The sequence below is a fragment of the Bactrocera oleae genome, chromosome 2 (assembly GCF_042242935.1).
Source record: "Bactrocera oleae isolate idBacOlea1 chromosome 2, idBacOlea1, whole genome shotgun sequence".
In the NCBI taxonomy this organism is placed as follows: domain Eukaryota; kingdom Metazoa; phylum Arthropoda; class Insecta; order Diptera; family Tephritidae; genus Bactrocera; species Bactrocera oleae.
The window spans coordinates 56,028,833-56,317,190 of NC_091536.1; the positions used below are offsets into that span (position 1 = coordinate 56,028,833).

The window sequence follows — 288,358 nt, forward strand, 5'->3', positions numbered from 1 at the left end:
AACACGCAAGCTTCTTGATCTTATAACATATAAACGCGACAATGCTATCTTTAAACCACAAACCAAAGAGGCTATGAAAATATGTGTGGAAGAATTTACTGAAAATATTAACACCAAAACCTCTCCTGTCTGGCGTGAAAAAGACCTATTACACTCACGTACTTAAACACCCAATCTGGATTAACTAACGACCTGAATATCATAGCCAACGAGTTCGCCACGTTCTGGAGCTCCTATTCAAGTGACTCTTTTACCTAACAATATTCTTAGCAATTTAGCGCTAAATTTAGAATCTAATAATTCCACTGATGAGTTTGATGATTATCCAACTGCAGAGGTAAAACACCTGGTGTCAAAAGGATTACCTAAGACATGTTAAGACACATCCCACATGACGTTAAAAAAAGTATAGTAAATTTTTACAATAAAATACTCTCAGTCGGTATATATCCCTAAAGTTGGAAAATCGCAGAAATCCTTTCAATGCCGAGAACTGGAAAATCTTCATCAGAACTTACAAGCTATAGGCCTATTTCGCTGCTTTCTTGTTTAGGAAAAGTTTCGGAGAAAATAATCTCCAAACGTTTATTGTTCATAAATTTCTACAACAATTAGCAAAATAGAAATTGAGACCAAAAATATACAACCTACTTAAAATTTTTTTAATCAACCGAAAATTTTCACAATAATTTTTCTCACTGTTTGCCCCTAGAAAATGCAGTTCCTCAAGGTTCCCCTTTGTCTGTGGTCATATTTATAATTGTTTTTAATAAAATCAGCGAGCTACTATACAATTACCCAGCCTACTACTGTATGTATGGAGACCACATTCTGATATTTTTAAAACAACTCCAAAAAACATTGTTTATATATAAGAAAACAAATTTTCGAAATGTTAAATATAATAAAGTTTTTAGCTTCACGACATTCTTTTGTTCATCCTACAACACTCATCAAGATCTTTACTACTATCAGTTAACGATTATGGACTACCAATCTACAGACATCGCGCCGACAGCGAGCTAAAGAAACTCTTTGCGCCTTATCACATGGCAATAAGACGTAGTCTTCGGGGATTCTCAACTTCCAGCACCAAAAGCATTCTCGCTGAATCCGTAATGCCACACATTAACGAAAGACTGGAGATTAACACATTGCGGCTGATACCAAAGGTATATCTAGGCTCTAACCCGGATTTGCTCAAGTTCCCATCAACAATACACCTAATTCTAAAGTACATTGATAAACTTGATATTCATCTTCCACCCTAACGTTGGAAGATTAGCAAGCATCCACCATGGACTCTAGACTCTTCTGTTTTAGAAGACGAAAGCCTCCACGAACTATGAGGTATATAAAAAACTGTTATGCAACGCAAGACAGATCTCAATTCAAAAGGATGGAAATTCATTTACACTGATTTGTTAAATAATCTCCACAGCACCGCATATGCAGTGGTTTCCAAAAACTCGGAAATTATTAAAAATGGATTACTTTTATCACCATCTTCTGTTTCTACCGCAGAAGTATACGCGATCGAAGAAGTTCTCTAATGGGTCACTTCCAAAGGTAAATAAGTTATCTTCCCTGACACCCTTGCAGCAGTCACAGCCATGAGAAATTCATCCAACAGCAGTTCTCTAATCAGAGAAATGGACAAATTAATTGATAGCCGAAAAAATATTAAAGTAATGTGGCTTACAGGACACCGTGGCATTCCAGGCATCGACCTCACTTCCCTTAACCCATGTTTTTACATGAGAACTAATTAAAGCAATGACATTGTGCGATTCGTTAAAAATTTCTCTAAGATTAAAGTGAAATCAGCGTGGCATTCCTATGACAACCGCTACCAGCACGTACATCCCGAACAAAGAAAAGTAGTATACCCCTCCACATGCAGCATCCCGGAGATCAAAATTTTCACACGATTCCGTTTAGAACACATCATCATAACTCACCAACATATCAATTAATATTATTTTGTGGGCGTGGCAGTGGTCCGATTACGCCCATCTGCAATACCAACCGTCTTACGGTACCAAGAAACATGTGTACCATGTTTCATAAAGATATCGCAATTTTTACTCAAGTTACAGCTTGCACATACGGACGGACAGACGGACGGAGTCTCTTCATCCTGATCATTTATATATACATAACTTTATATCTAACTCGTTAGTTTTAGGCGATACAAACAACCGTTAGATGAACAAAACTAGTATACTCTGTAGAAACATGTTGCCAGAGTATAGAAGATATGCAGGTTAGTAGAACATAAAATATAATTAAGACTTCAAATTTAAATTTAATTGAACTTGGAGATAATGTGGATAATAATTCAGTTCCTTTACGAAGTTCCTTCAAATGTGCATTGGTTGAAACGAAGAAATTCAGTTCGATACCGAGTCTATATTGCCAACAAAGATTAGTTGAGTAGAGATTTTGCATGTGGTGCAACATTTCTGTTTTAGAAGTTTTTCAATATCCCAAGCAAAAGCGTCAGGAACTAACTTTAGATCGATTGATGTCAAAAAAAAGTTTTCTAAATATTTGAGCTCTATTCCACATTTGTAATTATTTAAATAATAAGTTCGAAAATTCCACGTGGCTTACGGCAAAATATTTAAGAACACCCATATTTTAAGACTTAAAGAAAGTTAACATGTAATGATTATTATTAACAAATTTATTTACAATATATATTTTATAAGCTTAAGTATAAAAATGTTCACAAAAGTTGAAGTTTTGTTTTTTCAATTAAAAAAATATACAAACAATAATTAATTCGTATAACCTATTAAATATAAATATTGAAGTGTATGATTTTGTCGCTATACAATTTATCGCTCTTACTAAAACAAACAAACTTATGTAATTTACAGTAGTTATTGGCTGTGAATTATGTTTTACTTATACTAGATTCACTTGTGAAATCATAAAACCTGCTTAATTAACGTTGACGAATTGCAGCTTTCATATAGTCACGTGCAACGCTCTGACCTGAGCTTTCACATACACGTATATATGTATGTGTGTATGTATTGCAAAACTTTTAGTCTCAAGTTTGACTGTTACGCAATACACATTTGCAACAGCTGGGCATTTTCACTTGTTCCTCCCGCAGTTTGCCGTCGACAGATACAACCATGGTTCTATAGATGTAATTCTGTTTACAACGCGATGTGTAAAATTTCGGCAGTAATTCCTGAAATCGGCAGGGCTTCTCCTCATTGCTAAAGTTGAACAAAATAGTTACGATCAGTTATGTCAAGAGTTTGCGTTTTGTGAGCTTACTCGCACTGTTCCACTAAAATACCCTGCTTGTGGTTCTCGTGTTGCACGACCAACAGCCATTTTGATTCCTTCGTTTCAGCGGATTTCGGATATATTAAATGCGAGGTGCTGGAGCAATAGTACTCATCCTGCGGCCCCGAGTTCATACGTTGCGTTATGTCTGGCGGTGGCACGACATCGTCTTTGAAATATGATTTGAATTTATCAAAATTGTCCTCATCAATTGTATCCAACCGTGAAGACTCCAAATAATTTGGCACGTCCAAACAATAGGGTTTCCCCTTCAGTCGTTCACTGCAGATATACCCATCTGTAAGCAATTTCCCATTCATTATAAAACATTGATCTCTTCAAAAAATATGAAAGAATAATAAAACTAATTGCTAATTACCATCAGAAAATATAATCGCATCATTATTGCGATTGTTGTGATGTGTATTTTGGTCATTATTGTAGTTGATGTTCGTGAGTGTACCTGCAGTTGTCGTCTGGAAAATGAGAAAATCGTTAAAAATCACGTTCAGTTTGCCGTCGGGTGATCTTTGCACTTTAAACATAACATCTTTTTGTGCCGATTGCGATGTTTCCTATATTAATATATTGAAAACGAGAAACAAACAGAAACCGAAAGGAAGTGGTAAGATAGTAAATGTAAGTAAGAGATAGATTTATACTAGTCCATAGGAGAAAAGCAAGTGAAAAAGCAAGTGAAGAAGTGTTTGTTAGAGAAGCAAATTGCATGTGTCTTAAAGCATTAATTTGAGGGACTTACGTTGAAAAGTACAAGTCCCGAATCACTACCAAATTTGAAAATTCGATCCAAGTTCGCTTCAAAATCATTTGATACCTGTAGATTTTTACAAATTTGAAAGTATTTCGATTAAGAAATTCAAAAGTTACGCTGATTTGATTCTTTATCTAACCTTCGTATCTTCATTGGGCGAGCGTTTTTGTCGAATTGTGCTATAATCGTAAGTATAGCCAGCAATGGGGCTAACTATCTGAAAGAGGTAGACATGTGCGTCGGTTAGAAAACACTGAATAATTATCTTTAAAGTTGTAACTATTAATATACCAATTAATAAAGAATGCATACAAAGACAAAATGTTTTTGTTTTTAATTTTTTAACTTTTAACTTTTGTAAATTATCTACAACAATTTAATTAGCCCATGTATCCCAATGATCGAGACTCCAACACCAAATCAAGCCTATGAAGACCAAAGCATCGAAACTATTGTATTTCCTATACATTTTATGTTTTTAGATTGTTTCCAAAGTGTTTATATAAAAGTTTAGAAAACAACAAAAAATCTTAATTGTTGTTTGGCCTGTTTATTCGATCTACTTGTAGAATTAACCATACATTTAATGATAAAAATGACAGTTGACCTTAGAAAATCAAATACTTGTTAGATTCTGTGTAATAAATGTGCGACCGACCGAAAATTGAACTGCTTTCGATATAATCGATATTTCTGAATATAATATATAATACTTAAACGTAGGTAATATAGTATACAATCTATTGCAGATTCGATGAAAAGTTTGAATTTCAGCATTAATATAAGAAATGATAAAATTTTCAAAAAATGAGTAATAAATATCTACATAAGGCGATCATTTGTGATTTCTCTTCCAAACCACAAGAATTGAGTCCCCGATCGATAAAAAAAATTCGGTTTCGGCTCAAATTTTTGACAGTAATTGTCTGAAACGTCACTATCCGATTGCGCCAACGTGCCATACTATCTTGTAGCACATTGGCGCAATCGGATAGTGAGGATATATAAAGTACAAGTACCCGAATCTCGTTACAAATTTAAGCAGTGTAGCGGGTAAGAGAAAAAATAATGCCCTTTAAAATAAGACTAATTAAGCAAGTAAAGTGACAGTCAAATACGCAAAACCTATACCTATTGATGAAAAATGATTTCAAGTATGCGGTTGAAAATGTCGATCTAAAGTACATACTTAAAAATACACCACACATACGTATGTATATAAATTATGCATTGTGTTCGAAACTTTTTTTATACTCTCGCAATCTTATCAATATCTTTATGAAACTAGGTACACATATTTCTTGATATCGTAAGACGATTGGTATTGCAAATGGGCGTAATCGGACCACTGCCACGCCCACAAAACGCCATTGATCAAAAACAAATAAATTGCCATAACTAAGCTTTGCAATAAGATACAAGGCTGTTATTTGGTACGCACATCTCCTAAACCGATAAAACTATAACAACAAAACAAATTTTTTTAGCACCTCTATCCACAATGTGAAAATGGGTGAAATCCACCTCCCACTTTTAGGTAAAAACCCATATCGTGGGATCTGCTTAACCGATTTCAACCAAATTCGATACATAAATAACATTTTATTTCTATGTTATAGTGCGAAAATGGGCGAAATCGGATTACAATCACGCCTATTACTCATATAACACCATTTTAAATTCCATCTGATTCTTTCATTTTCCACTATGCATTTAATTATTTTAGAGTATGCCATCTTGTGATCAAAAATTGTCTGAATTGAACCAAAACTGTTCAAGCCCCTAGGTACTTAATATGTGGACCCCAATGCCCATAGTTGACTTTTTACCGAAAATATCGGTCAATGTGTAAGATATATAATTGAAGTTCATATAGTAAAATAAATAAATGAAACTCTCGATAATAGTTTATTTTTGTGTCAAAAATGGGTTAAATCGGATCAATACTTCCTTTAATATAAAATTTTGCCAACACCTGAAGCAATTTCCCGGGCTTTGATCCATGCAAGTTGCAAGAGTAAAAAATGTTCGGTTACACCCGAACTTAGAACGTCCTTACTTGTTTTTTTGTGAGTTTGTAAAATGATGAAAGCGCCAAACGTAGTGAAGAGCTGAAAATAACTGATATAGCCAGTACCTTTACCTAGTAGTATACTAACATAATTAGTTGGCTAAATATTAGGAATATAGTGCGTTTTTGTGTCTTGCATAATACGGAGAGAAATTTATTCTTTGTTTAATACTTTAGTTTTATTAGTTTAAAATTGTGTGGCAATTAGTTTTGAATAGAATAGCTTCTGGGTACTACGTGTTATAAAGACCCTTCCGATTATTGCTACTTTTTACAGCACATATGTACAAGTATATATCAGAAAACACGCGCTGAAATTCCATTTTGAACTAATCAGTCGCAACTACTTTATCATTGCAACGGACTTCAGAGCAAGATCGAAGAGATAGTTGCATTCATGAGCCGGGAGCGCGTATCAATAGCTACGGTCCAAGAAACCAAGTTAAACAGCCGCTCAGATCTTTTGAGTTGTGCAGATTTCAACGTTTTACGTTACGCTTGAATGTCAGGGTATAGCTGCCCGGTCAGGCCATGTCGAGCTCGAGATATTTATGTTGCCCAACGGGATATCACCTGAACATAGGTGCGCTACTTCGTGGTGAAAACCGTCTGGTGCTAGGCGACTTTTACGCGCACGACATTCCTGCCTGTCAAACGATCGTAGGGGGATGGAGCTGGCGGAACAGATTGACGATTCGACATTCTGCACAATGAATGACAAAACACCCACCAGAATTATGGGCCCCTTTAATAGCTCGCCAGATATTACCATCGCTAGCGGTGGTCTGATTAATAATATAACCTGGCGACCTATGCTAACTCTCGCATCAGACCATCTGCCCATAATTATCTCGATCGAGAAACCTACCGACTTTATTTCTGTGGACAACCGCACTTTTGTTAACTTTAACAAAGCTAACTGGGTCGGCTTCACAGAATTTACCGAGAGCACCTTCAACGCACTACCCATTCCTACGGACGTCATCTATGGAGAGCGTCAATTCCGCAAGGTGATCGCTGCTGCTACTGCTCGCATCATACCGGCTGGAAGAATCGCGGAACTCCGCCCTAATTTCCCAGCCGAAGCAGCTGTACTAGCAAACGAGCGCGACACCTTACTCCATGCCGATCCCTGTGATCCGCGAATAAGGGATCTCAATTTGGAGATTCAGCAAATGGTAAACCATCATAAGCGAACAAAATGGATAGAGCACCTAAAGTCCTGCAACCTGTCCACCGGTGTAAGTAAGCTGTCAAATCCGAGGAAACATGACGATCGGGTTGAAATTCAATTTGATGGCCATGCCTCCTCGGACCCGAAGAAGTGTGCGAGCTATTTTAGCCGGCAGTTTACACTGCACCCTTCGACTGACAAGACCAACCGATGTGTTACCTGACGGCTGCGCAAAATGCCAAAAGACTGCGCACCACTTACTTTCACCGATGGGGAGGTTCAGAGTGCCATCACAAAGGCCAAATCGTCCAAATCCATTGGCCCAGACGGAATAAGCATGCTGATGCTACAACATCTAGGCTCGACGAGAGTAAGCTACCTCACCAAGCTCCTCAACTTTTCGATGGCCACTCTTCAAATACCCGATGTTTGGAAAGTCGGAAGAGTGGTGTGAAAGAGTCCCACTACTAAAGCCTGGAAAACCCGCCAACAAAGGGGAGACTTATTGTCTGATAACTCTCCTTTCTCTATTAGTGAAGACACTTGAGGCCTTGTTACTCCCGACGTTCACACACCACCTTAGTCTAGCAGAACATCAGCATGGCTTTCTCAAAGTGCACAGCACCATCACAGCAATTAGCGTCATAAACGCCCGGATAGTTCATGGCCTAAACTAGAAGCCACCCTTCGAGAGGACGATCTTCGTAGCGTTGGACTTGTCGAAAGCCTTCGACACAGTCAATCACACAACGCTACTTGAGGACATCGAACAAGCTACGCTCCCTCCAGGGCTGAAGCGGTGGACCATGAACTACCTGAGCGGTCGGCATTCATCCGTACTGTTTCGAGGAGAAAACTCCAAACTGAGAAGAATTAAACAGGGGGTTCCGCAGGGTGGTGTCCTCTTCCCTTTACTGTTTAACTTCTACATCTCGAAACTCCCCCAACCACCAGAGGGAATTTCCGTGATCTCGTACGCTGATGACTGCACGATATTGACGTCGGGCAATAGAATCATTGGCATATGCTTAAAAGTAAACAGCTATCTCTCCGATTTTTCTCGCTTCTTCTCTGCAAAGAGTCTGACACTCTCCCCCACTAAATCCACAGCGAACATATTTACGAAAAGGACGAAGGAGTACAGACTGGATCTAAACATTTCAGTCGATGGTACTGAAATTCCGACCGTAAATAACCCTAAAATTTTAGGCGTTACACTAGACAGTCTTTGCAACTTCACTGCTCACACGACCGCAATAACTTCCAAAGTACAGAGCCGCAACAAAATCCTCAAATCGCTTGCCGGCAGCTCAAAGAAACGTTGCTGGCGACATACAAGGCAATCGGCCGGCCGGTCCTAAACTATGCAGCCACAATATGGTCGCCTGGATGTAGTGTTCCGCAGACGAAGAAGCTCCAGACCTGTCAGAACACTGCACTCCGGACTATCACGGGATGCCTCTTGATGTCCCCAATCGAACACTTACACAGTGAGGCCCGTATGCTTCCGGTTAAGGAACATAACGAGCTCCTCTCCAAGCAGTTTCTGCTGTGTTGCTTTCGTAGAAACCATCCTTGTAGGTGTCTGCTTGAAGCGCAGCCGCCTCATAGGAACATCAAGAGGTCTTTCCTTGATTACGTCGACGCATTAGACGGTACGCCGACCGGACTTCGGACGCAACGAACTTCAGACAGGCTCTGACCGCCATTCACAGTGGAGCCATCAACACCCTCCCTGACTCCCTCTCAGTGAATGGCGTACTACGAGTCAAACCACCACCCATAGCAGACGTAGAGCTCGAGTTGCCTCGCGAAACCAGAGTGACCCTCGCGCAACTTCGTTCTGGATATTGTAGCAGGTTAAACTCCTACTTATCCAGAATAGACTCCGACATACCAAACACATGTCACCACCTCTTTACATGCCCAACGAACCGCACTCATCTTTCACCCTTTTCCCTATGGTCCAACCCCATCGAAACAGCTCGTTTCCTGGGCTTCCCGTGAGATGACCCCGACGACAACCAATCTAGAATTTATCACCCAAACGTGGATTAGGTAACCGTTACAACAACAACTTTTTCAGCTATTTGTCCTGAAATATGCTATGCTACCCATGGTACTTTTTGGGTTCAGTTTTTATACCCTGAACAGGGTATAAAGTTTGCCACGAAGTTAGATTAGATTAAATTTGAAAAATGAGGTATGCACTGCGACCTAGGGTCTATTGTGCCCTCTCCTCCATCACATGCATTCCCAAAGTCCCAGCACCCTGAAAAACTCCAGATACTTGCTGGGTGCTATTGAGGCAATTGATCCCTGGTCACAAAAATGGAACCGAGGGCCTTGAACCTGCGTCTACAAATTGCGGTGCAATCTAGGATTAGGTGTTCTGGTGTTTCCGGTCCCATGTCGCAGAATCGGCAGTTGCCACAAGAAGCTAAGCCCATGTTTGATAGGTGCTTCTTGAGCCTGCAGTGCCCAGTGTAGAGCGCGACAAGGAGACGGAGTTTGTTTCTGGGGAGGTTAATAATTGCCACGAAGTTTGTAACCCCAAGAAGGAAACCTCGGAGACTCTATAACATATATACATAAATGATCAGCATGATGAGCTCAGTTGATTTAGCCATGTCCGTCTGTATGTCCGTCCGTCCATCCGTCTGTATATATGCAAACTAGTCCCTGAGTTTTTAAGCTATCGATCTGAAATTTTACACCTGTCCTTTTTTCACTAAGAAGCTGCTCACGGCCGATATCGGACCACTATAGCAAATAGCTGCCATACAAACTGAAAAATCGGAGGCAAGTCCTTATATGGGAAACTTTTTTATTTCCACGAAATTTCGTGTAAAGTGCCTGCATGGAAAACTTTTTTATTTGACGAGGCATCTTCACGAAATTAGATCGGAATCAAGTTATTGTAAAGAACCTTTGTATCTGTGGAGGGTATTTTTGCTTCGCTGCAAACGAAGTTAACGTTTTTCCTTGTTTTATAACAATTGAATTATCAATTTTAAAATAAATAAAGTGATGGACTGAATGTCCGCGATGTCATTATCTTATCCGATTTGTTTGAAGTACATTCTGAAATCCTCAGCTACTTCGACCTAACAACTGGACCACTGCGCGGATCCTTCTCATAGCGAAGGTGACAGGAGGAGTCTTGTGCCAAGTGCAACAAGGGCTACAATGTTTTTCAAGGGAGGCGGCATCAAATCATGTACTGGTCCGAAGTGCAGTTTCCTTCAAAGAGGTGTGCATAAGCATTGATAGTAGAGTGGCGATACTAACCTTGAGTTCGCGACAAGACTAGTCAAGTAGTGTTTGATATCTTTATCAGTAGCATCAAGCTGCCTTGTTATGGGTGCCGAGTCGCAGCGCAATTTTTGGAAACCGATGAGCATGCTAGAGGAAAATTGGATCTTCTTGCGCTCTAGTGTTGGATGTATGAACCTCCCGTTAGTTTGGCAAGCGTAAGTCAACAACCAAAACTTGTGCTCCTGCCAGATCCTTCTAGCCCAGAATGGAGCGCAATATCTATAAGAATCTTGTTATTCAAATCTAGGAGTTTTGAGAATTACAAGCCATCAGCGTTAACAGCTTAAACGATTCCCTTTCAAGTTTAGTTCAGATAATCAAGATACTAAGTACTTTTATCTAACACTCATCAAACTAAATTCTTGACAGAGAGAATTAAGCTATAAAAATCAAGAAACCACCTGTGGCATCAGACGCATATAACTTTCCGCGTAATAAATTAATAAACACAATTCGAACAGCTGATCGCTGAATTCATAAGTGGGCGAATATAATGTAGCTCAATAGGCCGCATTACACTTTTGTAACCCGATTGTACCGTAGCTAAAACGCATAATAATTACCGTTCAACTTATAACCGGCTTTTTAGATTTTGAGAAGCACTCATGTTAAACTCTTACTCATAGTGATAGTGAGTTATGGTCTTAATCAGCACACCGAGTACAATTAAAAAAATACTTCATCCTGGCTCTTTATGAAAAATGTTTCATTACTCATGATTTTTGTGAGAACACATTTTATTGGTACATAAAGTAATCAGAAACCTGGTGCATAAAAGAGTGTTGAATTAGTGTTACGCTCTTGGGTTGGTTAAATGAGTACTGAGTACGGGATTACTAGAATGTTCGAGTAAATTACGATATTTAATAAAATATTTATTACTGAATGTTAGACAAATTCAAAAGGTCGAAATTTTAAGCTGTATACGTTTGTATACTCTTGCAACATATTGCTACAGAGTGTAATAGTTTTGTTCACCTAACGGTTGTTTGTATCACCTCAAACTAATTGAAATAGATATAGGGTTATATATATAAAAATGATCAGGATGATGAGACGAGCTGAAATCCGGGTGACTGTCTGTCCGTCCGTCCGTCTGTGCAAGCTGTAACTTGAGTAAAAATTGAGATATCTTTATGAAACTAGGTACACATGTTTCTTGGTACCGTAAGACGATTGGTATTGCAGATGGGCGTAATCGGACCACTGCCACGCCCACAAAACGCCATTAATCAAAAACAAATAAATTGCCATAACTAAGCTCTGCAATAAGATACAAGACTTATTTGGTACACAGGATCGCATTAGGGAGGGGCATCTGCAGTTAAAATTTTTTTTTTTAAGTGGGCGTGGTCCCGCCTCTAATATTATTTAATTTGCACCCCCACCCCGCCCACTCCCCATATAACGGTACTGTTAAAAACTACTAAAAGCGCGATAAACCAAGCACTAAAGACGCCAGAGACATTAAATTTTATCTCTGGGATGGTATGAGATGACTTTATAGGAACCGCGTTCAAAATTAGACATTGGGCGTGGCACAGCCCACTTTTAGGTGAAAATTCGGTACATAACGTTATTTTCACATTTCTATGTTATAGTGCGAAAATGGGCGAAATCGGACTACAACCACGCCTATTTCCCATATAACACCATTTTCAATTCCATCTGATTCTTTCACTTTCCACTATGCGTATCAAGCAACAATGATTATATCGGGGTAAAACTTTGCGTGAATAATACGTTTAAAGTATGCCACCTTGTGACCAAAAATTGTCTAAATCGAACCAAAACTGTTCAAGCCCCTAAGTACTAAATATGTGGACCCCAGTGCCTGTAGTTGACCTTCTACCGAAAATTTCAGCCAATCCACAAAAATTTGACTTTGCGAGAGTATAAAATGTTCGGTTACTTCGAACTTAGCCCTTCCTTACTTGTTTTAGTATAATTTTCGTTGACGGGAAATAAAATATAAATAATAAATAAAACTAAGTGAGTCTATGTCCTTAAAAATAACTTAATATATACTAGTACCAAATTTGATTGTAGTAAATTCACAATTTTATTGAACAATAAAGTTGAACCTTTTCGCTACATTTCTTAATATAAAGTTTTGCCAACACCTAAAGACATCTCTCCGGCTTTGATCTATGCAAGTTGCAAGAGTATAAAATGTGCGGTTGAACTTAGCCCTTCCTTACTTGTACTACATAAAACACTTTTGACCGTGAAAATCTGAAAACAAAATATTAACTAATTTCCTGGAATTTCAGAAACTTATATCATTATATGATCACCCTAATTGATGATGGAGGCTACATACTATCTTAATACAATATAATTAAGATTGATACATATTTCTTTTCCATATTATCGTTTAATAGAGCTGTAGGCCTTCGTATGTGTTACTGCTACTACTACTTTCGGAAGCAGCCCCCACTGGTCTTCACTAAAAGGTACGCATATGTATATATATAGACAGGTTCTTGGGTATATGTGAAATAATTGCTAGTGACTCACTCTAGGCATTTTTAAATGCGACCTGTTGCGTTCATTCATTGTTTATTTTGTCAGCGCGACTGCATTTTAAACAGTTCGAACTGATTTTGTGGTTTTCACTGTCAACAAGATTTTAACCGCATGCTCACTTGTAAGCTACTTTATGGGGCATTAAAGCACTTTATTGATACTAACATAGTACATACCATACATACATTTGTATAAGTGTAAGAATGAGAATATAAACATCGGAAAGTATAAATAAATAACTAAGAACATGAAGTCACTTACAAATCGGCAATGAATTATGCAGAAAATAATTTTTTGCACTAAAAATATGAAGTATTCGACCACTAAAAAGCCCATAAATAGATGCCAACCCATACGAATATTGTTTCAAACATATTATATATACCATATATACATATGCATTTTGACAGTGACAGCTTTTTTCCCTGGGAATGTTTGGGACCTCATAGTCCTTCCAACGAATTGAATCTACAAGAACTTATTGAGTCAACAATTTATTTTTTCAGACGAAGAGCCCGAAATCGTGTAAAGTTTTTATGTTTAAAATTTTTTACAGACAAAATTATCAGTAAATTTTAAAAAGTCAGTTGCATTAACAAAATCGTATTAGATATAATTAAAATAGAGTTTTGTGGAAAACGCGTTTAAAACTTTTTGTGCTGAAGCTGACTTACTTAAACGCTTCGCCCCAGCAGCCGCTTGGGTAAAGAACATGTTTTTCACTATTCTACTAATCAAAGGATTTTTTGGGTTCTAAAGTGAACGATAACCAAAAGGTGGGCATAGCTTCCCAACCTAAAGTCAATATAATGCGAATCATTCTTGAGGCAGTGCCAAAAGTTAGGAAAATTTATTGATTACAGAAAACTATTATTAAGCATTCTCTCCAAATTTCCATAATATATCTCACTGATTACCGATATTTTCATTAAAAACTCAGTCATAGGCAATGAAGTCCACATCTAAATATATGGGGGCTTGAACAGTCAAGATCCGATTTTCACCATTTTTAAATTTGAGATGCCATTTCTTACAGGCACTAACCCGATATATTAATTGGCGGTTGATTTGTATAACACCAAGTGAAAGGATCGGATGAAATTTAATTTTGTCTTATATGAGAAGTAGACATGGTTGCATTTCGATTTCGCCTATTTTCGCGACTTGGGAATATCACGATAATGTTATCTACCGAATTTTGTTGAAATAGATCGAATAGTTACTGAGATATAGGATCTCACCTAAAGGTGGGAGGTGCCACGCCCGATTTTGACTAGCTTAGAAAGAAAATATACGAACGGAAAATAACTAATCCGAAATGGTTAAATTCGCGCCAATTTATTGCCCATAATAACAATTGCTTGAGCAGAAAAAAAGTGGTTAGCTTCAGTTGAACTTTAGGATCGGTTCCCACTAAATACAGGGTGGCTCACGAATCGTGCTACAAAAACAGACCGTAATAACATTTTTTTGTTAGTGTCATCGTCTTACTTTTTTTTTATTTTGTAGGTTATTATTTAAGTTTTTTAAAAATGAATGATTGGTATACCGAAAAAATAGTTTGGATAGTGCAGCGGTACCATGCTTCGCAGTCCGTCATTTCCGTTCAATGGGAATTCAGACGGGATTTTGGCGGTACACCTCCGAGTAGATGGACCATTATGAGGTTGATAAACATGTTTGCCAGATCTGGAAGTATCGCAAGAAAACTGTACCATCGAGATTCGTATGTTCGTGTTCAAAAAACAAGCAAACAGATATCACAACATTTATGATAACTTAAACCGGTTCCGGTTAAACCCTCTACATTTGCTTTTTCGACTGGAATTTTGCCAACAAAATATGAAGTGGCCGAAGGAGACAATAACAAAACAAAACAAAAATTCACGAGACGGAACTTCTCCCAGAACGAGTCACTGTGTGGTGCGCAGTTTCATCAAAATGTATTGTCGGGACAAACTTCTTTGGAGAAAACGGTGTAACAGCAACTGTCAATGGCCACCGTTATTTAAAGATGTTGAACGAGATGACATTTACGGTCCATAATTTTTACAAGTCATTAATTATATAAAATAGAATAAAATTTGCTACACAATAAAAAATAAATAAAAAAAACAGTTATTAAATTTTGTTTTTGTAGCACGATTTGTGCGCCACCGTAAATAAAGTGATTTAAAACTAATTATTTTCACTGCAGCCCTTTTGCATTACATACATACAAATTCATTCTTCCATTTCTTTGCTTCAAACATTTGTGGTTTTTCCAAAACATCCGTTTGCGGTCATCTCAACAACGGTCAATGAATTTCAAAATTAATCGAGGTGACGAGAATAAGCGCGATGTGAAGAAGAAAGAACATAAAATTAACCATTTTCGATTTATCCTATTGGAATTGATAAAATGTGCTGCATAAATTTTACAATTGAGTGTACAACTATCTGAAAAAATATCTGTCGTTAACAAAAAGTCATTGTATTGAAAAAGAAGTATGATTAGTGCAAATTTCATTTCACGACAATCATAAAAAGAAATCTACAACTACTGGCGAAAAAATCCCTTTTCACCTACACAAAAGTGTGATAAATTACACGATAATCATGTTATGCAGATTCCAAATACATTGTAATTATTGCTATTAATAATAAAAAATTTTCGTGACAACAGGCCCAAAGAACAATAACAAGAAAAAGAAAAGCAAAATAAAATCAAACTGAAAATTAATTGAAATGCTTTCATTAAAATGCATTGAAAGTCTGCTAAAATAATGTGTTTATGTACCTATAATTAACTTTCATGGAATCAGCATTTAACGAACTCTCAGTTTACAAGAGTTTATCAGAGTCGAAATCAGCTTCAAACAATCAACTTTATATTACACATACTCAACATACATTACACCTGATTGGGTATTAAGATGGGTCGTGCTTAGATGAAATGCAAAGAAAATTTCCTATCAAATAAAAATTAGTTGAAAGTTTTGTTTAAAAAATTGTTTTTGCATATGGAGCATCGATTGATATTACTTAGCTAGCGTTGTTTCTATTACTTTTTTTTTAAAACAATCAGCTATCACTTATATTCAAATTTTCGACGAGAATATGTTCAAAACCTTCTGTGTTCGAAATTTGCATGGGTTTGGAAACTAGTTTTGGAATAATTTAGAAAATATTACATTTCTGGCATAGCATGCAAGTATAAAATGAAAATATTAATAAAATTAATGTCCAACTTATTTCTTAGTATAAGAAATTACTTCTATTAGATCCAAAAGAAAGTCTTCCTTTAAATGGGCATTCGGCTCTTGGAGTTTATGTACGGGCCCACTATATAATATATTTCTAGAAAATGTGGATGATGCAAAGTTTTAAGCCTGGATGGACTATCAAACTTTTGTTGAATTTGTATCAAATAATTACATTTCTTCACTATTATTATTACGGCTATAATAAACATTTATACCCTGAACACCATATATTAAGTTTGCCACGAAGTTTGTAACCACCAAAAGGAAACGTGGGAGACCCTATAAAGTAAGTATCTAAATGATCAGCGTGACTAGTGACTAGTCCCTCAGTTTTAGACATATCTATCTTAAATTTACACATCCACTCATTTGTCTGAATCCTCGATATGGGTATTTGACAAAAAACATTGCCAAAGTATTGATATAAGCTGAAGATAATTTTATTACATCGGACCACAATAATATAATATATAGCTGGAAACAAACTGATCGATAAAAATCTAGTTTTTCAATGGACTTCTTTTCTTGGCAAGATATCTTCACGAAATTTGATACAAATAATTGACTAAGGCAATACTACAGCTATCGAACATATTGTTCAGATCGGACCCATACAGCATTTAGGTCCCATTCAAATTGAGGGATCGATGTCAAGATATATTTTTTCTTATTAAAAAACTTTAATTGTTCTTGAAGGTTGTTTCTATCCATCGTTGGATGCAAACCGTTTGCCGGTTACGATAAGGTATTTTGGAAACGGTAGTTATTTCTTCATTACACACGTACCATTCTAATGCCAATTTTATATAATCTAAACAACAACAATTAAAACGAGGAAAAAGTGGATTTTCCAGTTTGTTTCTTGGCTGTTTATTGAAGTTAGCAATTAGAAAAACAAAGAGTATGCAACTAATTTATTAGCGCAGAATGCTATGCAATTAAAGTGAAGCGTATTATTAGCAACAACAATTTTCATTTTTGCATGTGAAACTACCTTCAGCGATAATTTTGCCGGATAATTGTTTAAAAATAGTATGCGGTCATATGCCCTTTCAATACTGGTAATGTTATTTTTCATTTGTACAATACGAAATACATCATGTTGGTTCTATATAAATGGGGTAATTAAATCCAATAACAGAAGCGCATCTGTTTATACTATGCATATATATATAATATTTATAATATATATGGTATATATGGCATATAATTTTATATGCATTTGTAGTTCACCGCGAGTAGACCCATCCGCATTTGCTGCTGATTAGAACACTCTTTAATGAATATAAATTAAGGGGCGCCTAAGCTACAGGCTTTGAGTGCGGTTTCAAACGTCCATATTTGAATGATTAAATGGTGTACAAATACTACCTTATGTGAACATTCTCATTCAAACCTTTATATTATACAACTACTGTTTTTCAAAAACATGAACCGGTTTTAAACAATGAACTTAAAAAATAATAATTTTAACATGATTTGGAAAAACTGATGAGTGCTTTAGGAACAGGGACAAGGAGTTTACCAGAAACAAGAAAGTAACAAGTGCTTCAATAATACCTTCTTTTAATAAATTTGTAAATTATGTATATAATTTGATTACACAATGCTAAAACTACTAATTAACGTTAACTTAAAAGGTCAAGGGTAATAGAACTTTGAGATACCGGTTATTTTAATATATCATAAAATTAAAAAAATAGAAATTTTTAAATAGTAACTAAATAAAATATTTTAACCGGTCAATATATAATGTATTTTAATGGTAATATCCCTTGGGTGCTTTAATTTAAATATCCAATGATGATGACAATGGTGATCTGGCAACAATGCAATGAATAAGTTGGATATTCATTACTAGTGCTTAAGGATCATAATTCATTTAGATTTTCAAGTCTTTAACTTAACTAAAAAACAAGAGGTTCGTTTAAAATCGTTCTCCATTTTATATTTTCTCTTACGTGAGCGTTAAAAGTAAAAAAGAACAAGTTAACAAAAAACTACTAAATACAAAAAGAGTACAACTAAATTATTTAATTTTTTTTCTAATCTTAAACACCGTCCTTGTAGCTAATGTTTGGGGTTGTTCAAGATAAACTTCCAACTATTGTTAGAAATATGTAATATTTTTGTTAAATATTACACACTGAATAGTGCTAATATGCTTAAGAGCAGAGTTGTCAATATAAAGGCAAAGGTACCTAATAACTTATAGTTAATAATAGCTACGTTCGTCAGAACCAGAAACCAATATTTTGCTTTCTAACAAACATACGTTCTAAGAAAATGGAAAGATAATAATAATATATAGCAACAATTGAACAAATAGAGTATCAAATGAAAAAAATGGAGTAAAAACGTTTATATGTAAATATTTGCTTTGGTTTTTATGTACGCGGATCCGTTAAAAAGTTTGAGTTTAAGACAAAGTTTTAGTTGCTAAGGACAGACAGGTAAATAAATAAAACTAAGTGCAAATTATTTTTAATTATATAAGAGTATGACAACTGTGTACGCATATATTAAAGTTGTCCCTATAAGCGCTAAACTAAGAATAAATTTCCTAGTTTATCATGAAACACGAAACAAATTAAGTACAAACAGTGACGAATCTACCAGTTATCGATAATTATTTGATTAAAATATCAAAATTTTTCGAAAACTATTATCTAAAATATTAGTAAAAAAAATATACTTAATTAGTCCTACTCCGTGCCGGTGAGCAATCAGATGATTTGATTAAAGAACTCAACGCTACTGAATTTATAATTTTGTTTGCTTTTAATAGATTACTTTCTTTATCTGTAATTGAAAGTTATTAAAATCAGTAGAAAACAACCAAACCGTACCAAAAGGCCTTTAGCAAAAACGTAGCCATAGAGGTTGCAAAAGAGATGCTTGGCAACGTAGCGGAGAGCCCAACATACTTCAAACGCATTACTGGTGACGATATGTGGGTTTATGAATATGACGCCACAACTGTCAAAAATAAGCTAAAACCGAAAAACCACGTGATTAACGTGATGTGGTTCAGTATAAATTCATTCCACAGGGCGAAACGGCCAATAAGAATACACGATAATGTGCCATCACATTCTAGCATGATTGTGATCGACTTTTTGGTCAAACACGAAACGAGTGTCATCGCTCAGCCACCGTATTTACCAATTTTGGCTTCCTGTGACCTTTTTCTGTTTTCAGAACTGAAAAATCCAGTTCGTGGAACACGCCATAAGTCCACTAAAGCCATTAAAAGTCATTCGTTAAAGGCACTTTGACTGAAGCTGTCTTTCAGAAAATAGTGACAAATCTTTAATAGATAAGTAAGTATATTTACCATTATCTTAAATCTAACGGAAAACCTGAAGATACGAAACTCATAGAATAAGCTCAAACAAACATCTGCCGAGTTGTGTGGAAACTGTATTTATTAACAATGTAAATGATTGTGTGAAGCTAAGTAAATTTAAGTAAAGTATTATGTAACGTACTGTATACGCACTGCCTTGCATGGGCGCGTAGCTTCGAAACAGCTATTGACTAAACGACATGAGCGCGATGAGCCAATATTTTAAGTCAAACTCATAAACGTTAAAAATAATTTATTGTGTAGATGTTTGTGAAAAGAAATTGCGACTTGAACATTTCACGTTTGAGATAGCGAAGTTTGCATAACTGTAAACTCAAATTCGTTGTGGTGGCAATTAACACATTATAGCAAGTTAGCGATCGTTTGACTTTGTAGAAAATTTATCAGCTGGTGGGTGATTTAAACTATGATGGGATTTTAAATGCAGAAGGGGGCAAGCTGAAGTTATTTTTGTCGATTGTGTTAGTAAAAATGCGATACTAATTCGAACGGGAATTCTGAAAATGCAAGTAATTTAGTTTGAAAAACTAATCATTAAAGATTTGTTCTTAGAAATTTATAAATATGCGCAAAAGTCATGCAGGTGAAAAGCAAATGATTGTGAACTTCTAAATGATTTGTGAGATAGTTTCGCTTTCGGCGTATGTGTTTAATTAACTATAAAATATTTTTTATTATTAAATGTATATACCATTGAAAACTAAGGATCTGCCGCCAGAAAAAACTATATAAATAAAAAAATTTTGTGAAAAATAACAGGAAATCTTCGAGTGTGAGGCCTATTCTAACAAAAGACTGAAAATTCTACAAATATAATATGTGGTCGAAAAGTTGAAAGATGGCTTAAGTCGGTTACGAGGTTAGGTGAGTATAGCATTTTCAATATATGGACAATTTTCTTAATTACGTTTAGCGTCGAAGCGTAGCAGCTAAACAGAAACTATAATACTTAATATAATCGAATTTGATAACCAATACGTTGCCTTAAAATGCTTTGAAGTTGTCAGCCCACTTGTTATATATGTTTATGTATGCATATTGACATTGAAATAATATTTCGCTAGAGCCAATATACAAATTCAAAATACAAAAGCTGCCTAGGTACAGAATTCCCCGGTTATATACACTTCAAAAATTACTTAATTTTTGGTTCAATTAACCGGGGAATCAAATCGTTTAATTGAACAATTCGTTCAATTAGAGGAATCCCTCTTATTTAGACTTATATTATTCACGTAATCAATTAAAATAAGTAAGGAAGGGCTAAGTTCGGATGTAACCGAACATTTTATACTCTCGCAAAGTCAAATCGTATATATATAAAATATACTCGTTTGTGGACTGTGTTCCACATATTCAGTACCTAGGGGCTTGAACAGTTTTGGTTCGATTTAGACAATTTTTGGTCACAAGGTGGCATACTTTAAACGTATTATTCACGCAAAGTTTAATCCCGATACAGTCATTGTTGCCAGATTTCCATAGTGGAAAGTGAAAGAAGCAGATGGAATTTAAAATGGTGTTATATGGGAAATAGGTGTGGTTGTAATCCGATTTCGCCCATTTTCGCACTATACCATAGAAGTATGAAAAGAATATTATGTACCGTTGGTTGAAATCGATTGAGCAGATCTCAAGATATGGGTTTTCACCTAAAAATGGGCTGTGCCATGCCCACGGTCTAATTTTGAACGCGGTTCCTATAAAGTCATCTCATTTCATCCCAGCGATAAAATTTAATGACTCTGGCGTGTTTAGTGCTTGATTTATCGCTCTTTTAGTAGTTTTTAAGAGTACCGTTATATGGGGAGTGGGCGGAGTTGCCACCCGATTTCAACTATTTTCACACCGTCAATAGAAGTGCTAGAAACATTTGCTTCCAGTGAACTTTGTTATTATAGCATTGGCTGTTTAGGAGATATGCACATTAAACCTATTAGAGGCGGGATCACGCACACTTTTAACTGCAGATGCCCCTCCTTAATGTGATCCTGTGTACCAAATAACAGTCTTGTATCTTATTGCGGAGCTTAGTTATGGCAATTTATTTGTTTTTAATTAATGGCGTTTTGTGGGCGTCACGGTACTAAGAAACATGTCAATTAAGTTTCATAAAGATATCTCAAATTTTGTCTGTCTGTCCGAAAACGATCTGTAATTTTGCACACGTCTTATTCTCCCAAAGAATAATTTTTAATAGCCGTAGATATCGAGTCACCATAGAATATAATGCATACTTATGACTGGGTATAACTTATGACTGATTATTTGACTGAGCATCTTGACGAAATCTGGCATGGATTATTATCCACGGTAAGGCTACAATTTTCGAACTTATTGTTCAGATCAGACCACTTTAGCATACAGCTGCCATTTGAAGTGACTGCCGGTGCAGCCGAAGTTATAAGTTCTGTATATTGTACTTACACACATATGTATATACAAACGAAGGCAACAAACGATAAGACATCTTTGTGCTACGCTGTTCAAGTAAAAATTTTTGAGCTTTGTGCATGAAGTTGATGTTCTCCAGACCAATGAGTCAAACTGAAGTAAAGACTAGCCCTACTAAACTTCTGCGTTTCTGCAGAAGTAAGAGTGCGTAGCGACTGATAACATTTCAAGATGCTACTCAATTTTGTTATGTTCTGAAATAATATTTACACATATGCATATGTATATGCACTCTTATTCATAATAAGCATATTAACTCCATACACCACATGTATGTAAGCACATATTAGTATTATAACCAAAGCAGTTAATAAAAGCAAAGTACAGTAAAACACTTCCGAATCAGCATAATTGTTGTAGCACTCACCAGAAACAAACAGGTGAACAACAACAGCGGTAAAGCCGGCCGCGAGCACCAAGAAATTGTGTGGAACATTTTAGAACTTCTGAATCACCGCAATACGCTTTGTCACAGCAATAAATTAGGCGTTGTACTCAAGACACAAGGCTTACTTGGTGCACAGCACAAAAAAAGGTTATAAATTTTTTTTTTTTTTAATTTGGCACACTTTATAGAATTTTTCAGAGGCTTGAGTATGCCTTGTACACCTTTATCACATCCGCGACATCAAAACGTGCGTCGTGTGCGCCCAAGCGAAAATTCAAATCACTCAGACTGATATTTCCACTGGATATACGTTTGTTTGTACAGGCTTAGGTGTCTACGAATAACCGAAACCCGAATAAACACGCTTTATTGCTTCCTACTTTACCTAAAAGTAAATGTGTTTATTTAGTTTGCTTCTTTTCACTACACTTGTTCATAAATTTTTGTTTCTGCTGTCTGCTTATTAAATTATCAGTTTATTATGTTGATTTTATTTAATTTGTTTTTCACTTTTGCTTTGTCAATCGACAGCGTAATCCGTCGATAATCGCTGAGCGCTGGTCGAGCTCCGTTCGCCGAGCGTTGCTTGTTCAACCGTCACAGCTGGGGCCACGACTGATAGTGAGTACAGTGTGGACGCCACAACAAAGCTTCAACTGAGCTTCCAAGTTTCAAGTCCAACGCTGATTGCTGCCTTTTGTTATTCTTCTCGATTGTGGAGACTATCGCACGCAATCAAAGCGACAGTGACTTGAAATTGTACTTAAACGCTCTCCAAACCGATCCGTGGCTTCGGTTCGCGCTCTCAACCTTACAATCGGTGTCCACACTATTTAAATGACAGTTGATTGCTGCGAAGAGAAGAGGTAAGTTAAATGTTTGTTTGTTAAGCTTTCGATTTTTTTAGCTCTTTCATATTTATACCTATAAAACTGTATACCGTTCGCTGATCATGAGCATTTGGCTGAACCCTTCTCATTTAGTAATGAATGCCTAACTATATTTAGCATTCACTCAATCAGTTTTTGCCTCAGACAAAGCACAAATTACTTTAATAAGTACAAAGAATTGGAATCTCTATTTAGATATAATTTATTAGGTTTTACTGTTTAATATAGCGTGAACGGAACAAGTATTTTATTAGAAATTTCCGTAATGCATTCATTGTAACAAGCTAGATCGCATGAATCAAGTGATCCGAACAACAGGTAATGATTAATATAAGATATTTTGGTTTGAGACAGAGAACCAATAAGTGAATATCTAATCAATCACCTCTGAAATGAGTATAATTTGAGAAATGTGTAACGAATGTCTCGGAAAGTAGGGGTCAAGATTATTAAAACTGACCCAAATCAGTCCAGAAGAAGTTTTTTACTTTCACATCTCCTTATTACTTTATAAAAGAGCAAACCTCTTTGTGCGGTTTTTCTAAGAAACTAATTCGAAAATCGGCGCGTACAGTATTTTTAAATGTATTTTAATTAGATATATTTTCGAAATATTGTATTTAATATTACTAATTTTTATATTCCAAATATTTGCAACAATAACTAATATCTGGTTCCGCTCGAAATTTGTTTTTTGGATTATCAATAAAAATTATGGGAGTTACCAACTGAATTACTACTACTTCAATATGCAATAGAAGAAGAACGACTAATGGAACCTTTAAATTTTTGAGTTATATTTAATGAGAGCTGCTATATTGTATATATAAAAGCAAAAAAAAATATTTTTAACGTATACATAATAACAATAACGATAGTATGAGGTATAATCTTAATAAATTGTACAAAAGCTTTATAATCAAAAGTCGCTTAAGAAAACTTAGGGCACATATCTCTTATATTGGAATACAGTATATTCATATAGTCAAATGTCTCTTAATTTGATATTAGCTGTCGTCCTCTCGTTATTTCTTTGCTCACTAGCTTTGCGCGCTGCTCTCTTGTCAAAATATGAATTTAGTCAAAAGAAGGTAAAAAAACAAATATTCTTAAAGCAACTAAGGAAGGGATAAGTTCGGGTGGAACCTAACATTTTATACTCTTGCAACTTGCAAGGATCAATGCAAAGAAAATATCCTCAGGTTTTAGGAAAACTTTATATTAAACAAGTAAGGAAGGGCTAAGTTCGAAGTAACCGAACATTTTATACTCTCGCAAAGTCAAATTTTTGTGGATTGGCTGATATTTTCGGTAGAAGGTCAACTATAGGCACTGGGGTCCACATATTTAGTACTTAGGGGCTTGAACAGTTTTGGTTCGATTTAGACAATTTTTGGTCACAAGGTGGCATACTTTAAACGTATTATTCACGCAAAGTTTTCCCCGATATAATCATTGTTGCTTGATATGCATAGTGGAAAGTGAAAGAATCAGATGGAATTGAAAATGGTGTTATATGGGAAATAGGCGTGGCTGTAGTCCGATTTCGCACTATAACATAGAAATATGAGAATAACGTTATTTATCGAATTTTGTTGAAATTGGTTAAGCAGATCTCAAGATATGGGTTTTCACCTAAAAGTGGGCTGTGCCACGCCCACTGTCTAATTTTGAACGCGGTTCCTATAAAGTCATCTCATACCATCCCAGAGATAAAATTTAATGTCTCTGGCGTGTTTAGTGCTTGATTTATCGCACTTTTAGTAGTTTTTAAGAGTACCGTTATATGGTGAGTGGGCGGAGTTGCCACCCGATTTCAACTTTTTTCACACCGTCAATAGAAGTGCTAAAAACATTTGCTTCCAGTGAACTTTGTTATTATAGCATTGGCGGTTTAGGAGATATGCACATTAAACCTATTAGAGGCGGGACCACGCCCACTTTTAAAAACAAAAATTTTAACTGCAGATGCTCCTCTCTAATGTGATACTGCATACCTAATAACATTCTCGTATCTTATTGTCTAGCTTAGTTATAACAATTTATTTGTTTTTGATTAATGGCGTTTTGTGGGCGTGGCAGTGGTCCGATTACGCCCATCTGCAATACTAACCGTCTCACGGTACCAAGAAACATGTCAACCAAGTTTCATAAAGATATCTCAATTTTTACTCAAGTTAGAGCTTGCGCGGACGGACAGACAGTCACCCGGATTTCAACTTGTCTCTTCATCCTGATCATTTATATATACATAACCCTATATCTAACTCGATTAGTTTTCGGTGATGCAAACAACCGTTAGGTGAACAAAACTATTGTACTCTGTAGCAACAGGTTGCGAGAGTATAAAAATTTGCGAAAAAACATTCATTATTCGGCGAAATCGTCAGTGAATTACAATCAAATTTGATCTTTTTTTTTTAATTTAAATTACAGTTTTATATCACTTAGTTTTATTACTATATTTTACTTCCCGTCAGCGAAAATTATCTTCGAATGAGATGTATGGGATATAACCTCAACTGAAGATGCTAAATTTAATATGATGAGTTGATATGAACACGTCAAGCAAAATATCGAAATTCCTTATTTTAGGGATACAAGGTTTGGACCAAAGTCTAGCCCAATTTAATTCTTATTCCCATTTATTCATTCAATTTTATTAAAGTATCACACATTTTGTCAGGTGGAAAGTCGGAAATTATTATAAAGGCTATATGGAAACAGAGAAAGGGATGGGCTGATTGAATTAATATTGACATTGTTGAGGTATACTTGAGCTGATATTTTTAAGCAATTTTATGAATATATAACACACACATTGAACGACATGTTTGGAATGAGATTTGTTAGAATAACGAAAATCAATAAATGCAGGGGGTATTCGTAGACTAAATTCGCATTATTTCGGCATTAAACCAAATATTATATGTTAAACTATATTATATCAAATATTATACGTTCGGTTTACTTTGCTAAGATATCTTACTTTTTGACTGATATATTGTATATGGTATAAGGCCAACCGGAAGTTAGAAAATCTTAAATTTGGTATATGAGAGATTGGGGTAATATTGACCCGATTTTATCTAATTATGGCAATACAACATACTATTAACATAATACTCCCTGAGGTCATTAAGGTACCTCACATACCATCACCAACATATATGGAGTAAGATCAACCGGATATTTGAAAATTCTGAGATTTGTTATATGAGGGCTGGGACAAGTTTTCACCCGATTTTACTCACTTTAGGCACAAAGGTTAAGCATTGTAAGGAAAATGCATCCACTTAATTTTATTGAAAAATATTTCGATAATGTATATGGGGGTAAAACAAGTATTGACCTGATTCAATCCCCTTTCGATATACTTACATACTATTATCAGAAGAGACTCTCTCACAATTGCAATAATATATCTCACAAATTGTCCGTTATTTCCAGTAAAAAGTTAGCACCAGGCACTGGGGGCTTATCACCGTATTCCGTAACTGGGGGCTTAACAGTTGTGGGCCGATTTTGACAATTTTTAAACTTGAGATGGTATACCTCAAAAGCACTATTTGTGCAAGGTCTTGTCCTAATATATTCTTTGGTGCTTGCTTTGTATAGTGGAAAGTGAAAGAATCATTTAAATTTCAAATTGTGCTAGATAGGAAGTAGGTGTTGTTTTAGTTGCTCATTTTCGATCTTTGTAAGATGGTATTGTTAAAATAATTGTAAGTACCAAATTTTGTTTAAATTGATCAAGCAGTTTCGGAGATATAAGATTTCGTTATTCTGTGCAAATATAATTTGAAGGGCTTAGGAGGAACACACATTTAACTTATTAGGAGGCAGGGCCATGCCCACTTTTGAAAATTTTTTCAGTCATAGATGGCCCGGCTCAACACAATATTTTGTACCAAATAATAGATATATATCTTAATCAAGGTGGCAACACTTCAAGCTCTAAAGCTGTAATTTTTGACTGTGAACTTTTGTGTTTTTATTTTACAAAATTCTTCAGGTTTAATCGATTTTTTTTTACTGATTTAATAAAAATTTTTAGTTGTATAACTCTGAGTTGCAAGATAATTATTAAATGTTCTTAAGTTTTGTGCATTATTAAAAAGTTTAAACTTTCGAATTTTTGGTGCCTTTTTTTGTTTCATTTTGTTTTATTTTATTCTATTTTCTCTCTATATTTATCTTATTTACTTCTTTATTCACAGCTGTGTTGCGTTTAGCTTTTTATTTGTTCCAGTGCTTCTAAAACAGCTCGCTATATTGCTTTTTCAAACTGTCATGGTTTTAAACTTTGATAAAAGAAAATTGCTATTATTTTTGCGTTTGTTCTTAATTGAATTTATTATAATTAATATTTTATTAACACACTAATTTATTATATATCTATTAAATTTTGTGCTACATACTCTTTTATTTGATCTTCATTCTTGTTGTTTATTATGTCTTGTAACTTCCCTCCCTAAACTCTATCTAATAGTAATAAGTGTCTCACAATTCCAGAAGCTCCCCCTAATAACTTAGTAGCATCAGTTAATAATTTGATAGTTATTCCACCTAAAAAGTCTATATTTATTTCGAGACTTGCCAAGGATACCTTGGTGGAGGACATTAAGTCTTACATTTCGTCACGTTTAATAATCGATGATATCAATATCAGTAAGTTTAACTTCAATTATGATAGAAGTATATCATCGTTTAAAAAGATCTTAGATAGTTCATCTTAGATAGTTCATTCTGGCCACCTGGGGCTTTTGTAGGCGAATTTAAATCTAAACTCAGAAGTCAAGCTGAGGAAAACAGTGTTAAATTACCAAAAGCAACCACCGATATAAAAACTGATGGGTAGAAATTCGCTAAGCATTTATTATCAAAATGTTAGAGGTCTTAATACAAAATTAACTGACATGTATTTGAACAGTTCCAATTTTAATTTCCATATAATTGGATTTACAGAAAGTTAGTTAAAACCTCACATTTTTGATAATGAGATTTTAAACAGCGAATTTCAAATTTTTAGATGTGATCGACTGAAAAGAATCGGTGGAGGTGTTCTATTTGCCGTGCATTCCTCTATCCCATCTGAAAATATTCTCGTTCCAGGGACCGACTCATTTGAATTTAAATGTATAATATTAGAGTATACGTTAATAATAATAAGTATACGTTAATAGTAATAGTTGCTTTATTTATTTAACCCTATCTTATATACCACCCCATTCGGACTTATCTGTATACATGCAGCATGCTTCTTTAATAAATAGTGCTACCTCGATGGCAAATAATGCAGATTCAATAATTGTATTAGGTGATTTCAATTTACCGTGTGCTTCGTGGAAACCTTTCGATGACTATATCGTGCCGATTTGCAATCGGTCATGTTTTAATGAGTTTTTCGAAAAAACGTCCGAGTTGGGTCTGAACCAAATTAATTTGATTCCGAATAAATTTGGTAAATGCTTAGATTTAGTATACGTTGATACCTCTTCAAAGTGTTCCGTTATTCAGAGTAATCCTCTTGTTCTACCAGAGGACTCATATCATCCTGCTTTGGAAATATCTGTGGAAATCTCAGGCATTGTACGGGATAATAATCATCAAACTTCGTGCTTCTGTACTCGGTTTAACTTTGCAAAAGCTAATTTTAAAAAGTTAAATACAGAACTTTCTACAATAACATGGCCTAATTATAATGGTGACATTGAATTGAGTGTCTCTCATTTTAATAACATTATTATGAAATTATTTGAAAAGTATGTTCCAATAGTAATTGTTAATAAAAGCAAAAGTATAAGTCCGTGGTTTTCGAAAGAGTTATATAAATTGAAAAACAGAAAAACTCGAGCCTTTAAACATTTAAAAAAAACCGGTTCACTTGTCGACTATTCTAAATATTCTCTATTGCGTCGACAATATTTTGACCTAAACAAAAAATGTTATAATAATTACTTAAATAAAGTAAAAAAAAAATATTGTAAGTAATCCAAAATCGTTTTATGATTTCGTCAACTCCAAATGCAGGATTTCCAAATTTCCGTCCGCAATGAAATACAAATCTATAATTTCAAGTGACAATGATATTATATCCAATATGTTTGCAGAATTTTTCAAGTCAAACTACTGTAATAATTCTTCCAAAACTTTTTCTTATCAGCAAGTGCTGTGTTCGAATACTTTAATTAACGCTCCAATTATTTCTGAAGAAGACGTCCTTTTTAATTTAAATAAGTTAAAACCATATTTTAGTTATGGACCAGACATGATACCCTCATGCTTCCTAAAAAATAGTGCCAAATATATTTACTTGCCTTTGACAAGGATATTTAATTCCTCTCTTAAACACGGTATATTTCCTTCAATATGGAAACAGTCATTTATAATCCCTTTGCATAAAAGTGGATTTAGATCCAACATTTAAAACTATAGAGGTATCGCAAAACTATCAGTTATACCTAAACTTTTTGAAGCTATCAACTGACCATATAACCTTCTCGATTTCTCCGTTGATTTCCTCATCTGAATTTGTAAACTATGTATCATAGGCTTTTAGGGAACATAAGCATACGGATGTTATATACACAGACTTTAGCAAAGCTTTCGATAAAGTAAATAGCTCTATTCTCATACATAAACTTGATCTGCTGGGCTTTCAGCCAAGATTCCTTCAATGGGTATCTTCCTATCTTTATAATAGAACACAACGAGTGATATTTGAGGATACACCTTCAGATACAATTAATGTTTCTTCTGGTGTTCCGATTCTGTTCTTGTTGTTTATTAACGATATCTCTTCAGTAATAGAATTCTCAAAAATTTTATTATACGCTGACGACGTAAAGCTTTTTAAATCATACACTTCAACTGAGGAAAGGTGTCTGTTGCAAACAGACTTAAACAATTTGGTTGCATGGTGTGATAGAAATGATTTGCCATTGAATCTCAATAAATGTAAGACGATGTGCTTTTCCCGTAGATCTGTACACCCCTCTTCTTATATAATAAAACACCATATTCTAGAGCAAGTTTTAAACTATGTTGATTTGGGAGTTAATATGGACCCTAAGCTTAATTTTAGTCTTCATATTGACACCATGGTCTTGAAAGCAAAAGCTGTCCTCAGTTTTTCCAGTTGGTCCAATTAAGCCCATCTACAATACCAATCTTCTTGGGTGCCAATGAACATGTGTACTAAGTCTCAGCAAAACATCTTAATGTTTACTCAAGTTACAGCTTGCACAAGCAGACGGAAAAACGGACGGATAGACAGACATCCTGATTTCAACTCATTTATAAATATATATGTATATAACATACTACGTCCACTAAGCGCCATTAAACGAAATATTAAAAAATGCAATCGTGGCCTAAACAGCTTTTATAATGGGTTCTGACGTTGAATGGTAAAGTACACATACATACATATCTTCCAAACCATTAAACCTAACGTAACCAAGCTTCCTGGGAAGAAGTATTTTTATCATTTCTTCATACACTGTGAAAAAGGGTAAAAGCAGATATTGACCATGTCTACTTCCCATATACCGGTAATGTGGAAAATTACTAAAAGTGCTATAACTCAGTATGGGCTATAAGCATTAAATTTCACAAACAAGATGGTAGGGAAAGGCTTTATGGTAACCGGGGTAATTATTAAGCAATGAACGTGCCACCTCCTACTTTTAGGTGAAAACCTATTTCTCAGGAACTACTTGACCAAATTTGGCGTTTGAGATCACCCAAATACAAATAAAATAGAAATAAAGTTATTAGAGTAAAACTTTGCACAAATAATGTCCTCACAATATTTAATTTTACGTCCAAAAATTGCCGAAATCTGACTATAACTTTCAAGGACCCAGACATCTAATATATCAGTAAGAGTGTATATGCCTGATTTTTTACCGCACATATCGGTCAGTCTGCGAGTTCTAGTATTGAAATTCATGGACAATATTTTTGTGATAACAGAATGCCCTTGTGTTAAAAATGAGTAATATCGGGTCAACACCGTAGTTCCCTTAGCTCCCTTATACTTAATTTAAATATTTTTGAACTTTTGGTTAACTTTATACCGCATATATCCGGGAATATGTAAGTTATCCCAATGAAAATGAGAAAGTGTTTTTTACTAAAATAGTGTATATTTCTGCCCAAAATTAATAACATCGGGTTAAAGTAGATTTAGCCCCCATATAACCAATATCAGGATTTTCGAACATCCGGCTGACTTTACTCCATATGATTGATGATGGCATGCGAGGTACCTTAATGAAACACTGCGAGCATTTTATTAGTCGGCTGTATGTTATTATGTAGTACGTGGTTTTAGCAAAACTTTATAAAATCGAGTCAATACTACCCCCAACTCCCATATACTTCTTATAATGATTTTTGTTATTCTAACACGTTTTATGCCGAATATGTCGGTCAGTTAATATTATTTATATATAAAATTGCTTCCAATTATATTCTTGAGTACACCTGAGCAATGTCAAAATTAATGCATTCAGCTCGTAACTTTCTCTATCCCCAATATACCCCATAAAATGATTTACGTATTTCCACCTGTCTTTTAATCGTTAAGGATGGTCAAAGTATCTAATATTTTATTGATATTAAGCAGACAAGTTTCCTTAAAAATTATGTGGTTTATTGTTGAACTACAACGGAATTGGTCAAAACCTCATATCCCTAATATAAAGAATTCCGAGCTTCTGGTTGAGGTTTTTCACATAAACTCAATAAACTAAATTTACCCGCTTCGGTCGAGTTATTATCCCCTACATATTTCTCATTTGAAGGTGTTTTCATACTTCCGCAACATGTTGCTATAGAGTATAATCACTTTCGGTTGTTTGTATCACCTAAAACTAATCGAGTTAGATATAGGGTTATGTATATAAATATAAGTGATCAGGATGAAGAGACGAGTTGAAATCAGGGTGACTGTCTGTCCGTCCGTCCGTCTGTGGAAGCTGTAACTTGAGTAAAAATTGAGATATTTTTATGCAACTTGGTACACCGTACCGTAAGACGGTTGATATTGCAGATGGGCATAATCTTACCACTGCCACGCCCACAAAACGCCATTAATCAGAAACAAATAAATTGTTATAACTAAGCTAGACAATAAGATACGAGACTGTTATTAGGTATGCAGTATCACATTAGAGAGGAGCATCTGCAGTTTAATAGCTTAAAATGTGAGCGGGTTCCCGCCCCCTTAATAGGTTTAATGTGCATACCTTCTAAACCGCTAAATTCTAATAACAAAATTCACTGAGAATAGATGTTTTAGCACCTCTATCGACAGTGTGAAAATGGGTGACATATCCGACCACTCCCCAGATAACGGTACTTTTAAGAAATACTAAAAGCGCAATAAATCAAGCACTGAACACGCCAAAAACATTAAATTTTATCTCTGGGATGGTATAAATTGGCTTTATAGGAACCGCGTTCAAAACTAAACAGTGAGCGTGGCATCGCTCACTTTTTTACACCTAAAAGGTATACGAGTACATCACCCATCGTGTAATCTGCTTAACCGATTTCAACCAAATTTGGTACATAATATTCTTCTTATATTTTTATGATATAGTGTGAAAATCGGATTACAACCACGCCTATTTCCCACATAACACCATTTTAAATTCCATCTGATTCTTTCACTTTCCACTATGCAAATCAAGCAAACATGATTGTATCGGGATAAAACTTTGCGTGAATGATGCGTTTAAAGTATGCCACCTTATGAAAAATTATCTAAGTCGAAACAAAACTGTTCAAGCCCCCAGGTACCGAATATATGGACCCCCATTCCTATTGCGAACTTTTTATCGAAAATATCTGTTAATATGTGAGATATATTATAGAAACTCGGAGAGAATCTTTATCTGATACCAATATGCCCGTGTGCCAAAAATGGATTAAATCATATCAATCCCTTAGTTCCCATATACCAAATAGAAACATTTTCGTACTTCCAGCTAATTTTATACCACAAATATCGATGAATATGAGATTAGTCAATATGCGGGTTTTTCTTATAAAAATTCATCTTTGTGCATAAAATGGATAAAATCGGTTTATATAACTAATATCAGGATTTTAAAATATCCAGTTGACTTTATCCCGCATATATTTGTAATAGTATGTGAAGTACCTTAATGAACCTCAGAGGTCATCTTTTTCTGCGGTAATGGAAAAAATGGATACTATCCCTATCTCTCATATACCAAATATAAGCTTTTTTGATTGAGTTTATACCGTATATATTTGTCAATATGTACGATATCTAAATAAAATCAACTGAAGGGATAATATTGGACATACTATAGTTTGATTCCGAAAATGTGTGATACTGGTCTACGAGTTACCCAAACCCTCATATACGAGTACATACCACATACTCGTATAATGATTTTCATTATTCTAACAAACCCAGTGCTCATTATGTCGGTCAGTGTATGAGTTATATATTCTTAAAATTAATTAGTTGAAAGAATTTTCCCTGATTCGATCCTTGCTCGTTGAAGGAATATAAAATGTTCTGAATTCAAAACCGAAACGAGAAATGCAGAGATAGAGAGTTAGATAAATGGAACTCTGAAAAATAATTTACGATACAAGTTTCTATTAAAGTAAATTTGACAAACAGTATACATTTTCAAAAAATTATCACATAAGTGATTTCTATTAAAATCTCTTAAATAATAATTATGAATATCCATTTCACGGTTTAAATTATTAAATAAACCTTAATAATTGAAGGCTACTTTTAGGCTGAGTTTTAAAGTTTCATTTAATTCAACGTCAACGAGCTTTAAAGTTAAGCATAAAAATGTGTTTTGCATTAGTGCTGTTTAACCCATGTGCGGATTTCAGATCAAAATTAATTAATACAACAGCCATAAGGGGAATGTTTGTTTATGTGGTAACTGGAAATCGCTAAGGAAATACTTTTTCACATTTCAAAAATCCAAACACTGCAATAAATGGAAGATTTTAAACGCTAGTAACTAGATAATAATATGTTGCAATTTGAATTTTCGAATTAAATAAAATATTACAATTGAAAAAAATTTAGAAAAATATCTGTCGGATATACAATGTAATTCCCAGTACGGTTGTCTTTTATGTTTCGGCAATATAAAATAATTATGTAATGTTGCTAAGAAACTGAAAGAGTTTAAGAAAACTTACAATTGAAAATATTCTATGTAAAAGTAATTAACAGTTTATTTAATGTAATTTAGTGATCTTCCTAAAATAAACGCATATTTAAGCGGTTGATTGTCTGTCCGTTCGTCTGTCTGTATGTGCAAACAATAACTAGAGTCAAAATTTTGAAATCATGATGAAATTTAGTACCCATGTTCTTTGGCAACCAAATGAGCGGACCGGACCATTGCTACGCTTACAAAATGCCGTTAAGAGAAGTAGTATAGAGGGCCATAACTAAGCCACAACTAGAGATACAAAATAGTAAGTTCATACAGCGAATCATAGTGGGGAGTGGTTTGAAAATTTGAAAAAGTATTTAATGTACATATCTCACAAACCGCAATAGCTATATCAATAAAACTTGCTCAGGACAAATGCTTCAAACATATTCTAAGACAGTGTGAAAATAGGTGAAATAGTATGATAAATGCACCCAGTCCCCACATAACGGTTATGTTGAAACTACTAAAGATACAAAAGCTCACTAAATACATTTGTCATTAGTAATAAATTTCAGAACCAAGTTGGTTCGGAAGGATTTTAAAAGCTTCAAAGTTTGATAATAGTTGTGACAACATCCACCTCAGTTATAGTTTCATATCTCTGGAAATACTCGACTTATTTCCACCAAATGTGATGTATAACATTATCTTGATATTCTTATGTCGCGGTGTATAGTGGGATGGTGGGCTAAATGAGACTACAACCACATCTAGCTCCATATGGCACAATTTTAAGTACAATTTAAGTCTTTCCCTTCACAGTCTATAAATCGAGAGCCAAAGTTATCGAAATAAAGTTTTCCACTCTTAAAGTATGCTGCCTTTCGTCCAAAAATTCTTGGAAGTGGATTTTTCTAAGCTCAAAGTTCCCGCATACGTGAACCCTAGTACCAACGGCGGTATGTTCCTCCAAAATATTTGTGCGATATATTATTCAAATTCAGAGAAAATTTTGGTTTGTCTTCGATTTTTGCTTATTCAAAAAAAATGTATCATAGAATTTGTATACAATTGTGTATGAAAAACAAAATTAAGTCGCGGACGCATTCCAAATGATAACTGTGGCATATGGTGAAGCTACCTTGGACAAAAGCATCGTTTATCGGTGGTACAAAATGTTCTCAGAGGCTCGAGAAGATGTAAACGGCGAAGCGCTCGAGTACATCAACAACAAACGAAAACATTAATAAATTTAAAACAATAGTATTGGCCAATCGTCGAATTACTATTAGAGATATTGCTGAGGAGCGAAACACATCGATTGGTTCGCGCCATTCGATGTTAACCAATGATTTGGGTATGAGTTGGATCGCCGTGATGTTTGTGCCAAAATTGTTCAATTTCCACCGTGGCGTCTTAACATTGCTCACTTTCTTAAGAAATAAAAAATTCGTGATACTTTTTGAACAAACCTCGTTTAACAATAGAACGTATTTCAACAAAATTAATCGAGGATATTATTTCGATTAGATGTATGCCAATCGGTTGGAAAATATAAAGTGTGGTACTTAAGCTGCTTTTAACACAAATATCTTGCGAATATTTGACCTAAAGAATGTTAGTGATAAGTTGCAAAATATGATTTATTTGCAACATTTTAATAGAAAGTTTTGTCAAGGCCTACAATTATTTCCACAATTTTTATCCATGAAACTATGACAGTATAGTTAGCCATTCTTCAATTGCTTTGTTTTAGATACCACGAGTTCTTAAAATCACAATCGCCTCTTAAAAAAGTTGATTTTGAAAATTGTTCCAGTAGTTGTCACCACACCGAAATGACAGCATAAAATTTTTTTTTTTTAATATTTCATATTATCTAAACACTCAAATACATGCTTGTAAGAGAAAAGTTCGATTCCTTTTTCATCTTTCCCAGAATAAATTATTAAAAATGGACCTTTCTGTAGAACTCGATATTGATAACCCGTTAAACTCATAAGTTGTATTTTTTCGCATTAAAGTTAAGCGAAAAAAGTTTGTCCCTTACAAACTCCGCCCTTGACTGAAATAAAACAGTGAACCAACAACAGTAGACAAACGAAACCACGAAAAAGATAAAAAAAATTTGAAAAAACAGACACAAATTCAACACTTCATTAAACCGGGCACAATGGTACGGCTGGAATGAGAAATTGAGCAATTAATGTAATTAATTTTAAATTTAAAAAATAAATAAAATTTAGCAGAGAGTAAGTAGTAAAGAAAACCCAAAACGAAACACTAAACGGTATAACAATATAAATGGCGACACACAAACACTCACAAAATGACGAACCGCAAAAAAATTAAAGAGACACGCAAAATGACATAATTGAATGTGCTTCTCCACATGCATTAAACATACAAGAAAACACTATTATACACCGATATATGTACATATATGTATATGGGAGCACTAACTAAGTGTGTAACTATGAAAATAAGTATGTAATGAAATTACTACTCACACACAAACACATTTGTATGAGTTTAAAATTTGGCAAAAGTCTTACTGGCCAACTGCCATGGCTAAAGCAATAAACGTTGAACCAAAACAGTAACCAACAAATGGGTGGTCATAAAAGATTCCTAAAAATTAAATGAAATAAATATAGTAACAAATATGGGAGCAAAGCAGGCCGTCAGCGCATTAACGAAGCTAATAGTTAGTATTAAAAAAAAAAAAGTGCAAAGTGGCAAATGCCATTCAAATGGACAAGTACATGGCATAGGCCACATGCATAGGCAACACTTTTATGGGCTTTTACAATGAAATTACTACGTTGAGATAGATATAATATATATCGTTAAAATAATCGTAGTCGGGTTGAAAACACCAGTTAAGAAAGGTGCAGATGTGAAGCTGTTTGGCAAAAAGTAGAATGACCTTTCAGAGTTGTCAACGCATTTCAGATGTCCATAGTGAAACACATTCCAAAGCCGTTTAATTATAATCAATGCTACTTGCATGAAAGCGTTGGCCAAGATTGACAAATGATTGGTTAATAATTCAAAGTAGCTATCAAAAATCCAAACAAAAACACCGATAAATTGCATGACGCATGCCAAATAGTCGTGTCGCTTAGCCTTCGCTGAAATGCGGTTAAATTTTTATATGCTCATACGTAGTGGTTTGCCGCATGAAAACTAGGTAGAAAATGTCAACCAGTATGAAATGTATTGCAGGGTGTATAGAACGAAATTAAAGTATTGTAGTTTAAAGTCGAAGTCGCTCATACGCAGTGGACTACTCCTGATATATACATGTCTTTATGTAGAAGCTGTAAATAAAATAGTTGTTATACTAAACGTTTCATAATTATCATTACACAGTGTAATTAATGCGTCAATTGTTTTAAAACTCGCTAGCAGCTTTTATTATAAAGTGTCTCACTTTATTAACATGTACTTACGTAATTAATTAATTAATTAGTAATTCATATGTGCAGAGCAGTGAGCCTCAGAGCATAAGCCTACATGCATATTGCTAGCCTTTTTCCCTCTTTCTTCCACATTGTGCTCCCACAGCTGTACCCCAAGGTACTTGGTGCAGTCCTTGATAGAGATTTTTGTCCCATTTATACAAAGGTTCCTCCATGGAGGGATTTTGCATTTTTTGTGAACACAAGCAGATCCGTTATCTCCGTATTCAACCCCAGGCCCGCTTGCGATGCCCAATTCTGTACTGTGTTGCCAGTGGTGGTCATAAGACTGCTAATGGTGTCTTTTACCACGTTTTTAAGCTGACAATACCGTCTGCATCTGTCACTATTTTAGAAGCTTTGCCGAGTAAGTTCCTTAGTAGTTTATTCATCACTAATGTCTTCAGGAGCGGAGATAGCACGATGTAAATACAGAGAATGCTTTCACTTTAAAAGCGACAAAAAAATGCATAATTCAATTAGCTGCAATTTTGATAAGAACTTCTAAGTCCGACAGATGTTTTTAAACAATTTTCGAATTTTTATGTGCCGTATATCTTATAATATGCTGCCATAAGGCAGGTGAGGCCGAACTCCTTCCGCTGTTTTCAAAACACTTGTTAACCAACAACTCTCAAGCAACATGAGGCCAAGCGTTGGCAAATTGTTGCCTCGTGTCTAGCGGCCATTTTCGTACATTTTTCGGCAATTGCCACTTTGATGTAATGAGTTGTTGTCGGTAACATTCTCTATAAATGGTTTCACCCAGTTTTATAAGCTTATAATACAGCACATCCTTCTGATCCTACCAAACATAGAGCATATCAGGTTCCACATATGCCATCAGCCCCATCACTCCCCAGCACCAAATGCGTTTGGATCCCTATCAAATGAGCTCAGCTAACTTATGCGTCTCTCTCTTTTCTTTTAATTCGCTTAACTCAACTTTAATACTTTCACTTTCAATTTTTTTCCTTCAGTTAAAATGTGCACAAAATATGGTATACTATACAAAAGTAAAAAGTATTTCTACACCATAAGTGATTTTAAACGAGTGAGTGCAGAGCAAAAATTGCAGCTGAAAATGCGAGCGCAGCCTTGCATATTACCATCACTTCCGCAATACTTCCGATGGCGACGCGGTGATTAACAGGAGCATGTCAAGAGGTTTCCGTTATAGCCGCAATGACAATGAAGGCGCCCGACCAAGCAGCGGTGCAATGTGCAACCCAAAGAGCGGTGTGGTTGAATAAAGTAGCAGCGATGAAAGGAACAACAATTACTTGAATTTTGCCAAAACCTTGTGAAGTGGGTTTTCGAATTGGGGAAGTGCTGCGAAAAAGTAGCAACAACAAAAGCTCACTTGCAACTCGCTTACACTAACGAAATGTGAGCAATAGAAAATAGGCTGTTTAACTTGTTGGACGCTGGCTGCTTGGCGGCCCCGTGGTGCTTGCAGCGCGGACTTGCACTTCAGATGAGGTAACCAGCTGCCGACACTCAATCTTAAAATGTATGTGTACATGTGAACACCATTGCTGACGATCACATTTCTACCATTGAATGCCGTTCCACCACTTCGACCATTGTGTTGGTCAGGATGAAGTTCAAGTGGGAAAAATCGTGTCTACACAAGCTACTATACATACCTACTATATATATATATATATATTAATGTACAGATGTATATACAGAGATATATGTACATATATATAGGCACATACAAATCGATTACGAAATAAGCAAATGGCAAAAAAAGCTTTGTTGACAAAAACTAAAAAAATTTGCAAACAGTGAACACCAGGATGATGAAAAATTCATAGTTTAAATGCGAGCTTAAACTTGTGCAATTATTATTTATGTGAAATCTCTTATTTTATTGTATACATATTTGTTTGAGGAAGTGGTTATTTACAATTGAATTATTGTGATCGTGTGCGGATATACTGCTTATGAGTTTTGCACTATTCAACTTCATTTTGAGAGGTTATTTACTAACATTAGACCCTAAGGCGTTAAAGCAAACAAAATTATATTTATATTTTAATATTTCATAAACGGCATCAAGATCTACTCTATTATAATTACCACAAGCTTTCATATATATGTTTTAGAATTGTTCAAGACACCTCACACATACTATCCTTCGAAGTATGTAATTCATGTCAATTTAAGAATATCAAACTTTAGTTTTTACCTGGCCAAAACTCCGTAGAAATTCTCGATCGGCTATTTTATTTTATTCATTTGAACTTTTAGACACCTGAAATTTGGTTCTTTTGTAATGGCAGAATTTATATATTATATTTTCAGTGAGTGAGATTAAAAAAAACTTAAATTTTTAATTAACGAACTACTGACTAAAAAACAGACTTGTCGAGCTAGAGACTCCTGCAAAAAATATACAATATATAATATTGTCAGGACAGATTCACTACCGGTGTATTGTATGTAACTTTTATAACCTAGCAACAAGTAAGGAAGTGTTAAGTTCGGGTGTAAACGAACGTTTATATTCTTGCGACTTTCAATAATCAAAGTCCCGCAAATTCAGGTGCTTGCAAAACTTTATTTTAAAAAAAGTTGCAAAAGAATTAAACATCCATTATTCGAGTCGTGAATAAATTGCAATCGAATTTCGTATCTTCTTTACATATATTGAAGGCCAGGTGGAAATACGGAAATCATTTTGTGAGGTATATTGGCGATAGTGAAAAGGACAGGCTGATTGTATTAATTTTTAGATTACTAAGGTATACTCGAGATCATATTTTAAAGCAATTGTTTATATAAATAATAATCACTGACCGACATATGCGCCATAAAACTTGTTAGAATAACGAAAATCATTATTAAAAGTATATGGGAGTTGGGGTTAGTATTAGCCCGATTCTTATCAGATTTTGCCTATACACATACTACTAACATGCCACAGACTAATAAAATGCTAAGGTCTCATGAAGGTACCTCACATACCTTAACCAATCATATGGAGTAGAGTCAACAGCATTTTCGAAAATCTTGATATTAGTTATATGGGGACTAGGTCAAGTTTTGGCTCAATTTCATCCATTTTATACACAAAGGTATACTATTATGATTAAACGTTACGCTCTCTAATTTTCATTGAGGTAACTCACATATTGGCCGATGTATGCTTTATAAAGTCACCCGGAAAAAGGGAAATATTCACCCGATTCAACCCATTTTTGACAAACATACATACTATTATCACGAAAAGATTATTTCTGAATTTCAATTATATGTCTCATACATTGGCCGATATTTTCGGACATTTATTGGGGTCCACATATTTGGTACCAATGAGCTTGAACAGTTTTGGTTCCATTTGAAAATTTTATGGTCATACGTTAAAATCATTATTCGTGCACAGCTTTATCCCGATACGTTCATTTTTGTTTCATTTGCATACTAGAAAGTGAAAGAATCAGATGGAATTTAAAATTGTGTTTTATGGGAAGTAGGCGTGGTTGTAGACCGAGTTCGCCTATTTTCGCACTGTAACATACAAGTATGAATATGAGAAGAACGTTTCGTACCGAATTTTGTTGAAAGATCTTTTATTCCCTTCTATGTAGTAAGAAATGCATGTGTGATCGGTATTATTCTTTGTTTTTTTTTTTTTGAATGTTTGTATGTGTACTTGAATAATATTAAGCGGAAATAATTAGAATTTGGTTTCCTAATTTCATCTTAACAGCTTGCGCGGCATCATCATCTAATTAATATTTCCGATTAATTGACTCATTTCAAGTATTTCAATGAGCGCAACTAAGTAAAGCGTATGTGGATTATGTAATATGGTTAGCTAAAGCTTAAAACCAAATATGTGAGAGAAGTATTAAATAAATTAATAGTCGGAGAGTTCAACGACTACAAAAGTTCATTATCACTGTGTCAACAGAAGCTAACATAATTAAGTAAGCAGTAAAGTATATACCAGATGATATATATGTATAAATATAAACATGTACACATATCGCACGATTTTATGAGTTCGCGCATAAAATCCTTATTACACAAAAGTGGTGGAGAACAAAGGAAAGTTCATCAGCTGAAAAGTCAAAAGTCAATTGTTGACGACATCTCGTGATTTTACAATATTTCCTGCGTGGCAAGCATTGTGATGCCACATGAGAGCTTCCAGTGGAGCAAGGCATACTGTATGCAGCCGAAAATGCATTACACAAACGAAAGTCAGCTGTTAGCCTGTCTGCTACATTCACTGTAATCCAGTTGAGCTGAGCTGAGTGCGGACTGAGTGGCGTCCATGTACTCATCGCACACATAGTCTGTCTATACTTATATAGTTATATACTTTGGCTTATGCAAATTGACGTAATTCGCACTTACGTGTGTGTTTATGTGCTTCCATATGCAACATGCGTTCGTCCAAAATTCGAGTTGTTCGTTGGAGCAGCGCTTGTCAAAAGCGTTTTTGCAGCTGCCACCATAAAAAATTTCAACAAAAATTTTGCGGCATAGTGCCGGATTATGTAACAGTGAAAAATGGCAACAACATCACTTAAACAATTTTGACAAAACTTGGGTGTTAACTCGACCATATCTTTATGAGAAGCATTTGGTGTCTTTGCTTGGTTGCAACTCCATGTGTTAATTATAAATTTAATGCTATTTTTCGTTTTGGTAGATGCACTTTTGGCGCGTTTGTACAACCAAAAATGCACACCATAAACTTTTCCACAATTGTTTGCACTTGTTGTTTTTGTTTTGAAATTTTAACTAGGCGAACCCATTTTAAATACCTACATGTGCTAGATAGGATCCAACACTTCCATGACGAAAGTAACCACTTTAGAACTTTAGTGGTAATTAACTGAAAACATTTTTTATTTTCAGCAGTATGGGTTTTTCCTTTGTTAGTGTCCACACCGCTTGATCACTTACATTTTTGGACCAGAATATTCTGCAGATGATTCGCAGACACATATTGATGAATGCTTGGAATCTCTAGTTAATGAAATCTGGGAGCAGCTATGTTTAACTTCTACAAAATAGCGTAGACTTGAATAGAAAATTCAAAAAGCATTTTGCCTCTGTAAACTCTCCATACCGACTGCACTCCTTCAAGCGACATTTTTCCTTTGCTTATCCTACAGTTGACATCTGATTATGTTCCTCCGTCAATCCTTATAATGCTTACGAAGTAGCTGAAGCTATCAACGAACTGAATCTCGTTATTGTCCATCTTTACATATATGATTTCTTCTGGACTGCTGACATGACCTTTATTTTTGCATTGCTTATCTTAAGTCAGATAGTGTGCACCAACTCGAGTAGGTTATTGACCCTTTATTACTTGTTGTTAAGCTAATGCGATGAGAGACTAATCGAATACATAAAGTCCAGGTCCTCAAATATTGGTGTGCAGAAATGGCAGAAATATAATATCTGTTTTCCCATGCTAAAACTGTCGTAAACATGCAGTTTGTAGGCCTAGTGGAAATTTTAAGACTCGAAACTTATTATAAATTTTGATTACTAGGAAGCTAAAACCAGAAACTTTCAACGAGAGTCGGTTGCTAAGATAAAAAAGTCACAAAATAAATATAATATAAACATTCTTTATTCTCCAGAAAACATAACATTGATACACAGCTACATCCGAATCGGTAACCAAAAAACCAAAACACAGAAGACACGACAGGCGTTGAACAATATGTTTGTGAGGGGTATTACTTTTACTACGTAGTATTGATATTTAAAAAAAAATAAAGTTGGATACAAACGCCTCCGATTCCAAAAATGGAATTATAAATATTATTTAGCTTCTGCGCCAGGCGCAGCAATAAGTGCGTTCGCTAAGTTCCCCTAAATGTATGGACGAAAAATTAAAACAAAAATGGTTGATGGAGATGGCCAAAAAATGAAGTTGATGGAGATAGCAAATATTTTGGAGATTTAGATCACAAGAAAAGCTAAAGAAAAATTAACGGCAATGAAGAGGAAATCGCCTAGAGTGAGACCTGTTTTGGAGCAAAAATCTTCCTTACTACAAACGCGATATTGAGAAGATAGAAAATCTCTATAATCAAAGTTTCGCCATCGCAACTGTAGAAAATAATAAGATCGAATTTCGATGATTAAAAAAAAAGAACTTAAGTTTTGTTCTGTAAAATTTTATAAAATTTATTGACCTTAGTTAACATTCAAGGCTATATTTGCCAAAAAACAGTATATGGTTCACATTCCACTTAAAATAAAAGTATTTTGAAGAACTCTTAAGCTCCTAGTAGTCGATTTTAGTATAAGGTCACTAAACAAATATATCGATTTTTTTAGACTGTCACAAAATACTTCCTCAATTATCGCAACATTGCAGAGGCTAAATTATTCCGTCGGTATTTGTAAATATTGCCTTCCAATTACCCACACTGACCACAAATATATTTTGTCATAAAAGTCAGCCATGCTCAGCAAACACTTCCCTTCAGACGCGCTGGCCAACAAGAAGTTCGTGCCTTAAGTCTTTTGTTATATCTTTGAGTCGAATCCGATTAAATATCAATTGCATAGGCAAATAAAACAACAACAAAGCACACCGATAAGCTATTGCAACATTCTGATATCAGATGTTCAACCAACACAATCGGCACACTTGTGGAGCGTCGAGGAAATAAAGTCAGGTCGAGATGCATAAGCTACAAACAAATTGTTTCGACAAAAATCAACCAAAAACAACAAAAGCAGCGGTGATAAAGTAATAGCAACACGAAAATTAAGAGCGTATAAGCGAGTGCAAAGTCTGGCGGCGAGTGAACGCCCGCTGCGGAGAGCCAAAGCGCTGCAATGCAAGCCCAATTTGCTTGCTGGCTTGCTGCAACAAATCTTTAAGCGCCCCAAAGAGAGCGAGTTGAAGGTGAGCGCTCGTCAGTAATACGGCAACAGTCACTTTAAAAGTCACCGATTCCGCTAAAGTGAACAACAGATTGGTTCAACACGTTCAAGCGGCAACAACTTTAAGTTAACTACAACAGCAGCAGAAGCAGCAATATAACAAATACAAGTGTGCGGTTTCTCGAGAAAGCAGTTAAAGTGCAGTATAAAAAGCAGTAAAGTGCAAAATAAAAAAGTTTGTAAATTTTAATAAAAAGTGTTGCCATTGCAAAGTGCCGAAGTAGCAAAAAGACCAGCAAAACATATGAAATCTTTGTTTGCGTTTATTTCTTGTGGAACGAAAGTTAAGTGAAACGAACAGCACAAAAGCGCAGCCACGGAAATAACAGAAAACGAATGCTAAAACGAACGCACTTCCAGTGTAAAACAACAAAAATTAAGGCAGCAGCAGTAAAGCGTTAATTCACAACAACGATAAGCAATCGGTGTATTATAAATACTGTTTTTCGTTATTGTAGTGATTTTGGTTGGCATTTTCGGTCAACATTCAATCTATACGAACGGCTGCGAGTAAAAGTGATTTTGTTACTGAACGCAACGCACGTCGTCGTTGTCGTTGCTTAGTACTTTTCTTTTCGGCATTCGAGCTATTTATTTTTTAATTTGACACGCAACGCCACTTAACTGTTAACTGCAAAGCAAATGCGCTGATCAAGCCAACTCACTGGTAAATAGTTCAACATCTTTGGGTAAAATATTCAGCACCGGCTGCATATCGTAGACAATTATTTGCCACTTGCAACAGCAAGTAACAAATCATCGAAATGAAGGTGAGTTAGTGCGCATGGGTGTGTGTGCTTGAATTACTGTATGTAAGCGCTGTGCTTTTGCGGCATGCAAGCATTAAATTAAATTCAATAAAGAAATGTCGTCAAAAATTAGTGACCAAATGCGCTGAGTGAGCATATAGATTATGTTTAATTGCAAAACCAAAAGATTAGTAAAAAAATTTTTGTATATAAAATTTTGTTTATGTGTATTTGCACACTTACATAGTGCAGAGAAAGCGCTCTAAGCCTGATGATTTCAATTTAAAACAATGTCTTGCAGAAAAAGCTGCCTTTGCCATGTTTTGCAAAGGCTTTATTGATTATTGAACTAAAAACAAAACCACAATGACGTTTTCGTTGACTTAAAGTGAAAAGCGCTAATGTTTTTGCAGAGCTCACTCTTAGCAAAGAGGACTGTTGGAAGTTAGTAGCTTTGCAAAGTTCAAATGAAATTATCCGTTACGACTTACGTATTAAATATACTTGTAGATATAATAAAGCGATTTATTTACAAAGATTATTGATTATTTTTTAGTTGCTTGAATATTAAACATTGCCCAATAACAAATTATTATACTTATTTTTATCATACAATTAGCGCGGACTTAAATGAGACACACTCTACTATATGTAAAGTTTTCACATCTAAAGGGTTTAAAATGTCCTACTCTTAATCTAAAGCAAATTTGTAAAAGGCTTTCTGGGTAATTACTCGCAGGAAATATATGAAGTTGGAGAATGTATTTAATCAAAACTGTGCAGCTGCATCATATGTGATCTTATAGCTTCCAATAATAGTGAGCAGTCAGTAGGCAAAGTCCTCAGGATATAGCCGCTAGACACAAAATATCTTATTAAATGTAAAATCAATTGTGGAATAAAATACTTAATACCACAATTTAAAAATTAAAATTCCAGCAGGTGTTTTTTTTCAAAATTTGAACGTTTATTTAAAAACAAATATTCAATAATATTACTCAAAGTATTGTTCATATGAAGTTATAACACTTTCCCTTCTTCTTTTCTCTAGAAGTTTGTGGATTACATTCCCAAAAGAATTGAGCCGGTTTGGCGGCCGAAAATGAATCAAGCCAATTTTTGATACCCTGTTCTGATGTGAATCATATATTAGTGAGCGCGCTTTGCATCGGCCAGAACAAACTGTAATTAAGGGGGTTAGGGTTTTTACTTTCGAAAAATCGATTCTTTTTTCTTATTGCTTAACATTTTAAGGATATGTCGTTAAATTTTTAGGTCGATAGAAGCAATATACTTAAAGTTATTATCTTATTAATCTCCTGGCCTTTAACGCTCCAACCAACAGTTCATAAATTTTAGGCGCGTTTTCCTCAAAACTACTTTTTCAAAGTCCGTTTTCACTGTCATTTCAAAACTACTTGACCGATTCAATTCAAACTTTATACACATTTTCGACATATAAAATACCGCCCCCCTATTTTAGTAAAATTCTTTTTTTTTACATTAATGGTATTTTCCACCCCCAAAATGGCGAAATTTTTTGTGGCAAATAACAGTTTACACTTTAAATAGCCGCCAAAAAATTTTAAATGAAAAAAAAAGTATCAGAGAACGTTGTGGGGTGAAGATTTGATCATAATTTAAATAATTCTTCTTGGTTTTTTTTTGGATATTGTAATTTTCAGCCGAGTTATGGTGAACACCACAAATTGTTGTTTTCTCAAGACGTTCTGGGGGAAACTCTGTTACCCGCTTATGCTTCAATATTCCTGCATGAAAAGTTACGCTATATTGTCGAAAGTATGCTCAATAATGTACAAAAGGTCCGAATAAAATTACTCAATCCATATTTAAGAAAAAAATTCTCAAAAAAGTATTTTTTTTACCTTGAAACCCTACCCCCCTTAAAAGGGGAAAGGGGTGGGCTATAAGCCGGGTGAGGCACAACTCCGTGTCTAGTCGCAAATTTCGAGGGTTTTCGGCAATCGTTTTCTTCAGTTTGATGAATTGGTGTCGATAGCGTTCCCGGTATTTGAGAGAGTAATATATTTTCCGGCGAGTGGATTTTATATAAATGTAACTGAAATCTACTACTCTCTGAAGTACATACAAACAATTTAGAACAATATTGGTATGTAACGTTACTTCTCCAAAATATATTACTGCTCATAATAAAGTCTAAAATTAAAAGTTATTTAATTTTGATATATCATTGCAAAATTGCTTTACTAAATTACGTATGTGTTTGTGTAAATAATTTGCGTATATAAATTAACTATTAATTAGTTTTAACAATTTTCAACAAAACACTCAGAAAATTTAAAGAAAATAATTAGAATTTTTGAGAACTAAATGTCAAGCCTCTTGGTTTAATAATTTAATATGCCTATGCCTATTATTATCCCCATCACCGTGTAAGTTTCCCAACAATTTTTGTTTCAATTCATCACGTTTAATTCAATATCATGAAGCATGCATATGTAACTAGTTCATAACCAGAACATACAAAGTTGTAATTTCAACGATATCACACAGAAGAAATATTTTACACTTATGATTTAGGGATTTCATTGAAACGACAACTTTACGGTTCCTACTGGGTGGGTGACATGGCCACCTCAGCGCTTCAACTATGGTGTAACTGCAATTAAACAAATTCTCCAATTTGCTTGTATTAATGCAATAGCTATTACAAAGTGGACAAAAAATAACGACGACAATAACAACAAACGCTAGAAAATAAAATAAAGCGAACAAGCAAGGCGAAGCACAACGCTTATGCGCCTGCGTGCGCTACTCAAGTGCAGTGCACAGAGGTAACAAGTTCAAGTGCATGCTGCTTGCATTCTGTTTACTTTTCCATGCAATTCGTTATTGTTTTTTTCATTTCTTTCGCCTTTTATGCATTATGTCTGCAAGTTTCCACTACAATTTTATGGCGCGGCCGTTTGTAAACACAGTTCACTTCATGCCTCAGCGTTTTTCTTTCATTCGTTTTATACTCTTCATTAACGAAAGTGAAAGAGAAAACTATTATTTGAGTTTGCTTTAAGTAGCACGGTCGGTCATCTTCTGCCCACGAAAACTAGTTACATCGCTTTTTTGGTGTGCCTGTCCAAACTCATCAGTATTTTATTTTTGTTTGTTTAACTCTTCCGTTTTGTTCACTTATTAGTCGTACACTCACATATATATTATTCCTTTTCATTGTCTCAGACGTCTTTTGATATATCTGAAGCGTTCGCTTCTATTTGAAAGTTGTTTCGTTCACGTCGTGGTGTCGTGTTTTGCTGTGTTGTGTTGTTGCGCGTCCGTGCTAGTTTCTGCTGTTATTATATAATTTTATGCATAGCAATAGCATTACAGGTATGGAGCTAACCACCGCCGCTGGCTTTCTTCCGTTGAAGAAACATAATAAAATCGGCGATTATATTTTTAATCAAATTCGTTATGTTGTAATATTTCGGATGGAAGTTATTGAATATCTACTACTTTATTATTATAACATGAATTGTTAACTACCGAGTTGCGCTCTTCTTTACTGGCGTAGACAGTGCTTACGCGCTTATTGAGTTAATAACAGAGCGCCAGCCCTTTTTTCTAGGCCAGGTCCTTTTCCACCTAATCTCTCCAACGGAGTGGAAAATTTCCTCCTTATCTGCTTCCACTGACAGGAACTACATCGAATACTTTCTAAGTGGGAGTGTTCTCCTACGTCCGGACAACGTGACATAGCCAGGGTAGCCGCAACCTCATGATTACCTGAACCTGCCAATGCCAATCATAAGTCGTTGCTCCCAAAAACGCCTAACGCTGTCTCATCAGATGTTGTCATTATCTATACCTCCGCACTATACATATAGCAGGACGGGAATGATTAGGGACTTGTAGAATTTTGCCTTTATTCGTCGAGAGAGGACTTCACTTGCATTTGCCTACCAATTCCAAAGTACTAGCTAAAGTGATTCTGCGTGGGATTTCAATGCTGACATTGTTGTAGGTGTTAATGCTGGTTCCAAGAGAGACGAAATGATATACGACTTCAAAGTTATGATTGTCAACAGTGACGTGTGGGCCAAGCCGCGATAGCAATGAGTATTTGTTTGAAATAAGAAACATCTGTCTTGTCCTCCAGCCATCAGCTGTACACTCTTATATGTAGAAGATTCTATTTCTATTTAAATTGCAGCTCGTATTATTGTCTCCAGCAATAGACTGAAGAAGTCACTCAATAGGGAGTCACCCTGAAACCTCGTTTTGCTCGAAGAGGTCGTTTGCGATTCTGATGAATTTTGGTGTTCCTTAACGTCAGTTTACACAGCCATATGTGTTTATGGCGATGCCAAGACCGGACATAGCGGCATGGAGGCAAATCTATTCATGCGGTCGAAGGCGAATTTATCTGTTCAATCGTGGATTTTGCAAAACTAAAAGGACGGAGGGAACTTATATTTGATATTGAGGACACTGTTTTATCTTATTTCCTTTTTCTGCATTGGGCAGAGCACACTTAGGTTTCAATCGTCGAGGATGCTTTCATCAGACTTTATTCTGTAAAAAAGCTGATGCATGTACCTTGTCAGTTCTTAGTTGCCGTATTTGAAAAGCTTATCTTGCAATCTATATGATATTTAGATCTTTCCGAAAACCAACAGTTTCGTTTGCAGCTGTACGTAATGAGTTTAAAATACCGTCCCGCAGTTCCCGTATACGAGTTGCAGATAAGTGCTCTCAGAGAGCAGGAGCGCCTGTCGAGTAAAAAACCGTTTGGCTGTCGGTTGTGATTGCATACTTTGCTGAACAGAGGCGGGTACGTATCTTAGCTGCTATAAGATATTGGTCTGAGCCGATAGCCCAAGTCGATCATTAATCACGACTTGATAAATTTTCTTGTGCTGAAATCTAGTAATACAGACAACCATATTTTAAGCCCCGACGAAGTCAATTTGGAGATGTTTTGTCATGGAGGCTGAATTTACTAACTGTTGTACCGAAGATACCTTGATACTAATAAAAGGCATCTTTGGTCATATGTTCCTTCTAGAAGAATTGTTTGGTGACCGAGGCAACAGATATACTCGTATATAAGAATTAATTTTGTGTTGCAGGTCAGGTGAACCAGCTCAAACAACATCAAAAGCTGGTATTCATCAAAAGAAGGTTTTGTTATCAGTTTGGTGGGATTATAAAGGAATTGTCTACTTTAAACTCTAACCTTCCAACCGAACGATCAATTCTGTTGTCTACGTTGAACAACTAACGAAATTAAACAACTCAGTTGAAGAAAATTGATAAATCGAAAAGGTGTTGTATTCCATCATGACAATGCAAGGCCACACACATCTTTGGTTACTCGGCAAAAATTATTGGAGCTTGGTTGGGATATTTTGCCACATCTACCTTATAGTCCTGACCTTGCACCATCGGGTTACTTTTTGTTTCGATCTCTACAAAACTCCTTGAATGGTAAAAGTTTCAATAACGATGATGATGTCAAATCGTACCTGATTCAGTTTTTTGCTAATAAAAACCAGAAGTTTTATGAATGTAGGATTATGATGCTGCCTGAAAGATGGCAAAAGGTCATTTATCAAAATGAGCAATACTTTAACGAATAAACTTATTTAGTTCCATGGAAAAATTGTCTTTGATTTAAAAAAAAAAATCCGCAATTACTTAGTTGCCGATCGATTAAGGGCATGGTTTTTTAAAAATATCAGATCAAAATGTTTTTTATTTAAGGATAGTGCACAATTTGAAATATTTGTTTGTTAATACTTCGAAACATTTCGAATATTTTGCAAGAAGTAGCTATGTTTTGTAAGCAACCACTGTTTTGCATTACCATTATTTGATAATATCAATGTGGTTATCTTTTGGTATCAGACTACTTTACTAAAGTAGCCCTTAAAAATTATTTGTGCACTATATAATATTATAAGCACTTCATGCCTTTTGAACTAAACAATCTTGATAACACATGTATATTACGATTCATGACTAATTGTGGTTATGAAACTAGGTTTGCTCTATTTAAAGATCCCTCGGAACACATTACTCAAAATATCATAAAAATCTTGTGGTACTCTAAAGAAGTTGGCATTGGATAATGGTGGAATTGGCCCGCATTGCACATGTCTTACTTTGAGATCGACGACAAGTGGCGACTCTGTTGGCCTAAAAAAATATACTTGTTTATCATCAATTTACTTTACTTTAGTTGGCTTTTTGCTATAATTATCGGTTAGTATGAAATAAATCTCAGTAAAATTTTGTGAAAAAATTTTGTTGAGTTTGGCTTAATATATGGTACTATCATTTAATTTTATCTGTGAGATGTCTTAAAAGCATTATTTAAAACTATTTTGATTCAAATATCCATATAACGGTTAGTCGATTACAAATCTTATAGAATTATAACTTAATTATTAATATTACCTATGTCATTTAGTTACATCTCTTTGTACTTGTGACTTTTAAATAAACAATTGAAATTCGGTTTTTGAAATATTCACTAACCCACATATTATAAAAGTCAGAGTCAAAAGTACCGCTATAATTGTTGCGAAGTCTCTTAGTTGTCATTAAAATCTGTCTCAAACCATGACATAATTAGAAACAAGTGATTAAATATACATTATCATATTCGATGCATTTCGATAACAACTAAACCAGAGCTATTTGAATAATGCAGCGTTTAAACAATACATGTATGCCGTAAGTATGAGTACACGCCCTTCAACGGCATGTAAATGGCAAAATTGCTTATTGATTATTTAAATAATTCAGCTATTAACAAGAAAACACATGAAGCGAATGCAAAACTAAATAATAATACCTGCCTTTAACTATATATCATATAGCTCCATATTTGTCCGCTAAGAGCAAACGACTCACGTCCGAGTACACAGTATTTGCGTTCGCGCTGTCTGTTTGTCTTAACACTTTCACTTATTTATTTCGGGTGTGTTAGCCGACGATATTGCAATATTTTCGTATTTTATTAACAGACAACAACAAAGAGCAGGAGCTCGAATATTTGTCAAAACAAGCTATGACCACAACCCAACAGTGCCGTTACTGCGCTCACCAATTGGCGTAGGCCCTTCTTTTTATTAGTTAGCAGCTACATCGTCGGCTCGGACACACTTGCACAGTGAATCCCGCGTTTCCGTACACAATTTATGCGCGCGTACATGCTGTGGCATTTTTATACCCTGAACAGTGTGTCTGTCCCTCTGTATATATACGAACTAGTCCCACCGTTTTTAAGCTATCGATTTGAAATTTTTCACCTGCCTATTTCTCACAAAGAAGCTGCTCATTTGTTGGCACAGCCGATATCGGATCACTATAGCATATAGGTGCCATACAAAGTGAACAATCGGAATCAAGTGCTTACCTTAAATTTTTTTTACTGGCCACAATATTTCACGCTTCTTATGCACAGTCAACTTTCCTGGAAGCCCAGGTCGCTATTTTCACGCCATGGAACCAGTTTTTCCGAAATTTTGCACGACGTTCTGCTAATTACAGGATATTTTATTTTCATCACTACTACTTTCCTTCTTTTCGGACGCTATCGTCAATTCTTTTACACAAAAACTTCGAAGTCTTTACAAAATAACGTATTTGTATTTATATTGATCTCACAGTCAAATATAACTGATTTTGAAAAGAAATAGTTATAATATACTGAAAAGGGAAATTTCCTTTAAGAGTTAACATTTTGAAATAAGCCGCAAATTATAAAAGAATATTGATATGATAATATTAATTTGATGCATGTTCACAGACTTTTTCTGGCAAGTGTATCTGCATATTTTTGAATGATAGTAATGTCCAAATGATCGTAAATGTCGTTGCATTTTTCCATATTATCATCTTTCCGTTTGGTTACAGCACTACAGAAAACTTCGCATGTAAGTATATTAACATATTGAATCAGCAGTAGGGTATTTATGGTTTATGTAGACCTCTTCACTCTATGCACTAATGAATTTTATAATATTATATTATATTTTATATCTAATGAATTTTATATATAATTGTGGTAAATTCCCTTCTGTAAGATATTAAAACTTGGCAGACAGAAATTCAGCTTTATATACCTATAGATAGGTCATAGGCCGTAGTATGTAGTATTTATTAACATAATAGGTGTAGTCAAAAGAAATCCATTATTTTTTCAATAGATAGTGTTATTTATCTGCATTGTATAAGTCCGATCGGGATCGGCTGGATGGCGTTAAAAAGATGACATTTCTTACAAAAAAAATTTGACAATTTTGTGATTGGTTGATTCAGTTTTGTTTGAGCGCGCGCAAAGATGGACACTAAAAGACACAAAGAGAAAATAGCTATATTTTACAGTTTTTCTTCGATAAGGGCGAAAACGTCAGCAAAGCGGCTGAAAATGTGATTAGCGTTTATGGTCCTGGTACTGTAACAGCCAATCATGTTTCGTCGATTCCGTTCTGGTAATATCGATGTCGAAGATGCACCACGCACTGGAAGACCAATTATCGAAAAAATCGATCAAATAATGGAAATCGCCGAGTCCAAACACCGATTACGACTGTCCAGGACCCAAACATTGCACAAAAAACTTGGAACTATTTGAAAAAGGCTGCAAACGAAATGTAATAATTAAAGCATTCAATTTCATTTAAAAGTAATGGATTACTTACCTAGGCCCGTGTTTTTCTCAGTACGATCCAATCGTTGAAAAAACTGATAACAACAAATGAAAAAGATGACGATATCTTTAAGAGTTCCTTTTAGAAGATTCGTTTTTTTTTCAAATTATGAGCGATCCACTCTTTGTGTGATTCATCCATTGCCGGGTTACATCTAACCGAGATTCCAATTCTGATGAAGCCTATTAGCACATAGACCGTTAGAAGCTGCTTCAGTAGTGAAAAATTTAGCTTATAACGCAAAGATCCAAACAGAATTAAAACACCGAAAAAACACCCTAGGACCTGCTGTGGTGGATTTGTGCAAAAATTAGATGACTTAATTAACCTTGACTCCAACCAGCGTTGTAGATATTAATAAAACAAGTAAGAAAGGGCTAAGTTCGGGTGTAACCAAACATTTTACTCGTATGCTCTTGTAAGGAAAAGTGATATACGAGATTTTCGGAAATTTTTAATTACATTATTTAAGTCCACCAGAAGTTCGAAAATACATATATTAGGTGTATGAGGGGTAAAGGTAGTATTCACCCGATTTTACCTATTTTTGGTACAACGACATGCTGTCATAAAAATATTATCCCCGAATTTCAATACTAGAATTCACAGACTGACCAATATGTTTGACAAAAGATCAGCCATATGCATTAGTGTTCACATATACTCTAAAAACTTCATTGATGTTTGATATGTATACAAGTTATATTTTTATTATCAGTTTTACTGTTCCTTTTTTCGGTAGCGACGGTGTTGTCGACTACCCACGAACTATTTAAATAATAGTTATTTATTTATTATCACTACTTTTACTATAAGTAGTTTGAATATTTATGTGCGTTGTGATTGGTAGCGACGGTGTTGTCGACTACCACGGAATTATGTTATTTTAAATAAACACAAGTTGAGTTCCGTTCTAAAACTGTTTTATTAAAATTACACTTCTCTTATTTATAACCTACTATTACTATCGCCGCTACTGCCATTGACGCTGCTTCCCTAAGTTTTTGCTGACGCCTAAGCTTGTGTAAGGCATTGCGTTACATCCGCCAGTCACACGGTCGGTGGCTACTGCAAGGTGTTGAATTGCGGCTGTCGGTCATTCAGAAATCCAACCTGCATAGGTTGCAATTTTGGCAGTTCAAGAGACTGACTTAGTTAACTATTGTTAACTTACAGGAAAGAGAAAAAATCATAAGGAACTTACAAACTTGTTATATAGGAAGTAAAAATGGTTGTCAACTGATTTCGCCCATTTCCATAGAGTACAATACTAATAACTGGATAACCTTACACACCAAATTTGTTTGAAGTAGTTCCTGTGATATAGGATTTCGCCTAAAAGTGGGCGGTACATAACCGTATAACTTTATTTCTAACTCGATTTTTTTAAGTGATACAAACAACCATTAGATTAACAAAACTGTTATACTCTGTGCAACATGTTGCGAACGTATAAAAAACGAGGACCTCGAAAGGAAAAAAAATAGATCTAAACTGTTGACCAATTTGTCGCTCCAATATTGTACATTTTATGCTCAAACCATCTCTATACTTGTGAAATCAATGAATATAAATGTATGAGGTAATAAAGTTTTCCAAATGTTAAACGAGATTACCTGCAAATAAGTGATATATGTTATTTACTTCATACTATTTTTTTTTTGTTGGGAACTGTATCGACGCTTTTGGATTCAACTAGTTCAACGCTGTCACGCCACCAGTAATTGCTTTCACTGCCTGAAAGATAGTGTTGAGTACAGATTTCTTAAATGTCCATGGATTGTAATCCACCGAGTTGCCCTACAAGATGCATAGTAACAAAAATGAGATACAAATAATATAAAATGTGATGAAAACTGGTGGATATTAATACATGAGCCGATTCGTATGACTTGTAGCCATCGCCGCCGCCACCACTACTGCCGCCCGAACTGCCCGAGGCTATGGACGCGGATGCTTGCCCAATGCTGGAGAGTAGACCAGACTTCAAATGCGCAACGTAATCGAAACTTCCAGAACGTTTCTGTATTTGTGACTCGCCGCCTGAAGCTGCATGGTCGCTATCGGGCAGCTCGACCTCTTCCAGTGAGATGGATTTGTCTAGACATAGTATTTTTTCAAGCAGTCTTCGAAGACACATACCCAGAGTTATTGGTTGCAATGCAATCTGACATCAATAAGTGAAAATTTCAATCTCGACCTTAATTTACGAGTATTGTATTACCAAAATAAATCATGATTGCTGAGCACCTAAAAAATTGTGTTTGGTGTGGATTTAGTTATGGGCTCCGCAAGTTTGGGTCGTAAATAGAGCATGTTATTGGTGACAAGGTATAAAGTATATAAATATAATGCAATAATGTAACGATCAGATAAAAATGATATGTAAAAAAGTACTCAACTGTAACTCCAAATTTTAAAAAGTCGTTACGAAATTGTAGTATTTTTTTACGCAAGTACTTTCAACGCACAACGTTGAAAATATTAGTGCGGTAATACTACAAAGTGACTTCGTCTGAACTCATGACAGCAGTGGAATGCTTGCAAATGAAGTCGTTGACAATTTTAAAATGCCTGAGTGCTTTAACTTTTTATATTATATATGTATATTCCTCACACTTTCCGCACTTAGGCTTCAATGATGTAATGTCCAGTATATAGTCACAACGCAAAAACTGCGTGAAGCTACGTTAGAAATGTTGCGCATGCGGGGCACAGTTTTGGAAAATTAAAAAGAGCACAAAATACTACGGAAAGACAGTTGAAATCTAGCTTTTGTTTGCTTAACTATGCAAATACGTCATACTGAGAGCAACTACATAAATATAAAATTTTAATTATCCAAGTCATATTCACTTTGCTTATTAAATGTATCCCTTTCATTCCTTCCAGTTGTTCTACATTTTGCTGCTCACACTCCCTCTACTTGCGCACAGCTATCCCGCGGAAAGTGAAGACAAATCTATCTCACTGGAAGAGGTCGAGCTGCCCGATAGCGACCATGCAGCTTCAGGCGGCGAGTCACAAATACAGAAACGTTCTGGAAGTTTCGATTACGTTGCGCATTTGAAGTCTGGTCTACTCTCCAGCATTGGGCAAGCATCCGCGTCCATAGCCTCGGGCAGTTCGGGCGGCAGTAGTGGTGGCGGCGGCGATGGCTACAAGTCATACGAATCGGCTCATGTATTAATATCCACCAGTTTTCATCACATTTTATATTATTTGTATCTCATTTTTGTTACTATGCAACTTCTAGGGCAACTCGGTGGATTACAATCCATGGACATTTAAGAAATCTGTACTCAACACCATTTTCCAGGCAGTGAAAGCAATTACTGGTGGTGTGACAGCGCTCAAAGGTCAACTGATAAAGGGTAGCGGTTACGCGTTGAGCGCTAGTGGCAATTTGGTTGCTTCCTCTGGCGACAAAGTGACCGATGTTGGCAAAGCAATCATCAATTCGGCGCAAATAAATTCGCATGGCTATGGTGGTGGCGCCTCGGTCCATCCCTTCGCCAAATTTAGCTCATTTTCGGGTGCTTCATCGGGCGGTAGCAGCGGCGGTGGCGGCAATAAGCACCCTGGTCCACCTGTGGTGCACACAGAGAGTGAGTAGAAGTATAAATATAAGTTATCATATTTATTAGAAAAGAAATAATTTTTCTAATCCTTAACAAATTAGTTGCAATAAAAACTGTGATGAAATATTTTATGAATATGAAAAACACTTTACACCCTTACGAGTACCCTTTCAAAATTGATCACTAAGCAATGACATGTAAGGTATGAGTAGAGCTAAAAAATTAAAAGTCATCTATTTTTATTTTTCTTAGAATAGATGAGAATTTTTAAAAAACTTGAAAAAGCTTATCTAACGTTCAAAGAATATTAATGTATTTGCAGACGGGAGAAACAAATTATTTATAACAAAAACATAGCAGAAGCAGACAGACAACCGACAAATTTAGCCAATAAGTCAACTGTCCCAACAGCAAACAAAAAAAAAACAAAGGCAATGCAGAGATAGATGAATTTTTTAGTAAAACAAAAAAACAGATAACAACAACTGTACGAGTAAAGCGGAGAATTGATGATTAGAGCTGACCACTCTTACATTGGTGATCTGTACATTTTAGCAGCTTTTCCATCTGACCGCCCACAATAAGCGGTCTGAAAAACGTTGTCTTCTTCTACACATATCTGCCTGGCTGGAACGCCTCTGCATGGCTGCGGTTTGAAATTTACAAATATATTTTGTTATTGCGACATTTATTTTTGTCTCTTCATTTGGCGTTTCCCCTTACTACTTCCTACTTACATAAATAGATTTTTATACCACAGAGCGACGCAATGTTACATTGTACGTACGTACGTGATAATATAAAGTCAACAACAGGGGGCTTTCGAGTTTGAATCCCCCCCTGCCTTGGGGCTGCGGAAAACAAAATCCGACATTAATTTTTATTTATTTCTGAATTAAATTGAGAAGCCCATAACATCAAGGTAAAACACGTGCAAATGATTGTCTTGTGAATGTTCAAGGAATGGTCTTGAAATGCTCTCATTCAATCGTGTTCCTAAGATAACTTTTGATTCTGTTTAAATCGAAAGCGATCGTTCTTGTTTTTTCTTGAGTTGCTGTTGTTACAGGTAATACTCGTAAATTCCTATTTATTGTACATTTTCAAATGTTCCCCCATTTATTATCTGAAATTATATTTATAGCCATACGTTGAAATTGTTTCTAAAAATGTCTGTTCTAAATATTTTGGTTGAAAGTAACTTTCCGCTAGTGCATCAAGTACATTTTGGATATTTTGACCGTAGATTCGTTTTCACCACCTGCTGACATCAGAAATAAAAACTCACTCGGAACAAAAAAAGATTTTTTCAGAAAATTCATAGAGTTCTGCGTTCTTTTCTTCATCGAAAACATGTTTCAAGAATAATTGTCTTTGAAAAATTTATATGTGTTCTTCAAATCAGCTTTATAAATCGCAAATAATCTTGAGTCCCAACGTTACATCGATATTTCTGACGATCACATCAACATCTATGATCTGAACAAATTGAATTCATTGATGAAATTCGATAGTCAATATTGCTGTCAAAAGTTGAGAAGCCTCTTGTGGAAAGGATTTTAACTATTTCCGCTCATTGTTTACTTTCTTGTAATTTTTGAAATTTTATCTTTGACAACATTTTGTCTTTAGGCCAATGAAAAAAGACTTGAATTGCCCCGATTGCTCCTAAAGTATGCTTTATGCCAGATGAATCGCAGGCTGCGTTAATAACGTATAATAAGTATTACTATCGGCAGCGCAATGAAATCTATAAACTATATAAGTAATCCATATTTTATTATTTTGTTATTTTCGACCATTCGTATAGCAGTAATCCTAGTATACTATTAGGTTAGAAAATTAGTTTCAAAAGCCAATAAATAAATACTCAGTGCATCCGGAGCTAAGTCACTCCTTAGCTGCAAAACCTACACTCAATCATCGTGTATGCAATGACTTGTGAACATAACAACCGAACTTTATATTCAAACAAACTGCAATCACTTAATGTCGTGCATTGACCTAAAAGAGCGCTGACACCGAATGCATTCGCAACAGGGCTTCGATGGACATACGAACAAATGATAAGCAATTCCGTTCGCTCGGTCAGCTCCGCAAAGAGTTGTCGTTTACTGTTATTGTTACTTTAATATTGCTGCTCTTCGTCGTCGACGCATTGGTCCTCTCTAAGCGGACAACTCTTGTTTTTTTGTTTTTGCAATTCTTTGCATCACTGCGGCAACTTTCATTTTCATGCGGGCCGCTTATGGTTGCCCATGTGGTATGCGTTTTTAACTGCATATGCTATAAAATGTGTTTATACTCTCAACCAGAGCAACAAGTTTCCTAATTGATTTGCAAGATATAGTCGTATGGTCAAATAGCATGTGCTCAATTGTTGTTACGCATGCTTTGTGATTGCGCCGTCGTAAGGATTTTAAACACATACATACCATACAATGCTCTTGCATATGCTAGCATAGGTTCTTGCATATGGGTATTCTTTTATATATACATACATATATACTTTTTTTCTAAATTTGTACTTAAGTGAATTTTTCACATTTCATCACCTCCACAAAATAATTGGTTTACAGTAATTTTAGATGTGTACAGTGGGTAAATAAGTTACTTATATTATTATTATTATTATTGGTTATTAGGAATAATATACAAATATTAAACCTAATTACATAGAGGAGCACAAGCAACGGTGGCCATCGGCTCCGAATGTTAATACATAAAGAAAAAGCTAAAGTAAAATTTATATTCTATTTTGCAAGTTACATTCTACTAGAAAACTATATAATTTGAAATATAATATTACCATGAGATGGTCTAGTTAATAATTTTACGATACTGATCAGTGATAAAGAGATTATTCCTAATACTCTCTAAAGCCAAACAATTGTTGAAAATGTGATCGATGGACAAGTTGTTCCCGCAGAAAGGGCAATTTGGTGGCTGCCTGCCGATGAGAATGTATTGATGTGTTAATTGATTATGACCTATCCTTAGGCGTGTGAAGATGGTTGATTGTAGGCGACTGATGCTGGTGGGGTAAATGACTTTATTCCGAGCAGGATTGAAATTTGTGTATCGGTGTTGAAAGCGTCTCCACTCCATAAGACTTTGAAGAACTATGTTCTTGAAGCATTTTCTTTACATCATTTGCTCATATTGAAAGGTTGGCGCTGATTCGAAATATTTCGCTGCATTATCGGATTGCTCTTTGCCGGGAATTCCGACGTGGCCAGGTACCTAGAGCAAAGCAACTTTTTGCTTATGTTTAATGCACAGATCTCGGATTTTTCCAATAACGTTTGAGCTGTTACGTATGTTTGTTACTGCGTTCAAGCAGGAGAGGCTATCCGAGCAAATGACGAATTTACCTTTTTGATGAATTGCGTACTCTAATGCTTTGTAGATATCAAAAGTTTCGGCCGTAAATACAGAAGAGTGAGGCGTAAGAATACCCCCTTTTATAATAGTTCCATTGGATGAGGTTTCAGTATTTGTTGCTTTGCAGGCGTCTGTGTAAATTGGTGTAAAGTTTCTTTGTTTGTAAGTGTCAACTAGTTTCAAAAATCGTTGTTGAAATATTGTATTACTTGTGTTCGATTTTTTTAAGGTGTGAAGTGGTGATCTATCATGGTCTGGAGGCAGCTATTAAAGTCTTATGAAGTTCATTGTTAGGAAAATGTAAAACTTTTGGAATGAGTTGAATCGTTGTATCGTATACTCTTTGTCGCAATGCCGGAAACCCAGCCTCTCCTAGGATGCATTTTATAGGAGATGTAGGGAAAACGTTAATACTACGACGAATTGAGGCGTGATAGATGGATTCAAGTTGCTTGATGTTTGTGTTGGCGCACCAGCCAAAGATAGGTAAGCCATAGTCGATCTTGGAGAGTATTATGGCTTTTGTAATATTGATGGGAGTATTGGAGTGTATGAATGATTTTTTGCTTGATATATACTTAATAATATTGAGTCTCTTAGAAAGTTTTTTTCTGAGGTTAATACATTGATGCTTAAAAGTAAACTTATTATCAAACCATATACCTAAAATTTTTAAATTGGATACCGACTGAATAATAGTATTGTCAAAGACTAGTTGTGGAAAATTACATTTAACTTTTTTGCAAATATGAAGAAGTTTGCAATTGGGCGATGGATGCTCCTGATTTAAGGCCCCATTTTTTAAATTCTGATAGTACTTTATGGAAGGTCTCAATAACCGCTCGTGGATCTTTTAAGTTAGCATAAACAATGGCGTTATCCGCATACAGTGTGAGTTTGACGCTCTTGATATTTAAACAAATATCAGTGAGTTTGTCGAAAGCAGTAATAAAAAGTACTACTGATAAGGGCGAGCCGTAAGGTATACCGTTTTTGAGTTGGTAGGTATCTGAAAAGACGTTATTGACGCGTACCCTAAATTGTCGGTGAGCCATGAAAGCTTTTACTATTTGAAAAACTTTTGGACCAATTTTCCAGAACGCGAGTTGGCTTAGAACTGCATGAACACCCACGCGGTCGAAAGCTTTCTCAAAGTCGGTAGCTATAATTGAGGCATGGTTTTTTGTAGAAAGAGAGTCAGAGATAAAGTGCTGGAGTTGAATAAGTGAGTCCATTGTGCTGTGCTTGTTTTTAAAGGCGGTTTGGATATGTTTGATAAGATTGTTTTTAGTAATAAACCACATCAACCTTTTAGCCAAAATTTTTTCAAAAGTTTTGGTGAGACAAGACAGTAAAGAAATAGGACGGAATGACGAGAGTAAATTGATGGGCTTACTTGGTTTGGCTATTGGAATCACTGTGGCTGTGCGCCAAACATGCGGATACGTGCTTTTGGAGAAAACAGAGTTATAGAGAGAAAGTAGCCTATGTTTGGCTAGTAACGGTAGATTAGAAAGGAAGGGATAAGATATCCGATCGATACCAGGAGTTTTGCCTTTTGCATGCTTGAGTGGGGCTTCTAATTCGCAAAAAGTTATTTTGTCTTCGACATATTGTGCAGATCGTGAAAGATTCGTCGGGTTATATGATGTTGAGAGCCAGTGCTGCTTTTCGGAGATGTACTCCGCAGAAGAACTTTTGTCATCTGAAAGGTTAAGCCAAAAATTGGCGAATGTGGCTGCAATGTCTTCGGGCTCGTCAGTAACGTATTGTTAGATTGAATGGCAGTTATAGGGGTTGGAGGGACTCCAGTTAGCCGTTTAACATCCGACCATATTGTTTTAGGAGTGGAAGATGGTGAAATTTTGGAGGTGAAGATATCGAGGCTTTTCCTTTTGGCTGTTTTAGCCGCTTTTTTGAAAATGGAGTTGGCCCTTTTATAGGCCATAAGATTTTCGTTTGATATATCACGTCGGAAAATTTTCAACCTCTCATTTTTGTGAGTGCGAAGTTGTAGAAGATCTTTGTTCCACCAAATAGGTGAGTAATTGGAAAACTTTGGCTTGCTTTGGGGAATCGACTTATTTGCCGCCGAACGTATTATTTTCGTAAGAACTGCTGTTTCTTGATGGATATTATTTGCTGGTGAATTGGGTAGATTGTTTCTAATTTCTGTTTGGAACAGCTCCCAGTTATCCAGATCTGTTTTGAACTTAGGCAGATGGTTATATTTTATTGAGTATAGGTTGACTTGAATGGTGAATAAAATAGGGAAGTGGTCACTTCCGTGAAGGTCGGAGCTGACTTCCCAGTTCATTCTGGGAGAGATTTGTGGAGACGAATGAGTGATGTCAACATTTGTTAAAGATGAGTGTGTTGAAATGTGGGTTGGGGAATAATTATTTAATATGGTTAGATTATGATTTGAGACAAAGTTTTCAATTAAAAGTCCTCTTCTGTTGGAGTTGCGCGAGCCCCAAAGTCGCTTTCAGGCATTAAAATCGCCGGTCCACAACAGAGGCTCAGGTAGTTGCAGGAATAAATGAATAAGTTCAGAATCATTAAAATCTTGTGAGGGAGGGATATATGTATTTGCAATACAGAGTGTAGAATTAAGTTTTACTTTTAAAGCTATTGTAGACAGGGTAGAGTTTATGTGGAGATTACTCGTGAGAGCGAAGGGAGAGGGTCGTAAAGAACTTGGGGTTCAGCAGGGTGGGAGGGGGATATGCCGGTGAGAGTATGTTGATCTGTGGTGAAATCATTGTTGGTATGGTTGAGATATGAAGAATTATATAAAATATTAAGAGATGAGGAATAAGACGAGAAGTCATACTCCTGACTATTTGTTTCTACAAATGAGGTGGGTTCTGTTGCTGAAGAGTGAAGTGTGTTGGTAAGGTCCATAGAAGGGGAACAATTGGAAGAGTTGTTTTCGTTATGAGTAAGATTTACAAATGAAGTTGGTTCTGTTTCTGTTGAGTGGGGAGAGTTTGTAAAGTCCATAGGAGTGAGATAATTGGAGGAGGTGTTTTCTTTATGATCAAGATTTTTAATTTGGTTTTTGTCTTTGTTATTTTTTGTTTCATCTGAATTTTTTACTTCGTTGTTTTTGTTGGTTGTTGGTAGAGAATCATTTTGTTAGCATTTTGGTTGGATACTATGGCAGCGGAAGAGCTGCTAGGAGAGCTTTGAATGGTTTGTTGTTCTTTGTGCGTTTTGATAGTTTCGCGCATAGAGCATTTACTTATTCTTTTTATTTTGAGGATTTCTTTTGCTTGGAGAAACTTACTGTATTCTCTGGAGGAGGATGGGTGTTGTTGGGAACAGTTGGCGCAAAGAATGCGTTCGCATTCTTGTAGGGTATGGGGAGGAAGGGAGCAATTTACACAAAGTGGAGAACGGTTACAATGTTTTGTTGTATGCCCTAGAAGCTGACATGATTTGCAGCGCATGGGGAGGGGTATGTATTGTCGAACTAAAACTGTACACCAGGCAATATCAATTTTACTGGGTAGGTTATAAAGACCAGTTCTTTAATAATTTCCTCTTCAGGATCATTAATAAGGAACGGCGCATAAGCTGTGCCTTTCACGTGGTTTAGGGATTGATAGAATGTGACAGACACATCACATATGTCTCCAAGAGTCTTAGCTCTGAGGAATTTGTATGCGATTTCACTGCTTTTTACTAGAAGAAGTAATTTTCCATCACGTAGGAAGGTTATTGAGTGCACTTGGCTGCTGATCTGCTGAATGGCACGGTGTATAGCGAAACAGGAGTAGGATGAAAGGGGTTTTAATGGGTCGGTAGTACTAATTACTATGAATTTTGGGTCAACGATTTTGGTTTCAGGGAGCAAAGGGAATGCAGATAAGGGTGCACTTATTTCGAGATCACTTTTCTTTTTTATCACTTTTTTTTTTTTTGACCGGTATCGAGTATTGCGAAACGATTAGCTTCGCAAGTTCGTGGCCTACGGCCCATTTTGCACGTTTACTTTAACAACAACTATGCGTATGTCGCAGGCGAGCCAATATTCAACACTTTAGAAGTGGTGTGAGAAGAAACTAACTAATCAAGAGAACTCCGTATACGAAATAGACGTCTTATCGGCACGAGAGTTAGTCGAAGACTGAAGTTACTTATAATTATGGACCATTGTTTAAAAGTCATTTTTCAATATTTAATATATGTCAACTATATTCTGGATTTACGAATAGAACAAAATGATATCTTAATTATTTATTTAACTTAATTAAGGTGTTAGTGACTTGGTGTCAGGCGTTGGCTATATGGCGGGTGCGCCAAAAAAATAATAGCCTACTGTCTAGTCCGGCCGTTTTTCGGCAATCCCTCGCTTGAATTCGATGAGTTATTGTCGGTAGCATTCCCCATTAATGATTTCACCTAGTTTTAGAAGCTTTTTAGATATTCGGCTTTGCTGTTGATTTGGCTGGTTTTTAGGCTTAACATTCGATTTGTTTTACGACCCAAAATACGATGACCTTCGGCTAACATTAAAGCAATGAAGAAGAACTACCCACAAAAACACTTTTTCAGGCACAAAGTTTAACATAGTTAAGAGAAAAAACACTGTAGCTTACGCTTCAATAAATGATATATTTTGAAAAGGGCGCACAAGTTCAGTAGCTTCCAACACATGTTCGGAATATTGGAACAATGGAATAATAAGATCTTTTCTTTTTAAGCGAGTTTGATTACAGGAATGTAGTAAGGCATTAGCTAATGGATTTAGATGATTACGGAGTTTAAGCTCATAGTTCGTTCTGCTGTCCTCTACTTTTTTCTTTACCACAGGAATGCAAAGGTCTTTTTGAATGTTTTCATTGCAAATGTACCATGATGAACTCGTTATTGCTCTGAGATTTTTTGACTGGAAACTCATCAAAATCGGCTAAATCGCCGCGTTGTATAGCAGAACTTTTTTGTCAAGGATAAGTTTAAAATTTTTATTTAAAAGCCGGTTTAAGTTTGTTGCTCTTATTTTCATATTAGTTATTTTTCTGGATATACGAGTATGTTTTCTCCATGTGAGCTTTCTGTCTAAGTGAATGCCAAGATAGGTTACATCATTTGCCTGTGGTGCTAAGATGTTATATATTTTAATCGGCTCACACATTTTTTGACTTAGTGAGAATGTAATATGCTTACACTTTGTTAATTTACATTTATTCACCAGTTGGCTAATCATTCTTCGACCAAAGTTAAATGCTCTTCTAGTACCCTTGACGCTCTGATGTAACATTTATTACGCCATAATACGGCTGTGTCATCCGCAAAAGTCGATGCCAATACACTATTATCTGTTGGAATATCTGCTGTATATAAGATATATAGAGTTGGGATTAGCACACTCCGCTGAGGTACACCAACCCTTATCAGACGTTCATCTGAGCTGAAATTAACAGTAAATTTCATACTTTTCAGATGAGACTCCAATATTATATACAATGAGAAAGTGAATAATGTTTTAATTTTGTATAAAAATCCTTCATGCCACACCTTATCGAATGCCTGGGTTATATCAAAGAATATTGCCGAACAGTTCTCTCTGTACTCGAATGCTTTTCTGATTTTGTTAGTTATTCTATTTACTTACTCTAAAGTGCCATGTTTTGCAAGAAACCCGAAATGGTGCGTTGGAATAAATCGTATATTGTTTTCATGGAGAAAAGGAGACATCTGTAATAGTAACACTTTTTCGAATATTATATATAGCAGGCGCCTGTGTTAAATCTATCAAGATGATCTGCGACTGTTTCCATGAATTTGGATAATATCCGAAACTGAAAATTGTATCAAAAGGCAAGGATTATTTTATCATGTTCTATCGAATTTTTTGGATTCATTTCTTTTATGATCTTTATACCCTGAACAGGGTATATTAAGTTTGCCACGAAGTTTTTAACACCCAGAAGGAAATGTCGGAGACCCTATAAAATATGTATATAAATGATCAGCGTGATAAGCTGAGTTAATTTAGCCATGTCCGTCTGTCCGTCCGTCCGTCTGTATATATGCAAACTAGTCCCTCAGTTTTTAAGCTATCGATCTGAAATGTTGTACCTGTCCTTTTCTCACTAAGAAGCTGCTCATTTGTCGAGAACGGCCGATATCGGACCACTATAGCATATAGCTTCCATACAAACTGAACAATCGGAAGCAAGTCCTTGTATGGGAAACTTTTTTGTTTGACGTAATATCTTCATGAAATTTGGCATAAGTTATTTTCTAAGAAAACAATGTAATTCCCGAAGAAATTGTTTTGATCGGATGACTATAGCATATAGCTGCTATACAAACTGAACGATAGGAATCAAGTGCTTGTATGGAAACCTTTTCATTTGACGAGGTATCATCACGAAATTTAGCACAGAATATTATTTAAAGCAATGGTGCAAGCTCCGAAGAAATTTTACAGATTGGATGACTATAACATACAGCTACCATATTAACTGAACGATCGGAGTAAAGTGGTTGCATGAAAAACTTTTTCATTTGACGAGGTATCTTGACGAAATTTGGCATGAGTTATTTTCTAAGGCAAGAATATAATCATCGAAAAAATTGTTCAGATCGGAGCGGTTTGTCATACAGCTATCATATAAACTGAACGATCGGAGTAAAGTGCCTGCATGGAAAAAAAATTTATTTTTTATTGCCGATTCACGAAATTAGATCTGAATCAAGTTATTGTATCTATGAATCAAGTTATTGTATCTAATATAGCTTCACTTTCACAACTAGAAGTCTTATTCGGCAAGAGCCCCTCCTTAGCGGTGGCGAGCAAAATTGGCAGCTTAAAATCGTTTTTTGGGCAGTTAGGCCCTTCTCTAGGTGGTTTGCAAAGCAAATTGATTTTTCCTCTTCGCTTCGCCCCCAATTACTTCTTACGTCCCTTATAAGCATTTCGGAATAAACTTAATGTGTTTTGCGCTTTCCAAAGATAGTTTGGTTTTTGTTTGTTGAATTTGGACTTAGTTTCTTTATATAATTTTTAGTGTTGTATTCTTCCGCAAACTTAAGCGCTTTTCTTAATTTACGTACAGCAGACTTCAATTGCAGCTGAGTGAAAGGGGGGCAGTTTAAGCTTTTTTATTTTAATATTTGTGATTCTTCTAAGACCAGGCGGCTTGTTGTTTTGTTTGCAGTAGCACAGGAAAATAGTCAGAAGATAAGTCAGTAGATGTATTAGCAGTTACAAGCGATCTTTATTTTTCTTTCTTTATTTTTGATCACAGCGAAATCAATTCAATCTGATATTTTGTTTCAATCACTAAGCCATTATGTGTAATACAGTTGCCTTCTTTCGAGTTAATTAGACGTGAGCTCCATTACATATGCTTAGCATTGTAACCACCACTTAAAAAGAAAATATCTACCAGCTTTTGAAAGATCAACGTTATACCAAACAGACTCATTTACATACAACCTCTTGAATAAGCGCATTCAATTAATAATGATATTTTAACGCAAAAAAAAAATTTAATAATAATCAATTAACGAAATCTCTTTGAAAATCGCACGAATATAGTTTCCTTGAAATAGTCTTAGTTTTATACCCTTTTAAGTTTCCATAGTTTCACACTCTTACATAATCAAAAATATTTAACAGTCGATAGCCCGCCTCTAAAATAATTATAACTCAAACTTGTCCTTTCTGCAGCTTATACCCATAATGCAGTATGCATTTATTTTATCATTTCTTCCTTATTTTCCAATAGTTGGCAACCCTTTTTAAAAACACTTTTACAGAAAAATTTTTGAAATCTGTTTGATAATTATTAAATTAAATTTTATTTAATACTCTTTTCAAAAATATTTTCCACTGCTTTCTAAATCCATTCTTCTTTGGTACCTATATTGTATTTGTATAGAATTTGGCAAACCATAAAAAGTTATTGGTTCGCCTGGGGCCATAAATTAAACTTAAAATTTTTTTGCTAAATACCAAAATATCGTTCTCAAAAATTTAAAATCCCATTAAGCAATTGCCCGCAAGCTGTGAAATGTATGCACCATAGCCTTTGAGGGTTATGTCTAAATACAAAACAAATGGACTATATTCCAGTGGCTCCCTTTCATAGACATTTTTAAGATCCTTTTTCACTTTGGCCATAACGCCGGCTCTGTTTTAGTATTTAGCTAACAATAAATAATTTTGGAATTATGTGCTTCCTAATTTTCGAGTTGTAAGAGCAAGTGAGATTTCAAATAACAAAATATTATGTATAACAAATTCTTCTTTTGGAGGCAGAAATGCTAAATTGAATGAGTAATCACACACATAAAATTCTAAGTAAATATAAACATTAAGTGAAGAATTTTAATTGCGGTCAAGAAAAGATAAGAATACTATGCTGAGTTCTTTATATTCTAGTTAATATTTCAATGGAAAACTTCACTTTTGAAGTAAAATCCGATTCTCAGAGAGTGGGTAGTCCTATTCTAAACTCTCGTGTGATCCTAATAACAAATCTAAGGTTTGTATGCGAAAAGTACATTGGTAAATCTCTGTTCATCGACCTTAATGGATCGAATTTGCATAAAAATCTTTAGAATAATACATACTCACGATTTCGTAACAAATAACTTAACCGCATGACGTAAAAACTAGCTCGCACTAGTCAAGCGAAACGCATTCGTTGTCTGAAATATCAGCAAATCATGTAGAGGTTTTTGAGTAAAATCCCATAATTAGTAGTCTTTAAACTTCCTAATTCGTGGGAAACATAAAAAAGTAATCACTATCAGGTAATCATTTTTATTGGGTTAAGAAGTTGCCAGCGAATTTTTCCCATAAACTAACGGATGCTGAAGTACTTACACTAGCATGAATTAATAATTATATGTACTGATAGTGTGTTAAGCGCCAGCAGCTGAAAACCGTTACTATCTCTAGTTTTACTACTACGTTGTGCGTATAATTTGCAGTAGATTAATAGTAAATAATGCTACACATTTTTTACGCAGCGATGTCGCCATAGTTAACAAAAGACATGACGGAAAGTTATTAATTATAAATGAATTGCACGAATTTAGTAAGACTTGAAAATGACTAAAATGACTATTTTATGATGAAGTGCTTACAAAGCTAATTTCATTTGCATAGTAAATATTACCCACATTAAAAGTCATATATCATAGCATACCTCTCTCTTCTCCCTTCAAAACTTTTTCCTACAATTACATTATTATTAGTTGTTGACAAGTTTATTACACATCTGTTTGATCAGACATATATTTATGTTATATTTATTTGTCTAATATTATTTTTAATATTTTTGTAGCGATTACTACATATGAAATTCCTCCTGGCCATAGCAACTACGGCCCACCCTCGAAGCCGCCAACCTACAGCTCAGCAACGCATCAATACTTGCCACCAGCATCGGGCGGGTACAATGGCGGCGGAGCGCCGTTCAGCAGCGGACATGCGGCATTCGAAGCGCCCGCCAGCAATTATCTGCCAACCGGCTACTCGAACGATGGTGCGTAGTAGTTAAAACAGAAAATCAATATATTTACCACAAAGTAAAGACAAGCGAACAAGATTTGCCGGCTTTTGCATGACTTTATTGCATATACATACTTGTATGTAGTAACGGGCTGCAAATCTTGTCGTCAAAGCTTAGTGTACAGACACATGAACTCGCATATTGGTGTTGGTATTGGTTAGCTGCGAGGGCTATGGGTTTTCCACGAAAGCGGAAATTTTCATAATTAAATATGAAACTATTCAGTCGTTATTATTTTAATCTTATTTATATTTTTTCATCTTTTTCTATTTCCCGCATATGCAACTAACACACTCCAGTAAGTTTTAGTTTTATGCGCGCATGCAAATGTTAATAATATGCCCCGGTGCAAGTAATAAGGTATCTTTGGCTTCCTCGTAGTTATTATATCTATGGCTGAAACTTGTCAACCATGCACAATCATGTATGTACAAATATAAAGTGTATGACAATTTCACGACGCGTTTCAAGTTAGTATTAAATCTGGTTTGGGCATTCAAACTGGCACTTCCATGTGGAAGGAAGTGATTTTCGGCTGCATTCCCGTTTTCAATATCCAATTGTTGCGGTCATATAAATAATTTTATAAGCACCGAATGTGAGCATTTTACTATCATCATGTACACTCACAAATTCATATTTATATATGCATGTACAGATCCACATGTCTTTTTTTATTCACAAACAGCTATTGAAAATATAATGGACAGGTGCAATTATTTAATCATTATTTATACATATTTATGCATACACCCACCTTATGCTCATTGAAAACGAATACCAATTCAATTTATAATTATTGATTTCAAAATAAAATTCAGACAAATGACAAGAATAGTTATGTAATAAAAAAAATATGTGCGACAATCTCCAATGAACGATGCTTTCACTGCCGACATATTGTAGACATTGAAATGACTTAGTCCAAAAAGAAGTTTGTATAGAACTAACCTTACAACTAAATTATTTGAATTTCAAATTTTAATTGAAAAATATATCGAGTTGGGATATTTTAATTAAATTTTATCCAACTGGAACTTGTTTACACAATTTCATTAATTTTTATGCTCTCAAAAACAAGGTAAGGATATAGATAATATGATATGATGTAAATGTTATGATATTTATTTCTTTATCGGCTTCTTTTCACTTTAATAATGTTTACTTTGTTTTTAAAGTTTACAATACTGTATTTTTAACTACAAAGTAATCAAATTATGTTCAGTTGGAAAAGATTATAAATTTTTATTGATATTTATATTTTTTTTCTAATTTTCTAAAATCAGCTAACTTTTCACACATGCTCAAAACAAAGTTACGAGGCCAATCCGACTGAAGTTTTCAAAATAGTGTTTTCACACACGACAGTTATATTACTTTCCATAGAACGTCATCGAGTGATAAGCTTATTATTTTCCAAAATGTTGCGATGAAATTACTTTCAATTATTTTGCGTTAAAACAATAGTGGTTTCAAAAGCAAGTATACAATGTAATCATATTTTTTCGCCTTATATAAGCGCACCTCTCCCAAACCAGAATAACAATTAAGAATGGATTTCATTGTACTTAAGTCTGCAGTAACAAAAATACCCCGAAAGTATAAGTAAAATTCCAAATATAATATCCTAATACGAGTAGTGGCACTTCTCTCAACAAAAAGTTTTCCGTCAAAGATTTTATTAGCTTCTTTTTACTCTTCGGTATCGAATTCACCTTGGTAACATGTTTGTTGCTTTTATTGTAAAATTGTTTACTAGAGAGTTCAATGTTGAACCATCTTATGTAAATATTAAACTACTCCCATATCTTCTTGCAAAAATACCAATAGCTTAATACTTAGTATAATATACTTATATATATTTACTTATGTAAATAACTCTTACAAGTTCTTATTTCATTTTTGAAATTTTAGGCCTCTAGGTAAGTAGTATCGTAGACTGAATAGTTTCAATTGTATGCTTATATTCTGGTGATAGTAGAAAATAAGTAAATCAATAACGAAATAGACCGTAAATGTGAGAATAACTAAACTATATTATAACACATACCACTAACTATATATAATACTTATATTTTGTGTAAAAATGTATGTGCAAATCTACTTTATATTTATATAAAGTTATCTGTAGCTTAGTTGCATTGTGTACATAATCTTTAAATAAATTAACTTAAACTTCTTAAATTTAAGAATGTAATATTTTTGTAGTAATATTCACTTGAGAAATTCATTCGAATTCTGTGAACTCGAAGTTCATGTTTTAGTAATTTCAAAAATTTTATCCAAAGAATATACTTTATGCAATGTAAACAAGGTTTTTATTTTTATAATAACCCGAGCCGAAATTATTTTACTTTTACCATATATTTCACAAAGGATTTTTGTATCTTTTGCAATAAATTGTGTATCTCCAAAGCAAATTAACCTACAAATTTAACTAATTGATATTCTAATATCAAATTCCGCTCTGCACAAAGGCTATTACGATTTTGTCAAAATATCAAAAACTCCCATATTAGATAAATGGGAAAAGTAATAGGATTTAGGCATGGTTCAAACAAAAAATAAAGAGATTGTTTACGTTTCATCCTTTTTGTTTCGGGCAAAAGCTGAAACTTCAGGGATTTTGCAAAATAAATCCACTTGGGAAATAACGGGCACCCTAGTAAGTATTGAAATAGAAAACAAGCTTTTATATTTATAGTATTTTTATGTAATTTGTGGAGGGCGACTGCTGGCGTACACTTTCTAATCAAATAACTTCACCCTAAGAAGTCAGGCGTAGTCAAGTCTGGAGTTTAAGTGGTTAGCCCTCGTCACCTCTTTTTAAAATCTTTTTACCGTCAAACGAGTAGTTTTTCCATGTATTTACGGGCAAACCCATATATGGTCAGAACTGTATATAATCAAGATTTCCAAAATATGTCTAACCAACTTAAGGGTTGGTAAATGTCAAAGGCGCTCAATACTTACATATCGATATAAAAGACCTTGCACCCTGCGTGCATTCACTCTATCCCTTTCCGAGGCTAACAAGATCTGTAATGTACCTATATGTAAGTGTATCACAGAGATTCCTTTCCTTGGAATTTCAGGCTAATTAACTTGTTTAACGGTTTGAAAGGAACCAAAATAAATATTCCAAGTACTGAAAAACATCATACAAAAGAGTAAAAGTATAGTATTTGTATCATTTCCAAACTTCATTGTTGAGCTTTTTCAGAGTTTATCATACTACACAAAAAGAACAATTTGAAGAAAAAATTGAGCGAATATCTGTAGTTCTTTTAGAAGAAATGTGAGATATTCATACTTCTTATTGTTTCCCAGTTGCCTTAACCTGCTTGGTTAAAAATAATATTTCTTATACAAGGCAAAATAATTTTACAACTAAATAGCTGTTATTGTTTCAAGCAAAAGCCCCTATTTGGTCTTTCTTATATTAAAAGATTTCTATTTAGTTTTTATATAGTATTATATCTTGTTTATATGTATTTATAAAAGTAATGTTTAAGAAACTTGAAATTTTATGTACTTATGAAACATAATATTAAAAAAAAAATTTCTTTGTATAAAATTAAAATTTAACACCAACAACGATGAATTTACTAGAAAAAACGAATGTAATAGTTCCTGTGAAAATATGTAAATATTATATATCAGAAATCTTATCTATACTTTTAATAAATTTATTTAGTTGTCTATAACTCCGCAAGAAACTTGTACAAAAAGTCCATATTGTGTATAATCTGCAACTCTAAATGTGCAACAACCTCGTTTGAAAAACGCTCACACACTAACACACTCATCATCATAAAGTACTAAGCTTCAACAACGTGTACAAACTTTACAAATAACTCATTTTTACAAGCATTCAAATCCATCTGTGAGTAAAAACCTCACTGTAAATATAGATATCTCCACACGCACACTTGCATACATACAAACCACATTGTTGCAGAAAAAATTCATGCTCGCAAACATTCACTTGAATTTAAATTTAATAATTTTCGTTTTCCATATCATTACACAAACAACAAACGAACATCACAACCACAACGCATTGTTTTACACGCTCCACGTATACATGCTCATCAACGTAACACACACACACATCTACAGGACACAACGATGATTTCAACATTTACGGACGCCACCAGAAACTTAGCGAAGCGGACACACTTAAAGCCGCCGCACAACTACAGGAAATCCTTAGCCTCCTACCTAGCGGCAAAACGGAATTCACCGCCTCGAAGACAGTCGTGCTGGGCACACACGGTCATGGGTCAGCACACACTGGACCTGGTGGGGACTTCAATAATGAGAGTGTTGATCTACACACCTACGGTCTGCCCAATGACTTGGGACCGCTGGAGTCATTGTCACACACTGAATCCATAACCGCAGCATATGCGAAACGACCAGACAATCCCTCCGATATTTATCATCAAATGGCGAAGAAACAAACAGCGGAAGAGATTTATATACAGAAACATCCCAATGAGGGCTACGATTACCGGCCGACAAGCCCACCACCCACTGGCGGGAAGGCTGAGCAAGGTGGCGGTTATAAGTACAACAACTATCATGCAGCAAACAGCGCACTGAAGGATCTAACGCCCATTATAGCCGCACTAGAGGTGGCTAAACGACGCGGTTCCACGCAAAACGATGTGTCAAAACACTTCACTGTGGAGAAAAGCGTCTATAAAGGGGCGCCACAGTCTACATCAAAGTCGAATAATCAATTTAAGTATCTACCAGCTTCAGTGCAGAAGACGAAACACATATACTTCGATCCTGCACAAAATAAGGCCGATAATGAGTATCAGCCAACATATGTGCCACCTCTACCATCAGCACCGTCAGTCTCGGCCATCGGCGCTGCTGCGCCACCACCACCGCCACCATCATTACCTCAAGCCGCAGCGACTGCGCCATCACACAGCTACGCCGCGCACCATACTTCTTCGTACAACACTCATCACACCCCCTTGCACCCAGTTTATCACGCTCCGGCTGCGTCTACGCGTCCTTACAAAGTGCGTCGCCAAGTGCCGAGCACTTCGGTTACGGCGTTGAAGGTGCACACGGCACCTTACTTCAAGCATCACGACTACGAAATACATGATCCGCTCGTGTTCAATCGCATGTTATCCTTTTGAGTGCTGCGCTGAGTGAGCGGGTACTCCGTAAAGACATTTCGAATTGCATTTTATACAAACGTACATATTTGTTAATTAAAATATTTATTTGCATTTAAATTTGAAGCATAGTACTGTGAGTGAATGAATAAAACTTCGGAAAATATTTAGTCAGTCACTAGCTATAAGTCTAATAAAACAAGAAGAAATTGGTTGTTCTCTATAAATTTTCGTATTTAATTATAAAATATAAGATTAAATATAGCTAAAAAAATGTTAAAGAAAATTAGTTATAAAGTGTCATTCATTTTCCTCTCCGCTTAATATAGTTCCAAATAGTAATACGGCACAAAAAATTCTCTTTTTCCCGCACTGGTTGTTGTTAATGCTCCCACTTCCATATCCATCACGCAATACACTTCAACTTACACCTATGATAATCAAGATAATTATTTGCGCAAAAATTTAACTTACCATCTTCTTTACAGAGATCTACTATCAGTAATAGTCTACCACCTTGCTTCCTAAGAAACTGTTTATACAACAATAAATATTTACGAAATGTTGCTGAATTCATGGATGTCGCTAGAATCCCGTACCTCCCTTGGATTGGAATTCCCTTTATAAAACCCCCTGTTGCAGAAGTCCGACGTCACACCTACTTTTTGACCTTCCCTCTCTATTCGTATGATGATCATCGCTGCATCTATTTTAAAACCTTTTCACTTATTATTTGTAATTGTGGTTACTTCCGTTAATTGCAAATATGCATATTGGTTTAAGTATTTATTAATTTAATAATGCACTATTCTATATGACAGAACGAATACATTTATTCGTACTTAATTTTTCTTAATTACAATAAATGAAAAAGTTTGTATGTAAAATAATAAAAGACTGGTTTGGTATTTTTTTATTGTCGCCTAACAGTAGGCAATGAAATTTCGCTGGAACGTACAGTGGCGTACTTAATAAGGAACCTGTGCATAGTAGTATGAATGGTACTGGAATGCAATAACAGTGACTTCCAACATCATGGTACATGTGCAAAAATATTTATGTCGCACTTTATTCTATGACTTAGCTTAATAGTCCAGTCATTTAAGCTTAAATTAGGTAAGAATCTCGGAATTCAGATACCCAGCTGTAAGTCTGTAAATACTTGTATATTGACACCCTAAAAGTTGTCTCAAAACCAACATATGGTAGGGTGTACGCAACTATTAAATTTCAAGGTCAAAGGTCACAAAAATCGTTTTTTTGAGCTTTTTTTGTAAATATCTCATTTCCTAAGGGTTTTTTGCTATTGGTATTTATTATCAGTATTGTAGAATACAAAATTCTCTACAAATTTTCTTTAAACATTTTTTTCATACGGTGAACCGTTTTCGGGATAGAGGGCTTAGAGCGCGCGGTCACAGCATCACTTCAGGTCAACCGGTGCCTCCGATCAAAAACGCGCCATATATAGTTGATGAACTATCGATAAATCAATGATTATAAAAATTTTTCAATTTTTATTAACTATTATATTATATTTTATCATTTTTTCCTAACCTATCCACTTTTTATTCAGTATTAATTTATTTAACAACACTTACCTGCCCATGAAATTGCAGAATTGTTAATGAAAATATAGGAATTATATTTGAATTTAAACCTTATTAATATTAATAACTTCTTACATGATAAAAAAAAAATTAAAAAGATTTATTAAAAAATATCATTCAATACATTTATTATTATTAAAAGTAAAAAAAATGGAATAAAGGGTACAAAAACTACAATTTTTAATTTTAATCATCTTCTTCCTCTTCATCGTCGTCTTCCGGCTGCTGGTAAATTTCAAACTGGTCTCCATTATCGTCTTCAACGACATTTGTTTCAAGTTCTTCCATGATTTCGGGGTCAAAAGTTCCATCTTCGTTAATGTCGCTCTGATATGGTAGAGCATTGAGACAAGCTTGCCCATTACATTGGCCACAAGCTAAAGAGCATTGCAAGCCCGCTTTCCTGCATCCGCATCGCGAACCACAACCACTCTTGCAGTTGCAGAAAATTGTATTTAGCAAATGTTCTGGAGCAGGTGGTAAAATTGTCATGATAGGCTCCAGAAAATCGTTTCGCATTGCCCAACCCCATACCTGGGGTTCCAAATCATGCCCTAACCAAGTTTGAACTTGATAATATACACGTTCGAAATGTTGATGAGCAGCTGCACTTGTTGGTGGAATATTTGAAAGCTGCACAGGTTTATTAAGTTTTGTAGACTTGACGTAATGCATATAACGAAGATGATCGAGACTTTTCACAGATTTCGGAGCATTATAGACTGCCAATAAGGTTTGAGTTCCACTCTCTAATAATCTCTGGGCCGAACAATTTTCTTCCTCAAATGCTGCAGCTAGTTCATCCAAATTGGTCAGTTTCTCAAAAACTTTTAAAAATGTTTTTTTTCCCTTTTTAAAAAGCGCAGAAGTTGTGTCACATCCACTTAATGCGTGCAGAAATAAAATATGTGTTTTGGAATGAGGATAATTATCAAAACTTTTAGTCGAGTATATCTCCGTTTTTACATTGCCTTTCCCAACTTTTTTAAAAAAAAATTTCTTGTTCGTAAGACAGTGTACGCCCAATTAAAATGATGAGTAAATCAATATCTTGTCCTATTATTTACAAATTTACAGATTTTAAAGAAGATGCACTTAATTATTTTCTAATTAAAATGTCATTAGTGTTAATGGGAATATAATTATAGTAAGATTTAAGTTTTTCCCTTCATTATTTTTTAATTTTAGGAAACGGTGATCAGTATTATTGAATAGATAAAGATTTAAGGCATGAAGAAAATGATAAAATATAGTATAATAGTTAATAAAAATTGACAAATATTTATAATCATTGATTTATCGATAGTTCATCAAGTGATGCTGTGACCGCGCGCTCTAAGCCCTCTATCTCGAAAAGGGTTCACCGTATGAAAAAAATTTTTAAACAAAATTTGTAGAGAATTTTGTATTCTACAATATTGATAATAAATACCAAAACCCATAGGAAATGAGATATTTACAAAAAAAGCGCAAAAAACCGATTTTTGTGACCTTTGACCTTGAAATTTCATAGTTGCGTACACCCTACCATAATAATATGATTTGAGGTGCTTTTGGTTACGTAGGAAAATCAGAGATTTGTTTTCTTCCAAATAACACTAACGACAAAATATACACAGATATATTGGAAAATAACATGATTCAATTTGATAGAGACCTATATGAGGATTACTGGATATTCCCAACAGGACAATATTCCAATTTACACAATGCGCACCACTAAAGATTTTTCTGTCGTGAAGAAATATTTCTGTTTTAGATTTGCTAGCCATACATCCAGACCCAACACCAATTAAAGATCTTTGGAGAATCCTTTCAGCTTGAATTTATAAAAATGGGGGTCAATTTAAAATCATCCAACAATTAAGAACCACCTTGCTATCCAAGTGGAACAATATAGGAGATCCAAATTTTCAAAAGTAAAGCATTTGCTGAAAATGCACATATACTTATTTTTTCTTTACTAAATTACTAAATATGTACAACTTTTCGTTACTTATTATGAATACTTTCCAATACATATACATTTTCCTTAGTACACTTAATAACAATTGTAGTATATTCAACTGAATCACTTGTGTGTTTAGAAAGAGAAGGTTATCGTCGCCACGGAGGCATACTTTGAAAACCTCCAAAAAGACGAGACACCCTCAGAGGGGTCAGATTTGAGAATCCCTAGGTCAATTATATGGAGATAAAAGAACTATGCTGACAAATAAATCGCCATTATCCCAAAATTTTTGGTTTTTTGTTAACTAAATAGTCGCTCGCATGTTTCATGACGTATATTTTTTTTCATTGAAAACTTTTGAGATTTTATTTGAATAAAATCTTAGTCTTACATAAAAAGTAACCAAGATCATATAACTAACGAAACATGTTACATACTTGTATATTCAATATTGAGTAGCACAAACATTTTTGCGTGGGAAGTCAACAAGATCACTTAAAAGTGATCTTAAAAGAATAAAAACAAATCAAAAACCGTTATTTTTTGTGAAACTTCAAGTTTTAGAATGGAGGCACTATTTATCTTCTTTCAATAAAACTTCTTTTAAATGACATACATTTTATTAATAGCTTTTAACTGTACTTTGTATTTCGTTTTGTTTTTTATTTTGTCGCAATTATACTTACATAAGTAATTTATAAACTACAATTTTTCAAAGAAATTGGCAGCTTTACAATGATTAATTGTAGTTCATTTTGGGGGCTCATTAAATTACTACATGGATATACATACAATTAAACACCTAAGTAGAACCCAAAGAGACTACTCGCTCAGTAGTAACCAAAGGAAATGTCATGCAAAGGTTGAGCATTTCCCTGTGGTAAAGCATAGTCTCGCGCCAACTGATCCAATAAACTGCCGCCACCACCACCGGCTCGTCCTTGCGCCTGTGGCTGATGGTTGATCTGTGGTGGGTAGCTAGGTAGAGGCGCTGGTGCAGACTGTTGTACTGGCCGAGCCTGTGGCGTTGGACCAAAATGAGATGGTTCCAGAATAGGGCGACCACCAGATGGTGGTCCTAGGAAGTTATTAGCGCGTGCGCTAGAAGGTGCAGGTTGAACTGGAGCGGGCGCATAGACTGGTCGTGAAACACGAACATTGGATGGAAAATTCTATATAAGTTTTTAAAATAAATGCATCAATTAATAAAATCAGTTGTGTTTAGTATGTCTGCTGGTCACATACCTGCAACTGCGAGTAGTCCGGTTCGGGACGCGCAGGGCGTTGCAGTGGAGAGTATAAAACATCGGTAGTACGTTGGGCGCCAGGCACTTGTATTCTTGATGGCGCTGGTGGGGCAGAAGCTTGTGGTGGTGGCGAGTACTGTATGCGACGCGGTGGCTCTGACTCTTGTTCTTGTTCCTCTTCATATTGTAGGTATTGTGGTTGAGGTTGGGGTTGTGGACGTGGCTGTGGGCGTGGCGCTGGGGCAGGGCGCAACTGTTGAGGCCGGGGTGGACGCTAAAAACACGTGAAAAATGTATATACATTGTACCCATAGATATGTTGTGCTAATTTACATAAGGTCTCTGTGGACGCAAGGGCTCATCCTCATACTCTGGCTCCTCCTTGAGCGTTTCATCGACCAAAGTAGGTGGTGCTACAGTGATGCCCTCACCGGAAGGTTGGAAACCATATTGATTGGCGCCATATTCCACTACACGCACTTTGCCTGTCTCATCGACATAACCATATTTACCCTTAACCTCACCTGTAGCCAATTTTGTTTCGATTTTAAAAGAACCATCAGCGCCCTCATAACCATATGTATATGAACCATCTTCGTTGTGTCTGTCAGTGTCAATGGTGAAGTTTGAAGTATTGTTTCATTATTGAAATGTGTTGAATGTGTTGGAGACTTACTTATTTATTTGTTTCAGTATAGGCACAGGTGTGGGTCGTGGTGCTTCCGCTATACCAGCGCTGGGGCGCAGTCTTATCGGTGCAGGACGTGGTGTATTCTCCTGGTAGTCCTGATAGTCCTGTGCAATAGCCAAGCCATATAACAGCGTGAAAACTAAAAATATCAGTAACTGTAACAAAAAAAAATTATAACTATTTAAATATTATGGCATAACATATGGGCTGAATAGTCCAACAATTAAATAATGTTTATTTTGTTTCAATCTTGACCTTTTCATTTCAGGGAATTTGTTTCTTACCGAGCGACTTTTTGTGTTTTGTGGGAAAGTGGAAATAGTCCTTGAGAACTAAATCTGGTGTACACCGACGATGAAGATCTAGTTCAAGCAGACAGCAACTATCATTAATAAACAATGCATTAAGGGCGTTAAAGCGGCAAATCTGCAAACTGTTTGCATAATTTAACCATTAAAACTATGTAAAAACTAGGAAGCCTTAAGGCTGAAGTCATGCCTGGGACTATGGAAATTTGACTAACCAAGTTCGTATCGTATGTATAGCAATATGCGGCCTTAATCATGTTTTCAAATGCGAAAAACAAAATATTAAAAGCATTAATACAATATTTAATGTCTTTATAATGGCTAGAAAGCGAGTTTCATCGAACCTAAGTAATTGTAGCAATGAATTCATTACTATGTTTATCTGCAAGAAATTGTAGTTATGTGAAGGCAAACCATAAATCATTCATATTTAGATACATAAGTAGCTATTTGCTATACAATAGGCACGCAAACTATTATTAAAGCAGCCGGAAACGCTTCGATTAACAACAGTTAATTAACAGCAAATAATAAGTGTGTTATGTAGTAAGCTTGGCAAATAATATTGTACATGGACCTCAAATGCCTTTGAAAAAACGCAAACCAAATCATATGAGTTCGATAACCGTAAATGTATAAGGTGTGGTGGGAGTTAATAAACTCTCCTATTGTACTTAAGACCATAGGGCAAAAACTTATGATTAATTTATCATTGATTTCAACAATGCTTTCTATAATATTATTTAACTCATTTCGGAACTCGGCGTCTATACATCCATATCAGCTATGTACACGTTTTTATGATTATCTAGCTTTCAAGATCTTAACTTGGTCAGTAGAACTACTTCCAAATTTTGTTTAATTAGTCTATAGAGACTTATAACCTGTCGGAAATTCCTTCTGCTTAGTATCAATTTTAGATCCAATCACTTCTACCATATCTATCATGTCTTTGCTGACATTCAAAAGTTTATTAATTTTTACTTCATAGCCGTCCATAATGCTTCTGCTTTCAGATAACTTCAGTGACAACTACAAAGTTACTAAAAACAACCGCCTTCAAAGAGGGGGCCCATAAATTTCAGAGCTTTTGGTTATTGAGCATTAATTCGATCACCTGCCCTCATCACTGCTTCTAATGACATGCTGTTAAAATTTCTCCCAATAAGGTGCCAGACGCTGAGTGGCTTGTTGGACCTTCGAAGATTTAAACATTTGGCGATAAGAAAGGTCACAAGTCATTTGCCTGTAGCGTCGGTCAACTCGGTTCTAATGTCGTCGGTATGCAAATAACAAAAGCAGCTTTTTACTAAATTTCCTCCATCTTCAAAGGCTATCCCCATGTAAGACTTCGCACGGTAATTTGAAACAGAAAACTTCCGAAGTTAATTAGTGAAAGTTTACTAATATAAGAAATTCATAAAAAATGGGTAAATAGTTTATGAAATGTGTTGTGACGCCTGTATTTCAAATTGAAGTTGAGTTCTTTGCTATGTCTCTGGCTGCCAAGCGATAAATTTCAGACAGATTTTTATTGACATAACGGCTGTCTTCGATTCGCCAAGTGTTACTCTCCAGCGAATCGAACAAACTATAGCAGATGCTCAAACAAGCGATCGGCACTTGTGGTGTTACCCTGTGCTAGCATGTCTTCTGACTCAAGTTAAGGAACGTTTACTTATCACATTATATCACCAATATCCTAAACAAACAAGCATCAAAACAACCTTATCTCTGAATGAACAGAATGTATGAAAACAACATTAAACAAAACAACCTTATCTTAGAACAATGCAAATGTATTTAAACAAACAGTATATTATATGTAAAGAAACTATCAACTAGTAATAAGTAACACTAGTTAGTATAAATAGCAGTAAGATCTATGTAACAAGTTAGTCTTAAGAATATCAATAAAGAGTACACATTTCGGTGCAGCTCAAAAGTATATTTCTTCGACTCATATCGTGTAAACGATATTAACTCGCATGATCAATAATATTATGATTCTTTCTTAGTGAAGAAATTCTCTTTTTGGCGTTACAAAAACGCTGCTGTAACCCTTTATTTTGGTTTCCAATAAATTATTATAATTGATTTTAAATCTTATTTAAAAATATAAGAAGGAAATGAAATTTTTATTTGTTATTTGAACCATTCACAATAGTAAAAGTGAGCTAAAATATGTAAAACGAAACTTGACGGCATTGAAGATAGAAATTATACCACTTTAATGAAGATACTCTCTTGGTTCAATTGAAATTGAAAAAATTTGATATATTTTACATCCCGCTGGACTATTAGAACTTACGAAAGAAGTAGCATTTACATTTTAATTACAATATATTATCTTTATAAATAAATAATACTATGATTTAGTGTAAATAACCCTATTAACACGTCGTAAATAGACAACCGTGAGAGTGTGGCCAAACCTTAAACAAAAGTTCAACTTAAACTGAAATTCAGATTTCAAATACTTTATTGTCTACAGTCAGTTAAAGGCATGGATAAAGTTAAAGGTATCGAAATAATCACTAGATTAATATTAGCAGTTTAGTTTCTTTGAAAAGATGAAAAGACAAAAGCATCCCTCGGACATTTACTATAAAATGCTTTCGTTTATACGTTTCTGCTCACGTCAGATCGGTGTGGATATTATCGCTGAGGATTATAAAATCAATTTGAATACATATTGCGTTTATTGGCGCAATTGTCGCTTATTGCCTCTGTTCGGTAAATACGATTAGAAAATATATTGCGACAGATTGGACGGTGTTGCTCGATGTCTTCTCACCGGTGAGTTGCACCATACAAGGAGTGGTGAAATTGATGTCAGCTCTTTTGTATCCACACTTGTATCGGAAATTAGTTTTGGACATCGGAAAAATTTATGAGAAATATCAAGAAATGGGAAAAGAGTACGAGGAGAAATTGCACGAATGGAATAAAAGTATGAAAAAAATCTTAATTGGGTGCGCAGTTGTGTATTTCTTCACTGCGTTGCTGTTATTATTCACACCAGTTGTGATGTATATATTTAAGGGCGAACGACACTTGGTACGGCTTTGTGAAGTGCCCGGTTTCGAAAGGGATTCGTTGTATGGTTATTGGGTGAACAATGCTTTCAGTGTAATTTGTGTATTCATAGGAGCTTTTGGTTTATACGCTGGTGATGTGTATTTAATTCTTTTTTTAACACACTCAATATTTTTTTACGATATATTAGCACTAAAAATAAATTTTACACAAATTGATAGAAGATGATGACAAGGAAGAACGTCAAACTAAATTAGTTAACGATATTGTAGAGTGGCATCAGTATTACTTGGAGTGAGTAATCATAATATACTACATACATTTCTAATTGCCCTAAGCCTAAGCATATTTGAATCTACCATAGATTTAATGATAAGTGCAATTTGCTTTTCTTTTGGACCATCTCCGCACACATTGTATGCACCACGATGGGTATCTTGAGTACACTGCTCATCATCATGCTGAAGGATTGGCCGGGTGCTTATTCCTATCTTTTGGTGTGCTTTCTCTGGCTATATATGTACTGCATACTTGGCACACGTATTGAAATATGTGTAAATAAGTGTTTCAAAAGGGCACAGTAATAAGTATTACTGTATTAAATACTAGTATATTGCTCTATTTTGCCTTAGAACGATCAATTTTGTACTGGGATTTACGACATTAACTGGTATGCTTTAGATGTGAATAATCAAAATACGATTCTCTTAATGCTAACGAAGTCACAGGCACCACGAAATATAACCATCGCGGGAGTTGAACCTTTGTCGGTTAACACAGCACTCAAAGTGAGTCTAACCAAATAATTTTAATGAAAGCGTAACATTTTTAATTTAATTTTCAATTTTATCAGATAACACGCACAATTTACAGTTTGGCCATGATGGTGCTACGTTTCCAAACTACTAACTACTAACTAAATAGAAGATATTATGAAAAGTAGAAATGGGAGTGATGTATAAGATCTTCGGTTTTATTCACGTAATGATAATCATTAAGTGCCAATCATAACATTTCAAGGAATCAAGATTAATTTCAAGTTCAAGGTCAAAAAAATAAATTAAAAGTCATATATATTTTGGTTCAATGTTGCAAAAGCAGCTAGTCAGTATTTGCGATCAGTGTCATTCAACGTACTAGAAAAAATCCGTTTCATTCGTCATCAAGATCAAAGTCCTGATTACAGGTAGTGGATCATATGATCCAGTTGAGACCACATATTAGATATGCTGTTATAAGTTCAATTTAGATTGGTCTGAAAATTCCAAGTATAATATTTTTTCAACTTCTGTTTAATCTATCTATCATTTTATTCTTCACCAATTAATCTCTACAATTAAACTTATAAAGCATTCGGTCGACAGACCAAAAACACAGAGTGAAACACCTTCGGCAATTGTTTTCTTATTATTAATGTTTCGGTAGTCACTGGAGGATATATCACATCTATGATAATCCATTTTTATACCCTCGTACCATGTTGCTGCGGAATATAATAGTTTTGTTCATATATAATCGAAATTTTCATACTCTTGCAACATGCAGGAATCAAAGCCAGGGAAATTCCTTTAGGTGCTGGCAAAGCTTTATATTAAAGAAGTAATGAAGATCTAAATTAGAGTGTAACTGAACATTTTATACCCTCGCAAAGTAAAGTGATATACGAGATTTTCGTATATATTTTAATTATAATGGGAAGTATTGCATCCATTATTTACAGTCACAGGCAAGAAGATACACTATTATTAGAAAGAGATTATTTGGGAATTTCATTAAGATTTCTTACATATTGACCGATAGATGCGGTATAAAGTCCACCGGAAATTCGAAAATATTTATATTAGGTATTTGGAGACTAAGGGAAGTATTAACCCGATTTTACCCATTTTAATCACAAAGGCATGCTGTTATTACAAATATATTCTACTCGAATTTCAATACTAAAACTCATTAACTGACTGATATGTTCGGTAAAAAATCAGCCATATACACTGGTGTCCACATATTTGGAGTCTGGGTCCTTGAAAAGTTAAAGTCCGATTCTGACAACTTTTGGGCGTTAGATTAAATACCTTGAGGACAATATTTTCGCAGAGTTTAATCATAACAACTCCATTGATGTTTGATTTGTATACTGTAAAGTGAAAGAAACAGATGGAATTTAAAAACTTGTTATATGAGAAGCATATATCACACACCATATTTGGTTGAAATTGGTTAAGTAGTTCGTGAGTATATGATTTCACCTAAAAGTGGACATTGATACGCCCATTGCTCAATTTACACTCCGGCACCCATAACGCCCTTCTCTGCCAACCTGGCTGTGAAATTTAATACTTGTGGCTCTTTTATTCAGTGAGTTATCGCACATTTAGTAATTTTCAACATAACCGAATATGGGGAGTGGGCATGGTTAATATCTGACTTTACCCATTTCCCAGTGTATACAAAAATGCTAAAAAAAACTCCTGCTTAGCAAGTTTGGTTAGCTTCAGTGGTTTGAAAGATATATACATTTAACCATTTTGAGGGCGGGGTCACGCCTTCTTTCAAAAATCAACAAGTTCCCCTCACCACTGCGATCCCTTACATCAAATTACAGTTTTTTTATCTTAATTTAGTACTTAGTTCTGACACTTTATAGGTTTTCGTTTAATGACAAATTGTGGGCGTGGCAGTGGTCCGATTACGGCCATCATCAATACCAACTCCCCTTGGAGATCAAGGAATACGTATACCAGACGGACGAACGCATTGATCACTTTTATATACAGGTTGGTTGAAAATTTTAGCTCGAAATGAAAAAATACTATTTTTGGTACAAAATATATTTTTTATCCAATATAATCTCCCTTAACTTCCATACACTTAATCCAACGATCCTCCAATAGTTTTATGCCATCCCTATAACGACTGTCCGGATGCTCTGCAAAATACCCGTCTACGGCTGTAATAGCTTCTTCATTCGACGAAAAACGCTTCCCACGAAGGAATTGTTTCACCTTTTTGAAGAGGTAGTAGTTGCTGGGGGTCAAATCTGGTGAATACGGTGGATGCTCAAGCAATTCGTACTTTAATTCGTTGAATTTTGTCATTGTTGTTGTCGTTGTAAGCAGGTGCAGTTTTTCATGAAAAAGGATTTTTTGTGCTGTAAACCAGGTCTTTTCTCACGAATTTTTTCATCCAGCTGTTCCAAAAGGCTTCAATAATATTCAGACTTGATTGTTTCACCTTTCTGCAGATAATCAATCAACAATATTCCTTTTGCCTCCTATAAAACTAATATGTAATTCTCCTTGCAAAATATGAAGTACTCGTTCGTCTGAGATGCCTATAGCATTAGCGATTTCACGCTTGGTCAAACTTGGATCTTAACTAACAATATTATGAATTTGCTCACTGATTTATGGTGAAGTTGCGGTTTTTGGTCGTCGTTCGCGTGAATCATATTAAAGCCTAGTACAACGTACGTTTAAATTCAAATTTGAAGGTGAGAACGCCTTATACACTTAACAATTGTTCATAAATTTTCTTTGCTTTTAAAGCTTTCAAAAAAAGAATCTAATCACTGCGCTATATTCAATTCCTTCCATATTAAAAAAATACTCTGATACGACAACTTAAAATGGCTTGTAAACAAAAAATTAATTGACATAATGACTTGCATGTGTTCTCAAGACAGACGTACCAACTTGAGTAAAAAATTTGGAGCTAGTAGTGCTACTTGTATTTCTTTGTGAGAACACACTTATTAGATGAACAAAACTATTATACTCTGTTCAACATGTTGCGGGATTATAAAAATGAGTGAAAAAGACTCGACCTAAGAAGCTAAAATTAATATACATATATTGAGTTGATGCAGAAAGCGTCAACCAGAAGATCGAATTTCATTATATTAAGAATATGAAGGAATATGAAGTTTAGACCAAATTATAGACCAATTGGCAATGTTTGGCAACACTTCAAGCTCTTATGCTGTAATTTTTTAGCTGTGTACATTTGTGTTTTTATTTTAAAAAATTCTTGAAGTTTAATTGATTTTTATTACCGTGTTAATACAAATTTTTAGTGATTAAACTCCCAGTTTCATGATAAGTATTAAATGTTCTGTTTTGTGCGGTATTAAAAAGTTTAAACTTTCCAATTTTTGGTGCCGAGTCAGCCTTTTGTTTCATTTTGTTTTATTTTATTCTATTTTCTCTCTTTGTTTATCTTATTTACTTCTTTATTCACAGCTGTGTTGCGTTTAGCTTTTTATTTGTTACAGTGCTTCTAAAACTGCTCGCTATATTGCTTTTTCAAATTGTCTTGGTTTTAAACTTTGATAAAAAAAATTGTTCTTAATTGAATTTATTATTATTAATATTTTATTAACACACTAATTTATTATTAATCTATTAAATTTTGTCCTACCTACTCTTTTATTTGATCTTCATTCTTGTGGTTTATTATGTCTTGTAACTTCCCCAATTGTAACATTAAAGGCGAGTCAGATCGCTACGTTTCATGCTGGCTTTGTGATGGGCTTGCCCATATTAAATCTGCTGGACTGACTGGTAGAATCTTAGATTCTATTCTCGACTGTAAAGGATTGCGTTGGTCCTGTTTAAATTGTAGATCTATTGAAATCGATCTATTTAAAGTTTATAGGGAGACACGCAATGGCTTTAACGAAATCGGTCGTGATCTTGTAACCCGCACTGAAAAATTTAGGCACTATGAAAAATTGTTCAAATCTTTTAACTGCCTGAATGATTCTCACGAATCCTCTAAACCTGCTCCTAAGCGTAAACGTCCTTCCGATGAAGTAACACTTAGTTCTTCTGTTCAGAAAAGAACGTCTCCTCCCAATGACCTAATAAATCTCTCTTCTCCTTGCCCTCAAGGTGATAAGCCGTCAACTTCCAAAGAGCTCAATTCCCCAAAAGCTCTATCTAATAGTAATAAGTGTCTCACAATTCCAGAGGCTCCCCCTATTAACTTAGTAGCATCAGTTAATAATTTGATAGTTATTCCACCTAAAAAGTCTATATTTATTTCGAGACTTGCCAAGGATACCTTGGTGGAGGACATTAAATCTTACATTTCGTCACGTTTAAAAATCGATGATATCAATATACGTAAATTTAACTTCAATTATGATAGAAGTATATCATCGTTTAAAATAGACGTATCTCTTGAAACATTCAAAAAGATCTTAGATAGTTCATTCTGGCCACCTGGGGCTTTTGTACGCGAATTTAAACCTAAACTTAGAAGTCAAACTGAGGAAAACATTGTTAAATTACCAAAAGCAACCACCGATATAAAAAACTGATTGGTAGAAATTGGTAAAAACCTCACATTTTTGATAATGAGATTTTAAACAGCGAATTTCAAATTTTTAGATGTGATCGACTGAACAGAATCAATGGAGGTGTTCTATTTGCCGTGCATTCCTCTATCCCATCTGAAAATATTCTTGTTCCAGATTTAGTATACGTTGATACCTCTTCAAAGTGTTCCGTTATTCAGAGTAATCCTCTTGTTCTACCAGAGGACTCATATCATCCTGCTTTGGAAATATCTGTCGAAATCTCAGGCATTGTACGGGATAATAATCATCAAACTTCGTGCTTCTGTACTCGGTTTAACTTTGCAAAAGCTAATTTAAAAAAAATAAAAAACCGAACTTTCTACAATAACATGGCCTAATTATAATGGTGACATTGAATTGAGTGTCTCTCATTTTAATAACATTATTATGAAATTATTTGAAAAGTATGTTCCAATAGTAATTGTTAATAAAAGCAAAAGTATAAGTCCTTGGTTTTCGAAAGAGTTATATAAACTGAATAACAGAAAAACTCGAGCCTTTAAACATTTTAAAAAACCGGTTCACTTGTCGACTATTCTAAATATTCTCTATTGCGTCGACAATATTTTGACCTAAACAAAAAATGTTATAATAATTACTTAAATAAAGTAAAAAAAAAATATTGTAAGTAATCCAAAATCGTTTTATGATTTCGTCAACTCCAAACGCAGGATTTCCAAATTTCCGTCCGCAATGAAATACAAATCTATAATTTCAAGTGACAATGATATTATATCCAATATGTTTGCAGAATTTTTCATGTCAAACTACTGTAATAATTCTTCCAAAACTTTTTCTTATCAGCAAGTGCTGTGTTCGAATACTTTAATTAACGCTCCAATTATTTCTGAAGAAGACGTCCTTTTTAATTTAAATAAGTTAAAACCATCTTTTAGTTATGGCCCAGACATGATACCCTCATGCTTCCTAAAAAATAGTGCCAAATATATTTACTTGCCTTTGACAAGGATATTTAATTCCTCTCTTAAACACGGTATATTTCCTTCAATATGGAAACAGTCATTTATAATCCCTTTGCATAAAAGTGGATTTAGATCCAACATTTAAAACTATAGAGGTATCGCAAAACTATCAGTTATACCTAAACTTTTTGAAGCTATCAACTGACCATATAACCTTCTCGATTTCTCCGTTGATTTCCTCATCTGAATTTGTAAACTATGTATCATAGGCTTTTAGGGAACATAAGCATACGGATGTTATATACACAGACTTTAGCAAAGCTTTCGATAAAGTAAATAGCTCTATTCTCATACATAAACTTGATCTGCTGGGCTTTCAGCCAAGATTCCTTCAATGGGTATCTTCCTATCTTTATAATAGAACACAACGAGTGATATTTGAGGATACACCTTCAGATACAATTAATGTTTCTTCTGGTGTTCCGATTCTGTTCTTGTTGTTTATTAACGATATCTCTTCAGTAATAGAATTCTCAAAAATTTTATTATACGCTGACGACGTAAAGCTTTTTAAATCATACACTTCAACTGAGGAAAGGTGTCTGTTGCAAACAGACTTAAACAATTTGGTTGCATGGTGTGATAGAAATGATTTGCCATTGAATCTCAATAAATGTAAGACGATGTGCTTTTCCCGTAGATCTGTACACCCCTCTTCTTATATAATAAAACACCATATTCTAGAGCAAGTTTTAAACTATGTTGATTTGGGAGTTAATATGGACCCTAAGCTTAATTTCAGTCTTCATATTGATACCATGGTCTTGAAAGCAAAAGCTGTCCTCAGTTTTGTTAAACGTTGGTCTAAAGAATTTAGAGATCCCTATATTACTAAAACACTTTATACAACTTTAGTTAGACCTATATTGGAATATGGCACTATTGAACTAAAACACTTTATACAACTTTAGTTAGACCTATATTGGAATATGGCTCTGTGGTATGGAACCTTAGCTACCAAATCCATTCTGACAAGTTAGAGTCGGTCAAAAACAATTTTTACTTTTCGCCTTAGTGCATTTCGGATGGGATGCTAGGGTAAGTCTCCATACACTAGTCGTTTAAAACTTATTAATCTACCTACACTTTCTAGTCGTAGGGAAATGCTTGGCATAACATTCTTAGTGAAACTTTTGAATGGAACAGTTTGCAGTTCTTTTCTCCTGTTTGAAATTCAATTTAATATCCCGGTTCTCTTTTCGAGGCAGTTTAGACCTTTACTGCTAAAATCCTGTAGATCAAATTTTGAACTAAACGAGCCATTCCGCCGTATATGTCATGATTTTAATTCTCATTCCAGCACATTTGACTTATCTGACTCACAAATTAAAAAGACTTTATTGTTTTCTCTTAATAAATGAAAATGCAACAATTTATTATATTGTAACTTTAGATCTTAGCTGTTGAAATTTTTGTTTCTGTAGCTGAGCAGTTTTAGATCTCAACACTTAAAAAACTCTCTTGCCTTTTCTGACTCGGCTAATTCCGCACGTATGCGGATTGCGCCCCTCGCGTCGCTTGGGCGGGAGGAGGGTAATCGTTGGGTTATTATTGCATTCTTATTCAGCGCTAAACCACATAATTTTTAAGAAAACTTGTCCATTTAATTTCATTAAAATATCACATTTTGACCAAATTTAAAGTCAGGTGAACAGACTATTATAAGAGGTATGTTGAGTGCAGAGAAAGGGACATTAATATAGACATTGCTCAGGTACACTTGAGAACATATTTTCAAGCAATTTATCTCTGGGTTTCATTAAGGTACCTCATATACCATCACCAATCATATGGAGCAAAGTCAGCCGGATGTTCGAATATCCAGATATTACTTGTAGTTATATGGGAGCTAGGACAAGTTTTCACACGATGTTTTCATATTGGCCAATATATGTGGTATAAAGTCACCCGGAAGTTCGAAAATCTTTATATTAGGTATATGGGGACTAAGGGAAGTATTCACCCGTTTTTGACATTCAGACATAATATTATCAGAAAAGGATCCTCTCCGAATTTCAATTATGTATCTCACACATTGACTGATATTTTCGGCAAAAAGTCAACCATAGGAATGAGGTCCACATACTCGATACCTAGACTCTTGAACAGTTTTGGTTATATTAACTGGTGCTTTGTTTTAATGCTGGTGTGAAAGAATCAGATGAAATTTAAAATGGTGTTATATAGGAAGTAGTCGGGGTAATACGATTTCCCCCATTTTCTCACTGTGATATAGGAGTATTAGAAGAATGTTATGGACCGAATTTGGTTGAAATCCGGTCCCGCGATATGTGATTTCACCTAAATGTGGTCGGTTCCACACCCTTCGTCTAAATTTGACACCGCCTCCTATAAAGCCCTCTTGTGCCATCGTAGGTGTAAAATTTAATGTCTCTGACGCATTAACTGTTACTGTTACTGATTTATCGCACTTTTAGTAGTTTTTAACAAAACAGTTATATGGGATGTGGGCTGGGTTATCATACGTTTTCACCTAATGGCACTCTCGCGGTGAGGCTAAAGATTTTGATCGCTAAATCAGGCTAAGCAAACCTCGAAAAACAAAACGCTATATATAACTAACTATTTAAAAATTAAGTGCTAACTAAATAGTTATATAACTGCATTATTCTACATTACAAAAGTGTGCTTATTTCGGCCTCTGCAAATCGATTGCTAATGAAATACAAACGCCTCTTACTAAGAGAGGATAGACCTCTCAACAAAATCTAGTGTGCATGACCTTAATTCATGCTTGTTCCATATTTGCTAGCGTTGTCAAACGTTAGCTTTAACAAACTGCAATACTTCAATTGGGCAACGGAAATATCTGAGATGCCCAGTTATGATTGCCACATACACATATTCAGCAATTTTCTTTTAAACTCGCAATTATTAAATGTTCTTTACAATCAATTTACAGCTATGAAATGTTAATGACTCTATTAGCATGTCGAATAATGCTGAAAGACAGGCGTGGGAATGTGACCAATGCAATGGAAGTTATACCTATTGCAGCATATTATGTAGTAAACACTTATATATCAAGAATATTAAACGTCGTAGAATTATTTCCTTTGAAAATTTATTGCAAAATGCAAACAAAAACGCGCCCTTCTAACAACTTTTATAAATTGCTAAATATAGTTCGCTAAGCTCCAGCTTAATTGGTGTAGGCGTTATCGATGAGAATAATAAAATCGCGAGCTTTTAGATTATACTCTCCAAATACAGTTTAGTTATTGTATGACTTTAAGCAGTTGATTAATTAAATAATAATATTGTAAATAAATTACACAGCTCTACAAAAAGATTTTTCCTCAAATATTATTTAATGTAAATTATTTATAATTGAAACAAGAAAAAACGTTAACTTCGGTTGAACCGAATATACCCTTCACAAATACAAAACATTCCTTACAAGAGCTTGATTCCTATAGTTCTGTTTGTATGAGGGTTATATGCTATAGTGATCCGATCTAAACAATTCCTTCGGAGATTGCACCATTGGCTTAGGTAATAGTATATGTCAAATTTCTTGAAGATATTTTTTCAAAAATATCTAATATAAAAATAATTTCATTCCTATTTCCAAACAAGCACTGGATTCCGATCATTCATTTGTATGGCAGATATATGCTATAGTGATCTGATCTCTGCGGTTCAAATGAAAAGCTTCTTGGAAGGAAAAATACATGTGCAAAATTTCAGATGGATACCTCATAAACTGAGGTTTTGGATCGCGTATATGCAGACAGACAGACATGGCTTAATCGATTCAGTTTGCCATGCTGATCGTTTATATATATATATTATATATATATATATATATATATATACATACTTCGTTGCAAATTGAATATACCCTGTTCACGGAACTTTTTTTTGTTACCTTAGATACCTTAGCAATTTTTGATGGTTTCAAGTGCCCAGATTACGAACTTAATTATGAAAGAATGGAATGTGCTTTGATCAATTATCGGTTAGTAATAAAATTTATTTTCCCTGTCAGTGCCTTTTGTGCGCATACAAACAGCAGTTGATCTTTGCTTACAGGCTTTTATCGAAAATTCAATTACTATACCAGTGAAAGTAGATAAGAGGTTGAAACATCTGCTCTTTTCACATATCCTTCTTACTCTCTATGGAGCATATTTGTTATTATTACACCCTACATTTTGAAGTAAGAATTACATTGAGCGTTAAGAACGGCTATTGATCCATTAATGAACAGAACTTAATGTAAAATATTTAGTTAATGCGTCTGTCCATCTGTGCAAGCTGTAACTTGAATAAAAATTGAGACATCTTGATGAAACTAGGTAAGACTGTTGTATTGCAGATGGACGTAATCGGACCGCTGCTACGCCTTCAAAAGGCCGTTAATCGAAAACCAATAAATTGCCGTAACTTAGCTCTACAATAAGATACAAGACTGTTATTTGGTATAACAAATCACATTAAGGAGAGGCATCTGCAGCTTAAAATTTTTTTAAAAAGTGGACCTGGTCCCGTCCTCTAAGAAATTTAATGTGCATATATCCTAAACCACTATAGCTATAACAATTCACTCAGGACACATATTTTTAGCAGCCGTAGCGACAATGAGAAGATGAGTGATATCGGGTGATAACCCCGTTCACTCCCCATATAACGGTTTTTATTAAAACTACTAAAAGTGTGAAAAATCATTAAATAAACCAGTCACACATAGGATAGTACAATCAAGCTTTATAAGAGCCAAAACAAAAATTGGACAATGGGAGTGGCACCGCCCACCTTTGATACCTGCTCGACCGATTTCAACCAAGTTCGATATGCAACATTCCTCTGGCATTGATATGTTACAGTGCGAAAATGGATGAATCGGATTACAACCACGCCTACTTTATAACACAATTTTGAGTTCCATCTCATTTTTTCACTTCCTAGTATGCAAATCAAGCAAGAATGAAGGTATCGGGATAAAAATTTGCATGAATATCACCTTATGACTAAAAATTGTCCAAATCAAACCAAAACTGTTCAAGCCCCTAGGTATCGAATATGTGGACCCCATAGTTGACTTTTTACCGAAAATATTGGTAAATGTGTGAGATATATAATTGAAATTCAAAATAGATCCACTCCTAATAGTAGTTTGTCTGTATTGACAGATAGGTTGAATCAGGTCAATTCTTTCCATAGCCCCCATATACCTAATACAAAGATTTCCGAGCTTCCGGCTGACTGATATGTGAATTATCTCAATGAAAATTGGAAAGCGTATTTTACTAATAACAGTGTATATTTGTGCCTAAAATGGAAAACACCCATATAACTTATATCAGGATTTTCGAACATCGGGCTGACTTTGCTCCATATGATTAGTGATGATATGTGAGGTATCTTAATGAAAATTGCATGCTGAATATGTCGGTCAGTGAGTATTATTTACATAGCTGAGCAATGTCAAAATTAATATCTTTCTCTATCCCCAATATATATATGATTTCCGTCTTTCCACCTGACTTTAAACCGGTTGATCAAAATGTGATAATTTAATGAAATTAAGTGGATAATATTTCGTAAAAATTATGTGGTTTGACGCTTATTTAGAATGAAATTAGTATATACCTTGGTCTAAACCTCATGCATATAATGAGTTCCGACTCTCTGGTAGACGTTTGCCACATAAGCTTATAATATAATTTTTAGCCACTTTGGTAGAGTTAATATCACATTCATACTTATGTATATCTCACTTCAAGCAATAGAACTGAGACTAAGTTTATGGCCTTTTATATAAGTCAAAAAGATACAAAATTTGATTGTAATTAAATCACGATTTCATTTAATAATGCATGTTTAGTACTTTCTCAACATTTTTTTAATATAAGATTTGAAGGAATTTCCTGGCCTTTGAATCTATCTCCAACATATTTTATGTAAAAATTGAAAACTTCCGTTTGGCGAAATCGGTTTCCAGCTCACATATACTACCTATGGTAAAATTTTTTTCGTTAATTTGATAATTTAATGAATTTAAATGTACAGTTTTTCTTAAAAATAACGTGGTATATCGCTGCATATAAATGAAATTGGTCTAGACCTTATAACCCTAATATACTGATTTCCGCTCCTCTGGTACAACAGCAACCTCATATACCCCACATATTAAATCTAACCCCTTTGGTTCAGTTTATATCACATATACCATGTTTGAGTTAAATAGCTTCTTTTTATAAAAGTTAACATTTCGGAGAAAAAAATAGTATAAAATAAATCTATGATCAATAACATAAGTTAATAAGATACCAAATAATAATTGAGTAATGAATGTTGAATTCTTTCGCAACATTTTTATACTTTCGCAACATGTTGCAACAGAGTATAGTTTTGTTCACCAAACGGTTGTTTGCATCACCTAAAACTAATCGAGATAGATATAGATTTTTATATAGAAATATTTCTTCTAATATTTGGTGATAATCAGTGGATAAGTATATTTTATCAGCCATCATGTTGAACTTATTACAAAATATACCAGACAACAATGTAAAAAAGTTTTTTAGAGTGCTGGACTTTGTATAAAGCAAAAATATCTTTCGAGAAAAAATCGCATGAAATAAATATTAGTAGGGTAGTATCAAATGGGCTAAAGACCCTTTTTATGTGGTTATAGATAAAGTGCGACCCCCTCGGTTTAAATGCTACTGTCTATTATTTTAGTTTTACGTCACATTTTAATATGAAGGTCATGAGGTGAACTGTAAACTCAAGACAATTACATTTAAGTACTTTTTGGGATTTACCCAGAGCCGTTGACAGCTTATGAAAGGTTTAGATATTAAGACAAAAAGAAGAAAATATATATAACTGCTCTACATATGTGTATACCATACTTAATTATATGTAAGTTATTGTTAATTTAGCCTTCATTGGTAGACCCTTCAAAATAGGTACTGTTTTAAAGTGTTAGACAAAAGCAAATTAACGGAGGAGTTTTCCGAGTACTTAATTTCAATACAATTAAATAAACTACTAATTTCTAAAATATTAATATCACTAAATATTATCTATTTTATGTTGGTGAATATCTAAGTAATATACAGGTATACAAAAGTACGTAAGCTATGTGTACAAAAATATACCATCACAAATCTATTATACTCTGTTGCAATATGTTGCAAAAGTATAATAAATATCAGTACACTGTGTTTGTAGTTTCAGTTACACTAGATTTCTTGACCAGCAAAGTGCTTTTTTCAAACTAATTTTAGTGTATTAGTTATATAATGTTTAAAGTATTATTATATACAGTGGCGAGCAAAACCGTATTAAATACAGTGGCGAGCAAACACATATACATATATACCAGTATACCATACCAGTATACCATAGTACCTATACAACGAACAGGAAAGGAGTCATAGCAAGGGCTTACAAGGAATTACAGTGAAAGAGAGCAGCACCTACTTGTAGGATCCAGCTTTTTACACCCGGACGGACTGAATTATATAATTATTATCTATAAGTATTTTATATATTAATCCATTTATTATTAATTAATTATGCCTAGATTAAGTAGAAAATCTGTATTACTAGTCGTCTTCAGAATAGAAGACGTATGAGAGTTCTTCGTGCAAATTTTTTATATAGAGATAGTGAGCAGTCACAAAATACTGTAAGTCACGCTAATCGTAGGTTAGATTCTGATGTACGTCTGTCCGCACAACTTATCAAGACAAATCAACATAGAACCAGGCGAGAAAATCTCGAGGTACGGTCTTTTGAACAAAATTTAAATACTGTTCAACATAGGGCAAGAAATAAATCCTCAAATCCGCTCTGAAGTGCAAAGCTCGGGGACATAGATTTCTGCACGAAAATCTCGAGGTTCAATCTGTTGAGCAAGTTTTAAATACTGTTCAACATAGAACAAAGCGGCAAGATCCCCAAATTCGCTCTGAAGAGCAACTAAGAAATACTCGAGATCATAGATCTCGGCGTGAAGACCCCGAGGTTCGATCTGTTGAGCAAGTTACAAATACTGTTCAACATAGAACAAGGCGGCAAGATCCCCAAATTCGGTCTGAAGAGCAAATAAGAAATACTTGAGATCATAGATCTCGTCGAGAAAATCCCGAGGTACGTTATGATGAACAAAGTAGGAACACTAGGGATCATAGAGAACTTCGCGCAAGAAATACTGAGTATAGGACTTTAGAGCTCATTCGTGATCAAATGCAAAGGGAACACGCAAGAAAAGATCCTGAAATAAGGAGAGAGGAGCGTGATAGAGAAATACAACGTCGACAGCTTAGTAGAGAGGGTATGAGGGAAGAAATTTTGAATCAGAGACGTCTTAGACAAGGTCAAGTTCGCCTTCGTAGAGATAACCCACTCAATAGGCAAATTGAAAACCAAAGGCAGTCCCAACGAATCCGATTAACGAGATAAAATAATGTTATAGAAACTGATAATTGTGGCAATTTAACAGATTTCAAAAACATTTATTTCCAAAATATAGATAAGGACCGCGGCTTGTGGTTTTCACACCAACATCGCAAATTAAATTTCGAAACTATTGCGCAAGGTCACCCGAATGCTGCATCCGCCTTCTTTTTAATGCAAAAATTTCCTTCAGAAGATGGAAATTACAATTTTTATACAATAATACTTGTAATACTTGCAAAAATGTGATTGCTAAAAAGAACGTTCCAAAAATATGTTTAGCTAACGGTCTAGACTTTCCTGAAATATCGGATTGTTTGAAAGGTTTAACCCCAATTAAAGAACGTCTCATAATGACTAGATTGCCTTCTATGACAATCCGTCCATTAGGATATCAAGGTCAGAGTTTGCTCAAAGGTACTGTTGTTAATATACCAATTTCTGTTAACAATATTGTGACATCTCTACCAAGGTCCTTTGATGAGGCTCATGTTATACAAATTCACTTAAGAAGGCGTTTGGAATACAATCATGATTACATGATCGATACCATACGCCCCGCAAAGATTATGGAAGCTTTGCAGTTCTTAGTGAATACCCCTCTGTATCGTGAGCACAATATACATATTAATGAAAACTGGATTTCAGAATTTAATAACAAAGAAGAAGTTCCGTTTGTTGCATCTGCAGAGGATTCCCGATTGGTTCAATCTTTTCATGCGGCACAAACTTCTCATGATAATCCCTCAGGTAATAATATTCCCACGGGTCTTTTACCCTCAGAGCTAAATCCAGGCGGTCAAGAAACTCTTTTGGACAATATTCCTGTAGAAAACTTAGACTATAACCGTTTAGTTATAGCGCCAGGTGAAGGACAAAGACCAATTGACATAATTCAAGATAATAATTCAGAAGAGTTGTCATTTGGAACAATATACGTTGGGCAGAAGCGTACATGCTCTGAAACGTATAGCAAGATAATACGTTCTGAAATTCGCCGTTTTGAGAGAAGAGCGTGTATATTTCAGAAGAGTTGTCATTTGGAACAATATACGTTTGGCAGAAGCGTACATGCTCTGAAACGTATAGCAAGATAATACGTTCTGAAATTCGCCGTTTTGACAGAAGAGCGTGTACCATTCCAAAGTTGTTCTATGATTACAAAAAATTAGAACTGCTACAAATTAGGAATAGTACATCGATTTGCCTTAGAAAGTTTTCAGGTCGCAACCCAGTTACGGCCCAAAATCTATTAAACGGAAACTTTGTTCAAAACTTGATTCAACACGATGATGGTTACAAGGTTTTGAAAGGCGTTAGATCCTCACCTGCGCACTGGGAAGCTGAGAAGAAAAAGGCAATCGCTATGATTCGCCAATTTGGGCTTCCAACCTTCTTTATCACTTTATCGGCTGCAGAATATCAGTGGGTTGAGCTTTTGGTCATCCTCTCTAAAACTGTTGATTCTAAAGATATTTCGGAAGAGGAAGCCAACAGTTTAACAACCCAAGATAGGTATCGCTTAATTCGGTCAGACGCGGTTACTTGTGCTATATATGTTGACTACCGCTATCGACAAGTTTTGCATTTTGTTACAAATTTCTATTGGAGAGTGGAGTTTCAACAGAGAGGTTCCCCGCATGTACATGGCATGTATTGGCCTAATAATGCTCCCTGGATCAATCTTCGAGATCCTCAGACATTCCCTGATGTCATTAGTTTTATTGACAATTATATTTCTACAGATGTTTCGGTTAGCCACTTAGAAAATTATTTGGGTTATCAAAAGCATAACCACAGTCGGTCTTGTACTAGGGAAATAAGAGGACAACAGTTTTGTCGTTTTGGTATACCATATCCACCAATGCCTTCAACGCAAATACTGTTACCTCTTACAGAAACAAGTCAAAATTCAAAAGACATTTCTAATTTAAACGATTTTGAACACTTCCTGTCTGATAGTAGAATGAATTGATTTCCAATTTTCCTTTCCAACAATTCTGTGGATTAAATTTTTGGAACCTTCAGTTGGTTTGATAGCACGATCAAAAAAGCCTCATTCTCTAGAAAGTTCTTGGACACCAATTGAAAAGGTTCTAAAATCTTTTCAATATAAAAGAAATTAACAAATTTCAATGGAAAAAATCAGTTTCCAGTTGTTCCGGCTGAGGGAATAACTATTCATCAGGGTCAGGGCTCCACATATAATAAAGTTGTAGTTCATACTCGACCCAGAATGCCTAGAGCTTCAATATACATCGCTTGTAGTCGAGCTACTTCTGCAGAAGGTCTATTCATCATAGGAAATTTTATTCCTCCTAACAAATTTTCTGAATCGGATCCTGTATTTAAGGAACACAGGGAATTGAACACAAATAAAGCTCTGACAACATGTTTCAGTTTTATGAATTCCCGAAAGTCAGAATTTTATTCCATAATGTTCAGAGTCTTTATGCTCACATTAATGATATAAAACCGACTATTTAATGCTATATTCAGATATTTTATGTTTTATAGAAACTTGGAGTTATCCTTGCGAAAGTTTTGATATACCAGGATTTACTCCAATTAACGAGCTGAGGATAGATAGCACGGAAACAACCAACGGAAATAAACGGGGCATTATAATATAAGGTTGGCCGTTATTTCCCTTTCGCTTTTTTTCTCTTCATTCAATGCTTTATAAAAAGTGTTACACGGATCGGATTTAGTTAAAATTTGCGCCGTTTTGTTCGTTGATCTGTTTCCATCTAGACGGCAACTTCATAATACCTTCCTAGTAGAAGCCCCCGTCCTTATTTGCGAAGAATTCGGACAGCCACTTTTCACAAGCCTCTTTTGAGTTCAACTTCACACCACCAAGGGCATTCGCCATGGACAGCAACAGGCGGTAATCACTTGGCGCTACGTCCGGGCTATACGGTGGATGCGATAAAACCTACCATCCGAGCTCCCGTAGCTTCTGACGAGTCATCAACGAAGTGTGTGGTCTGGCGTTGTCCTGGTGGAACACTACACCCTTCCTGTTGGCCAATTCTGGACGCTTCTGGTCGATCGCCTGCTTCAAGCGGTCCAGTTGTTCGCAGTAGATGGTAGAATTAAGCGTCTGGCCATATGGGAGCAGCTCATAGTGGATGATTCCCTTCCAATCCCACCAAACACACAGCAAAACCTTCCCGGCCGTCAATCCCGGCTTGGCCACTGTTTGGGACGGCACCCAAACATCAAACTTTTTTTTGTATCCAGCCTTCTGCAGATGGTTCAAAATTGTTTGGTGACTAACTCCCATCTCCTGGGCGATGTCACGAGATGCCATATGCCGGTCTAACTCGATGTATTCCATGTTTTGATCGGTATTTGTCGTCACAGGTCTTCCGCCGGCTGGCTTATCCATGGTGTCGTTTTCACCGGCTCTGAATCGTCGAAACCATTCCTCCGCGGTTCGAAGTGATAGAGTACCATCCCTCAAAACACCATTAATCTCACGGAACGTTTCTCTAGCGGATTTGCCTTTAACGAAGGAAAACTTTAAAATAGCGCGAATTTCGGCGTTAGTGAACTCCATGTTTACACGTCTATAACTGTTGAACGCAATACCCAAACTAATCATGCATAGCGTTGTTTTGTAGGTTATGTCAAGACCTTTCAAATTATGTATAGTGTTGCCAGATACGAGCTCTGTAGCGCTTTGTACATAGCCGCGAAATTCAAAAGACAAAAAAGCGGAAGGGAAATAACGGCCAACCTAATATATGCAAAGCATAGTATCGCTAGCTCTATAGAATCAAAGGCTGTAAAAAAAATTTATTCAGGCCGCAAAGTTTTAGAAGCGGTTTTGTTTAAATGTTTCAATATTAATATTCTGGTTCTATATAGAAATTCAGCTTTCACTGTCAGACATTTAATTGTAGAACTTCAGGAAGTCCTTACTTCTGAGTTATGGAATCAAACTTTAGTTCCCTGCTTGGTGCAGAATATTCAACTACACCTGCCGGTACACAAATTGATTGGGCATTTTCAAACATGGATTCTTCCCATGTTAATGCAATTGCTTTTGAGATAGTACACAGCTATCATGACAGTATTTGTGTCTCTATTGCCAACTAAAGTTTTCAGACTTATTGCAATAGTTCTTCAAAAAAAAAACTTTTAGTACACAAATTGATTGGGCATTTTCAAACATGGAATGCATTAATGCAATTACTTTTGAGACAGTAAAGTTTTCAGACTTATTGCAATAGTTCTTCATTTTTTTTTCAAATATATATTAAGAAATGGTATAGCAATTTTGACAGTAGTTTTTAAGACAATTTTAAGAAAAATATGTAAATAATCTAATTAAGAAAATTTAAATTAGATATATAATATGTTATTATATAAGACATTATTGTATAAATATATGATAGAAATTAAATAGTATAAGGAGAAAAGAAATATAATTTGGATATATGTATAAGAATCTATATAAACATTTATATTTAATATTGTTAATATTATATACAAATTAATATAATAATATAATTTTTAAAGTTGTTAATAATTATTATTTTTAAGCTAAACATGTATAATAATATCGATATAATAAATAAAAAATGTTATTCATTGTCCAAAAACGATTTCTTTTCATACTTCTCAATACAGTTGTAATGCATTCTATATAAAATTAATTATAAGCGTATACAAAAAGCACAAGAACGTTTTCTCATAATTTGAGTAAATTTAGTTTACAAATTGCTCTAATTATTTTCACTGTGAATGTAAATAACTAAGGCAACAGTTCCTACTTCTAATTATTAAAATATATAAAGAAATCCCAAACAAGTTTACAATTTAACTTTGCGAGAGTATAAATTGTTCGGTTACATCCGAACTTAGCCATCCAACATAAATTTTTGCCAGTTTTTGAAAGAATTTCCCACGCTTTGATTGACTCATTCATAGTTTGGAAAAAAATACCTTTACCTGTTCACTGAATGACTCTGGCGAACCAAACGCTTCTAGTTTTATTAACCACAAATTTATAACAATATGTAATAGAAATATTGAATTTTCACCACCAAACCAAGATACCACCTAAGAAATGCATTTTTATATCGAAGATGGGAATTACATGAACAGAAAAATGATGGGATGGTATGGCATCATTGTATTATGTTTCTATCAACATCGACTTTACGTAAATACCTATAAATCTTTCCTACTCTTACCTTCTGCTCAACGCAAAACGAGACTTTATCCATAACTCGACAAGGACATGACATATGGCCATACTTTTTTTTGCTTAGGTTGGCAGGACTGTTATATGTTTACATGTCAAATTTGAGCGCGATCTGTCACATAGTTTTTTTAAGGCACTATAAACAAGTCAACCTCGAGTGTGTTTTTTGAATTTTACTATGGAAATTAACGTTGAGCAAAAAGTGTTTGTTTGAAATTTTGTTATTCCAATGGAATAAGTGCGACGGACGCAATGAAAATGTTACAGAAGGCATATGGGGAGTCTTGCCTATCACGTGCACGTATTTTTGATTGGTATAAGTCGTTCAAGGACGGCCGTACATCGCTGGAGAACTTGCCCCATGATCGTCGTCCAGCAACGTCAATAAACGAAGAAAACGTCGAAAAAGTAAATAAAATTGTGTTGGAAAATCGTCGTGTGACTGAAAGAGAGATAGCTAGTGAGCTCAACATATCAAATGGATTCGCTCATAGCATTATTCACGATGTTTTGGGCATGAGACGTGTGTCTGCTCGATTTGTTCCAAAATCCAGCTCATACGTCTCGTCTTGTACGCGATTATTTGAAAATATTGTTCCGCAAGCACCGTATTCACCCGACATGGCACCGTGTGACTTTTTTCTTTTCCCTAAACTCAAATTGCCGCTTCGTGGAAAGCATTTTCAGTCGATTGAAGTCATAAAAGAGAATTCGAAGAAGGAACTGAAAGCCATACCTAAAGCGGCCAACCAGAAGTGTTAGGAAGATTGGAAAAAAAGGTGGCATATGTGTATCGCCTCTAATGGTGACTATTTTGAAGGGGATAAAATAAATATTGAAGAATAATTAACCGTTTTTGTTGTTTGAGCCAGTCTCGTTTATATTTGAGCAGAAGGTATATATTATATAAATATTATTGTCACAATTAAGTTCTGTCGTTAATAACTCTATGTAGTAATAATATATTTAATCGGAACTAAGTGTGGGTGAGTGCCAAGTCCCGAGTTCTTCAAAACTAATTCATATACTTAAAGTAAAGTTTATAATGTGTATATTTAAAAACCAATTTGGTTCTACAAAATACTGATTTCGAATCAAATACGGGAAAATAAATTATGTGGTCAATATTGAAACATTATTTCTTTTCACGATTGAAAGTCTTGGTTATTTTAGCAGAGCTTCGGGCATATTACCATATGTCTACTGCATCATTCGGGGATACTGCGACTGCATCTAATGAATACACAATCCTCAACCTAAGTAAGTCATTTCACACGACTTCATGACGCTTATAGAAGGCTTATTGACAGACCCATATCTCGAAAAGATTTGGTTTCAAAATTTTGTCCAGTTCAGTTCAGTTTTACATGATGTATGGCTTGTTACAATGACGAGGGTTCTGAAAGACTTGCATGTAGCATTAATCATTGACGCTGAAGAACCATTTACGTGCACGTCAATATAAAAGGGTGAATATTCGCTGACAAGTTCGACGCCTTTATAAGTTTGGTGCAAGGCCACAAGTATTCGAAAAAATTAAATTTACTTATGTGTTGTTTGGAAAGGCGTTCCTCTAGGAAATTCTACATCTCGAAAGCTTCCTCTTCAGCCGAATGCATATAGCTAAAGTTGATTTTGCATCGAAACCATAATCACCTTCGTTAGCTTCTTAATAATTATTTTCTAATCTTTACGATAATACAAGGTCTCACCGACCTATCTCTACTATCTAATGTATAAGCAATTGTTATATTTTTAAATAATTGATGTTATGATTTAGTGTAAATAACTCTATTAACACGTCGTAAATAGACAACCGTGAGAGTGTGGCCAAACCTTGAATAAAAGTTCAACTTAAACTGACATTCAGATTTCAAACACTCTCTGGCATACAGTCAGTCAGGTATCAAAATAATCACTAGATTAATATTAGCAGTTTAATTTCTTTGAAAAGATGAAAAGACAAAAGCATCCCTCGGACATTTACTATAAAATACTTTCGGTTATACGATTTTGTTCCCGAACTATCGGTGTGGATATTATCGCTGAGGATTATAAAATCAATCCAAACACATGTTTTGTTATTGCCGCAATTGTCGCTTATTACCTCTTTGCCGTGCATATGGTTGGAAAATATGTTCTGAAAGATTGGACGGTGCTGCTTGATGTCTTCTCACCGGTGAGCTGTACTACACAAGGAGCAGTAAAATTGATGTCAGCACTTTTGTATCCACAACTGTATCGAAAATTAGCTATGGACATCGGGCAAATTTATGAGAAATATCAACAGATGGGAAGAGAGTATGAGAAAAAATTACTCGAATGGAATAAGAACATGAAAAAAATTTTAATTACATGCGCAGTAGTGTATTCCCTCACTGCGCTGCTAATTTTATCCACACCCATTGTGATGTATATACTTAAGGGCGAACGTCATCTGATATTGCTTTGCCAAGTGCCCGGTTTCGAAGTGGACTCGTATTATGGTTATTGGGTGAATAATGCCTTCAGTTTAATATGTGTTATGATTGCCGCTTTCGGTTTATACGCCGGTGATTTGTATTTACTTCTGTTTTTAACACACTCAATATTTTTTTACGATATATTAGCACTAAAAATAAATGATTTACACAAATTGATAGAAGATGATGACAAGGAAGAACGTCAAACTAAATTAGTTAACGATATTGTAGAGTGGCATCAGTATTATTTGGAGTGAGTAATCATAATATACTACATACATTTCTAATTGCCCTTAGCCTGAGCATATTTGAATCTACCATAGATTTAATGATAAGTGCAATTTGCTTTTCTTTTGGACCATCTCCGCACACATTATATGCACCACGATGGGTATCTTGAGTACACTGCTCATCATCATGCTGAAGGATTGGCCGGGTGCTTATTCCTATCTTTTGGTGTGCTTTCTCTGGCTATATATGTATTGCATACTTGGCACACGTATTGAAATATGTGTAAATATGGGCTCATTAATCAATATTAATATTTTAAATACTATTATGTTAAACTATTTTCCATTAGAACGATCAATTTTGTACTGGGGTCTACGACATCAACTGGTATGCCTTAGATGTGCATAATCAAAATACTATTCGCTTGATGCTAATGCAGTCGCAAGCACCACGAAATATAACCATCGCGGGAGTTGAACCATTATCGGTTAGCACAGCCCTCAAGGTGAGAGTAAACCAAATATTTTTAAATGAAATATATTTGTAATACAATTTTCCAGATAACACGAACAATTTACAGTTTGGTCATGATGGTGCTACGTTTCCAAACTAAATAAAAGGTATTATTGGAAATATTTGTAGAAAAGGACGAAAAATGTGTGGACATGGGATTTATAGTACTTACACAGATTAACATAAGTATACTCATTAAATGTCTAGCAGAACATTTGAGGGCCTACATTATTTACAAGTTCAAGATCAACAGATAAAAAAATAAAAATGAGTTATAATTAGTTTGGTTCACTATGAAGTTCCTTAATTGATTCTATTATAACAACAACTATCAAATTTTCACTTAAAATGAACTATTACACCCTGAACATTGTATATTGCCATGGGCCTGTTTTCAATGTATATGGTATATACGAACTAAACCCTCAGATTTTGAGATATACATCCGAAATTTGCACCTGCCGTTTTCTTCACAAAAAGCTGCTGATTTATTTTCGAACGGTCGATATCGGACCACTATAGCATTTACCTGCCATACAAACTGAATAATCGGAATCAAGCTCTTGTAAGAAGATTTTTATTATTCGTACTTGATAGTGTTGCTATCTTTTGATGTACCTGATCGCGATTCTATCCAAGAAATATCTAACCTGAGGCCTCAATGAATCGGTTGTAACAATTCTCTCCATACACGGTCACATTTAAATCAGAGATTACAGTGGAAATCCAACAAATAGAGGAAATAACCCCCTATCCCTAGCTATGAGAAATTTGGCAAACATTTGGTCTACTTGACAGAGGCAACATGATGGCGATAAAGAAGTACCTTTACTCTCCAAATCTTCGGTTGCTATTCTGCTATGGCCGGGCACCTATTAGTCTTATCAAACAATAAATCCCTGCCATTAATATGCCTTAACTATCATCGAGCATACAGTTAATGATATTAAGGCAAGGAACTAGCGTTGATGCATAATTCTCGACAATAGACTCCTTCACTAATCTTCTTCCCATTCATATTTCCCTCGCAGGTATGGCAATGAAGAAAACCCCGCTTTTGGTTCATCGAAACGGTAATCCAAATGAACAAGAATAAAATCAAACCGTGCAAAGATTCTGAAGAATACAGCTTCTCAGAGTCTGATAGCAACTTTTGCGACCATACATCGTTCTGCTCGTTAGGCATGATTAGCCGTTTTCCCTAAACATCCCAGATGCTGAAGAGCGCCATCACTGAACGCTCTCGTCTCAAGTGCTTTCGTAAGAGTAGCTTTTTCTAAGGCTTTCTACAACAATCGAAGACCCCATAAAACGTAATTGGCTAAACTGTGGTATCATAGACCTAATGGACCACTTATGTTGAAAGACCGCTTCTTTTTGCAATTGCTCCTCTACAACAATACAAGGCAATCGATGCCCTTCAAGGTTGGGCTCTATATGTTAAAGTGACGCCTCCAGCGTAATACCTGAGTAAATATTATACATCTGTGTTCTTAATATTACAGCTCGTAACACTTCTGCATTTGAGGGAACTTTCTCCATTAAAGCTTTGGGGAAACGGTTAGGCTCGGCTAGGCAACGGAAATACCTGGCAAGTCAGATTGTCACATACACTCATATACAGATAAGACTTTTCCTCAGCAATTTTCTTTTAAAACCGTAATTAATAAATAGTCTTTAAAATTAATTAAAACTACGAAGCGTTAATGACTCTATTAGCATGTCGAAAAATGCGAAAAGACATGCGTGGGAATGTGACCAACGTAGTGCTTGTCATACCTATTGATTTAAGCGTTTTATTCAGTAAGCACTTTAATTTCAAGAATATTGGACAACGTAGATATTTCCCTTAAGAAAATTTATTGCAAAATGCAAACTAAAACGCGTCCTTCAGACAACTTTTATAAATTGCTAAAAATAATTCGCCTAAGCTCCAGCTTAGTCGGTATAGACGTTATCGATGAGAACTATAAATTTAATTATGTTGTCGGTTTTGTTTTGATGGCGATTGCTTGGAATTTTATGATCTCAATATATACGATTTGCAAAGATGTCAAAACCGATTGGACCGTTCTGTTGGATGTATTTTCACCGATCAGCTGCGCCACTCAAGGCGTTGTCAAAATAATTTCATTGCTCTTGTATCCAAAATTATATCGTGAACTGGCCATGGACCTTGTGGAAATTTACAAGAAATACCAAGCGTTAGGATCAAAATATGAGACGAAATTATTGGAATGGAACCAAAGCATGAAGAACATTCTCATCATTGGTGGCTTGGTATATTTCGTGTCTGCTTTGCTTGCTTTGGTCACGCCCATCTTTTTATATATATTTAAGGGTGAAAGGCATCTAATAATTATGTGTCAGATGCCGTATGTCGATGTAAACACAGATCATGGCTATTTCATTACGATTGGTTATAATATACTATGTGTTTTCGTAGCGGCGTTCGGTTTGTATGGTGCTGACTTGTACGTCTTTCTATTTCTAACACACTCGATATTCTTTTACGATATTTTCGCACTTAAAGTCGGTGATCTACATGAAGTATTGCGCGAGAATAATAAGGACAAACGTATAGAGGCACTGGTTAATGACATTGCAGGATGGCATCAGTACTACTTGGAGTGAGTTTTTCCTCAAAACCTAAATCACTTTTATAAAAAAAAGAGCATAGATACAATTATTTATTTGGTATTTAGATTTAACGATAAATGCAACCTAATTTTCTTCTGGACCATTACCTCACACATATTATGCACCACATTGGGGATATTGAGCACGTTGCTCATAATTATGCTAAAATACTGGCCAGGTGCTTATCCCTATATTTTTGTCTGTTTCGTTTGGTTATATATGTATAGTATTTTGGGAACACGTGTGGAAATATGTGTAAGTATATATAAATAGAAAGAAGTTAAAAAATACTTTTCAGTTGTGTTCTCGCAGAATGATCAATTTTGCGATGGAATTTATGATATTAACTGGTATGATCTGGATGTTAGCGCTCAGAAGACCGTAAGCCTAATGCTTATGGAGTCTCAGGTGCCACGCATTATAACCATAGCGGGTATTGAGCCATTGTCAGTAAATACTGCACTTAAAGTAAATTTTACTACGAAATAAAATATATACAAAAATACACTCGAGTAATATAAAATCTTTGATGTATTTTTAGATCACACGCTCAATCTACAGTTTAGTTATGATGGTCATGCAGTTCAACGAATGAAGCTAAGCTGCTGAAAACAGCATAACAAATCTTAAAGTAAATAGTGGTTTATTTCGAAACACAGTTTCTCAAATATATTATTATAGCTCCAATTATTTTGCTTTTTTCAATATGGTGGATCCTTGAGTTTATTAGCAGTTTCCTTAAACTGTCCTAGATCCTTTTTAAAGTAATGGGCTTTGAAGTAACACGTTAGGTCTAGTAAAACCTGCAACATAGGACGTACCACAAAAGTAGGAAGGTAGCAATAAATGTTTTGTAGAGCATATCACAGTTATCTTATCCCTTAGATCTCACGTTTAGAAACTTGGTAAAGTGGAACTTCATCTTTCTTTGCGAACGTCCAGCCTTCAACTGGTTCAGACAGATTATCTTCCACTGCTTCCAATTACTCCCATTTAAAAGACATTGGGCAGCTAGAATGTAAAAGCTTAGAATAAAGTTCTATCATATGCGAACATCATAAAGAATATTTGTACTTATAAAACAATCACCCATCTTGAAATCCATCATTAATTATTGGATAATATTCCATCGAATAGACCACGTCCAGCACGCAAGGAAAAAAATAGACCGTGGAGAGTCGATCGATGCCGTTCGCAGTCTGACTGACGTATGGAACGACTTGGCGCATTTTACGTTGAGATCTTAAATTGAAAGAGTACAAAATGCAGCTGGTGCAAGAACTGAAGCCGCTCAACCTTGCCAAACGACATCGCTTCGCTCTATGGGCTCTTGAAAAGTTCCAAGAAGTTTTCGACCGAAATTTCGTTCAGCGATGAGGTCCATTTCTAGCTCAATGAGTATGTAAACAAGCAAAATTGCGGCATTTGGAACGAAGAGCAACCTGAAGAGATTCAAGAGCTGCCTTTTCATCCAAAATAAACACAACGATAGTTCTTCAAAAATTATGCCGATGAGAACGTAACCGTCAATGGCGATCTTCATCGCGCCATGATAACCGACTATTTGATACCTGAAATTTAAGCTCGTGATCTCGGCGACATTTGGTTTCAACAGAGAACACTTCGGTGAGGAGATAACTTCGCATTCCGTGTCGGTCAATTGGCCACCAAGATCGGGTGATATCACACCGTTAGACTTTTTCCTGTAGAGATATGTAAAGTCTGAAGTCTATGCAGACAATTTTGCTTCGATTCAAGCCTTGGAGAAAAACAACACGCGTGTCATTCGCCAGTTACCAGTCGAAATACTCGATCGAGTCAGCGAAAATTGGACTCAACGTATGGACCATATGAGGCGTAGCCGCGGCCAACATTTGAAAGAGATAATCTTTAAAAAATAAATGACGAATAATGTTCTTGCGATTGATAATAAACATTCCTCACTAAGTTTGATTTTCTGTATTTTTTTCTTTGTTTAAGTAGGGAACCTCGAAATGAATCACCCTTTACAATACACGAGCGCATGAATATATGTGAATATACGTATTTATATATATACAAGTATATATGTATATACAAGTATATAAGTTGGTACGGGTGGTAGAAAAACTTCATGGGGATTATTTAATATTTCTTTTGTTTACATTTCTTGTGCTGAAGTAGTTTTTATTCATTAAAGTTACACATGTATACGCCACGACGATGTATGTACCTATGTCTTGGCAATACCTTTCACTTATCCAATAGCTGCATTGACCGTAAGAGCGCTCTTTCTTGTGCTAGTCAGTAGGTAACAATCAATAGTGTGGCATTAAAGGCCTTGGCTATTAAACAACTTCCATTTACTGACCAAATGCTTACAATTAGCCAGTTGCCAAGTCATGCACATCAACATGTGTACTAAGGCATTCTGTTTAAACAGCACTTAGTGTTCGTATTGAATAAGCTAAGCCATTTTTACATTACGATGCAAGCAAGATATTTTAGCATAATTAACTGAACGAATAATATTGGATATAATATAGTTTAATGCCGAAAATATGTGAAATTGGTAAACTAATTACCCAAACTCCCATATATATTTTCGTTATTCTAACAAATCTTATGCATCTGATGGTATAAGCTATAGAAAGCCACAGTAAGATTCAATATAATATTTTATTATATTTAAAAGCAAAACAATACAAAAATTTGCGAACAAAAATTGGGTCACCAGTTTATGTCATAAAACAAGTGAAACTTAACATCTTTAGTTTTAGGCTAGAATAATTTTAAAAGAAATTAATAATGGGAGGTTCCACTTTTGTTGACAAGGACTTCTCCAACTCTATTTGGGAGAGAATCATATAGTTTTTTAATAAAATCTAATGTAATCGTTGATCAAGCCAGTTTTATGCCATCAATTAGTTCCTCTTTGGTGGTATATTGCTTACCGCCCTAGTGTACCTTTCTAACCAACCATCTCAGATGTTCTCTATCATATTTAGATAAGGGGAGTAAGAATGACAATCAAATTTGGTATCATATAGACTCAGTTTTATTACTAGGGGAGAAGGCTGGGTCTTAAACCGGGCTATTAAGATTGTGAGTATTTTGTTTTTGATGTTTCCATGGCTGGGTTATGAACCACCCGCAATTCATGCTAAAGTTGTATTGAAACTGTCAAATATCATTAGCTATATTTAAACAAAAGAGTTTTTATGTAGTTTTAACCTATTTGTTTTACGTCCATGTTTATATATTTTAATTTTTAGTCAACTTTACAAACAACTTCCACAACATCAAAAAAGGCTGCCGAATCCAAAAAAAATTATTTATCGCGTTGTTAGTTGCCATTAGACACAATTTGTTGAAGAAACAAGAAAAAAATGTTAACTTCGGTTGCGCAAAAGCTGGAATACCATCCACAAATAACGAAGATATCTCGTCAAATACAATAAATTTTCATAAAGGACTTGATACGGTTCGTTCAGTTTGTATGGCAACTATATGCTATAGTGGTCCGATATCGGTGATTTCAATGGCTGCCCGTTAATATGGAGTCGATAGGATCAGACTGACCCGTCACGTGAAGTAAGTTATAATTTTATCATTAAATCTTATTATAAACGACGTTTTCACATCAACTCATTATATTAAATTTGGCTTCTTCCGTTGAGTTGATGTCCCATATATCTCATTTGAAGATGGCTTAAATACAATTTTAGCTGACGAGAAGTAAAATTTAGTAATAAAACTTAGTGAGTCTATGACCTACAATATAACTTAATAAAATACAAAATTTGATTGTAATACACTTACAATTTCATGTAAAAATGTTGAATTGTTTCGCGACATCTTTATACTTTGGCTACATGTTGCTACAGAGTATAATAGTTGTGTTCAGCTAACGGTTGTTCGTATCACCTAAGAATATTCGAGTTCGATATAGGGTTATACATACTTGTATATAATTGATCAGAATGGTAAGACGAGTTGAAATCTGAGTGACTGTCTGTCCGTCCGCCCTTCCGTGCAAGCGATAGTTAATTATATCTTAAGGAAACTTGGTGAACGTGTTCCTAGGCAAAAAGTGAAGTTCGTAGACGGGCGTAATCGAAAAATTGACATGCTCACAAAACGCCATTAGTCGAAAACGTATAACTTGTCATAACTAAGCCGCAAATTAAGATACAATACCGGAATTTGGTACAACGGATCGCAATAATGAGGGGCACCTGTGGTTTGAAAATTTGTTAAGAGTGGGCCTGGCACCCCATAATAGGTTTGATAATAATAACATAATAACCACGCCCACTCTCCATATAACGGTTTTGTTAAAATCCACTAAAACTACAGGATTTTAGCAGTAAAGGTCTAAACTGCCTCGAAAGGCGAACCGGGATATTAAATTTAATTTTAGACAAGAGAAAAGAACTGCAAACAGTTCCATTCAAAAGTTTCACTAAGAATATTATGCCAAGCATTTTCCTACGATTAAATCGGATAAATACTTCCCTTAGCCCCATATACCTAACATAAAGATTTTCGAACTTCCAATTGACTTTATACCACATACCTATATCTGGCAATGTGCTAGTTATTTTAATGAAATTGAGAGAGCGTGTTTTTCTTATAACAGTGTACCTTTGTGCCTAATATGGAAAAAATCTTGCCTTAGTACCATGCAACTGATATTCAGCATTTTGAAACGACCAGCTGACTTTACTCCATATATATTTTTATAAATCTACTCGAAAATAGGTTCACAAGTATACCTGAGCAAAGTCAAAAATTAATGCACTCAACCCTTCCATTTCTATGCCCCCAATGATTTTAATATAATTTTCGTTTACGAGAAGTAAAATATAGTAATAATACTAAGTGAATATATGACCTTCAAAATTTGTTACTTTGATAGCAAACTTTTTTGTAATCCATTCACCATTTCATCAAAAAATGAAGTCGAGCCTTCCCGCTAAAATTTCTTAATTTAAAGTTTATATATAAAATGTTCTATTATACCCGAATTTAGCTCTTCCTTACTGGTTGGTAGCGACTTGTGAGCAACGGGAAAATGAAAATAAGATTATAATTATATATATTATAAACATTACAGAACTTTTTTCCGAGTTTGGAGTTTTTGACACCCCGTGGATCCGCTCCGGTTAATACGGACATATTACCAAACCCAATTTATGCATATTTGTACCCACTTTCACGGAGCTTTCGTATAACCATCTATACATTAACGATTCCTATACGTTCCTAGAAAATCAGCTATTTCGACCAGCTTGATTTTACTGTCATCCATTGGTCCATTGAATGTTTAATTTTCGATGCTTATATGTTTTTTTTTTCACTAAAACTTGGTGTTACTGCGGTATACAATGTTCCTTTCTTTCTAGTTCGTTTCATAATGCCAAAACTCTATCACGAACCAATTGTCTGAATGCTGTGAAATGTATAGCAGTGCATTTTGAATACCTTTGATGAGTCAAGTGGATGTTTGAAAATGCTTATATTAGTTATAAGGGAGCTAGGGCAAAACACATTCTCTTATTTTCATTAAGTTAACTTTCAGTTAGATCTAACTACAAATCATGTTAAATTTTAATTGTTCCCTATTCGAGAAACATTTCAAACTTTTTAACCCACCTGGTATATACCATATACAATACTTGCATTTCCTTTATTTTCAGTTCTCCATTACACTTGTTCTAATTTAATACTTTATTATATTAAGGAACTAGATAGAGTTTAAGTAGATAAACTTTACTAAAGGCACTTATTTTTTGCATATATAACAAAATATGAAAGTTTACAATTTATGGTGTTATGTAATGTCTACAAAACTTAAATACCCATGATAAATCTATGCAAACGCTTGCGAACTAGCGCCAGCAAATCAACTTTTGTCTACATCGAAGAGGCAGTGAACCGTTAGTGGCAATTGAAAGCACAGTTAGACTATGCTTTATGGAGTCAAGAGAACATAATGCACTTCTCATCTAGTTTTCGAATTTTTGCATTTATTAGTAGATATATGAATGTGTATATGTGTGCATGCATAGTAGGTGCAAAGTATTCCGGTTTTTCAAATTAGATAAAAAACTATAACAATCGACAGACAGTGGTCCCAACCACAATGTAACGATTGCAGCGTTGCATGCAATAAATATAAATAACCTAATGGGTTATTTCATAGACTACATAACAGCTAACACAAGAGATGCATGCAAATGGTTAGCATTAAGTAATTTGATAGTCCAAACTTTCGATTTGCTGCTTAAAAAATGGTTTCCCCGGAGAGTGGTTGACTTGAGAAGCGTAGAGCGACTTCTCCATAGTTATGGTATTTATATATGTCGAGATCTATCAACTAACGGAACGTATTAGATAATTATGCAATAATTTTCAAATTTCGTGAAACGAACTCGCCACTCATGGCTCATGTGTCACACATAACTGCAATTACTCACTACGTTCGCGTTTTCCAGACGCTATGGTATTTGTGTAAATTTGCATACAAAATTATAGCTTACTTGGTTTTAGTGTTGCTGGGAAATAAAATTGCAATGACATTATTCGAGTAGCATAAAAATTTATTTAAGCTGTGTTGAAACCAAGTTAGTACTATCAATTACATACGTAAGTGCCTACAAGTATACGAGTATGCATATGTAATGTCAAAAGAACAGCTCAGAATATTGTAATTGTATTTATATTTTTAGCATTATATTATCTTTATATTATGGCAATTTATAAATTAACGAGCTATCCATTGATGAGATTCTAATAATTTTTGAATTAAAATAAATGAGGACTACTGTATTCACGAATTACAGCAAAAATAAAATAAGATAACAACAATCAATCACGGTTACAATAATAAATTTATTAATATAGCAAAAACGTGGCGTACGCCTCTAACCAAATCGGTTAAAGATAATAATCTATATATGTATATATGATAACATACATATAAGATATAGCGTGAACAATATTGGTATTTTGAACGCGAACAATGTATATTTAAACGAGAAACAACACTTTAGTCCACAAGTGTGTTTATGGGCTCTTCTAATATTAGATCGTAAAATAAGAATTCAGTAACCAAATCACAGTAGTGACACCGAGTCATGACAGTCTATATAAATAAGAGTAGGTATTGTAGTTTCTAATTCTTTTTTTTTGGATAAAAACTTTATCTTTCTAAGTATATTTTATTCAGGTGAAAGTAATGCTCGACAGACCAAAGGCAGTCTAACATAAGCACAACTCCAGAGTAAAGTGGGTCTTCGAGCAATTTTTTTCAGACAAACTCTTTAAATTGGTCTAAGAATTTCCTCTTTCTTCAGCAAACTCACTAGATATAACTCGATGCGGCTACTTGTTTCATAACTACAAGAAGTGAGTTAAAGAGAGGTTTACAAGTATATATTTTATAGTTGGAAGTTGTTAGTCATAAATTATAACTTCTTTATACACTTTCAGAAGGCCTATTATGCTAGAGTGTCAAAAATAGTATTGCTAATTTATTAATTGGTGGAGTAACAAAAAGCCATTAAAGAATCAAAATTTGTTAGAAAACTATTCTCTGACTGCACCTTTAACCTTTTAACACTTTTTGCAATAGAAGCTAACGCTTCTCGTATATTGGAATATAGTTGGCTCAGTAGCCAGTTGAGCTTTTGACTAAGCACAGCTATTTTGTTCTTTTCATGTTTTCGTTGAAATAACTTTATATTCACTTTTGTTGTTGTAGTTTTTTATATAAGCACATTATAATTTTTATATTATGTGTGTTCTTAGAAGAACAATTAATATTTTTGTTGTTACCTACCACATTCATCGTTGTACTGGGTAGATTTTGTTGTCGATCGGGTCACACCAATATTTATGGTGAACTTCGTTCGCTGAACTCTTTTACAGTTTTAACTTTATATCTATTGTTCTTATTTGACTTTGTGACGGTTATTTACAGCCACACAGCCTGCAAAACTTCACGCTTTTATTTTATCATACAATAAAAAATAACTAATAACTGTAACTGTGGTGATCCACACTACGAACGATATTGTCCATGCCCCGTTTGGTAATGTCTTTATTTGTATTAAGCACGTCTTTCAACTGAACCGCTACAAAGTGGTTAGGGCCTTTTTATACCAACCACCAACCCCAAAGACCACAAACGGCGAAAGAAGCATACGCGCGGACAGACGTAAGATTCAAAAGCCCAGCGGTGGTGTTAGGGGAGCAGGCAAGTCCATGCAGAGTAAACAAGTTGAACAGCTCGATAATTGAAAGCTTACAAGAAGTTGTGTTGCATGTCCATTGTGGTGCGAGCAGCGGAGCCACAACAGTGAAAAATGTGAGAGCGCGAGTGTAAATTGTGCGCATGCGCGAAAGCAAAAAGCACCAGCTTCAATATGAGATCCAACTACCAACTAGCCGCAGCAATAAAGCTGGTTGCTACAAAATAGTGATTTTAAAGTTTTGCAAAAACTTGCAATTGCACGATCACTCACCAACTTAAACACTTATTTGAGCGCCTATCGCTGAGCTTACTTCAAGAAGTTTCTGCTTGCAACTGTGGTGGATAAACGCCAGTAGTGAGCGCATGATTTTTCTACACTCCAAAGTGCAAAAGAACTGTAATCTGTATATAAGGCGCATTCAGGCACAATGGTGAAGATTTAATGTGAAAAAGTCGTTTTGTATGTGAGTAATTTAGCTTAAAACGCATGCTTGCAGCAAAAAGGTATTAAGTCGATAATAGCATTTCAAGATTTTTTCATAAAAATATAACCCTATTTAGAGACTGAACTTGAGATGGATTCTAAAAAGTAGGCCAAAGTCAAAAGCCGTATAGGTTTGCAAGTAATGTATTACAAAAATAGTATAACTTTGGTTTTATTGCGTCCAAATAACGGATTTAAACATTAACAAGTAAGGAAGGGCTAAGTTCGGATGTAACCGAACATTTTATACTCTCGCAAAGTCAAATGGTATACTCGTTTGAGATTTCTTTGTGGATTGACTGATATTTTCGGTAGAAGGTCAACTATAGGCACTGGGGTCCACATATTTAGTACTTAGGGGCTTGAACAGTTTTGGTTCGATTTAGAAAATTTTTGGTCACAAGGTGGCATACTTTAAACGTATTATTCACGCAGAGTTTTACCCCGATATAATCATTGTTGCTTGATATGCATAGTGGAAAGTGAAAGAATCAGATGGAATTGAAAATGGTGTCATATGGAAAATAGGCGTGGTTGTAATCCGATTTCGCCCATTTTCGCACTATGACATAGAAACATGAAAAGAACGTTATGCACCGAATTTGGTTGAAATCGGTTAAGCAGATCTCAAGATATGGGTTTTCACCTAAAAGTGGGCTGTGCCACGCCCACTGTCTAATTTTGAACGCGGTTCCTATAAAGTCATCTTATACCATCTCAGAGATAAAATTTAATGTCTCTGGCGTGTTTAGTGCTTGATTTATCGCGCTTTTAGTAGTTTTTAACAGTACCGTTATATGGGGAGTGGGCGGAGTTGCCACCCGATTTCAACTATTTTCACACCGTCAATAGAAGTGCTAAAAACATTTGCTTCCAGTGAATTTTGTTATTATAGCATTAGCGGTTTAGGAGATATGCACATTAAACCTATTAGAGGCGGGACCACGCCCACTTTTTAAAAAAAAATTTTAACTGCAGATGCCCCTCCCTAATGTGATCCTGTGTACCAAATAACAGTCTTGTATATTATTGCGGAGCTTAGTTATGGCAAGTTATTTGTTTTTGATTAATGGCGTTTTGTGGGCGTGGCAGTGGTCCGATTACGCCCATCTGCAATGCCAACCGTCTCACGGTACCATGAAACATGTCTACCAAGTTTCATAAAGATATCTCAATTTTTACTCAAGTTAGAGCTTGCACGGACGGACGGACAGACGGACAGACGGACGGACAGACGGACGGACGGACAGACAGTCACCCGGATTTCAACTCGTCTCTTCATCCTGATCATTTATATATATATAACCCTATATCTAACTCGATTAATTTTAGGTGATACAAACAACCGTTAGGTGAACAAAACTATTATACTCTGTAGCAACAGGTTGCGAGAGTATAAAAATTAAATTTTAACCCAAAGAACTGGGACTATCGACTGGGCATCTTGGAATGATTAAATGAAATGAAATAAACCAAAAAGCAAGGAATACTTAATAAGCAAATTTAAAAAAAAAAAATTTATTTAATTTATTAAGAAATATCTTATTTTTTTCTTTTAATTACATTCAAATACTTATAGTTATAGTTGTTTCAGCAAGAAAATGGAAACCTTTATCACTTTTCATTCTAGCTTTTGATTTTAAGAATAATTGCATTATAAAATTAAGCAAAGCTCATTTGCGAATCTAAGTAGCCATATTTTGAGTTATGTAAATTTTGTAATGTGCTCTGAATGGTGGCGAGCTTTTGCACAAATACCGTTTAGTGTAGGCATTTCATATATATCCTCAGGGATCTTTTTGCAACTCAACGATTAATTATGTGTATAAATTTCGTAATTAATTGGAGCATGTGAATGAAGTATTTATGCTATTTTCCTTTTCGATAACTCTGCATTTAACCATTTGACTAACCGAATTATGTGATTTTAAGAAATGTGTTCAAAAGATAGTTCAACCTTTCCAAGTATAATAATAATCGTACCTTTCCTTTGTCGCTTAGATAACAATAACCACATTTTCCTTAATTGAAGAAAATTACCCTGCAATATTAGGTATTTTTGCAGAAACATTGGTTCACTAAGCTACTTACTGGTTATACGGAGCTCTTAAAAAGTCTACTACTGTAGTTTTTTAGCTCGATTTAAACGTTCGTATTATCTAATAAATTAATTCTGTCCGTTAGTAACACCAGCAGAATGAAGACTTTACTTTCACAAACGATTATGAATCCAAATTCAGGAAAGACTAACTTTTGTTGACTAAATTATTGCTTCGGATGCTTTAAATTTTTCCCATAGAATACAAATCTTAGCTTAGAACGGGTCGTTTGGGCTTGAAACACTTTACGTAAATTTTTTAATTTTCAACTGGTTATATTCAAAACAAAATAGTGATAGCATGCTCACGAAATATAAATAGGCATCACCATTTTGCCAAATATGAGAAAAAGTTTGATTATACAATAACATATATTACATACATGTATCCAAACGAGTAAAAGAACATAAACCAGATTTTTACCAAAATTTTGTCGACAGTTCTAAAAGCTGCCATAAATACGGTAGATATTTACAATAACAAGTAAGGAATGGCTAAATTCGGATGTAACCGAACATTTTATACTCTCGCAAAGTCAAATGGTATACTGGTTTGAAATTTCTCTGTGGAGTGACTGATATTTTCGGTAGAAGGTCAACTATAGGCACTAGGGTCCACATATTTAGTACTTAGGGGCTTGAACATTTTTAGTTCGATTTAGACAATTTTTGGCCACAAGGTGGCATACTTTAAACGTATTATTCACGCAGAGTTTTACCCCGATATAATCATTGTTGCTTGATATGCATAGTGGAAAGTGAAAGAATCAGATGGAATTGAAAATGGTGTTACATGGGAAATAGGCGTGGTTGTAGTCCGATTTCGCCCATTTTCGCACTGTATATAGAGGTGCTAAAAACATTTATTCTCAGTGAATTTCGTTATTAGAACTTAGCAGTTTAGGAGATATGTACATTAAACTTATTAGAGGGCGGGACCACGCCCACTTAAAAAAAATTTAGACTGGAGATGCTCCTCTCTAATGTGATACTGCATACCAAATAACAGTCTTGTATCCTATTGTCTACCTTAGAAAAAATAATAGTCAGTGACAATTTAAAGACAAAATAAATAAATAATAACGTAGAATAAAAAATAAATAAAAAATATTTTAAAAAATTAACTCACAAATAGTTTTATTTTAAGTTAAAAAGCGACGATTTGAGAGCTTAAAATAAAATATAGAATTTTTTTTAATCTATTCACACAAATATACCCCGGTGGGTACCCGTCTACCCGGTTACTAACATTAGGGTTAAGAAAGCTGAAACAACTTCTCAGACAATTTTGGTTTTTTGAGAACGCATAAAAGATAAACACCAAAAATGATAAAATTCATTCTACAGTTTTTCTTCGATTAATATTAACATAGACCATACGAAACTGATTTTCATATTCAGGTCACGAAAAGTGGCGTAGAACTAGAATTATTTAAATTGAACGCCTAGTGATTTTTTCGACAAGCTAAATCGTTGAGATGACAGTATACTAGTTCACCTTTTGATTTGAGTATTATGAATTTTTTGGAGAAAGAGGAGAACTGGCTTGCATATTACTGTTATAAGAGAAACGAAGGAACCTACAAATCCTAATACATGGGGCTAATGTATTCTTTGAGAAGCTTTTTCCTTTGAAAACATGCGATAATTTATCAGCCTTCGGAAGGCCGACGAATAGAATTAATATGATCTTGATCCATACCACCAGACATTGGCTGCCGCTATATGTGCTATCAATTTGATTTTTGAAATAATTTGAACTATAAAACGACTGCAGAGTGAAGAATGATAGCTGTTAAAGAAAATACAAATTATTATGCAGAACCCATGATTCTCTAAAAGCTGCTAACGTACTAATATTTTCATATTGAGATCCATTTTATTTACATTATAGAAAAATTTAGCTACCGAATTTGCACATGATTCCCCGTGACCATGTTTCATACTTCAAATATGTGTAAACTTTAATTTACGTTGCTTTCCAGTTACAAAAATTTTTAGGTCATGGTTTAAATGAAATTAGAGCGCTTAAGCGTATCAAAATTGCAAGGAAAGGCACACTAATGCGATTAGGCAAAAAACGATTTTCAGTCAAATAGGTAAATCATAGTAAAAGCCATCGAATTGATTAACATCCAATTAAAATATTGCAAATAAGAGCGATCGCGCTCATAAAGAGCATAACCAAAAACCAAATGCCTAATAGCATGAGTGCATTTAATATCTACATCAAAACATTTGGACATACTACCCGAGCGCTCGCATGACTACCTGCTTCTGGCTATCCGATCAAAACTGTCACACGCTAATGAAATATGCATGGGAGAAAAACTAATCGCACCAACTAGCGATAACGATGAGCGAATATTTGCACTTAAACAGTAAATAAGTGCATTCGCTGCATGCTCTACGAACCAGCAAAAAATAAGTTTTCAAGCAGAGGTTCATATATCAAATATGGTCAAAAACGGTGACGGCCATTGAAAGGCGAGAAGTAACGGCAAAAATCAGCACAGAAAATGCAAGTCACACTTTGTTTATGCCGCTTGAGAATTTCAAAGCGCATGTAAGCCCAGTGACCGAACAGAAGTCAGGCAGAGGGACAAGCAAGAAGCAAGTGCTCGCGTAATTTGATGGTGGCGCATGGAGACAGCTAAAAAGCCGAGCGGCATGTGGTTGCAAACTGGTTTAAAAAGCGTTAGCTTTTGGCTGTAAAATTTTTTTAAGCATAAGCGCCAGTTTATTAACAATTTTCCGTTTAGATGCATGTGTGTGTGTGTGTGAATGTGTATTTGTATGTATGTATGCGTGAATAGGTACGCAGCGTTACATAGCATAACGCGTTGTTGACCCAACGCAGCTCCACAAACCTATTTACCAAATGGCAAATTACGTCAATTGCGGATAAGCGTAATAAGACAGTTCGGTAGCAAAGTAAGTCCCTGAAAACTTGACGCACTTATTTTATTTGACCACAAACATGAAATGTAAAATAATGAAAAATTGTTCAAAGAAAAAATAAAATATGCGAACGCCTTGCTAACAAATCCATAAGCCGAAATTTGATAGGAGGACTTTGTTTATTTTTCAATGACTACTGAAATTATTATTTGATAATTTCAAAAAACACGCTTATTATATTTATATGTACTATATATGTATATGTATACACTTAAAACCCTTTAGCAAATCAATATTGAGTAGACTCGTTATTCATATTGAAATATTAATTGCGCTACTCAGCATACTGGGTGTTTCAACCATCATGTCTACAAGGGATCATAGTTGTACGTATATCACAGATTTCAGAGAGTAATATTTAAAAGTGCATTGTCTGGTATAATTGATATTTCATCAAACATTTCTTGACAAGTTTCTGTTCTCCCACTTTACATATAAATTAAATCTGTACTGTAATAGAATTTTCGTAAACTTTTTTTTTAGACGGATGCTATAAAACTTTATTAATCGTACTCTTCACGAAGTGTCCAAAGAACGGCTCTCATCGGCATCTGCGGTTGACTATGGACCACGCAAACAATGGCACTTCATCCTATTCTACACATAGCACCCGTGGATATTGCCGGCAGGTGCATTGCTCCGAAGGCCACTATAAGGCTGAGAGAAACTGGGTATAGGAAGGGTCCAAAACAGATTCACGCTGAAATTCTCTCCTCCTTCAAATGCATCCTTAAAAAATTTTACCACTGCGTCGCAGAGCTACTATTGTGATTGTTTCTCCATACATACAACCGCGAGGGATATTTGGACGGGGAGAAGTCGCTGGAGAGGCACAGTGAGCTTTTTCGCGGATGGGCCGAAGCCAGGAGGAAAGGTTAGAGGCGGAGTCTTCCGTAAACAGCTCTCTCTCAAGCTTAGCTTTAGGTTACCAGACTACTGTAGTGTTTTTCAGACAAAAGTGGCTGCTATTATAGTAGCGGTAGACTTACTGCTCCGGAGCGCTGCTTCTAGTGACATGGTGTAAATTTTATATAATGTCTGTTAAATAATGTGCTTCTCATGGCGAACCGTTCACCCATTAACTATACTTACAATTGTTAAAATTACAACAGAACAGTTAAAATTAGTTAGTAAGGGAATTTAGTTAATCTTATTACTAATAAATTAGTGAGTTTATAGTCCGATTCTTGAACATGGTTCGGTAATTTTGAATCCAAGCATTGCCCTGGACAATAATCTATGCCGAATTTTATAAAGATATCTTGTCAAGTAAAAAGGTTTTCCATTCAAGAACTTGATTTGTATTGGCAAGTTTGTTTGGCAGTTATTTGCTATAATTGTCCGATATCCTATAAATGAGCAGCTTTATAGTGAGCAAAGAACGTGTGCATGTGTAAGTACATAAATATTATAGAGCCTCCGACGTTTTCTTCTGGGTGTTGCAAACGTCGTGGAAAACTTGATATACTGTATTCAGGGTATAAGAAACTATTCTATCTTCCCTTAGTTAATAATTTACTTTATGCCGATTTATATTGCATTAAGTAACACATCAGTTGATGAATATAGTTCTGTTGCTAAACATTTTAATGGGCTTTTATCAAATATGAATATCCGCAGGTTAAAAATTAATTCTGTATGCAATGCGAACTGAGCTCCTCATGTGGATCAGCGGTACAATTCAGCAACAGCTTATGTGATCACCGTAACGACATTTCCATAATTGTTATAATAAAACTTTGTTGGCTGCAGCGGTATGAATAAAGAAGCAGCACTGATAACTAACATCAAAAGAGACAAATTTGTTGAGTAAAACTAGTTGTGAGCTCCAATTTAAAAATTGACTTCCAATTCAAAAACACAGGATATAATCTGACGGCTTAAAGAAGGATAAGAACAGATCTGGTTAAAGATATGAAGAACACTTTTGAAGAACTTTCTACTAATAAGATGGTAATAAAATCCTTCTGTTTACTCAGTAATTTGACCACTTGACGACTAAAAATAAAGAGCAAGACGGAATTTACTTGACGAAGAACTTCTTCCCAACGATTTTTTGTTTGTTTTCAACTTGTTATACCAGAGAGTAAAACCTCCACTGACTACCAGAGAGTTATATGATATGACTACATTTCTATACTGACAAGCTTGATCCTAAGTCCGTATACACAATTAATGTTAAAGAACTTTACGAGACTGCTTCTAAAAGATAACCCGGTCAGGGCCATGCAAAATGTTGTGATTCTAAATAAATCTTGATTTTAACTTCTAATACGAATTCTTATTGATCGCCTCTCGTACAACCATCTAACGCCTATATACTATATACATATGTATGTAAATACATAATAGACGTAAGCACTGTTAACTTGTACAAATTGCAAAAGTAGACCATGTAAATAATCATATTATGTGCAAACACCTAAACTTATTCACAAAAACATACGTACATACGTAAGTCCAAAAACCTCAGACACATGACAACAGCCAACACACCCAAAGAACGAGTAACTATAATCGAAATCATTTACACTTACGTATATAAATATATACGCTGGAATGCCTGACTTACTATATTCCAGACCGCTCATTTAGGCGTGTGCACATACATATATCTTACTAGCCGCATTAATAATGCTTTTTCCTGCTCTGGCCAATTACAATCGAAAATAAAATTGTTGTGAGTGGCACTCAAAGTGGAGCAAACGAGAATATTTTTTGCTTTTCATAAATTCCAATCTAAGTGATTAATTTGCATCTACATATAAAGAGCATACACATGTAGGTATGTATATATGAACAAATAAGCTTAAACTAGATTTACAGCCTTTTTGCCACATGTTATGAATAAGTGTAAATAAACTCGCATATATAGCGGAAGCTTGAAAGCTGTAACAGAAGCTGATGGTTTTATGTAATAGTATGAGTGAATTCCTTTAAAAAAGGTAGAAAAATGTTTTTTAATATATGACTTATGGAATTATATAAAATAAGTCGACATTTACATTTTACAATGCCTACCTGTTAAGTACATATGTATACTTAGAAACTTTTTTGACATACAAACACAATAAAAAACTTTAACTTCGGTAACACAGAAGCTAAAACAAATACCTTTCATGTGTTGCCTTGGAATTGCCATCACAAATTTCGTGAAGATATCTTGTCAAATAAAAAAGTTTTACATACTAGAACTTATTTTGATCCTTCAGTTTGTGTGTCAGTTATATATAGAAGATATTATAGAAAATTTCGCGAAAAAATCTTGGTTTGCGGGCTTACAAATCCAGCTTCGATGAATGAGCCCAAAACGAGATGGCAAATGAGATCATAATGCAGATGGAGATCATAAGAAAAGTTTTTCAGCGATGAAGCTCACTTTTGGTTGAATAGATACGTTAATAAACAAAATTTAATAATGACTTTCTCATTTTTAAAATATGATGGCAAACCCTTATCCTTAAAATAAAGCTAAATTAAATTATATGCGTGTTATTTCGTCTTGAAAACCACATGTCCAAAATATTATCCCCTATATGCTCCGACAAAAGCGAACTATATTTCAAAACCTGAGGGACTAGATACAGACAGACGGATATTGCCAAATCGACTTAACTCGTCACGCTGATCAGTTATTTAAATATATATACTTGTATATTATAGGGTAACCGATGTTGCTTTCTAAGTTAACTTAATATACCCTGTTCAGAGTATAAAAATACAATAAGTACTACTATATACTACATATAAATCAGACCACATACTCAATGATTGATTATAATATGTGTCGTTTGAGTATGTTATATAAAGCTCGGAATCTTCACTAACACCTAAGCACCTGATTAAAGGGGTCCGAAACTATCCCTCATTCAGAGTTTTTAAAAATGGTAGCATTAAAAGTATGAAAATAAACTTTACCAGTTTAGCTTCCAAATAACTAAAAAATAAAATCATTAAAATTATATCCAATATACAGTCAGGTATGTACCATACTTTGTTTATTGAAAGGATCCATACCCAGTTATATAAACAGTATATACAAAGTATGAGCTGGAGTAAAATTGAGATTTCTTATTTAATCTTGACATATATGACGTTCCTTGACTATGTTAAATTCCATCAGCTTATTTGAATGCATAATAGAAACCTTTAGTATTAATAAAAACACAGAAATACACCCGTTTCTATTGGATGCGGTTCTAAGTAGTTTTCCGCCTTTATAATAATAGCACCGAAACACCTTAGTATATAATTAACCCTCCATACTATCTAAATTAGATGATATCTTAAGAAATTACCAAATGTCGACTGACTTTGACTTTTCAATCTTCTGCGAATATTTAATATTAACGAAAGGATATCTGCTATTCCTCCAGTTAGTAATGATAAAAGCTGCCAACTCACTTCAATAGGTAATTCATATTTCTACAGAGTACAATAGTTTTGTTCACCTAACGGTTGTTTGTATCACCTAAAACTAATCGAGTTAGATATAGTGTTATATTTATAATATAATATTATATATATGATCAGGATGAAGAGACGAGTGAAATCCGGGTGACTGTCTGTCCGTCCGTCCGTCTGTGCAAGCTGTAACTTGAGTAAAAATTGAGATATCTTGTTACGAAACTGGGTACACATGTTTCTTGATACCGTAAGACAGTTGGTATAACATATGAGCGTAATCGGACCACTGGCACGCCCACAAAACGCCATTAATCAAAAACAAACAAATTGCCATAACATTAGGGAGGGGCATCTGCAGTTTAAATTTTATTTAAGTGGGCGCGGTCTCGCCCTCTAATAAGTTTAATATGCATATCTCCTAAACCGCTAAATTCTAATAACAAAATTCACTGAAGACAAACTTGTGACCAAAAATTGTCTAAATCGAACTAAAACTATTCAAGCCCCTAGGTACTGAATATGTGGAACCCATTAGTTAGAGTTGGCTGTTTATCGAAAATATCGGTCAATGTGTAAGATATATAATTGAAATTCATATAATAGAATAAAATAAATGAAACTCTCAATAATAGCCTATTTTTGTGTCATAAATGGGTTAAATCGGATCAATACTTCCTTTAATATAAACTTTTGCCAACACCTGACGTAATTTCCCTTGCAAGTTGCGAGAGTATAAAATGTTTTATTACACCCGAACTTAGAACTTCCTTACTTGTTTACTTCTATAGTCTTAAATAGCTGCCTATACCTTTTTGCTTGGAAGAGAACAGAGCAATTGTTGGCTATGTTAAATGGCCTTGCATCCGTTTTAAAACGGCATAGCCCAGTCACTGCGCTTTCATTGCACTCTGTCACCTTGAATTCATTTCACTAATAGGCCAACTGCACTACTAAGTAAAAGAAAGACCTATTTCGACCTACAACATTTTCCTGAGTGTGCACAATGACCCCTCCCGCTTTAGCAATGCAATCACCGGTAATGTTGGTGCGCAAACATATTAGTTACAGTCGACAAGGACGTTTGAGAAACCAACGCATAAAGCGGGTTTTGCACAGACTTACTCATGTAAACTTACATCTGCGAATGTTTCTAAGTATCTTTGTACATATTACAACTGTGCAGATTTACAGCTCAAGGCACACAGCTGGAGGTGGACACCCACAGACATAAATTCATGCGCATTCAAGCACTAATTACGCCAGTGCAGATTTCTAGCTCTGCATAAAACGCACACTGTTACCTTTTCGTTTGACTTGGTTTAGTATTGGTTTGCGGCTTGTTCGGCATAGCGTGAATTAGTTCTCTTCATTCCAGCTTATCAACGTTTGTAAGCATGTGTTGAGCTGCGTCTTAGCTCATGTACCATAAGTGCAGTCGTTGCATCTATGGCAGTTATTGTGCATAAGCGTGGCGTTGCAGTGACGCATGAATAGCATTTGTTACATGATTTCTCGTTTCATTTACACATTTCCTGAACTTGCACTTGGTGTTGGCGGGCAACGCAGCTGGCTACTTGGGTGGTAAAATGTTGGCGAGGTCATTGACGTAATTTTTCAGACGTAATTTACTGTTGCATGCGTGTTCCTGTTGATATTGTAGAGCACATGTACCTAGTTTGCCTTCTGAAAAATACATATTGTTGGAATGTAACACACTAGTAACGATTGCATAAAAAATGTACAGCATTCATAGTTCAGTGATTCGATATATTCTGTAAATTCATATAGTTGAGTAAATAAACAAACAAGAAAGGAAGTTCGCTCGCAGCCGTGCAGTATATGCCTTAAAGTTTATAAGAATTTATAGCGTCGATAAGTATGCAAACATTCATTATAAAGACTTTTGCAAATGATCTTAACATTCGTTATTAGATGAAATATGTTATAAATTCGATTTTGCTCATCATTAACAAATTAAATAAGGCAGTTGCTCGTTTAGTACTTTAATTGAAGCATCGACCCTAATTGGCAAAGATATTCTTAAGCCAATCTGTTTAAAAGAAATATACTAATTTCATCAGATGATCTGATGTACTACATACTCGTATTATAGTTTTCATTAGTCCAAAATTAAATTGCGATTTCCAATCCTTTTGAGTTTATATCACATATATCTCATTTGAGTTAATTGAGTTAATGAGTTAATGAAACTTAGTCTACGACTTATACTCGTAACATACCAGTACATAAGTTAATAAGATACCAAATTTGATTGTAATCCATTCGGTTTCTTCCAATAACACATGTCAAATTATTCTCACTTGATTAGTTCATTACTTTAGCAAATTTACAAATAAAATTGAACTTTATGGAATATTTTATTATGTTAAATCAACATATTTCTTAAAATAATAAAAATAATTGAAAAATATGAATAGGAAATTCTGATTAAGTGGATAAGTTTAGACTCAAATGCAAACATTTTTTGCAGTAAAAAAAATGGTTGAAGTTTTCAATTTTTCAAACTAATAATAATTTTATATACGCATTATTAAGTTATTTTTCTATTAGGTGCTAAATTTTTGCCGTGTACTAGATCATATGTAGCCTACCATAGGCAACCGAATCAACTGCATAATAAACTAAGATACTAACTGACTCTACACATTAGTCTAATTTAAGTAGCTTAAATTGCTACAAATGTTTCATTAGACATATATACAATATATTTCTCTGGTCAAGAATTAATTAAAGTTTTACTGCGTTTAGAAAATGTATTAAACAATAGACTGTGCCTTTGGTAAAATAATAAATGGTAAATCAATGGAATGCCCCACCTTCACATGCCTCAACGGGATGTCTCTAACAACGACCTTCCAATAATACAGAAATAAATTATTAACTAAACTAGCATATTTCGTACTAAATGTAATAATTTTGATTCATTAGTATGCGGTACTTTATGGTATCGGTACAACAATATCAAATTGGTTTATTGAAAAAATTGCATTACGCTATCGTTCCGCTCGAAGCATTCAAGTTGCAATATAAAAACTCAGTGAACCAAATTACAACAACTTTTGTTTTGTATAGATTATAATTACGCCAGTACACAGGGGCGCGGTACATACATATGTATGTACGGTTATCTAGGTTGTTTACTTTGCTGTCTCAAGAAATTTTAAACTGAATAATTTAAGACGTAAAAAGGAAATATTTATGGATATACACATATAATATTGTGGAGTATGCTCTGCGTGCAATCACAGTTGCTCAAAAGTATTTCGACTCTAGTGCACGAAACATCATTACTAGTAATGTGAGTTACATTCAAAAGCTCGAAATCTTTCTTTATTATTATATTGTTCTTCAATCGAAACTGTATACCTCTTGAGTACTTCCGGACTAGTACGAAGCGGACAGGAATTTTCGTTTTTTGAAAAAACTTTTTATTCATTCGTGTACATTTATGTTGTCGCCGTCAAAATAGTGCCCATTCGATGTGATGCACTTATGCCAGCGCTTCTTCTTTTAATCGTCGAAACACTTCTCAATCTCGATTTTTGGGATAGGCTTTAGCTCATTCAGCGATGCGTGTTTGTAAAACGACGGCCCTTTACTGTTCTCTTTATTTTTGGAAATCCAAAAATGCCGCATGGAGCCACGTCAGACGAATATGGAGTCTGGGGTATCGTTACAGTTTTTTAGCCAATAATTCATGAACAAGCAACGAAATGTGATCTTTTAACAAAAGAAAATCACTAAGATCATACAAACTCGTCTAACCTTACGGGTGCTACAAACAAAGTAAGCAATGAATATGTACAGAAGAAAATTGTATCGTACTTCAAGGGTATGTATATAAACATAATTATTTATTAAAAATTTGAAATTTTAAAATTCTCGTTATTCTCTAAAATATACCTCGGACGCAATACGAAGCCTATCCGTACAGTACTTAGCCTTACCATTAGCGAGAAATGTACTATCATGCAGTTCTTTGTATACGACTACTGTCAATTTCAACAGAATCTATTTAGTAGTTATGTTTTAACCGCTTGTGGAATCGGTGTTTTCTTGAATTTTTGAAAAAAAAAACAAGAAAACTCGTTAATTTCGGTTGCACCGAAACTATAATACCCTATCCAAATACAAAATCCTTTTTCATACAAGAACTTGATTTTGATCGTTCAGTTTGTATGACAGCTATAGCTATAGTGGTCCGATATCGGCGATTCAGGCAAATGCGCAGCTTCTTGGAGGGGAAAGGACATGCCCTGTTCAGGATATACATTTTTTTTTTTTTGGAAGGGAATTGATAGCATAACGCTATATTCTATATACATAGCTATATTGTACAATATATACATATGAAGGTACAGACATTGACAATTCTTCCTCAATTGCGACAATCAAAGGAGTTCGCATGTCGTATTTTAAATAGTGCCCCACGGATAAAGTGACAAAAGTCCACGATGGCGTAACATCATAACGCCGAATCAATATGCGCGGGTTACCTAATACAGTAAGCTCCAGACAACAAACCCAACTTCACATATGCTTCATTTAGTAGGCGGTACTCCTAAAGAGCTTATTCTCAACTAATTTTTAACTTCAACGAATCACTGATGGGTAGTGACAAACATGTGTACATACATTCATTCCTGGTTTCTTAATTTTTTAATACTTTATGCATTTCGATTATTTTTAACTATGGCAAATTGCACTAAAAAGGCACTCGAATAGCTTGATAAATAACAACAAGCCGTTGAACTGGATCGGTGACTGGCAAGACGGGCGAACTTACAGGTTTGTGGATAGCGGCTAGTCGGCCATACATACATATTATCTGTTATATATACATAGGTGACAATGCAAATATTGCTCTGGTAAGCATTTTAATTCTTTTTTTTCTGACCAAATTGCACACTTATGTAACGCGGGAGAGTGTCACGAAAACCACCTTTCAAAATACAATCAGCAAATCACCTTGTCGTACGTGCTACGACAAATACCTTGCAAATGCAAAAAAGAAAATAGCCAGAATATTGAATGCATATTCATGTCTATATAAGTATGTACACAGATCTTATTTATTTGGGTGTTGGATGGTCGATTGCGCATTTGCTCAGTTGGTTTATTCATCGGTCCGGTGGTGGTTGGTTGCTTATTTATTTATTTGGTCAATCGATTTGGCCAACTCATGCTTTCCCCTCTCCTGTTTTCTCCTGCGCTTGTTGGCCAATTTGTTTTTTTGTTCAAATCGCTTCTTTACCAAATAATGCTCCGAGTCAAGTTGAGTGTAAACACCAAATGTGCGCTAACAATACCATGTTGTTTTGCAAATGTATGTACATAGTTGGGTGTGTGCATTTTTCATTCAACTATCTAATCTACAAATCGAGAGTCGGTTTTGTGTACAACCCTTTTTCGCATATTTTCTTTTTATACCCCACCACCCAATATTTTCTGAATTTGGATTTCACAATTGAAAGTGGATTTTTATGTTCTTGCTACATGTTGTACAGGTGTACATATCTTGGTGTTTTATAAGGTTTAGTTTTTGCTTTTGGTAAAATTTGGTCAAATTGTTTATTTTTGAATTTTGCATACTGTTACACATTTATTTCTATTTATATATTATATATCAACCGCAATTCGCCAACCTTGAGGAAATAGTTTAAATGTGAATAGTTGTCAGTAAAGTAGTGTTCATCTAACGGCTATCCACAGCGCCAACACAAAGTCTCACTGTGTAAGATTTTGTAAGGAGGCAATAATTTGACTTTCAGTGGAAAATTTGGTGTAGATCATCAGGGTACCCAATAATATAGGAACAGAAAGAAATGGACTCTAAAGGAACACCTAAGGCCTTAGAAAACTAGCACAACCACAAAGGTACTTTCGAATAAGATCAGACATTTTGTCAAATCCACTTTGCTGCTGAACTAAATTGGTTATAACTTAGAAGCACAATGCGCCTAAATATGGCTTAAGTGCGGCCACTCCTGCTCCAACGGTTTCTTTTTTAAGCAACCAACGATTTCTTGCAACAGCAAACACTACGGTCTGTTTGTTGTTTGGACATTGATATTGACAGACATATTAAGGAAACCCAACTACATGTTTGGGCTAATGAAAATGACATGCTCCCTTTGCAGATATGTCGTTCACTCCTTCTTCTTGCAATTGCTGGGCATTGCCAGAACATGCACTTTTCCGTCGACCAAATGCTCATTTTCTGCTCGTGACAGACTTTTTATCCCTTCCGGTTCCTTTTTAATGGTTTGTAGACCCATCGTAAACACTAACTCTATCCATCCATCAATAACCCAAAAAATTTCTAAGCAAATTTGACACAGGGGATCACAGAAGTCACATAAATATTTGTTAATAATATGTTACCATACATACTTGTATATACATTGAGTTACCCACCTCCGAAAATAGTATATATTGTATTTATCTTGAACTTGAAAGCGTAAGTGATTAAAATTATTTGAATAGAAACTCATTCCAACAAAGAAATAAGCAAAAACCATTAATTTCGAAATTTGTATATTGATTTTCAAATTCCAACGCTCTTCTATGTTATGTTTTAAACTTAAATCAATTATTATAAAGTATAAACAGATAGATAAATATATGTACATATATTTCGACTTGTTCGCCTTCACTAACTAATAGGCGTTATTAAAGTACTACAAACATATAATATTAATATGTAAAAATTTTTAGTAACTGATTGAGTTGTTTCACGAAATCAGTACAAGTCTTAATGATGACGAATTCCACGCTCACGCCACAGCTCGTTCCAATTCACACGACACGGCATATACAACAAAAACCACAAGCGTTACCATGACTTTTCAGCAAGGGCAAACCTCCCACATTCCAGTACGCATGCCAACCTTCTACTTGCGTCTACCCGTGTAATCAATGCTATACGAACCGCTCCAGATATCGAGATTCTTTAGTGCCGGATGGTGGTGTTGAGGCAAACTGCCATAAGGGTACTGCGACTGCGGTTGAGGCTGATATGAGCGCTGTTGATACTGTGGTTGATACTGTGACTGATAACGTGGTTGTGGAGGCGTTGGTGGAGGTGGTGGTTGTCGGAATTGAGGTGGTTGATGCTGAAACCCAAATTGCTGGTAGCGTGGTTGCGGTGGTGGTGCTGGGTTATAGTACTGTGGCGGAGGTGTATTGTATTGCGGTCGTTGTGGTTGATGAAAATTATCCAAACTGAATCTGCTTGGAGCCACCGCAGGACGGTTGAACTTTTGATCCTTATAGTAGACAGCGGGATCTTCACGGTACTGACCATCGTCGATTTCGTTCGGACCTAACGGATAGGGATTGTTGTTCGTTAGCGTTGGCGGTGGCACATTAATGTCGCTGCCTGTAATAGTTTTGTGAAAATACAGTGGTCATAACAAATTATTATTATTTATAACGAATAGTAAAATACGCACCAGCAGGTTCGAAACCACGCTTACTAGCGCCATACTCGATCTCACGCAACTTGCCCTGATCATCTAAGTAGCCATATTTTCCAAATACCTCGCCGCTCGGGTACTTCGTTTCGATTTTAAAACTCCTATCCGCTGCTTCGTAGCCATAGGTATATGAACCATCGTCGTTGTGACGATCGATCTGTTTCAATATCGGCACTGGTGTGGTGTAGTCTTGTTGCTGGTATGATTGTTGAATTTTTGTGCCCAAAATAAAACAACTGAATATGAGCTGCAGAAGAATGGTTAATATTAAGTTAATATTATTCATAAATAATTGCGATGCAAAAAAAAATTTCATGAACAAAGAGCAACAAACGGATTTGTTTGTGAATGCTAATGTTACTTTTGCTTACATTCACCCATACTAGTAACACACCTGCTAGGTAATGTGGCTGTCCTTGAAATAAAACCACTTTATTAGCCGAGACGTAATAACAGTGGCGTTTTTGCAAATATCACTCTAAAGTATTTTTATCTAAATAGTGAGTAATGTATTATTGAAGCATTGAATTATGACATAGTTTCTAACAAGTGATTGATAATTAAAGACCTTCTGAACTTATTTGAACTGACTTATCTACGGGTTGTTCAGCCATGCCCATTATATACTTAGTCTTGTCATAAATTCTGTTACAAAGCTTATAACGGGAGGACAAATTCGCAGAAGAAAGTGCTATTATTTTTTATTATAATTTGTATACAATGCCTACTCATTGAGGGTGTCCCAAAATTAACGCAAGACTTTAATTTGCCGCTATTTATGTGGTAAAGTGTTAACAGCCATAAAAAAAGACAGCTGATAGGTAAGGCTTAGTAAGAATGGATCGTTGTACGATAGAAAAGGGATCTCATTATTGAACGATATTTCAAAAATAATGAAAGCTTGGCGGCCGCAGTTCAAAAATTTCATACACAATATGGTCAAAATAATGTTTAAACTTCGTCATCATGGAAGAGATTCATTTTACTTCATTAGATTTCTTTTTATGGGGTTATTTAAAATCACAGGTCATTGCAACAAGCCCACAACTACACATGCTTTAAAGGAGGTGATTCAACGTTTTATCAATCAAATTTAGCCACATTTATGCAGAATGGTCATGGAAAATTTCGGCAAACGATGTCCGATGTGTTATTCCGTAAATAACCATATTTTATGTACTTAATGATTCAATAAAAAATTACAATCGAAAAACTGTGTTTTCTATATATTTTCAATCTTCCTTTAATTTTGGTACACCTTTTATGTCAATCAGGTCAGTGTTTGCTTTCGTTAATTAATATGTAGTGAAGTGGGGTGCTAAATAAAAGCGTATTGCGGTGATTACTTTACATAAGCGCAAGTGAAATTTATGAGCTTCTAAAAAAACTTTTTATTCGAGAATGTTTGTTTACCCCACTATTGTTCGTTTTTTTCAAACCTCAGCAGTTGATGACAGAAAAATAAGTGGACAGCCATAAAAATTGTTCGCGAATGCATCTAATACCCTAAGGAAAAAAAAGTCATGTCAAATGAAATGGATACATTGTTCAGATCAAATTCAAGACTTATTTGGGATGATCGCCACAAGAAAGTCTACAGTCGGTCAACTGGTCATCTTCCGACAGTGCGCTTGGAGCAAATTAGATTCAACAGATGCTAGAGGCTTCCTCAGTGACATGCGGTCAACAAGCCAAAAATGTATCTTTTTTACAGATAAAACCTACTCAAAAAATTATATTTCAAGGGTTCAACGTGCTCACTACCCAGCGCTGTAATGGTTTGGTGGGGAGTCAGCTAGGAAGACTTTACACCTCTTCATTTCTGTAAAAAAAAGAGGTTAAAACTGAGTCAGAAGTGTACCAGCAGGATATCTTAGAAGGCATGCCAAAGCAGTTAATACTGCTAATAATTCTGCTCCAGCACACAAGGCAGGTAGATTTTGCAGCAATGGCTTGACATTAGACAACAGTTTGTGGTCAGAGTTGGTGAACAGGGCCTGTCGAACAGACCACAGAAATTTGGAGAGTCTAAAACAGGATCATTGCCGAGAATGGCAATAGAAACTGTGTATACTGTTATCGATCAATGGCCGAATCGTTTGAGGGCTTGGGTAAAAACAAAAGGTGATCACTTTGAATAAAAATATTGCACATTACTAATTTAATATATACATTATCAAATAAATGTATCAAAACAATGTATTATAGTTTAATTTTCATAACGCCCTGAACTACAGAACTTATGGCAGGACTAAGTATTCTCTCCCACCGACTATGACAGTGCAGTTACTGAATTATTATAATTAACGTCTTCTTTTACTTTATAGCTGATTATTTTCCCTGTGTGGCAAAAGTGGTTTTATAATCAACAACATTATCCTTCAAAGGAAATAGCTAAATAAATCAAATTCAACATGATCTACATTACGGATCATAACGATCACAAAAATTAGGCTTTGTTCTCGAATTCGTTTCCTTAATTACATATTGTGTTCAATCACTTAGTACTTTTCGAATTTCGGATTTCCCACTCATAATGACTCTTTAATAGATTTTGGTCTCCTCTATAAAGGACATGTTGGAAGTAAAAATAGCTGTCTTCGATACGCCAAGTACTAGAGAATAGCGAATCGAGCATATTATATCAGCTGTTCAGCTTGAGTTTAAAGTTCCTCTGACGCATAAGTAATTGTGTCGCATTTTTTAATCATTGGTGAATGATTTTTCTATCCCCGCTCAATAGCATTTTAAGAACTATGTCTCTAGAAGCATTTGTATTATCACGCTAGAAAAGCTACTGGATTATCAAGTCATACCCTCTAATGAGGCTTTGACTGTCTCATTTTGCGATGTTAACTTGCTAACGGTGTTATTGCTGTTACAAGAGGATACCCAAAGATATCGCGCAAGAGAATGGCGAATCGATGACGGCTTATATAGCTTACACCGCCTTTCGTCTTTTGTGATTTGACCCAATAAACTATATAGCAAGAACTAAAGCAAGGCTCAGCCAGAGGTTATAACAACGTCATATTACAAATTACATTTAGTGAAATTGTTGTTTCTTCCGAACTAGCTACCAGTTCTAATGACCCATATAGAACGCTTAAGAAAAGCCAATGGTTCTATAGAAGATTTGCGTGGGTTCTAAAGCCGTGAAAAATATGAATACTTTCAGAATGAATCATTATGATTATCATCACCACGTTAATGTTATAAGCAAACTCTGTAAGAAAGTCTGACGGAAAATCGAAGAGACCTTTTTGTGGATCAATCGAATCCCAACGAAGGAGTTGTTGAGCATATCAAGATATCTAAAAAATGTCATGGACGTTTGGTAATGATTTAACATATGTTATTGTCACTTAGCTGCTATAACCAACATTTACTTTCTTTGAAGGAGAGCAGTCCTATAAATCGTAAAATACTCATTGCGTCTTACTTGGAATACTATTTTATCTTAATACCCTGAACAGGGTATATTAAGGTAGCAGTCTGGTAACTTGGGTTCAAAAAATCGAACATTTTTTTTTGCTTAATTTCAAAGTACAATGTCTTGAGAATATACTGTAAAAATTTCAGACAAAAAATCGAAATATTTCGGGAGTTATAATAAGTTTCCCAGAGCGCCTCGGAGTCGAACCTTTACGGTCGACCGGCAGCGGCAACCGCTTGGGCCCTTCTATTGTTTGCGCGCATTTCTTATACCTGGGTTGACTCTGTTATTCTATTATATATATTTATATATTATATATTATTTATTATTTTAAAGTATATTTAAGTTAAAACTCACAATACTCTGTTAGTATTTGATATAAGTTTACTTATGAAAACTTGTTGTTGAACTTTAAACGCGTTTTTCTCAAAACATTGTTTTTCTTATCGGCCCGGGTCGCTACTAACCACCCCTAACTTTTTATATTACAACCCTTTCTTTGCTAAAATAAAATGACTTTTTTTCAAAGTCCGCCATTTTGTTATTTACCCTTGAAATTTAACTTCAGTAGTTACAACCAGAATGACATGTCTATAGATTGAGAATAATCAAGAATATTTCATTTCAGATAACATCAAGAACAAAAATCACCCCGGCCACCCACGTACATTTTTTTGAGGTTCCAACTTCGAGTGACAATAATAATAGTAATAAACTATTAAATCTTTTTTTATATTTTCAATATGTAAATACAAACACTCTAAATATTCAAGATAATTCATTTTTATTTTCCTATAAAAAACCACTATCCAAAGATGTCATGAAAATAGGCATAAGTTACCAGACTACTTACTACCTTAAGTTTGCAACGAAGTTTTTAGCACCGAGAGAGAAACGTCGGAGACCCTGTAAAGTATATATAGAAATGAACAGCTGAGTCGATTTAGCCATGTCCGTCTGTATATACAGGAACTAGTCCCTCAGCCGATCAAAATCAAGTCCTTGAAAAAAATAATTTTTCATTTGACAAGATATCTTCTTGAATTTATTTTTCAACGCTACAATTTTTAATAAAATTTTTCAGATCGGACTACTTTAGCCATACAAACTGATCTATCAAAATCAAGATAAATTTCTTTTTATACCATTTTATACACTAAGAAATGCACCTATGTAAGCTATAATAGCTCTGTGCGGCCTAAGTTATCGTTTGCTTTTTATTTTTGCATTGTGTTCTCACTTATATAAATGTTCATTTCTATTTGGGATTCGTGACTGAAATACAGATTAAATCTTTTAAAATTTCTACCAGGTTAAAATGTTTTGTTCTAATATTCTCTCGAAAGTATATGTGGTCATATATCATATATATCACATTCAAAGGTTTACTACATTATGTACACTTTTTTATAAAGTCAATCGATCGTAGACGAGTATGTTTTATTTCAACACATTCAATTGCAGGAAATTTCAATTTGAACGCTCAACGCTCTAACAAAGCTCACACCACTGTTCGACACAACAAATCGCCGATACCGATTTTATTATACTACTTACTTTTTACTCTTTAATGTAATATCACAGAAGTCAGCAATGATTGCTAATTTAGTACTTTTTTGTAGACCACACTCATGCAAGTTCACACATTCTTGCATTTACCTGCTCACACATATGGTACTCATATGTAAGTTGCAATGGGCGCACCAGTCATTATAGCCAACTTTGCACCAGTTAATCGTAACAAGTACTTAAGAATGTCGGTATGCAGTTGAAGGGGCTTAACTAGCATGCAACAGGCGTTTTCGATTTCTCAAGGCCGCCTTCTGTTCAGAGCAGTTATGCCAAACGCTCGTTGAACACACATACCTAACGTTAGCCATAAATACATATGTACATACACACATACGCATATAATTTATGAATCATAAGTGTATTTGCAAATATAGTTATATATATGTATTACATACATACACACCCATATATTTATACGTAATAAAGCACTACATGTCTCGTACTTTTATTGTATAAGTATTAAAAGTTCACTTGTCCGCCTACATAGTGCCCAATCTTTTACTAAAAGACATTATATGACTCTATGGAAATTTCTGGTCCAATGGCTGAACTGGTTTCCAAAGCAGTTATTGTTGAGTTTAAATAAAACATACATACATATTATGTAAAGTATATTTTGTAATTATAAAACGCATTCCATGCATATTTTCATACATTTATTTGATTTGACATGTTATTATTTCCGCGTTGCCACCTGTGGTAATAAGACACGTAAAGAAATGTACATACTATGTATACTTAAAAAAAATATTGTATGTATTAGTTTTTTGTAATGCGATTTATGTACTTAAGTTTTAAAAATGTGTCTAAGCTTTTTTATACCCATAATGAGTTTGTGAATGATCAGCGGTCAAGCTGAGTCGATTTAGCCATGTCCGTCTGTCTGTCCGTCTATATATACACGAATTAGTCTCGCTGTTTTCGAGATATCATTTTGAAATTTTGCACAAGTCCTTTTCTCCTCAATTTGCTGCTCATGGAAACTCCCAATATCGGACCCATGTGGAATATAGCTGCCATACAAACAGATCGATCAAATTAAAGTATCTGCATGGAAAACACTTTATTTGACTAGGTATCTTCAGGAAATTTTTTATCGATTATTGCACAAGACAATGCTACAATCTCCAAACAAATAATTGAGATCGGACTACTATAGCATTCAGCTGTCATTCAAACTGAGATTTTTTTATAGCCTTTAATGCTATATAAAATGCACCTGCGAATGGTATTATAGCTTCGGTGCAGCGGAATTTGACGTTTTTACTTTTTAATTTTATATGAATCTATGGTTATTAAGTTCACATCCAGCAATATTATCCAAGTTTTTGGGATAGTTAATTTTTTTTTGGGATGAAAACCATAATCATTTACCCAAATTTGAATTCTTTAAGAATGATATTGATAAAACCATAATTTTTGGGTTATGCTGGAAATTAGAAGTAAAAAAAAATATAAAAGAATGTTCATCTGAAATTTTAATTATTTTCAAGTAATCTAAAATGTTTTATCAAATTTTTCATATATTAAATTAAACGGATTTGTATAAGTGGGTTTGTGAGCAGAACTTTGTTTTCTTCTTCTCATATTTTCTAAGCAATGATCTTGGATAGTGTATTAGACAGAAACATTCAGTACGAAAACGATCTTCTAAGATACTTTTTACACATGGATATAGTCTATTAGAGTACTCGTTTCGAAAACTTAAGCATTTTCCTTCTTTATCGGAATATTAAGATATTTTCCTTTACTTGACACAACAATTAACAATTAGAATAAAATGTGGAAATCAATTTTAAAATTCTATGTAAACATTTCTAATTTAATTTCTACATTTCAAACAAAAATTGTTATTTGTAAAATTTTATATTGAAATATTTTCGAAAGATTTCATCATTACACTTCTAAGTTCCATGCAACTATTTTATAATATAGTTTATTGCATAACACTACTTCCATCACTTGCTTACCAACTTATTCATTTTGGCCTCGTTGATAGTAATCCAAATATTCAGCAATGTGGCTAAGAACTATAAACACCATTAATTTATTGAAATTCGCTAAATGTCTTCAATCTTTCTGAGTACTTTCGTACATTTAATTTTCCAATCAGTTTTGGTTTTTATTTTGCTCTAACTTATTTTAGGTTTCACGCAATTTTTGCAAATCTCTAATTATATTGATTTAATTTTGTTGTTATTGTTTTTGTAATTGCTCAATGAAGGTGCACTACAAATATACGAACTGATATTGGTATTTAAATAAAAAATCGAATTTGCACTTGCACCAGTCCCCAGCGTTACAGCGTCGTACTCAAAAGAAAATCAACGAGTCGAACGCTTTTATACCGCCAACGAACCGCAAGCGGCAAACATAGCAATTTCACAAAAACAAGCCAACTGCCAGAAGACTGAATTTAAACATAACTACGGCAACAAAAACGAAAATATCTACAACAAACACGCAGGGTACAAGCCACCAAAGAGAATGGTGGCCAAATAGTTACGGACTGACAGACAGCAGGTGAACGGGCCGACATGGCAATATGGCAGGGAATTTGCTATTGTTTTTTCAACACAGCACATATGAATAGTAAGTATCGCGACTAAAGCGAACGATAGTGCAGTCAGCAGTATTCTTTTAACCAAATGTTGCCCCCTGACAATATGGTGTAAGCATGTAATCGTCGATCGGCGGCCACGACGCTGCTGGAATTGGTCGTTTGCGCGACTGGTCGAAGCTTTACCGCACTTCCCGTTCTATTGCTGGGAATGGAATCATTTCCATTATTTTTATACTCTCTCAACATGTTGCTACAGAGTAGAATAGTTTTGTTCACCTAACAGTTGTTTGTATCACCTAAAACTAATCGAGTGTATATAAATGATCAGAATGAAGAAACGAGTTGAAATCCGGGTGACTGTCCGTCCGTCCGTCTGTGCAAGCTGTAACTTGACTAAAAATTCAGATATCTTTATGAAATTTGGTACACATGTTTCTTGGTACCGTATGACGATTATTATAGTAGATGGGATACTGCCACGCCCACAAAACGCCATTAATCAAAAACAAATAAATCGCCATAACTAAGGTACACATTAAGATACAGGACTGTTATATGGTATACAGGATCACATTAAGGAGAGGCATCTGCAGTTTACATTTTTTTTTTAAAAGTGCTAACCCCGCCCACTCCGCATATAACGGTACTGTTAAAAACTACTAAAAGCGCGATAAATCAAACCCTAAACACGCCAGAGGCATTAAATTTTATCTCTGGTATGGTATAAGACGACTTTATAGGAACCACGTTCAAAATTAGTCAGTGGGCGTGACACCGCCCACTTTTAGGTGAAAACCCATATCTTGGGATCTGCATAACCGATTTCAACCAAATTCGGTACATAACATTCTTCTCATATTTCTATGTTATAGTGCGAAAATGGGAGAAATCGTATTACAACCACGCTTATTTCCCATATAACACCACTTTAAATTCCATCTGATTCCTTCACTTTCCACTATTCAAATCAAGCAACAATGATTGTATCGGGGTAAAACATTCCGTGAATAATGCGTTTAAAGTATACCACCTTGTGATCACAAATTGCCTAAATTTAACCAAAGCTGTTCAAGCCCCTAGGTACTTAATGTGTGGACCCCAGTTCCTATAGTTGACCTTTTACCGAAAATATCGGTCAATGTGTAAGATATATGATTGAAATTCATATAATAAAATAAATATAAACTCTCGATAATAATATGTTTTTGTGTCAAAATCGGGTTGAATACTTCCTTTAATATAAAATTTTGCAAACACCTGAAGTAATTTCCCGGGCTTTGAATCGTGGAAGTTGCAAGAGTATTAAATGTTCCGTTACACCCAAACTTAGAACTTCCTTACTTGTTTTTAATATGTTTTTTCATCTAAGAGTCAGCCTGTTAGGTAGGTAGAGGCGAGTTTGTAGCTTTTATATAAATACACCACGGGTCACACTGCACCGCCCCATAGCCCGTTCGTTCAAACGCAATAATGCAACGCATAAACAATTTTGGGTGGTGGCTGTCGTGTCTAACACATACTTAGTTGCTTTTCAGTCAGTGTGCTGGTACTTAGAGGTTTGTCATAGATTGCATATATTTAAACAACAACAATACCTATTGGCAGGGTATAAACAACTGTTAAAATCTTGTGTTCGATGTTCGAGCGCATAATCTGAGATAATCGAACAAGTGGTTCACATAAAACTCGAATTACATATTCGTATACATATTTACTTGCTATAAGGGAAGTACTACATTGATGCAAGCATGCGTTTCTACACCCAAACAGAAAATGTTGCAGAAATTAATCTCATTTTTCCAGGCGAAAATTGATTAAAACAAAAAACCTTTCGAATATTTCAATAACATTATAAGACAAATTCATTCATAATCTAGGTGGGGTACAATGACCGAACTATATAACGCAGTACTTTTGTATTTTATAGTCCTACAACATGTCATACATACTTATATATTCTAATAATTTGGTTCACAATCCGTTTCTTTTTATCTACATTAACCAAGAGAGGCGGATACATGGTTATTATCACGGTGATCAAAATGTCAAAGCGCACTGATCTTGTGATATTTGTAGGTATGTCTCGTACAAATGTAGAATATTTTAATAAGATTTGTTATATTTCAAGACACTCTAGGGATGATAATAGATATTGCAAATAAGCATTATCATTCCTTCAAAATGATGTAATTTAATAATACTTTAAGGAATTTGACAGGCAAATTTTTAAAAAAGACGTTTCGAACCTACCCTCTGACAGGTTTGATACGAGGATGGTCCAATAATTATTTGAGTAATTCGATTTTGTGTTTTAAGAAAGGAAACCGCGTAGTGAGATCAAAAAGCGCTTGGATGCTGTCCACAATGACCCAGCTTCTTTGATGGCGACTGTCAAAATATATTTAACGTATTTCAGCGTGGTCGCAGATCGGTTTTGATAAGCTACACACAGGTGCCCCGAACGAAGATACCACGGAGGATAACGAAAGAAAGGGTAGCGAGGGCGAGAGAGATAGATACCTCAAAAAACCGTATAGGTCTTATACTGCCAGAAATATTAAACATAAGAAAGCTATAGACGCGATGAGTGCCGAATTTGCTTACTCCAGTCAACAAGCCCAACTGTGAAATCACTAACAAGCAGTGTGTGACGCTGTTTATGCGCAATTCGAATTACTTTCTGTATCGTTTCGTGACCGTCCACGAATCAGATAATCAAGGAACAGTCGAAACAGTTGACTTAAACTTGCGAAAAACAAAGAATCTCCTATCATCCAGAAAAATTATGGTCACCGTTTCCTGTGACGGGTAAAAGAAGTTAAAAAATTGCTGAGTCAAGTTTATAAAGAGTTATTGAACCACCCTCGTACTGACTTACGCTTGCTACATATATGTACTTCATGTTAGATATTTTCTAGAATACGTGCATAGCATACATACATACACACCTTCGTCCAATTGCCAATACTTCCCGACTCAACATTTTCCTAAATATTTTTGCAAATATGTATTTCAATTAAAAACTCTTTTTTTAAGTTTTACAACTTTCGAGGTATTTAACGTTTGGGTTTTTTTCTAACGTATCCATTTTTTACTTGTTTCATTTGTAGAACTTATCAGCTTTATATAAGTTAAGTAAATACATAGGAGTATACCGAAATGGTAATTGTTCACTTAAAAGCTGATCAAAACCGAATTTAATTCTTAGCTAACGTTCCTACTCAAAGTGTTTGATCTTTTCTGTACGAGTTTTGCAAAATTATATCTGAATCTCTTGATCATATAGATTTAATATCAAAAACAAAATTATCAAAAACCTTATTGAATATAAGCTATATTAGTACTAATAGCGAGGATTATAGTTGAACAAGACCTCCATCTTCGAAAAATATAAATACGGTTCTTTATTGCGCCCGCTCTTCGGAAGTTGATTCAAAACTCTTTCTAGGATAAAATAATTAGAGAGAAATAAACTGACTTTTTGCTAGATATTTTAGGAACATTGAATCTGTCAAAAGGCTAATAAGAATATTACGTAAATTTATCATATTTTTAAAGAACATTTTATAACCAAAAGACAATTAATAGCTTATTTAAATTTGTTTATAAATATTTTAATGTGGTATTTTATTAAAATAACACGTGCCATAAATAAAATGGACACTAAGTAATAATTAAAAGCATATCATAAATTATTATATATTATTTATTAACCCTTTTAGTGCCGGGCGAAATAGAGGTGCCTATGGGAAAAAAACCGGCCGAATTTCACAGTTTTACAAGGGTTCGGAAAAATGCTTGTAAAAACCAAACGAGAAACAATATTTACATGATTAAAAAAGCTGCGTATTGTGGATGACAATGACATTAGTTTTTTAGAATTCATTTGAAAATTATAAAAAAATCAAAGGTATAAAAGTTTGTAAATGAAATGAATTCGAGATCTCTTGTAGAAACGTCGTCAACAAAGAGTTCAAACAAAAAATATTTTTTTTTAAATTATCTTCTGATGAAATTAGATCATTTATAACATTTATAACCGCTATAAGGCGCGAGCCGATATATCGGCTCTGGCACTTCTCGCCAGTGCAACAAGAGCCTCCGGCACTCAAAGGGTTAAGAACCACCAGAATAATCACCGGCAATATTTTACTTTTACTTCTAATTTGAATCTACAACGCTTAAATATTTATGAATCGCTTTTAAGGTTTTAAGGGTATTACTAAACGAGGTAAAGCTATTGATCATAGCTTGTTTAGCTACATACAAGGTGGCTCACGAATAGTGCTACAAAAACAAACCGTAATACCTTTTAAACGACTTACTTTTTTTTTATTTGGCAGGTTAATAATTAAGTGGAAAATTAATGCTTGGGATACTGAAAAGAAGGTTTGGATAGTGTAGCGGTACAAAGCTTTGCAGTCCGTCATATCCGTCCAAAGGGAATTCAGACGGGATTTTGGCGGCACTCGCCCGAGTAGATGGATCAACAAGAGTTTCGACTTGCAACTTATCGGCGCAACTTAGAGTTAGCAGACGGTGACTACAAGTGAATAATTCATGATGACTTAAACCTGTTTCCGTACAAAGTTCAAATAACAAAAAGGTTAAACCCTCTAGACTTGCTTATTCGCCTGGAATTTTGTCAAGAAATTATTGAAATGACCGAAGAAGCCAATTACTTGATAAATTGTGTGTTGTTTGTGTCTGATGAGGCTCATTCTGATCTAAACGGAATTGTAAACAAGCAAAATTGTCATATATGGAGTGAGTTCAATACAGAAATAAGCGGAATTGGGACGGAACCTCACCTAGAACGAGTCACGCTGTGGTGCGCAGTCACTTGTGGTGTATTGTCGGGCCATACTTCCTCGAAAAGAGCGGTGTAACAGTAAGAGTCAATAGCCACCGTTATTTAAAAATGTTGAATGAGCGACCAAGACGCATCGCTTTCAATAGAGTTTGGTATCTTGGTTTGCGGACTAACAAAAGCCAACTCGTGCAAGAATTGAAGTCGACCGACCATCAAGCGCACGTTCGGTGATTGGGTCCAAAACGAGATGGGCACCGATACCGATTTTCACAAGAAACTCTTATTCATCGACGAAGCTCCCGTTTGGTTGAATTGGTATGTTAATGACCAAATTGTCGCATTGGGAGCGATAATAATCCACAAGCGATTGTTGAGACACATTACATCCTCAAAAAGTTACTGTTTGGTGTGATCTGTAGGGAATCATTGGTCCATATTTCTTCAAAATGAGGCCGGCCATAATGTTATAGTCAATGGTGGTGAGCGCATTATCTCGCGTCCATGAGCATGGCCTCCAAGATCAGGCGATTTAATACCACTTGACTATTTTTTGTAGGGAATAAATTTTAAATCGCTTGTTTATGACCGACGCCTTGGAAGAGAATATTCGGTTCGTAATTACTGACATACCCCCTAATTGCTGCAAAAAGTGGTCGAAAAGTGATCGGCCACTCTTCTGGAATTTATTCGAGCCAGCCGCGTCGATTACTTGCACGAAATAATTTTTAAAGCATAATGGCAAACCCTTATCTTTATAATAGAGCTAAAATCTTGGCCACAACATTGGGTTATGTTATATGCGTTTCATCTCTTCTTGGAAACCACATGTATGGTTACATAAGATACTACAAAAAAATAATTTACATTATTTTTGAATTATTTTAATAAAATTCCAAAAGTAAATTAAATCAGTTCAAACATTCTTCTAACATGTATGGTATATAGCAATTTCCGACTTCGCAGTTGAGTTGAGTAGGTGGACTTAATCATAGTGTATTTTAGCGTTAAATGTAAATGAAATATAATATATCTAGCCTTGGTCTAACTTGCGCATCTCTAATATAAATATTTCCGCCCTGATGATGCCTAAGATGAAAAGTTAATTCCTCTATGCAACATATTACGTGAGTATTAATAGTCAACTAAAAAACAAAATCTGACCGGTTGATATTTGATATATATAAATTGCATATGCATATATTAGGTCAAGTAAAAAGTTCGTACGGTTTTTATCTAAGAGATGGCGTTATTGTCAATAGTACTAGTGTTACGTGTCGCATCATGTCATACTATACGGCGCTGAACGTGTTTATTCGCGCTCGTCAAAGATGGACACCAACAAAGAGAAAATTCGCTATATTTTACAATTTTTCTTCGATCAAGGCGAAAAAGCAGCCAAAGCGACTGAAAAAATTAATTTAGTTTATGGGCCCGATACTGTAAACAAACGTGTAGCACAAAAGTGGTTTGCTAGGTTCCGTTCCGGTAATTTCGATGTTAAAGATGCACCACGTGTCGGGAGGCCTGTCGTCGAAAATTACGATAAAATCATGGAAATAGTGGGGGAACAGACCGTCACGTGAGCACTTATTTAATTGCTGAGGAACTAAAGATAAGCCAGAAAACCGGTTGGAACCATTTGCATAACCTTGGATTCAAAAAGAAGCTCGATGTTTGGGTGCCACGCGAACTAACGCAAAAAAAACATGATGGACCGAATTTCCATCTGCGAATCGCTGCTGAATTGCAACAAAATCGACTCGTTTCTGAAGCGGATTGTGACTGGCGATGAAAAATGGGTCACTTACGATAACATCAAGCGCAAACGGTTGTGGTCAAAGCTCGGGGAAGCGGCCCAGACGGTGGCAAAGACCGGATTGACGGCCAGGAAGGTTTTACTGTGTATTTGGGGGGATTGGCAAGAAATCATCTACTACGAGCTGCTCCCCTATGGCCAAACGCTTAATTTGGCCCTGTACTGTCAACAACTGGACCGCTTGAAGGCAGCACTCATCCAGAAGAGGCCATCTTTAATCAACAGAGGTCGAATTGCGTTCTATCAGGATAACGCCAGGCCACACACATATTTGCGGCGCGCAAGAAGCTCCGGGAGCTCGGATGGGAGTTCCTAATGCACCTACCTCCGGACCTGACACCAAGTGATTACCATCTTTTCCTGTCTATGGCGAACGCGCATAATGGTAAAAAGTTGGCCTCAAGGGAGGCCTGTGAAAATTTTTTTGCATTTACGAAAAGTATACTGGAGAATTTTTAACAATTCCAGCATATTTTTGAAAACAACGAGTTGTGTGAGCTTTCAGCACAGAGTTTGTTACATATTCAGTTATGCAATAATCTGGGTATCCACAGTAATTTTACAGTGTAAAGTCATGGCGAAATCTAATGAGTCATATCAACGCACAGTTAGAAAACTTATTGAAGCGTAATTATTCTGATATTTCGGCTTTATTACAAAGTTAACGCTTTTGCATTTGCTTCATTTTCGCACATTTTTATCGTAATTTTTATGAACTCCAATACATGTTCTATACATATTCATCAAAAAGTATATTTACAACTTTTACGAAACAAATTATTGCAGCTACTTGCTAGGCAAAAACAAACATAAATTCTTTGACCACAAATTATACTTGTATTATGGGAATATTCTCCTACGAATTTTATTTAGCGTTCCGCCTGTTGAGAGGGCGAGTCTTGTCTCGCATTTTGTCGTCGACGTCGACGTGGCAAAATCTTGCGCATTGTCCGATCCACATCTACGATCAGCTGTTCGATGACATCCTCCAAAGCTGCAACACGTGCTGTTAAACTATATAATGAATAGGAGTGTAAGTAAAATATATAGACAAATATATTCTATGTGAAGAGAAGAAGTATGCAATCGCAACCCCTAAAATAAAAAATTTCTACAAGTAGGGCCAAAAACTAGAACATTATTGATTTATAAACTATATCCTATGTACATATTTACACAGCATTTTTGTGAAACTCTAGCGACTATCAGCTTATATCAAGACGCGATATTACTTCAAATTAAATTTTAAAGACTTTGCTAAATACTATATTTCAAAAAAGCAGGAGACTAAAGGAGTCTCTGGTATAACTTAATAACCAATTATTCTGATGCATATATCTCACTATAGTGTGAAAATTCCCTAAGGAACGTGATCCCAAAACTTAGCAAAAATTCGTATCGTATCTCAGTCATTCCTGGTTTCTTTATGTCAATTTTTCTTACAACATTAAAATTTGGTTTCATAAATGGATTTGACGAATTCACCTCCCTCTCTACAGTCCCCTGACGTAAGGTTTCCTTATATTACTTTATAATCTCAGTCAGTATAAGGGACGTCTACAAAAGATTTCAAATGTGTTCGAATTTCGATAGTACCTTCCTATTTAAAAAAAAATTTACCGAACTTTTAACAACTGATTATATTAATGGGTCATATGTGAATACCACACTATTAGGTAATGTTTTATCATCAATAAATTCAATGTATAGCTTACCGACTAATAGCCGCAGGATCTGCACTTTGGTTCTGCGTTTGTTGTCGTCCGACGGGTTCAAAATAACTGCGCGGAATATAAGATAATTGTCATTCGGAGATTATTCAATGTTCGCATACTCATATCACACAATACACTTACTCTACTACATTATCCTTGCCCACAGAACGTTTCGTTTGATTACTCTGTGGACTTGCATCGCGTGATGGAGTCCCCTCCCTTGATGGGCCAAGCTCTTCATCTTTTGACGCACCACAATGACACCACTTCGGGCAGTATTTATTTAGTAATTTACGGAGATAAGTTGACAAATAATTGCGGCCGCCTTTAATATCACTTTTCACGCTACTATATGTGTCATTAATAATAGCCAGGAACATATTCTGAAAATCAGTGACGGTATCGGCATAGATTTCATATAAATTTGATTATAGGACTGTTAATGAATACCAGTAATATGAAAAACACCAACACTATATATGTTAAAAAGTATATTGGCCCCAATACACGATTCGCCGCTTCTATACCGTCGTAGTCGAAATCACCCAATATCATACGGATCATCGTCAACAAGGACTCTTTGAAGTTGCGAAAATCATGGTGAACATTACCGAAGAGTAATAGACCCATCTGAGCGTAAGCCAAAAAGACAATACCGAACATAACGCTAAAGCCCAAAAGGTCACGAAAACACTGAAAAATTGGCGGACGTGATTTAATATTTTCTTAACATTCATTAGCACTGAGACTTACTGTGCTCACTGTTGCATTGAACTGACGCATTGTTTTATTGAAGCTAATGAATTTCAATATTTTCATACACACAAGAAATGCACAAATGGCGAAGATAGCACGGTATGTCAAGTTCCAGAAGCACAGCTTGTCCAACTGTAGGTAATCATTTGGGCTTTTCTCAAAACGTTTGTATAGCCCGCCTACGTAAAACGGATGCCAAATGTTGTACATGAGTGTGCAGTATGCTAACTGTAAAAAAAGTGAGTTCGTTTATGAAAAAATATTGGTATATAAGTTTCCACTTACAGCAATTATAAGAAAATCCACAAAATTCCACAGTATGCGCACATAATTGGTGAAACCGATGCGTATAACTTCCAAAATCTCAACTGTGGTGTAATACAAAACGAAAAGATAAAATATAACGCCTATTACCAATATCGTTATGCCGTCTCTCCAAAAAACTGAGGCCAATTTCACCGACTCTATGCTAAAAGTGGTGACCACACCACCGGTTGACGGCAATTCCCCAATAAATCTACAAGGAATACAACAAAAATTATAGATTGTATAATCTACACAACTAACCTACGAAACCGACTCACTTAATATTATTTACCAAATCTTTATTCGCATTGTAGAGGGTGAATTCCACTAGTATTAAACGAGAAGCGCGATCCAGCCACTTTCGTGACTTCAAATCAGACAAAATTTTATTATTCTCGTTGAAGTTATAAGACAAGCTTCTCACAAAACCACCACCGCGATAAGTTGTGATTTGACCCCAAATTGAATCAGCGCCTAATGCGCTGAGAGTACTGTATTTGGTACTATAAAATATATTATCGATTATGTGACAAATATTAATATTTTCACTTTTACCCCTTATATATGTCGGAAGTGTCTTCATCACTACTGGAATAGTCTGCGTAGCACTTGGAGAAATACCTTCCGAAGACATTGTGAACATCACAACTATTCTCTTTCACACGTATCTGCCGCAGTCGCGGTGGTCCCAATACGAGATTTTGTTCTTGAAATATGAGCTTGTCTTCAGCGGAACGGCGTCTGCGATTTTCACTTCCTTCGTGGTCATCTTCAATTGCCCCTTCTCTATCATCTATACCATGGAGATCCATGACGAATTTAGTTTCCAGAAATGCCCACATGTCTGCTGTAGTGGCTAAGTCAGCAAACCTCACGGAAGCTTCATGTGAGGACGTATTGACTTCACGTGATAAGAATAGATTTTCGATATCTTTGGTGAAGAAGTACATAGACATGTTGCGTGAAGAAGAGGCCACTGTTGGAAAATATAATAAATATCATCCGAGTTCCTAACGTAACCCTGACAATGCTCACCCAAAAGCGTCACCACAAGAAAGCAGATGTAGATACAGAACTCGATCAGCGCCGAACGTGTGGCGTCCTCATTTTCATAAGATATGCGATGTGACTTCTTGGTGGCTTTTGAAAACCGCTCTTTCCTAGAAATTGCTTCATCCTTTTCCATTTTTATGAAATAGAATTTCAAATAAACTTAACGTGATTTTATTTAGAAAAACCAATATGTTATTTTCTATTTTCTTTTCCACTTGACAGAAAAAAAATATTATATAATATTTCACTCAAAGCGAATTCAAACAGCAGATGGGTTGTCTTTTTTAAAGAAATGTGTATTGTATTTCAATATTTCTTTCGATTCAAAACTAAATTTATTAAACAACAACAAACCGGTCCATTCTTATATACACTGGATACATGAATTTGTTTCTATCCGATTAACTATATTGTGGATATTTTGAACAAAAATTTAATTGAATCTGGGGAACATGCTTAAAATCCACTTTTGTTGTTATATTTTTGCAAGTTGTTTGTAGTTTTGTTCGATTTACGATTGTTTGTAAGATCTTAAAACCCACATCTGTCGTTGAAACCGATAACGGAATGTAACAACTACCGTAGGTTGATGAATTTAATACCAGCTTTTATTAATGCTGACGGTTAGTATTGCAAATGGGGTTATCGTCGCCATTGGCTAATTGGTCGCGTTAAGCTCCGAACTGCTATCCCATCCGCCGTATTCTTTAAAATCGGCTTTTGCGAAATTATCACTGTAACGAACGACTACTTTGTCCACATTTTTTTATACTCTTTGCGTACAGCATTTTATTAATATTGTGAGAATCTTTCACTTACCACAATGTGATATGATAGTAATAATTTATCAAAACGTCTCATACCTTCCCGAACACGTTATTAACCTTTATACAGTAACCTAGGTGGAGCTTTAACGAACTTTAATTAAAACTTTAAATTAAAATTAATTTATCAATTAGTAAAGGTCTGAAATTTAATAAAATTATTATAAAACAAGTAAGGAAGGGCTAAGTTCGGATGTAACCGAACATTTTATACTCTCGCAAAGTCAAATGGTATACTCGTTTGAGATTTCTTTGTGGATTGACTGATATTTTCGGTAGAAGGTCAACTATAGGCACTGGGGTCCACATATTTAGTACTTAGGGGTTTAAACAGGTTTGGTTCGATTTAGACAATTTTTGGCCGCAAGGTGGTTTACTTTAATTGCATTATTCACGCAAAGTTTTACCACGATATAATCATTGTTACCTGATTTGCATAGTGGAAAGGGAAAGAATCTGATGGAATTGAAAATGGTGTTACATGGGAAGTAGGCGTGGTTGTAGTCCGATTTCGCCCATTTTTGCACTATAACATAGAAATATGAGAAGAATGCTACGCACCGAATTTGGTTGAAATCGGTTAAGCAGATCTCAAGATATGGGTTTTCACCTAAAAGTGGGCTGTGCCACGCCCACTGTCTAATTTTGAACGCGGTTCCTATAAATTTAATGTCTCTGGCGTGTTTAGTGCTGGATTTATCGCGCTTTTAGTAGTTTTTAACAGTACCGTTATATAGGGAGTGGGCGGAGTTGCCACCCGATTTCAACTATTTTCACACCGTCAATAGAAGTGCTAAAAACATTTGCTTCTAGTGAATTTTGTTATTATAGCATTAGCGGTTTAGGAGATATGCACATTAAACCTATTAGAGGCGGGACCACGCCCACTTTTTAAAAAAAAGTTTTAACTGCAGATGCCCGGTGTACCAAATAACAGTCTTGTATCTTATTGCGGAGCTTAGTTATGGCAAGTTATTTGTTTTTGATTAATGGCGTTTTGTGGGCGTGGCAGTGGTCCGATTACGCCCATCTGCAATACCAACCGTCTCACGGTACCAAGAAACATGTCTACCAAGTTTCATAAAGATATCTCAATTTTTACTCAAGTTAGAGCTTGCACGGACGGACGGACGGACAGACAGTCACTCGGATTTCAACTCGTCTCTTCATCCTGATCATTTATATATATATAACCCTATATCTAACTCGATTAGTTTTAGGTGATACAAACAACCGTTAGGTGAACAAAACTATTATACTCTGTAGCAACAGGTTGCGAGAGTATAAAAAAAATACTTTAGTAATCCATTTGCATATCTCCAGGCTCTCGGACTTTTTAGTCAATTACCAATTCATGTCATCCTCCAGGTTGGTAAAGAGCCTAATGCGACTAGGAAACTAAAGTAGGTGCAAAACGTGGTTCTAAAACTGACCAGTCGTTATGCTGGAACTGATCGTACAATAGTGGCTGATAACTTTTTTCACTATTAGACGTACTTTGTAATATGCTAATGTCATCTGGATTAGAATATGTGGGTATGGTAAATAAAAAAACTCATAACAGTAGCGCTTGCTCCCAATCGCAAACATGCAGTCAAAAGTACTCTAAGCTAAGTAAAAATAATATTCAAACCCATTTAAATATCAGAATCAAGAATCTCCTTGATTTTCACCAAACAGGTACTGAACAGGCGTTGGAATATTCTTTTTGTCTAAAACATATGTACCCTTCTATTGCAATAGGAAACTTTATGGTCATAGCGATATTCAGAACCAGTTCAAAACAAATCTAAATAATATAACATCCTATAGTTGAATTTCAATAGTCACGTCCAGGTGAGAATACCCTCTAGACGTGAATAAAGTAGAGGTTTAGTAGGGGAGGAGTATATTAATCTATACCTATGGGTTCAAAATGAACTGCGCAGTAGCGACGGGGGTATACTCCGAGGATCTTTATATATCTCTCTCTATCCGTCTACCAAATTCAGCTACTATCTTCCAAGCGGAAGTACTAGACATAGAGAAGGGCTGTGTTATTCTACTGAATAACTACGAGAGGATACAAAAAGCTGCCATGTACACAGCTAGATAGCCAGGCGGCATTGCTAGCTTTGCCCTTGCCAAAGATTAATTACATCGTAGTCGACAAATGTCTTCTTCCCACTAGGAACAATCAAGAAAGAGCTTATTACACAATTTGAATAAGTTGCTCAGAATAAATGGAAATATACTTGTATAACCCCATGAAAAATAGCGAAGCAGATATGGCCAAAATAAGACAAGACAAGAACTATGGTCTGATTAAATAAGTTCGGGAAAGGTATATATAGGCTTACAGCTACCATAATGGGGCATTGGCCAATCGATGAACATGCTGTAAAAATGGGAATGTTCTATATCATTATTTGTCCTAGCTGCAAACTTGAAGGGAGTTGGGAAACTGTTCTATACTTCCTCTGTGAGTGCGCAGTTCTATTATAAACCCGAGATAACTAATTTCATTGAGGGTACCAAACACACACAGTTTTGAACACAGTGATGAAACGAGATAGCAAGATTTAATGGAATTGCGAATAGAAAAATGGCGCATCAAGCGCTATTTGAGCCTGAAGCGACTGCATACAAACACCCATAGGTACATAGGGATCCATGTTTCTATTATACGTGAATGTGTCAGATATCTTTAAAAATTAGATGTGCAATTACCCGTATATACCAAATGCAATTCATTTGCATATTATCGATTAGGAAAATATGAGTACCAACTAAAGTTAGGGAGAGTATTAATTATATGCACTTCGAACTTACGAAAATTTTTTATTACGTTTTCTCAAAGTATCCTTGTGAGATTAATTCTTCCAAATTTCATAAAGATCTAAGCACAAAAGCCAAAGTTACAGCGGTCAAAAGTGCCATCCTCTCATATGCTCCCAATTACGTGCCCAAACTTCAAACATGATTACCTCAAAATGAGATTTTTTAAGTCCCTATCGATCTATTTTTTGCAAACTGTTTAAAAACTGCAATATACCATGAACAAAGAAATTTTCATTTGAAACGTAACCGTAAGAGACCTTCAAAAATCGACCTTTTCAGTGAAATCATCACTATTGTATAAAAATGTTTATTGCCCCAAATTCTTCGTACATGTACGGCATTATGATATCAACTAAATAAAACTGTTGTTTTATTTAATTGCAGATGATCCATTGTCTATTTATCACGCTCACCGCAAAGCGTGTAATAAAAAAGTATATCAACTCAACAGCTGTAGTGCCAACAACCGGGCTCATTTTTCATTCAGAAATTAAATTTAACAACTTTAGACATTTATATGTAGATGTGTACGCAGCGTTTCAATATTAAACACAAAATCCCGACTTTGCAAAATTTTTCAAAACAACAATTTTCTCAGAGAAGAATCCTTTCAAATAGAATATCTTATACCCTTTGTAAGAATACCATCCGTTGGTACCAAAATGAGAAAATAAATCAGTAATAAATTACATTTGTCTAAGCAAATTTTTATTTCTTATATAGCTTTATTTTAGTTATCTTACTTAGAAATTTATAAATTTCACCAAAAAAGTATAGATATAATTCATAATTGTCTTTTAAATGAAGCAAAATCTTAACACTAAAGTGTCTACGGTAAATCGTCCAGGAAATAGCTAGCCGATTCAGTATAATCGTATTGATTGTCTGTGCAAAAGCGGGACGCATGATTTCAAAAATCTCGCGCCAGTTATTATTGAAAAGTTCGTGTGCACTCTCTTCGAGCTCCTTGTTGCCGTGGAAAAGATTCGTAAAATGTATTTTGAAATTGCCCAGCTTATCAATACGTGACGAAGCCGAAATTAAGTCGAAGAAATACTGACCGTTTATTTGTTTGAGATTCGCCTTGCATGATATGCGATATTCGAGATTTTCTAAAATCAAAAATTAAAAAAAGTAAGCAGCAAAGTTTTTAAAATTAATAGTAAAATTCAACAGCTACATACCAACAGTGGATGACATCTTGCCAACGCTATCCAAATTCAAAATCAATATGCGTCCATTGACCTGATAATCACCTTCGACATGCACCGAAGGCGTTTTCAATTTGAACTCAATTGTGTAGTCTTTATCGTTGACGCTTTAGCGGTGCAAAAAAATGCAAGCGTGTGTGTTAAATAAAATTAATTTGCTTGCAGTCTATGTATAGTTAGTCAACTTACGACGTCTTCAGAACCCGCGTGCCGCTCATGCCATGCGCGACCACATTCGTCAGTTCGGCTTTTATATTGGCCAAGTTTTCGGTCTGCTGTGATAGGCGCACACGCTTTATATGGAACGGCTCGATGGGACTAAGTCCTTTCAAGCCAGGCACGCCTAAAAAGTAATTACAAACAGGAGATATGAAATCGTTGAAATAAACACCATTATCCGCCAACCACTTACCATGACGCCACTCGGTGAAAAAGTTTTCGAAAACATTCGCCAGACATTTGCCATTGTCTGGATCGTGCAGATGGCAAGGCTGCAGGAATGACGCTGCAAAATGATATCAAAGTTTCTGGATAAGCAAAATTCAGCACGTTCAAGTATTCTACATAAGTTTTTGTTTAATCAACAACAACAATTTATTTACGTTTCTCTCTCAAGTATTCATGGCCGCTGACAAGTGCTGCGAGTTGACTGCAACCGATTACAGCAAAAACGTTGAAGGCAAAGCGTGCGTTAAAAGTAAATCTGTTAAGCTGCTGCATAACTGCACTGCAAAGGCGAACGTTTATTTACCAACTGAGCATCGAAACATACAAATCATGCATTAAATTGTAAAGTATTATCTTTTGCGATCCGAAAATTATTGTTTTGAATACTAACGAAGTCGCGGAACAACTACAAATAGCGAACACACTTACTAAATTAATTAATACCAAAAGCAAGGAAATAGCCCAAAATCGAATCGCACACACGAGCATACCAACTATAATAAATTTGTATTTCTTTTCTTTTTTGCGGCTTGTGAAGAAACTAGTGTGAAACATATGACAAACGTTGTTACGCAAGCGTAGTAGTATCGCTTATGGTCGAAAAAAGCTAATTATTTCCCCTTCAAATAAAAATGTATTAATTTTATAAAAAACTTGTTCTTTATTTATTTGAGACTTGAGTCAAACTGGAGTTTTCTGATGGTTTACCAGGCAGACTGAAAAGTTTGTATCATTTCTTGTATAGTAAACAACCAGAATATATGTACATATGTATGTATATGTACTATATATCTACTTGGAAGAGAATTATGTAGTTTTTTTTTTAATAAAATATAATGTAATCGTTAACCAAGTCAGTCTTATGGCGTCGATTAGTTATTCTTTGGTGGTATATTGCTTACCATACTCGTGCACCTTACTAATCAACCATCCCCAGTCGTTGTCTAAAATATTTAAATCAGGAAAGTATGATGGCCACTCCAGAATATCGACATTTTGGCTCTATTTCCAAGTTTTTACAGACTGATCGGTTGAGCTAGCATTGTCGTGTTGAAAATGCCAATCCAGATATCTGAATACATTTTTAAACAAGAAACAACGTTGCACCGAAGCTTTAATATAACCTTTCACAAATACAAAAGACTGCTTCCAAGAACTTTGATCGGACATTTTCCTATATGTTATAGTGAATCGATCTGAACAATTTTTTCAGAGATTACATCATTGCCTTACGCAATAACCCATGCCAATTTTTTTTTAAATATCTCCTCAAATGAAAAAAAGTTCATACTAGCACTTGATTCCGATCGTCCAGTTTGTGTGGCGGCTATAGGCTATAGTTGTCCGATATCGGCCGTTCAGACAAATGATCAGCTCTTGGTGATAGGCGAGGTGAAAAATTTCAGAAGGATATCTCAAAAACTGAGGGACTATTTCGCATATATACGACTCAGCTCCTCACACTGACCCTTTTTATACTTTGGAGGGTCTCTGACGTTTAGGGTATAAAAACAGAAACGAGGTTTCTGGAACGCAGTTATATTTACTTGCGTTCATTTTTATACTCTCGCAACATGTTACTACAGAGTATAATAGTTTTTTTTTAACTTAACGGTTGCTTGTATCACCTAAAACTAGTCGAGATAGATATAGGGTTATATATCACATATATATAAATGATCACGATGACGAGACGAGTTGAAATCCGAGTGACTATCTGTCCGTCCGTCTGTAACCGTGCAAGCGATAACTTGAGTAAACATTTAGATATCTTGATAAAACTTAATACACAAATTCCCTGCCGCCCAAGGATGGTTGGTATTGTGAAAGGGTGGAGCCGGACCATTACCACGCCCACAAAACTATATTAAACGAAAACGTTTAAAATGCCATAACAAAGCCGCAAATTAGGATACAAAACTGTAATTTGGTACAAGAGATCGCAGCAGCCGGGGGCATCTGTGGGCTAAAATGTTTTTAAAAGTGAGCCTAGTTTCGCCCACTAAATGGTTTAATGTACATATCTTCCAAACCGCTTAAGATATTTCAACCTAACTTGTTTAGAAAAAGGGATTTTATCACCTCTTCAACCACACCCACTCCCCATTAAACGTTTATGTTGAAAACTACTAAAAGTACTATAACTTACGGAACAAATGAGCCAACAGCATTGAATTTTACTACCAGGATGGTAAAGAAAGGTTTTAAAGGATCTTGTGGGGAAAATTGGACAAGGGGCGTGGCGCCGCTCACCTTTAGCTGTAATCCTATACCTCAGGAACTCCCCAACCGATTTACAACAAATTTGTCTTATGTGTAACATTACCCAAACATTTCTATCAGACATTGCAAAAATGTGCGAAATCGGATGGCAACCACGCCCAATTCCCATATAACAAACTTTTAAATTCCATCTGAATCTTTCCCTTTACAATATATAAATCAAACTCAATAAAGTTCTCGAAATAAAACTTTGCACAAATAGTGCCCTCAAGGTATTTCATGTTAGTCTAAAAGTTGTCGAAATCGCACTATAACTTGTGCCAAAAATGGGTAAAAGCAGGGCAACACTTCCCTTAACCCCATATACCTAACATAAATATATAACGAATCTCCGGTTCACTTTATAGCGCATCTATGGGTCAATACTTGTATGTAAGAAAGGCGCAAGAATGTCAACAATGTGCTCTCTAAATATATCAAGCGAAAGTGTTAAACATGTAAAATATAGCTAACAATCAACCGATTCACCACCTCAAAATTCATTGTACAATATGTTAAAATAAGTTTTTTTCATTTCTGTAAACGGATATCATTCACCTTTCAATCGAACAACAAAGTGCTGACAGCAATACTGGTACCAAATCAAAGATATTAAAGAGTTCTTTGATTTACATACAAAAAATTATTTCAATAGAATTTGGACATATTCGTATCTCAGTTGAAGTGATCAAATATATACAAATAAACCCTGCTTTTAAAACCTGAAAGGTATGGCATATACATATGTAATACCTCAACCACTACTTATTGGATTCAGTATTTAGGGCAAATCCAGATAATCTTTGATAGAAGCAAATTCGCTTATTTTTTAGCATATAATTTTTTTTTTTTTTGTAATACTAATCGGCTGTTAATTCTCCACTGCTTACGCATACAACTCTGCTGCGCTCGGTACATCCGATTTTAAATAATTTGCCAGTGTGAAATTCAATACATTATAAAGAGAAAGGCCAGTTTCACAGCCACTATAACGAAGGTGATGAAAAGCAGACTGCATCGGCAAAGACCGAGTAAGTAGGTTTGTTGGATGTAAGTAAGTTTGTTTTAATTATGGAAGAAAGGAAATGGAATTGTTATGTAAAACTCATTAAATGGAATGTGCATTAAGTGGATGTGTCTACTCAACAGCACAAGTAAGTGATTATAGTAATGTTATTAGTAAGTTATAAATTAAGCTACAAAACTTGAATTTGGTATAAAGGATCACACTAGACAGATGTCCCTAAACAGTATAACATATAATATCTCACAGACTACTAAAGCTTTAACAACATAGAGTTAGGGAAAGCATTTCACTATATAGTGTGAGAATTTGTAAAATTGGATAATAATCCCCACGCCTCATTAAACCATATTTAACTAAATTGGCATAGATTATTGCCCAAACCAACACTACAGTCTCCGCATATATCAAATGTTGGCCACCCGTTGGATGCCGGTCAAAAGTGAAAAAAATCTGAGTCATGCTTTTTAATATATCAAAATGTGCTTACATATAACTTCGTCGCATAGAATTAATTTGTAGGCCAAAAACGTTAGTATAACACAATTTATGTGCAATAATACTTTTTTATGTGTGAAAAAATTAGCATAGTTATTATTTGACCTAACATATGTATGGAAGTGACGTAAGCTGGTGTATAGAAACTAAACAAGAGGACGGATGAAATAATAGGAAGAAGATCGAAACGGTGTATATTTATCACTAATGTATTGAAATATTAATAGATTAAATGAAAATAAGCTTCAATTATTAAATCGCGTTCAAAAGTCTGAATTATTACTAAGGTCTCAGTTAATCAGCTGTCAGCAATTTGTTGTTCGATTGAAAGGTGAATGATATCCGTTTACAAAAATGAAAAAAACTTATTTTAACATATTGTACAATGAATTTTGAGGTGGTGAATCGGTTGATTGTTAGCTATATTTTACATGTTTTACACGTTCGCTTGATATATTTAGAGAGCCAGATATCTCGATTGTTGATTGTTGACAATCTTGCGCCTTTCTTACATACAAGTATTGACCCATAGATGCGCTATAAAGTGAACCGGAGATTCGTTATATATTTATGTTAGGTATATGGGGTTAAGGGAAGTGTTGCCCTGCTTTTACCCATTTTTGGCACAAGTTATAGTGCGATTTCGACAACTTTTAGACTAACATGAAATACCTTGAGGGCACTATTTGTGCAAAGTTTTATTTCGAGAACTTTATTGAGTTTGATTTATATATTGTAAAGGGAAAGATTCAGATGGAATTTAAAAGTTTGTTATATGGGAATTGGGCGTGGTTGCCATCCGATTTCGCACATTTTTGCAATGTCTGATAGAAATGTTTGGGTAATGTTACACATAAGACAAATTTGTTGTAAATCGGTTGGGTAGTTCCTGAGGTATAGGATTACAGCTAAATGTGAGCGGTGCCACGCCCCTTGTCAAATTTTCCCCACAAGATCCTATAAAACCTTTCTTTACCATCGTGGTAGTGAAATTGAATGCTTTTGGCTCATTTGTTCCGTAAGTTATAGTACTTTTAGTAGTTTTCAACATAAACGTTTAATGGGGAGTGGGCGTGGTTGAAGAGGTGATAAAATCCCTTTTTCTAAACAAGTTAGGTTGAAATATCTTAAGCGGTTTGGAAGATATGTACATTAAACCATTTAGTGGGCGAAACTAAGCTCACTTTTAAAAATATTTTAGCCCACAGATGCCCTCCGCAGTAGCATCTCTTGTACATTTTTTTGTTTTGTAAAATTTTTCATTTGAGAAAATATTTTCACCAACTTTTGCATGGACTTTGCTCAAGGAAATGATGCAACCTCCGAAGAAATTGTTCAGATCTAGTCACTAGAACATAGCATATACACAGCTGCCATACAAACTTAGCTTCGGAGCAACCGAAGTTAACGTTCTTTCATGGTGGCAACTATCAAATTTCAACTCTAAGCTCTCTAAAACCTATTTAGCTGAAAGTATTTCTTTCTTTAGAATATTTCGACTAACAGTTTTCAGAAAGGTGGCACTCTAAAAATAGTTTTCAAATAAAACCACTTAATTTGTAGTATTTCTTTATTTTATAATTTTTTTAAAACAGGTGGTAACCCCTTGAAAATATTCTAAAACCCAAGTTTTCGAAAATCTTCAGTTTGAAATGTCGCTTTATCTAATCAAATTTTGTTAATGAAAAATTTTATTATTTTTGCTTTCACCACCCGAGCATTACACGGATTTTTGTTTCCATTTTATACTACCGTGTCTAAAAAAATATTACTTTAGAAAATATTATCGTTATTGTTTAAGAAAATTAAAAATAAAAGCTAAATATTTGATTTAATTCAGCAGTTAATTAAAATAAAAATATATTTCACATTGCTTTTTACATATTCTTCCATGCTTCTTACTTAGTTTATGTATATTCGAAGCATATTCATTGTTAAAGCGAAGCCAGTTTCGTTTGAATAACTTTAATGCTAATTTGCTTTTGTCTATGGAGTTTTGGAAATATTTGTGTGCATATTAATTACTGCTCGCCTTTAATTTGGTCTGAATGATGAAGAATCAAGTTTTTCAACCGTATATAATTTTATTTCTGCTTTGCTTCTGTTTTTATCAATACTCCCAACGGCACTGCATTGATAATTCATATTTTATTGTAGACTTATTGTATCATCGCTTGTTTCGCCAACTAGACTAGAGTCAAGGCCGAATGCACATCCATTCTTAATATTATGGAAATACGATACATAATACATACAAAAGTAAGTGAAAGTAAAATATACTTAGCTTAACCAAGAAAGTTCGAATTATATTTTATTTTAATTCAGCCCATATTATTTATGGTCTCTTTTGCTTTTAACTTTGTTTTGACACTTTACAATTAACTTTTTTTCAAGTACTAACTTGTTTGTTACAAGAAAACTCAAACGTATGGTTATATATAATCCAGTGTGTTTAAATGGGATTATTAATTGAAAAATTACCCAAAAAATATTTAAATTGATAAAAGATGCAGCCATCGTTTGCAAAAAGAATTTTTTTAAGATATAGAAACTGATTAATCTTCTAAATTCCGTTCAAGTATTGTGGTTTTGATCTCTTATAGAATAATGTCTACTTAATGCTTAAATTAATATCATACATGATCAAAAATATTACCAACATAAATTTCCAATTGAGGAAGCCCCAGATTTGAATGCATATGTTTTCTATTTGGATTCAATCTACTTCTCGTGTATAACTTCCAAAGTTATTGGAAAACTTATTTGCTGAGATAGGCCATTTTTTGGTACTTTGAAAAATTTATAAAAAGGGAATTCGTGTGTTAATAAAGTATGACGGGATAGTAATCCGATCTGAACAATTTCTCCGAAGATTACATTATTGCCTTGGAAAATAACCCTTGCCGAATTCCGTGAAGATATCTCGTCAAATGAAAAAGTTTTCCATCCAAGCACTTCATTCCGAGCGTTCAGTTTGTATGGCAGCTATATGCTATAGTGGTTCGATATCGGCAGTTCCGACAAATGTAAAGCTTCTTGGGGATAAAATAACGTTTGAAAAATTTCAGATCGATATCTCAAAAACTAAAGGACTAGTTCGGGTATATACAAACAGGCGGACAGGCAGACTTACATGGCTAAATCGACTCAGCTCATCACGCTGATCATTTAGATACATATTTATATATAATAAAGCCTGTTCAGAGAATAAAAATGCGGAGTTTATAATAGAACGTTATTTCAATTTTTCGCCTAACCCTAATTTAACGTATATACTTAGTCCTCTCATAAGTTCTGTTACAAGTAAACGCCGTTTTCAAAAGGAAACTATAATATATTTTTTAATAACGATAATTCTATTTATTAATGCATATATTAAATAAGCGATTTATAAAATTGAAAATTGTGGAGTATTTGACCGTTTATGTTCATCAGACCACAAACTGTAATCCAATGGAATAAAATCTGGACTTCTATGCGGCCAATCATTTGCAGATATAAAGCCAGGTATATGGATTTTAAACCACTGCTGGGTGGCTTTTGCCTTGTGTTGGAACAATATCTTGTTGGAAAATCCAATGCTCTCCAGCGAAGAGAGGATTGCTCAACTGCCTTACCACGCCTTCTTAAACATTGTGCTGGTAAATTTTTGCCCCAGTTTTAACCCCTTTTTCACAGAATTGAAAAGGTGTAACGCCTTTATATAAGACTTCCACCAAACGATTAAAGCAGCTAAATAGTGACCACATGGAACTTTTGGAATAATATTTTATGCGAATCGGGAAGTTTTTACGTAGATTATGTCGTTTTGCTTATTAAAAACTCTTTCAGCAGTGAAAATTTTTTCATTTGTTAAAATGATACTTTCGTGGCCGTTGACCGCGTGCCACTGAAGGAGCCTCTTGCATTTGCTAAGTCTAGCGAGTTGTCAGAAAACATCTCGAATCTTAATATTGATTTGGTCAATATATCCGTTTCCCTTCATATAATCTTCTTTTTTCTAAGGGGATTTCTGCTAATACGTTAATACGTACAGTTTTTATGGCTAATTTGGTTCGAACCATGCGGGGACGACCACTTCACTTTCTGCCATCAAATGTATACGTTTTTTATCGAAATATTAAGATTTTTGAGAAGTTCATAAATTTCATTTGCACTTTTTCCACACTTTTGTAATCGCAATACGATTTTCCTTAGCTCCCCAATCCATTGTTAATAAAAGAAAGTAAACAGTGAACTGATTATTATATATAATATGAGTAGGCACTGCGTACAAATTATAAATAACGGCACTATTTTCTGCGAATTTGTCTTAGATTAGATAGGTATATAGGGTTATGTGTAGTGTAAACCTTGTAATAGACTAAGTATTATCTACTGCAGTTGTTAAGTTGCTAAGTTTAAAAACATCAGTTGGATTCTTAAAAAATTTAAATGGCGTTCTATTAAAAACTCCGCATTTTTATACCCTGAACAGGATGTATTAAATTAACGTGAATTTGGTGTGAATATAGTTGTTGTTATTTGGGTTGAGGTCAAATAATACGTATTAGATGTGCACGAGTTCCGAATAAAAAGTTATGCGTGGTAAGTAACATGCATCGAGTCTTCTTTATCATTGTATCTACCACTCTGCTTTCACTTGCAACTCTTTGTGATTAAATACAACCTAAACCACCTTTGCATTCATTAGAGATACTTGTAGTACCGTTTACATCAGATTTGACTTTTTAATATATAAATCTAATATAAGTATGTAAATATCATAAACCTGTCAGAGCATCACTTGATATCATATTCGGCCATTATTTTTAATACTAAAAAAACTGATCTCTCTGAAGCACGAAAAATTAAAATATTATAATTGAAATAGAGTCATTATCAAAGCTTTTGTCCCCAAACTTTATTTCACATATGTATGAGTGGCCTTTCGGTGAAATTATTGGAGGATAGATGTGTGATAACTGTTGGAAAATGGGCGTTTTAAATTTATTACTATCTTAATTTACTTTCTAGGTACAGTATCGTATTTTCCCCCATTTATTGATTATATTGCTAGAATTATATAAACACAAGAAAAAACGTTAACTTTGGTTGCACCGAAGCTATAAACTTCACAAATACAAATTCCCCTTACAAGAACTTGATTCCGAACGTTCAATTTGTATGGCAGCTATATGATATAGTGATCTGATCTGACCAATTTCTGTAGAAAATAATTTGTTGCCTTAAGCGATAACTCGTGCCTAATTTTGTGAAGATACCTCGTCAAATAAACAAATCTTCCATACAAGCACTTTACTCTAATCGTTCAGTTAATATAGCAGCTATATGCTATAGTCATCCGATCTATACAATTTTTTTGGCGAATAGATTATTGCCTTAAATAATAATCCATGCCAAGTTTCGTGTAGATACCTCGTCAAATGGAAGAGTTTTCCATACAAGCACTTCATTTAGATCGTTCAGTTAATATGGCAGCTATATAGGTATGCTATAGTCATCCGATCCATACAATTTCATTGGCAATTAGATCATTGCCTTAAATAATAATCTATGCCAAGTTTCGTGTAGATACCTCGTCAAATGAAAGAGTTTTCCATACAAACTCATGATTCCGATTGTTCAGTTTGTATGGCAGCTATATGCTATAGTGGTCCGATATCGGCCGTTCCGACAAATGAGCAGCTATATTGTGATAAAAGGACAGATGCAAAATTTTAGATCGATAGCTTAAGAACTGAGGAACTAGTTTGTATATATATGCAGACAGACGGACAGACAGACGGACGGCTAAATCAACTCAGCTCATCCTGCTGATCATTTATGTATATATTTTATAGGGTCTCCGACGTTTCCTTCTTGGTGTTAGAAACTTCGTGGCAAACATAATATACCCTGTTCAGGGGATAAATATAATGTAATATAATTATGCATTTCAAATATTTCTAATTATTGTTTGAATTAATCTAAAAGATATATCTACGAATACTTATTTACCACAGAATACGTATGTATGTATTCCTGCACCAACCTAAGATAGACATGTAAAATAAAACATGGTATCTCTTTGAGATCAATGTTTACATAATTGACTTCTAAAATAACAGGTTTATTTAAATTTTTTATTTATTTCCAGAAAACAAAATTAGAAACATCGTTACTAAGTAGATTATTAAATTATTTGTACCTTGCAGCAAAGCAAAAATACAAAAAACAACGCTTTAAAATTCTACGGTGCGTCACCCTGTATATTAATGTGCATGTATAAAAAAACTCATGAGATGACATTTTCTGCAAATTCAAAAATTGCCAAAAACAAGTTCCGCGAATCTAAGGCTGTATGTACAGCACAAAAGTAAACACGATTTTTTTCATATGAATTAGTAACAAATATAAAACTTAAAGGTTGACACTAATTTCAATTTAGAATAACTGTGCACGGCAAGCACGACGGATATTTCTCAGCACAATAGCAATACTAAGAAAAAATTTTCAATTAAATAATTTCGTTAGAAATTTCATAGTGTTAAAATTATTAAATTTAAATTATTAGATTTCCGTTACATGCCAAAATGAGTGCGAAGTTGTGCAGTTTAAGTTTTCTGTTGGTGCTCACGCTACAAACTTCGCTTGTGGTGGGCAAGCATTTGGTGGACAAACGTAAGCATCACGAAAATAAAGTTGAAAATTTTTTAATTAATATGCAAATCTTCACAAAAAGCGAAATTTTATTAGCATTATTCTTGTTTTTTTTTTAATTTATAGCTTCTTTTCTAAAACCCTGTGATTTCAATGGTAACAACTTAAATACGTGCTTTGCGTCGAATTTCCAAGTTTTATTCCGCGAATGGAAGGATGGTGAGATTCTTACCATTTTGGGCGCTACTTAATATATTTAAAATATTTGTATCTTATAAGGTATTCCTGGTTTAAAGTCTCTGGGTTCTTTAGAACCATTAAGTATAAAGCGCCTTAAGATAAATCAAAGTGGTGCACTTCAAATCAATGCCGAAATAGAAAATTTGCTTGTGAACGGTGCCAGTGGAGCGAAGGTGGTAGAAGCATCGTAAGTATGCCAATCAACTTGAAGAATATTTGAAAACTGACGATTTTCTTTAAATTTCCTAAACGTATAGTGTCGACAGAAATACATTGGATGTGTTTGCGAAACTTGAATTGCCCGAATTGCGTGCTACCGGTAATTACAAGGTTAAAGGATCCGTTTTGGGTCTGAACCTTAACGGACAAGGCACAGCAAGCTTCGTAGCAAGTAAGAGTAAAATCTACGTTAAAATGTTGATTTTTTTAGGGTTTTTAACTTTTCGACTTTGATTAAAAATCGTATTTAAGCAAATATATAATGTTCACAAATATTTTTCAGAGAACATCATCTTGTCTTTCAACATTAAAACGAGGTTGCGTCGCACAGATGATTTAGTATTCTCCGAGATCTTAAGCCTTAAGGCGAAAATCCTTAATATCGGCGACTTTCACATAGATGTGCAGAATTTGTTTGGCGGCCAGCGCGATCTTGAATATACCGCCAATGATCTATTCAATCAAAACTGGCGCGAATTATATGGAACTCTAGCGCCAACATTAGAGCAAACGCTGGAACTGGTGTTGAAGGATCGCTTCACGAAAATCTATTCATTTGTACCAGCAAATTTCTTTATCAACAATTTGCCTTGAATGTTGACCTCAAAATTAGATTGAGTCGACAGTTTTTGAGCGTTTGGAAGAACAGTTATTGTGATTATTACATGATTTATTAATTGTAAAAGTATTTTTTATTTATGTACTTAAAAATTAAATAAATATAGACAAAAAAATTATTTTTAGTTTGAATTCCATAACATTTAAGGTTTATAAACAGGAAAATAAGTAGAATTCAATAACATATGTATAATATTTCAAATAAATATTATAAACATATAAGTACGCTAATGATCGATTAGTCATAGTTTTCATAAAATGGCAAATCTTGCACAAACGATAATGCATAATTCCTACTTCCGAATGCATCATACACGCATACTAATAGGAACCTTGAATCGTTCACACTTGGCATATTTCTTCTTGTTGCAATCAAAATTTGTGGAAGTTATTTTTTTATTTTTATTTTACTCAAGTTCTAAATTAAAATCAGCTACATATGAGCATTTGCATAACAAACCGCGATTTGCATATCTCGAAAATCAACTTTTGCAGTTTTAAGTCATACTCTATAACAACGTTTAGCAATGAAATTATCATTTTGTATAAGGATCTTGCTTCAAATATCTCTTTGATTTGAAATTTGTTTAAAAGCCAGCATACCCCACCCTCTAATAGATTCATTGTTTATATCTTACTAACCATTAAAGTTATATCAACCAAACGTAATCAGGTCAACGAAGTTGTCGGAGTGTGGAAAGTGTATTAGCTACATAAATAAGTAAATTTGAAGCATTAAATTTCATAGCCATGATGGTATTTAAAGGTTTCATAGGAATCAAGGACACAATTTGACAATGGGTGTAGCACCGCCCACTTTTAGTTGCAATCCTATATTTTAAAAACTACTCGACTTTCTCAGGGGTGTTGAAGAGTCTGATAGCTATCGGAAGAGGACAGTCGTTGACAGTTTTGAAAAAAAAGAGTTAAGAATTTAATTTATATTACTGTTACGATTTAATTTATTTTTATTTGCATAAGGGAAAACGTAAGTATAAAACACAAAATGTCATAATTATTGAGTTTATAGAAAATATCCAGATATTTTAAGAGATTTACAAAACGTAATAAACGTAATTTAACACCCAAATGCGTCTTTATTTGGTGATAATGTGATATAAATCTGTAAAGTAAGCATGTGTACAAGCATACAAGTAAATGCAAGAGAAATTTGACATGCGACCCCTGGTGCATTAATTGGATAACTGTGTCCCTTAATATCTTCCTTTTAATTTTTTAGTTGCTTTTTTCCAATTAAGTAAAAGCTAAAATAGCGCAACTCATTGCAAACTTTAGTAGACTTTATTCGGCATTTTAAATGCATCAAACGTTTCCAAATTTATTCATTTGCAAGTTCTGTCACAATAGCAGAGAATGTTAATGAACATTAACTTAATTGGAAAAAAGTAACATTGACATTCTCTGACTTAAGACGTCTCCCTAAAAGTATGCTATACTTATAAGAATGCAGTTCAATCATCTCCAATCCAAGCTCTTGCACATACTGATGTATGAATATAATAAATAATGCACGAAGTGTATATGTACATATATATATATATATATATGTATACAAGTACACCTTAACAAGTAAGGAAAGGTTATGTTCGGATGTAACCGAACGGATGTAACTCTTGCAACTTACAAGAATCAAAGCTAGGGAAATACCTTCAGGTGTTAGTAAATATAATATATTATATTAAAAATGTGGCGAAAGAGTTAAACATACATTGTTCGATGAAATCAATTGTATTGCTAGATTGTAGTTCTTGTCAACTAAAATTATATTAAAAAGAGCTTCAAATTAGATATACAATATAGGTATATGTAGTGATAATAACTCGATCGAAGAAGATAAATTTAATACAAGTAAGGAAGTTCTAAGTTCTGGTGTAACCGAACATTTTATACTCTCGCAACTTGCAAGGATCAAAGCCGGGGAAATACGTTCAGATGATTATGGTTTGTTAGAACAAAGAAAATCAATATATGTAATATTAGATCAAGTAAAAAGTGCATTCGGCTTTTTATTGATTTTTCAAAAGATGATAACTTTGTGTACATTTGTTCGATTTAAGTCAAATATACATTATGATAGTTTCGGTAATTTGTGAACCAATTTCACATATTTTCGGCATTAAACTATAGTATATCCAATATTATAATTCCATAAAATTTCGCTAAGGTATCTTACTTATTTGCTGCAATATGCAGAATAAAGTCACCTGGAAGTTCGAAAATCTTTATATTAGGTATATGGTTAATGAATATTCAACCCATTTTTGACGTACTGACATACTATTATCAGTCAAAGGATCCTCTCCGAATTTCAATTATATATCTAGGCACTGTGGTTCCCATATTCAGTACCTAGGGGCTTGAACAGTTTCATTTCGATTTAGACAATTTTTGGTCACAAAGTGGCACACTTTAAACGCATTATTCAAGCAAAGTTTTACGCCGATATAATCATTGTTGCTTGATTTGCATACTGGCATATGAGAGGAATGTTATGTATCGAATTTGGGTGAAATCTATGAAGCAGAACCCAAGATGTGGGTTTTCACCTAAAAGTGGGCGGTGCCACGCCCACTGTCTAATTTGAAACGCGGTTTCTATAAATTCATCTCATACCATCCGAGAGATAAAATTTAATGACTCTGGCGTGTTTAGTGCTTGATTTATCGCTCTTTTAGTAGTTCTTAAAAGTACCGTTATATGGGGTGGGCGGGGTTGTTACCCGATTTCACCCTGTGTACCAAGTTTCACAAAGATATCTCAATTTTTACTCAAGTTACAACTTGCACGGATGGACGGACAGACAATCACCCAGATTTCAACTGGTCCCTTTATCCTGATCATTTATATATATATAACCCTATATCTAACTCGATTAGTTTTAGGTGATACAAACAACTCTTAGGTAAACAAAACTATTATAGTCTGTAGCAGGTTGCGAGAGTATAATAATGAGTTTAAGTGGACAAAGTCAATCAGTGGATCAAAATTTTTTAGATTTAGGAATGAGGTTTAGACCAAGGTGTAGACCAATTCCATTCAAATTCAGCACCAATCCACATATTTTTAAGAAAACTTGTCAATTTTATTTCATTTAGATATCACACATTTTGACCAACCTAAACGGTTAAAATACAGGTGGAAAAACGGAAATCATTTTATGGTGTACGGGCTGATTGCATTAGTTTTGGCATTACTCAAGTATACTTAAGAACATATTTTGAAGCAATTCTATACATAAATAATACTCACTGACCGACATATTCGGTATAAAACTTGATAGAATAACAAAAATCATTATGCGTAGTATATGGGTGTTGGGGGTAGTAGCGACCTGATTTGATCTATTTCTGTGAATACCACATACCAATAACATGCCACATATCAATAAAATGCTCAGTGGGTTTTACAAAGGTATCTAACATACCATCATCAATCATATAGAGTAAAGTTAGCCGGATTTTCGAAAATCCTGATATTAGTTATATGGGGATAGGTGAAGTTTTTATATGGGCAGTAGGCGTGGTTGTAATTCAATGTTGCACATTTTCGCACTGAATCATGGAGAGATATGTGACCCCTGATCCTATAAAATCTTTTCATACCATCTCAAGGGTAAAATTTAATGTCACTGGCGTGTTTAGTTACTACTTTATCACGCTTTAAGTAGTTTTAGTACCGTTATATGGGTAATGGGCAGTATCATCATCAGATTTAATCCATTTTCACTCTGTCGGTAAGGGTGCTTAAATAATTTGTTCTGAATGAATTTTGGTATTTTATCTTAAATGGTTTGGGAGATTTGCATATTAAACCTTTTAGAGGGCTTAGACACGCCTCTTTTTTCAAAATTTTCAGCACACATGTGTCCTTTTCTACTACGATCCCTTTTGATAGATTACAGTACTATATCTTAATTTAGTGCTTAGTTATGACAATTTATAGGTTTTCGATTAATGGCGCTTTGTGAGCGTGGCAGTTGTTCGATTACGCCCATCTACAAACTCGTCCCTACTCTTTTGCCAAGGAACACGGGTACCAAGTTTAATTACAATATCTCAATTTTTACTCAAGTTACAGCTTGCACAGTCAGACGGACGGACGAACTGACATCCGGACTCCAACTCGTCGCATCATTGTGATCATTTATATATGTGATATATCTATCTCAATTAATTATAGGTGATACAAACAACCGTTGGGTGAACAAAACTATTATGCTCTGTAGCAGCATGTTGCAAGAGTATAAAAATGCATTTGACTATATGTTTTTGATTTATAGTATTATTTAAAGAAATTAAAGGTGGAGTCATTACGAAATGCTGCCCATATCTTACAACGCTACTTTAATACGCAGTGTACGGGTTAATTGTATTCTTTTAAATATTTCTATTTCTTTTAAAATATATATAGCTTTATTGGAAGAACACAGTGACCAGCAAAGTCTAGCCGAAATGTATTTTTAATTAAAAATTATTGTATTATGTTTATAACACAGCCATCTATCTTAATGATATTCATACTCAAATCTATTTACTAGCAGTTGACACATAAACAGGTCGACGTAGCGTATGAGTAACTATAAGATTATTGAATAAATGAAGATACAAATGAAAATGCAAAAGAACTTATGAGGCCTATTTATAGAAACGTAGGACAAAAGTTCAACGCAGAAAGCAACAGTTCAAAGCAACACCTTCTAAATATAACTTTAATAAGCACTTTTAAATTAAAGAATTTTTTTTTTTTAATTTATGCAAACGCTTGATTCTAGTCAATGATTATAACTTCTAAATGGTAAATACATACATATTCTTTATTTTACGTCGAGCTCAAGTTTATAAAATCCATTAAAACAGCAGTCAATCAAAGCTGCGTGCTCATTTGCCTATAGACCGTCTTAACGCGCGGTTAACTCTCTGAATGTTACCCCGTGAATATTTCTAAATTTTTAGCCTTGTGTTGCAAAATGTTGCAAACTGTCAAACAAGTTTCAAGTTTATACAAAATCGCATTTATTTGCGGCTTAATTGTGGTAAACGGTGTGAATGAGGTTACGAGTGTTGAGTTCTATTCAGAAAAACGTAAGTTGCAAAGAGCAAGCATTCTAAAAAATAAATTTATATACATATGTGTGTGAATATTTATATATATTTATTCAGATTACTAAAAGTTTTGTTCTTTTAATTATTAAAGCTGCTTTTCTACCCTCATGCAGAATTAGTGAGCCTGGTTTTACAAAATGTTCTACAAATACAGTACAAAAATTGATTGATCAGCTGGTAATTGGTGAGGTTTTTAAGAGATATTACATTTGTTAGAAACCATAGAACTTCTCTCTTGCAGGCATACCTGAGGTTGTGGAGGAATTCGGTCCGTTCGATCCCATGCGCGTGCAAGATATATATTTTAAGCAAGACAACAGTGAAGTGGCCACAGTGCACGCAAATTTAAGTGACGTCATAGTGAAAGGCTTCTCGAAGACAGTCATTAAGGAAAGCAGGTTCGTTGTAATCATATACTCGTACATGTTATCAGAACGACAGTAATTAGTATTGATGATATGTTGTATACAGTAGACGATTTTTTCTTATGCATTCCAACTTAATACAGAGTATGGTGTGAATATTTGATCATAGGCACGTCTAGTGTTTTGATTTAACGTTCCTTTAAGAAAAGCTTAAAATATTTTACCCAAGCAAACTCCATAATATTTTCTAATACCAGTTGTTCACATCCATAATATGGCGTTCGAAATATTTTTTTACAATATCGGACTTTCGTAGCTATACACATGAAATTAATATTCTAAACGAGACTAAAAGGCACACGTTCAAGTTTTGTTGATCTTCAGAATGCCGAACTATGAATGTAAAGCTTATGTGATCACTCAAATTTCGATTGGTGAAAGAAAAGGCACATATAGTTGCGACCATCAAAACCTGTAATACTATATATAGGGTGTTCGAATTCGAGGATCCCTACTTTAAAAAAAATCACACCGAAAATTTAAATTTAATCGGGAATGTTTATTATAATTCAAAAGAACATCCTTTGGTATTTATTTTTTGAAGATTATCTCTTTAAAATTATGGCTGCGGCTATGTCTCAGATGGTCCATCCGTTGAGTCCAGCTTTCGATGACGGCATCATTTTTGAAGAAATATGAATCGATGGTTCCATCGGCCCACAAACCATACGAAACCGTTGTTTTTCTGGATGCAATGGCAGCCTCGAAAACGTCGGATCTTCTTGGAACTTTTCAAGAACCCATAATGCGAACTGATGTCGCTTTGGAAGGTTAAGCGGATTCAGTTCTTGCACACGTTCCATACGTCAGTCCGAGTTGCTGCGAACGGCGCCGAAATGACTCTCCACGGTCTACGTGTACACTCTCAGCTAGGGTCACTATATTTTCTTCACTGCGTGCTGACCGTGGTCTATTCGGTCGAATATTATGCAATCATGAATGCTAGGTCTCAAGATGGGTGATGATGTTGCGAATAGTACTCTCAGTAAGCCGATTATGTTGACAATAATTTAAGCGAAGCGCGCGAAACACATTATTTACAGAATGTAAATTTTCGTTATAAAGTTAAACACTTTGAAAATGTTTTCATAAGTCTTTTCACGATGAAATGCAAAACAATAATGAACAAACGTAACATGGTAGCTTGACACGACTCACGCGTGATCTGTCAAAAGAAGGCTATTGAAAAAGTACCTATAATTTTTATATGTGTAGACAAATGAAACTAAAGTTTTGATAATAAATTTTAGTAAACATTGTTATGAATTAAGAAAGTTTTAAGCTTCAAATTCGTTATTACTTACATCTTAAAACGTTCATACAAGAGTTCTAACATTGTTTTTCTTTATAGAGTCAGTCAGAAGGACTACAGTTGGATTACAAGAATTTTTCTGCCAAAAATGCGATTGGACGCTAATTATAAAATGGAAGGGCGAATTTTGTTGATACCGTTAAGAGGTTCTGGCAAAATGTTCATCGAAATTGGTATGTGGATGTTTGGTGTTTATTTTAAGGCGCAAAAACGGCATGCCTAAAGAAACCTTACTGTCAACTGTTTATTTCCTTTTGTTCATATTAAGAAACTTGATATTGTACAATACAAATATTCTAAGCATACTATGAACAGCTTCAGCTTCAGATACATACATATATGTATATACACTTGTACTACTTATATAGTATCTAGAATTTGCGCAAAATTTAAAGATAGGCAGTGTCACGCTCATTGTCACATTTTGACACCGGCTCCTATGAGACCCTTATGTATCACATAGGATGTTGGTTTATACAACTTTAGTGAATTGTGAGGTATGTACGTTAAGCCTATAAAAAGGCCGGACCATAGCCAGTTTTAAAAAATGTTCAATCAACAAATGCCCCTCCTCCTATGATTTCCTCTACCAAATAATGATTTTTATACTCTCGCAACTTGTTGCTACAGAGTATAATAGTTTTGTTCACCTAACGGTTGTTTGTATCACCTATGACTAATCGAGTTAGATATAGCGTTATATATATAATAAGTAAGGAAGGGCTAAGTTCAGATGTAACATTTTATACTCTCGCAAAGTTAAATGGTATACTCGTTTGAGATTTCTTTGTGGATTGGGTGATATTTTCGGTAAAAGGTTAACTATAGGCACTGGGGTCCACATATTTAGTACTTACGGGCTTGAACAGTTTTGGTTCGATTTAGACAATTTTTGTTCACAAGGTGGCATACATTAAACGTATATTCATTCAAAGTTTTACCCCGATATAATCATTGCTGCTTGATATGCATAGTGGAAAGTGAAAGAATCAGATGGAATTGAAAATGGTGTTATATCAGAAATAAGCGTGGTTGTAGTCCGATTTCGCCCATTTTCGCACTATAATAAAGAAATATGAAAAGAACGTTATGTACCGAATTTAGTTGAAATCGGTTGAGCAGATACCAAGATATGGGTTTTCACCTAAAAGTGGGCTGTGCCACGCCCACTGTCCAATTTTGAACACGGTTCCTATAAAGTCATCTTATACCATCTCAGAGATAAAATTTAATGTCTCTGGCGTGTTTAGTGCTTGATTTATCGCACTTTTAGTAGTTTTTAACAGTACCGTTACATGGGGAGTGGGCGGAGTTGCCACCCGATTTCAACTATTTTCACACCGTCAATAGAAGTGCTAAAAACATTTGCTGCCAGTGAATTTTGTTATTAAAGCATTAGCGGTTTAGGATATATGCACATTAAACCTATTAGAGGCGGGACCACGCCCACTTTAAAAAAATAAATTTAACTGCAGATGCCCCTCCCTAATGTGATCCTGTGTACCAAATAACAGTCTTATATTTTATTTCGGAGCTTAGTTATGGCAATTTATTTGTTTTTGATTAATGGCGTTTTGTGGGCGTGGCAGTGGTCCGATTACGCCCATCTGTCTACCAAGTTCCATAAAGATATCTCAATTTTTACTCAAGTTACAGCTTGCTCGGACGGACAGACGGACGGACGGACAGACAATCACCCGGATTTCAACTCGTCTCTTCATCCTGATCATTTATATACACTCGATTAGTTTTAGGTGATACAAACAACCGTTAGGTGAACAAAACTATTATACTCTGTAGCAACAGGTTGCGAGAGTATAAAAATGATCTGGATGAAGAGACCAGTTGAAATCTGGGTGATTGTCTGTCCGTCCGTCTGTGCAAGTTGTAACTTGAGTAAAAATTGAAATATCTTTGTGAAACTTGGTACACAGGGTGAAATCGGGTAACAACCCAGCCCACCCCATATAACGGTACTTTTAAGAACTACTAAAAGAGCGATAAATCAAGCACTAAACACGCCAGAGTCATTAAATTTTAACTCAGGAATGGTATGAGATAACTTTATACGAACCGCGTTCAAATTCCATATCAATACTTCCTTTAATATAAAATTTCATTTTTCAACACCTGAAGTAATTTCCCGGGCTTTGATCCTTGCAAGTTGCGAGAGTAAAAAATGTTCGGTTACACCCGAACTTAGAACTTCTTTACTTGTTTATCTTAATTTGGAGCTTATGCTAATTATAGCATTCAATTATATCTTATATATTAAGTTTTCCCTTACTCAAATTACAGCTTACACAGACGGACAAACAGTCTCCCGGAATTCAACTCGTTTCGTCATCCTGATCATTTATATACATTTATTTAACATATAAGTTTATATCTATCTCAATTAGTTTTAGGTGTTACAAACAACAGTTAGGTCATCCAAAACATTATACTCTGTAGCAACATGTTGCGAGAGTATGAATACAGCGTCTACTAATAGGGATGACGTCATTTTGACAGTTTGTTCAGTAGTTAATTTCGGTAAGACATCTTATATAATATATTGACTGATATACATATAAGGTATAAAGTCAACCTAAATAAAATTGTTTAATTTTGTACAATACATAGGTCAATACCTAGTATTGACCCGATTTTATCCATTTTTGTCACCTTGGAACATTATTATCAGGAAAAGACAACCCTCTTTTTATTTCATTAACAAATCTCATAGAATGGCCGATATTATATTTTATTAAATTATGTATGAGTATTTTTTGTAAGTTTTAGGACGACCAAGCTACCGTTGAAAATTAAGTCACTCCAACATTCAGAGGTATAAAAATAGTAATACCTTTGTATTGGAGTATCTTTAGTGATGAATAAAGTAAAACCTCAATAAGCAGTCTGCCAATTATTTCATTAGAAGCACAACTATATTTAACCAATAACATATTTGGATATAAAGGGTCCTTCCTAAAACGATCTTCTGGAAAAGTTAAGAAAAACACAGTTCTTCAAAATGAAGAAAGTTTTTATGACCAGCGAATGTTTTCCCTTTTCATAATCTTGAGTCACTCAAACAGTTTAAAGGAGAATCTCATATATACCCGTATGTTTATCTGTACAGACTGAATGTTATTATTTTAATTTACTTGGTTAATTAAAATTATTATATAATATATTTATAAAACTTTATACTTATTTTAAATATATGTAACTTTTTTTTAATTTCCACCTTCGCAGAAAATCTTGATATCAAACTTTATACGAAAACTCAACTTTATGAAAAGGGAGGTTTCACCTTCGACAATGTCACTGCAGTTCGTGTAGACTTGAATATGACGCGCTTGCGCACCAACTTCGAAAATATATTCAATGGACAAAGCAAAGAAGTGGAACGCAGCACAAATGAGTTCTTCAATGAAAACTGGCGCGATTTCTATGAAGCACTTAAACCGATTATCAATGAAACTGTGGAAACCATTCTGTACGACGTAATGCACAAAGTATTCGAATTAATACCAGCGAACTTCTTTGTAGAAGACATACCCACCTCTGAGCAATTGTATGGAACGAAGAATAACTCAATCAATTAATTATTGTGCAAGTACAGAAATTTAATAAAGAAAGAAATGGGTTATATGAACTTTCTTTTAAAATATTGTAGTCCATTATATAAAAAGCCTGTTATATACATATATAGGTCAAATAAAAAAAAGTGGGCAAAGGATAAGCAATAAATATACACCTTATGCCTTTGTAAAAAGATTTAATAGAGATAAGTTACACTGGCTGGCATTCACGCCATACATAGACCTACAGGTCCTTTATCATGGAGGTTTATTATTAATAAGAGCGGAAGTTAACGTCGTGCAGGACGGTCACCGATTTTTGCGAATTTTAATAAGGCCTTGATATATAATTATGAAAGTTCATCTAGAAAGGCAAATTCAACGGGGAAGGTTTATTATCATTCGAAAGAGTATTCCTGGGCATTTATTTTTTGAAGATTATCTCTTTCAGATGTCTCGTTCGAGCATTTCGACTGATAAGTGGCGTTTTGCTAAAACCAAACGTCGCTGAGATCACGAGCTTCAATTTCAGACATCAAATAGTCGGTTATCGTGGTGCGTTAACGGTCGCCATTGACGGTTACGTTCTTACCGGCATCATTTTTGAAGAACTATGGACCGATGATTAAACCGGCCTTCAAACCGCGCCAAACCGTTGTTTTTATTTTGGATGAAATTTTAGCTCTTAAATCTTTTCAGGTTGCTCTTCGTCCCAAATGTGGCATTTATGCTTATTTACATACCCATTGAGCCAGAAATGGACCTCATCGCTGAACAAAATTTGGCTCGAAAACGTCAGATATTCTTGGAACTTTTCAAGAGCCCATTCCTGCACAAGCAGTATTTTGTACACTTTCAATTTCTTCACTGCGTGCTGACCGTGGTCTATTCGGTCGAATATTATCCAATAATGAAGAATAGGTCTCAAAATAGGTGATGGTATTGTGTTTAGTACTCTCAGTGTTCCGATTATGTTGACCATAAGTTGAGCGAAGCGCGCGAAACACATTATTAACAGAATGTAAATTTTCGTAATAAAGTTGAACACTTTGTAAATGTTGTCGTAAGTCTTTTCACGATGAAATGCAAACCAATAATGAACAAACGTAACATGGTAGCTTGACACGACTCACGCGTGATCTGTCAAAAGAAGGCTATTGAAAATAATACTCTACTTGGATCACCCGTTATATAAAGCCGGACCTATGGTAATAAGAGGAGGTATTCCAGCGTCTCTCTCACCCCTACTTTCCTGCTCTTTCTACATGTGTTACCGTTAATAGTGCCCATAAAGCTCACATGCGAGTAAGTTGTGACCTGTGACTAAGCAAACATCCAACCTGCCGTCTTTTCGGGACCGTGTGAGTAAAAAAAGCAGACGTGTTTACCTTCCGTACCCTTGCATATGATCTGTCAGCCCTTTCGGAAATGGTGTATCGTTTTTAACGACTTGCGTATGTATTGTACTGATTCAGTAGCCAAGCGGATGGCACTTTTGGCAATCTCATCAGCTATTTGATTTGTATCGACGTATATATTGATGTTATTAGCTATGTCAGCAGCTTTTCTGACCGCAAATACTTTCGCATGGAAGATTCTGCAGCATACAGGCTGCTTGAAGGGTCGCCTGAGAATTAGATCCTCATAAAAGATCTCGGCCCCCCACTCCATCAGCCATTTTGATCTGTCTGTGTAAATGTTAAGAGCTCCGCTAATGGTTCGCGTGCTCTCAAGCCATCTACCCTCTACTTGTATTAATGTGAACTAAAATCTTTTCTCCCAGACAAAGCGTGAGGTTATGTGGTATATTTTATCCACCAACCCTCTATTTGTCGACCTATACCCAAAGGTTCTTGTAGAAAATTTACCCAACGCCGCCAATCTTACAGCTGATTTCGCTACAAAGCGATAGTGCAATAACTAAGCTCCAACTTAAGACTCCTACTATAATTTTGTATATGGAATCCAAGTAAAGAAGGATTTGTCGTCTAAAATTTTTAAAAATTTTAGAATTTCTTAATTTAATAAGGACATGCACAAAATCAGGTAATAACCACACCCACTATTATATAACGGTTATACTGAAAATTATTAAAAGTCCGATAACTCACTAAATAATAAATCAAAAGGATTAAATTCCACAACCAAAATGCTACGGAAAGGCTTTAAAGGAGCCGGTGCCAAAATTAATACCAATGAATATATCGGGATAAAAATTTGCACAAGTAATGCCTTTAAGGTATTATAACTGTTCAAAACCACAGATACCTTACTTGTTAAACTTGTGGTTTACTTACTTACGGTTAAGATGTAAGGTATCTTATCAAAATTAAGTAAACGTGTAGTATTAGATTCTGTAGTTTGGTGGTCCTCATACTTATATATTATATACTAGTATGATTTCTATTGGGCTTTTGGTTGAATATATCAGTTCAATTATAAGTTATAATAATATTAATATGCGTTCGAACTTAATAAATAATCATTTAAAACTACTCTAGAGACACCGTGTATTTTCTTTTATGTAGTTCTACACTGAAATATAATATATAAAATCCGTCATTCAAAACTTACTTTTTCATAATCCAGCAATGTCTCGGCATTGACATTAATAGTAAACAAAGTTACTCGTACGATTTTTATTCTGTTTTTTGTAGTTGCAAATGTGGTTCTGGTTTCCACGATCTTCCAATTGTTGTTATGACGGTGCGAAAGTTGTTTGCAAGGAGGGGGGACCACGGATGCAAAATGCTACGTAATCATGACCATAACCAATATAGTGTGTAATTATGTAAAGTTATTGACGTAAGCCATAAGAATATTATCACGACATTGGCAATATAATTATTAGCTAATTAATTATAATTTAAAGCGAATAGTTTATTGTTCAATTACAGAAAGTGAATCACATATGGGCACATATCACTAACTTTTACTGAATAAATAGAGCAAATACAAACTGAGGCTCATAACGAAGAGAATTAGAAGTCGAATGATGCCATATCACTTTCGCGATCATTTAGTTTTTGCACAAAAAATCCGTGACATTTGGCATCGCCCACAAAGCATTTGAATAATCTGAGCAAACCTTAAAATTTCTTGAAGTTTAAAACCCGGAAAATTTAACCAAAATAAAACTTACTACGCATGATCCCTAATATGTACTAAGCCATACGTTTCCCGAATTCAGTCTTCCGAAAAAAAGGATTTCCAACTTGAGTTTGGCTTTCTACTGTATACTCGTAAGTACCTATACATATATCAGTATATTAATAAACTTAGGGGTACATAATTCGATTGAGAAAATACTTAAAATGGATGAAATTCGTCTTCACCTACATTTGCTGATATATTCTTTTCCATATGACATGCTTTATGACATATGTATATACTACATCGTCACCCTCTTTATCTAATTTTGTATTGCTGATCTTATTGCCCAGCGAGTTATCGCCCGTCGACAACACTATTAGATAAACATGACTAAAATTATAATCGATTCACGAAATGGCGAAAAGCTATGCCTTCAAAAGTATTATTACTATAGTAATTTATACAAGAAAAAACGTTAACTTCGGTTGCACCAAAGCTATAATACCCTTCACAAATACAAAGGCCCCTTACAAGAACTTGATTCCGAACGTTCAATTTGTATGGCAGCTATATGATATAGTGATCTGATCTGACCAATTTCTGTGGAGAATAATTTGTTGCCTTAAGCAATTACTCGTGCCTAATTTCGTCAAATAAAAAAATTTTCCATGCAAGCACTTTACTCCGATCGTTCAGTTAATATGGCAGCTATATGTTATAGTCATCCGATCTATACAAATTCTTTGGAGATTAGATTAATGCTTTAAATAATAATACATGCCAAATTTCGTGAAGATACCTCGTCAAATGAAAGAGTTTTCCATACAAGCACTTGATTCCAATTGTTCAGTTTGTATGGCAGCTATATGCTATAGTCATCCGATATCGGCCTTTCCGACAAATGAGCAGCTTCTTTGTGAGAAAAGGACAGGTGCAAAATTTTAGATCGATAGCTTAAAAACTGAAGGACTAGTTTGTATATATACAGACAGACAGACGGACATGGCTAAATCAACGTTTCCTTCTGGGTGTTACTAACTTCGTGGCAAACTTAATATACCCTGTTCAGGGTATAAAATGTGTGCAATTAAACTACTAGCGTTCGAGGCAATGCTCACTTTACAATGAATTAAAAACCGCTGTTAGTATCATTGTCTGATGATGTACATCATATGTATTTCAAATATGTGCATACATTTATACTTATTTTTATTATTGAGAGTTATTGCTGAAAATTATTAAGTGAAACAAAACTATCGATGCAATATGTAAGTATTCAAACATTACATTTGCTCCCTTTAATATGAAAGTGATTAGTAATTGTAATACATTTATAGCTGAAATATCATAAATTAACAGAAAACTCGCAAATTAATATACAAAGTAGCGCCATAAAAAGTATTTATTTAATTAAACTAATACAATTTAACTGTTGAAAACAAAACTCACTCTCAACTTAAACACTTAATGACTCAGTTAAAAATTGTAATAATTTATATATGTAAATAAAATTTAGAAATTTCTAATATTCTAAATAGCAATTACTTAAGTTTTAAATTTTATAGCTTCAATACATAACACTCATGAGTTCATTTCCATTAGTTACATAAAATTTTATAAAGTATGTAATTTCCTAGAGGGATGGAAGTCAAACCAGATGTCAAGTACAAACAATTTTGTCATGTCAATATCAATTGTCTAAGTGCTAAATAGTTCCAGCAGGGGGGTGCAGAAAGACATACAGCGAGCAAAAATATAACTTTATCGCGAGAAATTTGGAGCAGATAGAGATATCAAATGGAGTTGTTAAAGAGCCACACAAGCTATAGAGTCTATAAAGCCTTTGAAAATAGTAAAAACTTAAAAAAAGTGTATAGTTGGTTGAAACCCCATGGAAACGAAAGTTAAAATAATAAATATATAAGGAAGAATAATTTACGGATGTTTTGAGGTCGGGAAGAGAAAGAGGGAGGGCGTGGATGACTTTTTAAGGCTAAAAAACGGCTCGATTTTTAGCAAAACTGCTAGTGTTTCACATAACCTCAAAATTTATGTGAAAAATTCACATAATCAAGTTTTTTGGTTTTTTACCTTGTACCAAAAAAAATATCTCTCACGAAATTTGGTGTAAACCAGGGTTGCGAATTTTTTAATTCAAAAATTTAGGATTAAAAATAAAAATTCCCGATGTCAAGTAGTCGGGATTAAAAATTAAAAATAAATTTTGGATTTTAGGATTACAAAAAAAATATAATAATTTAATCAAATGTTAATTCAATTATTTTTTTAATGCATAATTTGCAACACTGGTGTAAACTTACTTGCTTCTGTCCCAAACACACTGTATCTTTTTATTAAAATATTAAGGAAACCTCAAAAGCAAGTTTTTGTATGAAACATTTATGTATTTATGAAGGGTTGCATTTCTAATAGCAACTATATGATACCAACGGTTTGCATCCAAGGGCAAAATTTATCCAGTACTTTCTAGTCATGTTTTTTGAAATACATATACAAATCTTTTATGATTTATCTTGATTTTGATCGGTCAGTGTGAATGGCAGCAATTTGCTCGGACATTATAACATTGTCTTTATAGGGTCTCCAACGTTTCCTTTTGGTTGTTAGAAACTTCGTGGCAGACTTAAATTTCCCTCTTCAGGGTATGTATACACATATTTTATTTTATATATGCATGTATATTTTGTGACAAATACAAAATACCTCTAGGTTACAAAAAGTAATGCAAATAATGTTATAAAACAAGTTCTCCAGATAAATACAAATAGATATTAAAAGCGCAAAAACGAAGAAGTAAAGCAATAAAAAACCAGGGACAACATGTATACCGATTACTAACACAACAAACCTTACAGATAGTTTCCGCTATAAAATACGTCTTACGATATCCATGGCTATATACCACCTATTTATGTGTATATATCTGAGTACTGATTATCTACAGCCATCACACAAGCCAATACCAAGTCAATACTCGTAATTGCATTTTCGAATGTGAAATACAAAGTTAAAATGTGAATCGACTTGTAAGTTTATATCAAACAAAGTTGCATATTTTACAATCATATGTGTAATTCATTAAATAATGTAATATAATATAGTACAGATGTCACATACAAACCTACATACGTGCATACATGTTGGTGCCAAGAAAATACTTGCTGTTAACCTTTGCACGCCAACAACCCCGCACAGCCCTGCACAGCCGGCCGGCTAACTAAGCACATAAGTGGCTTGACAAGTATGCAAGTGACTAAGTACGTAGTAAGTGCGAGTAATAGCAAAGCAGTTAAGTTAATAAATTGTTATTATTGAGTTTATAAAAGTGCTACAGCATTTCGAGATTAGCCACAGTCGCGTTTAACTTCTCGTTACAAAAACGATTCTAATTTGAAAGAAAGCAGCATCAAATATAGTGGCAAAAGTTAGCAACAATGCGGTATAAAAGTGCACACACACGCACAATGGCTGCGATAAAAGGACTTTTAATTGTGTTTGCCTGTGTGAGTGTTGTGCACAGCTTAGACTATTACACGGAAAAACGTAAGTGTAAGAAGTACAAGTGTGAAAAGAACAGTTGTTAAGAATGAAAAGTGTGAGTCGAATAATTTGGGATTTTAAACAATGAAAGATTGAAATAAATGTGTAATGGATTTTGCTATGAAGTGATAAGTAGAAAGTGGTGGAAAAAACTTTAGATAAATCCTCAGTTACTCAAAACAACATTTTATAAAGTCGCTAAGTTTCTATTATAAATTATATTTTAATACAATGTGCTTTTCGATTTACACTTACAAGAGTGTGTTTCAAGAATCACACAAATTTTTACTGAATCCTCTATAGTAGAATTGTAGGTACTTACATTGTAATATCAATTGAATACATTAAGCGTTTAGAACAGTCTTCCGCAAAAACAACCTAACTTTGACAATTTATTATGAGAGTAAAGAAAAAGGAATCGAGTTCCTCTGCTGACGACTTTATTGAACAAGCATTTGAGGAGAAAGAAAATTTTGTATTCCTACACCGATCTTCTGAATCATCTTTTTCAATAGGGGTGCGGTAGTAATTCTAAGAAGTCCTGTTATCTGTGACAAAATATAAAACGTTATCTCAATCTACATAAGATTTTTTAGTAAAATACAAATAATTTTAGCTTTATTTCATTTTTAATCCAAATAGAGTACTTGTAAACAAACGGTTAAATTTTTTTTACTTTGGGTGGTATCGAGTATTAAATACCAAGGTTGCAAAAAATGCATTAAACAAATTCAATTAACAAATTAAATAAAAAAGTTTAATTCCGCATACCAGATTAAAAAATAAAATAAAAATGATTAATCCCACATACCGGATCAAAAAATAATAAAAAAAATTTAATCAAACCTTATTTAAATTTAAAATTTTAATTTTTACGATTAAAAAATTAATATCTAATTAAAAAATAGAAATTTAATTTTTAATCCAAATTTTTTGAATTATGAAATTCGCAACCCTGCACCTTATATATTATAGAAATATTTTTAAAACACATTACTATATAAATTATAATGAAACGTTTAAACTTTAACGATATTTAAGCTACTAAAAAAATCCAACTACACTCGCACAAAGAAAATTTTAAATGATTCTAGTGACTTAATTAGTATGACCTTAATTTGCACAGTAAATAGCATCGTATGAGAATAATTAAATTATTTGCTAGATGAATATATGTATGTATGTATAAATATATGTACATATGTATATAGACTACCATATATACTTCAAATAGTTACGGTAATATGTTTCCTCATTTGCAGCCTCTTTCATGCAAACGTGCCGAATCAATGACCCGGAATTTGTGAAATGTTCTACATCCAGTATTCAAAAGTTAATGACCGAATTGGGCAAAGGTACTCATTTTTCAATAAATGAAAAACTAAGGTAATGCTATAAAAAGTTAAAATTAAATAATTCTAGGCATTCCGGAAATAACCGAAGTAATTGGAACATTTGATCCACTGAAGATCAAGGAAATACAGTTTGCACAGGATAATCAAGGCGCTGTGCAACTGCATGCCAATCTCACTGAAATGGTGGCGACTGGATTGTCGAAATTGGTGATTAAGGAAAGCAAGTAAGTTTAGGACTGCACAATCATGATGACAATTCCAAAGGCGGTCTTATACAATAAATACACAGCCTCACTGTTTAATGGCGCCACTATTGAAAGAGAAAGCTACGATTATTCGCGCAGACAAGCTACTGTCAAAATTCCAGACGAATTGGATTTGTATTTTTTTCCAACTGCTTGTGGAATCTTAGGAGACTTAGGAGAATTCACACTGGACTGTCCTGTCGGTCGAAAAGATGATGACCACCATTTTTTGAGATTCGCACGGTGCAATCTACTTCGTCTACGTAGAGAAGAACAAAACGTTCACAGCGACACTCTAATATGCTGAATTATTCAGCCAATTCGACGCCGAATTTGTAAAAAAAATGGGGTCCATCTGGCAAAAAAAACTGCTAATCCAACATCATAAGGCACCATCAATTACTACGTACAAATCGGTTGACTTCCGCTACAAAATTCCACTTGTATTGTTGAGAAATAAATCGTTATTTCTCAAAAATTTTCGTTTTTCTTTTAGATTAAATGCGGACAGCCCTCAAATATTTTACAATTCTCAATGTGGACTCTATATAATTACTTATATTCAAATTATTTTAATTACTTCTCTAAGGGTTAGTAAGAAGGACTACAGCTGGGAGACTAAGGTTTATGTGCCCAAGCTACGTTTGGAGGGTCAATATAAAATGGCTGGAAAGATACTTTTGATACCATTGAATGGAGCCGGTCATATGTTTATTGAAATTGGTAAAAAATTTGCTTTTACTTAAGATTTTTATTTAAATTTTTCTATAACTATTTTATTATTTGCTTAGAAAACCTAAACATACTCATGCGCACTAAAACTCGACTCTATGAGAAAGGCGATTTCACCTTCTACAATGTCACTAAGCTGCGCATGGATTTGAGTCCAGGCGGTGTGAAAACAAATTTTGAAAATATTTTCAATGGTAATAGCAAAGAGGTGGAGCGTAGCACTAATCTGTTCTTTAATGAAAACTGGCGTGAGTTCTTCGAAGCGCTGCGCCCGCTCATAACGGAAACTGTGGAAACTACCATGTTGGACATATTGCAGAAGGTCTTCCATTTGGTGCCGGCGAATTTCTTCGTTGAAGATATACCAACTTCAACGGAATTGTACAGAAAGGGGAAGAAAAAGTAAATACAGTTATATTGAATAATATACAAATAGTGGAAGTAATTAAATATAGTGAAATCTTAAAGTTGACTAAAATTGCTTTTAAATCGAAACCAATTCGTAGCATGATTTTTGATTAATTTTGATTAAGACACCTTTTAAGACGGACAATATATCTATTATTTCCAAACCTTAAAATTTTTTGGTGCTATTAATAGCAACAGACTATAAGATCAGGTTTTATGATAGATTAGCAGCGGAAAACTACCCAAGTATTTACACCGAATGTACAATAGTTCCAATTTTTAGTTGAAAATTAATATTTCACCCCTGCGCTCTATTCAATATCGACCTATTTATCAGAAAATGTTGCAATATCGTCCATCAAAAGTTCATAATCTGTTATAGTTCTTAAAAAGAATGTATGGAAACTGTGCAGAAAATTTGTTTTATACTATTAGCTACGTTCGAGTGTAGCCGAACATTTATACTCTTGCAACTTGCAAGGAACACAGGCGGAGGAAAACCTTCAGGTCTAAGCAAAACTTTGTATCAAACTAAGAAAAATATCGCCGTGATTTCATCCTTCTAAGGAAAGAGGATACACTATAATCGAAAAAGATTCTTTCACAATTTCATTAAAATTTCTTACATTTAGACTGTTAGATGCGGTATATTGCTTTTACCCATTTTTGGCACAAGTTATAGTGCGATTTCAACAATTTTTGATGTGACACGCCACAGAATATAATCTGATAGATTTCGCATAAAGCCCGTTTTAACATAAAATGTGAATAATGTACTGGGGAGTACTTGTGCCTTTATTAGGCCTCCGCTTATATTGTTATTCACTCATACACTACATGGGCTGAATCTCTATCATTGACTCCTTAACTCGATACAACAATCAAATACCGGTTTGCTTAATTTCCTCGTAATCATGCCAGCACAAATGATACATCCCTTTCGGGAAGAGTCGGTAGCACCAGAAAATATCGCGAGAGCTCGTGAAATTGTGTTGGTGTATCGTAAAATGAAATTGCCTAAAAAAGGCGTGGCAGCCTAAAAAGGCGATTAAAAAAAAACAATGAATCAATTGTTTTAAAATTTTAGGAGTATATTTATACATATTTTAAGCATTACAGTAAAATTGTTGAAGAAAAAAATTTAATATTTTTCGAGTCACACGCGATCTCCTACAGCGAAAAACAGAGGTCCTCCACTGTTGATTCCGGCCTTCTACGTGGCTGAAACCTACAAAAAAAAATTATCTACATAAAGATATTTAGTAACACAAAAATACAAAAATGTGATTTTTTAAGAAAAAAATATTTGAAACACTCATTTCCGTATGTTATTTTTTGCCGTATAGACTATCGAAATACTATGCAAGAATAAAATATTTGATTTTTTTAAAATTTCACATTGATTTGAACCTTAAAACTCTTTTGCCGACAATGGGTGTTTATGAACTAGTCCCTCACCGAGCGTATTTCCCCTCTTTCTTCCCCAAAAAATAACTTTTAGTAAAAACTTCCACTCAAATGGGCTGATTAAGATGAGACCTAAGGCTTTAAAACTTCACACTATCGAATCGGTATCAAAATCCTGGAGCACAAAATGCATTACTTTAGATGAGGCGTAATCAAAAAATTTACCGATTTTTTAACACCAAGTGATGAAATTTTTTCTCCTTATTTTTTTTATTGTCAAGTTCAAAAAAACATTTTTAACGACTACACGTAAGAAAGCCCTATATTCGGGTGTAACAGAACATTTTATACTCTTGCAACTTGCAAGAATTAAAACACGCAAAATTATTTCAGGTGCTGGCGAAACTATATATATAAACAAGTAAGGAAGGGCTAAGTTCGGATGTAACCGAACAGTTTTGGTTCAGTTTAGATAATTTTTGGCCACAAGGTGGCATACTTTAAACGCATTATTCACGCAAAGTTTTACGCCGATATAATCATTTTTGCTTGACTTGCATACTGGAAAGTGAAAGAATCAGATGGAATTTAAAATGGTGTTATGTGGGAAATAGGCGTGGTAATCCGATTTCGCCCATTTTCGCATTATAACATAGAAATATGAGAAGAATCTTATGTACCGAATTTTAAGTTTTTAACAAAACCGTTATATAGGGAGTGGGCGCGATTATCATACGATTTCATCCATTTTCACACTGTCAATGAAAGTGTCAAAAATATTTGTTCTGTGCAAATTTGGGTTATTATTGAATAGTTTAGGAGAAATACAAGATGTCTTCAAAGGAAAAGGGAAATTTTGATTTCATTAATATCGTTTACACGATATGAGTCGAAAGAAATATACTTTTGAGCTGCACCGAAATGTGTACTCTTTATTGATATTCTTAAGACTAACTTGTTACATAGATCTTACTGCTATTTATACTAACTAGTGTTACTTATTACTAGTTGATAGTTTCTTTACATATAACATATTGTTTGTTTAAATACATTTGCATTGTTCTTAGATAAGGTTGTTTTGTTTAATGTTGTTTTCATTCTGTTCATTCAGAGATAAGGTTGTTTTGATGTTTGTTTGTTTAGAATAAGTAAACGTTCCTTAACTCTCCCCGGTGTTTAAAATGAAATGTCCTCATTTCAAATCTGCTATAGTCGGAGGAACTCAGCTTGAAGTGGGCGTAGTTCAGTTTTGTATGATTCTTCGGAATTTTTACATGGATTGACATTTGATTGTACTATCGCATATTACTATTATCATTCATTGATTATTTTAATCAATTATTTGTATTATTAACTATTGCACAATATTTTGTTTCATTAAATTTTGATGTTTATAAGTATATTTTTAATTATCGTGCTTTTATTTAATTAATATTTTTTTCGCTGATATTATCATTATTATTAATCTTTTTATATTATATATGTAATTATTATTGTTGGTTTCTTTTGATATGTTTGATTTCATTTTTATTAATGATTTTGTTTTTATAAAAAATGTTTTCAAAATTAGTTGTGATATTTTTTTCAAAAGCGATTTCAGAAAAAATCTTTGCTTTTCCTTAGATAAGGTTGTTTTGTTTAATGTTGTTTTCATACATTCTGTTCATTCAGAGATAAGGTTGTTTTGATGTTTGTTTGTTTAGGATAAGTAAACGTTCCTTAACTCGGGCAGTGTACAAGTATATTCGATTATCGATATTGTGTTTCTGTTATAATCGGACACATACAAATGTTTATCATGGAGGAGGAGTAAATTTCCATTAGTAGTTTGCTTTTGACAACAGAAAGGTTAGTCATGTTTTTATGTGCTCTTCGATTTTTGACTTTTCAAAGAAACAGATCAAAGAGTACTTGTATGTATTAAATTTTGCGTTAAAAATGGAATAAAGTGCTCTTGTGGCATTCAGTGAGCCCACTTTGTCTCAAAAAAGTGTTTATTGTACCACTTATAGCACTTATACCCTAGCGCTTTACAGAAGGCCGAGAAGATGTTGATGATCATCAATCATCCCTATGGAAGCTGTCAGATGAGCCAAGACCGAAACAGGCACGCCAAGTTCGATCAAATGTGAAGGTTTTGCTCACTGTTTTGTATGATAACAATGGTGTGGTGCATCATGAGTTCTTGTTAAACGATCGTACAGTTAATAAGGAATACTACAAGTAAGTTTTTGGAATTGTGGAAAAACAAATCGTGGAGTCTGCATCACGATAATGCACCATCTCACATATCAATGCTTATTCGTGATTTTTTGGCCAAAAACTAAACCGTAATCATGCCTCAACCACTGTATTCCCTTGATTTGGCTCCCTACAACCTTTTGCTTTTCCCAAAACTGAAGAGGCCAATGAAAGAAAAGCCACAATTGATGAGATCAAGTCAGAATCGAAGAAAAAACTGATGGCCATACCGAAAAGCGCATTTCAGAAGTGCTTCCAGGATTGGAAAATGCGTTGGCATAAGTGTATTTCATCCGAGGGGTCTACTTTGAAAGGGACAAAATAGATATTGATGGATAAATAAGAACTTTTCAAAAGGAATCTTGTATACATTTAACTTATTAGGAGGAGGAGCCATGCCCACTTTTGAACTTGTTTGCTGTGATCATTTTGCGTGTTCTTCTTAAACTGTATTTGGGAGCCAAACGGAGCCAAATGAGCTATTGCGTGAGCACCCCTGCTATATATAGAGAAGGGAGGACGAAGAATAAAGCTATGTACAATACATTATGTATACCATACATATGGTATTATCGTTGCAAGCGCAGTTTAAGTGGACCAGTCTGAGTCAAATTTGATTGTAGGTATGTAGCTATAAAGGGTGGGTATGTAGCTATAAACGGGACTAAAATCGGCTCACTCTTCTTTGTCCTCTTTGAACCCCTCTGTGCTCCTGATGAAGCACCTTCTGAACCTTCAATACGAAAAGTTTTATATGTGCAACTTCATACATCGTCAAGAAACCCTCGTCCGATAGTTGCTCTTACTTTCCTATAAAAAGCCTTGCATTCGCATTCGAGATGTTTTACGTAGGTTGCGTTTTATACCTCGGGATTAGGGAACAAAAACCAATTTTAATCATCGAAATCTGCTTTATTGTTTTTCAAAATATGCTCTTTTAAGATCTATAATATATACTTTTGTATGCGTTTGAATCAATTGTCGAAGCACTTTGCAACTCTGATTGAGGTATCTCCAAAACATGCATTCTGAACGCATCAACCGCCTCTTCAGGTGTCGAAAATCGTTGACCTCTCAGTTTCTCTTTTATGTACGAGAATAAAAAGATGTCGTTCGGTGCCAAGTCAAGACTATACGGTGGATGACTCATTAAATCGATGTTTTGAGTGCTCAAAGAAGCAGTTGTTTCAGTCGATGTGTGCGACGTCGCATTGTCGGGATGAAAACTGTCTTCGGCAGTTGGTTGAAGAAGCTTTATCGTCAAAACTTCAATTAAGTTCATCGATGCACTGTTGCTGAGTTAATTCTTGTCGAAACTTTTAATGTTCCCGATGTTTTCGCGCGATTATTTTTTATTTTCAATTCAATTCTATTTTTAGCTGAGATGAATATTTTAAGTTACTCTAAACAATACAACTAGCACTCGGATGTTAAAATTTTCTTAATATGTTTACCGTCAAAAATTTCAAGCTTTACGATAACGTTGTGAGTTGCCAGATTGCATCACGAGGGCTGCCAAATTCCGAAATATAAAAGATAACCTACGTATAGTCTTCTGTTCTGCAACCTCTTGGCAGCTTCTACAATAATCGTTGTATGGTATCCCGCCTGCTGGGATGTCTGCTAATAAGACAATGACCTGTTAGCACTCCTACTACAGATCTTATGTCCTATTCTTTTTGAATTTTAATAGTCGGTATGTGCGGGCCATATTCCATTCATGCCACGGTTGCCTGCTTGCTTAGCAAGTCAATGATTGTCTCCACCGAAACTCAGTTATGTATACCTAATATTAAGTTGTTGAAGCTGATATTTTTCATGTAACCATGACCTCAAAACTTATGGTTTAGGAAGTTCAGTTACAGCCGCTTTTAGTTAGAATATGAAGATTTTTCAAATCTATGAAACAAAAAATTTATGCGAAACGAAAATACGCGAAAAGCATTACATCAATTTAGGCGTAAAAGTAATTAATAATTATGAAGAAAATAAAGTTAAATGGTTATCGCACCGTTATGCGTCATCTCAAACTGATTAGCTGAAACGAATACTTTGCTTTCAGGTTAAATAAATTTACCTAGTAATGAACGTTAATTAGACAATTAATTAAGGGATATGGTCTTATTTGATTTTTATTGTATTTAAAAATGATTAAAAATTCTAATATTATTTTTAATACATTTTGATTTGCTATTAGCATATATCGCTAGTAAAAATTTAATCACCACCTTTAAAAGCGACTGCTTACAATATGAGTAGACGCACATGCCAAGCGAACTTTATGAACAATGCGCTTAAGTAGGTATACTATTGGTAAAAAATAGAATATTAGAATATTCAATTAACTTAAAAGCAAACTCAGAAACAGATGTCTGTCCGATATTGAAGCGTTACAAGCGACATGACACTGCTCAATTTGTTCTCCGCCATTGACTCAGTTGTACCAATCCCACTTCTTGTAGTCTAGTTCTTTTTTCAACGCCTCCACAAATGCATGCTTATTATTACCGTTACGCATAAAAACGCGACGATTACCGATTGATTGCAATTGTCGAAAGTTATCGACCAGAGCGCCATCTTGAGTATCTTGCAGTTGACGGAAGCGCGCGATCTGTGGATACAAGAGAAAATTATTAGAAACGAGAAAGTGTTGTAGTTCTTGCAAAAATTTAAGTACCTGCTTAGGTGAGATTGGTATCGGATCGGGATAGAGCACCCATGTAATGGCCTCCGAACAGGGCGGGGTTGTGAGTGAACCTGCAATGCATAAATAATCAAAACACAAATTATATAATAAAAACTAAAGTATCTTTGTTTCTAGCTTTGTTAAGCATATTTAACTCATTAGCTAAAATTAAATCGTGTTATTTTGTATTCAAAGTACACCCACCCATCCTCATAACCGAAAGTAATAAAACCTTTTGGCATCATTGTGCAACCATTCCCACATTTTTTTTGGTAACAGCCACAAATTTGGCGGTCAATTTGTATTCATAGTCTGCGCTATGTTTGGCACTTGTACATCTGTCGCCGCGGGCATATTTACAATACACACCTCTTCACATACATACATATGTATCTACGTATTTGTATCGTACATTATCTTCGATACTGATGTCGATAATATTGCTACGATGTTGTTTGCATATTGAATTTTATTCAATTCCATCTATTTTGCTAATATCAGGCTAATAATGGCAATAATTCTCGATATATATATAGATATGTACATATGTACATATATTGCTTTGTGCGTGCTTTGGCGTGGAGTGGAGCGATGTTCAGTGGCGCTCGAATAAATTTCATTCAGACTTATATAATATGTATTTCCAATGTACACTTTCAATTGCATATAATTTTGTATGTCCGTCAATTTAATGTGATTAAATAAATCTATTTGATAATGTCGAATGCATAAGTATATATAGTATATATATACATATGTATATAGATTTGTACATATTACAAACAAAATTTATTAATGAAATATTCAATAGTTAGATTAGGTAATTTTCTCCACCTTTACATCTCCTCAATCATATACGCCCTCATCTTAGAATAGCTGTTAGTGGAACGTTCAGTTATACCTTTTAGTAAATCTTGTACTCTATTGGAATTACATTAAGTTAATGAATGTAATATGTATGCTAAACTGATTTTATGATGAATGAATGATAAATATGAAAATTATATTAAATGATAGTCAATATTAAAAGGAAATATGCTCACAGTAAAGCCAAGTATTTTAGAAACTAATAAGCAAATCAGATATAGCATATTTGTGCAGGATCAGTTATCATGACAACCCCTTGGCAGTCATGTTATTCAATGACAGCAATGAAACTATTAGTCTCAAAAGACAACATATTTTAGATCTCCCATTTGGGAATTAATTACAAAATACGTAATTACATATATTACTAAGATAATAATTTTATTTTCAAATTTGTTTATATAAACACATCATAATTCAAATTATGATTTTGTTATCTAATTTTCTTAATATTTTCTAATATTCAAAAATGTTTAACTTTTCTAAAAGTTAGATTTGAAGTAATAGTTACAGTATGAATTCTATAAAAGCAACACAGAATAAGAGCAATAACTCCAATATTTACAACTACTGACTCAGTAAATACAACCTTCTTGCTTCGCGCTACCGGATGGGACAAGGGAAAACCTCTTCATTTCAAGTAATCCACAGAAAAACCTAACCTACCATCTACGCTTAAACACTTGAAATATCCAAGAATTTATAACCTGTCCTTGATGGTCTGAAGAAAGTTCGGGGGTAGTAGAAGCATTTCTAATGCTATTTTATGATATTATATTTAAAAATAAAAACAAGTAAAGAAGATCTAAGTTCGAGTGTAACCGAACATTTTATACTCTTGCAACTTGCAAGGATCCAAGCCGGCTAAATACCTTCAAACGTTGGCAATATTAAATAATGTAGCGAAAGGGTTCAAGTTCATTGTTCAACGAAATCGTGAATGGATTACATTAAAATTGGTATCATATTATCTTATTTGAAGGCCATAGAATCCCTTAGTTTTATTTCTTTATTTTACTTGCCGTCAGCGAAAATTGTACCAAAGTCATTCTCAAATGGACTCACGTATTAGCTCAAGTGGCTCAATTTAATATATTAAGTAAATGTGAAAAACGTCAAAAGGATTGGAATTTATTATGTTAGGGATATGAGGTTTAGACCAAGACCAATTCATTCGCTCAATGCGTCAAATCATTTAATTTTATAACTTTTAGAAAACGTGTCTACTTAATTTTATTAAAAGATTAACATTTGGATCAACCTAAAGGGTATAAATTCTGGTGGAAAATCGGAAAATATATAGGACATATTGGATTCAAAGAAATGGAAGGGATGATTGCATCAATTTTTGACACTCCTCACTGTTATGAAAAAGAGGCTTTTTCAATTTCATTAAAATAAAACCCCACATTGGCCGATATATCATACATATGTGGTATAAAGTAGACCGAAAGTTCGAAAATCTTTATATTAAATATAAGGGAGCTAAGGAAAATATTGACCAGATGCAACCTATTTTTGAGACAAGGATATCTTATTATCAAAGAAACTTTTTCCCCGAATTTAAATTACATATCTCACAGATTGACCGATATTTTCGGCAAAAGATCAGTCATACGCATTGGGGTCCACATATTTGGCGTTTGAATTCTTGCAAAGTTATGGTCCGATTTCGACAATATTTGAGTGTAACATGAAATACCTTGAGAGTACTTGAGAGATTTGTTCTTGGTTTATATACAGGAAAGTGAAGGAATAAGATGGATTTAAAAATTTTGCTAAATGGGAGGTAGGCGTGGTTTTTGTCTGATTTCGCCCATTTTCCAGCTGTAATGTAGGAATCTCAGGATAATATTACATAGCGAACTTGGTTGAAATTGATTCAAGAGGTCTGGAAATATGTGATTCTTCTATCATCTTAGGTGTAAAATGTAATGTATTTGTCGCGGAAGTAGTAGTAAAACCGTTATTGAAGAAAGGACGGGGTTATAATTCGATTTCATCCATTTTCATCCCTACCGGTTCTTATAAGATTTGTCCTAAGCGATTTTGGAACCATATAGGTAGAACAGATACATAACAGCTATGGGTAATCCAGAAGTCACAAAAACCCCCAGCCGCACGTCGGGAAACTCAAAACTAAACGCCACAGGCATTAAACAAACAACGAAAATCGACATGTACACAATAAACACTAGAAGTAAGAGTCAGGTTGGAACTAAAAAAAGTTATGCCACAGGTATTGAAAAATCGCTCAATGTAATCATGGCAGAACTACAGAAAAAAAATGACAACATGGCGAAAAATAAAGAAGAAATTAAATCGGAGTTTAAAAAGAAATTGATGAGCTGAAGAAAAACATTGAGGACAAAGATAAAAAGTGGGAGGCAGAAAGAAACCTTTTGTGGGAACACATTGACCTGATGGAAGATACAATTAAAAAATTGACAGAAGGTGTACCACAAACTCTTTCGGAAGACGAAAACAATCAATTGAAAGAGGAAAAAGAGAAAATTCAACAGCAGCAGGCAAGAATTATCGCTGAAATTGAGAAAATGGAACAGCTAAAGCAAAAACAGCTGAAGATTGAGAAGAAAAACAACATTGTCATTAAAGGTCTAATAGGCACAGATGACAATCCGAAGCAAACGACTGTAAGGTTTATAAAAAAAAAAGTTTAGAGTTAAGGTAGATGCTGAGGACATGTTTCTACAAGGTAAAGATAAAAAGGTGGTGATTGTGAAACTGAAAAAATTGGAAACCAAAGAGGAAATCATTAAGAATAAAAAGGTACTAGTAAATACGAAGATTTTCATTGAAAACGATCTCACGCGTGAAAAAAGAGAAGTACAGTGGAGAATAGCTCAAGAAGCGAAAGAAAGAAGAAAAAACAATCATACTGTTAAAGTAGGATATAGAAAAATGTGCGTCGACGGAAAACGGCTCTCATGGCAACAAATGAAAAGTAATGTAGAGAATGGGAATTTTTAATAGACAGGACCAATGAAATAGAAGGCGATGAGTTCAAAGTGGTGTTTTGGTTGCAGGCTTAGGAAACAAATATGCGGATTTTTTGGAGTTTCCTTAGACAATACGATGTAATCGGTTTAACTGAAACATGGGTAGAAAGTAAAGGATGGGAAAAATTAGCTAAAAAACTCCCAAAAGAGTACGAGTGGAAGTGTAAAGCAGCGAAAAGATAAAAAAAGAAAGGGAGAGCTAGTGGTGGTATAATACAAGTAACTGGGGTAAGAAAAGACATTGTAGTTGAAGATAATAATTTTGTTCGGTTTGACGGGGCGGCGACAGTCTACAATCAAGGTAAAATTCAAAAAGTGCTAAAAAGCATATGTGAGGAATCAGAACAGGGGAAAATAATGCAAAAGTAGCTTATACGCGAAGAGGGTATACAAAGCCAACAAGTGCAACGCAGAAGGTGAGCTACTAATTAGTATTATAGAAGAAGAAGGATGTTGTGTGCTGAATGGAAACACAAATGGTGATGAAGACGGAAGTCTTGTCACATTTCTTGCCGAATCAGGACAGTCTGTGATTGACTACGTAATAATAGGTGTTGAAGACTTAGTACAGGTAAAAGAATTTAGAGTGTTGGATAAAGTTGAATCAAACCACATGCCCATAATGTGTAAATTGAAGAGTAAACTAGCCCACAAAAGCAAGAAAGAATCAAGAGAATCTGGAGAAAAAATAGTGTGGGATGATGACAGTAAAACGAAATTCCAACTTGCTACCATTCATAGAAACTGGGAAGAATTGAAAGATGTCATCAACAAAAATATGTGTAAAAAAACATGGAAAAGAAAGATAGGTATAATTCAGCCGAAAAAATGGTGGGATAAAGAATGCAAAAGTAAGAAAAACAAGTAAGGAAGGGCTAAGTTCGGATGTAACCGAACATTGTATACTCTCGCAAAGTCAAATGGTATACTCGTTTGAGATTTCTTTGTGGATTGACTGATATTTTCGGTAGAAGGTCAACTATAGGCAGTGGGGTCCACATATTTAGTACTTAGGGGTTTGAACAGTTTTGGTTCGATTTAGACAATTTCTGGTCACAAGGTGGCATACTTTAAACGTATTATTCACGCAAAGTTTTACTTCGATATAATCATTGTTACCTGATTTGCATAGTGGAAAGTGAAAGAATCAGATGGAATTGAAAATGGTGTTACATGGGAAGTAAGCGTGGTTGTAGTCCGATTTCGCCCATTTTCGCACTATGACATAGAAACATGAAAAGAACGTTATGCACCGAATTTGGTTGAAATTGGTCGAGCAGATCCCAAGATATGGGTTTTCACCTAAAAGTGGGCGGTGACACGCCCACTGACTAATTTTGAACGCGGTTCCTATAAAGCCAATTTATACCATCTCAGAGATAAAATTTAATGTTTCTGGCGTGTTTAGTGCTTGATTTATCGCGCTTTAAGTAGTTTTAAACAGTACCGTTATATGGGGAGTGGGCGGAGTTGCCACCCGATTTCAACTATTTTTACACCGTCAATAGAAGTGCTAAAAACATTTCCTTCTAGTGAATTTTGTTATTATAGCATTAGCGGTTTGGGAGATATGCACATTAAACCTGTTAGAGGCGGGACCACGCCCACTTTTTAAAAATTTTAACTGCAGATGCCCCTCCCTAATGTGATCCTGTGTACCAAATAACAGTCTTGTATCTTATTGCGGAGCTTAGTTATGGCAAGTTATTTGTTTTTGATTAATGGCGTTTTGTGGGCGTGGCAGTGGTCCGATTACGCCCATCTGCAATACCAAAAGTCTCACGGTACCAAGAAACATGTCTACCAAGTTTCATAAAGATATCTCAATTTTTACTCAAGTTGGAGCTTGCACGGACGGACGGACGGACAGACAGTCACCCGGATTTCAACTCGTCTCTTCATCCTGATCATTTATATATATATAACCCTATATCTAACTCGATTAGTTTTAGGTGATACAAACAACCGTTAGGTGAACAAAACTATTATACTCTGTAGCAACAGGTTGCGAGAGTATAAAAACAAGCAACAAAAGAAGATTACTTGAAAGAAAGAAAGGAGTTCTGAAAACTATGCTTTGAAAAAGAAAGTAAAATGAAAGAAAACGAGATTGCAAAAATAAAAAACGAAAACACTGAAAAGAAGGTGTGGTAGTACATCAATTAATATAGGAAGTCTAGGTGAGAAATTAGCAAAGACATCCCCATGGAAAAATTGTGTAAACATTTTATACTCGTGCTGAATGGAAAACAAGCAAATACGGTAGGCGATTGGAATAGAGAAGAAGACAAAGATTAAGAAAAGGAAGAAGATTTAACTGATGAGGAAATAGCAAAGCAAATAAGAAAACTAAAGAGGAAAAAAGCTTCTGGTGAAGATGGTATCCCAATGGTGCATGGGTCTTTGCACAAGGTAATACTCAACAAGAGATATGCAACCTAATTAAAAGGATATGGCATGGAGAAGGAATCCGCAATGATTCTGAATAATAAATTATTAAACGACATCGACGGGAAAACACTCCTTCCAGAAACTCAAGCTGGTTTTCGAAAGGACAGAGGAACCATCGACAACATCTACATATTAAGACACGCAGTTGAGAAAGAACTTGCTAAGGAAAAGGGGAAACTCTTTACTTTTTTCGTAGACTTAAAAGCTGCTTTTGACTGTGTTGACAGGAAAGTGCTCTGGAGGGCAATGGAGAAAAGTGGAGTAAGGCATGGTCTAATCCAAAGAGTCAAAAACCTGTACAACGAAACCAAATTCAAAACAAGAGTGGATGGTAGGTGATCGGAGGAATTCTGGACAAAGGATTTAGTAAGACAATAATGCCCCTTAAGTTCTACACTCTTCATAATTTTAATAGCTGATCTAAGAATAGAACTAAGTAAAGGACAAGCCGGCGGGGTCATAGGAAGAGATAAAATTTGGAGCCTGGAATATGCTGACGACGTAGTGCTGCTCGCAACCAGTGCAGGAGAGTTAAAAGAGATGATCAAGAGACTAGAGAAATATTTTGATACGAAAAAACTGATACTGAATGAGAATAAGTCCAAGGTAATGGTTTTTAAAAACGGAGGCTGCAAGAGAAGAAAAACTGACTGGTTTTGGAAAGGAAGACAGCTGGAAGAAGTAAATGAATTCATCTATTTGGGGTACCTCTTCAAGCGTAGCGGAAAAATTAGAGCTCATATCAAAGAAAGAGTCAAAAAGACTATTATAGTGATGAAACATACTTGGAGTATAGGTGAGCGTCTTTTCAAGAAAGACTATCTAAGGAGAATAAAAATGTTCGACAGCCTTATAGTCAGTATAATGGCATATGGAGCCGGAATATGGGGGTGGGAAGATGTTGAAGAGATGGAAAAAATTCAGAAGAAGTACCTCAAGTGGTCACTGAGATTAGAAAAATGTACGCCGGACTGCATTTTGCTGGAAGAGACTAAACCAGAAAAGCTAATGCTTAGATTCGCGAAACTGGCTGTTAATTACGAAAGCTAAATTATGGAAAAAGAAAGCCTGGTCAAAAAGTGCCTGGTGGAAAAATTAAATTTAGCTGATAAAAATTAGCGAAGATTAAGCGTTAATTGCAAAAGCAAAATGTGGAACGTTAGAAGGCGCAAATAAAAAATGGGCTAACGACAAAGTAAAATCATGTTGGTTGTGTGGTACAGGCAAAGATTCAATAGATCACTGGAGACAAGAATGCACAGAAACTCAAAGAACCGTATTATCAACGGAGGAAATCCTGAACGTTAAAGGTGAGAAGGCAACAGTAACCTGGTTGAAATAAATTGCAAACAAAAAGAAGGCTTGAAGTATCATAGATACGGCCAGTGCAATTAGAAATTTTGAAAATTAAAAATAAAGTTTTAAAGAATTTCCAAAAAATATTATTTAGTGATTTAAAATGTAATTTAAAGACTTAAAGATTTAAAGATTTTTCAAATTAATAGTTCTAACCATGTATTTAATATCAATATGCAATAGTTAATAACTAATAATTAATAGTTAATAAGAATAGAATATAAGGTATCTATATATAGGTGTATCTAAGTCGATTTTCTAGGCCCTGGTGGCTGAAATAAATAAATAATTAAATTAATTACTGGAATTCATTGTCCCAAATTACAGGTTTATATCTTAATTTATTGCTTAGTTATAGGTTTTCGAATAATGTCCTCACTTTTTTGCACAGGCAGTCACTCGGATTTCAACTTGTCTCATTATCCTGAGCATGTATACCTATATACATAACCCTATATCTAACTCGATTATTTTAAGGTAATCCAAACAACGGTTAATTGAACAAAACTAATATACTCGTACTCTGTAGCAAACTGTGTAGTAACTATATCTTTAAAATAGCGATGTTCAATAAAACTAAAAACGTTCAAAAAATCTTGGCCTAGTCTAGTCTCGTTCTAGAGGAAACGGGCTGTTTCGGACCAAGAGGAGAACGGTGTTAATTGAGTGGTTTAGCGGAGCATGTGAAGACGTGGTTTGTCAACTTTTTGCGCGCAGAACACATATTTAGTATGTTAGAGTCTATTCTGAATAAGTAGGAGTTTAGCCTACTACAATATCCAGATCGAAGTTGCGCTATTTTCACTCTGATTTCACGCGGAAACTCGAGCTCATGGTCTGCGATGGGTAGTGTTTCAACTCTAAGGACGCCATTACTTTCTAGGAGTCGATGAAAGTGTTAATAGCTTTCTTCGAAAATAGCCCAACTGAAACTGTTTGTAGGGCCTCACTATGGAAGTGAAACATTTATATTATAGATTTACCAACAATTTTCATAAAATTGCACAACTTCACTTAATAAAGCTACATAATTATATTGTCTAGTAATACCAAATGTGAAGTCTCCATTTGGATAACATCCCAGCAAGTCACGGCTACGGAAACTCAATACATTGAATGGATTAGCGTGGAAACCACCATGCACCTCATAAGCCCAATGCGTAAGAAAGGGATGAACGAGCACGCGTAAGCAAAAGTTTCGGTTAGAATTGGGCCTCAAGAAATTCATAGAAACTTTAACAGAAATCTTTGATAGCGCTAATGGGTAATTAACCGGTGATTAAACAGATGGGTTTCATTCTTGGCTTGGTTCCGCGAGTTAAGGAATATATTTCTTATCACAGTCTCGTACCCAACTTTATTAACACGTTTTTATGTGCAGTGCACGTTTTTATATGCATCGAACGTAACCTCTATCTATTGTACGAGTATTAATCAGCAGCAGATTAGCAGCAGATGTTATAACAACATATATTAAGGAGAAATGCACGGAAAACCTTTGTAACAATAGAAATGCACTATCCAACTTGTTTATAAGTACATATACATATAAAATGATTTATGTAATATGATATTGTTAACTATCAACTGGTAATAAGTACACACATTTTAGTATAAATAGGACTAAGATCTGTGTAACGAGTTAGTCTTTAGAATTCTAATAAAGAAAGCACAGCAGCAAAATTATTTTCTTATATTCTCATTGTAAAAATAAACTGGCGCATGTGGTTTTAAATTCGTAAGTCCAGAAAATTTTCAAAATAATAATCAAATTATTAAATTTAACTATTTTTTACAATTAGGTAAGAATTTCTAATGTTCTAAAATGCCAGAAAATTGTAAAGAATCCTTAATTTTATTTAGTACTATTTACTTTGGTGAATAAAATTCTGAAGTTGAAACATATTATATGAACATTCTGTTGTGATCGAGTTTCACAATATATCTATGTAGATACATATTCATACATACACCCAGAGGCATTAGTCAACCTACATTTTATAAAAAGGAATTCGCGTTAGATAGGAGAACTACACTAAAGGCTAAAAACGCCAACAAATTACTATTTTGTAACAAAAGAAATAGATTATTGAATAAATATAGTTTTAAAAAACTAAAAAACACGATTTTAAACGAACTTCAAACTAAAAAGTAGTTCCTTTAACGGGTGTTTTTTTCGAGGTATAGAACTTTAAGTTGGCATCACTGTTCAAGATGGCGGCCGATTTAACAGCTGTCAAGTGATTTATTCTCAGTTTGGTTTGACAATTCATCATAAATAGACTCATGCCTGAACAACGCTTGCAAATATTCGAAAATATATTATTTGCGAAAATAATGGTTCTGTGCGGAATACGTATCGCGCACTACATTCATTTATTTTGTTAAGCGATGAAGCGCACTTCTGGTTGAATGGCTACGTCAACAAACAAAACTGCCGCATTTGGAGTGAAGCTAATCCTCAAGTGTATGTCGAAACACCGTTACATCCAGAAAAACTTACTGTTTGGTGCGCTTTATGGGCTGGTGGAATCATTGGTCCGTACTTCTTTAAAAACGATGATGGCCAGAACGTTACAGTCAATGGTGATCGGTATAGAGCCATGATTACTAACTTTTTCATTCCTGGATTGAATAACCATGATATCCAGGAGCTGTGGTTCCAACAAGACGGCGCAACATGTCACACAGCTCGTGCCACAATCGATTTATTGAAAGGCACGTTTGGTGACCGCCTAATTTCACGTTTTGGACCTGTGAGCTGGCCTCCAAGATCTTGTGATTTAACACCGCTAGACTACTTTCTGTGGGGTTATGTAAATTCATTGGTCATGCGCATAAGCCACAAACGCGGAACCATTTGGAAGACAACATTCGCTGTGTTATTGCCGATATACGGCCACAAATGTTGAAAAAAGTCATCGAAAATTGGACGTCCAAATTGGACTACATCCGAAACAGCCGTGGCGGTCATATGCCAGAAATCATATTTAAAATGTAATGCCACAAGATTATCTTTCGGATAAATGAAATTCCTGTCAATCGAATAAGCCATCGTTGTTTTATTGCAGTTTTAAGTTCTATACCTCTAAAAAAAGCACTCGTTATAAACTGACAGAAATATTGACCGAAAAATATTTGTATTATTGTGACAAAAGTGTGATGTACTCAATATACGGAAAATATGGTACAAACCATCCCAAGGATATGCCCACTTTTAAAATAATGGGAAACTTTTTCCAAATTATTGCATTGTCATCGGTCCTTGATACGTGTGCAAAGTTGATCAGACTTCTGGAAACCAGTGAAAATTGAGCTCTAAAATTCCATTACTACTCTACCGAAACGTATTTTAAGTATAAATTTCTTAATTTCATATCGGCAGCTTTCAGAGCAAATTATATATTAACATGACACATTTTATACGTATGTGATTTTATTAATCCAAAGATTATTTCATAAAAATGAAGTACAAAGCTGAGGCTCCTTAATTTAAACCAGCGAAAAGTAAGTAGACTTCAATGGGAAACACTATCGATACTATTTTTTAAACTATCGAAATTATCGTGTGGTCTTACTATCGACAGATTTGCAGCTCTACCGGCTAACGACTTGAGGATTTAGTTGGGACTCTGTACTACAGCGTATGCACTCGAGTACAGACTATCAAAATTTTGAGGTTGTACTCTGTCATTACATACATATAACGTTATCAACAAAAATATTGGTGAACATGGTTGCTGTGGATTTAGCAGAAGAGAGCTTTAAATTCCTTGCAGTGAAGAGAGAAAGTTCAATAGACGTTAACTTTAAAATCAATAATTATGACGACCAATAATTTAAATTACAAAATTATTTACACTCTCCAACCCTAGATTATATAACAAATTTATTGAATTCTACATTTTACTCACCTTTGTATGTATAGAATTTATCCACATCTACATTGGCAATAAGCGATGACAATGCGAATGTAATCGTTAAATTCATAGCATCATTGGCCTCTGGTATCAAATGCAAGTGGCGACAAATCGCTGTCAAACCTAGACTATCATCCTCGTCTAACTGTAAGCAACATAAAGTGTTAATCAAATTGGGCAATAGCCAATCTCATTCAAACTCATAAAAGCGTCAAAAACGTCAGAATTGCATTTCCTTTGTCACATTTCCACGTCGTCAATACACTCTAATCGTTATGCATTCAATCAACTCACATTGAAAAAGAATCCCAGCACAGCGGCACCATCGGCGAACTCCAGCGCATCCGCAAGTGATGCGTATTTCGTATTGCGATGCACAATATGCATTTCCATCGTGTAACGGATGTCGTTGATCACATGCTCAGCGCCACGATTGTTCTTATCGCCCCAATGGAAATGCACACTTTCCACTTCGAATTCACCTGGCAGTTTAGCGCCGCGTACGTATGGTATAAAATCGCCATTTGCCTTCTCCACCTCGGTGAGTTTAGGTATATTGATGGCGACTGCGGTGTAAAACAAAGTCAAAGGTGAAATTGAAAATTCTTGGAATATCTTTGAATAGAGAGTGGAATTGTATTCAGAAGAAAACTCTTTTACATGTGAATTGAATTGCTTTGAAGGATAACTCAGTGATTGCACTCATGAATTCATTCCATATGTACGTACTACATTCGAAATGTTGTTCTGTATTACTAACGCTCTATGTGCTCAAATAAAACTTTTTTCTATTGTAAATTAGCTTAAATTTAAACCCAATGGTTTAAGTCTTCAAACGGTCATGGGCTGAAAAATCTTTCGTCTAACTATGAAACCGAGGTCCAACCGATCTAATAAGACACAGTAATGTTGGATATTGATTGGTTTTGTGAATCACAAAATAATACTGACCAAAACCTTGTTCTGTTTTCTTGCACTTTTGACGACTTTTACCGGCCAACAACTATTCAGCGGTCTGCCTATTGCACTCAGGTGTATTAAGGTATAACCATGATTCATCAAGTGTCAGATTTTCATTTGAAAATAACGCTTCTCCCATGGCCCGCTTTTTCGTTTGTAGAAATTTAGTAATAATATTATCATTATTACCTTCCTGAACTCATGATCAGTTAAATTTGCAATTTTCAAACTATTATTATGTATCAACAACGTTTTTCCCCCATTAGAAAACAATATCAAAACTCGAAAGTCACTTTTTTCTATTGTGAGACCAATAACTTGAGAATGATTGGATCTAACGATATCGGTCAGGCCAAAACATTTCAGCCCATGTTGTAAACATGAGGTTAATGATTCATAATTCATAATTCAGCCAATTCAAATTCAAGAAATATAATTTCTTCTACTCACCAGTATGACCATTGTTAACCATCACGAGTGGGTTTGGTAACAAATTGTGATAACCAATCATGTCTACAGCTGGCATATTCAATGGTATAGACTAAAATATAAAAATTGAGTTGAGAAAGTATTAAGATTGAATTCAACGGATAGTGCAATACGAAATGGTTGTTATGAAAATTATATTTATCTTATGAGCGGAAGAAGACTCTTGACCATATTTGTGTCCCTGTGTGCCTGCGTTTAAATTTTGCAAATGTGGAAAGAAGGTGGTAAGGATCATAGGTGCAATGTGTGAATGGAATATACCTATATACATATGTATGGTATATGTTAGTGTAATATAGTGTTATAAAAATAGAATCATGTAATGTTGGAGGTTATCGTGAGTTTTGAATTTTGTGGATCATATTGTTTATGTGATGTATATCACATATTAGCAGTTTTCGATTTGCCATTTCGCACCTTATTATGGGCTGCTCTCTTGTCCCAAATTTATACAGAAAAGCAAAAAAGTTAACGAATTTGGATACTAGAAAGTTTGCAGAAACTTCCTTTAAGTGGTATAACATAACCACTTTCCTCCTGATGCCAAGAATTTGTTTACTCAATTTAGAGAAGTTTTACTGTAGTGAATAACTAAAATGACACGGTGATGTCTAAAATTATAATTTATTAGTTTTAGAAACGTTAAACTAGAATTAAAATATCACTGTTTGTAGATAACAAAAGGAATAGAGATTTAATTAATAATTTCTATTAAAAAAAAGTAATGACTAGACCTTCTTTGTATAACATCAAAAAAAAGTGGATTCGAAAGATGTTCTATCTGTAAAAATTTTCTATTAGATCTCTAGAGAAATTAGGTGAAACTTTTTGAACTATCATAAGAGTGTCAGAAATTTGAAGAGCTTTGATTAAAACTATTTTAAATTATTGGAATTTAACACATTTAGTAATGAAATGTAAAATAATTTCTCAACTAATATTATATGATTCTCTGAATCAAAGGTGAACTGATGAATCGAATGCTACGAATATCCCAGTTACATTTTACCTATGTTGTTTTATTGTAATAAATTTACTCCATTATACATGCTACTCATAAGACGAAAATAAATTTACAATGTTCGAACCAAACTCTAGATTTTGTAAAGCTTCCATTGTAAGATTATTCAGACTATCTTTGGTATTTACTTTAGCCGAGTGTACTGCGATTGGTGACTGCGTCTTGCCCGCACAGTGGCCATGATGACGAGCCCAACGACGTTGGTTCGGTTCCGAATAACCAAAGCGGGAAGCAGCGGTTGCTGAAAGTGAATAAGAATAAAATTTAAGGTCAAATACTTAAACAACCAAATAATTGAATTGAATATAAATTTTTACAGCGCTTTCCCTCCAATGCAGCAGAGCCGAGAAAGCCAATAGACAAAACGTATTGCAGCATTCTATTCCACATGTGTACATTCATATTAAAATTTAATAATTTTGATATCGAAAATTGAAAAATTTTGTCAAATAAAAAATTTGCTTTATTTTGAAGTTGTATTTTTATACTTTTTCTGTGAACTAATTTGTTTATATTTTTCTCGTCATTGATGAATACGAGTATTTAAGTTACTGTTGTACTTGTCAATCATGTTTCAATTACATTAGTCTGCAACGTAATTTGATACTCTGAATCTATTCTTATTGGTCAACTTTTTTTATGAAGAAATCTATTTTTTCTTTAAATTTTTAAAAGAAAGGAAAATTCTTTCCGAACGGCATTTTGTTAAAAACAGTTCTTTGATGTGTGCATCAAAAGAATCTGATTCCAATGATCTTGATAAAAACTTGAAGCTTTGAAAATCTAAGGCTTGGATGAAGGTTAAAACTGAGGAGATTGTTGCCTAGAGTCTCATATTTTCGTACAAAACAAGAAAGTATTATAAGCAATTTTACCAAAAAAGTTGATTGATAATTACAATGATCCAACCTTCAGGGTAGTACTGAGCTTTCTAGAAAATTCTGATGAATAGAGACTTATATTGAGGTATCAGAGGTAAGCTTAAAAGCCGTTCCCCATAATTGTATAAATACCCATCAAAATAAAAGTTTGACTTTTAAACTCAGAAGGCGTCTTAAAAACCTTTACTGCCATAAATTTTCTGCTTCTAATTCCCACAAAGTTGGGACTGCATAATAACTTTGTGAAAGTTATGAAAAAGGTAGGTATGTCTCCAAACAAATACAAGTATTTCTCGGATCATTGAGCAAAATTGAATTGAAAAATTCTTTTAGGACCGCCGATCTTATGACGGGTGAAGCTCAACGTTCAACGTTCATCATCAATTTTCCATTTCTCTGCTCACTTAATGCAGCAACAAAAGCATTTACATGTGAAAGCCACATTAAAGTTAACGAGTTGAATTCGATAGAAAAGCAAACCAAGTGTTGTTTGTTGTGAAGATTTTAGACAAGTTTGATATTGTTAATATTCAAAAGGCAACTAACATCAAGAAATAATACATGAAGAATTTATTTTAATAGAAAATATAAATCTTTGAATTTGAGACTTCCTCGTAAAGGCAGCTTTAACAGCTGGTATATGTTCGATAGGTTACTCTATAACCCTAAGCCAACAAAACACAGTGCTTATATGATATTGATCAAAATAAATTCTCAATTCGAAAATTGACTACACCCATATGTAGTATGTACAACTTTTAAAATAACTATTTCTTTTCCATATGAATCTTGATACTAACTCTTGCTTCTCCGTAAGATATATTAGGTCAAGTAAAAAGTGCGTTCAGTTTTTTATTGATTTTTCAAAAGATGATAACTTTGTGTACATTTGTCCGATTTAAGTCAAATATGGTAATCACTTGGTGCCCGATCCGGACTATAAGGTGGGTGCATTATGACCTCCCATCCAAGCTTCTGGCGCGTCACCAAAAACGTGTGTGGCCTGTCGTTGTTCTGAGGGAACACAATTCGGCCTCTGTTGAACAAAGATGGCCTCTTCTGGATGAGTGCTGCCTTCAAGCGGTCCAGTTGTTGGCAGTAGAGGGCCGAATTAAGCGTTTGGCCATAGGGGAGCAGCTCGTAGTAGATGATTACTTGCCAATCCCACCAAACACACAGCAAAACCTTCCTGGCCGTCAATCCAGTCTTGGCCACCGTCTGGGCCGCTTCCCCGAGCTTTGACCACGACCGTTTGAGCTCGCTGTTGTGGTAAGTGACCCATTTTTCATCGCCAGTCACAATCCGCTTCAGAAACGAGTCGATTTTGTTGCGATTCAGCAGCGATTCGCAGATGGAAATTCGGTCCATCATGTTTTTTTGCGTTAGTTCGTGTGGCACCCAAACATCGAGCTTCTTTTTGAATCCAAGGTTATGCAAATGGTTCCAAACGATTTTCAGGCTTATCTTTAGTTCCTCAGCAATTAAATAAGTGCTCACGTGACGGTCTGTTCCCCCACTATTTCCATTATTTTATCGTAATTTTCGACGACAGGCCTCCCGACACGTGGTGCATCTTTGACATCGAAATTACCGGAACGGAACCTAGCAAACCACTTTTGTGCTACACGTTCGTTTACAGTATCGGGCCCATAAACAAAATTAATTTTTCAGCCGCTTTGGCTGCTTTTTCGCCTTGATCGAAGAAAAATTGTAAAATATAGCGAGTTTTCTCTTTGCTGGTGTCCATCTTTGACGAGCGCTCACAACGTACTGAGTCAATTAATCGAAAAACTGTCAAAGACAAACATGACGCGACACGTAACACTAGTACTATGGACAATAACGCCATCTCTTAGATAAAAAACCGGACGAACTTTTTATTTGACCTAATATTACCAATACCATTATTACTAAAAAGAGTTAATGTTCGACATACAAGTATACTTGTAAAAGTAATTTTCTACTATTTTTGTTATTTGTACAAGTTTATGGTATATGTACATAACATATATGAATACTCGTTTTGTATACAAGTCGGTTACAATAAAGAAAATTTACATATGATCATGCCGACTTACAGCTATATTGAAACTAATTATTTAATACAATAAATAACTTTTTTAATATTTCGTGAATGTAAAGCTATAAACAAATAAAGGATTTACTCAAACTGTCGTTAGTCATAATTTAAAGATTTAAATTACATACTTTACATGTAATTTCGTTGTCAACGAAAAAACTACCTTAACTCCTTAATACAGCAATATTGTCCATAAACACTGTTTGGAATTAAACAATAAATAAAATAGTGATCAATGCATTAAAGAAATATTGATCACTGTCATCGATCACCTGTTGCTTTCTTAATTTTGCGTAAATATGTATGTACCTACTTTTATGCCTGGTACAAATGTGCGGACACTTGTAGGTATGTATGTATGTATATATTTGCGCTTCGTTCAGTGCAAATTGAATCACGTGTACTAACAATATTTTTGTTTACTTTAAAGATTTTCTATTCTTTATAGTATGCTTTAGTTGTTGTTGTTTTTGTTTGACAGCTAAGTATATCGGCAAGCACTTATCAGTTGACACTATTTACAAAGCCAAATGTACAACATTTGATATGAAGAGTTATTTATTTAAGCAGCTGACACTTTTATAACGTTTTTGTTTCTTCTTTATACAATTCAGTGTTGCCAAAAGTCAACTATAACTTTTTATACTTTCCGCCTTTTATAATAAAGTTACTATTGACCTTAATAGAGCAATTTGAAATGTTTGAACGATAAATTGATGAAAACATCATTTTTAGGAATTTTTAAACATAGCTCGAAGTTTTGATAATGTCGATCGAATAAACTCTATGTACATATATGTACATAGGTATGTACATGTGTCGCCAAAATTTTCACAAACCCACCTCAATTTTATAAGCTTAAGTAAACGAAGTGCTTGAAAAAACTAAATCACTTCCTCCCATTGGCGATGTAATAAAAGCGGTAAATCATCCAATACCGGCTACCTCATTTTTATCACATTTGCAGATTGCTTGTTTCTAAATTGAAAGCAAACTACTTACTTGTGACGCCGCCCGCGCATTCTCGCTGAAAATATTGATTATTCGCGTTTTGATGTTTTCTTTTTCCCACATCTTGGCCGGTGGCACAAGTGTTTGCTTGCGATATTATATAATAAGTGGGGATATAGCTCAGTGGTAGAGCATTCGACTGCAGATCGAGAGGTCCCCGGTTCAAACCCGGGTGTCCCCTTCTATTTTTGTGATTGAAAACTTTTCGATCATAAAGGTTTTTGCGACAATTTTCAGAATTTTACAGAAAGTTGCAAATAAACAAATTATATAATACCTAGTACACAGGCTCAAAGCTTTATATTTAATTTATGAGTATTTGTTAAAATTCTTATAATTATTATATTTTTTTTGTTGTAGAAAATTTGCTTTAAAAGATACTATAAACTAATTAGCAATCAATACTATTAAAATTTGATAATAGCACAAATAGTCACCGACATTCCTCCTGTCCGTATCAAAATAAATTTGTTAAAAGTTATGCCCGTAGTTGCAACGCAGAAATGAGTTGTTCTCTTTTGTTTTCATTTTACCAATGTTGCCATTGTTCTATTTGTATACACGACTTTTTACACATTTAGTTTTTTAATTATTATTTTTCGTAATGTAAATGCTCAAAACTAAAATCCAACTATTAAAAATAGTTTACTTATTTATAAATAAGTGTATTCGACTTTGATTTTGAGTTATTTTAAGAATATTTCAAATATATTCAAGCTTATTTTTTAATTACTACAAAATATCGAGATTGGCAACCCTGCGTTGCAAGAGATTGCTCTGTCATTCTCAGCTCACTCGTTTCCACGGAAAAAATCCAATTTTCGCGGATATCCTACCGTACGGTCTGTTGAAACGGACGGTAGAAGCGGTGGTGATTTTGCATTGCGCTCTCATAAGATAAGTCGTATCAGTTGATTCGGTCCACGGTTTTGCGTCGGTGACTGTTTGTGCCATAAGTTGAAGAATATATCTACATTCACATGTCTGTACCAACAAAAATAATACAAGTGAAACGGAATTTTTCTTCTGTCCATAAACTAACCTTCAATCAATCAGTCAATATCGCAATTTACGTAAAACTTGTAGGAGATATTAGAAAAAATTACTTAATAATGATATACCTTGTCATAAAGTTCCAGAATAGTGTGGGACTTGAATTAAAAGTCTTTAAATATCAGTGAAACATCGGTTAGGAAAGTGAGGCATCCATAGCGTGGATCACTATATCATGTTAAGTACATCCATCATTACGACATTGCATCGAACATAAAGGGCAATAAGTGAGATGATCTGATGTCCATACACTGGTGGCCATAAAATTAATGACAAAATAAAGTTAAACAAAGCACGCTTTTCAGTTCAATGTTTTAACATTAAATTTTCGCCTAGAGACCCACTGCAAATTGCAACAGTAAATTATAACAATATGTATAGCACGTGTTTGACCGACAAAGCATCGAAAACTTGCTGGAAGTTGTGTAAATCATTTGTATATTAACTAAACCTTCAAATTTAAACAACAAAACTTTTAGACATGGGTCGTAAAAAGAGTTGCGCTTCAGAACTGCGAAATGGGATTATTTACAAGTACTTGAAAAAGAAATTATCGGTCAAATAACGGTTCAACTGACCAACGAATTATCAACACGAACCATCAGACTTCGTCTCCTTGAAAATGAACTACGAGGATGCATTGCAAAAGAATCCAAGTAACTTGTTTGAATCAGATGGAAAAAATTTGTTCGACACTCGCCAATAAGGAACTGCACCGCCTAAGCTCTTTTAAAACGTAATGATATAATTTTGGGCAAACTCATACACAATTTCTAATTATCATTATTGATATCAGAAATGCGAGAATTCAAAATCTTTTATAAGTTCTTCGATAATTTCAGATATAAACAGATACTGGTTAAGCGAACTTTTAGTTGAAATATTTTTTTATTCAATGTAGGTGTAATAATTTTTTAGAAACAAATGATTTTACATATAAATTTATATCCATTATATATTACGAAAATACATTACATTTAAATTATATTAATACAAAAAGTCACATGCATTTTATATCGTATGAAACAAGCTGTCAAACTTTCATAGTAATTTTACGCGAAGCATTCCCCACTTTTCTTCATGACGTCACATATCCTAAGTAGTAACAGAATGAAAGTGTCGTGACCACTATATTTATTATTCATGAAATGTTAGCATAAATAACATTTTTTGAATACTGCTAATATTAAAAGGAACATTTAACAATTATAAAACTATTTGAATATAGTGAAACAAACAACTTGTTAATTAAGTAACAATTAACAATCGAATGCGAAAATTTAATTTGATTTTCAGTAACAGAAAATGTAAAGAGTAAATTTGTAAAATATATAGCTCATATATGTTTGTACACATAACTGACACATCTATGTCGCTAAATTTATATTTATATTAAGTTCAATTTCGAGTTTTTCGATAATCAGAAAAAGAAAATAAAAGTATTACATCGAGCTGTCTGAACTGCTGTCTCTGATAAACAAAAGCCGGTCGTGCTGATATCGTTTGTAAAGAATGACAAGTGTGACGTCAGCTAAGCAACAACTATTCATCAGTGACAATGCTATGAGTTTGTTACATACTACTAAATGTGGCACATTATATGATCTGCTTTCATTAAAAATATATATATATCATATATTTTAATGTTCACTTCATGGAACATAAGCAGAAAGATAAGCTGCAATAGTTCGACAACTACTGTTTGGTCTACAGCAGCAAACATCTGACTGATTGGCTTGCGCCACAAGCGAAGATTTTTGCACGACTTGTAAATTTTACAATCTTATGACATACATTAATACTATTTTTGGCATATACGTATATGTATGTATATCAAAAATTTATCTTCAGATTCTATTCAAAATATGTAGCACTATCCCTAGATCTTCTGGTTTGAAGACTTAATTTTTTGCTTTCACACAGTTATGGTTTAACAAATTTAAACTTTAGAAACATAAAAACTTTTAATTTGTTATATTATAAAATATTTAATTTTTTAAATTGCTATATTATTAATTATAGAAAATTATATTTTGAATTGGTGATAATAATGTATCTACTGGTATATTGATTAATATTTTATTATAATAATATTGCCTAAGCATAAATTGATTGAAAAGCCAGAAGATATAACAAGTAAGGAGGGCCAAGTTTTTTATAATATATTTTTAATCCAATTTGGACAATTTTTGGCAACAAGGTGACGCACCTCAAAGGCACTATTCGTGTAAAGTTTTATCCGGATACGTTCATTGGAGCTTGATTTGCACAATGGAAAGTGAAAGAATCAGATGGAATTAAAAATTGTGTTATATGGGAAGTAGGCGTGGTTCTAGTTCCGATTTTTACACTGAAAGATAAGAAAAGCGGCGCCACGCCCATCGTCCAATTTTGACCGCGGCTCCTATAAAGTCCTCTTGTATCATCCTATGTGTAAAATTTAATGTCTCTGATGTATTTATCTATTGATTTATTGCGCATTTAGTAGTAGTAGAATTTGGTTGTTGTACCTTAAGTGGTTAAAGAGATATGTTCATTAAACCTCTTACAGGGTGAGTCCACGCCCATTTTTTCCAAATTTTTAGCCCACAGCCTCATGCCACTGGGATCTCCATATTTAATTTTTATATTTTAATTGTATGCTTAGTTATGGCACTTTATAGATTTTGGTTTAATTGCGCTTAGTGGGCGTGGCAGTGTTCCGATTAAGCTCATCTACGAGCTTATTCTTACTTCTTTGCCAAGGGACACGTGTAGAAAGTTTCATTAGGATATCTCAATTTATACTCGAGCTACAGCCTGCACAAATAGACAGACAGACAGACATCCGAATTTCCATTCCTGTCGTCATTCTGATGATTTATATATATATATCCATATCTATATATATTTAAAATTGGTAATTGGTACATTATTCGATAAAAACACAGTTTAACACAGATAATCATCCAAACAATACGAAGCATATGTTATACAGGTGACGTATGTATATGTATTAATTATTTTTAACTACATTATATTTCAAAAAGCTATAGAAAATATTAGAAAAAAATCTAGAAACTAACTCCACATAGAATTTATCGCGCGATTTATTATCATGAAAATAACATCCGTAAAATAATTTTATAATTTCTACCATATTATTAAACTAACATTACCTGCTTAATTCCACATTTATTTATTTTTCTCAATTGTGCTGAATGCTTACTGTCTCTAAACAACAAAACGACAATTTTAAAGCTGCATTGATGCCTATTTGAAGTGTGTCTTATTAAAATTCTTTAGCGATACTCCTAAATTTGTGTAATGTTGACAGCGGCGTTTCAGAAATGTTACATTTGAAAGACATTTATTGTTTCGCAAAAATGCACAGCGTAAGCATTCTAAATGAATTCAAATTCTTTCCAAGTGAGGCCAATACCATAAAAAGTGTGTTGGAAAATTGATGCAATAATTGCAATTTCAATATTTGCATTGTTGTCTTTGAAAATATGTGGCATGAGGGATGAGAAAATTACATGTGCCATCTGAATCAATTGATCCGGAATGGTCCTTTTAAAGTGCGCATGCAAATCGAATAGGAAAAACATTTTTTCCTAGAAAATTTTTCCTTTTGTATTTTGGTGTGAAATTTGAACTCCATATGCCATTTAGTGTGTGTTTGGCAGATGTTTGTCTGGTTATTTTTACCTTTAGAAAAATTTTAAACGAGTTTGCTTGGAATTTTGTGTTTCCAATGGACTCACAGCTACGGTATCGTTAAAAATGTTGCAGAAGTTTTTTGGTCCAGTTCGGGTCAAATTTGGTAAGATTTGATTTTATGTGATTTGAATTTTGGTAAATAGAAATCCTGTAGAAAATAGATCCTTCAAAGAGCAAGAAGATCAAAGGTAGTATACGTATCTACTTTACACTAAAACTATTTAGTTTTAGAAATGTTAAAAAAAAATTACAACGCAATATTCCTAAAAATTAATTGTTTGACTAAAAGACCCAATTGAAAAGAGTATTTGAAAAAAAGGATAATAATAGATAAGTTTAGAACATATATTTTAATAAAAATCTGCTTTATAGTTACGTAGGAAATCGGAATATTGTATATTCTTTTTCGAAAAATACAAATATGTATAATATAGACATATGTACAACACCTGGCTGGATATTGAACCAAACCAATTTTTCTAAATCATAAATAAAAAGGTAATTTCTCCGTTTTTCGAAGTTAGCCTTCAAAGTCGAAATACTTGATTGTTATTATTATTAAATATACTTGTAGTATGAAAAGTGACTAAAATATTAAAAAAAACTGGTGCATAACATTTTCGGGCCAGCTTATTTGACAGATTCTTCAAGGGTTCAAATTCAGGAAAGTGTTTCTGAAATATGAAATTTTTATTTTTTCCAAAATCCGAAACTGACCTCTTACTATAATTAATGATAATATGTTTTCGTAACTCTAATTCCGAATTTCGACTTTCGATCGTCGATTTACTTCGAAAAACGGATTGGGTTCATTGGGTTCAATATCCCCACGAGTGATTTAGAGTGCATGATACACAATTGAAATAAATGTATAAAAATGTATACAAATATTTATTGGCTTATGTTATTAATTTCAAGAGAATTAGGCACTAAAAACATATGTTTTAGGTATTTTGTAGCTGTTGAAATAATATTATAATTATATTTTAAGATTATTAATTATTATGAATATTATTATAATTATTATTTTTATTATTAATTTTTTTTTTCATTATGGAATGGTTTTCTAAATATAATATTAAAAAATATATTTGTAGAAATTTTCATATAACATTTTTGAAACTAAATAAACATACAAAATCATATATAGCTACTTTTTTACAATTTTCTTCGATGATCGTAATCACCATAAATGTACAAAAACACATTTTGTTATGACATTAACAAATCACATGGTGCATACAATCAACTTTTATACACAAATTTGTGCAATCAATGTAAACTTCATTCACTGCTACAAAATATACACTTCTGTTCAGAACATTTGCAAATTTGTCTAAGCCGAATTACATTTCCGAATTGCTTACAATTTTATGTGCAACAAAAATAAACCATTTACCTTGGTAAAGCACATAAAATATAGCCAACAGCAAAAGCACTTTCATTTTTATTGCTTTCAAATAACACCGTTACACTGGAATTGAGCTAATTACGAATGTCACTGTGTGAAATCTTGTGACCAACTGATAGTCGCGCGTGAAAGTGATCAATAGTAGCACCCAAATGACGGTTAGCACAGAGCAAGGCACATAACTATAAATATTGCTAAGACAATATGTATATAGTTATGTATAATGTAAGTGTGGAATAGCAGTCCCGGAGTAACAGCACCACACCGGAGGGTGACAACTTCTCAACTGAAGTCACATTAACTGCCCGACTGATCGAGAAAACACACAGGTTGTCAAATGCAAAGTTCTAGCCACGTCCACCTCCTACTTGCTCCCACCTTATGTGTTTAAACATGTAGTGTGTGTATGTAAGCAGGGAACTTCTAGCAAACGGAAGCAACAATAGAAACAAAGACAGTACAATTAAGCGGCGAAGCCGTCTATAAACTGGCCAACAACCGGCCAATCTACATACTTACACATGCACACGATTGATATAGCAAGAAATCAGTCGCTTAACTGCCGAGCAGCCGAATTATTTAGCCGTTGACGCTGCTGAGGTAAGTTGTCAACGGAACGCCATAAAATTTATTTAGCGCGGACACTTAGCAGGACGACACAACCGGCGTCATTAAGTTAGTGGTACAGTAAATAGTTAATTCTGTTACGTTTGCAAACTGAAATATACGATATTTACGCACTCATACACGCAAACTCACTCAGGCACTTATCACACTCGTATTTATTTAATTTGCACAAGCTAAAAATGATCATACAAAATTTATTACAAAATAATACAATAATTTCATTGCTGCTGTGGCAAAACGAGGGGTAAGGGGGTGTAGCGAAATGGTCGTCGATTAGAGTGGGGCCGGTAAGTTAACCTATATAGGTTTTTTCAATTACTTGTTCATATGTTCATACATACCTATTTATCAATCGATTTTGTCTCCATATCTAATGGAGTGCGAGATCAATATATTGTACATACATAGCAACAAATTTTGCACTCGATTAAAATATGAATTAATGCGATTTAGCCAAACACTAACATATATCACGAAACATACGTATACACGTACATATATATTATCTTATATACCCAGCAGTGAGAGTATGAATTTCAAAAGATCTAACCAGTTCGGAGCTAGTTCTATATGAACGAATTTGTGAAATTGTGTTGGCATCGAAATATTTTCAAACAAAAAATAACTTACTGAATGACAACAACTAAATTAAACTACTAATTATTTAAGAAACCGTATTAAACTAGAATTTTGTAATATTCGAATAGACTTGCCAAAGCATGAAAATAAAATCAAAGAAAATTCCGTCAATTAGAACAAATTTTTTGGAAAATGAATTTCCAATATTTTTACTTTCAAATTCATTTTGAAAACAAGGAAATTTGGCAACTCAGATCATGCCTTTGCGATACTCACATGCAGACGTTAAATGTGTTTGAGCTTATTTTCTCCTCTATATCTGTATTGGCCTTATAATCACTTACGCGATTTGCACCGAGTGTAATCTTTTGGAAGCGTTGATATGCTTTTCACTTGAACTCAACAACGCAGTTCAGATACTCCTTAATTTCTGTTCCCATCCGCTAATACCACAATAAATAGGGTATAATTGCGTTGATATAGCCATAAAGGAATTTTCATGATTAATTTACTCGAAAAAGAAATTTTCTGCTCAGCTTATTCAGTGCAAAGAACTTTTCAAATAAACGATTTATCAACGGTTCAAATTCATCGAGATATGGTTTAAGATTAATGTGCTTAATCGTCAAAGTGAAAAAATAGGATTTGAAATTCATTTATGTGCAATATATAACAAGTAAGGAAAGGATAACTTCGAGTGCAGCTGAAAACAATTTGCAAGAATTTAAGGCATAGAAATATTTCCAGGTATATTTTTAATGCAAACATTGCACATGAATTTAACATTCGTTAATTGTCAGGACGAGATCATATTTGATATCTTAGTAATTTATTTTATAGGTCATATATTCACTTAGTTTTATTACTACATTTAGGTTTATATCCCGAAATGGTCGAAAATCAATCTAACTAACACAAATCACTAAATACTTAGTCCTGCCATACGTTCTGTTACAAGTGCATGTCTTTATACAAAAAAACTATAACAACTTTTTAATAAAGTTGATTTTATTTAATAATACATATAGGTTTGTGTGATGTTTTTGCCTTATATAATGGAATATCCAATGCTCTTCAACGAAGAGGGTAACATATTGCTTAACTGATTTATCACGGTTTCTAAAACATCCCACTGGTACACTTTTCTAACCGCATTTTTACAGAAATGAAGAGGTGTTGACCGCATGCCACTGAAGAAGCCGCTTGCATCTGTTGAGCTTAATTTGCTTCAAGCGCGTTGTCTACGGTAGCTTTTCGTGTGGAAATCGTCTCGAATAAGTCTTGACATTTATGGCTAAATTAGTTCGAATCAATCAACTGTATACGTTTGGGAATAAGGAAAAATATTGTGGTAAACAAACATTATCGAAATATTGAGGTTTTTAGGAAGCGCAGAAATTTCGCTTTTTCCGCAATTTTGTAATCGTAATACGATTTTCCTTAGCTCCCCACTCCTTTATTAATAAGCGAAAGGAAACACTTAACTGATTATATTAGATTATATATGAGAAGATGATGCAAAGAAGTTATAATAAACAAGTAAGGAACAGCTAAGTTCGGGTGTAACCGAACACTTTTTAATCTTGCAATTGCAAGGATCAAAGCCGGCGAACTACCTACCTAGGTGTTGGCAAAACTGTATCTTAAAAGATATTGTCAAAGAATTCAACATTCATTATTCGACGAAACACTGGATGTATTACAATGAAATTTGGTATTTTATTAAGTCATATTATAGGTCATACACTCACTTAGTTTTATTCTTATATTTTACTTCGCGTCAGCTAAAATTATGTATATGTATATGTGATATTAACTCAACCGGAGCGGCTAAATTTCATTTGATGATGTGAAAAACGTCAACCAGACGATGGGAATTCATTATATTAGGGATATGAGGTTAATAACAAGGTTTACACCAAATTCTTACATATTCTGCCCTAAGTTATAATATAATTTTATAATTTTTAAGAAAACTAAATTTTATTAAAATATCACATATTTTTATGTTGTTGCATTAACCTTTGACATTGCTAAGGTATACTCGAGAAGATATTTTCAAGTAATTTTATAAGTAAATAACTCACACGCTGACCGATATATTCGGCATGAAGTTTGTTAAAGTAACAAAAATCATTTTATGTACAATACAAATAGAGATAGGGGTAGTAATGACCCGATTTTATCTATTTTTGGAAATACAACATAATATTAACAGAATAAAATGGGACCGGAGTTGCATTAAGGTACCTCACATAACATTACCAACATGGAGTAAAATCAACCGGATATTTGAAAATATGGGGGCAAGGGCACCCGATTTTATCTCTTTTAGGCATCCAAATGTGCCGTTATTAGAAAAGCACGCCTACGCAAGTTTATTAATATAACTCACATATTAGCCGATATATGAGGTATAAACTTAGCCGAAAGTTCGTAAATCTTTCTATTTAGGACTATAACTTAGGAGCCAAGAGAAGTAGCCTGATTCAATCCATTTTTAACAAACAGACATAATATTATCAGAAAAAGATTCTCCCTGAGTCGCAATTGGATATCTCAAATACTGAATGATAATTTCGGCTTGAACAGTTATGGCCCGAGTTTGACAATTTTTATAACCTGAACAAGTTTGTAACACCCAGAGTCTGTTTGTTTTTTTTTTGCACCAAGTGAGGAAAACTTAGAATCTGCTGATTTGTCGGAATGGCCGATATCGCACCACTATAGCATATAGCTGCCATACAAACTGAACAATCGGAATCAAGTGCTTGCATGGGAAACTTTTTTATTTGATCTAATATATCAAAATAATCCTATATACCAAATTTGGTTGAAAGCGGTCAAGTAGATCCCGGGATATGGGTTTTCACCTTACGTTGGGCGGTGCTACGCCTATATTCCAACTTTAGTATTGACTCCTATAAAACCCCTTTGTACAATTTCGGATGTAAAATTTAATGTTTCTGACACATTTAGCTTTGATTTATCGCACTTTTAATAGTTTTTTACAAAACTGTTATGGTATATGGGAAGTGGGCGGGTTATCATCCGATTTCAAATTTGGGTCATATACTCTTATTATTAGGTGGCAAGGCCACGCTTACTTTTTAAATTTTTAAACTGCAGATGCCTTTTCCTAATGCGATTCGTTGCACCAAATAACAGTTTTGTATCTTATTGTGAAGCTTAATTATGTCAATTTTCGATTAATGGCGATTTGTGGCAGTGGTCCGATTACGCCCATCGACAATACCAACCTTCTTATGGTGCCAAGAAACATATTTACCAAGTTCCAGCAAGATATCTCAATTTTTACTCAAGTTACAGCTTGCACAGACGGACGGACGACAAACAGTCACCCGGATTTCAACTCGTATCCCATCTTGATCATTTATTTAAACAATATATAACCTCATCATTTATTTGTGTATATCTAACTCGATTAGTTGGAGGTGATATTGTACATACACCAATATGTTGCAAGAGTATAATAATAACGGCACTTGTTTCTGCGAATTTGTCCTCCATGTATACATTGAAAACTTTTTAAAAGAACTTATGACAATACACTATACTTATGTCATATAAGTATATACTGTTATCACTAATTTCTTAAATTAGGCATGCGGGTAATAAACTAATGATTATATTTCATTACTTGTATTTCTTCAACTTACTTCATTTAAAACTATTAGGCATATTGACCGATATATACGGTATAAAGTCATCTGAAAGGTCGCTAATCAGTATATTGAGTATATTAGAGCCGGGGTAAGTTTGGTCATAGCTGTATTAATTTTGAAGAAGTATGGAACTGGAATATATTCAGCAGAACTCTGAATATTGACATCTCGTAGTTTATCCACCAGTAAAAAAGAGACGGCTGACTAGTTGCAATTGTGCTTCATACTTGTTATAAAATAGTTTATAGCTACTAGATTTCTCAACGGGGTATATAAATATGTACTTATTTATGGACATACAAGCCTACATTATTTTACCTTCATATAGAAATCTTAACAGTTATTATGTACGTGGGGCTATCAAATGTTTTATAAACAAATTAAATGATAGTGGAGATATTTCATGGTGCAGTGTTTTATACCAACCAGGCAATTTTCGCTCTATGTTATTTGCTAACGATATATTTTGAAAATTTATGTAAAAAATATGTTGTAATTTTATACTATCATCGTCGACATTCGATACTTTGGATGTATATAAGTATAATGTTTGTTTTGTGTTATTAAACTGGATATGTGAATAAATTTGTACATATGTATATATTTTAGAAAAAAAATATTTTTTGAACGTATTAAATCATAGAACTCATATTTTATATGGATGGATGAAAAATTAAGAATTTAACAGTTCAACTTATACTTTCTAAAGTAGGGACACACCTAGTGTGACAGCCCAAAAAAGCGATTCAGGTACACATACCAAATAGTGTGACAGCCTAAACGTCGTGCTTTGGGAATTAAAAAAAAAACTACTGTATCAATTTTTTTCAGAGTATATTTATACGTGTTTCAAGAATACACAGTAAAATATATTAAAAAAAATTAAATATTTTTTGAGTTATACGAGATCTCCAACGGCGCTAAAAAAATAGGTCCTTCACTGCTGTAGAGATTCCGGCGTTCTCCGTGGATGAAACTAAAACAAAAGTCGCTCATAAAAGACGGTCCAAAAAAATTTAAAATTGACAAAATAGCTGAGTTTAAAAAAAGTTGAATTTTGCCCAAAGTGTTGGTCGCTTGTATGTTATGGTCATTGTATAAAGAACTAGGTATCAGGTTTTCCAATAGCGATGATATGATTTCTAAGTGTTGTTTCGGCTATTTTTAATATTTAATGTTCTGTAAATTTTTTTTCATTGTATTCAGTAATGTTTACAATTTCATCATGAAAAGATAAACGCAAGAACAACGTTTACAAATTATTCGATTTTATTATTAAAATAATCGTTCTCTAATAGAAAGGCCTCCAAGACGTTGTGATTTAACACCATTTGACTACTTCATGTAGGGTTATTTGAAGTCATTGGTCTGTAACAATAAACCAGACTCTTTTCAAACTTTAGAAGTCAATATTGAACGCGCCTTTCATGAAATACGACTTGATTCATCGAATTCGTTCCTGCAAAAGAAGTCGTGGAGGCCATTTGAATGATGTTATATTCAGAACTTAATTGTATCGATAGTTTTTCACATTAAATAAGCAACATTTGAATTTCCTTAAAAATTAAGGAAAACCCTATATATGATACTCAGGCCATGCAGAGAAAATTTGTTACTGTCCGGAAAAAAAGTGTTCCTCAAAAATGAAGTTTTGAGAAAAATAAATATAACTGATAAACTAATGGAGCTAAACGGCTACACTTTCGAAAGCTATAAATCAAAAACTATATAAAATATCGATTTACAATTTTTGTGTATTATTTTTAAAGATATAACCTATCGAAATAAAAAAACAGAATCGATTTTTATTTATAAATTTCATATTATGTGTGTGCCAATATGAGTTTTAGTATGGTCAATAGTTCAATATATGAATTCTCAAGGAATCACTCTGCATCATTTTTATTTTTATTTTGCCAGTACTCAAAGTAGAAAGTTCATGAAGTTTTAAACAAACAAATTCTATTGAAATTACCTTAATATATAATCTAGTTTTTTTTGCCACCACTTAAAAATTAATCTATGCAAATATATACCTGTAAAATTTATCTCGTCTATACTGCGGTAAAAATTCCTCACTAAAAATTTAATTCATGCTTGAAACCTTGAAAACCTGCTTTTAATTAAAAACTTATTTATAAAGAATAATAATAATATGTTATTTTAAATATTGATATAAGAGATAATAAAGAAACTTATATATTTATACGATCACTTAATAGTGCTCCAAACCGCAAAGGCTGTGTTAACCAATTTATTACTTCAATTTATCATAAAACGAATAAACACCGGAATATATGTATATAATTTCATCCAAATATTGTATCTTCCAAGATCGTTGTTATTTTATTGCTGGTCATTTTTTGTCTGGAGTATCTCTGTCAGTGCATACTCGAAGCACTTGCCTACAAAGAAATCTCAGGAATGTTATCTAAATACTGAGAATCAACCCTATAGTTAATACACATTATTGTAATAGGCAATAGAAAAGAAATAGAAATTTTGCTTTATTTATCTATAACACAGCCAGATTATGGGACGGAGAAACCTTATTCAAAGGAATTTAACAAAAATTAAGTTATCCTTTATTAATGTCTAAATTGTTAATTTTATTTCACAGCAATATTATAGTATAATCGGAAGTTTAGGATACAAAAGCATAAGTTAAGTTTAACTAGATGTGTGTGTATGTGTGTGTACTTATACATACATACAAATGTGTATTCGTGATGTTCTTGGCTAAAAGTGAATGAAACTGTAACCATATATGTAGAACATTACGCTCTATTATCTAAGAGGACGCTCTATTATCTAGGTGGACCTAGAAGAATACATAACAATCCGTACATACATATAGTCATTAACTTTATATATTATATAACTTTATCATCAACTTTAATATATATCATTATACGTACATATATATCTCTGCTATCATTTATTCTTGATTTTATTTCAGAGTAGCCTTAGTAGCAGTAGTAGAAAGCCTAGAATAAAATTTTTAAAACGAAAGATTCGAAAAAATCGATTTTGTAGTATAAGATTTATTTTAAAAAATAAACTAGAAGCCAAAAATTGTTAACTGAAATTGTTCTGTTTTTAATGAAATATATATATTTTAGTGATTAATTATTTGAGTGACAATAAGTTGGTTTTTTGGTTAATTTTTGGCGTGACTTCTATTTGTACTCTTATTTTTATATATGTAAATATTTTTATTTTATCCGAAATGCGTTATTTAAAACATACAATATTTTGTAAATGACTGCTAAATATTTTGGTTATAGTAAATGCCTTTCATTAACTTATCTCGATCGAACTTCACCGAAGACATGGTTAAAAAGCAATTCATAACTGACATTAATATATTTCGTTGGAACTTTATAATTTACTATGAATAAATTTGTAAAAAACATCAAATATGCATAATCTTTTGTTAGATTATTAGAAAAAGTAGGACAACTATGTTGTTTCAAAACACGCGCCGTTTTAAAATGGTTTTATGAACATGAGAAACACATTTATAGCACAAGTTTTAGGTTCGGTTTTGTAGTATGGTATTCCCTCCCTTAAGTTATACGATTTTTGTAACATAATTGAAATAATGCGAATCTTAAAAATGTCATACTAAAATGTAAGCTGCAAAATATGGACGGTACATATGAAGTACCGTAAATTATCTGCTTAAACTATATGTACAGAATTACATACATACAAAAATGTTAGTCGAGGAGTATTAATTTTGTGTGTAAATTAATTATAAACAGAAAATAGTAATAAATAAGCAAATGTTTATAATAAAATGAAGATTATTGTAATAATCCAACATAGGAATCACTCATATTTCTCCTCTTTGGCTGTCATAAACATTTTTTGGCACGCGTAAGTGAAATGGTCTGTTAATGACAATAAAGATATTATATGGATTATGTGAAATACTCATAAAATACATACTAATTGCACTCTGTAAAATGTTTGGCTTATTCTTCCACACAACACCGACATAGTAGAACGGCACTCCTATAACCGTTATCAGAACACCCATGCCAACTTCATAGGGAGCTACGTAAACAGGCACGACCACTAGAAAGGCACATATCACAACAAACACAGCAGGTATCCAAAGCGAAACCTACAAATGTACATATATACGCATATTTTATGAATGAGGAGCGTCATAAAAAGCAATTAATTGAATGATTGCCACTTGCATATACTAGATTTTATATTACCTTAATTGGACGTTCCATATCGGGGCGGGTATAGCGAAAAAACAACACCGCCGACACCGAAAGCATTATGAAAAACGACTCCACTATGCTGCTGTAAGTGATGAGCACATAAACATCGCTCACGACGAGCATTATAATAGACAAAATGCACTGGAATAAACACGTTAAATTGAATTATACTAAGCAGCACTTCAAGCAAGCTAGCTATACGCATGTAATTTATACAAATTATTCACAGTTAAATTACCAAAAATACCAGCGACGGCACCGGCGTAAATTGTTTCACACTTATGTTGGACAAGATCGCTGGCATGTGACCGTTGCGCGCGCCCACAAAACACATTCGTGAGGAAGTCATTATATGCACCGAGAGCCCGCCAAAAGCCGATATCGCCACCATAATGGGTATAATAAAAGACCATAGGCCCAGCACACGGTTGCCAAAGGACTGTTAGAAGTCACATGTGTACATACATTATTTATATTAAAAGCTATTATGTATATTTTTGTACATGCAGACTTTTAGTTGACCTACCACTGCTATTGCATCGGAGGCGATCATTTCCGAAGGCGACAACACCGCCAAATAGGCCATATTAGCAAGCACATAAATAGCCGTAACTAGCGGTAATGAAATATAGATAGCGCGGGGCAGATTTTTATAAGGGTCACGAAGTTCTTCTGTCATGAAATTCAAGTAATTCCAGCCGGCATAGGAGAAAATGCCAGAGTAGAAGGCTACCGACAGCTTTCCGGGATCCGTGTGTGTGTTTTCAAAGGGCTTGTCGAAGTTGTGAACGTGACCTAATTTACAATAATACAAAAACCAATTAGTTGCAACATCTAAAAATAAAATTGCAAATTAACACACACATTTATTTTACTCACCCAAACACATCCACACCACGCCCACAATGATAATTAGCACCAAAGCTGCTATTTTAGTGAACATAATTACGTTTTGCATTTTCGTCGTTACTTTCATATAACAAGAATTGAGGTAGGTCAGGAAGCAGATGGTAACAGCGGCTAGAAGTTGTAGTGCACCCTCCGGTATGCTGCACTCATTCTCGAAGAAGGGCTGTAACACATACGAAGCGAAGGTGAGACCCATAATAGCATTCGTTGTAGGACTATCCAAATTTATTAAACACATGAAAGTTAATTAATTTATCAATGTATATAATGAAATGTAAATAATGTATGTGTATAATGAATAGGACTGGTTCATGTGATCGAAAATAGAGCATACTTTTGGGAGAAAACATGTATAGTGTGTGGGCGATAACTGGGTTCAATTAACAATAAATTCCCCTTATTAACCTGATTAGAGATACATATGCCTCGCATATAAAAATAGATATTTTAACACATAGCAGTCCTTTACATATGCACGTATATTTTTTTGCAGGAAACACATATCTATGTATGTACAACTTGTGCCAAAATCAATTAATTAAATTGAGAATACTTTGCACTTGAATAAGACGCAGTCACTTGTAAAATAAACCTAAAACTAATGCATACGCACACATAATATCATATGCACATACATGTATGTATGTATGCATGTTAAATTTGAAGACGGAAGTTCTATTTATGCGATTTAAATTTTAAAACTTATTTAATTTATTCATTCATTTATTCGATTCAGATGAAAATTTCAAAACTTTTGGATTAAAAATTAGATTTCCAATTGGAGTTACAAATAAAAACAATATTTTTCAAATTGAAACTGGAATCAAATGGGATAAAAGAATTTCTAAAATATATGTAAAAGATACTCATATGAATAAATTTAGTTCAATCCATATGTATAAACATTAATATTTAAGTTGTCTATAACATTACTACATATTTAGAATCTTTATTCTTATGAACTTGGTAAAAATTATTACTTTGATCTAGAAAACTTTAGCTTCTCGTTCAAACAATTACGATATTTACGCAGTACGTTTGTTTGTGTGTAGGGGTAAATGAAGTTTTAAAAAATTAACACCTACTATTAAACGCTACTTTGTATTAGCCCGACTGAAGAACATAATTTCCCACATTTAATGTGCGTGTCAACTCTAAAACATTAAGCCTTCGGGTTTTACAAGTTAGAAGTTAGCGTTTAATTATTTAAACACACATTAACATACATTTGTCATATATATGCTCAACTTATTTCACCCTCTCGAAATAAACAAGCAGTGATACAAGTATTTATGGTTATATTTAGATCTCGTACTCATAAGTATTCAAAAAACAAATGAAAATTTTGCTATAAAATTGTTTGGTATAATTTTTTTATAGTTGTAGTAAAAATATAAAATAACGAATAAACTTGTAGATATTGTAGCACATGGAACTATTTGACCAAAGCTCAGTAATCAATCAAAAGCATTAAATACAATTATGTAGGTAGAAAATATGTACATATGTATCGACAATATTCTGTCAAATTTTTTTTAATGGAAACGTTATATCTAATATATACAGTGTTGGGAAAAATATCAGGAACAAAGGAGTATGTTTAAAATTTTCCATGTTTAATAGTTCGACTACAGAACGTTATACCAATTTTCGCGCCAACTCACTTTTTTACATTCTTTTTATACCATCTTCAAGGAATATTAAGTTTGCCACGAAGATTGTAACACACAAAAGGAAACGTCGGAGACCTATAAAGTACAATATATATAAATGATCAGCTGGAAAAGCTGATTTGGTTTAGCTATGTCCTTCTGTCTGTCGGTATATACGCGAACTTATGCCTGTTTTTGCGGTATCGATCTGAAATTTTGCACACTTTTCACAAGAAACTGCTAATTTGTCGAAACCGCCGATCGAAATCAAGTACTTGTATGGAAACCTTAAACATTTGACAAGATACTTTCACGAAATAGTGCAATAGTGCATTACCCGAAGAAATTGCTCAAATCGGATCACTATAGCTGCACCGTTCTTTATCGTTTCCGTTCTTTTTTCACTATCTTTACTACTAAATAACGTACAGTTTGAAAGCATTACTTTACAGTTGATTTTAATAAGAACATATGGAAAGCTATGCTATAAAAGATTCGAATTAAGGTTACGTTCCAATTATTTTTTCCAACACTGTACATGATACACTTCTTTAGCTCAAAATATTCAAACATTATTACATACATTAATATATATGAGTAAATCGAGTAAATCAGTTGCTGTGACACAACGTGATCTTTTACTGTGTTTACATGGAGACTCTTTTGTCGCTCATTATCGACAAATTCTTTTTTTGTTTTTCAAAATGAAAAGGAATGCTGAATTACGTAGCACCGAACGGTTACGAAGAAGAACACAGATTACCCGAGCACGAGCAGCACGGTCCGTTCGTCTTTCCTTGTCGTCCACTCGCCCACAAAACCGGTTTGGGCGATAAAAGAGTCCGTGTGTGAACCTGGACTTTCTAAACAGAAGCCAATTTGTTTAAATTGATAAATAAATAATTACATAGTAAACAAATGGACAATACAGAGATCTAAAGATTACTTTAATATAATATAATATAAACAAAGAAGTGAAACCTTAAACTACAAAAACAAAAATACCATTCAACAACGCAAAGACAAACAAATTAATTTATTATTTATATACAATATAAAAGCTAAAGTACACTTTGGGAATCTATTGGTGGTTATAGCCTGTTTATTAAAGGTATATTAAGTTTGTCACGAAGTTTATCTTTTGTTCCTTCAATTTTGGAGATATAATTCTGATTATATACACTTTTTTTCACCTCAAGAAGCTACACATTTGTCGGAACCACCGATATCGGACTACTATAAAATATAGCTGCCATACAAACTAAATGATCAAAATCAAATCCTTGTATGGAAAACTTTTTAATTTGACAAATATTTTCTCGAAATTTGGGATGGATTATTACCTAATGTAGCGCTAAAATCTTCCAATAAATTGTTTAGGTCGGATGACTATAGCACATAGCAGACATACAAACTGACCAGTCAAAAGCTTTGGTGCAACCTAAGTAAACTTTTTTTTTTTTGTTTTAGCCACTTAACAGGGCCGTTCAAAGTTAAATAAAAGATCATAAAAATTGACCGAGAACAATTAATTACTAATTACTAAAATATTAATCCTTTACTGTTCAGCTACAAATAGTTATGTATTCATCCATTTCTGCATTTGTATCTATTTATAAAACTTACCATCAATTAAGGCTGAACCCGCTTTGTAGTATATATTACATTGCAACAATTAGGTCTTGAGAACATATCTAACAAATTAATTTCACTGCAATGAAATATATTTGCAGTATGGTACAAAAAAAGAATTGAACGCCAATCCACAATCAAACTATAAAGAATATCTTAATAGCGTAATTCAACTCATCGCCAGCAAATTAAAGCGACAAATTTACTGCAACAATACGTTATGTATATGTATACATACTTATGTACACCCATACGCTTTGACTTATCTACTTGTACTTTGCGGTCACTCAAGTAAATTTATTAAACTTACACAAAGATCATCATTGCATCCCATAGGTAGAGAAAGGCGGGTAACGAGCCGTACGCTTCGAGAATGTATGCATAATCCCCACCAGATTTCGGGATCGCCGTGCCCAATTCCGCATAACAAAGCGCGCCAATCATCGACAACAAACCGCATAACACCCAAATAATAAGCGAAGTGCCTACTGCCTCTACTTCGCGTATCACACCTTTGGGCGATATAAAAATGCCAGAACCAAAGATTATACCCAATATGATAGCAACACCTTCAAGTAATCCCAATTGCTTCTTCATACGCACAGCGCTCGTATTTGATTCGGCAGATCCTTCACGTTGTCCACCAACACCGCCATTGCTTATACGCGCAACGTTGGTATTTTCTGTTGTAGCGCTGGGCGCTGTTTCACTGGATGGTGTTAATAACACCATTTCGCTGGTGGGTGATTGTAAGTCGTTAGCAGCGCGCATATTTTCAAACTATTCTGGCTGCTTTACCACTTTAAGCACTTGCGTTTGGTTCGAGAGACACGATAAGACTGAAAACCTCCATGCGCGACAATATTCACTGTTAGCTCGTGGGTTAATACAATAATATCAAACGTATTATTGAATTATATTATGTCTACGATTTTGGTTTTTGTAACTACGATCCGCTAAGTGAGTACCACAATAATGCCGGGTACTTTTATTTTTGTTTTGCTACCCTTGTTCGATAAATTTATACACTTTTTTGCCCTATTTTCGCATTCCTTCGTTTGTCATATACTTCCTATAATGCCAAGGGTACGGGGCCGAGTACATTGCCCATTGACACAGTTTCAGCCACCAACAACCACTAGTTGTGAGACTTTTTAGGTTAGATGTGTTGCTATTTAGATGATACAAATTTTGTATTTACAGAATCAAAGGGAAACGAAGATATTTTCAAATATATCAAACACTTTCTGAGTTTTCCTTATTGTCATTCAGTTATGATTTTGTTTATGCGAACGGTTTCACTCTTGTATTTCTGTAGAAAATTTTACGAAAATCAAATTACACGCGATATATGCAAGCAGAACTAACATCACTGTCAAACGGAAAATGGCATTGCGGAAAGTGAAACACGAGAGGTGGGAGAATATTGATAGGGGTGAAAAGATGTGTTGCTCAAAAATTGAAAAGAAAAGTCTGCAGTGTTGGAAAACGAAAATAGGTGAAAACACGCTAAAATGTCGAAAACATTGAAACATTAAAAACTAAACTCAATTGTTCACAACAAACAATTTAACGTATTTCTTGACAGGTTTACCACAGTCACATGTAAGTTAAGCAAAGCATACTTTTAGGAAGTCTGAAATCTACTTCCGACTTCGGTTGTGTTAACTAAGCCATTTCTTTCTCTATTACAATTGTAACGGAAATTTATATTATTACTACACGTCACGAAGTGCTCAGAAAAAAATGTAGTCTTATAAAATTAAAATAGCAAGGAATAGAATTTCACAATTTAGTTTATAATGATTTCACTTAATTAAAAAGTGAGGGTAATTTTTCTTTTTATTTAGTTATATAGTATATACACACATCATTTCTTATCCTTCGCGTGCAACTTGGAATTAATCATTTCCTTAAATTGTGACAAAATTTTGTTTTCACGCTTCTGTCGCTCTTCTTTGCTAAACATGGCTAAAGCTCTTTTTTCATCTGCAGAATATATTTGATTTTCTTTACGAATACGTACTGCTTCCATGCGGCGATGTCTAAAGGAAAGTTAGTAACGTATTTATAAATTAGCACATAAATTATGATTTTATACTGACCTACTACCGCTCATAACATAACCAACGGATTCAAAGTTGGCAATCTCCTCGGATGTCAAACCAATTTCACCTCTACGTGGAATTCGTTTTCCCTCTGCAATATACGCAGCCATGGCGGCACCTTCACCAGGTAAAAGAGCACGTCCAAAATCCTTCTGGCTTAGACCACTGGTTTGCCTTAGTGTCGGTCCGAACTCTTCACCACCGACGCCAACATCGTGTAAAGATCGTATTCTGTCTAAACTAGATTTGCTGGCTTCATTTTTAGAGCGTTTTTTATTTTTTTTGTATTTTTTGGTTTTTGTTTTCTTTTTTAATGACTTGACTCCGTCTACCGTCTTTTCCAACCATATGTCCACCGCTTCAGTATCGGAGTCTGAAGAGCTTTCGTTTTCCGAACTATCACTATCAGAACTTTCATCTGCAGAGAAATCTGAACTTGTACTGGATGTATCACTGGAGCTCGACATTTTTTTCTTCTTACTACGTTTGCTTTTAGAATTCTTTTTGCTATTAGATTTATGTTTCTTTGATTTTTTCGATTTCTTCTTTTTAGCCTTACTTTTCTTCTTTTTTAGCTTTTTGTAAGTACTATCTAGAATTTTAACATCAGGATCGTTTAGTTCATCGTCTGAATATATTTCGGGATGAGCTGGGCTTTTACTCCATACATCCTCAGAACCTTCTACACCGATCAATTCACGTTGCTCCCGTCGTGCTTCCAAGTAGTTAGAAGACATTTTCTGCAGATGGTTATTTCCACCGTTTCCACTTCGAAAAGGGTTGCTCTGCCGCCCACCATAATTATTTTCATGATACTTATCATTGGGCCAACGTTCAACATTTTGTTTATCGTCTGCAGGAACAGAACGACTAGTACTCCTTCTATACCTTGATTTCGAGCGATGATTTTCTCTCGGTTGATACTTATCCCGGCGACTTTCAACGGATCCTATACGTGTTATTGATCTTGAACGAGAGCGTGAATGTGTCTGTGATTTAGTTCTTGAACGTGTATGCCTACGTCTACCATGACTCCTTACTCTTTCACTTCTATCACGTTCACGCGAATTATGTTTTCGTTTTTCAAGTGGATGATGACGGCTCCGTGACCTTGTTCGGGAACGGGAACGCATAGTAATTCCGTTCTTCACTTCAAAATATATAATTTAATATATTCAGAAGTAATATTGAATTTACCAAAAATTTAATGACTATAGATGATGCGAAATATGTGTATAAAGAACGTCAAAATCGACAGTGTTGCAATACAAATGAATAAGCAGTCGGAATTGAAAGAAAATTGTTTTCTATATATAATATTACGTATGTTATGTATATGTGTATAGTATAGTTTTTTGCAAAATACAATAATTTGTAGGACAAATTTAACACAAATTTAGCTAAAGAACATATGATTATAACTAAACAAATTTTAATCTTTTTCTTAACATTTTAATAGTACAATATTTTAAGCCCAGTTAACTTCGCTTTACAGCCCTGTATTAGTATTTTGACATTACCTTCTCATCTTCATAGTTCTTGACAGATAATAGATGTGACGTGTAAATTTTTCACAAAATATCTCAAAACTAATTCGATAGTTTTTATTAATTTATAACATTCAATTAAATCACAAATTAAAAAAAAATTATTGCAATGGGTTCTTTCCGCCGTGACAAAGATGATGAAGATGAAGGTAAGATCAAAAACGTATTTGGTTATGAATAAAAGTCATAATTTTCTCCAAACTTGTATCGTCGCTTCTAAATTTTTACAATCATGTTTTGAATAAGAAAACTAGTCGTGGCTAATAAATAAAATGTTTAACATAGTTTATAATGTATATTTACTATAATATACACTTCGAGAAAAGAAAAATATTTAAAGACAGAATTTTACTAAATATATCTTGTCACATTCTGTCGCCTCTTTACATATGTATAGATTGCACCACTTTACTTCACCAAGAGAAACTAATTTTTTTTTTTAATATAATTTGTCAAACAAGGCACCACCAACATCTACCAAAACTTGGAGAAGACATCAGTTTTGCAGGAGACACGCACTTTTAATGACACTCCAGTCAATCCACGCAAATGCATTCAAATTCTTACCAAAATTCTGTACTTGATCAATCAAGGCGAGCAATTGATTGCTCGTGAAGCCACGGATTGTTTCTTTGCCATGACGAAATTGTTCCAGTCAAAAGATGTCGTCTTGCGACGTATGGTTTATTTGGGAATTAAGGAGCTCAGCTCCATTGCTGAAGATGTTATAATTGTAACAAGTTCCTTAACCAAGGATATGACTGGTAAGGAGGACCTATACCGTCCAGCGGCCATACGTGCACTTTGCAGCATAACAGACAATACGATGTTGCAAGCGGTTGAACGTTATATGAAACAATGTATTGTGGATAAGAACTCTGCCGTATCCTGTGCCGCGCTTGTAAGTTCGTTGCGTTTGGCAAACACAGCGGGCGATGTAGTAAAACGCTGGGCAAACGAAGCACAAGAGGCACTTAACAGCGATAACATTATGGTCCAATATCATGCATTGGGTTTACTCTATCACATTCGAAAATCGGATCGTTTAGCTGTGTCCAAATTGGTAAACAAACTGACACGTAGTTCAATGAAGAGCCCATATGCAGTTTGCATGCTAGTAAGTCATAAATAATTTAATCAGTTGACCAGGTTTTATATTAAAATTTGAATAATTTACAGATACGTATCGCTTGTAAGCTTATAGAAGAAGAAGATATCTCAGCGGAAGAGATGCCTAATTCGCCAATGTTTACTTTTATCGAAACATGTCTGCGACACAAGAGTGAAATGGTCATCTATGAAGCTGCGCATGCTATTGTAAACTTAAAAAACACGAATGCACGTGTACTTTCGCCAGCATTTTCTATTTTGCAACTATTCTGTAGCTCACAAAAAGCCACTTTGCGATTTGCGGCTGTACGCACACTCAACAAAGTTGCCATGACACACCCAGCTGCGGTAACCACCTGCAATTTGGACTTGGAGGGTCTTATAACCGATACAAATCGCTCTGTTGCCACACTAGCTATTACCACTTTGTTAAAGACCGGCGCTGAATCGTCCGTAGAACGTTTAATGAAACAAATCTCCTCCTTTGTTGCTGAAATTTCAGATGAATTTAAAGTGGTCGTTGTCCAAGCAATTTGCGCACTCTGCTCCAAATATCCACGCAAACATACTGTTTTAATGAATTTCCTTAGCGGCATGCTGCGTGAAGAGGGTGGTTTAGAATACAAAACTTCAATTGTAGACACCATTATAACGATTATTGAAGAAAATGCTGAAGCAAAGGAATCCGGTCTTTCTCATCTCTGCGAATTTATTGAAGATTGCGAGCATGTATCCCTAGCAGTGCGCATTCTTCACCTACTAGGCAAGGAGGGACCTTTCGCTAACACGCCATCCAAATATATACGCTTTATATATAATCGCGTTATATTGGAAAGTCCCATTGTGCGCGCAGCAGCTGTCACAGCATTAGCACAATTTGGCGCTTCTTGTCCGGCACTCATACATAATATTTTGGTATTGTTAAGTCGCTGTCAAATGGATCCCGATGATGAAGTACGCGATCGTGCTACTTATTATTTGCACATTTTGCAATCTAACAAGCCGGAACTGTATAAACATTACATCATAGAACGTGAGACATGCTCACTGACGTTGTTAGAAAAGGCATTGACAGAACATTTGAATGGCGATTTGTCCACTAGTTTTGATATATCGATTGTACCCAAAACTGCTATTGTTAAGGAGGAAGTTGCCAACGAAGCTATGCTCATTTCTAATAGTAAGTATTTCAATATTGCTCCATTCCGTCATGTCAACGTATATGTTATTTATTTTTAGCACCACGTGCTCCCAAGATTACACGGGAGGAGGAAAGTGCTGCTCGTCTGTCACAATTACCAGGTATACAAGTTCTTGGACCAATTCATCGTACAACAACACCGATTCAACTTACTGAGAGCGAAACAGAATACACCGTACAATGCATTAAACACATATTCGCCAATCACATTGTATTTCAGGTGCGTTTTTAGTGAATTTTTATACCCTGAACAGGTTTGCTACGAAGTTTGTAACACCCAGAAGGAAACGTTCGAGTTTCTATAAAATGTATACATAAATGATTAGCATGATAAGCTGAGTTGATTTAGCCATGTCCGTCTGTCTGTTCGTTGTTGTTGTATCACCCCAGCAGAAACTGCTTGGAGAGGAGCTCGTTATGTTCCTTAACCGGAAGTATACGGGACTCACTATGCAGGTGTTCTATTAGGGACATTAAGAGGCATTCCGTGATAGTCAGGAGTGCAGTGTTTTGACACGTCTGAAGCGTCTTTATATGTGTTGCACTACATCTATGCGACTATATTGGAGCAGCATAGTTTAAGACCCATTGTGCGCGCCGATTGCTTTGTAAGTTGACAACAACGCTTCTTTGTCTTGTCCCCAAGAGCTGCCGGCAAGCGATTTGAGGATTTTGTTGCGACTCTGTACTTTGACAGTTATCACGGTTGTGTGAGGAGTGAAGGGGCACAGACTGTCTAATGTAACGCCTAAAAATTTAAGGCTTGTTAACTGTCGGAATTTTAATGCCATCGGCTGAAAATTTTAGATCCAGTCTGTACTCCTTCGTTCAGATTGTAAAAATGGTCGCTGTGGTTTTAGTGGGGAAGAGTGTCAGGCTGCTTACAGAGAAAAAGCGAGAAAGGTCGGACAGATAACCGTTCACTTTTGAGCACATGCCATCGATTACATTGCCCGACGTCATTATCGTGCAGTCATCAGCCTACGAGGTGATGAAAATTCACTCTGGTGGTTGGGGGAGTTTCGAGATGTATAAATTAAACAGTAGCGGGGAGAGGACACCACCCCTGTTTAATTCTTAAGTTTGGAGTTTTGACCTCAAAACAGTACGGATGAATGCCGATCGCTCAGGTAGTTCATAGTCCAGCCCTGTAGGGAGCGGGGATTGTTCTATGCTCTCAAGTAGTGTCGTGTGGCTGACTGTGTCAAAAGCTTTTGACAAGTCCGACGCTATGAGGATCGTCCTCTCGCAGGGTGGCTTCTGGTATACACCATGAACTATCTGGGCGTTTATGACGCTAAGAGCTGTGCACTTTTCGAAAGCCATGCTGATGGTCTGCTAGACTCAGGTGGTGAGTGAATGTCAGGAGTAGTAAGGCCTCAAGTGTCTTCACTACTGGGGAAAGGAGAGTTATCGGACGATAAGACTCCCTTTTGTTGGCGGGTCTCCCAGGTTTCAGTAGTGGGACCACTCTTTCGACTTTCCACACAACGGGTATTTGAAGAGTGGTCATCGACAAGTTGAAGACCTTGGGGAGGTACCTTACTCCCGTCGAGCCTAGGTGTTTTAGCATAAGCATGCTTATTCCGTCAGAGCCAATGGCTTTGGACGATTTGGCCTTGTTGATGGCACTCTGAACCCCCCCCCCCCATCGGTGAAGGTAAGTGGTTCGCGGTCTTTTGGCATTTTGCGCAGCCGTCGAGTAACACATCGTTTGGCCTTGTCAGCCAAAGGGTGCAGTGTAAATTGGCGGCTAAAATAGCTCGCGCACTTCTTGGGGTCCGAGTAGGCATGGCCATCGAATTGAATCTCAACCTGGTCGTCATGTTTCCTCGGATTAGACAAGGCCTTGACAGTAGTCCAAAGCTTACTCACACCGGTTGAGAGGTTGCAGGACCATTTTGTCCGCTTATGCTGGTTTACCATTTGCCGAATATCCAAATTGATATCGCTTATTCGGGGATCACAGGGATCGACATGGCGTAAGGTTATGCGCTCGTTTGCTAATACAGCTGCTTCGGCTGGGAAATTAGGGCGGAGTTCCGCGATTCTTCCAGCCGCTATGAAGCGAGCAGTAGCAGCAGCGATCACCTTGCGGAATCGACGCTCGCCAACGATGACGTCCGTAGGAATGGGTAGTGCGATAAAGGTGCTCTAAGTAAATTCTGTGAAGCCGATCCAGTTAGCTTTGTTAAAGTTAACAAAGGTGCGGTTGTCCACAGAAATAAAGTCGGTAGGTTTCTCGATCGAGATAATTATGGCAGATGGTCTGATGCGAGAGTTAGCATAGGTCGCCAGGTTATGATATCTATCAGACCACCGCTAGCGATGGTAATATCTGGCGTGCTATTACTGGCGCCCATAATTCTGGTGGGGGCTTTGTCATCCATTGTGCAGAATGTCGAATCGTCAATCTGTTCCGCCTGCTCCATCCCCCTACGATCGTTAGGCCTCTACCATTATCTCGCTAGCGATCCTTACGTAAAACGTTGAAACCTGCACAACTCTAAAAATCTTAGCAGCTGTTAAACTTGGTTTCGAGGACCGCATCTATCAATACGTGTTCCCGACTTATAAATGCAACTATCTCTTCGATCTTACTCTGGAGTCCGTTGCAGTTAAATTGTAAATGTCGCGTTTGTCTCGGGTGTCCGGTTGTGATCCTAGGGGTGAGGTAGGTACGTGTAGGTGGTGGTTGTTGCAGCTGTAATATCCGCATGGCCGGTTGTGGTGTTGTTTGGCTACGTCACTATATGGGATTGCGGGGGCAGACTCGTACAGCACGGGGCAACATACGACGCACTCCACTCACGTGTGGCGCAGGTCGGAACACGACAGAAAGTGACACCAGCCAGCACAAGAATTTCACTTGACTAATGTGACGTTCCGGCGTATTACGGTTGACGCACGGAACAGACTGTGCGAGGCACTAGGAGTTGCTAAGTGGTTCTCGCACGAGGATTGGAGTGGGATGAAGGTTGGGGAGGGGATTGCTCAGACTGAGAGTCATGCTGCCTGTGTGAGCTCCTTAGGCCCGTGGAGGACCTTTCTTGGCCACTCGACTGGAGTGGCGGCGCAGTGCGCAGACATGGTGCAGGTTGCACATCCGTTGAGGCAGGTGTCGCAGTAGTGCGTTGGCAGCATAGGGTCACGTAACTCGTGGTCTACTCCCTATGGGTCTTAAGCCCTGAGCTAGTCTTAAGATGGCTTCATCCATTGCATGTATTACACCTAACCGAGGTGGAGTTTGGGAGGAGCCTTTTTGTAAATTGCAGCAGAAGAACTCCTCGGGGCCCGGGTTGGAATCGATGCCAGCACGGGTCAGGAGGATACGGAGCACCCTGCTGCTAGGCGTTGCTCTAATGACGACAAACTTTAACGTAGAACTGGCTGTTGTGGGAATTGTGTCTGTATGTCCGTCTGTCTGTATATACCCAAACTAGTCCCTCAGTTTTTATGCTATCGATCTGTCCGATATCGGACCACTATATAGCATATAGCTCCCATCCAAACTAAACAATTGGAAGCAAGTCTTTGTATGGGAACCTTTTTTATTTAGCACGGATTATTTTTTAAGGCAATAATACAATCTACGAAAAAATTGTATAGATCGGATGACCATAGCATATGCCATATTAAATGAACGATCGGCGTAAAGTGCTTGCATAGAGAACTTTTTCATTGGACGAGGTATCTTCACGAAATTAGGCATAAGTTATTTTCTAAAGCAACAATGCAATCTCCGAAGAAATTGTTTAGATCAGATCACTATATCATATAGCTGTCTTACAAATTGAACGATCGGAATTAAGTTCTGTGAAGGGTATCATAGCGTCGGTGCAACCGAAGTTAACGTTTTTTCTTGTTTATTTTCAAAATATAAAAAAATTAACATCTAATAAATTTTAGTTTGATTGTCTCAACACTTTGCCCGATCAAATATTAGAAAATGTGCGCGTAGAGTTAACCATACCAGAAGGATTTACAACACGCGCCGTTATTGCATGTCCCAAATTGCCTTACAATGAGTTGCAAACAACGTTTGTTATTGTTGAATTTCCACCCGACATTGCCAGCTCGGCAGGTATGAAAATCCGAATCAAATGGAATTTGTACTATTTCATTACCTTTTAAATTAAACTTTACCAGCAACATTTGGCGCGACATTGCGTTTTATGGTAAAGGACTGCGATCCGAATACGGGGGAACCAGACTCAGACAATGGTTACGAAGAGGAGTATATGTTGGAGGACTTAGAAATCACAGTTGCTGATCAAATTCAGAAGACGAGAAAGAGCAATTTCCAAGCAGTTTGGGATGCCGCAGATACAGAAGGTTAATTCAAATATTCATTGATTTAAAATGCGTTTTGTGTTTACATAATTATCATTTTTAACAGAGTGGATTGAAGCTGAGGATACGTATTCGCTCTCCGCCGTGAGCACATTGCAGGACGCCGTAAATACTATTTTGAAATTCCTCGGTTTGGGTGCGGCCAATTTATCTGAGAAAGTGGCTGAGGGAACGCATACACATACCTTACTTTGCTCAGGTAGGCGTAATAAAAATTTGTTAATCATAGTTACATGTGCACATTACTAACATTTTTTCTCATATACAGGCACATTTAGAGGTGGCGCAGATATATTGGTGCGGTCGAAACTTGCGCTGTCGGATGGCGTTACAATGCAGCTAACCGTACGTACTACCGATCCAGATGTCGCCGAACTTGTCACATCTGCTATCGGATAGGATTAAGCCCATTAGTTCTTTGTGCATCTTAAAGCGAATAAAAATGGTCTGTTGGTTAAGATTAAAATGAGAATATCGATAATGCCATTCGAGTGTTTTATGAAAAACACTTTCCAACACAAAGTTGCATTTAATTTTGCTACCAACAGCTTCTAACTCTTCGAATTATGTGATACAACTATGTTGAAAAAAAATTGTAGCAAACAGTTTGATTTGCAAGTGAAAAGAAGCATAATGTGTAACTAAGTGGCGAAAAAAAAAGTATGGTATAACATAATATAATATTAATTTAAATTATCTTTAGATGAGCTAAACATCTTCTACAACATCGGTTCATGTTGAAAATAAATTTTGCGCAAATTTTTAATATAAAAAATGTAATAATTAAATTAAGCGCATATTTGTTTAATAACGCAAACCTTTGTGTGACAACTCGAGTTCAATGCACATTTCTGCGAAATGTAATAAATATTGTATTTCAAAATCAATTTTTTTAATTCATTTTAAATATTTGTAATCACTAAAAGCAAATGTATTCCATATTCTGTAAACATGTAAACAAAAATTTAACCAAGAATAACAGAATACTTGTATATATATGCTCTGCTATATATAATATATAAATCGATTCTATCATTATTGAATTTAACTCTGCTTCGACATTTTCTTAGAAATATGTAAGTATTTTACTAATTGCAACAAATATTGGCATTAGTGTTTTACTTGTATTGTATATATACATGAAGTTATATATATATATGATAATATATAAATATATTCATATATATATATATATATGAAAAGTAATATCAATAAAAAATATTACCGAAACCCAGATTCGAAAGTATTTTGTCAAATTATCGCAGCCCGTCAACGACTTACATTATTCCAATATGTTTATGACATATGTTATTTACCTGCCTTGCTTTATACATAATTGAAACACACGTGCTAAATAAAATGTCTTATTATTTTTTAATCTTCCTATCTCTTGATTGTACTCTTCGCGTCATTGACCGTGAACAGTGTTTATACCGACAGTACAGCTGATGTAAATATGTTCCTCTGAATAGACTCGTTATGTTTTCTTGCACCTTTAGACGTCATCTGACAAATAAAGATGCGGCAGCGACTGTCAGTCTATGAAAATGCACCAAATTATTGTACTCTCGCAACTTGTTGCTACAGAGTATAATAGTTTTGTTCAACTAATGGTTGTTTTTATCACCTAAAACTAATCGAGTTAGATATAGGGTTTTATATATATAAATGATCAGGATGAAGAGACGAGTTGAAATCCGGGTGACTGTCTGTCCGTCCGTCCGTCCGTCCGTGCGAGCTCTAACTTGAGTAAAAATTGAGATATCTTTATGAAACTTGGTAGACATGTTTCTTGCTACCGTGAGACAGTTGGTATTGCAGATGGGCGTAATCGGACCACTGCCACGCCTACAAAACGGCATTAATCAAAAACGAATAAATTGCCATAACTAAGCTCCGCAAGAAGATACAAGACTGTTATTTGGTACACAGGATAACATTAGGGAAGTCTGCAGTTAAATTTTTTTTTTTAAAGTGGGCGTGGTCCCGCCTTTAATAGGTTTAATGTGCGTATCGCCTAAGCCGCTAATGCTATAATAAAAAAATTCACTGGAAGCACATGTTTTTAGTACTTCTATTGACGGTGTGAAAATAGTTTAAATCGGGTGGCAACTCCGCCCACTCCCCATTTAACGGGACTGTTAAAAACTACTAAAAGCGCGATAAATCAAGCACTAAACTCGCCAGAGATATTAAATTTTATCTCTGGGATGGTATGAGTTGACTTTATAGGAACCGCGTTCAAAATTAGTCAGTGGGCGTGGCACCGCCCACTTTTAGGTGAAAACCCATATCTTGGGATCTGCTTAACCGATTTCAACCAAATTCGGTGCATAACGTTCTTTTCATATTTTCGGTTACATCCGAACTTAGCCCTTCCTTACTTGTTTTTATTTTAAATTTTACAAATGTGCACCGATCAAAAAAAAGTTGGAGGGTGAAGCTAATTGCGTTCTTTATAAGCATATAAGGAATTGTTTTTGTTATTGTGTGCGAGTTACACGTGTATTGGATACATATTTGAACAAATACCATATAACTTTGTCAAATTCAAAGATTTATGTTAATTGAGATTTTTTTTGGCGAAATGCCCACACTCGCGCACAAAACGTAGCGATTAGCAGCCGGGGATGACTAATTCAATAAATTTATTCAAAAGAACGTCAGTTGCATGCAACCAGCAGTGTAGAGATTTAAAACAAATTGAAATTTACATATGTACATATGTATGTATGTATACAAATGAATATACAAATTTTAATTTCCCAGATCATGGATATTAAATGACTTTTAATTACAAACAAATTAAGAACTCTCAGTTCAGTTATTTAACTGTAAAGGCGCACCTTCATCATCTGCTCATCTGGATGTTCGAAAACATGCACACACTCAATGTCCCAAGTTATGCATATGCACGTTCTCTCTTGTCTTCCGTAGCATCTTTCTAAATTGGAAAATTTTTCATAAGCAGCGTTCAATCAAATTAATTTTCAAAATATTGGATCAGTACGAGCGGGTCACTCAGACGGTAACCACACACTATTCGTAAATATTGTTCGTTTTTGATTGGTGAAATGTAAATGTGATGCAAAACTAAACAATAATTTAATATACATACATATACATATGCATACATGCATACACACATGATTTTGTATAAAAATATTTTTTGGTTTTTTCCAAAATAACATGAATTACTGTGCTATATATTGAAACCGTGTTGTGACCTCAGCAGCAAAGAATACTACACACATACAATTTACTACGAAAAACCTTTGGCATCACAAGAGTCTCGAGCATCTGAGACGGCTTACTTGAGTAGTAATATGTTTCGTGTCTCGCAGGAGATTCGGTTGAATACAAGCAGCAGCGCTGAAGTGACACGCTACTGCAACACCACAAATGCCGACAGTGAAAACGATTGTATTTTTGGAAAATACCAAAGAACCCCAGACGCGGGTGAGTACATATGCACATATATATGGACAAACTATAAATATAAGTATGTAGGTTGGTGAAGACAAATGTGTGTATATATAGCTTATAAGTTTTCGTTTGTTTGGTTAAAAAAATTACGCTTATACAAGCAAATTAATGAATATATTATGTTTTTTTGTTTTTCAGTAGATATATTTATTCCTTTTAGACTAGTTATTTGTGCAATTAGAAATTAATTTTGCGTTGCACAAACTCGGTTGTGGATATTGGCAGCGTGTTGTTTTCAGTCCAATGAGAATAATTAATTTATTTTTACATCCATATGAACTTAATTATGTGTATTTCTAAATGTCGTTACCTTCATAACAAAATGGATATACTTGTAGTAAATTACTCGCCAACAAACGTGAAATAAAAATAAAATGGTTAAAACATTAAGTCATTTCACATCATAATTGATAAATAAAATAGATGATTGAATTGATGACAATGTATTGTACAATAGATGTAGTTTTGAATATTTAGTGGGGTCTTTGTTTAGAAAATTTACCATGGAAGAATGTATACATGCTTTTGTATTATACCATCAGAAAGGAGAGATTTTAACGAAGAAAAAGCTCATCGAATTTTTTTAAAAATGTAAATATTTTGACGTGAAAATTTTTGAACGAAAATTAGGGTCCTTTTTCGATATTAAGTCAAAATAAGGTGAAGAATTCAATGTTTTAAATCAAAGTTCGGTTATAACCGAACATTTTATACACATGCAATTTGCAAGAATCTAAGCCGTCGTAATACTCATTCAATATTCAAATTCGACGAAATGGTGAAGAGATTACAATCAGGTTTGGTATCTTATTAACTTATATTATAGGTCATAGGCTAACTCTGCCTTGTTATTATATTTTGCTTCATATCCGAGAAAGATGCAACGTACAACCTACCTATATAGAAATGAGATATAAGTGATGTAAACCCATCCAAAGGGGCTAAATTGGAAGTATTGAATATATGAAAAAAAAGTAATTCATATTTTCGCAGTTTTCGATGAAGTGCTAGAAAGACTTGTTCTCAGCAAGTTTGATAGAAATAGCTTTGGTGGTTTGTGAGATACATACATATGTGTATTCAATTTATTTTCGATTAACGATATTATTATTATTTATTTACAAATTCCATATCTATTTCGACGAGTTTTATGTGTTACAAACAACCGTTAGGTGAAACTCTAATATTCTGAAGCAAAAAAGGGGAGACAACAAACAAAAATTAATGTGAAAAATGTGTTAACACGAAGGTTATAGATCTTTTTAATACATACGGTTTGCCATTTAACATTTTCCCATAGGACTCGTAATTTTTCCGGATACCAAGATAACCCGTTTTGTTTTTAAACTCAACCACCCATCGCTCTGTCACTTCCCCATCACAGAACAAAGTTATTTTTCCTTTCATTTTTGTTATATTATCTTCCTTTTCCAATTAGTTTCATCCTACTATTATCACTTTTTTTCTTTTGGTTTCAAAATTATCGACCCTGGTCTAATACAGAATCTCAGAACAAAAATTTATTGCCACGATTACTTTTTTTATTCTCGACAAAACAAAAATGTAGATTGAATAGTTTTAAATAGAGTTATACTTCATAACTACAAAAAGTTTTTGTAATTCAAAAAACAGTATTTTGGAATATAAATACATATGGTAAATGTAATTTTTCAATAGATTGTAGTTATGGTAGATATCAAAATATATTTAATTATAAACCTTCTACAATAGTGTTTGGTAAACATTTTTAAAAGCGTAACATTTGACAAATAATATTTTTTTACTGAGTTTTATTTTTTTTTATTTTTGAATATTCTAAAATATATTTTAATAAGAGATACCAAGGTCACTTCCGGTATGACATTTTCCTTCAATTGCTCGAACATGTTCCTCAGGAATCTTAGATTTATAACTTTCTCTGAATCCGACTGAGGTGTCCAAATAATAATGAAGGTAAGCCATGTATCCAAAGTTTGTAGTATATACGTAGGAAATGAAATTCGAGGTGCACTTTAAGTTTTTTTTGGTTAATATATAATGAGAACTGATATGATTTTTGATGCAATCTATCCAGAAAATGCAAGCCGCCTTTTGCTCAGGGGATCATATTCCTTGTGGCAGAACTGAATTCAAATTATAAAAAATATTATACATTCTCGAACAGTAGGCTGCAAACCGAATTAGATTTTATTTCTATTCTATCAATGGATATTTATAGTATTTACAGACTTTAGCTTAAATAAATGTGAATAAAAAATTTTACGATATCTTTGATTATGAATCTGCCTTTCAAAATATACTAAATATTCCTAATGAACTATTCGATTTTTGAACCAATTTTTTCTAACTAAAAATTACAACCTAAAAACATATTCATACTAAATATCGTGTACTGGGCTGCTTCCACGCTTCTTATTAAACCAAATTAGATCAATCTATTGTTGCCAAGAGCAGATGTTAAAAAATTTTTAAGATATCGTTATTCATGGATCTACTAACATAACAATTTCCGTTTTCTTAAAAATATCGGGTTTGTTTATAAATACTTGATCTATGAATTACCCATTTGGTTTATTAATATTTTTGATTAACATTCTTTCTTAAATATGTGTATTACATTTTAGATGCATACCCCACCGAAAATCCGCTGGTGTTAGTTGCACCCGAATTAACAGACCCCAGCAAAGTTCAATTACTTCACTTCCCCAATGGCGCAATGCGTGTAAATTCGGAGGTTGATTTCATAATCAAACGCCATGGTGTGAAGGGAAATTTTGAAACAAAGGTAAGATATTAAACTTATACATACCTTCTGAAGTGATAAAGATTAGTGTTAAATTACCACTAGGCAAGTGTTGTACATACAATATTCCACAATACAATACAATTTTAGGTGAACATTTTCTTAAGTTCACATTTTTTATATAGAGACCAGGGTAAATTAAGTTTGCGATGCAATTTCTAACACCCAGAAGGAAACATTGGAGCTCCTATAAAATACAAAAATATAAATCTAAATGATCAGCATGACGAGTTGAGACGATTTAGCCACGTCAATCTGTCCGCCTGTCTTTATATACGCGAACTTGTTCCTCAGTTTTTGAGATATCCATCTTTTTCCCCCAAGAAGCTGCTCATTTGTCGGAACCCCTGTTATCGGCAAAATTTGGCATAGAGTCCAATCTCTGAAGAAATGGTTTAGATCGGACTACTTCAGCATATAGCTGCTATGCAAACTGAACGATCGGCGTAAAGTGCTTTTATGGACAACTTTTTCATTTGACAAAATATCTTCAAGAAATTTGGCATGGATTATTGTCTAAGACAATGGTACAATCTCCGAAGAAATTGTTCAGATCGAGGCACTATAGCATTTTAAATTAAAAACTTGTAAGAAAAAAGGTTTTTTTTAAGTAATAGATCAACCCAGCAATTCCATTTTAATAACACCCATATTTATGACGAAACAACTAATTGCGTTCACATTTCTTGCCAAAAATCCCAGTTTACGAACTATGCTATAGTTTGTTTGATTTCTAACTAATAGGATATATAACGAAACAACGTTTTGTGGGCACCGTTATCTGTAGATTGATGATTTAGCTTAAAATTACCTTATTTTCAAAATCGATCTATATGCAAAAATTAGAAAAAATATCAATATCTAGAGAAGGTTAGGCGGGTATGGCTTAACACATTGATTTCATTATTATACTCTAGCAACATGTTGCTACAGAGTAAAATAGTTTTTTCACCTAACAATTGTTTGTATTAAGTAAAACTAATCGAGTTAGAGATGGAGTTATGTATATATAAATGATCAGGATGACGAGACGAGTTTAAATCCGACTGACTGTCTGTCCGTCCGTCCGTCCGTCCGTGCAAGCTCTAACTTGAGTAAAAATTTAGATATCTTTATGAAACTTGGTACAAATATATCTTGATACCGTAAGACGGTTGGTATTGCAGATGGGCGTAATCGGACCACTGCCACGCCCACAAAACGCCATTAATCAAAAACAAATAAATTGCCATAACTAAGCTCCGCAATAAGATACAAGAGTGTTATTTGGTACACAGGATCACATTAGCAAGGGGCATCTGCAGTTAAATTTTTTTTGGTGGTGGCGTGGTCTCGCCCCTAATAAGTTTAATGTGCATATCTCCTAAACCGCTAATGCCATAATAACAAAATTCACTGGAAGCAAATGTTTTTAGAACCTCTACCTACAGTGTGAAAATAGTTGAAATCGGGTGGCAACTCCGCCCACGCCCCATATAAAAAATAATAAAAGGGCGATAAATCAAGCACGAAACACGCCAGAGACATTAAATTTTATCTCTGGGATGGTATGAGATAACTTTATAGGAACCGCGTTCAAAATTAGACAGTGGGCGTGGCACAGCCCACTTTTAGGTGAAAACCCATATCTTGGGATCCGATTAACCGATTTCAAACACATTCGGTACATAACATATTTCTATGTTATAGTGCGAAAATGGGCGAAATCGGACTACAACCACGCCTATTTCTCATATAACACCATTTTCAATTCCATCTGATTCTTTCACTTTCCACTATGCATATCAAGCAACAATGATTATATCGGGGTAAAACTTTGCGTGAATAATACGTTTAAAGTATGCCACCTTGTGATCAAAAATTGTCTAAATCGAACCAAAACTGTTCAAGCCCCTAAGTTCTAAATATGTGAACCCCAGTGCCTATAGTTGACCTTCTACCGAAAATATCAGTCAATCCACAAAGAAATCTCAAACGAGTATACCATTTGACTTTGCGAGAGTATAAAATGTTCGGTTACATCCGAACTTAGCCATTCCTTACTTGTTTTATTTTAATATTCCTTTGTGTCAAAAATGGGCGGAATCGGATCAATACTTCCCTTAGTCCCCATATACCAATATAAGATTTTCGAACTTCCAATTGACTTTATAATACATATATCGGCCAATATGTGAGTTATCTTAATGAAATTGAGAAAGCGTGTTTTTCTAAAAACAATGTATCTTTGTGCCTAAAATGAATAAAATCAGGCGAAAACTTGTTTAAGCCCCCATATATTTATATATTTATAAAATTGCTTGAGAATAAGTTCTCTAGTATAGCTTAGCCTTTTCTTACTTGTTTTGATTTACATTTTTAACACATCCGCTTCTGTTTACTCGGAATTCTTTTTGTACTGTTACAACAAAAAACTAACAATCCTTTGCAAAAAGTTAAAAATAATAATAACATCGCAAAATTGATGTATACACAACCATAAGCTAACCCTAATCTAACCTAATCTCCATACATGTCATGCCTACAAGAACAGTGACAGTCATCTGATGGTCATATGACAGTCACAGCTGAAAAAATTTTGTCAGCGCGTAGAATAAAGTTTCTATCATTTTCTTAAGAGCCTTGTGTAAAAACTGATGTAAACAAACGTATGTGTGTGAGTTTGCATCTCTCTTTAACGCATGGGTATTCGGAATTGATTCACTATATATCTATACTGCTCACTCTCATGTCTTTTTCTGAGTCATTGCTGACCATAAATCCATCATAGCTGCAATTTGTCAGTCATGGCTGTAAATATATCACAAGTGAAAAATTATTTTGCGCAGTAGACAATATAATTTTTATTTCTTTAACAAATTGCAACAAAAATTTAATTAAATAATAAAATATGAAAAGAAATTTTCACTTGATGCCATCTCCTCCTCTTAAACACTTTTCGTTTGTGGCAAGAAGAACACTAAAAATTGTTTTGCGCAGTTGTTGAGTAAAGGTTCAGCAATTTCATTCTTACACATGTAAGCAATATGATACGAAGATGTCTCTGTTTAACAATAACAGTGACGGTCAGTTGACAAGTAAACTATCCGTCAGCACTGACATAATAGTGTATTGGTGAACCCATCAGCAGTTTCTTGTAGGGATACTTATACAAGTAATATTGTTCTAAGGATTCTAATTTAATAGCATTTACGAGTATTCAATTTTATTCACACTGAATATTCTTTCAATAAATTACAGGTTGAAAGCCCCTCTGGCATAACCGCTATCACACCTCTCCAACTTATTGATCCGGAACGTTTAAGAGCACATTTTCAACTGAAAGAGGCAGGCCTCTATAAAATACACATCAAATGTAATTCCGTGCCATTACTTAAATCGCCATTCATCATAGTCTCAATTTGCGGTGAGCCCGAGAACAATGTACGCAAAATTGAATGTAAGTTGACAAACAACATTCATTTGATTATATATGGTATTACATTTACAAACCATACCTATTAACATCATAATTCCACCACACTTAGTACCCGTATTCAAATCAGACGCCAGTTGTGTGACCTATCGTGGACTTGGCCTAACACACATTTCCCTTGAAGAGAAGAACGAGTTCACCGTTGATGGTTCGGCAGCGGGCAACAACATGCTGTTTGTTGGTATATTCGGACCAAAAGGACAATGCGATGAGGTAGTCATTAAACATACCGGAAATAATGTTTACAAAATTACATATGAGGTGCGTGACCCGGGCGATTATTTGCTAGTGGCCAAATGGGGTGATGAGCATATACCAGGTTCACCGTTCCAGTTGAACGCCATATAAAGTACAAGAAGCCCAACAAAACATCCAGTCGTACTTAATTTAATTATAATTAATGTTAATGTATCTAAAACTATTACAAAAGGAATTAGCAAATACCTACATACATATGTATGTTTTCCTGAAATTTGTCATATTTCAATAATTCACGAAGATTATCTATGTTGTAATTGAATTTTGTTAGTAAATAAATAGCGATATAAACTTAAAAAACAAATTTTAACGACAATCAATTTAGCAAGAATACATAAAAAGTGCTATACTATATTGTATTCATCGGTGTGCAGTGCAATGCACCACTAGGTCAAGACAGATATTGGCAAAAGAAGGGGAGGGATAGGTTTACCAGCTGTGCACTATTGAAATTTCTAAGCTCCCATAATCTACTTAATATTGCCAGCGAGGACAAATTCGCCGAAAAAGTGCAATGTCTACTCATATCTATACCTATAAAATTCTTTGTCTGTCTGTTCCGGGTAATCTCCGAAACGGCTGAACCGATTTTAATGAAATTTTGCAGACATGTAAAGGAAGTTTTTGGGAGTAACATAGGATATATTTTATGTAAATAAACGCAGTTTGCTTTTTTAGTTGAGTTACAGCGATTACAAGATGATCGTATACGACATGCAAATACACGAAATCAAGAGTCAGATGAATCAAGAGAACATCGACTACAAGATGATCGTATACGACATGCAAATACACGAAATCAAGAGTCAGATGAATCAAGAGAACATCGACTACAAGATGATCGTATACGTCATGCAAATACACGAAATCAAGAGTCAGATGAATCAAGAGAACATTTGATAACGGGATCTATTCAACGGATTTAAGTTTTTTCAACGCAGTTTGCTTTTTTAGTTGAGTTACCAAACGATGAGACATGAACTAAAACATATAATTATTGTTTAATAACGAAATATATTGATATGGACAAATAGTATTTTCCTCAGGTTAAGTTCAAATGTAAGTAACGCTTTTGTAGTCACCGAAAACATTTTCCGTAAAAAAAACCAAATTCATTCAATAGAGTCGATATTCAATTCTTTCTAAGAAATTATATTGTTATAATCTATACCTATAAAATTCTTTGTCTGTCTGTTCACAGAAAACTATCAATAAAATTAAAAAATTACGCACATAAATTTGTGAACTAGCTATGCCTAGAAAAAAGTCAAATCTTTCGAAGAACACTAATAAAGCAAGAAAAATACAATCCATTCGAGCTACTGAGTCTGAAGCGGTCAGATGTCAACGATTAGAAGAAGATCGCAAACGACATGCAATAACTCGAATGCAAGAATCACATGAATTTAAAAAACAGCGATTACAAGATGATCGTATACGACATGCAAATACACGAAATCAAGAGTCAGATGAATCAAGAGAACATCGACTACAAGACGATCGTAGACGACATGCAAATACACGAAATCAAGAGTCAGATCAATCTAGATCACGACGCCTTAGAAATGATCAAATAAGAAAAACTACTGGACGTAATAGTCTATGGCAAGGTAAATATAATAGCGGATTTGAATATGATCCCAATGTAAGTTATTCCACTGAAGCAGAAATTGGTTCAATGACTGACGTGTGCAAGTATTGTAAAGCTTTGAAATGGAAAGAAGAATCAACTGGTATTTGTTGTTCTGGAGGAAAAGTACGTCTAGATCCAATTGAGCAGCCACCTGAACCACTTCAATCATTATTGTGCGGTGATCACATATATTCGCAGCATTTTCTTAACAACTTTCGACGTTTTAATTCTGCCTTCCAAATGACATCATTTGGTGCAAAAGAAGTAAATGAAGGGAATTTTATGCCAACGTTTAAAGTGCAAGGACAAGTGTATCACTTAATCGGTTCCCTTCTCCCAAAGAATAATCAGCGAGAATCATTCTTACTAATATATTTTCTTAGTGATTATAAGCAGCAAAGGGATACGAGATTACATCATTTTCCAGTTCTGAATGCTTCGTTGCTAGAGTGCTTACAGTCAATGCTTGATGAAACGAATCCTTACGTCCGTGATTTCAAAACGGCGCTTCAGTTATTCCCAACTGACTCAAATGAATGTAATTACAAAATTCTTATAAATGTGGATCATCGTCCATCAACAGAGCATAGAGGTCGCCATAATGAACCAGCAACAAACGAAGTGTCTATACTCTTGGTAGATCAACAATGTGATAAACGAGATATTATACTTCATAGAAAAAATGACAGTTTGCAAAGAATTGCAGAAACGCATAGATCATATGATGCATTACAATATCCACTCATGTTTGTTCGTGGTGAGGACGGATACCATATCACAATTAATCAAGTTAATCCCAATACAGGTAGAACAGTTTTCAATAAAAAAGTTTCCGCACTACAATATTATTGCTACCGATTAATGATTCGAAAAAACGAATACAATCATTTACATCAGTACAAACAATTATTTAATCAATACATAGTAGATGTATATGCAAAAATTGAAACAGAAAGACTATTGTATTTTCGATGTAATCAGAAAAAACTCAGAGTCGAAAATTATATTCACCTACGAGATGCTTTGAATCAAAATGAAGATGCGGATAATTTAGGACGGTTGGTTATTTTGCCCTCATCTTTCACGGGAGGACCTCGGTACATGCATGAACGTACACAAGATGCATTCTGTTATGTTAGAAAGTATGGACGGCCTGATCTATTTATAACTTTTACAACAAATCCTAAATGGGATGAAATCACTTGTGAATTATTCACGGGACAATTAGCTTCCGATCGTCATGACATAGTGTCGAGAGTTTTTAAATCTTTTAGTTAAAGGAAAAATTTTTGGTTCTGTCCGCTGTTATATGTACAGTATTGAATGGCAAAAACGTGGATTACCACATGCTCATATTTTAATATGATTAGAAATAAAAATTACAGCAGAACAAATTGATGATGTTATTTCTGCAGAATTGCCAGATAAAGAAGATGATCCCGAATTATTTGAAATTGTAAAAACGCATATGGTGCATGGTCCATGTGGCGCTCATAATCCACAGTGTCCATGTATGAAAAATGGTATCTGTTGTAAGAAGTTTCCAAAGACGTTTACAACAGAAACTGTCACAGGTGAAGATGGATACCCATTTTATAGACGTCGATCACCTAAAAATGGCGGCAGACAAGCATCAATTCAGTCACGGACGAAGACTTTTAATATCGACAATCGGTGGATTGTTCCTTTTTCACCAGTATTATTACGAGCATTTAAGGCACATATCAATGTCGAACTTTGCAATAGTGTCAAGTCTATAAAGTATATAGGCAAAAACGTCAATAAAGGTTCAGACTTAGCTATATTCAGTGTACAAAATGATAAAGATGAAATAACTTCATATCAAAATGGAAGATACATTAGTACTTCTGAAGCAGTATGGCGTATGCTATCGTTTTCTATTCATGAACGCTTTCCACCAGTTACACACTTAGATGTACATTTGGAAAATGGTCAAAGAGTTTACTTTGATCCAAGTAATATCCAAGAAGCAATGGACAATCCAAAAAATACAACATTGATGGCATTTTTCAAGTTATGTCAGAGCGACGAATTCGCAACTACCTTACTTTATGAAGAGGTACCAGCTTACTATACATTTAACAAGAACAATGGAACGTTTCAACGGCGACGCCGTGGTACTCCTGTCAATAATTATCCTGGTATTTTTCATGAGCATACTCTTGGAAGAGTTTATACAGTACACCCAAACAATCAAGAATGCTATTATCTACGAATGTTATTGTATATTGTCAGAGGTCCAACTTCATTTGAAAAATTAAGAACAGTAAACGGTATCGTATATCCAACATATCAAGCAGCATGTTTAGCTCTTGGTTTATTAGAAAATGATAATCACTGGCACGATACATTAGCAGATGCCACGATAAGCAGCAGTGCGTCTAAGCTGCGCGAATTATTCGCTATCATATTGGTTTTTTGCAATACTTCTTATCCACTAGAATTATGGAATAAGTTCAAAAGTCACTTTATGGATGATTTTAGAAGAAATCTTGAACGTCAATACCCAGATGCTGATATAAATTCTTATATTGATGATAAAACTAATCGTGCACTTCTTGCATTACAAAACGTAGTACTGTCAATAGGTGGAAACACCATTGATCATTATGGTTTACCATCTCCATATTTAGTTGACGAATCTATTAATACATTAAATAGAGAATATATTGAGCAAACTAATTTCAATCCAATTGAACTTCAACATACGATAAATAATAATGAACCAAAATTAAATAATGAACAAAATCAAATCTATCAACTTATTATCGAAAAAGTAAATACAAATGATGGAGGTGTATATTTTTTAGATGCTCCAGGTGGTACTGGTAAAACATTTTTGATTAACCTTATATTAGCAAAAATAAGCTCAGAGAAGAAAATTGCTATAGCGGTAGCATCATCAGGAATAGCTGCAACTCTTCTTCCCGGAGGGAAAACAGCCCATTCTATGTTCAAGATTCCTATAGAAGTTATTCATATGGAAAATCCAGTATATCAAAAAATAGTTATAAAGCCAAAGTTTTACAAGATTGTGTTTTTGTTGTATGGGATGAATGCACTATGGCCAACAAAGTATCTATTGAAGCAGTGAATAGAACAATGAAAGACTTAAAAAATAAGAATCAATTATTTGGTGGAGTAGTATTTTTATTTGCAGGAGATTTTAGACAAACATTATCTGTTATAGCTAAAGGCACACGAGCAGATGAGGTTAATGCATGTTTGAACCGTTCAGTACTATGGAATAATATCGAGAAGCTTCATCTAAAAGAAAATATGAGAGCACAATCCAGTGGCGCAGAATTTTGTAAAATTCTCCTAGATATTGGCGAAGGAAAATATCCAGAAATAAATTCTAACCACGACATTGAAATCCCATCTGCTCTCTGTCATGTCGTTGCCGATACTCAAACTTTAAAATCAGATATTTATGACGATATTCTCAATCTAATCTCCAAAGAAGATTCGTGGTTGTGCGAGAGATCTATATTAGCACCAAGAAATGATCGAGTATCGTTACTTAATACGCTTATATTGGAAAAGATTCCTGTCAATTCAACAACATATTTATCTATAAACACAATATGTCAATCAGAACAAGCCGTGCGAAATTTAAATCCACCAAAACTCTGCAATGGAACGAGATTACGAGTAATTTCTCTACAAAAAAATATCATCGAAGCAGTAGTTATGACTGGTTATGGTAAAGGCGAAACAGTATTTATACCTAGAATACCTATCATTCCATCAAATTATCCATTTCAATTCAAAAGATTACAATTTCCAATTGATGTTAGCTTTGCAATGACAATTAATAAATCGCAAGGTCAAACTTTAAAGAAAACTGGTATTGATTTGAGTCAAGGATGCTTTAGTCATGGACAATTATATGTTGCATGTTCACGTGTAAGTGATGCCTCAAATATTGTTATGTTAACAAATGATAACTGTACACCTAATATTATTTATAAGGAGGCATTATAATAAGTTTATTATAATCATTTTTGAAGTTTTTATAAGTTTATAAATATATATATCCTATCTATTTGTTTTTATTTTTATTGTTTTTATGTTTTTATTTAAATAGCATATAGATTTAATTGAAAGTGAAAAAATTTATATTTTATTTTGTAAATTGTATAGATTATTTAAGTTATGTAATTAAAAAAATTATATGAGCTATAAAAAAACCATTTTTTTAACTTTTTTAAAAACAATACGTATCTCTAAAAAACACGTTTTAACTTATACTTAATTGTTTAATTTATTCATAATAAAAAACAAAATGCGTACCATTGATAAATACACATAAAATTTTTCTTTATTATTACAAGGTAGTACATGTCGTTAATTGTTCATTTAAACTATTAAATCATAATTTATTCATAAAAATTGGATAGTTCTAACTCGGACAAAGTCGCGGGTTTCAGCTATAGGTAATAGTTTTACGAACGATTATGCATCATTTGTATTGAAATTGACACGGACTAAATATGAATGTCACGAATTTTGGAGAGATTATTCAAGGATTTGCAACAACGCAGACGAAGTGGCGGGTATCAGCTAGTATATATATAATAATCAGTTAAGTGTTTGCTTTCGTTTATTAACAATGGAATGGGGAGCTAAAGAAAATTGTATTGCGGTAATTATTTTACATAAGTGTGGAAAAAGAAAATTTATTCTTCGACGTCATTTATAACTAAAGTAATGCATTTGTTGTAAGGGTCATCCAACATTTCGATACCGGTCCGATTGTGTAAGGTAAAGTGCGATTTGATTTTGTGAAACTTAAAACGGGACTCATAAACATATATTTTTAGAGCAATGTCTAAAGATTTCAAAAAAAATGTTTTACATTATGAAAAATAAAAATTTAATTAACTTTTGGTAGCTCCCGTAAGTCGCGTCACCACTCATCGGAATTGGCGTAAAAGGTGCTTTCAATTATTTTCGCTTTAAAAATGGTCTACAAATTCATTGTGTCTGTAGTCTATCTAGAGCAGTTATTGTATCGATTTACTACTTTTTCAATAGTTCCTTGAAAAACATAGTTTTGAGAAAACGTCGTTTAAAATTTGCAGTTAAAGGTCGGCCGGCTCGGCGCCGACCACTTTCAAGTGGCATATTTTGTACAATTTTTAATATAGGCTTTTGAAAATTTGCGATAATTTTCTTAGAGTTTATAATTAGAACAATAAAATAAATCGATTTTTTTAAAACGCCTTCGGGTACTTTCCCATTTAAATAGGCATTTCTTTCCACTTGGGTAAAATCACTTTCCATTTAGTCACTTTTGGAGACTGGGACTTAGTCTCTGGGGTCAATTATGGTGGATATGGTTCATTGAGAACTGCTTCATAGTTAATTGATTCAATTATCGGTCGCATTTCCACCTGGATGAGGCGGAGCGTTGTCTTCTCTTGAAAAAATCATGAATGGTATGACTTACGCTATTATTTGTGATGTCAATGTTGTCAAATAACAAAAATTTTCACGATGATTTCTGTCGATATTGTTTTTTGTGGCCTTCCTTAACCTGGTCCATCATTTGTACTGGGGAGGTTATGACGAAGTTCAGCAAACCGGTACTTAACTGTTGAATAGGCTATGACTGATATATTTAACTCAGAAAGCGTCACTTTGGAACAAATAACATCGGAACCAGATCGGTATTCCACTAAGGAATCAGTGATAGAGATATTATTATTTTGTTATATTTCTTAACAAATTAGTGAGTTCCATTGATTTGAGGACTTAAACCCCATTATCCCCTGTTTGTTAGCCCATTTACGAACGTATTGGCGCGCAAACAGCGTGCCAGCAACTCCACGAACAATTACATATAATATTTAAATATAGATTTGAGTACATCATAATATCTTATCGTAACACAGTTGTGCAGTTGCTCGTTTTAACGATAATTACCACCATAGACGCCGCTAAGCCAGAGTCATTATATGAATTCTGCTACATATTCGTTGTGCTAATGACAATTTCGTTCCAGTATTTGCCTTTTCCTCTCAGCTTTTTTGCCTGCACAAACACACGCACCTGCAAACGTATAGTTTGACATGTTTGCTTTTTAGCGCTTCCATCGTGCCGCTGTCGCCTTAGCTATCGTCACAGTCGTCGTCGCTGTCGACGTCATTAGTGGCTATGGAACAGAGAGCCATAGCAAAACATAATGATGATGACCGGCAAAGAACGCGGCAATTATATGTATGTTTATCTCTAAAGTGTGTGTATGTTAGTCTTATTGTTTTTTTTTCTATTAATGCATTACCTTACATTGGACACCTCCATACATAGATATGTATGTGTACATTGGAGTTTGTTTTTTGATGTTGCTAGTAATTTCGACTGTGTTTTCCCTATCCTCGAGTGCATCTCGTGTATGAAAATATTGTGTTATTTGACAGTGCGCCTTAACGACTTTGCAGCAATATGAAGTAAGATAAATTACATGAAGTGTGAGCTATCATCCAGCAATATTCGATGCTGTAATTTTTAAATAAATAAATATTTCAGCATTATGTAACCGTTTCCATTTTTTATTAATATATATTTTATTAATATACAGCCTTCATTCAATAAGCTTCTGGTACTGTTACTAAGATAAGCTATGTGAACCCTGAAAGAAAATAAGGAGATATAAAATAACTTGTAAGTAAATTTCAAAACCTTCAACATGAGATTAGTCAAAAGCTTTATTAAGTTGTAATCTAACATTTGATTACATAAACTCTCAATATGTAAGCAAAAGATAATTGATATGAGGGTAAATAAAGATTTGTTCCGAGTTAATCTATTTTTGGCATCCAACTTAATTTCTTTGAAACTTTAAACTTATATACGGCAGAAAGTCAAACGGAGGCATGTGTGGTGTTAGTTCGATTTTGTTCATTGTTACATTGGGTGATATGGATGTAGTGCAAATTGTAAATAAAAAAAAATCTCTTAAAAAAGACAGGACCACGTCTACCGTCCAATCCGCAAACTGATCAATAAGTAAACTAGCTGCATTATTATTTTTGTTATCAATTCTGACGTTAAGCTTTAGTCTCTATATTGCGATTAATTATTACCGAGTTTAGTTGACAAAGCTTATTAGCGTATTAGATTTATATTACAAGTATATAGCGCTAAAGGACGGGACCTAACCAAAATGATCATTCTCATTTCTATTAACTAATCCAAACTATTACTTTACTTTACTTAGCATTTTAGCTTATTTAGTTATTGAGGTATAATACTTAACGTTTTGTCGGTTATAAACTTGGTCTGATCCAATGCAATGTTTATTGTAAGTTCCTTTAAGATATCTCAATATTTTGTCCGTTTCCACGGCAGACAGACGGATAGGAAGATATCCTGAGCATTTTGATACAACTAGTCTATTTTAATTTTGATCCAAACTTTGATTTCCAACCGGGCAATTCCTCCAATGAAATTGAGTGTAATTTCCTTTTTTTCTATTCATGAAAAATACAATCAACCTTAATGATGATGAGCCTTTGCTAACGACGCAGTCGACGGTGGCATTCGGTCATTGCTTTATTCTTCATTTACGAACATTTTTTCAATTCAAAACTGGACAATTTGATAAAGTATGCATCTAATCCACACAATAATAAGTGCAGTTCACACAAAAAGTGAAGGGGCGAGTTTTTAAATTTTTTTTGTTTTCGAGAAAAATTGACGAAGTGAATGATTCAAGGCAATAATGCAATTTCCGAAGAAATTGTATAGATCGGATGACTATAGCTGCCATATTAAATGAACGATCGGAATAAAATGCTTGCATGGAAAACTTTTTTATTTGAGGTATCTTCTCGAAATTTGGTACGAGTTATTTTTTAAGGCAACAATGTATTCTCTGCAGAAATTGTTCAGATCAGATCGCCATATCATATTGCTGCCATACAAATTGAACGATCGGAATCAAGTTCTTGTAAGGAACATTTGTAATTGCGAAGGGTATTATAGCTTCGGTTCAACAGAAGTTAACGTTCTTTCTTGTTACACCTATCTTACACCCACAACTCACGTTTTCAAAATCAGTGCTTCTCAGAATTTCAAAACTACAGCAACGATTGTTTTGAAATATAAACAAAAATTAAATAGTTAATCTCGGATTTGGGATTCTTTGTTAACTTAAAATAAAATTAAAAAAGGTCAGATACACATATTACAATCTTATTATTTATATATGTTGAATATTTAGTATAGTCTGTTCAAAACAGATAACTAATAATTAAATAATAATAGTACATAATTTCAGTCAAATTATAAATCATCAGTTAATTCGGGTTTGAACATCATCTTTGTGAGCGAGTGCTATATTTCTCATCATCGCAGCTGGGAGATACACCATTATATGGGAGCTGAGTTCAATGATGGAATTGTTGCTTTAACGCACAAATTATGGTCCCCAATAAACTTAATAATGATGTCATTTGAGGTAAGTGAAAGAAGAGTAGTTAAACGTTGGCGTCGCAGTAACAGAGAAAAGCGCTGCGGCAACGTATGCAGTGGCGACGACGACGACATGACCGATTGTTTAGTTCCGATTGAACGTCTCTGTGCTTCGGTTGCGTTATGTTTGTGTGCACGGAGAGTCAAAGTCATACAGTGTTGACAGGCAGCGAGTGGGAATTGTCATTAGATTAATTACATCATTTGGTGTCCGCCATAAACGCCAACGAACGATAACATATTGATTAAGTTTTTACACTAACTAATAACCAATAACAAGTATAAGAGTTAATGAGAACTACAAAAAACAACAAAGTAAATAGCTGCAACATCATTAGCGGCGTATGTGCGAACAGGCAACAGCAATTCATACAAAAGCAAAGAGCTCATTTGGATAGAAGAAATGTGAGTGAAGAAAAATGTGTAGTTAATGAAAATATTGAATTAAGGCCCTACTTATAATGAATTTCAACGAAATATGGAATGGCAAAGTGAAACGGACGATGTATAGAAATGCTCATTAGGTTCGTTGAATTAGAATTTCGTTTGCGTTAATCAACTAAAATTTGTGGTAGCACGGAGACTAATGTTACAAAACACTTATGCATATACATATGTACCAATATGTACAGATGTATGAGCTAAATATGTGTAGGTAAAAGAGGGCTGCGATGAACTAAAATCAAGAAAAAATAAAATTCAAAAAAAGAGGGAAGCAGAAATTGCAATAGCACCCATCTTGTTTCTGGTTATACGGCAACACATCAGTAGTGGCGGACAAGTGTAGTAACAGACGAAAGTGTCGTCGGTGGCATCTCACGTCTAAACTGTGTAACACAGAGAGCGCATCTGCATCTTCTTCATACTTATGTCGTTTTAGTATACTTGAATATCCGCTTTAATATAAATTACACACAGCTCTATGATGTCAGCCAACGACAGTGTGCCTTTCGTTGCTTTCACAATTTTATTTATTGTATAAAAACTAATTCAACTAACATTGTGCCAATTTATAAGAATTTTGTTTAACAAATCCAATCAGTAGTGTTCTCGCTGTGATGAAGGTGTTAAAAGACATTTCATACTATGTATGTTAGTGCAACTACCGCAAACTAAGTAACCAACTGTGCACAGTATTTAGTGGGAGAGCCATTTGGAACTTATTTTGGTTTATTTTTAATGATCATTCCGGATCTATAATTATCTCGAAAGAATTTCCAATTGTGTATTTCGTTATTTGCTGAGTATTGCCAGAGAACATAAATAGTTATTGTATGTTCTCCGGTATTGCAACTAAAATGTTGATGATGTTCTTGTTGTTCCACTCTTTCCTAATGTTTCGCAGTTTGCGCTAGCCCAGAGAGTGAAAAAACGATTATTATTGTATATTGCAATGCATCGAGCGGGAGAGAAATTGAAGATCATAGTATTTTTTGTCTATTTTAACGCCAGTGCATTTATCAGCGACTTAATTTAGCGATTACAAATAATGTGATGTGTATGAAATCGGAAGGGAAATAGAAAAAATCTAAAGTTATGTGTACAAATTGATATGAAATGCTAATCCCAATGCATACTTTCAGTTTAGTGGTTTGTTTGTCATTGTGTGTGTGTACCTATTATTAAGTTTTAATACTTCATTAGCTGTTGGTGAACAAATTGACATTTGAAATGTCGTCATTATCCACTTTTTTTAAATTCATAATTAAGCAATTTTCTGTTTTGTTTTGCTCACCGACATCTTGTTGCATGGATACACCTCAAAAGTTGACTTGCGCGCGCAATGTTGCACTCTAACTTTGTTATCAAAACAAGTGTTGACGATCCGACAACAACATCCGTCGCAAGTAGCTTTTGGGTAAAAGTAGTGCACAATAAACTATGCATGCTTGAATTTTATATATATAAATGATTAAAATGACGAGCTGAGTCAAATATACCATTGCCGCCTACTTAAGGAAACTTCTCCCAGTTTTTGAAATATCGATCTAAAATTTAGTACACGTCCTTTTCTCGTCAAGGAGCTTCTAAGTCGGAACTGCCGATATCGGACGACTAAAGCATATACATACATGTAGTTTCCATACAAACAGAACGATCCAAATCATATCCTTGTATGGAAAACTTTATTTATTTTAAGAGATATCTTTTCCTGAAATTTAGCTCGAATTATTGTTCCAGGCAACGGCACAATCTCCGAAGCTCAGTCTGACTACTATAACATATAACCGACATACAAACTGAGTTATCAAAATCAACTTCTTGTAAGGAGAATATTTTGTATTTGTGAAAGGTATTATAGTTTCGGTTCAGCCGTTGTATTGTAATAATTGTAAATGAAAACTACTAATTTAAATTTAATTATTCATTTATCGTTTTTTATTTTCAGATATTAAAATTTGAATAAATAAGCCGCCTACCGAAGGTTCTTCAAGAATACCATTTGCTCTTTCTGAGACCCATGTGAAATGCCTGTAAGTATAAATTGTTGCCCTAAAATTGCATAAGCCGAAAATCTATTCATACATCATTCTTCACTTTTAAGTATGAAAAATTCAATAAAAAGCGCCGACAATGGGAGGATAATGGAGTTTTAGAATTAATAAAATTGTGGAAAGTTTGCGCCTATGAGCTGCGCACGATAAAACGCAATGGCCATTTATATGTGGCTATGGCAAAACAGTTGACCGCTTTGGGTGTACCTGTATCAGCACTGGAAGTACATTTTAAAGTTAACAATTTGACTCAACGTTACAGGTAAGTGAAAAATATAGTTAATACAAGGTACTTTTATTATAGACATCTTTTTTTACCTTGTATTCGCAGACAAGAGCAGAAAACTTTCGAGACCACTGGTATTATAAGCACGTGGAAATTCTATTCGCAAGTGGATGATGTTTTCAAAAGTCTGGCCGGACAAGCAGGGTATAAGTTTATGATCCTGAAAATGTAATATATCTTTACTGAAAAAATATTTTTAAACTAACAGTGATAAACGCATTATGACACCGGCATCTAATCCAAGCACTTTACCTTCGGCTTCAGAGTCTCCCGTTTGGAAGAATCAAATGTCTCAACAAGAATTCAATAGTAATAATTCCGAAGGATTTTATAAGTATGTTTGAATATACTGATTATTTGCATCTAATATTTATTTTCTTTATTAAAGATCTGAATATGGAATGCACAGACATTTTATGGATCACACTCAACCTCCACCCAATCAAAACAACGATGTTAACTTTATGGCTACCACAGCAGCGGCTGCAGCTGTTGCCGCCGCTTCAGCCCAACTTAACTCAGCACCTAATAACAACACAAACACCAACGGAGTTGTGCCAAATTACAATAACAAAATGAAAAAACCTTCCGAGGATTATGACAAATTCGTAGACATTGTAAAAAATATCGTCGATAATCACAAGGCTACTCCGGACAAAGTGGATACTTTCGGAGATTTCATTAAGTCATATATGAGACGCTGGCCCGATCGCCTACAGGATGAAGCCATAAATCATATAACCAACTATGTCATTGTTAAAAATATGGAAAATTCGATGAATAATGGGGATGGTGTGAATAATAGACAATAATAGAAGGGTAGTAATAAGGATGGGTTACATAGTATATATAATATAATATATTGGTACGTAAGAAATTTTAATATGTGTGGTAGCCTTAACTACGGGTTTAAGTGTACAAGGAACGTTACTTAATATAAAGTAAACCAAAATTCTCTCTTTTGGATTTTTAAGCAAAAGTTTTGTGTATTCTTTTAAGGATAGGAAAATATACATGCATAAATAAATGGTTGCTTTCTAAAAAAAAACGTGATACGTATTTAGTGTCATCTTCAGTTTTACTTATAGTTATACTCATTTTAGTTAAACTAAGTAGTTATTTTAATTTTCATATTTTATATACATAAAAACCAATTCCATTAAATGTTTTTTAATGCATATTCAAGATTATATTTCTTGAATCCAACAATACTGGAATGTTTGTTTTTCAAGATAATGTGTAATATTGACATAATTCAACACCTGTTTCTAATAGAATTTTAAAGTTTTTGTGGAAGCTAAAAACTACCATAAACTACTTTTTCTATACCTAAGTATGTATGTTTTTGAATGCATGGAAAGCTATAGTTATTAATTTTGATGTCATCTAATATTTAAGCCTTGTATTTTACTGCTTTAAAGAAGATTGAATTTTTATAATAAACTTGTACAGATAACAACAACAAGACGTCCCGTAGGTTGTATCAGGGAATGTAAATGAATGTAATTCGGTCAATATGTATGCGAGCTCGTATGTGTGTGTATGTTTGTCGACAAAATCGTCATTTGGTTTTTTTCAACAACACAATGTCCGCGCGAACTCGTCGTTTTTTCGTTGGCTTGCCACCATACACAGGGGCGTGTAAAGTGAAGGTTCATAATATATTAATATGTTGCTTAATGAGTATTGAAAAATACTGATGCATTTATGACTTTTTTTTTGTAATATAATAATAATAAACGTAAAAATATAAATACACATAAATTCATACTTATAACCGTTTTTAAAATAAATACGATTAATAAAAACTATCTGAAATAATTATGTGGCAGTGCGCCCTAACCCCTCCTTGCTTGTGATCGTTCAACTTGCTTCTCGCAAAAAGCAAAAAGTGTAGACAAAAGTCATTGTTTGTGTTAATTAACCTGAACATATTTTCCTGAAATATTTTAATTATCTCAGGAAGAAAAATATGCTATTTAAGTAATTGCATTGAGATCAGGTAAAATGTCAAATAATAATATAAATTCAAAATAAGAATTAAGATTTATGATATACAGGATTCCATCGTAAGCAAAGACAAAAGTCATTGTTTGTGTTAATTAACCTGAACATATTTTCCTGAAATATTTTAATTATCTCAGGAAGAAAAATATGCTATTTAAGTAATTGCATTGAGATCAGGTAAAATGTCAAATAATAATATAAATTCAAAATAAGAATTAAGATTTATGATATACAGGATTCCATCGTAAGCGTTTGTATTCGGAATGGCTTAACTCCTTCACGCTTACGACCTGAGCCACCGCAAAACTGGAATCGCGGCCGCTTAGCCATTGTTTTATTGTTATCTTTTGCCTATTAGATATTATTTATGCAACGCGCAAATATGAGTTGAAGAATTTATCTATTAATTACCCATTTTATTGTAAACTCTGGGGCTTTAACCGATAATCCTCTTATATAATTCAAAGGTGTATTCAAAATTACAAAAGTCTTGATATTTTGGTAATATGCAAATGTAAATCAGCAAGCGCATAATTCATGTAAGAACATTCTTGTGTCTAGCGTTTTCTCCGTTTCGATCATTGCGTGGTGTATTTCAAAAGATTCGAAGTTGTATTTTTCGATGTTCTTTCATGTAAAAACCTCAATTTAGTACTTTTTAACATTTGCAATTTTGCCTTCTCTATTTTTTAACATTCTCTGGTATTGGTCTAACGTTATTTTTTTTCAAGGTAAGAGGAGCACATGGGGGGCAGTGACTTTCTTACAAAAGTATTCGGTACCTTTTATCGTGAGCGCCTGATTTTTAAGAAGAAGAGAAGAAGAAATAAATAGGAAATTGTCAATGTTTATTCTTCTTTGTTAGTTAGTTCGTTTAATTTTACGTGTTTGATGGTGCATACAGTTACAACTTTTTGTAAAGTATTTGTATAAAAATGGGAGTTTCTAATTATGATGGTTAGTGATTATGCTTGGCAAAGACTAAAGTCTAACTTTATAGATATATATTTCAATTATTGTAGCGCTTCGCAAACAAGCAAGACATCTAGAGAATGAAATCGACCTGAAATTAGTTGCATTTAGCAAAATTGGTGCAGGCACCAGCACATCCCTTCATAGCAGTTCATCAACCGACACATCACCACTATTAGGCGAGCATGTCTTCGATTCTCTCTCGGAGGAAATTTCACAAATGCTAGACAAGGTAAAATGAAAACATTGAAATATTGTGTCTAATATCTAAAGCTAATTATATTATAGCTTACGTCGTTGAACGAAACAATGTCAGAGCTTCCTGCAACAGGTGCGGCTGCTATCCATACACTCCAGCGTCATCGTGAAATCCTGCATGGATATAAGCAAGAATTCAATAAAATTTGCGCAAATCACACAACCCGCATAGAGCGTGAAGAATTACTACGTGGCTCCGGGTTAGCCACAAACAGTCCAACTATTTCTGGATTAAGTAGACGCGATTTGTATTTGAAAGAAACTACTCATTTAAATAGGTTAGTGATTAATTTATAAAACAAAGTTCAGTCATGAAGTATATATATAAATTTTTTTAATTTCATTATAGTTCAAGTAACATGGTCAATGATCAAATAAACATTGCTATTGAAACTCGGGAACACTTACTTTCACAGAGACAGGCATTCAAACGATTGCAGACTCGGTTTAATGACATATCCAATAGATTTCCTTTGATTTCCAGGTAAGCATTCATATATTTTTTAAATATTCAAAAAGAAGAGTATATCATGTATAATCCTTCATTTCAGTCTCATACAAAGGATCAATATAAAGAAGAAGAGAGATTCACTTATTTTAGGTGCAGTTATAGCTTTGTGTGTAATACTTCTATTGCTCTATGCGTTTAATTAACCATTTTTTCGTTTTAAAATTCAATTGGGTTCAACCCAATGCAACCAGTCTAGATTTTAAACCACAAATTTCATAATATTGTAAACGTTATCCCGATATACATGTGTATGAAGAAAAGTGGATCTATATTTTATAATTTTTTCGAAATCAGTTAAATTATTTTACTTTTGTAGGGTAATAAATAACAATTAATTGTATTGTAATATGTGATAAAACAACGTTTAAATAAAATATAAAAAATATATATATTCAACTAAATCATCAATACTTTTAAATGTCCTAACTTTATAAAATATAAACGATTACATATTTAAAATATACTGCTTCAGTTCTCGTGACAATTTTCACCAAACATATTGAAAGAAAAGTTATACATGCGTGAAACCAAAATGATTGCTCACTCACGTGTAGGGTGGTTGTCATTTTAACAGCTGCGAGGAAACAGCTGACAGTGCATTTCGTAAGCCGCGCATGGCCAACAAAACAAAAAACCACCTAGTACAATTTATATTTTTATTGCAAATAATTGTTTTTCTATTAAAATTTTAAATAAAAAAATGGAAAACATACCCGCGGCACAAAAAGAAGATAAGCGTGTATTTTTTGAGAATGTTCAAATGGATGAAATGGCACAGCATTTTGTTGGGAACCTATATAGGTATAGTTGCAAGATCTTTTATTTCACTGATTCTGTTATAATTTACTTAATTTTCAAACATAGATACCGTGAAAATATAGTGGTCCCCTCGAGTAATGGTCCAATACAAATAAAAACGAATGAAGAGAAAATGATTGAAAAGACGGTAGAAAGCTGCGCCTTCAAGTCTATAACTGCCTGCGTAATGGGTATGAATAGCACTATTTACATTACTAATATAATTAGCTAATAGCTGGTTCTTATTTTGGTTTAAAGGTTATGGTTTGGGCGCCGCTATTGGTTTATTTAGCGCCTCGGTTAACCCCAGCCTCACAGACCCATTATTGCATGAAAAGAAACAAACAGCGCGTGAGATTTTACGAGATATGCGCAAAACAACACACGGTTACGCCAAGAATTTTGCCATGATTGGCATGGTGTTCTCAGGTGTAGAGTGCACAATCGAAAGTGTGAGTTAAAATCGTATATCATATTTAAATAATTATTTAAAATTACTCTTCTTTAAATAGTATCGAGGTGTTACTGATTGGCGTAACGGTACCTATGCGGGCGCTGTTACGGGGGGTCTGATTGGTCTGCGTGCCGGCGTTAAGGCAAGTATTGTGGGTGCTGCCGGATTCGCTGCCTTTTCAACAGTCATTGACTATTATATGCGGCATCGCTTGTAAAGAAATAGTGAAAAAGCGTTGAACTACTTTCCTATTGAATAATAAGTGTGTTATTGTTGTTAAAAAGTTTATAATAATAAAGAATCGATTATTATGGTGTAAATAGTACAGATTTGTAAGCAACATAAAGCTACAATAAAGAATTTCGAATTATTTATAATTTAAAATATTGTAATTCAACAAACTAACTAGATTCTTCACTTATACAAAGACAAATATAGATGGGATGCATATGTATACCATACAATAACACTTATTATTGTTATTATTGCTTATTTTACCCTATATTACACTATACTGTATGACAGAAATTGCGGTGTCTATGTTATCTTTGCTTATTAAAAATTGCACAATATTATACAAAGAGTTGAGAGGTTATCAAAGTACATAATCGATTTTTTGGTTTTTATTTATTGTTTAGAGATTTATAAGCATTATTTGAACTTTGCTTCATTACAAATCTTGCTCTTAAACTTAAGCAAAAGCTTGACGTCCGTCAATATTTTTTGTTTTTAAATAAATTGAAAATAAATGAAATCATGAATTAGAATAAATTTGTTAATTTTCCATTTTCTTCTAAGAACTATCCTATATAAAACAATTTTTTGTACGGTTGTAGGCTTATGTATACCATAAAGACAAGTTTGGGGAACGCTGGATAATTGATTAACGAAAATTTTCCCAGGTACTTAAAACATTAATTTGATTGCAAACAAACTTTGACATTTTTCTTCAGCCTTGTCCAACACGAAACCTAGTTACTTTGCTAACAAAAGTATATACAAACGTACATACATATGCACATTTGAAGGTGCATTCATAAATAAAAACTGGTCGTAAAGCAATTGTACAAAAGAAAAGGTTGATAAAATGCAGTTTAACTACAACGTGTAGGAATTTAATAGCCGCTGGTATAGGAAATACGCTCATCTACAACTCAGCGCTGCAAATATGAGCAAAACCAGAAGAAAAGCAAAAAAATTGCAAATTGCAGAATAGTGCCAGTTCACACACAGACTCTTTTGTATCCCAAACCGATTTATTGTGGCTCGCTGCTACCCTTTTCAGCATTCCTTTTCACTTTCAATTCCTTTGAATGGTTGCAAGAGCGCTCGGTTTCAAATAAATATATTTCATTCGTTGAGAAATTTGAATTCTGTTATCTATTTTTTGTACGTATTATGCAAATATGTATGCATAGAATAATACAAATATTTTTAATAAGGATAAAATTAAGATGTTCAAAAATATTCAATTTAAATTTTTAATAACATATAGCGGTATTAGAAGTAATAAAATAAGAGTATATATAAAAGAATTCTAATAAAAATGAAAAACTTTACTTTTTATATTTTCATAAAATATTAAGATGCTTTCATATTTATTTCTTTTAACCGCAAAGGATGTAGTTCGATATCATTATATTTAAAACAAGAATTGTAATTAATTCAAGGATGTTTTATAATCAATAGACAAAAATATGAAGTAAAGAAATTATGAATTTTTGATACTTAAAGATTAGGAAATTCCTGTTATAAATTTGGCCTTGAAAATATTAGTAGCGGGTATTCAATACATTCTAGTGGATTAGGGAATTCCCGACTTAAGTGTTTTTTTGAAACTATTAAGCGGGTATTATGCATATTGTTCTACCACATTCTTGGTAATTCATTGCAAGCAAAATGTGAGACCATCTCCCCATCATACAAATGAAATATGCAACACACTCTAAGTAAAAATTTTATGAAAAGGAATGACAGAAAAACTCGATTTGAGTTGCTGAACTCTCTTTGCTTGTGTGAACGCAGTAGTATACACACATGGATATGTATTTATAAGCAATGAACGTTTGGCGCACATGCTCTAAGCATCAAAATCCAAATCGAATTTAAAGAGATGAGTAGGTGCTGCTTAACTTGCAGTCGACCCCTTTGCTGCGGCTGACCGGTTTCGAGTTGTTTTCTGTATAATTTTGGGTACCTAAACGCCAGCAAATATAAAAAAAACAAAGGAAGCAAGTAGCGACAAATATAACCGCGAAGTATAGCAGCATCGGCGCTTGCAATGCAAGTAGCAAAACCGAAGTCACCAATTTTGTGGTCTATCCCACGCTGTGCTGGAACCATCAGTTTCGATCGAATGTGACGTGCGCGCCTTATTGCTGCTTTCTTTATTGTTTAATGTATTTTTATTATACCCGATATTTGGTTCATTAGGGTATTACACCTTTGGCTGACAAAGCTAACTGTTGTATGAATAAGCGTATAAATGGAATGAATTTAATGAGATTATGCGGGTTGCTGATGATGTGAAAAAAGTTAAACATTTTATTAGGCTCATTGAGCTCCCAAGTGATACCCAATTGAGCACCATTAGCAACTGGGTGGATTTGATGAAATTTAGGTCTTTTAACCTGCCCAGCTTTTAATTGGAACATTGTGTCGATTCCGCTTTATAAGCTTGTGAAGATTTGGGATTACCCCTATAATGTTGTTTAGTTCCTCATTTTCTAAAAGTAGAATTATTTTGGTCTGCCTATTATCAACACTACCACAAAGTGCTGAGATCGCACAAGAAAGTTAATAGACTTGTTGATTGGGCCATAAGCCAACTTGCCACATTCTCCAACATTCTCGCCCTGAAAAACTGACTGAGAAAAGTATTACCGAAATAATTTTGTGGAATTCTGCTGCGTTGACTTTGGTCCGCCTGTCCTGAGGACTGAGTACTAATTTCTCTTACCCATCTACTTACTATTCCGTGCCACCCGAAAATGGACTCACTCCTTTGTTAGTATAATTACTTGTAAGAGAGCTCGTTACTTGTTTGAGTGTGTGTACACCAAAGTTAAGTATTGTGTACTGCGTTTACACGGTGGGTGAGTACTGTTTTGTTTTACTTGAGCTTGTTTTGTATGGTTTTATATTTCGGGCACTGGAGTTTTGTAGCCAACAAGTGAGCGAGTATAGGCGATTGGATTGATCAAATCGTATACCCCTCTCGTTAGATATGTATTAACGATCGATTTTAATTTATTAAAAAAAGCTGTAGAGGATGCCTTAAAATTGAAAGATCTTCTCATGAGAATCATCAGATCATCATAGGTTCATAGGATTCGTCTCTTTTATTTGCAGAATATATTCAAGATACATTATATATATAAATATGTGTAGAAGATTAGACTTTGAAATGCATCTAATACATTTTGTCATTAAATTTATTAAAATGCCTTTCATTAAAAAAGAATTAGATTGAGATTAGTTGCGATGACAAGAAAACATTTTATAATTTAAAAACCTTTTGTAAAGCACATGAGCTTTCATTTTCTTTACATGGGCAATAGGTAAGCTTAGATTTGAAATTACTTATGTATGTGCTTGAGATGGTATCACAACTTCTTTGCAGCTCCATTTAACGTTTCAACTTGTTTTTCTTAATTTCTTTGTGCTTTTTGTTAGTGCTTTGGAGTTTCGCAGCGCCGTTACTGTTGAGAAGCCAGAGTCGATCACCGATCGTTTGTTTGTTCCGTATAATTCCAGTCTGCTGTTTTAGTTTGTTAAGTGACTCTATTGGAAACGGTCGGGATTTGTGGTGGACTTTTAAATGATGCTTCAGCAGTGTTTGCAACTGACGCCGATTTAATAATAAAGAAAAACCACAATGAAAGATGCGATACAATTATATGAAAGAGGAAACGCATTTCCGTTGCCGAGTGCGCGGGGGCATTCAAATGTGTATTGACGTTTATGTGCTTGTGTCGGTCAACCAATTAAATCTGTTATAAAATGTAAATATACATATACATACATATATGTAACGTATAAATAAAGTTAGCGGGAAAAGTGACAATTACCTATTTACCTTCATGGCACTTGTAACATAATTACTCGTTTGGCTACTTGTCTGCTGGGCAGAGTTACAGCGAATCTTTACAAAATTATTTTCAATGAATGTAGTTAAAGTCGTTCTGTGGTTATTTTCGAAAAGTAAATTCCCGCCTTTTCAATTTCAGTTTTAATTAATTTTCTCGTGCCTTTGTGGAGTCCCTCTAGTTGAACTGTATAGTATGAAATGTGGTATTCACAGTGACTGCTTTTTGAAAATTTTATAGTGAAATATTAAAATATGACAATTAATAAAGTAAATAATAATTAATAACAATGTATTGTGGTGTAAAGTTTACGACTTCATTATTCATTAAAAAAGTAGAGCTACAGCTGAAAGTATTAAGCCATCGAACTCCAGCTTGTCTTTGTTATTATCGCAGTTCCAGGTTTATTTGTAAATACAATTATCGTTTACTTATATAATTTGGATCTCGCACTTTAACAGATGCCATTCCGCCATATGTATTTAATACTTCCGCTCCTCAATCATTCATCTTTAAATATACCATACAGATACATATGTATATGTACAAACATCGTTCACCGTCTGTTGACTTCTATCACTTTTTTATACAGTCTTAAGTGGTTTAATCGCGCAGAAAAGTGCGAATGGAGCAATTGATCGGACTGCCGGTTTGTCAAGCGTTCAGTCCAAAAGTTCAATGGAACTAAGGATGACAGCGTTTGTGTCGGCGCCGTGTCGTAGCTTTGTTAATTGTATAGCTGATGCTGTGAGGAGACCAGATTTATGACTGCCTGAATTTTCATGTATGTGCATTTATCAATGAACACTTATGCATAAATGATGCATTAGTCATATTGCCTGTGCTTTTTCCATCTCCATTTGCGGGTTTCTGGTTTCTTCTCTTAAGTCATTCCTTTGCTCTCAATTCACATGAAACTATTGTTTTATTACAATGTCAACAATTAACGATTGATAGTTAGGGTTGTTTACATTTAAATGATACATAGTAAACAATTAAATTAAAATTTTATCTCGTTTAGGTAATGTGATTTTTTGTTGCGAAACTTTGTACAAGTTAAAAGTGGTGAGCGTCTTCAAAACTTAGATATGTCAGACCATATTTTTATCTTAGGGTATACTATAGATTCAATTTTAATTTACTGCGAGTGTACTTCAACCATGAAAAGGTTTGTAGTAAATCCTTCATTTGTCCATAAAAAATTCTCAGCGTAGTCTTCTTTTAACTCGCTACTTTTGATCCAGCTATCCTGCAACTTCTTTAATTCGTCTGAAAAACACGTTTTCTGGAGGTTTGCATTGGTAGTGATAACCTCCTTTTTATACCAGGAACAGGGTATATTAAGTTTGCCACGAAGTTTGTAACACTCAGAAGGAAACGTCGGAGACCCTATAAAATATATATGTAAATGATCAGCATGATGAGCTGAGTTGATTTAGCCATAATTGTATTAGAAACTTTTTTAATTGACGTAATATTTTCACGAAATTTAGCATGAGTTCTTTTCTAAGGCAACAATGTAATCTCTGAAGAAATTGTTTAGATCGGATCTATAGAATATAGCTGTCACACAAACTGAACGATCGGAGTCAAGTGCTTGTATGGGAAACTTTCTCATTTGACGAGGTATCTTCACAAGATTTGGCATGGATTATTGTCTAAGGCAATAATGCAATCTCCGAAGGAATTATCCAGATCAGATCACTATATCATATAGCTACCTTACAAATTGCATGATCCGAATCAAGTTCTTTGAAGGGTACTATAGCTTCGGTGCAACCGAAGTTAACGTTTTTTCTTATTCTACTCAATCTTTCTTGGAAGCCATTTTCGGAGCTCCTAAGCCCGACTCATCAAAAACGAAAGCACGACCACACTGAAACTGGTTAAAACAATTTTTGATGGACACCGTCGAAGGATATGGTTCTTCGTTTAGTACCGAATCAATCTTTGATATCATTGTGCAATTTTCATTTCAAAAACAAAAATCGAGTCGAATCATTTTTGTCTCATAAACTTATTCGATATTCCTCAAAAGGGCAATTCCTTTCTAAGAATTTTGGTTGAGCTAAAAGTGGATTTGTACTTTCACACCTCTGTTCTCGTATCACCTCTCTTCATAACAGAATAATACACTAATGATGTACATACTTACATTATATATATGTACTTGTACATGTATTTATGTACATATATTAGCAAAAGTTTCTCGGTTTGTACTTTTTGTTTACCTCTCGCCATTCGACAAGCTAAATTGCTGTTCAAGCAAAACAAAAGTAAGACGAGACTGGTAGACATATGTTTTGTTGTGTATAATATACCATATATATGTTTTATTGTCTGTTTTTATGCTGTGTAAAATGACTGCTGCCTGCGCATAAAGTGACTGGGAGGGATAGTAAATAATTAATAATAATTTTTAAATGGACTTCCGCACATTTTCCACGCATTTTGCCGGCAAGCATATATTAATGTCTTCATGTATGGTTTTTTTTTTGAGATATTTCCTTTCTTGAATAAGTTTTGATGGGACCAACATACTTGAGGAAATGTTGGATAGATATATACAATTTTTAATAAACCTTATATTATCAGGTCGATTTACAACTTAGTATTAGAACACTGATTCATTTAAAATTAATTTTTCGAGTGATTTAACAAACCTTCTGGGTCATATGAACATATAATAGAACTTGTATAGAATACCACTAGCTTCAAGGTACAATAGATCGATTGGTAACCTGAGTTCAGTAGCTAAACCCAATAAAGAAATTGAAAACAATCTGAAGGTATTATCGGTGATAGCGAGGGTCAGTGAGAAGAGCCAAACTTTTGAAAAAACGACAAAGGCATTAAATTTATCCGCATTAAAGGTAATACAGTAGGTTTGAATGTGAGTCGGTATGAAAATTGGCCAATGAACGTGACACCGTCCACTTTTAGGTTAAATCTTATAACTCAGCAACTACTAGACCAATTTGAATGAACTGCAAATGAAATTCTCCTTATAAAATAAACGAAATCGGACAACTACTTCCCATATGACGGCATTTTCTACTTATAAAACAGATTGGATTCTTTCACTTTATATAATAGTTTTTCGTCTTTCGTCTTTCACTTATCATAATAGTGATTCTATGGTTAAGCAACTAAGCATCTAAAACTGGTCGTGATCGGACAATCAATTTTTAGGTAACGAATATAATGAGCTCCGAACCTATGCCTGAACCCTTAATGTGTTAATGAAATTAAGAAATTCTAGGATACATACATATGACATATATGTATGTACATACATATGTATGTATAGTGCTGGCCCAGCATCGTATAGGGAAATGAGGTTAACGTATTATCTTGAAAGTTTGTAGATTGCGGGCGTAAATCGATCTATTATTTGTCCTAAATAATATATACCAAATATATAGAGATATGTGCTATTGTTGGCTTTATGTCGATTATATCCGTTACTCTGTGAGTCATCGCATCAAAATTGGGTGCAAAGATTTTCATGAGCATACTTTATGGTAGTTTAATTCTTGCACATTGCGAGAGCATACATATATTATTCGGTTGCACCCGTACTTAGCTCTTCTTTACTTGTTTCGTATTGTGTACAAATGGTTTAATCTGGTCGTCAAAGCTCGTTACTCTTAAACTTATTGAGTTTAATTTCAAAACTTAATATTAACGTTGAAACTTAAGTTTGGTAATTTTTTATAAAATTTTATAAGAAATTATGTTTTATATAATTTTTAATATTCCTATTATTTTATATTTCTCCGTAAAAGCCGCTTACAAAAAACAACCTTGTTTATGCCAAAACATTTACACTAGTATATGTGTTCGCTTATCAAATGAAAATAAACACGAAATGGCTGCGATAACGTTGTTATCTGTGTTTTCTCTAAAATACTTTTACCTGCTCATATACGAACGCTACAGAACATTGTTACCACAAAGAGGTAGTTCCTTAAATTGAGGGAAGAGAAAACCTTTCGGTGATTTCGGTAAACGTTGTGCAGTGAAACTAGCTCATCCGTGAAGAAGAAACGCGAGGATGAACAGTATTGAAATTTAATTAACAAATTCACATTCCTAAAAATACAAAGAAATAACAACAAAAACGAATAAACACTCAAAATATTTAATAAAGCGATAGTATTAGTGAATAATGAGCACTAAATAGTACAATATATTCATCGGAAGAATACTGTGTGATATTATGAATTATACTAACAACAAAATTATTCATATGTACTGAGAATCCACAAACTAAACTCGCAAAATATTCAAAATGGATTATAAATTGATGTTACTGGTAAGTTTGAGTTCAATATTCATCACTATCTTAGTTAAATACCTGCTAAGCCCCATGGAAAGTTTATTTACTGCTACTTTAGAAGTGAACAGCGATACCGTCGTTGTTTCAGTTGTGAACCAATCAGTAGGTCTAACCAGCCGTTTAAAAAAGTTTAAAAGTTTTCAAAACCCTATATATAAATGCGATATGCTCATCTTAAACTTTGTTATCACTGATTAAAGGCGGGAATCATTAAATCGCACAGGGTATTTAGCAAGGTTGTTCAATAATATATTTATGTATGCGATGTTTAAAGAACATAACTTAAGTTTTAAAAAAAATTTAATTGTCTAATTTTCGTTTCTACTGATACCAGAGGAGAATATAAAAGTGAAGAAAATGTGCTCGTGACTCATCTACAGCTATTTATATTATAAACACGAACAACAGGGTTCAAGTAAACAGGCTGAACTTATATTAGATAAGCTATCAGCCGCTAATGAGTTTATTGGAATTTTTTTTTTGAATTCCTGTGTTCACCTAGTGGTGGTCGCATTTTTTTAAGAAAAATAAACCAATACCTTATACACCTAAATCACTAGTTGAGACGACACTATACTTTATATCAATACTTTGAGTTTGGCAATATATAAATTAAGATGCTTTTGACGCTTTCACATAAAGAAGGAACGAGAGCCGTAATTTTTATATGAAAACGCATTTAGTGTCATACAGATTCTCAAAATTTGGGAAAAGTATTTTCTAATAAATTTTCACACTATTTCAGTACAGATTTAATAAAATAAATAAGTAAAAATCATACAATTTTATTATATTTCCATGGGTGTTTAAATAACAAATTATATATGAATATATCTTTTTCAAAAATCGAAACAAAAATATTTTTTTTAACTTCAAATTAAGGATTCTAAAAAACAGGTCGTCAAATAAAAGTATAAAATTGCAAAAAATTCAAAAAAATTTAGCTTAAAAGTAAATTTAATAATTAGTATTCCCACATTTGCTCTGCAATACTGCTCGAAGACGTTTTGGCATGCTTTGAACCAAATTTTCTATTATTTCCGCTGAAATATTGTCCCATTGACGCTTCATCTCTATGAAGAATGACTGCAAGTTTGTGCGGCTGCTCTTTGGTATTTTGGAGTCCAAAATTTACCACAAATGCTCAATTGGATTTAAATCTGGCGATTAAGCTGGCCGGTTTAGTTTTTCAATGAAGTTTTCTTCAAAAAAGTGAGTAGCTAGGCGAGATTTGTGTTTAGGATCGTTATCTTGTTGGAAGAAAAACGATCCCAAATCCATATTTTCCGCACTTGTTGTCAAATTTCCGCTAAGAATGTTAACATATGTAGCAGCCGTTATTCGCCTATCGATTTTAACTAAACTACCTACACCGAATTTTGAAAACAACCCCAAACCATGAGAGCACTGGTTCATCCTGTTGATTGTATGCACTGCGGTTTTAAGCGATCAGAAATTTAACCCCACACTCGCTTTCGTTTTTTTGAATTCTTTAGCTCGAATTTAGACTCATCGGACCATATTACAATACTTTGTCCCAAAATGTGGTTGTCATGTTTAGATATTGTTTTGCGAACTCCAGTATATTTTTTCTATTCGCAATTGAAATGAAAGGTCGTTTTTTTGCGACGTAGTTTTTCAAACCAAAAGTTTGTAATTTCTTTGCATTGTACTAATGGAAACATTCAAACCAAAACTTTCAATCAACTCCCTCGATGAAATGAAGGATTTCGACAATTTTTCTACTTACGAGTCGCTCAGAGTGTATAGAAATTTTGGACCTCCACCGTACTCAGTACAGTCTTGCATGTTTTCCTTTTCTTGAAAATTTCAAAAATTTTTCTTGCTCGTCCGATCGAAGTGGAATACTTTTCAGATATTTATACCCTGAGCAGGGTATATTAATTTTGCCACGAAGTTTGTAACACCCAGAAGGAAACGTCGGAGGCCATATAAAGTATATATATACTCACATGTCGGAACGGCCGATATCGGACCACTATAGCACATAGCTGCCATACAAACTGAACAATCGGAATCAAGTGTTTGTATGGAAAACTCTTTCATTTGACGAGGTATCTTCAAGAAATTTGGCATGGATTATTATTTAAGGCATTAATATAATCTCCGAAGAAATTGTATAGATCGGACGACTATAGCATATGGCTGCCATATTAACTGAACGATCGGAGTAAAGTGCTTTCATGGAAATTTTTTTTATTTGACGAGGTATCTTCACGAAATTAGTGAAAGAGTTGCTTAAGGCAACAAATTATTCTCCACAGAAATTGGTCAGATCAGATCACTAAATCATACAGCTGCCATACAAATTGAACGTTCGGAATCAAGTTCTTGTAAGGGGCCTTTGTATTTGTGAAGGGTATTATAGCTTCGGCGCAACCGAAGTTAACGTTTTTTCTTGTTTTTGATTTGTTTCACTCTTCTTCCTATTTTCTACAGTTAAGTTCCGAATTTCTTCAGTTTTACTAATTTTTCACTAAGACCAGAACATAAATATATGTATCTCAACAGAAGTTCACTTTATGAATGCAAATTTATCAAAGCTGTAGTAAACTTCAGTCTTACCTTGAAAGAACTCAACAAAAACTAAAATTATACTTTCATTTGACGCGCGCGAATTAGCTCACTAGCAAAGACTAATCACTCTCTATTGAGTAAATATTTTTTGCGTATAAATCATAGCTGTAAATTTTATTCGAACTGTTTATTTACATAACGGTACATCTTCATGGCATGCTTAATGAATTAACCTATATGGGAAAATGTAGAAAGTAAATTAATACTGTGAGGCTGCCAGTAAGTAATACATTTATACTTTCATTTGATGCCTAGTGTATATGGAGATACATGAATGAACTATAACTTAGGTATGTAGTCTAGGTATAGGAGTCTAAGGGAAAATCAGACTGTTTGATGTTTAATAATAATTTAAAAATTATTTTTGGCTGATTAAATATTTTTTAAATATAATATAGTACAATTTATTACCGCAACATACCGAAATACCCTTAACTATTAACTTAAATACCTATAAGTTTATTGTAAATTGTAAAATATACAACTTTGATTTCGTGCTGTAACTACTCCGACACATATACAAGAAATACTGTTTCGAAACTGATAAATATGCATTAATAAGGAATAATTTAGTCGCATTGCAAATATTCATTTGTTTTACGTTGAAAATGAATGGAAGGGGGAGGTACAATGGAAACTTAATTTGGAATTTTAATGTAAATATGGAAGGTTAACATTATTATTGAATGACTGTGAAGTGAGATAATAATTTAACTTACGTAAATAAATATATATATGCTAAAAACGAGGGTGGTCCACTATTGCAACCGAAATTTACTATCGAGTAGATTTAGACGATTACTTCAAATTTCAACCGTTGTTTGGGTTGGTGTTAGAAAAATAGCAATATTAGCCAGCGAATCCTGTTTTTAAAGGTTAAATCGCTCAATGACTCTTATCCTTTGATGGCGACCGTCAAAACGTGGTTTAACAAGTTTTACCGTTGCCACACGTCGGTTTTTAATGAGCCAAACCCAGGTGCCCCGAAAATACTTAATAATATAATATATTTATAATGTCTCCGATATATTCTTCCGGGTGTTCCAAACTTTATCTTTAGGATACAACTAGCACATTTAGCGAAGAAAAAATTGTCCTTCTTCCATGACCAAATTGGTCGAATTATGTTACGAACTGTGGCCCTGTCCGCCAAATTTTCCAGATTCCTGTGCTATATTTTTTTGTTTCCAAACTTGAAAAAGTTACTCACCGGGTAGAAATTTGAGTCGAATGAGAAGGTTATCGCCGCAACGGAGGCCTACATCGCAGACCCTCATAAAACATATGTTTTAGGCGAATTAAAAATATACAAACATTATATTTATACTTATTAAATATGCACTTGTTTTATTTTATTTTATGTTTTTTTTCAGCTACTGTATTTCGGCGCTGTAGTGTGGCTTTCTTCGGCACAGCATGAGAATATACCTTACGAGGATGTGAAAGATATTTGCGAGAAGTGTGTGTGCTTAACGGCACATGACAGTGATAAACGATATCATCATTTACTAAGTTGTACTTCAAAAAGATTCAAGCACATATTGGCACGTTGGCCTACTGAGTTCGGAAAAAACCACGACAGTAAGCGAAATATTTTGAAAATTGCTTTCGAAACATATATTATATAATAAGTACTTCGTTGAATATCTTTTAGATGTAGACATTGTGGCCACTTTCTCGTACAACAACATCGAACTACTGCAGCAATTGCCAGCCACAGATGCTCAACTCACCTTTTCGTGCCGTCATTGTGGAATCAAGGACTTGCAAGAGCCCACATTCATTGATGTACCTAATATACGGCGATTAGATTTGAGTTGGAATGAAATAACCAGCGAAGTGCTGACACCCGGCGTATTTCGTGGTCCATTTCAACTAACGCATTACGAGCACATAGAGTTAGTGGACCTAGATTTAAGCCATAATAAATTACATACGCTAGACAAAAAAGTATTCGAACACACACCAAATTTAACCAAATTAAATTTGAGTTACAACGATTTGAAGGTGCTGAATGAGCTAACAGTTTTGGCATTGACATCGGTGACCGGCTTGCAGGTTGGTACTTTATTCGATTATTATATATTACCTTATAAGCTCCTCACATAGGTCATTTAGTTTACTCAATTACCAAATTGTCTCGAGTACCGTGTAGAGCGAAAGTGGCTATTTGTCTAACTTAAAGGGGTGTGTTAACTATAATTGTATAATAGTATTAAAAAATATTTTTTTTTTTGTTTCAGGAACTGGATTTGTCACATACCGCTATTAAGTCAGTGTCGATGTCCATTTTCAAATCGTTGGTGAATTTACGTATTTTGAATTTAGCTGATAATGAGCTGACTAGAGTGCCTGATAAGCTGCAATTGATCGGCAGAAGTCTAATTTCGATTAATTTGGCACAAAACCCCATTGAGCGTTTTACTGAAGACAGTTTTATTGGTTTGAAGTCCTTACAGAATCTGAATATAAGTTATATGCCGGTTTTAAAGACAATCGGAAAAGGCGTATTCACACGCTTAGAAACTTTGAGACATTTGGACTGTGCCTATAATGCAAAATTGACAGAATTCGATATGGGAAGCCTATTGTATAGTAGTAATCTAACTGATGTGAGTATGAGTGATGTATATGTTATGTATATTACGGCGTCCGTTATTTACCAAGTTGATGCGGAAACGTTATGTTCGGTTGCACCGGAGCTAGAAGACTCTTCACAAACAAATTGATTGTTCAGTTTGTATGGCAGCTTTATGCTATGGTGGTCCGAATTGAAAAATTTCTTTGGAGATTGTATTGTTGCCTTGGTCAATAATCTATGCCAAACCTTGTGAAGATACCTTGTCAAATAAAAACCTTTCCATACAAGGACTTGAGTTCGATCAGTCAGCTTGTACGACAGTTATATGTTACAGTTGTCCGATCTGAATAATTTCTACGAGATGTAGCGAAGACTTAGATAATAATCTGTGCCAACTTTCGGAAAGATACCTCGTCAAATGAAAGAGTTTTCCATACAAACACTTGATTCCGATTGTTCAGTTTGTATGGCAGCTATATGCTAAAGTGGTCCGATATTGGCAGTTCCGACAAATGAGCAGCTTCTTGGTGAGAAAAGACGTATGCAAAATATTATATCGATATTTCAAAGACTGAAGGAATAGTTTGTCTAAAAACAGACGGACAGACAGACGAACATGGCTAAATCGACTCAACTCGTCATGCTGATTATTTATATATACATATGTATACTTTTAGGGGTAGCCGGCGTTGCATAAATTTTTAATAGCCATTTCTGTTTACAGCTTGACCTTTCTCATTGCGCTCTGACAACAATTTTACTCTTTGTGAATATAACGGATGAATCCAAAACTAACGTCACCGCCAGACCTTGGACTCATCTTCATACATTCAAAATTTCTGGAAATCCTTGGTATTGCAGTTGCAGTCTCATTCAGACTTTGGAACATATAGGTGCACAGCAAAGCAATGCGGATACGCCACCGCGTTGTGATACACCCTATTTCCTCGCAGGCACTATAATACCCAATTTGACTTCACAGGAAATATGCAATTTAAAAATACCAAAAAAGATTGTAATCGAAGAAGAAGAGCCGCCGAAATTCTTGCGAAAACGCTATATTGTATTGACGTTCATTACTGCAGCTGTGGTGGTGTCAATCGGCGTGATGCTCGGATTTGCAATTGCTGGTATACGTCGCAGATTGAAACGTAATGATTTCGGTATTGAACCAATACGTTACACTAGTGTGAGGAGCAGTAACTTATCGGCCTTCTCTAATGGGAATACCAATTCCATTGTTGTCAAAGGGAATGGAGCGGCCAATGACAATGTTTAATTACTGTTATGAATGTAACGGCGTATATTTGTACAAAAATTTTCATAATTTATGCATCTACCTTCCTATTACTTATTATTATTATTGCTTATTAT

General features: G+C 34.5%; 22 protein-coding genes, 2 long non-coding RNA genes and 1 other non-coding gene across 45 annotated transcripts in view; 15 read left to right on the forward strand and 10 right to left on the reverse strand.

Moving 5' to 3' along the window:
• Positions 1–2,668: 2,668 nt before the first annotated feature.
• Positions 2,669–23,406, reverse strand: spz (Spaetzle domain-containing protein). Of its 5 annotated transcripts, XM_036357825.2 has the most exons (7): positions 22,610–23,406; positions 4,221–4,298; positions 4,070–4,144; positions 3,846–3,884; positions 3,689–3,785; positions 3,298–3,607; positions 2,669–3,236 (listed from the first exon to the last, which is right to left on the reverse strand). In XM_036357825.2, exons 1-7 carry the CDS (start codon positions 22,676–22,678, stop codon positions 3,062–3,064), a joined length of 843 nt encoding a protein of 280 aa, XP_036213718.2. In that variant the 5' UTR covers positions 22,679–23,406; the 3' UTR covers positions 2,669–3,061. The 5 variants fall into 5 exon arrangements, with proteins under 5 accessions (XP_036213718.2, XP_014098346.3, XP_014098347.3 ...); XM_014242871.3 differs by having other exon boundaries at positions 3,689–3,884; positions 22,610–23,404; XM_014242872.3 differs by lacking the exon at positions 3,846–3,884 and having other exon boundaries at positions 22,610–23,394.
• Positions 23,407–45,105: 21,699 nt separating this feature from the next.
• On the forward strand, positions 45,106–77,048 carry LOC106623583 (uncharacterized). 2 transcript variants are annotated; one of them, XM_036357822.2, is made up of 5 exons: positions 45,106–45,873; positions 57,444–57,734; positions 57,808–58,159; positions 70,831–71,031; positions 75,181–76,684. In XM_036357822.2, the coding sequence occupies exons 1-5, from the start codon at positions 45,868–45,870 to the stop codon at positions 76,221–76,223; spliced, it is 1,893 nt and encodes a 630-aa protein (XP_036213715.2). In that variant the 5' UTR covers positions 45,106–45,867; the 3' UTR covers positions 76,224–76,684. The 2 variants fall into 2 exon arrangements, with proteins under 2 accessions (XP_036213715.2, XP_036213716.2); XM_036357823.2 differs by lacking the exon at positions 75,181–76,684 and adding an exon at positions 76,691–77,048 and having other exon boundaries at positions 45,121–45,873.
• Positions 77,049–80,389: 3,341 nt separating this feature from the next.
• Cpr97Ea (cuticular protein 97Ea) lies at positions 80,390–119,021 on the reverse strand. The gene is made up of 5 exons (XM_070113212.1): positions 118,716–119,021; positions 81,687–81,856; positions 81,344–81,614; positions 81,009–81,284; positions 80,390–80,935 (listed from the first exon to the last, which is right to left on the reverse strand). Exons 1-5 carry the CDS (start codon positions 118,722–118,724, stop codon positions 80,594–80,596), a joined length of 1,068 nt encoding a protein of 355 aa, XP_069969313.1. The 5' UTR covers positions 118,725–119,021; the 3' UTR covers positions 80,390–80,593.
• LOC118680015 (odorant receptor 67d) lies at positions 84,407–86,419 on the forward strand. The gene is given in 6 exon segments (XM_070113210.1): positions 84,407–84,711; positions 84,713–85,251; positions 85,253–85,342; positions 85,413–85,602; positions 85,681–85,836; positions 85,902–86,419. Coding segments are annotated over 6 exon segments (1,167 nt in total). The 5' UTR covers positions 84,407–84,582; the 3' UTR covers positions 85,965–86,419.
• Positions 106,928–108,531, forward strand: LOC118680014 (odorant receptor 67d-like). Its single transcript, XM_070113211.1, has 4 exons — positions 106,928–107,759; positions 107,830–108,019; positions 108,087–108,242; positions 108,298–108,531. Exons 1-4 carry the CDS (start codon positions 106,999–107,001, stop codon positions 108,352–108,354), a joined length of 1,164 nt encoding a protein of 387 aa, XP_069969312.1. The 5' UTR covers positions 106,928–106,998; the 3' UTR covers positions 108,355–108,531.
• Positions 109,709–112,724, forward strand: LOC106623126 (odorant receptor 67d). 2 transcript variants are annotated; one of them, XM_070113138.1, is made up of 5 exons: positions 109,709–110,530; positions 110,591–110,880; positions 110,956–111,145; positions 111,203–111,358; positions 111,432–112,724. In XM_070113138.1, the coding sequence occupies exons 1-5, from the start codon at positions 110,120–110,122 to the stop codon at positions 111,483–111,485; spliced, it is 1,101 nt and encodes a 366-aa protein (XP_069969239.1). In that variant the 5' UTR covers positions 109,709–110,119; the 3' UTR covers positions 111,486–112,724. The 2 variants fall into 2 exon arrangements, with proteins under 2 accessions (XP_069969239.1, XP_069969236.1); XM_070113135.1 differs by having other exon boundaries at positions 109,709–110,880.
• A 16,599-nt stretch (positions 119,022–135,620) lies between the features above and the next one.
• Cpr97Eb (Cuticular protein 97Eb) lies at positions 135,621–143,911 on the reverse strand. The gene is made up of 3 exons (XM_014242524.3): positions 143,557–143,911; positions 136,555–136,825; positions 135,621–136,481 (listed from the first exon to the last, which is right to left on the reverse strand). Exons 1-3 carry the CDS (start codon positions 143,566–143,568, stop codon positions 135,994–135,996), a joined length of 771 nt encoding a protein of 256 aa, XP_014097999.1. The 5' UTR covers positions 143,569–143,911; the 3' UTR covers positions 135,621–135,993.
• A 7,498-nt stretch (positions 143,912–151,409) lies between these two features.
• Pkd2 (Polycystic kidney disease 2) lies at positions 151,410–154,802 on the reverse strand. The gene is made up of 9 exons (XM_014242521.3): positions 154,591–154,802; positions 154,111–154,531; positions 153,834–154,058; positions 153,535–153,766; positions 153,247–153,477; positions 152,944–153,186; positions 152,635–152,876; positions 152,494–152,559; positions 151,410–151,792 (listed from the first exon to the last, which is right to left on the reverse strand). Exons 1-9 carry the CDS (start codon positions 154,739–154,741, stop codon positions 151,648–151,650), a joined length of 1,956 nt encoding a protein of 651 aa, XP_014097996.3. The 5' UTR covers positions 154,742–154,802; the 3' UTR covers positions 151,410–151,647.
• Positions 154,803–156,822: 2,020 nt separating this feature from the next.
• LOC106623132 (protein takeout) lies at positions 156,823–160,264 on the reverse strand. Its single transcript, XM_070107607.1, has 6 exons — positions 160,066–160,264; positions 159,876–159,968; positions 159,653–159,806; positions 159,437–159,570; positions 159,086–159,364; positions 156,823–156,950 (listed from the first exon to the last, which is right to left on the reverse strand). The coding sequence occupies exons 1-6, from the start codon at positions 160,181–160,183 to the stop codon at positions 156,823–156,825; spliced, it is 906 nt and encodes a 301-aa protein (XP_069963708.1). The 5' UTR covers positions 160,184–160,264.
• A 9,855-nt stretch (positions 160,265–170,119) lies between these two features.
• Positions 170,120–171,523, forward strand: LOC106623131 (circadian clock-controlled protein daywake). Its single transcript, XM_014242525.3, has 5 exons — positions 170,120–170,357; positions 170,463–170,555; positions 170,616–170,763; positions 170,834–170,967; positions 171,079–171,523. Exons 1-5 carry the CDS (start codon positions 170,270–170,272, stop codon positions 171,387–171,389), a joined length of 774 nt encoding a protein of 257 aa, XP_014098000.1. The 5' UTR covers positions 170,120–170,269; the 3' UTR covers positions 171,390–171,523.
• A 4,782-nt stretch (positions 171,524–176,305) lies between these two features.
• Positions 176,306–181,912, forward strand: LOC106623128 (circadian clock-controlled protein daywake). Its single transcript, XM_036357819.2, has 5 exons — positions 176,306–176,515; positions 176,628–176,720; positions 176,778–176,934; positions 178,313–178,446; positions 181,514–181,912. The coding sequence occupies exons 1-5, from the start codon at positions 176,401–176,403 to the stop codon at positions 181,864–181,866; spliced, it is 852 nt and encodes a 283-aa protein (XP_036213712.2). The 5' UTR covers positions 176,306–176,400; the 3' UTR covers positions 181,867–181,912.
• A 6,383-nt stretch (positions 181,913–188,295) lies between these two features.
• Positions 188,296–191,306, forward strand: LOC106626447 (protein takeout). Its single transcript, XM_036357820.2, has 5 exons — positions 188,296–188,499; positions 189,759–189,851; positions 189,919–190,075; positions 190,686–190,819; positions 190,888–191,306. The coding sequence occupies exons 1-5, from the start codon at positions 188,391–188,393 to the stop codon at positions 191,232–191,234; spliced, it is 840 nt and encodes a 279-aa protein (XP_036213713.1). The 5' UTR covers positions 188,296–188,390; the 3' UTR covers positions 191,235–191,306.
• A 5,684-nt stretch (positions 191,307–196,990) lies between these two features.
• CAH9 (Carbonic anhydrase 9) lies at positions 196,991–222,096 on the reverse strand. 3 transcript variants are annotated; one of them, XM_036357817.2, is made up of 7 exons: positions 221,781–222,096; positions 211,783–211,895; positions 210,595–210,685; positions 209,479–209,750; positions 209,179–209,329; positions 197,562–197,641; positions 196,991–197,495 (listed from the first exon to the last, which is right to left on the reverse strand). In XM_036357817.2, exons 1-7 carry the CDS (start codon positions 221,824–221,826, stop codon positions 197,319–197,321), a joined length of 930 nt encoding a protein of 309 aa, XP_036213710.2. In that variant the 5' UTR covers positions 221,827–222,096; the 3' UTR covers positions 196,991–197,318. The 3 variants fall into 3 exon arrangements, with proteins under 3 accessions (XP_036213710.2, XP_069969314.1, XP_014098063.3); XM_070113213.1 differs by lacking the exon at positions 221,781–222,096 and adding an exon at positions 214,929–215,113; XM_014242588.3 differs by lacking the exon at positions 221,781–222,096 and adding an exon at positions 211,972–212,168.
• On the forward strand, positions 215,736–215,807 carry TRNAC-GCA (transfer RNA cysteine (anticodon GCA)). The gene has a single exon. It is a non-coding gene; the product is annotated as a tRNA-Cys (tRNA).
• Positions 222,097–229,268: 7,172 nt separating the features above from the next.
• On the reverse strand, positions 229,269–236,519 carry gb (solute carrier family 7 member genderblind). The gene is made up of 7 exons (XM_014242589.3): positions 235,429–236,519; positions 231,805–232,049; positions 231,452–231,720; positions 231,164–231,364; positions 230,917–231,066; positions 230,639–230,816; positions 229,269–230,580 (listed from the first exon to the last, which is right to left on the reverse strand). The coding sequence occupies exons 1-7, from the start codon at positions 235,887–235,889 to the stop codon at positions 230,519–230,521; spliced, it is 1,566 nt and encodes a 521-aa protein (XP_014098064.3). The 5' UTR covers positions 235,890–236,519; the 3' UTR covers positions 229,269–230,518.
• Positions 236,520–236,909: 390 nt separating this feature from the next.
• On the reverse strand, positions 236,910–238,466 carry LOC106623168 (NKAP family protein CG6066). The gene is made up of 2 exons (XM_014242587.3): positions 237,224–238,466; positions 236,910–237,163 (listed from the first exon to the last, which is right to left on the reverse strand). Exons 1-2 carry the CDS (start codon positions 238,357–238,359, stop codon positions 236,989–236,991), a joined length of 1,311 nt encoding a protein of 436 aa, XP_014098062.1. The 5' UTR covers positions 238,360–238,466; the 3' UTR covers positions 236,910–236,988.
• Positions 238,467–238,759: 293 nt separating this feature from the next.
• On the forward strand, positions 238,760–246,460 carry gammaCOP (coat protein (coatomer) gamma). Its single transcript, XM_014242591.3, has 8 exons — positions 238,760–238,922; positions 239,235–239,890; positions 239,953–241,063; positions 241,123–241,304; positions 244,994–245,168; positions 245,234–245,419; positions 245,484–245,636; positions 245,706–246,460. Exons 1-8 carry the CDS (start codon positions 238,883–238,885, stop codon positions 245,834–245,836), a joined length of 2,634 nt encoding a protein of 877 aa, XP_014098066.2. The 5' UTR covers positions 238,760–238,882; the 3' UTR covers positions 245,837–246,460.
• A 1,961-nt stretch (positions 246,461–248,421) lies between these two features.
• On the forward strand, positions 248,422–255,763 carry LOC106623167 (filamin-A). The gene is made up of 4 exons (XM_014242586.3): positions 248,422–248,896; positions 251,548–251,708; positions 254,967–255,165; positions 255,254–255,763. Exons 1-4 carry the CDS (start codon positions 248,764–248,766, stop codon positions 255,547–255,549), a joined length of 789 nt encoding a protein of 262 aa, XP_014098061.1. The 5' UTR covers positions 248,422–248,763; the 3' UTR covers positions 255,550–255,763.
• A 948-nt stretch (positions 255,764–256,711) lies between these two features.
• LOC138856612 (uncharacterized) lies at positions 256,712–261,100 on the forward strand. Its single transcript, XM_070107611.1, has 4 exons — positions 256,712–257,897; positions 258,463–259,254; positions 259,555–259,941; positions 260,304–261,100. The coding sequence occupies exons 1-4, from the start codon at positions 256,712–256,714 to the stop codon at positions 261,098–261,100; spliced, it is 3,162 nt and encodes a 1,053-aa protein (XP_069963712.1).
• Positions 261,101–262,754: 1,654 nt separating this feature from the next.
• LOC118679998 (uncharacterized) lies at positions 262,755–263,891 on the reverse strand. The gene is made up of 2 exons (XR_004975528.2): positions 263,408–263,891; positions 262,755–263,350 (listed from the first exon to the last, which is right to left on the reverse strand). It is a non-coding gene; the product is annotated as an uncharacterized lncRNA (long non-coding RNA).
• A 1,794-nt stretch (positions 263,892–265,685) lies between these two features.
• Positions 265,686–269,354, forward strand: LOC106621797 (myb/SANT-like DNA-binding domain-containing protein 1). 11 transcript variants are annotated; one of them, XM_036357796.2, is made up of 7 exons: positions 266,950–267,184; positions 267,758–267,887; positions 267,984–268,068; positions 268,140–268,351; positions 268,421–268,519; positions 268,584–268,709; positions 268,764–269,354. In XM_036357796.2, exons 3-7 carry the CDS (start codon positions 268,063–268,065, stop codon positions 269,185–269,187), a joined length of 867 nt encoding a protein of 288 aa, XP_036213689.1. In that variant the 5' UTR covers positions 266,950–267,184; positions 267,758–267,887; positions 267,984–268,062; the 3' UTR covers positions 269,188–269,354. The 11 variants fall into 11 exon arrangements, with proteins under 11 accessions (XP_014096257.1, XP_036213705.1, XP_036213706.1 ...); XM_036357797.2 differs by having other exon boundaries at positions 267,776–267,887; XM_036357804.2 differs by having other exon boundaries at positions 266,950–267,176.
• A 1,832-nt stretch (positions 269,355–271,186) lies between these two features.
• Gos28 (golgi SNAP receptor complex member Gos28) lies at positions 271,187–272,524 on the forward strand. Its single transcript, XM_014240787.3, has 5 exons — positions 271,187–271,339; positions 271,405–271,586; positions 271,643–271,890; positions 271,962–272,096; positions 272,164–272,524. The coding sequence occupies exons 1-5, from the start codon at positions 271,318–271,320 to the stop codon at positions 272,264–272,266; spliced, it is 690 nt and encodes a 229-aa protein (XP_014096262.1). The 5' UTR covers positions 271,187–271,317; the 3' UTR covers positions 272,267–272,524.
• Positions 272,525–272,691: 167 nt separating this feature from the next.
• LOC106621799 (mitochondrial import inner membrane translocase subunit Tim22) lies at positions 272,692–273,776 on the forward strand. The gene is made up of 4 exons (XM_014240788.3): positions 272,692–272,924; positions 272,988–273,112; positions 273,180–273,373; positions 273,434–273,776. The coding sequence occupies exons 1-4, from the start codon at positions 272,824–272,826 to the stop codon at positions 273,590–273,592; spliced, it is 579 nt and encodes a 192-aa protein (XP_014096263.2). The 5' UTR covers positions 272,692–272,823; the 3' UTR covers positions 273,593–273,776.
• Positions 273,777–276,673: 2,897 nt separating this feature from the next.
• LOC118679997 (uncharacterized) lies at positions 276,674–284,479 on the reverse strand. Of its 3 annotated transcripts, none has more exons than XR_011398087.1 (3): positions 284,392–284,479; positions 277,446–278,852; positions 276,674–277,367 (listed from the first exon to the last, which is right to left on the reverse strand). It is a non-coding gene; the product is annotated as an uncharacterized lncRNA (long non-coding RNA). The 3 variants fall into 3 exon arrangements; XR_011398088.1 differs by lacking the exon at positions 284,392–284,479 and adding an exon at positions 281,824–282,225; XR_011398086.1 differs by lacking the exon at positions 284,392–284,479 and adding an exon at positions 281,383–281,523.
• LOC106621801 (leucine-rich repeat transmembrane neuronal protein 4) overlaps positions 281,639–288,358 on the forward strand; it is a 7,255-nt gene continuing 535 nt past the window's right edge. Inside the window, exons 1-5 of the mRNA XM_036357795.2 lie at positions 281,639–281,781; positions 285,777–285,984; positions 286,058–286,461; positions 286,647–287,015; positions 287,709–288,358. The exon at positions 287,709–288,358 is cut by the window's right edge and continues 535 nt beyond it. Of these exons, the coding sequence (XP_036213688.1) occupies positions 281,758–281,781; positions 285,777–285,984; positions 286,058–286,461; positions 286,647–287,015; positions 287,709–288,263 (1,560 nt within the window). The 5' untranslated portion in view covers positions 281,639–281,757 and the 3' untranslated portion in view covers positions 288,264–288,358. The remainder of the gene's footprint in view (positions 281,782–285,776; positions 285,985–286,057; positions 286,462–286,646; positions 287,016–287,708) is intronic.

What these genes read in the sequence shown, in the direction of transcription:
- spz (XM_014242871.3), bottom strand. Translation starts at nt 22,678, where the DNA reads ATGTTCCACACAATTTCTTGGTGCTCGCGGCCGGCTTTACCGCTGTTG. An exon ending in CGCCCAATGAAGATACGAAG is followed by an intron (nt 4,145 to 4,220) that starts GTTAGATAAAGA and finishes AAAAATCTACAG; the next exon opens with GTATCAAATGATTTTGAAGC. An exon ending in CGGGACTTGTACTTTTCAAC is followed by an intron (nt 3,885 to 4,069) that starts GTAAGTCCCTCA and finishes ATATTAATATAG; the next exon opens with GAAACATCGCAATCGGCACA.
- Cpr97Eb (XM_014242524.3), bottom strand. An exon ending in GCGTGGTTTCGAACCTGCTG is followed by an intron (nt 136,482 to 136,554) that starts GTGCGTATTTTA and finishes AAACTATTACAG; the next exon opens with GCAGCGACATTAATGTGCCA.
- LOC106623168 (XM_014242587.3), bottom strand. Translation starts at nt 238,359, where the DNA reads ATGCGTTCCCGTTCCCGAACAAGGTCACGGAGCCGTCATCATCCACTT. An exon ending in TATGTTATGAGCGGTAGTAG is followed by an intron (nt 237,164 to 237,223) that starts GTCAGTATAAAA and finishes ACTTTCCTTTAG; the next exon opens with ACATCGCCGCATGGAAGCAG.
- Gos28 (XM_014240787.3), top strand. Translation starts at nt 271,318, where the DNA reads ATGGGAGTTTCTAATTATGATG. An exon ending in GGGAGTTTCTAATTATGATG is followed by an intron (nt 271,340 to 271,404) that starts GTTAGTGATTAT and finishes CAATTATTGTAG; the next exon opens with CGCTTCGCAAACAAGCAAGA. An exon ending in AGATTTCCTTTGATTTCCAG is followed by an intron (nt 272,097 to 272,163) that starts GTAAGCATTCAT and finishes CCTTCATTTCAG; the next exon opens with TCTCATACAAAGGATCAATA.
- LOC118680014 (XM_070113211.1), top strand. Translation starts at nt 106,999, where the DNA reads ATGAAAAGACAAAAGCATCCCTCGGACATTTACTATAAAATACTTTCG. An exon ending in TGGCATCAGTATTATTTGGA is followed by an intron (nt 107,760 to 107,829) that starts GTGAGTAATCAT and finishes AATCTACCATAG; the next exon opens with ATTTAATGATAAGTGCAATT. An exon ending in GCACACGTATTGAAATATGT is followed by an intron (nt 108,020 to 108,086) that starts GTAAATATGGGC and finishes ATTTTCCATTAG; the next exon opens with AACGATCAATTTTGTACTGG.
- LOC106621797 (XM_014240782.3), top strand. An exon ending in AATTTGACTCAACGTTACAG is followed by an intron (nt 268,352 to 268,420) that starts GTAAGTGAAAAA and finishes TTGTATTCGCAG; the next exon opens with ACAAGAGCAGAAAACTTTCG. An exon ending in AATTCCGAAGGATTTTATAA is followed by an intron (nt 268,710 to 268,763) that starts GTATGTTTGAAT and finishes TCTTTATTAAAG; the next exon opens with ATCTGAATATGGAATGCACA.
- LOC106626447 (XM_036357820.2), top strand. Translation starts at nt 188,391, where the DNA reads ATGCGGTATAAAAGTGCACACACACGCACAATGGCTGCGATAAAAGGA. An exon ending in AGACTATTACACGGAAAAAC is followed by an intron (nt 188,500 to 189,758) that starts GTAAGTGTAAGA and finishes CCTCATTTGCAG; the next exon opens with CCTCTTTCATGCAAACGTGC. An exon ending in TCATATGTTTATTGAAATTG is followed by an intron (nt 190,820 to 190,887) that starts GTAAAAAATTTG and finishes TTATTTGCTTAG; the next exon opens with AAAACCTAAACATACTCATG.
- LOC106621799 (XM_014240788.3), top strand. Translation starts at nt 272,824, where the DNA reads ATGGAAAACATACCCGCGGCACAAAAAGAAGATAAGCGTGTATTTTTT. An exon ending in TTTGTTGGGAACCTATATAG is followed by an intron (nt 272,925 to 272,987) that starts GTATAGTTGCAA and finishes TTTCAAACATAG; the next exon opens with ATACCGTGAAAATATAGTGG. An exon ending in TAGAGTGCACAATCGAAAGT is followed by an intron (nt 273,374 to 273,433) that starts GTGAGTTAAAAT and finishes TTCTTTAAATAG; the next exon opens with TATCGAGGTGTTACTGATTG.
- LOC106623126 (XM_070113135.1), top strand. Translation starts at nt 110,120, where the DNA reads ATGCAAACTAAAACGCGTCCTTCAGACAACTTTTATAAATTGCTAAAA. An exon ending in GAACACGTGTGGAAATATGT is followed by an intron (nt 111,146 to 111,202) that starts GTAAGTATATAT and finishes GTGTTCTCGCAG; the next exon opens with AATGATCAATTTTGCGATGG. An exon ending in CAGTAAATACTGCACTTAAA is followed by an intron (nt 111,359 to 111,431) that starts GTAAATTTTACT and finishes ATGTATTTTTAG; the next exon opens with ATCACACGCTCAATCTACAG.
- LOC106623128 (XM_036357819.2), top strand. Translation starts at nt 176,401, where the DNA reads ATGTTGCAAACTGTCAAACAAGTTTCAAGTTTATACAAAATCGCATTT. An exon ending in TGAGTTCTATTCAGAAAAAC is followed by an intron (nt 176,516 to 176,627) that starts GTAAGTTGCAAA and finishes TAATTATTAAAG; the next exon opens with CTGCTTTTCTACCCTCATGC. An exon ending in GATTGATCAGCTGGTAATTG is followed by an intron (nt 176,721 to 176,777) that starts GTGAGGTTTTTA and finishes TCTCTCTTGCAG; the next exon opens with GCATACCTGAGGTTGTGGAG.
- LOC138856612 (XM_070107611.1), top strand. Translation starts at nt 256,712, where the DNA reads ATGCCTAGAAAAAAGTCAAATCTTTCGAAGAACACTAATAAAGCAAGA. An exon ending in TCAAGTTAATCCCAATACAG is followed by an intron (nt 257,898 to 258,462) that starts GTAGAACAGTTT and finishes TAATATGATTAG; the next exon opens with AAATAAAAATTACAGCAGAA. An exon ending in AGATGCTCCAGGTGGTACTG is followed by an intron (nt 259,942 to 260,303) that starts GTAAAACATTTT and finishes TATCTGTTATAG; the next exon opens with CTAAAGGCACACGAGCAGAT.
- Cpr97Ea (XM_070113212.1), bottom strand. An exon ending in TGCGTCCACAGAGACCTTAT is followed by an intron (nt 81,285 to 81,343) that starts GTAAATTAGCAC and finishes ACGTGTTTTTAG; the next exon opens with CGTCCACCCCGGCCTCAACA. An exon ending in CGGACTACTCGCAGTTGCAG is followed by an intron (nt 80,936 to 81,008) that starts GTATGTGACCAG and finishes AAACTTATATAG; the next exon opens with AATTTTCCATCCAATGTTCG.
- LOC106623583 (XM_036357822.2), top strand. An exon ending in ACCTGTGGTGCACACAGAGA is followed by an intron (nt 58,160 to 70,830) that starts GTGAGTAGAAGT and finishes ATATTTTTGTAG; the next exon opens with CGATTACTACATATGAAATT. An exon ending in AACCGGCTACTCGAACGATG is followed by an intron (nt 71,032 to 75,180) that starts GTGCGTAGTAGT and finishes ACACATCTACAG; the next exon opens with GACACAACGATGATTTCAAC.
- LOC106623167 (XM_014242586.3), top strand. Translation starts at nt 248,764, where the DNA reads ATGTTTCGTGTCTCGCAGGAGATTCGGTTGAATACAAGCAGCAGCGCT. An exon ending in CCAAAGAACCCCAGACGCGG is followed by an intron (nt 248,897 to 251,547) that starts GTGAGTACATAT and finishes ATTACATTTTAG; the next exon opens with ATGCATACCCCACCGAAAAT. An exon ending in CAATGTACGCAAAATTGAAT is followed by an intron (nt 255,166 to 255,253) that starts GTAAGTTGACAA and finishes CACCACACTTAG; the next exon opens with TACCCGTATTCAAATCAGAC.
- LOC106623131 (XM_014242525.3), top strand. Translation starts at nt 170,270, where the DNA reads ATGAGTGCGAAGTTGTGCAGTTTAAGTTTTCTGTTGGTGCTCACGCTA. An exon ending in CAAGCATTTGGTGGACAAAC is followed by an intron (nt 170,358 to 170,462) that starts GTAAGCATCACG and finishes TTTAATTTATAG; the next exon opens with CTTCTTTTCTAAAACCCTGT. An exon ending in CACAGCAAGCTTCGTAGCAA is followed by an intron (nt 170,968 to 171,078) that starts GTAAGAGTAAAA and finishes AATATTTTTCAG; the next exon opens with AGAACATCATCTTGTCTTTC.
- Pkd2 (XM_014242521.3), bottom strand. Translation starts at nt 154,741, where the DNA reads ATGGAAAAGGATGAAGCAATTTCTAGGAAAGAGCGGTTTTCAAAAGCC. An exon ending in ACTTCCGACATATATAAGGG is followed by an intron (nt 154,059 to 154,110) that starts GTAAAAGTGAAA and finishes TATATTTTATAG; the next exon opens with TACCAAATACAGTACTCTCA. An exon ending in TGGATTTTCTTATAATTGCT is followed by an intron (nt 153,478 to 153,534) that starts GTAAGTGGAAAC and finishes CTTTTTTTACAG; the next exon opens with TTAGCATACTGCACACTCAT.
- LOC106623132 (XM_070107607.1), bottom strand. Translation starts at nt 160,183, where the DNA reads ATGCAGCAGCTTAACAGATTTACTTTTAACGCACGCTTTGCCTTCAAC. An exon ending in ACGCGGGTTCTGAAGACGTC is followed by an intron (nt 159,571 to 159,652) that starts GTAAGTTGACTA and finishes GCACCGCTAAAG; the next exon opens with CGTCAACGATAAAGACTACA. An exon ending in TATTTCCTGGACGATTTACC is followed by an intron (nt 156,951 to 159,085) that starts GTAGACACTTTA and finishes ATTCTAATCCAG; the next exon opens with ATGACATTAGCATATTACAA.
- CAH9 (XM_014242588.3), bottom strand. Translation starts at nt 212,056, where the DNA reads ATGAATGTACACATGTGGAATAGAATGCTGCAATACGTTTTGTCTATT. An exon ending in TGCTGGGATTCTTTTTCAAT is followed by an intron (nt 209,330 to 209,478) that starts GTGAGTTGATTG and finishes TGTTGCTTACAG; the next exon opens with TTAGACGAGGATGATAGTCT. An exon ending in TAAATTCTATACATACAAAG is followed by an intron (nt 197,642 to 209,178) that starts GTGAGTAAAATG and finishes TATGCATTGCAG; the next exon opens with GTTCACTCACAACCCCGCCC.
- gammaCOP (XM_014242591.3), top strand. Translation starts at nt 238,883, where the DNA reads ATGGGTTCTTTCCGCCGTGACAAAGATGATGAAGATGAAG. An exon ending in CCAATCACATTGTATTTCAG is followed by an intron (nt 241,305 to 244,993) that starts GTGCGTTTTTAG and finishes AATAAATTTTAG; the next exon opens with TTTGATTGTCTCAACACTTT. An exon ending in ACATACCTTACTTTGCTCAG is followed by an intron (nt 245,637 to 245,705) that starts GTAGGCGTAATA and finishes TCTCATATACAG; the next exon opens with GCACATTTAGAGGTGGCGCA.
- gb (XM_014242589.3), bottom strand. Translation starts at nt 235,889, where the DNA reads ATGCGCGCTGCTAACGACTTACAATCACCCACCAGCGAAATGGTGTTA. An exon ending in CCTCCGATGCAATAGCAGTG is followed by an intron (nt 231,365 to 231,451) that starts GTAGGTCAACTA and finishes GACTTCTAACAG; the next exon opens with TCCTTTGGCAACCGTGTGCT. An exon ending in TGCCGTCGCTGGTATTTTTG is followed by an intron (nt 231,067 to 231,163) that starts GTAATTTAACTG and finishes TGTTTATTCCAG; the next exon opens with TGCATTTTGTCTATTATAAT.